At 40.6% G+C, this 270,819-nt stretch overlaps 36 protein-coding genes, 2 non-coding genes and 1 pseudogene across 63 annotated transcripts in view; 21 read left to right on the forward strand and 18 right to left on the reverse strand.

Moving 5' to 3' along the window:
- The first annotated feature begins 1,391 nt into the window (after positions 1 to 1,391).
- LOC115670941 (putative GATA transcription factor 22) lies at positions 1,392 to 3,438 on the forward strand. 2 transcript variants are annotated; one of them, XM_056320767.1, is made up of 5 exons: positions 1,392 to 1,487; positions 1,520 to 1,760; positions 1,874 to 1,902; positions 1,990 to 2,317; positions 2,759 to 3,438. In XM_056320767.1, exons 2-5 carry the CDS (start codon positions 1,557 to 1,559, stop codon positions 3,137 to 3,139), a joined length of 942 nt encoding a protein of 313 aa, XP_056176742.1. In that variant the 5' UTR covers positions 1,392 to 1,487; positions 1,520 to 1,556; the 3' UTR covers positions 3,140 to 3,438. The 2 variants fall into 2 exon arrangements, with proteins under 2 accessions (XP_056176742.1, XP_056176741.1); XM_056320766.1 differs by having other exon boundaries at positions 1,393 to 1,487; positions 1,874 to 2,317.
- Positions 3,439 to 7,979: 4,541 nt separating this feature from the next.
- TRNAE-CUC (transfer RNA glutamic acid (anticodon CUC)) lies at positions 7,980 to 8,052 on the reverse strand. The gene has a single exon. It is a non-coding gene; the product is annotated as a tRNA-Glu (tRNA).
- Positions 8,053 to 8,525: 473 nt separating this feature from the next.
- On the reverse strand, positions 8,526 to 13,055 carry LOC115671169 (enhanced ethylene response protein 5). Its single transcript, XM_030592640.2, has 13 exons — positions 12,735 to 13,055; positions 12,462 to 12,598; positions 12,258 to 12,351; positions 12,044 to 12,133; positions 11,822 to 11,887; positions 11,502 to 11,591; positions 11,337 to 11,393; positions 10,823 to 10,884; positions 10,028 to 10,115; positions 9,639 to 9,715; positions 9,438 to 9,512; positions 9,230 to 9,335; positions 8,526 to 9,094 (listed from the first exon to the last, which is right to left on the reverse strand). The coding sequence occupies exons 1-13, from the start codon at positions 12,900 to 12,902 to the stop codon at positions 8,963 to 8,965; spliced, it is 1,242 nt and encodes a 413-aa protein (XP_030448500.1). The 5' UTR covers positions 12,903 to 13,055; the 3' UTR covers positions 8,526 to 8,962.
- A 3,585-nt stretch (positions 13,056 to 16,640) lies between these two features.
- LOC115671170 (thioredoxin-like 2, chloroplastic) lies at positions 16,641 to 21,341 on the forward strand. Its single transcript, XM_030592641.2, has 4 exons — positions 16,641 to 17,453; positions 18,579 to 18,761; positions 20,119 to 20,283; positions 20,966 to 21,341. Exons 1-4 carry the CDS (start codon positions 17,250 to 17,252, stop codon positions 21,101 to 21,103), a joined length of 690 nt encoding a protein of 229 aa, XP_030448501.1. The 5' UTR covers positions 16,641 to 17,249; the 3' UTR covers positions 21,104 to 21,341.
- A 1,223-nt stretch (positions 21,342 to 22,564) lies between these two features.
- LOC115671134 (uncharacterized mitochondrial protein AtMg00810-like) lies at positions 22,565 to 23,635 on the reverse strand. Its single transcript, XM_030592609.1, has one exon. It carries the CDS (start codon positions 23,633 to 23,635, stop codon positions 22,565 to 22,567), a length of 1,071 nt encoding a protein of 356 aa, XP_030448469.1.
- Positions 23,636 to 27,668: 4,033 nt separating this feature from the next.
- On the reverse strand, positions 27,669 to 29,185 carry LOC115671101 (cytidine deaminase 1-like). Its single transcript, XM_030592582.2, has one exon. It carries the CDS (start codon positions 29,104 to 29,106, stop codon positions 28,189 to 28,191), a length of 918 nt encoding a protein of 305 aa, XP_030448442.1. The 5' UTR covers positions 29,107 to 29,185; the 3' UTR covers positions 27,669 to 28,188.
- Positions 29,186 to 39,082: 9,897 nt separating this feature from the next.
- On the forward strand, positions 39,083 to 43,632 carry LOC115671100 (uncharacterized). Its single transcript, XM_030592581.2, has 8 exons — positions 39,083 to 39,433; positions 40,387 to 40,454; positions 40,968 to 41,115; positions 41,197 to 41,277; positions 41,404 to 41,490; positions 41,896 to 41,981; positions 42,394 to 42,514; positions 43,293 to 43,632. The coding sequence occupies exons 1-8, from the start codon at positions 39,155 to 39,157 to the stop codon at positions 43,368 to 43,370; spliced, it is 948 nt and encodes a 315-aa protein (XP_030448441.1). The 5' UTR covers positions 39,083 to 39,154; the 3' UTR covers positions 43,371 to 43,632.
- Positions 43,633 to 56,790: 13,158 nt separating this feature from the next.
- On the forward strand, positions 56,791 to 61,132 carry LOC115671102 (uncharacterized). Its single transcript, XM_056321093.1, has 8 exons — positions 56,791 to 57,276; positions 57,825 to 57,892; positions 58,405 to 58,552; positions 58,632 to 58,712; positions 58,839 to 58,925; positions 59,340 to 59,425; positions 59,771 to 59,891; positions 60,708 to 61,132. The coding sequence occupies exons 1-8, from the start codon at positions 57,205 to 57,207 to the stop codon at positions 60,783 to 60,785; spliced, it is 741 nt and encodes a 246-aa protein (XP_056177068.1). The 5' UTR covers positions 56,791 to 57,204; the 3' UTR covers positions 60,786 to 61,132.
- Positions 61,133 to 61,579: 447 nt separating this feature from the next.
- LOC115671030 (tetraspanin-2-like) lies at positions 61,580 to 63,744 on the reverse strand. The gene is made up of 2 exons (XM_030592477.2): positions 63,171 to 63,744; positions 61,580 to 62,088 (listed from the first exon to the last, which is right to left on the reverse strand). The coding sequence occupies exons 1-2, from the start codon at positions 63,666 to 63,668 to the stop codon at positions 61,801 to 61,803; spliced, it is 786 nt and encodes a 261-aa protein (XP_030448337.2). The 5' UTR covers positions 63,669 to 63,744; the 3' UTR covers positions 61,580 to 61,800.
- A 1,470-nt stretch (positions 63,745 to 65,214) lies between these two features.
- Positions 65,215 to 67,517, forward strand: LOC115671029 (uncharacterized). Of its 4 annotated transcripts, none has more exons than XM_056321004.1 (3): positions 65,219 to 65,723; positions 65,831 to 66,845; positions 67,247 to 67,517. In XM_056321004.1, exons 1-3 carry the CDS (start codon positions 65,506 to 65,508, stop codon positions 67,349 to 67,351), a joined length of 1,338 nt encoding a protein of 445 aa, XP_056176979.1. In that variant the 5' UTR covers positions 65,219 to 65,505; the 3' UTR covers positions 67,352 to 67,517. The 4 variants fall into 4 exon arrangements, with proteins under 4 accessions (XP_030448331.2, XP_056176979.1, XP_056176980.1 ...); XM_056321005.1 differs by having other exon boundaries at positions 65,222 to 65,723; positions 67,287 to 67,517; XM_030592475.2 differs by having other exon boundaries at positions 65,224 to 65,723; positions 67,213 to 67,517.
- Positions 67,518 to 67,873: 356 nt separating this feature from the next.
- Positions 67,874 to 69,101, reverse strand: LOC115671031 (1-aminocyclopropane-1-carboxylate oxidase 1). The gene is made up of 3 exons (XM_030592480.2): positions 68,982 to 69,101; positions 68,676 to 68,896; positions 67,874 to 68,566 (listed from the first exon to the last, which is right to left on the reverse strand). Exons 1-3 carry the CDS (start codon positions 69,081 to 69,083, stop codon positions 67,972 to 67,974), a joined length of 918 nt encoding a protein of 305 aa, XP_030448340.2. The 5' UTR covers positions 69,084 to 69,101; the 3' UTR covers positions 67,874 to 67,971.
- A 7,461-nt stretch (positions 69,102 to 76,562) lies between these two features.
- LOC115671027 (K(+) efflux antiporter 4) lies at positions 76,563 to 84,901 on the forward strand. 2 transcript variants are annotated; one of them, XM_030592469.2, is made up of 20 exons: positions 76,563 to 77,008; positions 77,533 to 77,576; positions 78,068 to 78,126; positions 78,241 to 78,319; positions 78,520 to 78,581; positions 78,679 to 78,754; positions 78,890 to 78,964; positions 79,468 to 79,539; positions 79,651 to 79,734; positions 80,215 to 80,283; positions 81,147 to 81,224; positions 81,309 to 81,397; positions 81,741 to 81,837; positions 81,912 to 81,965; positions 82,177 to 82,272; positions 82,836 to 83,024; positions 83,122 to 83,199; positions 83,659 to 83,703; positions 84,076 to 84,165; positions 84,312 to 84,901. In XM_030592469.2, the coding sequence occupies exons 1-20, from the start codon at positions 76,732 to 76,734 to the stop codon at positions 84,390 to 84,392; spliced, it is 1,794 nt and encodes a 597-aa protein (XP_030448329.2). In that variant the 5' UTR covers positions 76,563 to 76,731; the 3' UTR covers positions 84,393 to 84,901. The 2 variants fall into 2 exon arrangements, with proteins under 2 accessions (XP_030448329.2, XP_030448330.2); XM_030592470.2 differs by having other exon boundaries at positions 84,472 to 84,901.
- Positions 84,902 to 88,658: 3,757 nt separating this feature from the next.
- LOC115671032 (transcription factor KUA1-like) lies at positions 88,659 to 90,320 on the reverse strand. Its single transcript, XM_030592481.2, has 3 exons — positions 89,851 to 90,320; positions 89,460 to 89,656; positions 88,659 to 89,324 (listed from the first exon to the last, which is right to left on the reverse strand). The coding sequence occupies exons 1-3, from the start codon at positions 90,200 to 90,202 to the stop codon at positions 88,974 to 88,976; spliced, it is 900 nt and encodes a 299-aa protein (XP_030448341.1). The 5' UTR covers positions 90,203 to 90,320; the 3' UTR covers positions 88,659 to 88,973.
- A 9,819-nt stretch (positions 90,321 to 100,139) lies between these two features.
- Positions 100,140 to 105,527, reverse strand: LOC115671175 (probable acyl-[acyl-carrier-protein]--UDP-N-acetylglucosamine O-acyltransferase, mitochondrial). 3 transcript variants are annotated; one of them, XM_030592649.2, is made up of 12 exons: positions 104,997 to 105,527; positions 104,798 to 104,901; positions 104,409 to 104,533; positions 104,205 to 104,313; positions 103,373 to 103,465; positions 103,168 to 103,284; positions 102,973 to 103,056; positions 102,661 to 102,765; positions 102,079 to 102,165; positions 101,868 to 101,998; positions 101,421 to 101,542; positions 100,140 to 100,454 (listed from the first exon to the last, which is right to left on the reverse strand). In XM_030592649.2, exons 1-10 carry the CDS (start codon positions 105,061 to 105,063, stop codon positions 101,882 to 101,884), a joined length of 1,008 nt encoding a protein of 335 aa, XP_030448509.2. In that variant the 5' UTR covers positions 105,064 to 105,527; the 3' UTR covers positions 100,140 to 100,454; positions 101,421 to 101,542; positions 101,868 to 101,881. The 3 variants fall into 3 exon arrangements, with proteins under 3 accessions (XP_030448509.2, XP_056176798.1, XP_030448507.2); XM_056320823.1 differs by having other exon boundaries at positions 101,857 to 101,998; positions 104,997 to 105,524; XM_030592647.2 differs by having other exon boundaries at positions 101,417 to 101,542; positions 101,857 to 101,998; positions 104,997 to 105,524.
- A 118-nt stretch (positions 105,528 to 105,645) lies between these two features.
- LOC115671171 (inactive protein kinase SELMODRAFT_444075-like) lies at positions 105,646 to 110,836 on the reverse strand. Its single transcript, XM_030592642.2, has 9 exons — positions 110,061 to 110,836; positions 109,334 to 109,488; positions 109,153 to 109,247; positions 108,007 to 109,001; positions 107,656 to 107,816; positions 107,399 to 107,475; positions 107,168 to 107,315; positions 106,931 to 107,080; positions 105,646 to 106,595 (listed from the first exon to the last, which is right to left on the reverse strand). Exons 1-9 carry the CDS (start codon positions 110,224 to 110,226, stop codon positions 106,557 to 106,559), a joined length of 1,986 nt encoding a protein of 661 aa, XP_030448502.1. The 5' UTR covers positions 110,227 to 110,836; the 3' UTR covers positions 105,646 to 106,556.
- Positions 110,837 to 116,753: 5,917 nt separating this feature from the next.
- Positions 116,754 to 119,442, forward strand: LOC115671172 (protein EFFECTOR OF TRANSCRIPTION 2-like). The gene is made up of 3 exons (XM_030592644.2): positions 116,754 to 117,039; positions 117,243 to 117,611; positions 118,227 to 119,442. Exons 1-3 carry the CDS (start codon positions 116,944 to 116,946, stop codon positions 118,986 to 118,988), a joined length of 1,227 nt encoding a protein of 408 aa, XP_030448504.2. The 5' UTR covers positions 116,754 to 116,943; the 3' UTR covers positions 118,989 to 119,442.
- A 4,774-nt stretch (positions 119,443 to 124,216) lies between these two features.
- LOC115671177 (serine acetyltransferase 5-like) lies at positions 124,217 to 125,904 on the forward strand. The gene is made up of 2 exons (XM_030592653.2): positions 124,217 to 124,645; positions 125,194 to 125,904. Exons 1-2 carry the CDS (start codon positions 124,223 to 124,225, stop codon positions 125,683 to 125,685), a joined length of 915 nt encoding a protein of 304 aa, XP_030448513.1. The 5' UTR covers positions 124,217 to 124,222; the 3' UTR covers positions 125,686 to 125,904.
- Positions 125,905 to 127,985: 2,081 nt separating this feature from the next.
- Positions 127,986 to 132,289, reverse strand: LOC115671173 (protein NDL1). Its single transcript, XM_030592645.2, has 11 exons — positions 132,073 to 132,289; positions 130,702 to 130,801; positions 130,107 to 130,204; positions 129,877 to 129,965; positions 129,588 to 129,648; positions 129,426 to 129,512; positions 129,266 to 129,343; positions 129,109 to 129,165; positions 128,933 to 128,988; positions 128,683 to 128,818; positions 127,986 to 128,525 (listed from the first exon to the last, which is right to left on the reverse strand). Exons 1-11 carry the CDS (start codon positions 132,130 to 132,132, stop codon positions 128,298 to 128,300), a joined length of 1,050 nt encoding a protein of 349 aa, XP_030448505.1. The 5' UTR covers positions 132,133 to 132,289; the 3' UTR covers positions 127,986 to 128,297.
- Positions 132,290 to 137,257: 4,968 nt separating this feature from the next.
- On the forward strand, positions 137,258 to 141,014 carry LOC115671176 (uncharacterized). The gene is made up of 7 exons (XM_030592652.2): positions 137,258 to 137,586; positions 137,737 to 137,847; positions 138,420 to 138,488; positions 138,798 to 138,929; positions 140,209 to 140,286; positions 140,375 to 140,500; positions 140,590 to 141,014. The coding sequence occupies exons 1-7, from the start codon at positions 137,374 to 137,376 to the stop codon at positions 140,779 to 140,781; spliced, it is 921 nt and encodes a 306-aa protein (XP_030448512.2). The 5' UTR covers positions 137,258 to 137,373; the 3' UTR covers positions 140,782 to 141,014.
- Positions 141,015 to 143,863: 2,849 nt separating this feature from the next.
- LOC115671178 (signal recognition particle 19 kDa protein-like) lies at positions 143,864 to 146,073 on the reverse strand. 10 transcript variants are annotated; one of them, XM_056320972.1, is made up of 7 exons: positions 145,891 to 146,072; positions 145,439 to 145,677; positions 145,184 to 145,264; positions 145,059 to 145,098; positions 144,714 to 144,940; positions 144,523 to 144,622; positions 143,864 to 144,187 (listed from the first exon to the last, which is right to left on the reverse strand). In XM_056320972.1, exons 5-7 carry the CDS (start codon positions 144,888 to 144,890, stop codon positions 144,057 to 144,059), a joined length of 408 nt encoding a protein of 135 aa, XP_056176947.1. In that variant the 5' UTR covers positions 144,891 to 144,940; positions 145,059 to 145,098; positions 145,184 to 145,264; positions 145,439 to 145,677; positions 145,891 to 146,072; the 3' UTR covers positions 143,864 to 144,056. The 10 variants fall into 10 exon arrangements, with proteins under 10 accessions (XP_056176947.1, XP_056176951.1, XP_056176949.1 ...); XM_056320976.1 differs by having other exon boundaries at positions 145,180 to 145,264; XM_056320974.1 differs by lacking the exon at positions 145,891 to 146,072 and adding an exon at positions 145,779 to 145,878.
- A 16,025-nt stretch (positions 146,074 to 162,098) lies between these two features.
- Positions 162,099 to 163,828, forward strand: LOC115671295 (1-aminocyclopropane-1-carboxylate synthase 7). The gene is made up of 4 exons (XM_030592827.2): positions 162,099 to 162,338; positions 162,452 to 162,580; positions 162,685 to 162,845; positions 162,976 to 163,828. Exons 1-4 carry the CDS (start codon positions 162,165 to 162,167, stop codon positions 163,826 to 163,828), a joined length of 1,317 nt encoding a protein of 438 aa, XP_030448687.2. The 5' UTR covers positions 162,099 to 162,164.
- Positions 163,829 to 175,375: 11,547 nt separating this feature from the next.
- On the forward strand, positions 175,376 to 179,208 carry LOC115671236 (uncharacterized). Its single transcript, XM_030592747.2, has 3 exons — positions 175,376 to 175,514; positions 176,812 to 177,011; positions 178,758 to 179,208. The coding sequence occupies exons 2-3, from the start codon at positions 176,830 to 176,832 to the stop codon at positions 178,942 to 178,944; spliced, it is 369 nt and encodes a 122-aa protein (XP_030448607.1). The 5' UTR covers positions 175,376 to 175,514; positions 176,812 to 176,829; the 3' UTR covers positions 178,945 to 179,208.
- Positions 179,209 to 182,168: 2,960 nt separating this feature from the next.
- On the forward strand, positions 182,169 to 184,364 carry LOC115670942 (probable phospholipase A2 homolog 1). The gene is made up of 4 exons (XM_030592349.2): positions 182,169 to 182,327; positions 182,430 to 182,469; positions 182,613 to 182,732; positions 184,053 to 184,364. Exons 1-4 carry the CDS (start codon positions 182,244 to 182,246, stop codon positions 184,229 to 184,231), a joined length of 423 nt encoding a protein of 140 aa, XP_030448209.2. The 5' UTR covers positions 182,169 to 182,243; the 3' UTR covers positions 184,232 to 184,364.
- A 5,032-nt stretch (positions 184,365 to 189,396) lies between these two features.
- Positions 189,397 to 191,378, forward strand: LOC115671099 (probable caffeoyl-CoA O-methyltransferase At4g26220). Its single transcript, XM_030592579.2, has 5 exons — positions 189,397 to 189,787; positions 190,071 to 190,150; positions 190,263 to 190,407; positions 190,481 to 190,612; positions 190,883 to 191,378. Exons 1-5 carry the CDS (start codon positions 189,719 to 189,721, stop codon positions 191,171 to 191,173), a joined length of 717 nt encoding a protein of 238 aa, XP_030448439.2. The 5' UTR covers positions 189,397 to 189,718; the 3' UTR covers positions 191,174 to 191,378.
- A 9,062-nt stretch (positions 191,379 to 200,440) lies between these two features.
- On the forward strand, positions 200,441 to 202,182 carry LOC115671098 (probable caffeoyl-CoA O-methyltransferase At4g26220). The gene is made up of 5 exons (XM_030592578.2): positions 200,441 to 200,683; positions 200,971 to 201,050; positions 201,299 to 201,443; positions 201,517 to 201,648; positions 201,890 to 202,182. Exons 1-5 carry the CDS (start codon positions 200,615 to 200,617, stop codon positions 202,178 to 202,180), a joined length of 717 nt encoding a protein of 238 aa, XP_030448438.1. The 5' UTR covers positions 200,441 to 200,614; the 3' UTR covers positions 202,181 to 202,182.
- Positions 202,183 to 204,558: 2,376 nt separating this feature from the next.
- LOC115671096 (probable caffeoyl-CoA O-methyltransferase At4g26220) lies at positions 204,559 to 219,975 on the forward strand. 2 transcript variants are annotated; one of them, XM_030592576.2, is made up of 5 exons: positions 204,559 to 204,677; positions 218,611 to 218,690; positions 218,947 to 219,091; positions 219,185 to 219,316; positions 219,481 to 219,975. In XM_030592576.2, exons 1-5 carry the CDS (start codon positions 204,609 to 204,611, stop codon positions 219,769 to 219,771), a joined length of 717 nt encoding a protein of 238 aa, XP_030448436.1. In that variant the 5' UTR covers positions 204,559 to 204,608; the 3' UTR covers positions 219,772 to 219,975. The 2 variants fall into 2 exon arrangements, with proteins under 2 accessions (XP_030448436.1, XP_030448437.1); XM_030592577.2 differs by lacking the exon at positions 204,559 to 204,677 and adding an exon at positions 218,356 to 218,523.
- Positions 206,142 to 209,577, reverse strand: LOC115671095 (deoxyhypusine synthase). 3 transcript variants are annotated; one of them, XM_030592574.2, is made up of 8 exons: positions 209,465 to 209,577; positions 209,006 to 209,224; positions 208,679 to 208,846; positions 207,995 to 208,213; positions 207,538 to 207,624; positions 207,120 to 207,225; positions 206,801 to 207,036; positions 206,142 to 206,701 (listed from the first exon to the last, which is right to left on the reverse strand). In XM_030592574.2, the coding sequence occupies exons 2-8, from the start codon at positions 209,210 to 209,212 to the stop codon at positions 206,618 to 206,620; spliced, it is 1,107 nt and encodes a 368-aa protein (XP_030448434.2). In that variant the 5' UTR covers positions 209,213 to 209,224; positions 209,465 to 209,577; the 3' UTR covers positions 206,142 to 206,617. The 3 variants fall into 3 exon arrangements, with proteins under 3 accessions (XP_030448434.2, XP_030448435.1, XP_056176915.1); XM_030592575.2 differs by lacking the exon at positions 209,465 to 209,577 and having other exon boundaries at positions 208,679 to 208,842; positions 209,006 to 209,147; XM_056320940.1 differs by lacking the exon at positions 209,465 to 209,577 and having other exon boundaries at positions 208,679 to 208,802; positions 209,006 to 209,145.
- Positions 210,791 to 212,868, reverse strand: LOC130140711 (deoxyhypusine synthase-like; annotated as a pseudogene).
- Positions 213,611 to 215,629, forward strand: LOC115670998 (probable caffeoyl-CoA O-methyltransferase At4g26220). Its single transcript, XM_030592420.2, has 5 exons — positions 213,611 to 213,989; positions 214,276 to 214,355; positions 214,572 to 214,716; positions 214,790 to 214,921; positions 215,107 to 215,629. Exons 1-5 carry the CDS (start codon positions 213,921 to 213,923, stop codon positions 215,395 to 215,397), a joined length of 717 nt encoding a protein of 238 aa, XP_030448280.1. The 5' UTR covers positions 213,611 to 213,920; the 3' UTR covers positions 215,398 to 215,629.
- A 1,238-nt stretch (positions 219,976 to 221,213) lies between the features above and the next one.
- On the forward strand, positions 221,214 to 224,002 carry LOC115671306 (F-box/LRR-repeat protein At4g29420). Its single transcript, XM_030592842.2, has 2 exons — positions 221,214 to 221,804; positions 222,564 to 224,002. Exons 1-2 carry the CDS (start codon positions 221,348 to 221,350, stop codon positions 223,484 to 223,486), a joined length of 1,380 nt encoding a protein of 459 aa, XP_030448702.2. The 5' UTR covers positions 221,214 to 221,347; the 3' UTR covers positions 223,487 to 224,002.
- A 289-nt stretch (positions 224,003 to 224,291) lies between these two features.
- Positions 224,292 to 224,363, reverse strand: TRNAP-UGG (transfer RNA proline (anticodon UGG)). Its single transcript has one exon. It is a non-coding gene; the product is annotated as a tRNA-Pro (tRNA).
- A 601-nt stretch (positions 224,364 to 224,964) lies between these two features.
- On the reverse strand, positions 224,965 to 228,425 carry LOC115671354 (uncharacterized). Its single transcript, XM_030592904.2, has 7 exons — positions 227,813 to 228,425; positions 227,439 to 227,524; positions 226,518 to 226,596; positions 226,368 to 226,427; positions 225,998 to 226,119; positions 225,854 to 225,925; positions 224,965 to 225,375 (listed from the first exon to the last, which is right to left on the reverse strand). The coding sequence occupies exons 1-7, from the start codon at positions 228,197 to 228,199 to the stop codon at positions 225,273 to 225,275; spliced, it is 909 nt and encodes a 302-aa protein (XP_030448764.2). The 5' UTR covers positions 228,200 to 228,425; the 3' UTR covers positions 224,965 to 225,272.
- Positions 228,426 to 229,581: 1,156 nt separating this feature from the next.
- Positions 229,582 to 231,711, forward strand: LOC115671005 (60S ribosomal protein L31-like). The gene is made up of 3 exons (XM_030592430.2): positions 229,582 to 229,683; positions 229,939 to 230,055; positions 231,154 to 231,711. Exons 2-3 carry the CDS (start codon positions 229,973 to 229,975, stop codon positions 231,431 to 231,433), a joined length of 363 nt encoding a protein of 120 aa, XP_030448290.1. The 5' UTR covers positions 229,582 to 229,683; positions 229,939 to 229,972; the 3' UTR covers positions 231,434 to 231,711.
- Positions 231,712 to 231,977: 266 nt separating this feature from the next.
- Positions 231,978 to 235,158, reverse strand: LOC115671004 (uncharacterized). Its single transcript, XM_030592429.2, has 7 exons — positions 234,987 to 235,158; positions 234,222 to 234,283; positions 233,988 to 234,071; positions 233,530 to 233,584; positions 232,934 to 233,069; positions 232,463 to 232,513; positions 231,978 to 232,380 (listed from the first exon to the last, which is right to left on the reverse strand). The coding sequence occupies exons 1-7, from the start codon at positions 235,102 to 235,104 to the stop codon at positions 232,281 to 232,283; spliced, it is 606 nt and encodes a 201-aa protein (XP_030448289.2). The 5' UTR covers positions 235,105 to 235,158; the 3' UTR covers positions 231,978 to 232,280.
- Positions 235,159 to 237,109: 1,951 nt separating this feature from the next.
- Positions 237,110 to 241,313, reverse strand: LOC115671003 (asparagine--tRNA ligase, cytoplasmic 1-like). Its single transcript, XM_030592428.2, has 6 exons — positions 240,691 to 241,313; positions 239,494 to 240,084; positions 238,819 to 239,075; positions 237,866 to 237,995; positions 237,638 to 237,696; positions 237,110 to 237,533 (listed from the first exon to the last, which is right to left on the reverse strand). The coding sequence occupies exons 1-6, from the start codon at positions 241,171 to 241,173 to the stop codon at positions 237,350 to 237,352; spliced, it is 1,704 nt and encodes a 567-aa protein (XP_030448288.2). The 5' UTR covers positions 241,174 to 241,313; the 3' UTR covers positions 237,110 to 237,349.
- Positions 241,314 to 246,116: 4,803 nt separating this feature from the next.
- Positions 246,117 to 246,980, forward strand: LOC115671353 (40S ribosomal protein S30). Its single transcript, XM_030592903.2, has 3 exons — positions 246,117 to 246,265; positions 246,396 to 246,533; positions 246,693 to 246,980. Exons 1-3 carry the CDS (start codon positions 246,262 to 246,264, stop codon positions 246,737 to 246,739), a joined length of 189 nt encoding a protein of 62 aa, XP_030448763.1. The 5' UTR covers positions 246,117 to 246,261; the 3' UTR covers positions 246,740 to 246,980.
- Positions 246,981 to 252,024: 5,044 nt separating this feature from the next.
- Positions 252,025 to 255,408, forward strand: LOC115671351 (vacuolar protein sorting-associated protein 32 homolog 2). Of its 3 annotated transcripts, XM_030592902.2 has the most exons (8): positions 252,025 to 252,197; positions 252,355 to 252,464; positions 253,367 to 253,466; positions 253,959 to 254,044; positions 254,126 to 254,217; positions 254,387 to 254,501; positions 254,621 to 254,813; positions 255,043 to 255,408. In XM_030592902.2, the coding sequence occupies exons 2-7, from the start codon at positions 252,393 to 252,395 to the stop codon at positions 254,807 to 254,809; spliced, it is 654 nt and encodes a 217-aa protein (XP_030448762.1). In that variant the 5' UTR covers positions 252,025 to 252,197; positions 252,355 to 252,392; the 3' UTR covers positions 254,810 to 254,813; positions 255,043 to 255,408. The 3 variants fall into 3 exon arrangements, with proteins under 3 accessions (XP_030448762.1, XP_056177075.1, XP_056177074.1); XM_056321100.1 differs by lacking the exon at positions 252,025 to 252,197 and having other exon boundaries at positions 252,310 to 252,464; positions 255,029 to 255,408; XM_056321099.1 differs by lacking the exon at positions 252,025 to 252,197 and having other exon boundaries at positions 252,310 to 252,464.
- A 1,200-nt stretch (positions 255,409 to 256,608) lies between these two features.
- Positions 256,609 to 270,819, reverse strand: part of LOC115671350 (meiotic nuclear division protein 1 homolog) — a 17,237-nt gene continuing 3,026 nt past the window's right edge. The window contains exons 1-10 of one of the 4 annotated variants that reach the window (XM_030592900.2): positions 259,307 to 259,462; positions 258,753 to 258,835; positions 258,158 to 258,274; positions 257,921 to 257,959; positions 257,706 to 257,813; positions 257,558 to 257,620; positions 257,422 to 257,473; positions 257,243 to 257,287; positions 257,049 to 257,128; positions 256,609 to 256,749 (exon numbers count right to left, since the gene is read on the reverse strand). In XM_030592900.2, the coding sequence (XP_030448760.2) occupies positions 256,696 to 256,749; positions 257,049 to 257,128; positions 257,243 to 257,287; positions 257,422 to 257,473; positions 257,558 to 257,620; positions 257,706 to 257,813; positions 257,921 to 257,959; positions 258,158 to 258,274; positions 258,753 to 258,791 (597 nt within the window). In that variant the 5' untranslated portion in view covers positions 258,792 to 258,835; positions 259,307 to 259,462 and the 3' untranslated portion in view covers positions 256,609 to 256,695. Of the gene's footprint in view, positions 256,750 to 257,048; positions 257,129 to 257,242; positions 257,288 to 257,421; positions 257,474 to 257,557; positions 257,621 to 257,705; positions 257,830 to 257,920; positions 257,960 to 258,157; positions 258,275 to 258,752; positions 258,836 to 259,306; positions 259,463 to 270,819 lie in introns of those variants that run through there. The other 3 variants (XM_056321101.1, XM_056321103.1, XM_056321102.1) reach the window with 3 other exon arrangements.
- On the forward strand, positions 267,291 to 270,647 carry LOC115671349 (vacuolar protein sorting-associated protein 32 homolog 2-like). Of its 2 annotated transcripts, none has more exons than XM_056321096.1 (7): positions 267,291 to 267,359; positions 267,489 to 267,601; positions 268,511 to 268,610; positions 269,129 to 269,214; positions 269,296 to 269,456; positions 269,647 to 269,761; positions 269,877 to 270,647. In XM_056321096.1, exons 2-7 carry the CDS (start codon positions 267,524 to 267,526, stop codon positions 270,168 to 270,170), a joined length of 834 nt encoding a protein of 277 aa, XP_056177071.1. In that variant the 5' UTR covers positions 267,291 to 267,359; positions 267,489 to 267,523; the 3' UTR covers positions 270,171 to 270,647. The 2 variants fall into 2 exon arrangements, with proteins under 2 accessions (XP_056177071.1, XP_056177072.1); XM_056321097.1 differs by having other exon boundaries at positions 269,296 to 269,375.

The raw sequence follows: 270,819 nt of genomic DNA on the forward strand, positions 1-270,819 counted from the left end.
CTGGGTGAGGTCAACCGCGATGGCCCTCATCTCTAGCCAATCGTCGGCCATCGCCGAGGCTCTGTGACTAGCTAGATAGACATGGCCACGGGCTGGTTTCGGCCTGGAACAGGCCCGGGTCAAACCTGGGACCGGCTCGTTGACCGGGCCCGCGGCTCGGAACCGAAATCGGTCCGTGGCCTACGGGCCCGGTTCCGGTTCCAACGATTTTGGAACCGGCCCGGAGCCGCCGGTTCGGAGCCCGGTTCCAAAAATTTTTTTTTATTAAGTTCAAGCCCCATCTCTTTCTCTCTTTTTTTCCCCAAATTTGATTATAATGTACATTTTGATTACATTTTATATTGAATAATTCATTATTTCATAATTTGATAATTCATTATTTTTTTATTTCATAATTTATTTTTAAAATTTTTACCAGCCGGTTCTGAACCAGGCCGGAGCCGGAACCCGCCCGGAACCGGCGGTTTCGGTTCATACATGGCCACGAACCGGAACTGCCGGTTCCGAACCATGGCCATGTCTACAGCTAGAGGAGGAAGGAGAATGGAGGAAGGAAAAAAAAAAGAAAAAATTCGAAAAATCTCATAAAATTATTAAAAAATAAAAAAAATTCACGTTAAAGAAAAATTTTAGGGTCGTGTCAAACGCTTTTCTATTCTTTTTCTATTTTGAGCATAGAACTTTTGAGTAGTTACCAAACACATTCTTCTGCTCAGAAATTTGTCCGTAAAATAGAAATGGAAAAAACTATTTCTAAAAAAAAATTGTTGTCGAGAACAGAAATATTACTATACGCACCCTTAATTATTAAAGCAAACTATTTGGAATCGGTTTAGGGATAATGACATAAACAGTCCCTGAACTTTGGTCCAATGTGCAATTTGGTCCATGAACTTTTAATTTATTTAATGTAGTCCCTGAACTTTAAGCTAATGTTCAATGTGGTCCCTGAACTTTTAATTTGTTCAATGTCATCCCTGAACTTTTGGTACATGTTCAATTTAGTCCCTGAACTATATGAAAATGTTCAATGTTGTCCCTGAACTTGAATTAATGGAAAGGACTGCATTGAACATTTTCATATAGTTCAGGGACCACATTACACATTAAATTAAAGTTTAGGGACTACATTGAACAAATTAAAAGTTCAAGGATCAAAATGCACATTTGGCCAAAATTCAGGGACTGTTTGTGTCATTTTCCCATCGGTTTAATTATGTTCTTGTAAAAGTAATAAGCATTTGACTTCTAAGGTACACATTTATTATTGATTCTATCCGTTACATCGCTTCGTTATTTTTTAAGTTTTAGTTTTAGCTTCACTGCGATCACAAGGACTCACGTGAATGACCTGTAGAAATTTCAGTGCTCAAGCTTTCCTTTATGTGTCCAACTCTACACCGTCATGCCTTCCTTTTTTATTTCTTTTGCTTGCTTCTTCTCTTTCACAACATTGGCTCCACATTTTGCAGGAAAACATAAGAACACCCTCTCTCTCTCTCTCTCTCTCTCTCTCTCTCTCTCTCTCTCTCTCTCTCTCTCTCTCTCTCTCTCAAATGGCCCCAGATTATCATACAAGAGAGCTTAACGAATATCAAGAAGAAAGCTCAACTTCAAGACCTCAACCTCATCATCATCGTCAAGCTACATCCTCATGCTTTTCTCGTATTTCAACCCCAAATCATGTCTTGCATAGCTCAGTTGAAGAACAGGGTGGATGTTTCCATGGAGCATCACAGCCTTCAGATCGTGGACTGGAGGTAAATTGATAAAGCTATCATATGTTATATTGTTAAGCATGATGTATATTTACTGTTTGATTCGAGCTTGAAATTCTCATTAACTAGATCAACCCTTTTCTGATGATAAACAGGCTTTGCCGTCTCCAATCGGCATAACTACATACCAGAAATTAGAAGATCAAAGAGTTAACGAGGATCGTCAAAAGGGACATCATGAACATGGCTCTTCATCATCTTTGCCCTCAAAATACCAGAAATTAGAAGATCAAAGAGTTAACGAGGATCGTCAAAAGGGACATCATGAACATGGCTCTTCATCATCTTTGCCATCGTTTGAGGGGACATCCTCAAAGATGAGGATGATGAGGAAGATGATGATCTCAGAAAGGAGACCATCGCCTAACAAATCATCGGCTCACAAGTCTGAAGACCGATCCTACGCTGACTCAATTACCTCGTCATGTCCACAAATGGTTACTAATGGTGGCTGCAGCGACAGCACCACGGTTAGGGTTTGCGTCGACTGCAACACATCGAAAACCCCACTCTGGAGAAGTGGTCCCAGAGGTCCCAAGGTTCTTTCCTGTTCTTACCCTTAAAATTTAATCCTCTCTTAATCCTCACTTGGTGATATTATCACAGATCATTCATCTGGGTTTAAAAGCTTACTGATCCTCCCACGAATATTGTATTCTCTGAAATTTGTTTTTGTGATGAACTAACTTTTGGAGAATGCAAGAGAAAAGAGTGATCAATTTGTCTTCTGAGATTTTTTTCGTTGTCTGTTCCAAATTATTGGTCTTGAACTGGGATTCTCATAATGTTTAGTGATTGTTAGGTTTAGAACAATTAAAAGTCATTTTGAGGGTTTTCACAAATAGGAAATGTTCTTGAAGTTTTGTTTGCCAAAGTACTGCCGTGACTCCTTCAAGATAAGCTTCTTTGAGAATATACAATAATCAAAGACTCTTCTATGGGACATTTAATTAACTTCGTTCTTTTATCTCGAGGCACAGACGCTTTGCAATGCTTGTGGGATCCGGCAGAGGAAAGCCAGGCGGGCCATGGCGGCCACCGCCACTGCCGCCGCTAGTGTTGCAATTGTTCCTCCTCCTACTATGACTTTGCCTGCAAAGTGTAAGCTGAAAAACAAAGACAACAAGAGACCGGGAAGTAAAGCAGCTATTGATCAAGAATCGGAAACAATCAAGAAAAGATTCAAGCTTCCCTCTCCGACATTGGTATCTCACAGAGAGACGAAGGAGCTTTGTTTGGAGGACTTTGCCACGAGATTGAGCAAGCGTTACTCGGCGAACCTCCAGCGGGTGTTCCCACAAGAAGAGAAGGAAGCTGCCATCTTGCTTATGGCCTTATCCTGTGGCCTCGTCCATGGTTAATAGAACAACTGGTAGAACAGACAAAATGGTTTTATGGTCATTGAACCACCTATCTTCTCCACACATTTACCATCCCAATGCGGTCATGTGACGATGTACCGGGCATTGTGGCACCGGTTACGTGCGGCAACTCCTGAATGGCTTTCATGATCATTGTTTGCTTCTTTAGGTCACTTCCATCACAGATATAACCGATTATGGATGATAAAATGGAAAATCGCTCCTGTAGTAGCATTGAAAAGCTATATGTATGGTCTCCTCAAATTAGTTTAATAATGAGTGCGAGGTTTTTCACTTAATGCATCAAGCTCTGTAAGCTTGCAGCGCGCATTGTCTCTCTCTCTCTCTCTCTCTCTCTCTCTCTCTCGTCAATTATTTGCCCTTCTTTTTCCCAGTTAACATATTCGTTTTGTTGTCTCTGATTCTGCAATTTGAAGACAGGAATTGTTTTCCTATCTCTCGAGAAGATAAGGTCATCTGTATAACATGCATTGTTGTCGTAAGGCTTCAACATTATTCTAAAGTACCAGGTAGACACACATACGAATGAATACTGTTTTTGGCGCAATGAGCACCGGTGGTTCAATTCCATAAAAGTCTGAGGGTAGTGGCAAAACTTTTATGGGGGCATAAAGATCAGCGAAAAAGAAAATTTTCCAAAGAGCAATTTTGTGAGCACGATGAAAGTTTCTTTCAGGAAATGAGCATGCATTGTTATTGCATGTGTGCCTAGGTTAGAAGGTCGCTTGCATTTTCTAGTTGAAGGCGGTATTTTTAAAAGAAGTTAAGAAATCATAATCAAGTCACGATGCTATGGGTCAACCCCTTTTTCTTGCGCCAAAGATCCTACCATTTCCAAAGAACTCCTATTATGAAGAAGTTTGAGTGGGCAGAATTTCGAGAGTGAATATCCCATCGCTTAGGCATCCTTTTCGGGGCGATTTTTTTTTAATTTATTCTGCATGATTTTTCGAGAGTAATCTTTAGGGAAACACGAAATTTCTAGGAAACAAGGTTTTTGCATCTCTTTTATGCACCTCATCACGGGTTTAATTTCTTTATCAAGGTGACCTGTAGTAATATGAAGGGTTTTGCGAAAAGCGTTTTCAATTTTTTTTTTGGTTGAAAAAGCTTTCTCAATTAATTAGCTACGTATAGAGATGGATCTAGAGCAAGCATGTATGGAAGCCAAACTAGTTTAGCAAATGCATAATGATTATCGTTGTGCGAATCGAAACTTAGTTCTTTTCAATCACCGACGAGTATTCACGAAAGCTTTCTCTTTTTTTTATCATTAGAAAGATGCTGTGCTCCAAGAAACCGACAGCAAAAGCATACTTAACTCTTTCAATAGATTTGCCCCTAACTCAGTAAGGTTTTAAGTACGTACAATCGATTTCGATATTTCTTCCTGCATTACTAGCTCCTGACTTTTCAAGGACTATCAGCGCTTCAGGATACTTTCCTCGAGAATCTCTCATGATAAGTCCAACTAGTCTGTGAGAATTCAATGGATGTTTCACAGTTGAGTCGCCATTAATGCATATTATAGCTCTTCATTTGGAAGTTTTTGCTAACTAATACTACTTCCTCGAATTGGGAATGTCAAAAACTTTGGTGGGGGCATGGTTTTAGGGACGAACATGTGAATTTTTCTAAAAATTCGGGGCCTAAGCATAATTTCGGAAAAAGGTTGGGAGCGAGGATACATACGTTGAATTACCGACAGTGCCTACATACGTTGGAAAAATTGGCTAGACTAGAGTAAAATTGAAGAAACTAGATGTCCTTTTGGTGTAATTTGGAGAGTACATTACTTGAAAGCTAATAAATGCAGGTGTTCGCTCACGTTCGTTCACGGTTTGCTAGGACAAGACAAACAATCTCCCGTTGTATAATTTGTTGCCTTGCGGAAAGGACCGTGTAAAGATTCAAAACTGAGATACTACCGAGGCCAAAAAAAGACGGAAGGCATCGACTGCTCACTTTTTACTTGTATCCGGCTTTTTAATGGGACGTACCTAGGACTGCGTTTAACTTATTTAATGTTTGATAAAAAAAATCGGACGGATTAGATAAAGATGAAAATCTAATAACTTATACAATGTTTAATAAATATATGGATATCCAAGCTGAATTGAATGTTGACTGATCATACAGATTGAATGTCGACGTAATGGTTCTTGCTGCTATCAACCTCTCGACGTAATGGTTCTCACCGTCGGCAAATCACACCTTACTCTCCTTGCTATCCTCCACCTCATTCTCCTCTCCGCCCATGCCGGATGGAATGTTAACCGTTCGGATCTCTAAGCCCTCATGAACGTCCAAGCTACCTGAGATCTTTAGCAATCATCAGTCTCCCCTTCATCTTTATTGCTGGCTTGCAATTTTCAATAACCATTAGTCCCGTCGCTAGCCTTATCCTTGCACCAACGCCAAGGTCGAGGTCTAGCAAACGAATGTGCATCTGATGAAGGTGCGGTTGCTCGTGCTATGAGGTGCGTGAGACAAAGGGGAACAACGGCTGTTGCTCCAAATTTGGCCATGGAGGGGAGCGACGACCAGTACTCCAAATCTGCCCTTGGAGCTCCTCCATGCTCCATGGCTGAGGTCGAGTTGAGCTCAACCAAGGAGGCGATACGGTTTTGGCCTTGGAGATCCGTGGCCGAGATTGAGTTTAGCTCATTGATGGCAACAAGACGAAGCTCGGTGGGAGGCAGTGGGTGGCGGCCAAGGGTGGGTAGAGGGGAGAGAGGATAGAGATGAGTGTGAGACATATCCTATCCACCTTTATCCCACATTTCACATGGGATTACTTTATTCTTGTTGTATTGTTCTTATATTTGGCCTTGTACTATCTTGGACAGCACCCAACATAGAATTGGATAACATTTATCATATCTTAACTTTAATCCTAGCTACTAAACATAGCATAGCATCAAACTACATTATATATATATAGTCTCTTTTCTTCTTATTAATAAATGGTGGGAAGGAGCCACCGCCGCGCTACTTTCTCTGGGCATTACAATAAGGGTCTCATGCCACTACGGAATGTCCAGTTTGAGACATAGCTACCTGGTCCTTCCATAGACGTACGAGTCTGCACGTGTCAGAAGTTCGGAAATCTCTCCACACAAAACAACAATGTCTAAGGCATAAGCTACGGAGAAGTTTGCCCATGATAAGACTCGTACCTGTGACCATGATGGTCTCTATTTGACTAAATGGTCAAATAACTGATTTAAATGACGTAAATTTCGTGTTCAAATCACAAGGTTCCTCTTCAACTGTTCTTTCTACCACCTTATTGGACTTCGAGGGCTTTAAGGCGGAGTACTCGGAGTGATAAGGGTATCGCAGTCCTTCATGACGCCAAAATTTGATCAACTCCAAAGTGTAATCAAACTCTGGCTCGCTAGCCATGCCTAACACCTTGTGGATGAGGTCTTACCCGTGTGTATGAGAGAGGTAATTTGCACACATCCGTGTAGTTAATCGAGTCGAAAATTTCAAATACATTGTTATCGAATATGGTGAGAGTACATTAGGACAATTTTACTAATCTATTAAAAGAACAGATTTTTTCCCGTGTTAGGAGATTTTTAAGATAGTTGGTAAGTGTCAAGTAGCTATTTGTGAAAAATTTACCAATAGCTTGATATCCCCGTGACTTGTAAGCGACTCACCGAAATTTTTATAAAATAACCAACTTTTTGTTACTATTTGCAAATTACTGGCTTTTCTTGTCTTTTATTGATTTTTATTTTTCTCTATTAGCAACACTTTAAATTTACCAATTTGATATGAGTAACTTAATAACATTTTTTAATTAAATTACTAAATATATCAACTGTATATGAAATTTACCAACCTTTATATCATGTAAGTTACTAGTTTTTGTCTCGTTAGATTACGTACTAGTTTGGTTTACCAATCCTCGTTTGAGTTGCTTAACAACATTTACTTGTACTATTTAATTTGGCGATTTTTTTGTTGAATTACTAACTTTTATTTGTCTTACTTATCTACCCGATAAATTTACGAACTCTTTTTAGAAATTATCGATATTAATTAGAGTGATTACCAATTTTTCTCTGACTAAATTACCAACTAGTTTTGCATTATCTATTCTTATTTAAGCTAGTTACCAATGTTTATTTATTTATTCTTATTACCGACTTCTCTTATCTCTAGCAAGAACAACTTATCTTCTTTCAATAATGCTTACTTTTCTCATCAACGCCTTAAATTTATTAAAATCATATGAAATTACCACCCTTTATTTGAGCAACTTGCCAACTTTTCTCCAATTAAATTACTGACTAGTTTCGGGTTACAAACTCCCAGCTGAGTTACTAACTAATATTTTATTTGGTAATTTTTGAATTTATCAACTTTTTCGATTTATGCTCTTATTAGATATATGTGGTTATGTTAACGAGTGCCTTAGAGAATATCTCAGCATTTATATTTAGGTTGCAGGTTGGTGTAGAGGGGGAAAACGTGTCCTGATGATAGTAAAATTTTAACAAATAACTGTTTGATTCTTCAATTACACCATGTACATTCATCATGAGAAAAGAATAAAGCATCGAAAGCGGGAACTTTCCTTACTTGGTCGTTTAATTAACGAGTATCGTCGCGGTGAAAAATACGACATACCCATTTATCCTTTTCAAGATATGATGAAGAAGGCACGTTTGCATTTTACTTTGTGAACAGGGATGTGTAAAGATTTTTATGCAGAATGGTCGAGCATATTATGGTAAAGAGGAAGTGAAATTAGAGTTTAAAAAAAAAAAAAAAGATAAGGCAAAAAGCAGGAAGAAAAAAGTTCCGTTGCCGGGACTTGAACCCGGGTCTTTCGGGTGAGAGCCGAATATCCTGACCAACTAGACTACAACGGAGTTGATGTTAGGCGTACCAGCAATTTTAATTTATACTGTTATTCTATGAAAAACCGTTGACACCGCATTCACGCGTGGCGAACCTGGCGATCTTTCGTTTTTCTGTTTTTCCCATGAATAGTATGATATCTCATGAATTGGTGATGACTCTCTTAGTTCTTGTATGGATTTTCTTTGTTCACTCACGCAGATAACTTCCCTCCCTCTGCTATCGCGGTCACTAAACCATTGGAAAAAGCTCGACATCTCAATCGACTGTCACGAGCAACCTTTTACCGACACGCAACCCTTGGTTCGCATCGCGTACAACCGCCAAGGATCCACGTTGGGTTCTATGGAATTGAAACGCAACACAAGACCAGTCGACTTTCAGCTTGTATCAGCAAGACCATAATTTGGATCCTACTGTGTTCTTGCCTCCAGGATGTTAATCTATTCTTAGAGAGAGAGTTTGTATTCAAACAACAGCTAGATAAGCACAAAATTGGATGTCGATTAAACGTAATGGCTCATTAAGTTAACTGTTTGATCCATGGTAAAAAGTTTAAAAGTGTTACGACAGTCTAATCTAACCGAAAAACAGCTCCTCATATTTCCGTAACTAACGAGATGGAGCGACCTGGAATATCTCCCCATCCCACAAGCCTAACAAATTACCGCTGAGGTTATTCAGCAGGTGATTTAGAAGGAAACCTGATAAAAAAAAAAAAACCGATTTGACACTGGCAAAGAGAGTATGGTTGCTGATGGCGCTGGGAGGGAGACCATTTCCTTCACCGATGGAGAATCGGGAACATGAAGAAACACACTTCACACACTCGGGATCGGATTGTTACATCAGATGTCTAGCATTCCTCCTGCCATTGGAACTGCATCATCTCGACTTGTATTATAACCATATACACCATCTCTAGGCATTCACAGGCCTTCCAGTCAATTTGGGGAAAGGATCTTGCTTGCTTAAGACCACCACTTTGCTTTTGTGGGCAAAGTAACCTTTGACGAGGTTCTTGTGTATCAATATGGCAACTATGCACTCCACCTGCCAATTCCACACGCCACTAGATCAAGCTAGCTGTTGGATGAACATGATGAGAGAGAGAGAGAGAGAGAGAGAGAGAGAGAGAGAGAGAGAGAGAGGGGTGAATATGCATGGGTAAGGCAGATTAAAATGTACCTCATCCAAATCCATGTCGATCTCAAGCCATTTCAATGCTTTGATAATAACTTCCAACTTCATCTGGTGGGCTTTGCTTGGGTCCTTCTGCTTTTGAATGATGTAACTATCCAAGAGAAACAACAATGAAAGAATTCTCAGAGATTATTATTCTTCTTCCTAATTGTACCATAATTTCACAGGGAAGAAAGAGATTATGAGAGCTTACATTTTCTTCAGTAGTCTTTGATAAACTTGGAGCTCCAACTTCTCTAGAACAAGATATACACCAGATCTAAGGAACCTGACAAAAAAAATTTATTAGTTTCAGTATTCGAGTTGTCCCCACCATCTTTATCAGGTATAATCGCAGGAAGCACACAAGAAATAGTGACTTTCTTTCTATTGCAGAAAACCAAAGCAGAAGTACCTGTCTTCATGCTCTTCTAGGGCACTTCGAAGAAGTCGAAGGTCACCCCTCTTTAGAGCTAGCACAATATTCCTGTACTGTAAAAGTACATATATCGTCACTTGGGAATGGGCTACTGGGATATTAATGTCTACCATATAACAAAAGACAACTTATAAATCGAATAAACTGAAAACTGATCGTCAACAGGTAAGAACAACAGAACTACTTAGTTGTGCTGGCTCTTTCATATTATTTCCCTCCTTCAGAACTTATAACATCCAACAAAGAAAAGTTAAGCTACCAGCAGACATAAACACCACTCACTGGCATCCAACCTAATGGAGCACAAAGCACAGGAATACTAAAACGTAGAACTCATCAGGAATAAGCAGACAGGCAGATCATACCTCAACCAAGTTATATTTCTCCAGGAGCCAATCTTTCGGTAAAATTCCAATTGAAAGCTTCACCGGTATCAAGTACTTCAATATCATCCTATCAAATGCATATGAAGAATAGGTTTCTCACCATAATGTAGCTACAGAGATCATCTTGTAAATAAAGCTAAGTATATGATGCTAAGAAAACTATAAACAGAGAATCAAGAGGCAAGAAGTGCACATGCAATAGTATTGTTGCCAATAGCCAAGGGAAGAGAGAAAAAGTAGACAATTCAAAATGAAACCAAAAAACAATAGTTCATCAAGGGATATATGATTTTCTAAAAGTCATTTTAGTACTAAACAAAAAGGATAAGGAACTAGTTCCTCCTCGACATGTCAGAGAAGTAATGTCCATTAAGCCAATTGACTTTTATAAAATATTCTCGTCCCAACATTAGAGACATCCAATTTCTCTGGTTCTGCCAACCAGAAAGTAATTTCCCTGGAATAAGTTGGAATCCAGTAAGAAGTACTCAAACTCAGGGTCCATTGACTGGAAGTTGGAAAAAAAATTATCCAAAATCATCCGATCCAACAGGAAAACCAGGTATGCATACGCACAGCATCTATCTGCACATGTGACGTTATGTAGGTCTCATACAATTTAGTTAACGTAACGCAATATTGCTTATATCAACATCAACTTGGAAACCGAACTCTTGATGATATTAAGTGTGAAAAAAACCACTTTTGTCAGAAGAATCCCTCTCAGTTACCAAGAAAATGTAAATATTAATGCAGCAAGACATCTGAACAAACCTTATATTTGCTTCACTATGAGGATTGCAATGTGCCAAGGCATAAGATAATTTTTGTTCAGCCTGCCAGGAAAGAGGAATATACATCGTAAGTCCAAGACAAGAACAGTAAGTTACAACTTTGCATCAAATCAGTATGCCAAATAAGAATGGAATATAATCACATAAAGATCATAATGCCACAGCAGGAGCAATCAAACAAAGAGAAGATGCCAGCAAAACTTGTTTAAAACAGTGAGTCACTTTTTTATCGTACAAGTGAGCCATGTGTAGAGTGCTTAAGTGGTGTGTCCATGCTCCATCCTCAAGAAATAAGGGGTTAAAGCACAGCGTATTTCCTTGCATTGTGCAAGTGGGCCACTGTAAAGTGTTTAACCGGTAGATTCATCCAACATTCACAAGAAATCAAGGCCTAGAGCCTCAGAAAGCCCCATATCATCAAAGCAAAGTACTTAACTTTCTTCTCAACAAAAAATGAAATGTCACCTAAACTGTAAGGCAATAAGACTACTTACAGCTGTAAAATTTTCATTGTAAACTTCCAGACGTCCTGTGTAGTACATGTATGTCACCTGGCAATGCATACCGTGACAGTCAAATGCTGTTTATCTAGCTGCGAACAGAGTTACAAAAGAGGCTGAAGGAATCGCATCAGCAACACAATCAGCATAAGTTTTGACCTTATCTCTTTGAGGAAATTCTTCGAAATCAAATATCCGCGCAGTCTCAATGCTTCTTATGACACTGCGGCAAAGGTGAACTGTACCCAGCTGTAAATTAAAAAATGCTAGCACCTCTTAGATTTCATGCAAAACAAACATCAACTACTTTTAGAAGAAAGGTTTCAGACGGGTTTGCATATAAGACTTATAACATAGAGGCCCAGTATTTGCCAGACTAGCTTTCGAGTTGCATCTTCCACATTATCGGAAAAAGAAACAGGAATGGAGACACAAGGACCATAACCGTAAGCAACAGACGATTTCACAACGCATTTCACCTTAAAGTAAATTTTGAACAGCTGACAAGTCATGTATAATGCTCCTACGCGTTTGGGGCCCTTCCCCTGGACATAAAGAGATCTCCAATATCAGTTAATGCAAAAGCAAGTACCTGTTCTACTCGGAATCAGAGTAGCAGGAAAATCCAATAATGGAGCAAGCCGATTCGTGATAAGAAAAGGAAGCAAACGAGTTGAATGGTGTCCATAATAGAGACTCACGGCTAGGACCCCGAACACTTTCATCAAGAAGGAGCCGGCCGCCTTTAATTTCTCCGGCAACTTCCCATTGGCGGACAGTTCTCTATCCGCCTAGCGAAATCAACCCGCAAAAAAATCAAACACCCGACAGACAATTTCAATACTTTACTGTAAAAGTACCAAAAACCGCACGACAGCGAACATATATGACTTGGAGAAACGAGCAACAAATTACCCTCTCGGCAAGAACCCTAATTTCGTAAGCAATCACATACAATGCCTCCAGTGCCCAAGCCGAGTCCCAGTTCCTAAACTCCTGAATGAACGCGCTGCAATCTCCAACCGATTCGCACAACAATCACGCTCCTGGGCAACTCAGATTCCGAAGCGCGAGAGCTTCAGGGGAAAGAAAACAAAGGGACGCGAAGGGAAATTTTACTTGGCAGCTTTCTCGTAGGCGGGATAGGCGTCGGCCAAGTTGCTGAGCCGGTAGCTCTGGAGGCAACGGAAGAGAGGCGCGACGATCTCCGCGAGCTGGGACCACTTCTCCGACTGCTTGATCAGCCTGATCGCGTCCTGGAAGAGAACGCACCAACACGAGCCGCTCCGATGAATATCGCGATCGAACGGAACGAAACGAAAACTCAAATTCTTCCGGGAAATCGGCCGTCAGATAGGGAGAGGGAGGGGGAGGGGAGGGGGAGGGAGAGACCTGGAGAAGGTTGAGGGCGTCGGCGAGGGAGAGGAGGGAAGGGGAGGCGGAGGAGAGGGAGAGGAGGGGCTTGAGGGAGGCGACGTCCTGGGTGGAGACGGCGTCGGAGAAGCGGCCGAGGTAGTCGGTGACCCGCCGGTGCGCCTCGCCCATGCTCGGGTACGCCATTTTCCGGCCTCCTCCTTCCTCTTCTCCTTCTCCTTCTCCTTCTTCTTCACGCTCGTATCAGATGGATCGACGACCGCTGCGCCCGGCGCTGCATCAGCCGCTGGAAAGTCCTCGCGTTCTTCACGCTCTATTCTTCGGTCGCAGCTGTTGCTGTCCGTCTCCTTTCCGACTTCAAGCTGGCCTCGGATACTACTGACTCGGTCGAGTTCGAAATCGGTGGGACTCGGTAATGCCATGATTTGTCTCATAAACTTTTTTTTTTTGGTTAATACCACGAAAAATCTCAAACTTATACATCGATGATAAATTTACTCCAAACTAATCTTTTGACCATCAAAACCCCCGAAATAGTACATCTGTGATAAATTTACCTTCCGTTAAATTGAATTAACACCGCGAAAAATCACAAACCGATACACATGTGACGAACGGAGGGTAAAACCCCAAACTGGTACAACCGTTAACTGTCACGTGTCATCCAACTCATAAATTTAATGGTAAAATTTAAAGGAAGCTAAAGGTGCGTTTGTTTCGCGAAAATTCATTAATAAAGGAAAATCATTTTCCGAAAACGGTTAGTTTTCTTTCGTTTGATAATACGTAATCGAAATTGTTTTCTGATGTTTAAATTTTATTGGAGAATGATTTCAATATCATGACTTTATCTCAAGGAAAAAAAAATCGATTTTTTTAAAATGTTTTATTTTTAAAAAACGAAATTTTAATTATTTTAATTTCTTTTTAAAAAAATTTGAATTTTTAGTTATTTTTTTTTCTTTTCTTTTTCTTTTTTCTTCTCTTTCCTGTTCTTTTTTCTTTTCTTTCTCCTCCTTCCTCCACCGCGACCGGCCGGCGACACCCCGACAATGACCCCAGGCGAGCTTGAGCTCGCCGGCCTCAGGAGAACCGCAAGCTCGAGCTTGCCTGGATCTAGCAAGCCACAAGCTCGCTGACCTCTGCTGAGCCCTAGCTCGCTTGGATATGGCGAGCCTCGAGCTCACTAGCCTCGGGCGAGGTCAAGGCGATGTGGAGGCGGCGAGGTCCAAGCGAGGTGGAGGCGGCGAGGTCGAGCTCGCCAGATCCCGGCGAGACTCAAGCTTGTCGCGTTGAGGCTGGCGAGACTCTAGCTCGCCGAAATCTGGTGAGCTTGGCCTTGCCTGAGGCCGGCCATTCGCCGGCAAGGACAAAAAAAGAAAAAGAAAAGAAAAAATATTAACAAATTTAAGATAATCAATTTCGAAAAGTGTTTTCACATTTTTTAAGTAGGGAATTCACTTTCCTAAATTTATACGTGAATGGTTTCCTTGACTGAAAAGTGTTTTCGGTTGACCAAATCATTTTCGGACAACCAAACGGACGAAAGTCCGGAAAACAGTTTCCCGAAAAGCAATTTCACCAAAATAAACGCACCCTAACAGAGGATAAAATTGTTAACGGAAAAGGTTTTCCTACCAAAACTTAGATTCAAGAAAATGATTTCCTCTTTGAAAAAACCGGAAAACGTTTTCTGAAATATGACTAGATATCGTTTAGACCCAAAACTCTACACTTGAGCACGAAAATCCCAACCTTGGTTCCCACTTCCGGCATTCAAGATTAGATCCCTGACGGCTGGGCCCGGGACCTCAGTGTCTCGGGCTTGGGCCCCCGACACCCACACCCAGATCCATCGAGGGCGAGCCCTGGTGCCTATACCCGATGCTCCGGCACCCAAACTCGGATCCATAAAAGCTGTGCTCGAGTTCCCAACTCTCAGGCTCTGGTCCACAAAGACCGTGCGTGGGTCCTTGATGTTCGAGCTCGGGTCCTTGATTAATAAAACGCTTGTTCTTATAAATATTTTTTTAAAAAAATTGTAAAAATTATTCATGTTAGTGCCTAATAAGGGGTGTCAATGGGTCGGGTTGGGTCGGCTTCCACTACTACCCGACCCGACCCAACCCGAATCATAAGTGTTCGTGCTCTCTCTGACCCGAACCCGACCCGAATCGCATAGGACCCGAACTAAAAATCCGGGTTGGGTCGGGTTTCGGGTTCGGGTTTTTGCATGGGTTTTTCGGAGGGTGCGTTTAGAAGCAAGTCTAGTAAGAATTTTTTTATAGAGTGGGTATTATTAAGCCGCTCGTCACTTTGAATACAACTAAATTGCTTGTGCTGAAATCAACTTGTGTACAAGAGCTTTTTAACTTAAACCGTAAGCTTCACCATCTTTAACGCCCGAAAGAGTATAGAATCCAAATGCACTGGAAGCAACAGCAACATCCAACAATCTAGAAAAGGAGCTCAATTGCCATAACAAATAAATACCTTTTCCCCCACAGAATTAAGCGATGAACTAAAAGACAAATGATTCGGAGTAGAGAAGCTGCGAAGGCTCCTCATTGAAATTAATAGAAAAACATACGAAACCTCCTTATCGAAGGATGACCAAGATGGAGGCGGAATCAACGCCGGCGACCAAGGGGGAGACCAAGATGGCCTCGATTGAGGGGTTGTGGAAGGAGACGAATCGTTCCGTGAGAAAGAGAGTGTATCGCGAATTAATACTTAAGGGTTTCAATTCAATTTTGGTAAACTAACATGTTTCGGTTCGGTTCGTGTTATGACCCGAACCGAACTGAACCGAACCGAAACAAGTCACAATACCCATTTTATAAATTTATACCTGAACATAGTAAGACCCGAACCGAAAATACCTTAAAATCTCGGGTCGGCTCGTGTTTCGGTTCGGGTATTGTGTTTGGTTTTGACACCCTAGTGCCTATCGTGCCACATAGGATGGCCGGTGTTCACGTCAGCAATTTACGGTCAAAATTGATCAGATTAAGACTCAATTGGCACAATTAAAATGTTTAGAACTAAATACAATATGTTTATAATTTTTTCAGTAATTTTGCCCGGGAACAACCTATCTTCTCAGACTGAGAGAGAGAGATGGCTGTCTTAATTTTGGTAATGAACTTTGGAATTGACGCTTTCGATTTAGCTTCTGTTGCTTTTTACATACCAGCGGGAGATGGAGGAATCTCGTCCATTGTTTTATGCGGAGCCAACATCATGGAAGGAAAACCGGCGATTCCGGGACGAACGAGAACCACCCGGACGCGAACTCCTCTTTACTTTCCTTTCGTTTTCCGGGAAAGTTTGTCCCGATGCGGTGGAGATTCCCTTCGGAGGCCGCTCGATAGCGAGCATTCGACCACAGAAATCGGAGAAAAAAGTGAGAAGCTCTTGCTAGAAGAACCACGTGACCCACGACCTCGCCAGTCACATCATGCAAAGCTCGGGCACAGGGAAGGAGGAGGAAGACCGCAGGTCCACGGCGGGGCGGCGGCGGCGGCGGCGCGCCGTTCGGATTGTCGTTTCTGGTACGTGATTTTCCGGCACGCGTGCCATGTGTGTGTATGGCCGGCCAGTCGACCAGCATGTGCTCGTCACGTGCACGTTGCTAGCCCTTCCCAAAGGCATTTTGGTCCGAAAACCACGGTATCTAAATCGAAATTCGAAACCCCTCAATTGATCTGAGGGCATAGTGCACGCACATAAGACAGCACCTACTTGGATTTGTTTCGGTAAAAGGACGTTCCCATTAGTGGGGGGCGACTTCGGAGGTTTTAACGTTTTGATTACATACAACGGAAAGAGAGAAATGTATGTATTTTTCCCGAACTAAGATGCCCCCGGAAAAGAGGGCAAAACGCGCACACAGTATGCGCACGTGTTCACTATCAATGGCGATGGACCCTTTAATTATCGGATCAAAGCTATCGACTTTAAGGTACTTTGGAACAAAATCGAGTTTAAATTTCGAGAAACGACCATCGTCTCGAAAGTTATTGAGCCAAAGCAATAGATCCCACTTTAGGGATATTCTTGAATTTTGGCTAAGTCATAATATCCGCGAGAGCAGCCGTTCGACGTCGAGCTTCGGTTGTCGAAACCAACGTAAAAAACGTCCGAGGGGGAGCGCTCGTGTTGCTGTCGGCCGCTCGCTGTGGTTCACATGTACGTCCCGCGCACGAGAGAATCCACCCGCTATCAAGAATTCAAGATACTCTTCGCCCTCGGGCTTCGCATGACGCACGAACGCAAGCGCTAGAGGAAGAGGAAGAGGAGAAGAGACGAGAAGATAACCTCCAAGAACCTCCTCCTTCGACGCTCTCCCGTTCCCATGTCTCCTCCCTCCCTCTTTCTTTGACCTTCGTCTCGAAGCTCGCGTAAAGCTGCGTTTTTGCCCCATCTTTCTCGGCACCCAGAAGCTCCGAAGGGAAGGAAGAGTTGATACGCGGGCCTTCGTGTTCATCTCTTCTTGGGTTTTTTGCGGCTTTTGGTTGAGCCTGGGCTTAGATGGCGGATGTGGTTCGATTGTCTTCATTGGGTTTCTCTTCTTCTACTTCTTCTTCTGCTCTGACGCCGTCCTCTTCGCGCCAGCATGCCCTCTGCCCTCCTCAGAAGCTCCACAGGAGGTCTGGTTTTTCTGCGAATTGTTCCCACGGTGGGGGTGTGGCGGGTCTTGGTTTCGGACCCCGAAAGCAATTTGCCTCGTTGAAGGTAAGGCTTTTCCCTTTTCTTTTATTTTCTGGGGAAATTCTTGCTTTTGGGGGATATAGTATTGGATTATAGTGAACTTGTGAGGACTCATTCGAATGAGCTGCTTGTTGCTGCAATTTCTGTTTTTTTGCGCATCACCCGGGCAAGATCATATTTCGGTTTCAATTGGATTGGTTTTTTTAGTGATTGGGGACTGTTCTGTTGTGTATGATTGTCAAAGTCCGTAGGATTACAAGGACTTGATGACTGACCATCATTAATTTGGAGCAGGAGGGCTTGTTAGGAACTAAATGAGTAGGGAAATCTCGTCTTGGTTAGGATTTCTGGTGTATATCCCATTTGTTTGGTCTTGCTCCATCCTGTACTTTGGTAGGAAATTTGGTTGCTCTGGATGGTCAAAGAAAATCAAGAAATCCCAGCAATGCTTTGTCAACGGGTGCTCTGGCTTTATTCAGTTTGTACATTGATCCTTTGAGGTTGAACAAGCAGGTGATTTCCAATTCAGTGGTATCCTGAGCCAAAAAGAGAACAGCAACAGCCTAGAGCTAAAAAAAATGTTTTACAGGCTAAGATCAAGTATAATGCAGTGTACATACACAGAATTGTGCAAAAGTTTACACTTGCGAAGGTGCAAATTTTACAGATTATTGACTTCTATATGATCCTTTTATTGGCCCTTGTTTGACTCAAGAGTAGGGGATTTTGACAAAACGAACATGGTACCAATGATGGAACCTGATTTCATTGGTGGATACCAGTTGAAGCCCCTACCCTTTTTGTTGTTCTTAATATAGACACAGATATAAATTTCTGAAAGTTATTGATAGATCATTCATGAACCGTTTTACTAGAAGTAGAGAGAGAGAGAGAGAGAGAGAGTCTGATTAAGCTAGTGGGCTTGGGAGTAGGCTGTTAAAATGATGCTTCAGTGTTTAATAGTACAGGTCCACCATGAGGAGGAAAAAGGAGGAAAAAATATTCAAGTGTACTCTGTTAATATGTACCCATATATACTTCGTGTACAAAATTACCAACACACGCACGCAAATCCACATATGAATAAGATTTCTGTTTTATGACTCTGTTTTGTTTATGGTTTCTCCCTTGTTGGTTGCTCTCCTCCAGGCGCATGCAACTGTTACTGAAACGGACCAGCCAAAATGGTGGGAGAGGAATGCCGCACCCAATATGGTTGACATTCATTCTACACAAGAGTTTTTGAGTGCGTTAAGTCAAGCTGGAGAAAGACTAGTAATTGTTGAATTTTATGGGACTTGGTGTGCTTCTTGCAAAGCATTATTTCCCAAGGTGAGTGTCCCATCTATTATTCTTTTCATGGCTCAGTCAACATCGAGGTATTGTCTTGATACATTGATTGTACATGTCCTTTCCCATTGGCCAGGTTGATCCCCCCCCCATCAATAATATTATATAGGCAGCTCTTCTACAGAACATTATTTACTTTAAAGTATTCTCCCAATGACATGCATTTCTCATTTCATATTGTGGTGGCTGATTGTATAAATGGCAGGAGAAAGAAACTATATGCACTTTATGCAGGCGTCATTTTAGATTTTGCATTTTTCCCAATTTTACTGTCTTGTTTTCTGCCTCGGGAATTAGGGTTGACCTTTATACACATTGTACTGAGAATTATTTGAACTGTGGCATGTTGAATGAGAAATTATATCTGCTCAATTCAGTGTTCCAGTTCTGGCAGGTATGTAGGTACTCTGTTGCTTGATCGACTGAAACAAATGAAGCACAAGTCGTCTATATGTGAAGTAGTGTTAGTTTGTACATGGAATACCTAGAATTTCATGTGGCAAAGAGTGTTAGGTACTGTATGAACGACAGTTTGAGAGGCAAAAATATTTGGTAATGACAGAAGTGAGATTCTCTTGTTCTCAAGAATACAGAAGCCAAAAATCAGAACTTCTAAACTATTTGCCAACAGAGTAGCGTAATATTAACATCCCGCTGGAATAGGCTATGGAACAAAAGACCTGTCAATAAAAGAGCTAGGTCATTGTTTAACTTGTGGATTGCTATGTTAATACCAATGACAAATAGAACTAGCAATTGCTCTTGTTCGTCTTTCTTTTCCTCTCGGGCATTTCAAATAGCTAATATAAAATGGGAGCAGCATGTTTATGTAGTACTATAGTTTATGAAGTTTATCAAAACTCAATGGCTTTGTCATAGTATGCAAGTTTTAATCATCTATAGTTTGCATCCGTTACATGCGATTTCCCTTTGTGTTAGCCTTGATTTGTGTGGTCTTTTGAATCAATGCTGGCATTTGTGACGAAAAGATATGCGGAATGTGCTAATTGAGTTGCTGATCATGGTCGCATGTCATCCAGAATTGTGTCTCCAACGGGGTGGTTCTTTAAGGCATCCAAGTTGCTATAAATTAGTTAATTTTTGTCAAGAAAATATGTCCCTAAGAAGGAAGGATTGACTATTTATAAATAAATAGATGCGATGCTGATAAACCCAGTTTCATATATCAAGGAGAAATTAAAATTGGCCATGGTTAAGATATAACAACTGAATTTTGGAACTTGTTGCCATCACTTCCTTGCACTTTTCTTGGAATTCTTCTTGTTGTGTTAAGCCAATGCGGGTTTTGTGCTGACATTTTCTTGTGGTAATCCATCAGCTCTGCAGGACAGCCCAGGAACACCCCGAAATCTTATTCCTTAAAGTCAATTTTGATGAAAATAAGCCAATGTGTAAAAATTTGAATGTGAAAGTGCTTCCTTATTTTCACTTCTATCGTGGTGCTGATGGACAACTGGAGTCCTTTTCATGCTCACTTGTGAAGGTAAGTCTCTCAAATAATCTTACACGTGTTTCTGCAGCTGGTTTCGGTGAGATAGTTGTTGTGCTACGTTGGTAGAACTATCGGGAATTTGGATCGATGAAGTTGAGATGGGATAGTTTGACCTGCTAAAGGGGGACGAGAAAATTGGGTTTCAAGATGGGACTGCAGGATATTAAGGTGGTATTTGAGTCTGGATTAGTCGGTTAGATTTTCCTTCCGAAGTTTGGACAACAAAAATAGCTCAGGAATAGTCTGTTCAGTGGCTGCTCAAGGTCTACTCTATTCATGCCTTCCAACTTTAAAACCTGGTAACTAAATAGCTTACAGTCTGAAAGTAAGGATTGGTGATCTTCTAGGGTTCCTGAAATCGTGGACTGGGGCTGGGTAGTCTGAACAAGTAATGAGTTTCATGTGAATGTGGTCAAACAATTTTAAATCTTCACATATTTAGGTGGCGATGGTGTCTATGCAGAAACTTTAATTGCTACATCTACGATTGTTTGATGATACTTATGAAGCAGAGTTGCTGTTTAGGCATGAGGCCATGTTTCAGGAATCGTCTGTATGAATAATTGATCATGTAGCATATAATTAGGCGTGTTTTTTTATCATGCAAACTTAAACAAACAGCCGCGTCTGATCTTGTATTTGGTCTCACTTTGTTCTCCTGAATTATCTGTAGTTCCAAAAAATTAAGGATGCCATCCAAATGCATAACACTGAGCGTTGCAGCATTGGACCACCTAAAGGGGTCGGTGATCTTATTCTAGAACCTGCTTCTCCTTGGAAGGATAAATCGGCAGGAGCAACTTCTGCATAAAACTCTTATCATAAGGATCTGTCTAAATCAGCTATAGTGCAGCAAGCAGTCTCAATATGTATATTTACGCCAACACGGTGAAGCGACGTTCGTAAGTTGTTTTCTGATTGCATATTTGCAATTCTTGAAGAATTTTTGGCTTTGGCTATTGATGTATTTAGTTTGAAACATCAAATAGAAATGTAACTCTTGCTAGTATATTTCCTCTGATGATACCTCAGTAGATTTTTCCTGATCATTTTCTTGTCGCGAAGGGGGAGTTTCGGTGCATTTTTCTTGTCCAGACATAATTTCATTGAACATAGAATTGTCGAAAAGGAACTGGATAAACAAAAGGTTCATATATCTGTGACCCTTCGGCACGTTAGTAATTAGTATGTTCATTAATCTTTTCTCTTTTTAAGGAAGACAAACTAATGACTCGCTGTCCTTGTGTCTTCATCCATCAAACACGAAGGTAAACTGGTCAAGTCAGGTCTTTAGTGATGGCAAATCCTGCAGAGCATGAGTTCCTTGTTGAAAGCATGACCCTTTTGAAATTCTTTAAACTCTGTCCTTTCCGCTCTTTGTTTAATGTCAATGAGGATAGATAGCGAATGCCCGAGCAGTTTCGACCGCTGCGGTCTGGTGGTGGGAGAAAAGCACAACATCGAAGACTCCTGTCAATGGATAATAGAAGTAGGTCAAAACACACTATGCGATGTTAATTTTTAGTACTTGGATACTATCTTTTGTTGCTCACTCCGTAGTGTGTCATGTATTTTGTCCCCTCTGGTCATCCTCGGTTGTTTGTTGATTTTTCCTTATTTGAAGACCATGTAAACACGTATTGTTTGCTTCTGTTTTTGTCCGATCTTGTTTGCTGTCTGGTGTTTTCAATATCAGATCTATTCACTATCTTCTCGTCGCTGAATTTGATCATAGACGTGGACAAGAGGTGTCATCTCTTTGTTCTGCTTTTATTTTGGGCTCTCCAAAATCTCCCATGGTCTTGACCAAAAAAAAAAAAAAATCTGCCATCGAGGAGCCTGAATCAATCTCCAATTTAGAGTTTTCTCCATGAATTCCCACCAGTGCAAATCAAGAATCAACATTTAGCCATGTCCCATATGAAGGCCATCAATTCTCAAAGTGAGATTTCTCTGATCAGATTCACCCTTCACTATAACAAGCTTGAATGTGTTTCTCAAGCAAAAACACATACTTTTTGACTAATCTCGCGCCATGTTTGGAAAAACGAAAATTAGGTATCCCTGTTGGAAAAATAAAATTTGGAATTGACATTCAAATATGTCTTGAAGGATTACATAATATTTATAAACCCTTTAGATAACTAGAACGATTAAAAACTATCTTGATAACAAGCAACAATAAGTAACACAATTTCCTAGATAATAATTTCCAAGACTCTAAGTCTCTAGATAATAATTGCAAGGATCTAATTCACAAGATGAGCTTGGATTACGAAAAATCTTTTTTATTTCCAACAGCCTCCCTTAAACCGAGCTCATCTTGACCATGCTTTCTCTTGAGTTTAAGGAAGGAGTCCGTCTTCAACGGCTTAGTAAACATGTCAGCCACTTGGTCTTCCGACTTGCAAAACTGTAACACAATCTCCTCGGACTTCACTAGATCTCGAATGAAATGATACTTTATATCAATGTGCTTGCTTCTTCCATGAAAGACTAGATTCTTTGCAAGGGCAATTGCTGACTTATTATCACAATTAATCATGGTCGGATGCTTCTGCTTATGACGTAATTCAGCAAACATCAAATGTAGCCAAATTGCTTGAGTAGCACAATAAGCCTCTGCTATGTATTTCGCTTCCGCACTGGACAAAGCAACCACCTGTTGCTTCTTTGAGAACCAAGAAAAAATTCCATTTCCTAAAGAGAAAACATAACCAGAAGTACTCTTCCTTTCTCTAATATCACCTCCCCAATCACTGTCTGTATATCTCATAAGCTGAAAATCATTAGAAACAGTGTAGAATACACCATCATCCACGTTACCTTTAATGTACCGTAGAATTCTTTTTACCGCCTGCAAGTGTGATTGTCTATGAGTCTCCATACATCTGCTTACCATCCCAACACTATAAACAAGATCTGGCCGAGTAGAAGTCAAATATCGTAGACTCCCGACTAGCCTCTTGAAATATGTGGGATCGACTTCGGAGCCACTTCCATCTTTTGTCAACTTCAATCTTTCCTCCATTGGAGTGCTAATTGGTTTACAAGTAGCCATCTTGAAATGCTCAAGAATATCCTTGGCATACTTTTGTTGACAAATAAAAATACCATCCTCCGATTGTGTAATTTCTAGGCCGAGAAAATAATACATCAGACCCATGTCCGCCATCTCAAACTCACGAGTCATGGCCTCCCTGAAGTCAGAAATCATCTCTTGACAATTTTCGGTAAATATGAGATCATCAACATATAGGCAAACAATGAGCATCTCACCGTTCAAGCCAATCTTCACAATTAAAGCATGCTCATAAGAACATCGGTTAAAACCATGATTCATGAAATAAGAATCAATTCTGGTATACCATGCTCGCGATGCTTGCTTGAGACCGTAAGGAGCTTTCTTCAATTTGTAGACGAAACCCTCTTGTCCTTTCTTGACATACCCCTTGGGTTGGAAATAAAAAATATTTTTCGTAATCCAAGCTCATCTTGTGAATTGGATCCTTGTAATTATTAACTGGAGACTTGGAGTCTTGGAAATTATTATCTAGGAAATTGTGTTTACTTATTGTTGCTTGTTTTCAAGATAGTTTTTAATTGTTCTAGTTATCTGAAGGGTCTATAAATATTATGTAATTCTTCAAGACATATTTGAATATCAATTCCAAATTTTATTTTTCCAACATTTGGTATCAGAGCTAGTTTTGTTTGAGTTTTGTGAATTCGGCTTAGAAAATCTCGTGTCACATGGCCTCTGTGAATTGTGCCGAGACAATCCAACCTCAACTCCCAAGGTTCGATGGGAAGAATTTTGAGCATTGGAAGATCCAGATGGAGGTGCTATTCGGGTTTCAGGAGCTGACTGAGATTGTGGAAAAATGATTCGTGGAGCCAGAAACGCCGACAGATTTGACAACGGAGGAGCAGAGGACAATAAAAGAAAATCACAAGAAAGATCGTAAGGCTCTCTTTTACATCTTTCAATCAATAGATTCGTCAATCTTTGAAAAAGTGGCGAATTCGAAGACGCCAAAAGAAGCTTGGGACTCTCTCATCAAAATATACAAAGGTGTTAAGAAGGTCCAGAAGGTTCGACTTCAGACTCTTCGTCGACAATTCGAGCTCCTTCAAATGGAAAAGTCGGAGTCCAATTCCAACTATTTCTCACGGACATTGGCTCTTGTCAATCAAATGAAGGCCAATGGTGAGACAATTGGTGACTAACAGATCGTTGAGAAGATTCTTCGGACACTAAATTTGCAGTTCAAATATATTGTGACTTCCATTGAAGAGTCTCGGGATCTCTCTATTTTGGCCGTTGATGAGTTGATGGGCTCTCTACAAATGCACGAGCAACGACTCAAGGAGAAATCTAAGACGGTAGAGGAAGCTCTACAAAGCTAGTTGGTGTTGCCCGATGAAAAGAAGAAACTTTCTAATCAAAGGAAAGATAAAAAGTGGCAAGAGAAGCATTCTGGACAACGAAAAGATAAGTCCCATATTCAGTGTTTTAATTGTAAAAAGTATAGGCATTACCAATCTGATTGTCGAAGCAAGAAAGTTGGTGGTCAAAAGTTTCATGCCGAGATAGCAAGATTTGTTGATAGCAATGATGAGCATGATAATGCTCTTTTATTCACGTGTGATGCTGCGGTGGAAAACCAGAAGAACGTTTGGTACTTAAACACCAGATGAAGCAATCATATGTGTGGCGAGAAGGAATTATTCTCAAAACTTGATGACACCTTTCGTTCGGAGGTGAGGTTCGGGAATAATGTCAAAGTTCCTATCATGGGAAAGGGGACAATTAAAATCAAGGCGAAGGATGGGTCGGTTCAAAGCATTTCCGACGTTCATTATGTTCCTGGTCTTCAAGAAAATCTCCCAAGCATGGGACAATTGTCCAAGCGAGGCTATCACATGACCATTAAGGATGAGCTTTGCACGATTCATGATGGCAAAGGAGGGTTGATTGAGAAGGTAAAAATGGCTCGAAATCGACTTTTTCCTTTGTATATTAATTATGCTACCTCGTGTTTTAGTGCCTCGGTGCAAGATTCTTCATGGCTTTGGCGCAAGCGGTTCGGGCATGTGAATTTTGACAGCTTGAAGCTGTTGTCTCGAAAGAAGATGGTGCGTGGACTACCTGAAATTTCTTCTCCGAAGGGGATATGTGAACCATGTGTTATTGGAAAAAAGTGCAAAGAAAGTTTCCCTTCGGGACAATCATGGAGAGCTTCAAAGCCATTGGAGTTAGTGCACTCCGACCTCTGCGAACCGCTCGGTGAATCGTCAAATCGGGGGTACAAGTATTTTGTTACCTTCATCGATGACTTTAGCCGGAAAACATAGGTTTATTTCTTGAAGCACAAGTCCGACGCCATTGATGCTTTCAAGGAGTTCAAAGCCTGGGCACCAAATTCGGATTCTCCGAACTGATCGTGGCACAGAATATTTGGTTGGTGATGGCTTCTTCAAACAGTGCAGCATCAAGCATCAATTGGCAGCACGGTATACTCCTCTACAGAACGGAGTAGCGGAAAGAAAAAACCGCACTATTGTTTATATGGTTTGTACCATGCTTTGTTCCAAATAATTGCCTAAGCATTTCTGGGCGAAGGCGATTGCTTGTGCTGTTTACTTGTTGAATCGGTGTCCTACTAAAGGTCTTGAGTTCAAGACTCTGGCGGAGGTGTGGAGTGGTTGAACCCCTTCAGTTCAGCATCTTCGCATGTTTGGGTGTATCGCTTATGCCCATGTGCCAAATGAGCTTTGCAAGAAGCTTGATGAGAAGAGTGAGAAGTGCATCTTCCTTGGTTACAGTAATGAAACAAAGGTTATCGGTTGTATAATCCGGTAACAAAGAAGGTGGTTATCAGTTGAGATGTCACCTTTGATGAGGAAGGTGAGTGGACTTGGAGCACGGAGGAGAAGAAGCAGTTTCACTTTGTCCTGGACTAGAAGTTGGTTCAACCCGATTCAGATAGTCAATCTGAATTAGTAGCAGCATCAGTGCAACCTGATCTAATAGCAGAGAATCAGTCGGATTTTGCTGAAACGTCCTCACGTCCACGGCGAGAACGAGTTTTACCGGCTCGTTTGAGGAATTGTGTTTTGTCCAATGATGATGATCCCTTTGATGAAGAAATTATTAATTTTGCTCTCTTTGCAGATTGTGATCCGACAAACTTTAAGGAGGCTTCCCAAGATGATGGTTGGGTCCGCGCTATGGATGATGAGATATATGGGATTGAGAAAAATGATACGTGGGAGTTCACTTCTCTTCCAGAAGGCAAGAAGTCCATCTGCATGAAATGGGTCTATAAGACCAAGTACAAGCCTAATGGTGATGTTAATCGGTTGAAGGTTCGTCTTGTAGTCAAGGGTTACAAACAAAAACTCGGGATTGACTATTTTGAGGTATTTGCTCCGGTTGCAAGAATGAAAACTATTCACGTGATCTTTGCTTTGGCCGCTCAAAGACGTTGGAAAATACACCAAATGAATATCAAGTCCACATTTCTCAATGGCGTACTTAAGGAGGAAGTGTATGTGGATCAACCCGAAAGGTATGTCAATAAAGGACAAGAGGGTTTCGTCTACAAATTGAAGATAGCTCTTTACGGTCTCAAGCAAGCACCGCGAGCATGGTATACCACGTGTTGACAATTTTGTGTCAAGTGTCGATGTCCTAGTCCCTCCCCATTGAGAGATCACAACTCTGCAAAATTCTACATAAACATTGTCCCGAATCACAGATCCAAGTTTCCATTATGTTTTTTTCAAATGGGTAAATAACTCAATGCTCGGTGACTTCAAACATTACGTATGTGATTTCTTAGATAGCAAAGCCCACGGATTCCATGAAAACCGTCCTTGCTACCGAAATCAATCTATTCCAAACCTTGGTACGCAAACCGAACCGTCATCTGGAATCCTTGGCCAACGTTCTCTGCGTGTGCGCGCGAGAGAACTCCAAGGGGGATGCATCCAAAATACCGGTGGGGGTTGTTCTTGACTCTGCAAATCCCAATCAATCAAAAAGAGAGTTTCCTGAAGAAGTCGCAATGTTGGAAGTCCAAGTCCCACACTCACTCTAATCACACACAGGAACAAACAGAGAGGGTGGACCATTTTCACTTAAAATAATCCCGGAATTGCTGTCGATACCGATCCTGTGCTCGGGGATATCGGAATCTTTGCTGCTTTTAGGAAGGTTCGTAGACGCATTACTCTTAAACAAAAGAAAAGGGAAAAGAAAGCCGGGGTCACTTTCGCCCTCCTTTCGTGCATCTGCAAGATTACAAACCAGCACAGCTCAGACATCCATGATCAAGCCCACGACTTCTACAGCTAGTCAACTTCGCTGCTTTGCAAAGAATATTCGTTCATATGGATGACCCAATTCAACTGACATTTGCTCGTTTCAGAGACATACAGCCATGAAGAAAATGTGGGTTATGCCGAGCGAGGAAGGAAGGATGGACGAAGGGGGGAAGAGATACCCATCATTCTTCACTTGGGAACGAATCTTTCCTCACCACTTTGGTGCAGAATACTTAAAGAGAGACTCTTTCTTTAAGCCAGAGATTTCTTTCCCTGTGCTTGACAGCTAAAATTTGTGAATTATATGATATTGTAATCTGATCTGATCCTGTCCCCTCGCAATCATATCCAAGATTTCATTTTCATCGCTCTGATTTCAGATCAGCATGCTAATAATTCAGCCTTAAAAAGGGAAACAAGAAACAGAGTCGAGAACGCTAGTTTTTCTTTCCTTTGGGGAGGGCCCAAAGCAACACGGGTCGAGTTCGTTCGCCATTTGCACATCGATATCAAGATTCAAGATTCAGACAGAACCCACCACCCATCTCGACCCGACCCGACCCGCTAGCCCGACCGACAGTGGACCACCCGGAAGTCGCACTTGGGCGACACCAGCCCCATCAGGAGCCTCGCCGTGTTCTCCTGCCGCACCACCGCGCCCTCCTTCTCCACCAGCACGGCGCCCACGATCCCGTCGTACCCGCCGCCCCCTCCGGCCACGTACGCCACCAGCGCCGCCTGCACGGGGCCGAGGCTCGGGTTGTACGCCGCCGACTCCGCGTACGAGCCCTTGTACACCTTCCCCTCGCGGTCCACGATCGCCACCCCGGACGGGCACTTGCTGTACGGCGCGTGCGACTCGTTCGCCGCCTCCAGCGCCGCGGCCGCGAGCTCGTCGGCCTCGGGCCCGTCGCAGAAGCCGTTGCAGGAGGACCCGCGGTCCGGGTTCGGGCTCCGGGTCAAGAACGTCAGCCCGTTGTGGTGGGGCTCCAGGAGGAGCGGCACCTCCTTGTCGAGGAGATCGTCCGGCCCGAACCGCCGGGGGAGGAGACGGGACAATGGGCCGAACGCCGGGTCCGGTGCTTGGTCCGGGTCGTCCACGGGGAAGACGCGGATTTGGATATCGGGGGCGTCGCGGATCTCTTGGAAGAACTGGCGGCAGTGGCCGCAGGGGGTGGAGGAGACGGCGAAGGCGAGGAGGCGCCGCTCCCGGTGGAGCGCGAGGTTTGTGGCGAGGAACTGCTCGGCGTGGACGGAGTGGTGGAGGGGGAGGCCCGGGAACTCGAGGTTGACGCCGAGGAAGATCCGGCCGGAGGGGCCGAGGCCGACGGCGCCGACGTGGTAGCGGGAGATGGGGGTGCGGGCGAGGGGCTTGGCGGCGCCGACGAGGGTGGGGAGGAGGTCCGTCAGGGCGAGCCCCGCGTCCTTGGCCATGGCCGCGGCCTCGCAGGCTTCGATGACGAATCTAGGCGGCGGGTCCATGAGCCGGGTCGGGTCCGTCGCCGGAGTTTTGTGGTGGGTAATGGATTTCCCTGAGAACGGGGAAGAGGAAGGAGAGAGGAGGAGGAGGGGGAGGGGGAGGGATTATGATGTAGAGGGCCACTATTTATAGATGATGACAAGTCATATTTATTTATTTATTTATTTATTATTATTATTATTATTATTTTGGGTAATCAAGCACTTCTTTGGCACACTCTATAATTAAAATATTTTATAAAATTTTTCAAAGTGGACGAATGATTTTGCTGGTGACCAAATATTGGGAGGAGATTTTACCATATCCCCCCTCCTCAAAATTGGGAGGAGGGTAAATGGCGAGTTTTGACCACAAAGCTAATCATGAAACAGGCGGCTCAATCGAGATTATCGAGCCCGATCGCAGGGCAGGGATTCTCTTCTCGAGGCTTGACTTGATTGTCTTGGCTCACTCAGGGTGATTTTGTGAGCACGTGTATGAGAGAAATCAAATGAGTTTGTAGGTCCACGGAGCGCAGAGCCCCCGTCCACCGCTTCTACTACTCGGGGCATGAGAGAAACTACTTCATTGTATTCATCCAATTTGGCATGCATAGTTGTTTTTTATTTTTTATTTTGTGGTGTTGAACATTTAATTGGGATGGAAGTAACGTTAGACTAGAGTCAAATTCATTTCAAGATTCCAGTGGGACTTTGGTGCATAAACCTGTCAAACGGTGGATCGGGTCGGGTTTGACTCTGGTCGAAAATGGTCCGATCAAAATAGACTCATTTTCATGTAATGAAAATCTAATGACCCATGCTCGATCCATATCCAACCTAACCTATATTACTAAAACATTTTCTTATTTAATTCAATCTAGGAAAACTCGTACCCAAATTAAGATGAGAGTGCAAAGTGAGTAAGCGGCGAGAACGATAAGTTGAGTTTAACTAAGTTGTAAACCCATTTACGATCAATTTATGACTCATTAATACATATATATTATGTTTATACCAATTTATGACATATTTAGTGAATATAACTAACTTATTTTTGATCAATTTACTAATATATGGATTAAGAATTGGATTTATAATCCATTTTAACAGGTCTAGTGGTGCATAAATGCCAAAATGTGGCGATGCGAACATTCTTTTGAACATTTGCAAAGAGGTAACCACACATATCCTCATAAGAGGACATCTAAAACTTTACCTAGAATAGAGGGAAAGAAAAAAGGTAAGCCGAAAACTTAGAAAGCAATACCGCTTTTCTTTGTTATTTTCTAATCTTCAATTAGTATATAACTATCTCGAAAAATACAAAAAAATGTAATACCAATGTTAAAAGTACAAGGAAAGAGATAAGCATGCCCTCGTCGGATAAATGAATGGTCTGACTAGATCTCAATCACAAAAGGCATTATAAAATGTCTGAAAAGTCATTCGCCCACACCGACCATTGCACCAAAGTAGTCCAAAGTTGATAATAATGGAAGTGCACAATGGCTCGGATTAGGGTTTCTTCCTAGGCCAACCTACAAACACACATGTCGCGTGAGATTATTGTCCAATCGATCCTAAATTTATTGCGTAGATGTCAATTCGGTTATTAACTTTCCAATTTTTCTAAGTTAGTCCTAAAATTTTTCGCGAAATTACAATGTAGTCCTTCCGGCCAATATTTCGAGAATCATTGATGTGGTGGTGTGCCACATAGAATGGCTGACAACGACTAGAACGTCTAATTGAAGGGACTACATTAAAATTTAGTATAAAGGTTTAGGATTAAATTGACATAATTGAAAAGTTTAAGATTTAGGACTGATTGGGTAAGTTTCCTCTCGTCACACTTATGTCATCTGCTTTATTGCTTCCAATCAATCGGCGGAATTTCTTCTAGTGTTGCAGAATTAGGATATAGTTAGGATTGGGGCATCTAGTTCTTATGTTCCACATTTCGCATCTCATTCATGGATAGTGCAATGGTCACATGTAGCATCCTATAGTTAGAATGTTTTGTACTCTTTAGAATATGCTTTGTGTCGCGTGTGTGTGTGTTTGTTTTAGAAAATATAAAATTAACGGTCTAATGTTTGTTTCGTGGATTTTACGCTATATATGTTGTACTAGTTAATGCAATAGCAAAAGACACGACTAACATGTGAAATTATGTGATTATGATAGGCAAAGCATGCGTCGTTCGTGCAATAAATTTTATTGTACCTAATCTAATTGAGTCCCCTAATTAAAGTCCAAAGCACGACATCTTTTTCACAAGGCGACAACAAAGAGTTTTGTTGAGTGAATGCACGAACTTCGGCAAAAGAAGACATGTCCCGAGTCATGATGACCTTAGTCATAGAGGATGTGCGACGCACTTACGTATCTTCATGTGGCATTTTTATAGTTGTTGTAGAGCATAATGGAGAGCAACGGATACCTACACCTCTTTTTTATTTTAAAGTAATGGTATGGAACAATAGTTGTGTCAACTTGTTAACACCAAAAAAATACCCGAATATTTTGGTCGACGGTTCAATCGATGGGTGCCGGTTAGCAACCGACGGCGAAAGAGGAAATGGGCATTGGAGTTGGACGGCCGGTGAAGTGAAACTGGGTTTCAACAAGGAGACAAAATGTTGGTCGACCGAGATGCTGGGAATGAAACAGTTTAGAGCTAAAGCAGGGGGTCGACGGACGTAGTATATCGGTCAACTGAAATGAGTGTAGGATGTAATTGTCAAGATGTGGAGTCGATAATCTCGGGAGCTATAACCATATGTAGATAAGGGCTGCTGAACAATGGGAGCCACGTATGGCAAGTTTTTTAATACTTAGTAACTTTCTATATAACTGTCGACTACATATTATGAATACTCGAGATATATTCTTTGTACGGTTAATATCACGAAAAACTCTAAATTTGTGCACCTGTAACAAGTTTACCTCTAAAATATGTCACTAGTGTACCAGTTTGGGGTTTTTGATAATCCAAAAATTAGTTTGGGGTAAATTTATTACAAGAATACAGGTTTAGGGTTTTTGGTGACCCAAAAATTAGTTGAGTAAATTTGTCACGTATGCATCAGCTTGGGATTTTTCGCGGTATTAATCATTCTTTGTAAAGCCGATCAATCAATCCAAGAATACACGTTGCCCATCTTTATTCTTAGTGTGTTTTACATTTCCAGTACACTATACATTGTCGAAAACTACTGTTTCCAATATCTGTGCCTTTAAATTCTACGCCATTTACATTTCCCGTCCAAGAATCATCAGGACCCTTTGAACCTTCGTCAATCGGACCAGTTCATTGAATCTTTCGCTCTCTCGGTGAAACGCGACTTCACGCCGCGGGTCACCTGCCCGAATTCAAAAACCAAGTACTAGGATGCCATATCTAACCGTAAAATGGACCCCAAGAGAGATTGAGATCTTGTAAGTCTCTTTCGTTGGGATCTTTGGAGATGGTTTGATTGTCCAGGGTTTCCCATTAGTCAAAAGAAATTACGTATGATTCATCAGCATTCACGTTTGCTTTCCATTTGAAGGTCAAATCAACTTTAAGCATGAGTACAAAGAAGCAACGCAAGGGCGTTTTGTAGAAAGTCTTCCCCCTCTCCCATGACATGTGTATTTTTTTCTTTTTTTAGTGGTGATGATTGATCATCTATGGATGAATATGCACGACGTACTTTCAACAGGAAATAATGGGGTTAGAAGTATCCTGTAAACCATATGAACTGGTCAAATTATAAGAAATAATGAGGTTAGAAATATCCTGCAAACCACGTGAACTGGTTAAATTCAGACGTTTGGCAAGTGAAAACATAAAATTGGTGAAATTCGAATGAGTGAGCTTCGGTTCGCGAGCTGAAAATCCCTCGACGCCTCAACCAACCATAAAAATAAAAGAATCGTTCAGGGTGTGTTTGTTTCACTAAAACTTCATAATAAAGGAATGTATTTTCCATGGAAGTTTTCATTTGTTTGATGAGTTTAGGGAAAGTGATTTCCTTCTTGCCAGAAAAGGAAGTTGTTTTCTGATGCCAAAGCGCGATAGAAATTAGGCTAAACAGAAGAATCGAAACGATAATGAGGAACAAACTGTTCTCTCAATCGATTAACAATCGATAAGTTTTCAAAATATCCAAAAACTACTGCCTCTCAAAACCCTAAAAACGAGTTTATAAAGGGTGTTAACCCTAATGACAAAAAAACGCAAAAAATACACAAAATACACTTAATTCGAAAATTACTAAAATAATTTAAAAAACCATCTAAACGACCTCGAATCGCGAAAATCCATCGTTAATCGTAGCCAAAGGCTACAAGTATTGATCAGCACACCGTTTTGCTTCGGCCGACCAAATCTGAACTCAATCCGACATCGTTGACTTCAAGCCCGCCGGTTCGTCCAGTCGCATAACGGGTCCACCGGTCCCCTAGGTGCATCATCCTCCCCTGCTAGAGAAAGATTCGTCCTCGAATCTGCTTCGTCTTCATTGTCGTCAATCTCTTCAGGGTCTTCTTCCTCTTCAGTGTAGTAAGGTGACAAATCTGCTACATTAAAAGTTCCAGAAACATTGTGCTCACCCGGCAACCCAGGTGGCAACTCTTCCGGTACGACATCAGCAAACTCCTCAAGCAAGGGCAGAACTTGGGTAGGAATTTCGGGACTGTCAAACTTCCGCTCTATCACCACAATGGCAAAAAGCTCAGGCGCGTTCACTGCCTCTTCTAGAAATTCTGACCTGGACAGCAGATTATTCTTCACTTCCTTTCTCAAATCTGAAGGACCCAGAGTAATGGTTCGGCCATCCTTCTTGAAGGTGTATGTATTTTTGAATCCGCCATGCTGTGTTTTCCTGTCAAACTGCCAAGGTCTTCCTAATAGAATATGACAAGCATCCATTCGAACTACGTCACCCCACACTTCATCAGTATATTTCTTCCCAATCGAGAACTACACTAAACACCTCTTGCTCACTTTTACCTCGTTCCCTTTCCTAAGCCATGACAGCTTATATGGTTGAGAATGTTCGACAGTTTTCAACCCCAACTTTTCTACCATAGTGGTAGATATTACATTCTTGCAACTTCCCCCGTCAATTATCATACTACACACCTTCCCCCCATTAGTACACTTAGTATGAAAGATATTATATCTAAGCCATGATTCATCATCCGCTACAGCAACATTTAATATTCTTCTAACGACTAGGGACTCACCAGAATCAGCATAGATAATCCCTTCCTGTTCCGCATCCGCATCCTCTTCTTCGCCTTCAGATTCATCATAAACTGGACCTTCATTAGAGACTGGATTATCAACAAGCGTCACAATCTATCGGTTCGGACAATCAACAGCAAAATGCCCGAATCCCTGACACTTGAAACACCGCTTGGCTACAGTTCCTCCCCTGCTAGTTCTAGCACTACTCTGCCCCTCGTTGGATGCAGGTTTAGAACTCACATCCTTAACTGTGACCGGTGTCGAATTTACCGCAGATTGTCCCGCTTTTCCTTGGGATTCTTTATCTGACCACTTGGAATTGCTGCCTGACCACTTAGAATTACTGCTCTTTCTTTTAAACTGCCCCTCCACCTTTAGGGCTAGTCTCCACACATCCTCATATGTCCAATACCGTGTAATTGGACAACATCGAAGATCTCATATCGCAGCCTTGCCGGATATTGTGCAATCGTCTGCTTCGTCTTCCTCCGCCACATCACAACGCATCCGCAAGCAATCAAATTCTTCTGTAAATTCCTCAACTATTTTATCACCTTGCTTGACGTTATGATACTAGATAAACGCCTCTTGCCTATAATGGGTAGGCAAAAAAAATTTCTACAATAACTTTTTCATCTTCTCCCAGCGATCCACCTTCGACTTCCCCTCTCTAGTGCGTTGCTTTTTCACGTGTTCCCACCAAATCGAAGCATGTTTTCGCAGCCTAATAGCCACTAACTTCACTTTTTGCCCCTCAGTTAGGTCTTTAAGATCAAAAATCTGTTCTACCATATGCAACCAATCAATAAACTCATCAGGATGAGCCTTACCATTAAACTCGGGAATCTCGATCTTCATCCCGAAAATTTGCGAAGGGCGCTGATTTCTAGGTCGTACTCCTCGATTCCGCCTCGGTTCGGAACCCCAAAAGGGTTTACGTCCTCCTCTTCATCATCGGATGGATCCTCGATTCTCGCTTCTTCTTCGGATTGAACGCCTAACCTCGCCTCCGCAAGTTGTCGCTCCAAATCCTAGATTCATCTTCTCTGTTGTTCAATTTCTACGTCTCGCAGATCTCTTAGACGCGGTTGGTCGTCTGCTTCAAGAACGCCTCCACGCCCCCGGCCACCACGAGCCCGCCATCCACGACCGCGATTCTGTTCAGCCATTGATTCAAGCAACCTGTGCTCTGATACCAATTGATGCCGAAGCGCGATAGAAATTAGGCTAAACAGAAGAATCGAAACAATAACGAGGAACAAACTGTTCTCTTAATCGATTAACAATCGATAAGTTTTCAAAACATCCAAAAACTACTGCCTCTCAAAACCCTAAAAACGAGTTTATAAAGGGTGTTAACCCTAATGACAAAAAAAAACGCAAAAAATACAAAAATACCCTTAATTCGAAAATTACTAAAATAATTAAAAAAATCATCTAAACGACCCCGAATCGCGAAAATCCATCGTTAATCGTAGCCAAAGGCTACGTGTATTGATCAGCACGCCGTTTCGCTTCGGCCGACCAAATCTGAACTCAATCCGACATCGTTGACTTCAGCCGTCGGTTCGTCATCGCATAACGGCCCGCCGGCCCCTAGGTGCATCATTTTCTCTCAATTTAAACTTGTTGTTTTCAATCTATGGAGAACATTTACTGTAAATCGATTAACTTTTCATCATCAAAACACCGGAAAGTCGAAACATAATTTTTTGTAAATATTTTTTCTTCAAACAAACGGACCCAAGCCACAGATTATTTTTAGAATGATTACTGTTGTACCAAACAAAAGTGGTCGTCTGGATAGCACTAACGTGTCGAAAGAAAAAAGGGGAATCCATGTCACAATTTGATCAACTTCTCCAAATGCAGGGCATAAGGGACATATGCTGTAGCCAACTGATGATGACATTGGATTCACATTAAGAAAACAACAATCTGTACTTGTAGTTGCTGCTAGCTTGCAAGCATTTGTTAATTGTTCTTCTTTTTTTATCTGTTATCTTATTCACTGAGTTTGGAACTTGCCATGCAATTGTCCATCTCTCTAGAGCTCTGCGATTGGCCCCACTCTCTCACCTACCTCTCTCTCTCTCTCTCTCTCTCTCTCTCTCTCTCTCTCTCTATGAGTACAAATGTATGATTGCTTGAGTTTCTGTCTGGCTGATTCATGTTTAACATGCTGTAATCAGAGAAGTTGTCTGTATGTGATGGGAGATGAAAGTGATGGAGGAACCATATGTGGAGGTGAAACTTGATTTCCATTTCATTTTCCAATGTGGCTTTGATTTGCATGTCCCTCTAAATATGTAGCTAGGGTTCTTCGGTTAGCAAATTACGCGTTCTAATCGAAGGTTTGAGAAAGGATCACCTTGCCTAGCTTGCCTTACAAAAGACTCGCCCATCTCGTGAACCAATACGCTCCACACCCGGTTGCAAAACATTCAACTCATATAATACTCAGTTCGCACGCTCTATAATTATCAATAATTTCACTTTCTCATAATTAGGGTTTGCACTAATCCATGTAGTAACGTACACGCACCTACTTATGTACTCACATCTTTTGTACGTCCATGCACTCACATACAAATGAGATGCTCAATTTTATAATCACCGACTTGGTATCCGGGGTCGGCTTTTCGAGGACCACAGTATCATAAATTGCCCTCAATAAGAGAAGCTACCTAAGTTAATCACCGTTGACCTTGGAACTTTGCGTGCATGTCTGCCAATGCATGATTCTCCAAAAGCAGCTGCATTGTGCTCCCACCTACCACTCCAATGTGTGCGAAATTGATCTGTGGTTAGCTTGGCTGCTTGCATTTGATTAATCAAAATCGTTAAAAAGGAATACAAAAAGGGAAGCTTGGTGAAGATGTTGAACTTTTTAGTTTAAGGTGCTTCTTTATGTCGGAATGTGTGGTGGAGAGCATCGTTCGCCCCACTTCTACTTGTCGTGTTCTATTCTTTATGTAGGTGGGAAAAAGAAACTATTTCCAGTTGGGGGAACGAAAAAAACATGCTTTGTTCTTGTTCATCAAGTGAAAAAGATCAGGAAGTATTCGTCGCATTTTTGAAAGGGTTGATACCATAAAAAACTTTAAACTGATACATATATGATAAATTTATCCTAAATTAATTTTCTGGTCACCAAAAACCCCAAACCTGTACACCTATGACAAATTAACCTTTCGTTAATTTCCATTAAATTTTACCGTCAAATTACCCAGTTGGATGATATGTGGCAGTTGATGGGTGTACCAGTTTAGGGTTTTACTCCTCTGTTTGTCACAAATTTACCAATTTATGATTTTTTGTGGTATTAATTTAATTTTAACGGAGGGTAAATTTGTCATAAGTTTATCAGTTTGAGGTTTTTTGTGGTAAAAAAATTAGTTTAGGGTAAATTTGTCATAGGTGTACAAGTTTGGTATTTTTTGTGGTCAAAAAATTAGTTTGGGATAAATTTATTATAAATGTACCGGTTTAGAGTTTTTCATGGTATTAACTCTTTTCAAGTTAACTTTCTAAAAAAAAGTCAAGGAGTTGTTATTTCAATTTTTGAAAAGTCAAGATTAAAATTTTTTAGAAGTTATATGTGAATTCATAGTGAAAAGCCAGAAGTAAAAATCACTCCAAACAAGCAACCTCTATAGTTGTTTGATGTTCGAAAAGAATTGGTGACTCGGGCTGTCTTAAGTGATTTTTATTTTTTATTTTTGCTTCTTTCAAATCATGGTAGTGCACTCATTTTAGCTTTTTCTATCTTAAGCAAAATTTCAAATATTCGCTCTTGTTCACATAATTTCTTTTTATATAAAATTAATCCAAGTTGGAATAAAATTATCCCACCCCTAGGGCCAAGATAGATTATATCCAACTCTTTATCCACGGACCTTTACGAGTTTATTCAATCCAAGTGTATTGCCAAATGTTAGATATGATCGATTATATCCTATCCGGCCTTTTGTCCGGGTCACGAGTGCAGTACGATCTCCAGCTGACCCACCCAATTATTTCATAGAGAGATGGGCTAATAGACAACAAATATTGTTACCCAAACCAAAAGTGCTTAAGCTTAAATCCAATTATTGTACTTTCTGGCCCAACCAATAATGAATGCACTCCCTTCTTTAGCAAAAAATGTGAGAAATGTTACTAAACACACTTATGGAACAATAAGTGCTGATGTTTTCAAATACTGAAAAAGAAAATCAAAAGCTGTCTGATTATGCCTGAAAACTAGATAATAAAGATTGAATAGTACGCATTATTAGAAGATTTTGACAATATGGTCGATAATATTGTAATCAAGAAGCATCAATTACAAGAGAAAGAAAGCGCAATACTTTGGCTTGATTATACAAATATTAATATCACGAAAAACCTCAAACTGCACATCCGTGATAAATTTGCCACAAACTAATATTTTGACCTTCAAAAACCCCAAATTAATACATTTGCGATAAATTTTCTCTCTGTTAAATTGAATTAATATCATGAAAAAATAAAAACCGGTACACCTGTGACAAACAGAGGAGAAAACCTCAAACCGATATACCCATCAATTGCCACGTGCTATCCAACTTAGAAATTTGACGGTAAAATTTAACGAAAACTAACATAAGATAAAATTATCATAATTATACTAATATGGGGTTTAATTTGAGATAAATTTATTACGAATGTATCGATTTTGAGTTTTTCGTTATATTAACTCATATATAAAACATGATCCTTGGCTCGAACTCGATTGAGCCCAAATGTCTTCAATGTTCCATAAGGCCACGAACGTGCAACTTCTACCACTCACAAACGAAGGAGGAGATGGCCAATTATCTCCAGCTGAGGCCACACCCAAGTGCTCCCCGCATTTTGGCGGGCGTTCGTTCGCTCCCTCCTTCTTCAGCTCCGCTTCTTCCCACCTGTTGTGCTCTTGATTCGACTCGCAACGCATTCGCCAAGCGCAAGACCGCCTTCAGACCAGCCCGGCGCTTGGTCTTAGGCCTCGGAGCTTCGTTCTGGGCTCAGTCCATGGCCACGTCCGGCGCATTTGGCGGGAAATCATTCCTCGCCTCCGCCAGGCCTTCTTCGAGCGTCGAGCAGGTGACGGCCCTTTTTCTTGCACCGGGGGCTTCTGGCCATCTTCCGGGGTTGTTTCTTGATTTTTCTCTGTTGGGCATTCCGTTTCTTGGATTTTGATCGTGGTTGTTGAGAATTTCTGGAGTTCGTTTCTTTCATTTCTTGATTGGGGTACGTTTTGAAATTCTGGGTTTCTTTAGAATCTGTGGTTTTGGTGGTTACCCTGTGAATAAAGTGATTGCGTTATTGTAGAAGAGTCTATTGAGTAGTTCAATTTGGTGGTGCTCATGAAGCTTGCTTGGAGAACCAGCCTTCTGCATTTAAAGTTGCAGAAATTTCTAAAGATTATATGTGGAGGATGAGGCTGTAAGTAAACTGCGGTCCATATTGTTGAGGGGGAAAAATTATTTTGCTTCACTTAACTTGCTATTCGAGATGGTGACCGCCGGGTGTCTGAATTTTTCTTAGGGCACATATTAATATACTGGCAGTGATCACACAAAATCTCATATGATATCACAGCTGGAGGTCCTAAATTAAAATCTTTTTAAGCTCCATTTACCTCCCCAATTAAATATGTCCATGTTTAGTACTAGGCAAAAAGATTAAACTAAGCGTGAGGGGGAGTGTTAGAATATTTAAATGATAAACCACGTCTTTATCTAATAGCTTAAATTTTTAGAACGGTTGGCAGTGGACCAAAATTCCACGTGCCGCCGCTCATACTCCGGCTTGCACGTGAGAGGGGTTATTGTACCACAGTACTTGACAACAGGTCCTAAATGCTCTGTATATTCATGTGGTCTCTCTCTATCTAACAGACTAAAGCTTTTGGATTGGATTTTCTAACAATCTACAACAACCCAATGAAACCTTTTCTTACACTAGGTTGCTTGTCAATGATTCGCTGTCTTTTTGCTTCTTTTATTTCTTTTCTCTGAACATGATTGGTCTTGATTTAAATGAGGATCCTATAGGTATTGAAGAATGTGGAATGGCCAGAACAATTTCCGTTCAAAGAGGAGGGTTTTCAGCGCTTTGATGAGTAACTTCTTTAACTTGAACTTCTGTTGGAAGTGGATTCTGTTCTAAATCAGCAGACATTTTCTCCTTAATGTGCTTATTGATTTGCATTCATTTCATACTTCAATTTCACTGGATTCATCATGTTCTGAAGCTCTTTTTTATGCTCTCTTCATGTGAACAAGAATTCTCACTAAGGGCGATGGAGATTCTTTTGTTTTTTTAACGCAAAAGTATCCTCACATGATTACACTTTGAATGATAAGACAAGGTTCAAAGTGACTGTCATGCAGCCACACCAGCTTAGAGACATAATAATCACAATGTTATGATTATAACGTGGACTTATTGCTGACTTGAGATGATTCCTGCCGGGTCTTCTATCTTATTAGATCAGCACACTACTAGGTCATAGTTGCACGTGCAATATGTGAAAATGCAAGAATTTTTTTTTTTGTCAATATCCTACTTGTGTAGTTATGGTGCTGGCTTTTATAGCTTTTTGTACTAAGAAAGTTGCGTCTCTTTAGGGCAGATCTTCAGATTCTTCATTCTATGAGGCGCCTCGTTTTGTGACACATATAGATGATCCAGCCATTGCTGCACTTACTAAGTTTTACTCAAGGGTCTTACCACCTAGCAACAGTCCTGGAGTCAGCATCCTCGATATGTGTAGCAGTTGGGTAAGACATTCTATTTCAAAACCAGCCTCTCAATACATTCTTATTTCTAACCTGACAATCCTTTATCTGCTAAATATCTAGATAAGCCATTATCCAGCAGGATACAAGCAAGAGAGGATAGTAGGAATGGGAATGAATGAGGAAGAGCTCAAGCGGAATTCGGTGAGGCTTTATTGTCTAGTCGAACTATTTTGTCTGGATAAAAAAGAGGGATTGTTTTATGTTTTGGATACTATGTTCTAATTGTGTATAAGGAGATCATCTTAAGTCCAGCCACTGGTTCTGTAGGTCCTGACTGAATACATTGTCCAAGACTTGAATGTGAATCCTAAACTTCCATTTGAAGATAATTCCTTCGACGTCATCACCAATGTGGTAAGAAAAATTTCTCCTTCTGGAGGATAATTCAGAGAGCCAGAGATTGCTATTTAATGTCTTTTAGAATTCCACTATGACCTAAGTAAATATTTGGACCAGCTTTTGTTAATTTTCTGCAGCATTGACCCACCATTTGTTAGTCATCCAACTGCAGGGTCTGTATTTGGGTTTATTCCTTCCTTTGTTAGTCGACTTTGCTTGATCATTGGAGTTAACTTAGATAACGAATTACCTCTTCCAGTTCAGAATGACAAATTACCTTTTCTTGGATGTGCTCCTCTTTCATGGTAGTATAAGTTGCATTAAGATGATGGATTTCGAATGGTGAAGCATCTACAAGAAACCTGCGTCCCAGTAACCTTTACCCTGTTGTTAAGCTAACCTAACTTGGTCACTGCACAGGTCAGTGTTGACTATCTGACTAAGCCTCTCGATGTTTTCAAGGAGATGTCTCGGATTCTTAAGCCGGGAGGCCAGGCGATAATGAGGTGATGTATATCTTCACAAAGAGTTAGTTATTCAGGAGCTTCTTCTGATGTTTCGAGTTCCAACTTCCAAGGACACTTTATCATACTCCAGCATTTGCAGGATTTGTTTTCCTTGTTGATCACAATAAGTTCCACGACTACATGATTCCATGATGTTAGAAATCAGCATAATAGCCTATTGTAGTGGTTATAGAATGTGCCAGCACCAATATTTTCCTCCTTTAACCAAAACATGGGAAAAGGCCTTGATAACGTCATGGTTTTAGAATGAACCAGCACCAATATATTCGCCTTTTAAACTGAACTCAAAGGCCTTATTAACCCCATTGTTCTATAAAGATATTCTAACCATTTTTGTCAGTTCCTCCTTGCCTGTGATGAAGCACTTCTGATATCTTTCTCGGTGAAACAGTTTCTCTAACCGTTGCTTTTGGACCAAAGCAATCTCGATATGGACATCAACAGGTGATACAGATCATGTTATGATTGTTGGGTCATACTTCCATTATGCAGGAGGATTCGAGCCTCCTCAGGTAATAGTTGTATTACCTATTAGTATCACTTGCTAATATGTAGCGATACTTATCTCTTGAAAAGCAAAATAATTATCGCGTAAATATAATGAGAGCATGTCATAAGCAAAACCAGCTTCTGATGGCTCTGGCCACTAGCAATGTGGTTCTGGGTAACTATCCTTGTCCTCATATATCGTACACTGTGGATGGAAGATAAATTTTCAGGGACGGTGTCAACGCCGTAACATATGTATACATTTGAGCTTTAAAGAGCAACTGCTTACTCCAGAAACTGGCTTCAATGCACTTGAATCGTGTAGGTGGCATCACGCATGGAAACTACTAATTCTGCCTGTTTCCACCAGCACTTCTTTTAGTGAAAATATCTGTATAAAAGCAGAATGATTTTTTAAGCTGCACCATATGATGCTTGTTAACTGTGGTTCTGTGGCTAGCTATCTTCTGATGCAAAAGTCACGTAGGCTGTCTCCTCCTTTCCACTGCAGCTTTTGCTTCTCAGAGCATTTTCTTTTCCTTGTTGCATGGATCTAACTCTCGAGACACCGCGGTTAGATCTGGTGAGATAGAATGAAGCGAGGGAGTGAATGTACTGAGTATGTTGATTCTTGTGTTTGGATATCACACAGGAATAATAAAGGAATGAAGAGTTTGTGATTCTGAATTGTCGAAACTGTTCTTACATCGTCGAGTTCTTATTTTTATGTATGTTCTGTATTCACGGCTACTGTCCGTGGGGGTTTGATGAGTCAAATTCATGCAACATTTCCATCTACAGGCTGTGGATATTTCTCCAAACCCCGGGCGGACAGATCCGATGTACATCGTGCACTCGAGAAAGGCCTTGACCGCTTGAGATTTGAGAGCGCGGAAGCGTCGCCCTTTCCAAGTAGGGAAAAGAAGTTAAGATGGTCTTCAACCAACATCTTCAGATGCTCCTATGCTATGATAATGGCCGCTCATTGTACTTCAGAACTCTTGTATAACAGTTTGGGAGTGGTGGGTGCACCTAAAATAGGTGATTTTAGGGGCCAATTCACTCTTGGCATTTTTTTTAAAATTAGTGATTATTAACTCTTGTTATTCGAGTTAATGCTATCAGTCAAGAATTTAATCAATTTTTATTATTATATAAAGGCATGAATTGTTTATTTGTAATTCATGTCATATTTAAGAGTGTATTTGCTTTGAACAATAATAGGAAATAAACTACATTCTATCTCCAATTTCAGCTCGCGTATGGGTTTTTCAACGAATTATTGGAAGATTCTTGTTAATTTTCTTGTTAAATAATAATTCTTGTTAGTTTCTTGCTGAACATAGAATAGTGCGCATTATAGGAAGATTCTGACCATATAATTGGTGAGATTTTAATTTTCATTGTATGTTTCATCGCTTAATCAATTAGTAAGTCCTTCCTTACTTACTCCATTAAGCTGTTTTTTACTTGAAATAATCGATTAAATTGTATGTATGTAGAAGTTATCAAAGGCACTTGATTTAACATAAGTGCTGAAAATTAAACTTTCCGGCGTTTAATGGGGTTATTGAAGGCACCCTATCTTCTAGCTCATTAAAATAATGTCGCTGCTCTACTGCATTTAAATTGAATTTCTTTGCAACCTAACACGAGGGCTGGCGATTTATGACATGGACTAACACGATTATATGGCAAGCCCGAAGCTGATACGAATTGACTTGGATTTAACATACATAAATTTTATAGAATAATTGATAAAAATAAAAGTGGTCTTTAATGATACTACTCGACATGGTTAGAGAACCCGATTCTAACAGGTGAATATGAATTGTCAGCCGTAGCATTTACCTAACAAGCAACTCAGCTCTAACTAAAATTGTTTGAAATGACATCAAGAAATAAAATTCAAAACTATTTGTTTAGACTTAACGAAAGGCGAAAGATACTCGTTTGTTTTCCCATCGAAACTTAAATTATTATTTGAATTTCAAATATTATGAAGAATTATACGTGAATATGCACATCAATATCTATACATCGTACCCACCCATGGGTACCTCAGTTGGTTATGGCGTACTTGGGATTGTGTGGTTAGGTGCACTGGTCCCAGGTTCGATTTCCCAGCTGAACACTTGTGATTTAAATGAGGGGCCATGGCGGTGGGTTGCTGTGCTAGTCTCCCCCAAGGAATAGTCGAGGTGCATGCAAACTGGCCCGGACACCTCGGTTACCAAAAATATATATATCTATACATCGTGAAAGTGTATGCTTAAGTTTGGGAGAAGTACCAAAAAATTCTAAACTTATTGCACTTGTACCAATTCAGTCTTAAACCTTTCAATTGTGCCAATTGAGACTTAAAACATTTTGACAATTGGCCGAACAATTTGCCAATGTATTCCATTCGGCAAATTTTAGCCAAAAATCGCTGACATGGACATCGACCGTCCTATGTGGCATGTCCACTGCTAACGTTGATAAATTTTTTAAATTGTCTGAATTTTTTATTACTTTTTTTTAATTTCTTTCCTTTCTTTTTTTTTCTTAACTGTGAGCTGGCAAGGTTGTCAGTTGACCCTGGCTGGTAGGGGTGAGCGATTCCCGGTTCCTTACAGGTTCCGCCTGGAATCTGGAACCTACCCTCGGGTACAGGTTCTTCATTTTTTGAAACTTGGAACCTACCCGTCGAAACGTGGAACCTGGAACCTACCCTATCACAGGTTCCAGGGTCGGTTCTAGGTTCTTTTTTTTTTCTTGTTTCATTTTTAGTTAAACAAAACGAAAGACTAGTTATTGAACAAACCACGAAGATTGTAAACGTGTAAAGAATAAAGAGTGGCCTGTTACATAATGGATTTGTTTATCATTTGCAACTAAGGATGAAAACTCTCATCAAAATCAAGATAGATCTCACAAAAAAAGAACATGACATCATTTGTTGACATATATGTTGAGCAAGATTGAAAATGATGGCCTAAGATAGATGTCATCATCCGCTTTAACATAGAACTCAGCATCAAAAAGTGCATAGGCGGTTTTGAAGAAAGTTAACCTGCAGTTTAAAGCGGATGAGAGAGAGAGAGAGAATGGTGCTCACGTTTTGTAGGGGAGCTTGTTGTACTCCTCTTCTGTATCCAACAGCAAGAAGTCATCATACTGTGCCACTTCCCTTTTCAATTCCATCATCTTCGCCCCATCATTAGTCCTACCAATGATAAATCTAAAAACTAATCCAGTGTCTTCCTCCAAGCTGCAATTTAGTCCATATACTCACAATCAAATCAGATTTTTCACATATACCATAAATGATAAAGCATAAATGAGCCGAGATCAATTACCACAACCACATCTGTAGTAATAACAATTCCTAAATATTCTACATTAAAGCCATTGGAGAAAGACCGAACGAGATAAATTCTTGATAGTAGCAAGTTTCCCAGTGACATAAGCTATACTCATGATTTCAAGTTTGCTTGCATTGACCCCAACCGGATCTAAAAAGATCACCCTTTCCCCCATAATCACATCCCAAACCTACCCATAAGAAAATTCTCAACAAAAGAAGCAGACACAACACAAGGGCAAAATCACATAACCCATATTCCCCTCCAATCTCCTCTAGACTAGAAAAGATATCAATTTCTCTACCAAATCCATAAGTAGGGGAGAATTGAGTAGTATTCAGATTTTCCTTGGAAATATTGTTCAGACTAGGGTGGCACAGACAAAGCTATCCTCTAATTAGAAAATACATATGCCCTTTTACCCATTCGGATGAATTGATTTTGTGTGGCAATGTTGAGTTTTTGACTTGTTAGATTGTGAATCACTAGGAAAGAGGCGAATAGAGTCAAAGTTTACACTCTGTTTTTTCACTTGATTAATTTATATAAATCAGAGTTTACACTCTATTTTTCCCACTTCTTTGGTCCCATTCACTTAAAACCAAAGCCAACTCCTGCAGGCTGCGGCTATAAGTCAAAAAGTAAGGAAAAATAGATACAAATGCTTTATCCATACTAATACCAATTCGGAAAAATTAGTTCAAAGCAAAGAGATCTAGCCATGGCTATATCTATACCCATTCAGATGCCCTTTTGCCCCAAACGAAAAATCAACTCAGCCATTACAACAATTTTAGCAAACAAACAAGCAGGAACAAAACTCCAACTTCAAAGTGCTCTAACAATCGCACGAGCCACATTGACAGAAACCCTAGAGTCGTCAACAACGCAACACCAAATCGGCCACTGCCGTCACCACATTTGCAAAAATGAACCAGAAGGAGACGAAGAAGAAATTTGGTTACCTGATTCTTGAAGGTAGCAAAAGACGAGGTAAGCGAAGTGATGGAAGGGGCTCAGCGTCGCAATGGCGAAAGGGGTTCAGCGTCGCGGCAGAACGCGGAAGGCTCAGTGTCGTGATGGAACGCGGAAGGCTCAGTGTCGCGACGGAAGGGGCTCAGCGTCGCGGCGGTGGAAGAGGCTCAGCGTCGCGGTGGAACGCAGAAGGTTCAGTGTGACGCCGTCGATGAGAGTTTGAGAGCTGAGACTGAGAGTGAAAAGTGAAAAGAAAATTAGGGATTTTACAATTATGGTACCCGGTTCCGGTTCCGGTTCGGTTCCTATAGGAACCGGGAACCGGCGGTTCCTTAAAAAATAGAACCGGGAACCGGAACCTCCCTCCTTAGAACTGGGAACCGAACCGGACCCGTCGGTTCGGTTCTACCCTGAAACCGTGCTCACCCCTACTGGCTAGCTACAGGCAAGGTCTAGGCGAGGGCCTCCACCCCTCCCAGCCACAAGCAAGGGCCTTTGCGCCCTCGCCAAGATCCAAGAGAGGGTGGTGACATTCTTGCCTAGATATGGGTGAGAGCCCAACGCCCTCGCCTGGATCTTGGCTAGGGCGCGAAGGCCCTCACCGACCAATAGGGGTGAGGGCTCAACATCCTCACCTATGGCAGGCAATGGTTAGCTAGTGATGTGTAAAAAAAACAAAGAAAGAAAAGACAAGAAAAAAGTTAAAATTTGTCCACGTTAGCATTGGTCATGCTATGTAGGACAATCAACATCTATGTCAGCAATTTCTAACCAAAATTACCTGAATGGACTACATTCCGTTCCAAAATTGGGGAATTTGTGTAATAAATTACATAGTTGCCAATTTCCACCTTTCCCACCACATTCTTCTTCATTTTTTTCATCCTCATCCTCTGTGTCTAGTCCTAAAAAGATTCATTTTATTGAAAATTCAAAGAATTAAAAAAATAAAAATAATTTACTAATCGCAGGTTGGCCGCCTTGTCGGAAACCAAGGGCTCGTTGGAAACTAAGGGTATAAGCTTAGTCTGCTAAAAGGACTGAGCTTAAACCTTAATATGGAGGGTTTAAGGTATTTGATCATTAACTTAAGGATTAAGCAAAGCATAAGAAAAATAATTATGAATTTCTAATGATCGTTAGAAATCCAATCATTGGAAGCCATTTTGAGAGCGAACATAAGAGAGAGCAAGTGTTCTTTGTTTAAAGCGCTCCACTTTATAATCTCAATTTTGAATTACCAATACGCAAGATTTCTAAATATCAAGTTATTAGTGGAGGTAGTAATTAGTGAAACTCTGATCCTTTCGCCTGAATTAGAGCATAACCAACAAAATATATATTTCCAACAAAATACATATGTGACAGATCTCCAAAGACACTGGAGAAATAAGTCATTATGAGAGAAGTGAATATTAGTACGAAAAAGAAATGTAGATGATGCAAAAAGAATCACTCGACTAGGGAACTCCCAAACCTGACCGAACGGCCAAGCAAGGCCAGTGCAATGCTCATGCAGTGCTGGAGCCTACACGTGCTGCTTACTACTTAGCATTCTAACTTCTCAACAATTAAATCATGCAAATGGGATTTGTCTCAACCTGGGACTCGTTGTGATTGTTGGTATTGGCCTAAGATTCGGATATGAAGTATTCTCAAAAGATGTCAATGTTCAGCATCTCATTTTTGTGGGCATTTGAGTATGATCTCTCAAGTATCTCAATATCTTACTATAAAAGTTTTCTCGCATAAATTGAGTAAATCATCTTTATGTTCATAACAGTTTGTTGCAGCTACACAACACATTAATTCCTTGGCTTTTGTCTTCATTGGCATCAATTTTGGAGCATCATATTTTACCTACTTTGCAAATTTCATGACAAGCCTCTAAATCTTTGCTACTAAGACCTATTTATATCCGGCTCCATTAACTTCCAAATATGTTGACTCTTCTCTAATAATTTTTTATTTGCAGGTTTTGGTCTCCATTATTAGCATTGCTTCGTTATTCCTTTTCTCTAAGAGTAACGATTGTGTTGTAAATGAGCCATTGTGAGACAAGGGAAGATGAGTATGATGAAGAAATATAGTTGATTCAAAAGGAACCGCTCGAAGAGGGAACCTCTCGGACTAGACCAAATAGGCGTGCAGGGCCGTGACTTCCAAATATGTTTGACTCTTCTCTAATAAGTTTCTATATGCAGGCTTTAGTCTCCATTATTAGCTTTGCTTCGTTATTCCTTCTCTCTAAGAGTGATGGCATAGGAGAAATGAGCTATTATGGGAGAAGGGAAGATGAGTATGAGGAAAAAATGTAGATAATACAAAAGAAACTGCTCAAACAAGGATCCTCTCGGAATAGACCGAACGGCTGTGCAGGGCCCATGCAGTGTCCGTGTAGTGCTGGAGCCCACATGTGTTGCTTACTACTTAGCATCCTTATTTATCAACAATTAAATCATGCAGATGGGATTTGTCTTGACCTAGGGCTCGTTATGATTGTTGGTATTGGCATGAGATTCGGATATGGAGTATTCTCAAACGATGTCAATGTTCAACGTCTCATTTTTGTGGGCATTTCAGTATGTTCTCTCAAGTAGTTCAATGTCATAAATTAAAAGTTTTCTTGCATAAATTGAGTAAATCATCTTTATGTGCATAACAGTTTATTGCAACTACACAACCCATCAATTCCTTGGCTTTTGTCTTCGATGACATCAATTTTGGAGCATCAGATTTTGCCTACTATGTATATTACATGGCAAGCCCCTAAATCTTTGCTACCAAGACATATTTATATCCAGCTCCCGTGACTTCCAAAAATATTGACTCTTCTTTAATAAGTTTTATATCTGCAGGTTTGGTCTACATTATTAATTTCTTATCTCTAAGAGTGACGGTTTTATTAGAAATAAGTCATTATAAGACAATGGAAGAAGAGTATGAGGAAGAAATGTAGATGATGCAAAAGGAACTGCTTGAACAGAGAACCTCCCGGACCAAACCGATTAGCTGTGCAGGGCCGTAACTTCTAAATATGTCGACTCTTCTCTAATAAGTTTCTACATGCAGGTTTTGATCTCCATTATTAGCATTACTTCGTTATTCCTTCTCTTTAAGAGTGATGGCACTAGTGAAATGAGCCATTATGATAGAATGGAAAATGAGTATAAGGAAAAAATGTAGATGATGCAAAAGGAATTGCTCGAACAAGGAACCTTCCAGACTAAACCGAAGACTTTGCAGGGTCCGTGCAGTGCTCATGCAATGCCTATGCAGTGCTGGAGCCTACACATGCTGCTTACTACTTAGCATTCTAACTTATCAACAATTAAATCATATAGATGGGATTTGTCTTGACGTGGGGCTTATTGTGATTGTTGGTATTGTCATAAGATTTGGGTATGGAGTATTCTCAAAATATGTCAATGTTCAGCATCTCATTTTTGTGGGCATTTCAGTATGTTCTCTCAAGTAGCTCATTGTCTTCAGGTAAAAGTTTTCTTGCATAAATTGAGAAAATCATCTTTATGTACATAACAGGTTGTTGCGTTTACACAACCCATCAATTCCTTGGCTTTTGTCTTCGATAGCATCAATTTTGGAGTATTGAATTTTGCCTACTTTGCACATTCCATGGCAAGCCCCTAAATCTCTTATACCAAAACTTAATTATATCCAGCTCTTGTGACTTCCAAATATGTTGACTCTTTTAATGAGTTTCTACATGCAAGTTTTGGTCTGCATTATCAACGTTGTTTCATTATTCCTTCTCTCTAAGAGTGACGGTTCCGTTGTAAATGAGTCATCATGAGACAAAAAAAGATGAGTATGAAGAAGAAATGTAGATGATGCAAAAGGAACTGCTCGAATAGGGAACCTCCTGGACCAGACCGAACGGCCGTGCAAGGCCAAGACTTCCAAATATTTTGACTCTTCTCTAATAGGTTTCTATATGCATGTTACATTGCTTCGTTATTCCTTCTCTCTAAGAGTTACGGCAATGGAAAAATAAGCTATTATGAGAGAATGTTAGATAAGCATGAGGGAGAAATATAGATGATGTAAAAGGAACCGCTCAAAAGAGAACTCCCAAACTAGACTGAACGGTTGTGCAGGGCCCGTGCAGTGCTCGTGCCAGGCCTATACAATGCCCGTGCAGTGCTAGAGCCCACACATGTTAACTTCTCAACAATTAAATCAGGCATATGGGATTTGTCTTGACTTGGGGCTTGTTGTGATTATTGGTATTGGCTTAAGATTTGAATATGGAGTATTCTCAAAAGATGTCAATGTTAAGCATCTCATTTTGTGGGCATTTCAGTACGTTCTCTCAAGTAGCTCAATGTCTTACGGTAAAAGTTTTCTTGCATTAATTGAGCAAATCATCTTTATGTGCATAACAGTTTGTTACAGCTACACAATCCATCAATTCATTGGCTTTTGTCATCAATGGCATCAATTTTGGAGCATCGGATTTTGCCTGCTCTACATATTTCATGGCAAGCCCCTAAATCTCTACTACCAAAACCTATTTATGTCCAATTCCCGTAACTTCTAAATATGTTGACTCTTCTCTAATAAGTTTAGGTTTTGGTCTACATTATTAACATTGTTTTGTTATTCCTTCTCTTCAAGAGTGACGGTTCTGTTGGAAATGAGTCATTATGAGATAAGAGAAGATGATTATGAGGAAGAAATGTAAACTATGTAAAAAGAACTACACGAGCCGGGAACCTCCTGGACTAGACCGAATGGCCAGGGCCATGACTTCTGAATATGTTGACTCTTCTCTAATAAGTTTTTATATGCAGGTTTTGGTCTCCATTATTAGCATTGCTTCGTTATTCCTTCTCTCTAAGAGTCATGGCACTAGAGAATTGAGCCATTATGAGAGTAGGGAAGATGAGTATGATGAAGAAATGTAAATAATGCAAAAGGAACCACTCGAATAGGGAACTCCCGTACTAGACCGAACGGCCGTGCAGTGCCCGTGCAAGGCTTGTGCAATGCCTATGCAGTGTTGGAGCCCACACGTGTTGCTTACTACTTAGCATTCTCATTTCTCAACAATTAAATCATGCAGATGGGATTTGTCTCGATCTAGGGCTCGTTGTGATTGTTAGTATTGGCCTGCAATTTGGATATGAAGTATTCTCAAACGATGTCAATTTTCAGCATCTCATTTTTGTGGGCATTTTAGTATGTTCTCAAGTAGCTCAATGTCTTACGGTAAAAGTTTTCTTGCATAAATTGAGTAAATCATCTGTTGACACCTAAATTTTAACTAGTCATTTATGAACAATTGCATAGAAAATTAGGGATTAACGCCTAAATAAAAAATATAATTAGATGGCACAGCACATAGTTTTTAGGAGCATTTATCATATAGCTTGATTGCATAGTGATTGGGCTAGCGTCAGATGGGTCTAATTGGATGGATCGGATATTCTGAGCTTATTGGACTGCTGCAAGTATAGTTTTGAGCTCAATTAGTTTGTTTGGGTCCATGAAATAGAATTAATTGAGCCCATGATCGGAAAATATATTGCGCTCAATTCAGAAATTAATGTTACTAAAATTCTGGTCAATTAGCATAATATTTCGAAATGGGCATGATCTTTCGAACACTCGTGGCACTCGATTCTCTCGGTTAGGGGGAAGAAAAGAAGCAAAAAAAGAAAAGGGAGGAGGATCAGTGAATTTGATTTCCTTTGTATCTCCGTGCAAAAGGGAAACAATATAAAAAATACAAGAGAGGAAAGTGGAATCCGGTCAATATAGGGGCGTATATTCTGATCAATATCTTGCATCTATGGGCGTGAACAAAAAGGCCAAAATAATGAAAAGAGCCAGAATATAATATATTCTAAATATGAGGGAATTTGATTTATTCTCTTTCCTTGAAAGCCTAAGTCTTCCCCGCTTATAAAAGGGACCCAAAAGCGACAGAGAAGGGGGTTCGGAGAATTTCCAGAAGACATTTTTGAGAGCACAAGAGAAATAGCGAGAGCGAGAGAGAGGAACGGGGGAGAGAGAGGGCGCATCCGTGCTGCCTCACCGCCGCGCCTCCACCGACGTCGCACCCGCTCACGGCCAGACCTGTGGCCGTGTGTCACTGCTGCCCCGAAGACACCATCCCTGCCACTGCATCTGGTGGTCCGAGCTGCTGCTTCCTCCTGCCGGCGCTGACGACGACGCCGCCTGCCGCTGCCGCTCCACTGTGCCGTCCAGTCGCTGTTCCCCTCACGGCCAGACGGGTGGCCTTGAGGATGCCGCCGCTGCTCCTACCGCCGCACCAACGCCGGCCCCTCTCTCACGGCCAGATTTGTGGCCGTGCGCTTCAGCTCTTCACCATCGTAATTCCAGACGACCAGCGACGCTTCCCGAGAAGTTTTGCGATCACTGTCCATCTTCAACGAGACCCTGCGGCGAGCGTTCCTTGGAGTGCCTCAGCTTGCAAGAACCAACTTTTGGCTGCTAATACAGAAGAGGGGCAGATCTTTGGTTAAACGCTAAAGTCCAAGGGGTGGTGGATTGGTAGTGGCTCGGTCAAACGAGGAGATAGATCTTGAGTGCAGTAGCCATACCAACGTCGTGAACACCGAGTCGCCCTGTAGCACGTTCCAACTGAGTGGCCAAGTCCACGAGCCGTCCCTTGGTCGAAATTCCCTGTCGGTCACTGTCCGTGAGTCCGGAGCCCGGCTGAATTACTCCTGCGCCGCTGCCGGCCCACTCACCGTCGGCCATTTCAATCCGTAATCCCGATTCGCCGCGAATTCGAATTTGGGAATCATCCGCCAATTAGGTAAGATTATCCTAATATTTCTTTTAAATATTTAATTTTCCAGTTTTTTGGATAATTTAGATATTTCGTAAATATTTGGTGGATAGCTAGATATCTTAGGATAATTTTGTGGTATCCGCAATATTCGAAAACACCCAAAATTAGGAATCATTCCTAATTTGGCAACGTATCTGGACGACTATCCGACCTTATCCCTAAGGTACGATACGCGGCGATACGGAAAATCTTTATCTTGTCCATAATCGCTTGAATATAATAATAGATTTTATTTGCTTTCCAAATTTGAACAATCAACTTTCTGTCGATATTGATAACCCTATAGATATGACCGTTAGTTTGATTTCTTTGCCTTATCTGAATTTGAAGAATCTTGCGGATTGCGTGGATTGTTTGAATTGTTTGAATGTGGTTGTTATCATTGTTTGATTGTTTTCCTTTTAAATAAAGAAAATCCAAAAATTTGTTAGTTAGATTTAAACTAGAAATTTTGCATGCTTAAGGAATCCTTAATATATCTAAAAGAATAAGATAATTATTTGATTTAAATTGGGATCTAGGGTAGCATATTTCCTAGTTTAAATTAGAGATTATTTTAATCTTAATGGATTATTTAGGATATTCAATAATTTCGAATTTTAATAAAAATCCCAAAAAAGAATCACTTTAGGATAGATCAAATCATTTTCTCTAGGATAGATTGCATGTTGATTTGAGTATTTTTAATTCCGAATTTCATTGAAAAAAATACCAAAAATAAATCATTTGTCCGTCATTAGAATTAGGTCACGTCGTCGCATGACATATAGTTCGCATGCTAGGTAGCATTAATTGCATGTCATTTTTTTTTTTTGCACGTCATTGCATATAGGTTAGTTTGCATTTTAATAAAGCGCAAACCCTAAAGAACACCTTGAGTGCCTTGCTTTGTAATTAGAAATCATATTTAGGATTGTCTATGTGATTTTCTACTAACAATGCAGATGTTTGCGTTGCTTTAAGGTACGCCACTAACAATGCAGATGTTTGCGTTGCTTTAAGGTACGCCATTCTCCTAATCTTGCAATCTATTTACTGTTTTCTTGGGTGTTAAATTGGTGGTTTGCGCACTCGCATGAACACCTCACATGTTAGTGATTAGGTAATAAAATGGATCCAGACTGCCTGCATAAATATTTTTTTTTAAAAGAAAAGGTACCGAAAGGGCGTTAGACTAGATCTAGCGTAATCAAGTCCCCGAGCTTAGAATATCTGGTTCGTAGGAATAAAACATATCTCCCTATGTTTTATTTAGGTTTCTAATCGACCTACCACAAATAGATTAGTGGCGACTCCAAGCATGAAAACTTTTGCATGTTAAAAACTTAAACCCTAAGTCGCGAATTGGTAGGGCTTGGGAGGGCCCGAGTTAGGCTTAGTCTTAATAATCCATTAGCCTGAGAAATTTAGGTCGCGACATCATCTTTATGTGCATAACAGTTTGTTACAACTACACAACTTATCATGCTTAGAATATCTTGTTCGTAAGAATAAAACATATCTCCCTATGTTTTATTTAGGTTTCTAATCGACCTACCACAAATAGATTAGTGGCGACTCCAAGCATGATGTTAAAAACTTAAACCCTAAGTCGCGAATTGGAAGGGCTTGGGAGGGCTCGAGTTAGGCTTAGTTTTAATAATCCATTAGCCTGAGAAATTTAGGTCGCGACATCATCTTTATGTGCATAACAGTTTGTTACAACTACACAACTTATCAATTCATTGGCTTTTGTCTTCCATGGCATCAATTTTGGAGCATAGAATTTTGCCTCCTCTTCATATTCCATAGTAAACCCCTAAATCTAATCTACCAAGGCCTATTTATATCCAGCTCTCGTAACTTCCGGATATGTTAACTTTTCTCTAATAAGTTTCTATATGCAGGTTTTGGTCTCCATTACTAGCATTGCTTCGTCCTTAAAAGTGATGGTTTTTTTGGAAAATGAGTTATTATGAGAGAAGGGAAGATGAGTATGAGGAAGAAATGCAGATGATGTAAAAGGAATCGCTCAAATAGGGAACCTCTTGGACCAGACCAAACGGTCGTGCATGCCCATGTCTTCCAAATATGTTGACTCTTCTATAATAAGTTTCTATATGCAGATTTTGGTCTCCGTTATTAACATTGATTCGTTATTCTTTCTCCCTAAGAGTGACATTGGAATATGGGTCACTCAAGAAGTAAAGCCGACTTTGATTCAGCTTTCTCTGCATGACGCCTCTGAATTGTGATTGGTAATTCCATTTTGGCACTATCATTAAGGGTTTTACTATACATTCATTAAAGTTGTCCTATGAATGTATGGTGGTCCAACCAAGAACAGTTTCTTCGGATGGAATGCAATTTAATTGTTTTTAACCCTCTTTATTATGCTTGTCGAGGTATACAGCTTAGATAGTCAACTAAGTTGTAGCAAGAATTTCCAAGTGATTTAGCTGTTGACTTGTGTTGTGAAAACAATGTATGTGGGGCAAGCAAATCGAATAGGAAAATGATAATATGGTAGGACCTAAGCAAATTCTTAAAAGGCTTAAGGGAGAAGACATAGGAGGAAGAATCCTCGAAGGGTGGGACTCCCCAATGTCACCTCCCGTATTCCCTCTCTCTCGGGAAGACAAAGAAAGAAAGGGGAATAGGGGACCTCACGTGGTGAAAGTAGACAGCTTTGGCTGGCTACTGCTGGGTAAGCAGAATGGTTACTCTCCTCTATCATAGGTTTTATCAAGTTTGTCTGGTTTATAAAATCCATTCTCACAAGGTGGATCCTTTAAATTAAAAATAAGAAATTAGAAAAGATACTTACTAGAAACATTATTAATATAAAATATCTTTAGAAAAAACATTAGTGCTTAGGTTAAGAGGTAACCTCGTCACAGAAGAAGAATCAAAATTTTCACAGACGGCCTGCCCATTTGATATATAGAGACGGCAAGCTCCACAGATGCATTTTTTATGCCCGCACACCAATTTTTATTGGAAATTGGCCTAATGGATTATATTAATCCACTTTCATGTTAACGATTTTCAACCAATAAAGGTGAATATTTTGCCAGAAAATTATTTGGGTTTGTAACAGGGAAGCATCAATTTCAAAAGGAAATTCAATGTATTGAGTGATTGAAGATGGGCATCGGTGAAGTTTACGCACTTGGGTCGCTCGATCATACAAGACACGATCCTTGGCTCGAACTCGATTGAGCTTCTTCTTTTTCAAAGCTGAGCTCGACTCATCCGAGTGTCTTGTCACCCGATGACCAGCGACAGCGACCCCAATGTCCTTCGATGTTCTGCAAGTCCACGAACGTGACAACTTCTACCGCTCCCAAACAAAAAGGGTATCTCCAGCTTGGGGACTCCACCCCAAGTGCACGCATCTTGGCGGGTGTTTCGTTCACATCCCTCCTTCTTCAGCTCCCCTTTCTTTAAGGCCTGTGCTCTGAATTCGACTCGTGACGCATTCGCTACACGCAAGGCCACCTTCTGAGTTCAGACCAGCTCGGCGCTTTTGGTCTTAGACCTCGGAGCTTCGTCCTGGGCTGAGTCCATGGCCACGTCCGGTGCATTTGGCGGGAAATCCTTCCTTGCCTCCGCCAGGCCTTCTTCGAACGTCGAGCAGGTGACGGCCCTTTTCTTGCACTGGGGCTTCTGGGCATCATGCGGGGGTTGTTTCTTGATTTTTCTCTGTTGGGCATTCTGTTTCTTGGATTATGATCATAATTGTTGCTTTCTTTCATTTCTTGATTGGGGTACGTTTGAGATTCCGGGTTCTCTGCAATTTGTGGTTTTGGTGGTTTCCTTGTGAATGAAGAGATTGCGTTGTTATGGAAGAGTCCATTGAGTAGTTCATTTTGGAGGTGCTCATGAAGCTTGCTTGGACAACCAGCCTTCTGCTCATGGGGCTGTATGTAAATTGCGGTCCATGTTGTTGAGGGGGGGAAAACGATCTTGCTTCGGCTTAACTTGCTATTCGAGATGGTGACCGCCTGGTGTCTGAATTTTTCTTACCACACAAGTTAATATACTCTACAGAGTTGGTAATCTACGTAGTAACATCGAAACCCTTTCTTAAAGTACGCTGCTTGTCAATGATACATTGTCCTTTTGCTTCTTTTATCTATTTTCTCTGATTATGGTTTTATCTTGATTGAAACGAGGATCCTATAGGTATTGAAGACTGTGGAATGGCCAGAACAATTTCCGTTCAAAGAGGAGGATTTCCAGCGAGATGATGTGTAACTCCTTTAACCTGAACTTCTATTGGAAGTGAACTCTGTTTTAAATCAGAAGACATATTTTTCTTAATGCGCTTATTGACTTGCATACATTTCATACTTCAACTTCACTGGAGTCATGATGTTCTGAAGCTGTTTTTTTCATGCTCTCTGAATGTGAACAAGAATTTCACTAGTCGAGATGGAGATTCTTTTGTTTTTAAAACACAGAAATATCCCCGCACAATAATGTCACTTTGAATGATAAGACAAGGTTCAAAGTCACTGTCATGCAGCCACATCATATAGGAGACATAATAGTCATAATGTTATGATTATAACATGGAGTTATTGCTCACTTGAGATGTTTTCCTGCCGGGTCTTCAATCTTATTAGATCAGCTACTAGGTCATAGTTGCATTTGCAATACGTGAAAATGCAAGAATTTTTTTATCAATGTCCTACATGTGGAGCGAAGGGACTGGTTTTTATAGCTTTTTAAACTAAGAAATTTGCATCTCTTTGGGCGTCAGATCTCCAGATTCTTTGTTCTACAAGGCTCCTCGTTTCGTGACACATGTAGATGATCCAGCCATTGCGGCACTTACTAAGTTTTACTCAAGTGTCTTACCTCCTAGCAACGGTCCAGGAGTCAGCGTCCTCGATATTTGTAGCAGTTGGGTAAGACATCTATCGAAATCAGCCTTTTAATACATTCTTATTTCTAACATGACAATTCCTTTATTTGCTAAACATCTAGATAAGCCATTATCCTGAAGGATATAAGCAAGAGAGGATAGTAGGAATGGGAATGAACGAGCAAGAGCTCAAGCGGAATTCGGTGAGGCATTAATGTCCAGTCGAATTATTTTCCCTGGATAAAAAGAGGGCTCGTCTTATGTGTTAGATACTATGTTCTAATTGTGTATAAGGAAACTCCTATTGAGTCCTGCCACTGGTTCTGCAGGTCCTGACTGAGCACTTTGTCCAAGACCTGAATGTGAATCCTACACTTCCATTTGAAGATGATTCCTTCGACGTTATCACAAATGTGGTAAGAAAAGTTTCCTTCGAGCATAATTCAGAGAGCTAGAGCTAGAGATTGCTTTTTAATGTCTTTAGAATTCTACTATGACCTAAGAATATATTTGGACAAGCTTTGTTAATTTTCTGCAGCAGGGACCCACCATTTCTTAGTCAGCCAACTTCAGGCACTGCATTTGGGTTTGTTCTAAGTGGAGTAAATGGACTTTGCCCGATTATGGGAGTTAACTAAAATAAATAATTTTACCTCTTCCAGCTCAAAATGAGAAGTTACCTACTCTTGGATTTGCTCCTCTGTCATGGTATCCAAGTATAGATTGCATTAAGATGATAGAATTGGTAATGGAGAAGTCATCTATGAGAAACCTGCATCCCAGTAACCTTTACCCGGTTGTTAACTGAACCTAACTTGGTCATTTCACAGGTCAGTGTTGACTATCTGACTAAGCCTCTTGATGTTTTCGAGGAGATGTCTCGGATTCTTAAGCCAGGAGGCCAGGCAATAATGAGGTTATGAACATGTTCACAAAGAGTTATTCAGGATCTTCTTTTAATGTTTCAAGGTCCCACTTCCGAGAAAACTCTATTATACTCCAGCATTTGCAGATTTTGCTTTCCATGTTCATCACAATAAGTTCCACAACTACATGATTCCGTGGTGTTAGAAATCAGCATAATAGTCAATTGTAGTGGTTATAGAGTGTGCCAGCACCAATATATTTTTCTTTTAACCTAAACTCAAAGGCCTTGTTAACCTCGTTGTTCTATAAAGATATTCTAACTGTTTTTGTTAGTTCTCAAATTCTCGTGCCTTGCCTGTGATAAAGCATTTCTGATACTTTATTGGTGAAACAGTTTCTCCGACCGTTGCTTTTGGACCAAAGCAATCTCAATATGGACATCGACAGGTGATACAGATCATGTTTTGATTGTTGGGTCATACTTCCATTATGCAGGAGGATTCGAGCCTCCTCAGGTAATATTTATATTACCTATTAGTATCACTTGCTATTATGATAGCGATGCTAATCTCTTGAAAAGTAAAGATACATATCGCTTTAATATTAAGAGAGTATGTCATAAGCAAAACCAGCTTCTGATGGCTCTGGCCGCTTGCAATGCTGGGCTTGGGTAACTATCCGTGTCCTCATATACCATATACTGTGGATGGAAGATGAATTTCAGAGACGGTATCAATGCCATCACATATGTTTGCGTTTGAGCTTTAAAGAGCAATTGCTTATTTGATAAACTGGCTTCAATCCACTTGAATCATGTAGATCGCATCAGACATGGAAACTACTATATCCGCCAGTTTTCACCAGCACTTCTTTTAGTAAAAATATCGGTAGCAGTAAAAATATCAGTAGAAATGGAGAATGAAATTTTAAGCTGCACAATATGATGCTTGGGAACCATGGTTCCATGGCTAGTAACTTCTGATGCAAAATACATATAGGTAATCTCCTCCTTTCTACTGCAGTTCCCAAAATGCCTTTTGCTTCTTCGCGGAGCGGTTACTTTTCCTTACTTTCGCATAGATCTGAATCTTGAGACACTGCTATTACATCTGGTGAGACAGAATGGAGCGAGGGAAAGAATGGACCGCGGATTTCGATTCTTGTGTTTGGATTTCACACAGAAATAACAAAGGAATGAAGAGTTTGTGATTCGGAAATGTCAAAACTGTTTCTAAATCATCGGGTTCTTACTTCCATTTATGTTCTATATTCATGATTATCTGTCTGTGGGGTTTTGATGAGTCTAATTCACGCTACATTTCCATCTACAGTCTGTGGATATTTCTCCAAACCCTGGGCGATCGGATCCAATGTACATCGTGCACTCGAGAAAGGCCTTGACAGCATGAGATACGAAAGCGCGGAAGCATCGCCCTTTCCAAGTAGGGAAAGGAGTTAGGTGGTCTTCAACTAATGAGTCCTCAAATGCCACCTATACCTTAAAAATTTGCCCTCTATGAGGTATGCTGTCATAACATAGCTGCTCATTGTACCTTAAAACTCTATATAGCAGTTTGGGAGTGGCTGGTGCACCTAAAATAGGTGATTTTAGGGGCCAGTTAACTCCTGTTATTTTTACTCTCGATAAGCGATTATATTACCTAAAAGACTCGGATCAACTTTGTACAAAAGCATGCATTGTTTATTTGCAGTTCATGTCTTTAAGAGTGTGTGTGCTCGCTCTGAACATTAATAAGAAATATGTTCCCTTCAGCATCCTAGTCTCCGTCGGGCGAACTCCATTCTATCTCCGATCTCAGCTCGGGTATCTTCTTCTCTATGACGATGAAGCCGCCTTAGACAGGTAAACCTTGACGCAATAAATTATCCCGGTCTTCCTAGGCTCTTTGAAGGACCTCGCCTTCCATCGGCTAAAGGCAAAGAAAAGCTTGCATAATACATATTAGAGACACCCACCACATTGGAGAAATTCCTAGACATAAAAGCGCTTTCCTTCATGGTCGGTGGCTGGTCGGTGCCTTGGATATGGTAAATACATATTAGATAAGACAAAATAGAAAGGACTGCATAAGATGACAACATTATGTACCCTAACGCTTGAACCTAGGCATCACCTATCAAGCCGGTGACAGTCCAATTCAATTCTATCTCCCTCTTTCTCTCTCAGTGCAAAAGAAGTCAATAGTCAAAAGAGAAAGATAAGGCACAAAAGCCACGTTGGTACAGCAGATTCTAAAATGACAAAAGGCACAATGAGGAATATATACGCTAATGGTGACAGAAACGCAAGAAAGAACCACCACCACCAAGAAAAAACTTCAAGAAAAAGAAGGAACAATCAAAGAAAAGCAAAAGGCAAAGTCATCTTCTTTTTCTCTTAGGAGGAAAACATTTACAGAATCACTACTTATGGCCTCCGGTGTGAGCGTTCCTGAAGGCGCTGCACGCGATGAGGTAGACCCAGATGAGGACCACCAGAGCCACGATGAGGATCACGTTGGCCTTCCTCCATTCCCTCCTCAGGTTCCCGAGCATACCGGCCTTACAAGAGTTGCAATCGTAGCAGAGTTGGGTCTGGCTGTTGCTCCACAGGTAGCAGTCCGGGTCGGCTGTCGGGTTTGTCGGGTTCAGCCACAGCGTCGGGTTCGCGTAGCTGTAACCGCAGATGGTTGGTGGCTTGCAGCATCCCGACTGGTCAAACAGAGGCACCCACATGAAAAAGAATTTAGTATGTCGATAAAAATCAGAATTTTTTTACGAAGTACACAATTTCAACCAGGATTGGAAACAATTTAGGCTTTAGCCCAAACAATTCAACTTTCGGGTTAATATTGGTTCACAAAGAAGAACAAAAAGCACCCCCCACCAAAGTATGTTATTACATGCGCCCCAGAGCTGGCAACCACAACATTTATTCTCAATCTTTTCCTAGACAGAGAGACAAAAAGACAAACTATAGACCTTGATTTCTTACTGTTCTGACCATAATTTAATCCGAACTTCATGATTATAAATTATTTGAGCAGAGGTGGGTGGATATATGCCCATTATAGCACAAAAGAGGGACCCAAGATTTGACTCAAGTCCTCCAAAGCAAATTCCCCGTGTTGATGCAAGATATGTGAGATCTTAAACAGTGTCCAGGTGGTTGGACCCCATTGGACGTGGGATGTTTTATAGCCCTACACGCAGGATATATATCTAAAACCTGATTAAAGAAAGACCCGTCTTGATTTCGACTCAAACTAGACCAAAAGTGCTAACTTGTACTAAATTCCAGTAACTTCAAGCGACCACCTCAACTTCTCCAACTACACAAATCACCATCAGAACTCGGGAGTTCCCAAAGAAAAACACAAACAGCTGTCTCCGTCAATTATAACTTATATTCCCCAAGTTGCGTGGTTGATTGCCCATCGATGTAGTTGATTGATTCTCACGTGGAAAGGGTATCGTTCATATGGGCATTTTCTGTTCAAGTTCGTAAGAGACGAGAGAAGCAAAAGACATCAGTTCCTGTTACGGAAGGACTCTCTGGAAGTGCCGTTCATGACTTTCCAGGCGTTCCTTAGTGCTTGTACAGAGGCAAAAGGCCAAGAAAGAGATATCTCAACCTTAACCGATATCGATTCCGTTAAAAGCAACGAATAAAGACAGAAGAAACACGCATCAAAGCACTGTCTTTTTCCTGGACATGGAAACACAGGACAAACAGGGGAAAAAAGTGGAAGACGAACCCAGAGAGAGAGAGAGAGAGCGAGAGAGAGAGTTGCCTGAAGAGGAGAGATGTGAGCAGCGAAGTACTGGTCGGCAGTGGCATAGTCCTGGGCCAACTTGGTGCAGACATCGGACTCGGCAAGACAAGTCCTGATCTTGACCCAGTTCTCGGGGTCGGTCACATGGTCCCTCAGCCAAGAACTGTACCCGCCAAGCCTGTACTCCCGGTACCCCCTCCCGGCCACGGAGTAGCTCCCGTCCTCCCTCGTGACCGAGTACGCGAACACGAGGACGATGAGGAGGAGGCCGATGAGCATGGCCATGCAGAAGAGGTAGAAGGCCAGGAGCCCTTGCTTGTTCCAGTAAGCCCCGACGAAGCCGGCGAGGGAGACGAGGAGGACCAGGGTGCCGAGGATGACGACCGGCCACCGGAAGTAGTGGGTGCACTCGTTGTCGGCCTTCGAGGCCAGCCAGATCCCGGCGGCGATGATGGGGATGGAGCAGAGGAAGGCTATGAAGTTGAGGACCGAGGTCACGTTGTTGCTCACTCCCATGGCGGATTCTTTGTTTTTCGCACAGACGCACAGACAGAGACAGAGACAGAGAGAGTTTCTTGATGAAGAAGGATCAAGAAATTGGTGGAGTTCTTCGGGACCTTTCTTGAGCTGGGTTTTGTGCGTTCTTCTTGGCCATGGCCATGGTGACATGTCAGCTTCTGGTTTGAGAAATGCGAGGACTGGATGGACATGGACACGTGGCAAAAGTATGGGGAATTTTTTAATTTTTCGGGGATGTACTCTCGAGTTATTATTATTCTAGATCAGACCATAACAAGAAAGTTTATTCTAGCACGTCGTCATATGGACCGTCGGATTATGTGAAACTTACGTGGGATTCAATGGCTCGTGTCGAATGAGCTTTACATAGGTCGAAACAAATCCAAAGACGGGGCACGGACGGAGAGATGGTAAAAGTTATGTGGGGAGACCCTTTGCGTGGGTACGTTACTATATTTGGGGTGTCTTGTGCTTTTGGAGACACCAATTATGCATCAAAGAATTCGTATGCTTTAGCGCGAGCGATCTCATCATGCTCTAAGAGTGATTTTTCTTTTGGTACCCGCACAATCATCTAACAAAACAAATCGAGAAATGATCCATATTTTTTAATTGAACCGGTGATCGGTTCACTAAATGATAGCGTGACCATGAAATGAAATACCTTATCTTATTTTAAAAGCTTTTATTTTTTTTTTAGGTAAAGGGGTGCATATCTTCTTATGAAGCATTCATGGCCGCTTCATTAGCTATTACCTCACACATCATGTATTAAGAGAAGAGGATGTTTACTTTGATACAGAGGACTTGTCATTTTTTCCCGCGAGACGAACAGACTCCAAATTTAACAAAATTCGATACGATGAACTTTGGTTTTGAAAAAAAAAAAAAAGCATGTTTTCTTTGTAATTTGAGTGTTGGACCTCATATAATTATAATCAATTATAGAAAAAACAATATAAAGACAATTGTTCATAAAAAAAAAAAAAGAAAGGGGTATTGACATAAATAGTTTATGAACTTTGGAATAATGTGCAAATCCTTAAACTTTTTAATTTGTTTAATGTGATCCATGAACTTTTAATTTGCTCAATGTAGTCCCTAGACTTTTGGTACGTATTCAACTTAATCCCGGAACTATATGAAGATTCTCATTGTTATCTCTAAACTTGAATTAATAGAAGGACAATAATAAAGATCGGGAATTTAGTTGAACTACATTAAACAAATCGAAAGTTTAAGGACCACATTGCACACTAGACGAAAATTCATGGACTACATTGAATAAATTAAAAACTTTAGAGACTACATTGTACATTTGACCAAAGTTTAGAGATCATTTATGTCATTTTCTCAAAAAGAAATTAATTAATTTTAAAAATACCGGTGACATAAAGTATGAGAAATCATAAACTCTCCTAAACGACACGAGTACACAATTTGTGATAAAAATTAGTTAATTTAATTTTGGCTAAACCCATTTTTCCCGGAGACAGTTGTTGCCTTGCCTTTTCGTCGCTCCCCAACCGAGAACCGACCCACCGCCCCCCTCTCTCCCCGTCGCCGCCGCCGCCGCCGCCGCCGCACGCGCCCGCCGCGTGCGAGAAGGCTAGGCCGTCGCCACCCCCACGCGCGCCTCGCCCCCACGCGCGCCATCTCCGGCTTCCGTCTGGCGGCAAAGGAACCGAGGTCCAATCCCCAGCCGCATCGCGAGAGACTCGCGGCACGCGCCGCTCAACGTCCCCGTCTCTTGGCCCTAACATTCAGCTGGACGAGTTTCCCGCCCTGCTGCGTCGCAAGAGTCTTGCAGAAACCAAGAGACGCCCGACGGAAAATGGAGCCGTGGACTCCACTGTTCGACGTCTTCCTCAACTCTCCGACGCCCGAAGCCGACGCGTCGCGGTGGCTGCAGGAGTCTTTCCCGTCGTCCTCGACCTCGGCCGCGCCCATCACCACCGCCTCTTTCCTCTCTCTGCTCTCGAAACCTTGCGATGCCGCCGTTGCCCAAGGCTACCCTTTTCCTTCGTCTCCTCCACCTGCTCAGACCAAAAGGTAAACCCAGTCGATTGAAGCTAAAAAGAACGTTTTTTGTTTGCTGGGTAGTGTTTGTTTTGTTGGATAGACTTTGGTTGAGGCCGTTGGCTCGTTGCTCTGTGTAGGGTTATGTTCATACAGACTTTGCCCGCCATGGTGCAGTCGCGGATTTTGTCGTTCCTCGCTATCGAGCGCCAGAGGTTCTGCGCCAGGGGCTTGTCGAGCCTTGCCCGTGGCGTTTTGGGGGGTGGCGAGGAGGTGGATTTTTGGGTGGCCAGGGCTGCCCGGCACCTGCTCGATGTAATGCCCGAGTCGAATTATGGGTGGATCTCTCGAATGGGTTTTGATTCGGGGGAGGAAAGAAGTGGCAATGAGTTCGAGTCGGTGCCGGCTTGGCTGAAAAGTGAGGCGGCTGCCGCTCGTGTACTTCTGCCCTGGCTTCCTGTGTCGCTGGATGAATTCAACTCGGCAGAGTCTTTCCCGGGCGGTGAGAAGAATGAGGAGTTGTCGAGCGAGGCTGGAGAAATTGAAGCGGAACCTATGGATGAAGATGTGGAAGACATTGAGATTTGCGATTCCTTGGGAGTTCCCCTAGAACCTGAAATTCAGGACAAGGCAACGAGTTTGAGGGCTCAGATTGCGAATTTCGAATCTACAAGCAGAACTGTTGCCTTAGCGAATGCAATCCGCGAAATTTGCTTGGCAAAGGGGTTAAATTCTGTTCGAGTTCTGGACTTGATCGAACCTTGGAAAGCAGATGACGAGGCTGCTTCAGTTCTGATTTCCCACCTCACAGATGGAAGCGAAAAAGAGTTTACTTGGCCAAGCCTTGTTCTCTGCTCCATTATTCTTCCTAGACTATTGGTTCTTGAAGTTCGAGTAACTCGTGTGCTATTAACTGCGACAATAGAATACTGCAAGCTTCATCAGAAGGCTGCAGAATACGCACTGTTATTGCCGCTTGTCATGCGAAAGGAGGGCATAAATAACCCTGTCTGCGAGGCTATTACTAGGATCATCAAGGAATGCTTGCATCCAGCTCATGTCACGGCCTTCTGCCACAAACTGTTGTGTGACGGGAAAAATAACGAGAGATTCGTATGCTTACCCTCTCATCAATGCCTAATATCCCCTGAACTGGTATGGACAGAATCCTTGTTTAATCTGTTTCAGAACTTATTGAATCATAATATTCATCTGACCCTGGAGTCAGTTGATTGTATTGTTAACTCGGTACAGAAGTTGTCTTTAAGGTTCTCAAAATCTTTGAAGTTTGGAAATTTTTTACTATGTTTAGTCACCAAATGCGCTTCATCATTGAAGTCCCATAAGCAGCCGCTGACTAAAGCAGTTGAATGTACCAATACTCTCGTGACAAAGTCCATTTTGTCAAAGTTATCAAACTTATAGGCCTTTTTTGTATTTTCCTCTATGAGTTGCACCGTTACTGCTAATTAGCTAACAAATGAACTCCACTGATTCTAAGATTCCTGCTGAATTTGAATAGCATGCAGCTTCATAGCTGATTGGTCAATTGCTAGATATCATCGTGCATACATGCAGTCTTCTTCTTTGGAGCAGTTTTGCACTTTAGGCCCACTATCCACTCTCAAATGAGAAACAATCATTTAACCCCCAAGAAGTGACTAAGGTATGCCAGAATTATGATGCCATTACTCGGAATTTCTATATTGGTAAATAGTCAACTGCATGACCATCTCTGTATCTGGATTTTGTCAAGAAACTTGTGGAAGTAAAAAATCGTATGCTTGAATGATTCTGACGACTAATTCCAATAAACCGTAACAAGTAGCATTACCATCACATAATTATCTTGGGGCCGTTTGATATGGTCTAGATCAGAATGAAAAGTATGCAATTTCAAGTCTGCTAATCCAGAATTTCAAACAAATGTACGACAGCTTGCTTTGCAGCATGTATCTGATTTTGATTGCTGTAGGAAGTGAAAAGGCCTAGTGCTCTAAGTGCGCAGTCTCCGAAGAAGTTTATCGACCTTGTGGGATGACAGTAACGTAATTACCCTGATTGCTTTCTCGATCACTTGCTACTTTTCCAACATGGCTATTTCTTTAGTTTTCCATGTTACTTTTGGCACGTGAGATAGCTGACTTCATGAATCTTCATATCATCAATAATAGATAGAAATAAGTCGACAAAGGATAATTTTATATGCTAGTCTTCGTGGAATTACATCACACGTGGTTTGAGAATTGACAAGCAAACCCAAACTGGTAGGAAATACATTTTAGACAAGCAGACCACAAGGGCCATTGGTCATTTTCTTTAATGACTCAAATCGGGGCTCCTTGTCTAGAAACTTTGTCGTGGAGTAAAGTTTTAGATAATCTCCAAAACTAAAATGATTGGGGTATAGTAGTTTTGGAGCTGGAGATATGATGGCATCAGTAGCAGGATTATAGAAGGTTGCAATGGAGAGTCTGCTTCCATTTTTCTCGGTCATGACCCTGTGCAATGCACTTTTGTACCTTCCATTACTCAAAACCTCTAGTTGATCACCTGTATTCACAAAGATGGCATTGTTCTTAGATGGTGGAATCTGTATCCAGTTTCCTTCTTTGAAGAATTCAAGTCCTGGGACTTGGTCATCTTGGAGCAAGAGTATGATCCCACCGGCATCAGTGTGCTCTCTGAGTCCCCTTACACGTTCAGGATGGGGGCATTGTGGGTATTTCGCCACCTTTGTCCCCACAGAAGGACCTTTTTCTCCGGAAAAAACTTTCTTTATGTGATCTTTATCCAAGCCAAGATTCTCACACATGAACTCTGAGAGCTTCTCGGCTAGCACGATTAGTTGATCTATGTAGTCATCCATTGCCTTGCTGCAATTGTGCAGTGCTAATTACTCAATATGCATATATATAAGTGATGAAACTTTCTGTTTCATGAATTGTACGTGTTCATTTGTTATGAAAATACCTGTGAACTTACCAAAGATCTTCAGAAAGGTTTGGAAATACATTGATGTTGGATTTTGGACGATGTGAGATGAAGAAGCTGCTCTCCCAGTCTATGTCTGTAGTATGTCCATTTTCCAATCTTTTAGCTACTTCTGAATCATAGAAAGTTTCCTTCAAATTTTGCTCATAGTGTGAATTGACAAAATGCTTCACCTTCTCTGTCAACTCTTTGTCTACTCCATGGTTCTCAATCTGCAAACATAGCTAATACCATCAACTGAGGTATATATAGTAAGGAACGTTTCTAGGTTTATCTGCAGTAGATTGACAGTTCTACCTTAAAGAAGCCAAATTTCTCGCAAGCGTCGTGAAGTAGTGCCATAGTCTTGCTCCTGTTCTCTCCATCAAGCTGGCTGAAGTCTATTACAGGGACCTCCATCTCCTTCCTTTCTGTGTTTTTCTCTGTACTTGTTTGTGTGGATAGGCTGATTCTTGAGGAGTATTTATAGGGCTAGACTTTGGTATATGGATGATTTTCTTTACTGTTTTGTAGTTATGGGTAGTTAGACTAGAAGAGAAGTTAGTTACAGATTAACTGCAACCTTGTTTGAAGGGAAACTGTGGTGCCTCGAATCTAGCATGTAAAGTCCAAGTTCAGTTAATCAACACCATGTGATTGCACGATCTCAGTGTCTCCCATTTCTTGTGATCTATGAGTGAATAGTTTCTAGCTTGAAATGCAAGAAAGGTTTTTATAATTCTTTTGGAAAATTTTCCTGATTGGGTGATTTTCTCCTCATAAGACTCATTCCTCTCTCTCCCTCGCATGCACATGCATAAAACACAAGCATAAGCAAGCATGATGGTATTCTATGCCAACCAGGTTATAGTTTATTCTCTTTGGGAGGCACATTCACATTGGTGGTTTCTTTAGTAGCAACCATCAAGGTCAAACAAAACTAGGTGCTGTGTGGCGCCGAGCTGTTTCAAATAGCCTCTTGAAACAGGAAACCAGGAACATTAACTTGGAAACTACCTATGGGCGATTTGACCGAGAATTTTTTGAATATCATCAATTGTTGGTAAGATTTTGACATATACTATTGCGGTCTCAATAAAAATTCTCTAACAAATTTAGCTCGAGATTGGAATCAGGTGCTTTCAATTTGGTTGTTGATGATGTATATCTAGTCTCTGATCCTATGTAAATCTATTATTGCTTTGCCCAGATTGATTTTATGTGAGCGTAGGTGAGATTCCAAGAGGTCTAATTATATGCTTGCATTATGCAAGTTTGAGGTGCATTATTGGGACATGATGACGTTGGAATTGTTCTTTGATTGAGAAATCTTAAACTAAGAACGGAATTAGCGGAGTCGAATCTCTGCATATGCTGGTATCTGACACGATGCTAAATTTAAATGTTAGTGCCCTCTAGTACAGGCACATTGTATTAGAGTATGATTTTTTGGCCTTTGTTGTTGGGGTACTGGTACTGCACTTTTGGCTGATTAGATACTGCAATAGTGAGTGCTAAGTGATTCTTCCTAGTTTGATCAACTATTTTTCATGCTTAGAGAAAAGAAGATGCATGTCTGGCCAGTGATCGAATGCCTAGCCTGGCGTTAACGTTCCTTAGTTTGTTTCGATAACACCTTGAGATATCAATAGTTCATCTCTAGTACATCATACTGATATTTTGTGTTGTCTGACATTTCTAAGGCTAGCGAGTAGAGTGGTTTCTCCTTTGTTGGGCTAAAGTTTGATCAAATGTTAGTCTCCTGTTTTGAGCTTCTTCTTTTTCTTTTCCTTTTTTTCTAAAGACGCGATCCGATGGCAGTCTATTTTAACCGTTTGCTTAGAAGTAGATTTCAAGCATCATTACAATTCTCTCCTCACTGATTTTCTGAAACCGAAATCAAGCTGGCGAGTGTCGGAAAGTCCTACGAATGCGATGCAAATGGGGCTAACGAGGGATGGAGGATCTGCATCCGGCGCTCGACACTGACTTGAGCTGGTTTATCGATCTATAGCAGTATTCCTCTTGCTCTGTCGAAGCAACCGACATTTTTCTGAGATCTAAACTTTGCATGCTCCCGCGAGGTTGGAACAACATAAAAAGGCAAGGATTCTGGCATGATAATCACTAATCATCCTTAACTAATCGCGATGAGGTGAGTTAATTGAGGACATGATTGGGGTTTGGTGGGCTTATGTCTTTTTGCCGTGAAAAACCTGGCACTACTCCTGCTGGTATTGGTAACATGTTAGAAGCAGCTTCTGCGAAAATTGATGGACACATGCAGTCCAGTTTTCTCAGTTGTATGTTTACTTATTTATTTTTATTTAGCTTAGCATTAAAAACATATTAAAGCCTGCATTTGTTTTGGGTGGGGTGCATGGGATGGGCAATAATCAAAGTCACATGGAAATCTGGATTTGTTTTGGTCCTTTCGACCTTTGTACATCTATGTGAATATATTAAAATAATCTTCCCGATGTGTTGTTGCCTCTTAAGTGTGGCACTTTAGGATTGGAAATTGCTAGGATCTGACTCTTCTCATGACAAGAAATATTTTTTGATGCTTTTCCAACAAAATTAGAAAAACATAACTTTCTTCATTATTTAACTATTCAAATTGAAAATATTTTTAGATATTTGTCAAGAAAAAGGACACTAGAAGTGTCATCACTTCAGTGCCATAATTTTTCGCCGGATTACTTCAGTGCCATATCCAAGAAAACGATTATTTAAGTGCTTCCGGCGATCCAATCGGACAAATAATATTACTGTGGGTTTTTTATAAAAAAAAGAAAAAGAAAATGCACGTAAACGATGAGATGTCCTATGATCACAAAGCCACTCTACACTAAAACAACTTAATCTCTCTGCTCCTCTTGAGTGCTCTCTCTCTCTCTCTCTCTCTCTCTCTCTCTCTGTGAAGAGCTTCAATGGCGATTATCTCTCGTGAAAAGATATATATATATATATATATATATATATATATATATATCTCTCTCTCTCTTTAACCTCTACGCGTCGTCTAAGGAGAGGAAGATCCAATCGTCATTGATTTTCTTAGCTATTGGATGCTTAATCTCAGTCCATGGTTTCATTTTGCTGTCAACCGCCATGTCGAGGACCTTTATGTCAATATGAGGTCGTGCGAGATTGAGGACCATTTCGTGGTATTTCTGCTCCTTCATGGAGATGCTCTTCGTTGGTGAACCTGCATTTAAGGCTCATTTAGTAGGAGTGTCGCTTTGGAGTAACCTGAAGTCGCTGTCCATCCGCAACTCAGAGGTGACCAGTGAGGTGATACATGATATCTTGAAGGGTAGCCATGTTCTTGAGTACGTTAGGGTTGGAAAGATGCTATGGTTTGAAGCAAAAACATCAAGCTTTGTTTGAGAATTAGGGTTTCCCCTCGACGATTTCGAGTCCTCTTTTGTTGTCGCTGCATTTGAGAATTAGGGTTTGTATTTGGGGCAAACATGTTGAACGATGTCGTTGAGGGCATTTATGATGACTTAGAGCGCCAACAAGCCACGTCGGTCGGACAAATGATAAACTATCGTCACGTTGGATTTTTGATGTCACAAATCAGTGATGATGGTGATCGTTTTTTTTTTAAATCAAAGTGGAATTTAAGTGATCCGAAGAAAAATTTTGAAGCTAAAGTGAATATCGTACGAAAGTTATGATACTTTAGTGATCTTTTCCTTATTTGTTAGTATACAAATATTTCTATTGTTTATATGCATCTAAGAGATAATATAGTATTTTATATTGCGTTTGTGACATTTTAATTTTATACTAACTAGTTGCATTGAAATATGATAGAATGTTTAATATTGTTGACACCAAATGTTTAATATTAAAGTTGGTAACCGTTGAAGCAGTTAGGGGCGATGCAACTCCAATGGAGTTGATGATTTCTGAAATAACCATGTGTGTATAAGTAGTGATGGATCGTAAGTACCAGAAAAGTCCTAAACTTATTGCATTAATATCAATTCAGTCCTAAACCTTTTAATTGGACCAATTTAGTCTTAAACATTTTTACATTGGTATCAATTCAGTCTATTCAGCCAATTTAGGCTGGAAATCGTTGACGTGGATGCCAACTGTCCTACATGGCATGATCGGCTCTAACGTGGAAAATTTTTAATAATTTTTTCTCTTTTTTTTTCTTTTTTTCCTATGGTTTTTTTTTCCTTCCTTCTACCTAGGCTAGGTTCCGGCTCTCACCCTTGGCCCGAGAGGTGATCCTCTCTGTGGGTGGCCTGCTTTGTGTGGTCACCCAGCTGTGGCCGAGTAGCCAACGAGGCCCAAGAAAGAAGAAAAAAAAAATCAAAATTTCAACAAATTATTTAAAAAATTGGTCGGATGGGCTGAATTGGTATCAATATCAAAAAAAGGTTTATGGTGAATTGATCCAATTAAAGGTTTGTGACTAAATTGATACCAATATAATAGGTTTATGACTTTTTTGGTACTTTTCCCGAGTCATGTATAGCATGTGTAGCTTTCTTAGTACCTACTGTTAACCGTCAAATTGTAGGTATAAATACTCAAATTGTAATATGTACAAGAAATGACTAATCAATCAAAGATCACAAGTTATTCATCTTTACTTCCATGTTTATTTTTACATTTCTAGTTGTTTTATATGCCCTGAATGATTGCGCCCAATCTCGATACCATTTCTTGTTCAATAATCAACAAAGAATCCTTCACAATGTTTGTCGGTTCGTATCAATTGATCCACTTTTCGAAAAGACATTTCGTCGATTTTTTGGTGAAATAAATACCATTAATGCTAAAATGTTTACTGCACAATTTCAATTATGTTTTTGAAAGACAACGTGCGGGTTAACATAAACAGATTATTTTTTATTTTTTTTCATTTATAGATCTCTATACCTCTTTGTCGTATGGAACCTTTAAATATCATTTGCTAATACTTATGGTGCATTTGGCGCAATTTTGCCAAAGGACTTTAGCCTCTCAAAGCCCTTTGTGCTAAAAATGAGGTGTTTTGATAACATGATTGCATCTTCTAACATTCCCCTCACTAGTAATTTCGTATTCCAGTCTTGCCCTCGCGAAACGACCGCTCATCTTCTCCCTCTCTGAAACCGACGCTCCGGATCCGGATCCAGGTGTCAGATCCGAAGCTCCGTCGAGGGGTCGTGACGATCGCCAACGGTTGTCGAGGGCGGTCGCGGGTCGCCAACGGTCGCGGAGGATGTCGAGGGCCGAGGCGAGATCCGGGTTCGCGGCGACCTGGGCTGCCGAAGCCGCGCGACCCTCAGCCCCGCCTCAATCTCCAACTTGGGCTGGTCAAGAGTGGGAAATGGGCCTCGAGAGGCCCATCTAAACCGGGCCTTCCTCCTCTGCTCGTGCGACGCTGACGGATTGCTTGGTAAAGAGATTCGCAAGAGTTGACCCTCTCCGTTCAATTTCGCTCGAAGAAAAAAAAGGTGGGATCTTCCTCCATGCACCGTTGCCACACTGGAGTAGACCGTTTCATCATTTTTGGGTCCAAATTTAAAAATAAAAAATCCGCATTACCGAGCATAAATAAAGGGATAAGCGTATTGAAAGTCGTAAAATATGTCACGAAAGTGCAATTAAATCACAAAACTTTCAAAAAGTACAATTGAGTCATAAAACTTGACACGGAAGTACAGTTGAGTCCTAAAACTCATCACGGAAGTGTAAATATTTTATAGAAATCATAATACTTAGGTAATCGGAAAAAAAAAAAGTTACGACATTCAAGTGAGCGCCGTACAAAAATTACGACACCTGTGGTGTTTTTATCTCTACTTCTTTTAATTTCTCTGTTTAATTGCGGCTTTTGCGTTTCTTCGACCTTCTCCTTTTCGGCGTTTCGGCATTCAAAGAAAAATTAGAAGGGAAGTCTGAATTACGCAATATGACCTAAGCTCGAACTCGAGGTTAAATCTGATCGTTAGCTTAACAGCGTTAGGTAATAGGATATATTGGTCGGGCCGGTCGAACCGGTGATAAAGTTATGGGCGAGCTCGATATATTTGTGCAACTTTGTCATCTTTGATACAACCCTTCCTTTGATGTTGTGATGCACAATACTTCTTCTTTGTTAGAATAAATTTATCAATGCTTTTTCTCTATGCACAACAACATCAAACTCAAGCTTTTTGCATGGATGTAACCTATGGTTCACCTAATGCTCACCAACTTTCAATAATTACAAGAACCTTCTTAATTTAGTGAAATTTCTTTTGAATCTAACTGCATATGAACATTTCAAGCAAGATAGACATTCGTTTCAGGAAAATTCTCTTTCTTGTTAGTTGGGACCGGTATCAAGAATTTCGATTACCGTGGGGTTTCGGGGCAGCAACGTTTAGAGCATGAAGAAAGAGAGAGAAACAGAGACGTCGGACCCAAATTGACCAAAAGAGCTCGGAAAACTATACCTAATTAAGATTTTCGCTTTATCGTATTGGAACAACTACTTAACATGACAGCCCAACAAGATTCTAGCAAAAAAAAAATGGGTATTCGGTATGCAACCCTATCTTTAGTATCGAATGATTAACTCATTAATCATTCGATAACTACCTATGCTTTACGCGCACTTTAAGGGCATGTTTGGCAATTTGCCAAATAGTAAAAATTTCCGTTATTTTGTTCCCAGAATCAGTTTTGGGGCAGAAATCCGTTTTGTTAAATTTTTTGTGCCCATGCACAATTTTGCAAAAAATTGTTCCCAGAATCAGTTTTTGAACAGAATCAAGAAGCAAAAAAAAGTAGCTTCTTAATTCTGGAATAATTTTTCCATTTCTAATTCTTCTTCATTTTCTTCTTTTTTTTGGTTTGTTGTTGTTCTTCGACATGCCGCCCGCCACTCACCCACCACCGCTCGCCAGCGATTGGCTGTAGGCGACCGGCCGTAGGCAAGGGCCGGCGAGGGTCCCTAGGCAAGGGCGGCTCGCGGCCGCAATGGCGAGGCCTCCCCCAGCCAAGGTGAGGCTGGCCTCGCCCTCGCCACCCAGGTCCATCGCCTGAGTGGCGACGGCGAGGGCCGCGACGCCCTCGCCGGCCTTAGCCAAGGAAGAGAAGGGAAAGAAAGAAAAATAAAAAAGAAAAAAAGAAAGAAATATTAAAAAAATCAAAATATTATTAATAAAGGGGATAAGTGCACTACAAGTCCTAAAACTTGTCACAAAAGTGCGTTTAAGAGAAGGAAAAGAAAGAAAAATAAAAAAGAAAAAAAAAGAAATATTAAAAAAATCAAAATATTATTAATAAAATGAAATTTTGTGTAGTTACAAACGCATTTTGTTCTTTTTCTATTCTAAGAATATAAATTTTGGGTAGTTCTTAAAACGCCTTCGAATCTTAGAAATTATTTCAGGCGCGGAATAAAAATGAATCGTTTTCGAACAGAATCATTAGAGGCGAAGAATGGTTCCATGCGCAGCCTAATTCTCTAATTTGATCAAATATTGAGTTTGCATTTTTATCAAGTCATCATCCCTAATCTTATACATCTCTAACCACGGAAATTTGCATAATTACCGAAATTTCTACACTTTTTTTTATCCACTATTTTTTGCCCTTTTCCCAAAAAAAGAGATGGGAAAAAAAGCGAGAAAAAAAGAAAAAAGTTCATGATTGTGATGATGGGAAGAGTGAGCTAGCAGCATATTCTCCGCGCCGCGCGTACCCCGCGCGTGAGAGGTGAGCGCGTGGGGATCGCAGTTCCCTCGGCAGGCGGCCCCACCCACGGCCGCAGTGCCACTGGGACTCCTGGAGGGATGGGAGGAAAGCGAAGCAAAGCGAGGAGGGCTCTTCCGTACTTTCACCTCGGACCCCATTTTTTTTTCTTTTGCCCCCGAAGCTTCAACTCCGCAAAACCAAAAAAAAAAATAAAAACCATTTCCCTCTCTCTCTCTACGCCTCTCCACACAGTTACTGAAGAAGACGACGCAGGAGCAGGAAGCGGAAAGCGGAAAGCGGAAGGCGCCACTCCCTCCGCCGCCTCCGTCCGGTGTCGCTCCGGCCACCGCCCCCCACCTCTCCGCCGGCAATGAGGCTTCGATCCAATGCGCGCCTCTCGCCGCTCCTCGCACGCGCCAGCCTCCTCCTCCTCCTCCTCCTCCTCCGGTTCCCGGCCTCGCTCGCGGCGGCCGATTCGACCGGCGGGGCCTCCGACGCCGACGCCGACGCCGCCGCCTTCGCCGGCGAGATCAACGCGACCGCGGCCGGGCTCAATGCCTCGCTGCCGAGATCCAAGGAGGACAGCTTCGCGGACATGATCGATCGGGCCCTCGAGAAGGAGTTCACCGAGAGCGACCAGAACGAAGGTTCGTGCTGGATCTGAGCTCTTGGACTCGCTCCCTCGGACGGTCCTCGCGTTTTGTTGTCCGGTGATGTGGTTGGGCTAGGGTTTCGGATTTGTGCGGGGGGGGGGGAGGGGGGGGCTACGACATTCGTTTGGAGTCGATGCTGGCGAGTGCTGTGGAGGAATTGATTTGCTCTTTTGGTTGAACGATTAGGTTGAAGCTGAGAGTCGATTTCTCTTGCTGCATTTTAGTTGATCTCCCGATGGCTGCTGATTTTCAAACTCTTTGGTTTAACGCTCAGATTGTCCGTACTGTACAGTCTAGTTTGCAATAAGCAGTGTTAAGTTGGATTAGCTTTCAGCTCCAGATTTTTCCTTAATTGCAGTAGGACGAAGGATGAAAAATATGGAAGTGATTGAGAAACTTGCTTTTGCAATTCTTTGGTGCTTTTCCTTTCTGAAATAGAAGCAAATGGTTCTGCTCGGGGTAGTCATTAGATTAGCGATGCGTGTGGGCATCTAACCATCCCGTCTTGTTACTTGCAGCTACAGATCCTGGAAGCTTCAATAACAGTGTTGCAGGGCAGCAGGTTAGCATCTTTTGTATGAAATGTTGCCCTAGAGACTGATCTTCATTGATGGGGCTTTTATTTATTCATTTGTTCTTTATAATATCTATTGCTTGCTAGGTAGCAAGTTCACCAAAATCTTCTACAATTTTGAACTTTTGAATCATCAGAGAACTTAGTAGATAGATATATATTGTAATGAATGTAGTAGTCTATGTGGGATTCTATTTGTAATAAGTAAATGCCCGATTAAATCATAAAACCGGCATAACAACTTTTAGTTAAAAAAAGACGTCTCTCAGAAAGTTCGGCTAACTACCTGCAGTCTGGGCTGGAGCCATTGCAGCTTGTTCTATTGATCAAGCCTAGAAGAGGAAAAAATTAGTGATTCTTCTGTTACTGATTCAAAATTAGAATTACTATTTGTATTAGCTGTGTATTATAGTAATGGCCTCTTGAATGGGCTCTATGGCTTGAACATACATTGAATATGGTATATTGTGTTTTATCAGGCAGTTTTGGAAACTGTTGCTAGAGTAAAGTCCAAGAAGAATGACACCAAGGAGGATAAGTATGTCTTCTTCTCTATTACACGGTTCTGCCAATAATTCTCTTTGTACTAGGCGCTCAGCCGTAGGTAATAAATTGATGAGATCTCTCAGCCATTTATCGAGCCTTCTGTCAGGTCATTCCAACTACATACTGTTTTCAACCTGGATAATGAGAACCGAGCAGAAGACACACCAATGCTGATTGATCGGAAGGTACGTAACGCGGGAAATATATCGTGTGTAAATCATGTGTATGGAATACAGATTTCTCTTTTGTTCTGCTTTTCTTATCCCATTATGAGGAAACTGCCGTAATCCTTTCCACTAATGGAGGTCTTCTTCTCTGTATTGAAGCCTCTCCTTTAGTGAAAACATAATTTCATAACTCAATCATGCGGGGCATTTATGTTCAGGACAATGTCTTCATCATATCGAATCCAAAGTCGAAGTACCCTGTGCTACAGTTAGACTTAAGGTTAGTATACGATTATATGCTCAAGCCATGTTTTCTAGCCTCTGGAAGAAAGTGATGTGTTGGCTGATTCAAACTTTTGGTATTTCTATACTTTCAGATTGATATCAGATCTTGTAGTTGTCATTGTCTCTGCAACTTGTGGTGGCATCGCATTTGCTTGTGCCGGACAGCCGGTATGATTTTGCAAGCTCTTCTTTTTTCTTTATCTAGGTTTTAGAGAAAGCCTATTGTTAAGAATACCTGGCTTGTGGTCTTACTTAAGTCTTAATTGTGTCTCTCAATTAATGTATCATCCTTTAACTTTGCAGGTGATTACCGGGTATTTGCTTGCAGGATCTTTCATTGGACCTGGCGGCTTTAGCTTTGTTAGCGAATTGGTGCAAGTATGATGCTCTGTGTCTATGCTGAGCACTATATCAAGTGCAATAAAGCTTCAGATTTTAGCCGAGAATATGTGCTAAATGTTGTTTTTTGTTGGTTCTGTTAAATCATTGAGCTTGATCATGTATGCTTGTCATCCACATTAATATCTTCCGGGGTAAGGTCTGGCGTTTATGATAATTGAGAAAAGGTCTGCGGAAGGTCATATGGAGTTTTGCAGTTTTAAAGGAGGAAATTTTAAACATCTCCATCATGCTAGCTTAACTTTGCTTGCCTTTTTTATTACATTTCGGTAGTACCTGTGAGAGGGAGGGTTATGTTTAGAATGATAGATGCATGATTTGCCCCTATAGAAAACTAGTCCGTACATGTAGTTGGAGCAGTTATCTTGAAATTGTTATGTGGTCTTTGACTAGAAATGGTTGTTTTGCAAAGGCGGTGGTTGCCCTACTTCACTGAATCATTCCTTCTTAATATTGATTTTGTCATTAATACATGCACACAGGTTGAAACAGTTGCTCAGTTTGGTGTAATTTTTCTTCTTTTTGCGCTGGGACTTGAGTTCTCAGCGGCTAAGGTTGGTTTGACTTACCTTCCTTATTTCTTTGTGCTTTCCCTTGCTTATTCATCTTTTATATTGTATGTAGTTAGCAATTGATGCTAAATCCTCTTGCACTACATTTTACAGCTACGTGTTGTTAGAGCAGTCGCTGTTCTGGGAGGTCTTCTCCAGATTTTCCTTTTCATATGCTTGTGTGGCATAACTGCCTCGGTATGCTAATCATTTTCTGCATGAGCTGATATATATCAATTCCTGATGGAATCACATTAACTGTGGACTCATCCTTGGGTCAAGGACTTGATTTTCACTTGATATTATTAGGACATTTGCATTGATTGTGCATAAAAATGCGTGCCCTACATGCAAAATCATCCTGATCGTAAAATGGATGGGAAAGATCACCTGTAGGGCTTCCAATATGTGAAGGACATCTCACTCATAGATTGTTCTCTATTGAGAGAATATTTCTTGTCGTACCATGAATTTTACAAAATCATGTCTTTTTAGATAAGATCATTCAGGATGGCATTAGCAATAGGAGGATTCTACTTATGACATCTAAATCCTTTTTTTTTGGACTCTGTGAAGAGAAGTTTTCTCGAAAATTTGTTTTTTTTCCCATTTTGTAAATGTGGCATGGATGAATTTAAGACAAGGGACCTCATGTGTATGGCTTCATGCTTTTTGCAGTTATGTGGTGGTAAACCTTCAGAGGGGGTATTTGTTGGTGCATTCCTCTCAATGTCTTCGACTGCTGTGGTAATTATTTTGAAGAATTTTATTGCACATCTTAGCCTTCTTGTACTTGGAAGCTGTAATGGAAAACTCTCATTGGCTGTTGCTTCTTTATAAGCAAAGTGCTGGTTATTGTTCTTTTCTTTCACTGAACTTGCTATAAGGCCGAAATATGAAGTTCTCTTTCTGAACTTTCTTTGTTTCTTTCTGTTTCTCATAAATGTTGACTTTTTTATGTTCTGTATGTGTTAATTATCATGGAGTTGATTTGATTGTGAGAAGACTAGACCTAATTGTTGTCGCATGCAGACAGCAGTGTCTGATATTTTTCTGCTAAAATTCTCAAAAGCAAGATCCGAATGTACTCTTTTGAAACCTAGAACAAATGCAACCTCAATCTGTGGCCTTTTCTTTTCCTCCTTTTTGATGAAGGTTGGAACCTTCTTGAGAATCTCCACTACTGGCTTCCACAAAGCTGATACCTCGTTATACATAACATTCTTGTGATGCGACCTCCTGTTTCCTCATTTCTTCTTTATAGCCTTAAGTCAGTAGGCTGTCTTGGATATGGAAGCTTCATTGCGAAACAGATTAACTTGACTGATTATTTCAGGAAATTTTTTAGAAGCATTTTGGAGAGTGATGCATTGTCTCTCCTAAATTCGCTTATCATTAATGTGGAATTCTACTCTCTCTCTCATGCATCCGCCCACGGAGAGGGAGGGAGGGATGGAGGGAGGGAGGGAGGGAGATGAATCCTACTTCTAGTTAGGTTTTGTGATTGACTCTTGCACCTGCTGAATAACTTGCAAATGTATGTAGTACTTTTTAGGGGCAAATATGTGATTACTGATGAAGTATAACCTGTTTTATCTTGGGGCTTGCAGGTTTTAAAATTTTTGATGGAAAGAAATAGTATAAGTGCTCTTCATGGTCAAGTTACAATTGGAACCCTTATTTTGCAGGTATGCATATTTTTTGTTTGCTAATTGAAGTTTGTTGAGATTCTCTTGTTACTGGCGTCACATTTTGAGCTTTTTGGTATCCAGGATTGTGCTGTTGGCTTGCTGTTTGCTCTCCTTCCAGTCCTTGGTGGCACCTCTGGCATCCTTCAAGGAGTGATATCCATGACTAAATCGTGAGCATTGGATCTGCTGATTTTCAACTGGTTTTATATGAATGCAAGCATATATGCACGATTAATACCACAGATTCGCAACCTTTATGCAATAATGACAAGAATCTGTTTTGTTTGCTGGAGTGTGTGCGTGTTTTAACAGGTGTTTTGCTAATGTTATTGTTGACTTTTGTTTAAACTTGCACTTACTATATGTTATCCCCTATTTGAAAAACATTTGGTGATATGTAAATTGACATGTTGAATGATCTCTGGCATAAGTTCTTTTCATTTGTTAAATTTTCTCGCTATGCTGATTTCTGATGTTATAATTCTTTATAATTATGCTTTTGATCTTTTCCAGGTTGGTGATTCTAATTGCATTTTTGGCGATTTTGTCGATATTATCACGTACATGTGTACCGTGGTTCCTTAAGCTTATGATCAGTTTGTCATCACAAGTAAGCATCTAGTTCCCTTTCAAAAATAATATTCTGTTGTTGGATACTGTTTGACTGGAACTTATGCTATGCAGACTAATGAACTTTATCAACTGGCATCGGTGGCTTTCTGCCTGCTTGTTGCTTGGGTTAGCTTCGTTTCTCTTTTTTTTTTTTTTTTTCTGTTTTATGATTGAATACTCATCTAGAAACACCTCCACAAGTTCCTGTACATGTCACTTTGTGCAAATGTATTAAGTTGAGCTTAACAAGTGATGGAATCAAGTCATCTGCAACATATACTCATATTTGTGCATCCACGCCGTTGATATGTGATATGATATGTCGGCCTTGTTTCAGTGTAGTGACAAGTTGGGCCTGAGCCTTGAACTGGGCTCATTTGCTGCTGGAGTGATGATATCAACGACTGATCTAGCTCAACATACTCTTGAACAAGTATGAATTTCCCTCTTAAAATAGTTTTAGGAAACACAGCAGCTGATGACATTCAATATCACTTCTCACTTTTTGGGTTCCCTTTTTTCATATCGAGAGACAATTCTGCAATTGGCATTTGTCCCTATGATTCTTTCCTTTTCCTTTTCTTACTAGTCTCTGACTCTTTTATTTTCTTTTGCTGCTATATTTCTTCATGTTTTCTTCCTTTGTGGGTCCTTTTTTGTTTTTTTTTTTTTTTTGGGGGGGTTGGTGGGTGTGTGGAATGTAGAATTTCGAGCAAAAAGAAATGTCCATAGTGATGAATTTTTCTTTTGCAATGAATGTGGACTGCACTAAATGTGACTCGGAGAGTTGCTTCATGGACTACAACATTCAGAAAAAAATTACTGAATAGCTTGCTAAACCATCCATGCTTTTGGTGGCATTGATACCAGTTGTAACCGTTGACTTCGATCAGTAACCATGTTCTTCCGTATTTCTGTTGCAACCGTGTTTGGGCATTGCTTTTCTTGTTATACTTTATCTGTTGTTATACTCTTACATTGGTCCTTTTTTCTTAGGTTGAACCTATCCGAAACTTCTTTGCTGCTCTTTTTCTTGCCAGCATCGGGATGTTGATACATATTCATTTTCTCTGGAATCATGTTGATATTTTACTAGCAGCTGTTATATTGGTGATCATCATAAAAACAGTAGTGGTGGCCACAGTTGTGAAAGGATTTGGATACAACAACAAGACCGCACTTCTTGTAAGACTTTACCAGATAGCGTTTCCTTCTCTGGTTTGCTTCACCTTAGGTATTTGCCACATTCCTTACCCTGCCTTGACTAATCTTTCATCTGTAGGTGGGAATGTCTCTGGCACAGATTGGGGAATTTGCTTTTGTCCTTCTCAGTCGTGCTTCTAATCTTCAAATAATTGAGGTCTGTGCTTCAATTTATTATATTTTGAAGTCTGTGTTTGTAGCACATGTAATATTATGCCTGACTTTAGGGGGTCTCATTGCCAGTGTACTGGTCCCTAAAGTAAAATATAGAAAAATATATTATATTTTAAAAGAAATGGACAAATGATAGCTGGGAATATATGCAGTATAGAGGCATCATTTTTGCCTATATTTCGTCTATTGAATCAGTCATTGGCACATTCACACTGGGTACTGCCCCAAGGTTGGGGTTGAAAAGTTTCCTTTATGGAGGTGGGGGTGGGGTTTGGAAACCTAGGACTGCAAAAGTTCTGCTTAGCAAAGGAAGAAAGAAAGAAGACTATTTTGATCATCTGTAAATCAGAGAGTATAAACTCTCAAAAAAGATGATTGTGCACATATTTGTTTTATGTGTATTTTAAGCCAAGCAATTAAAGATGTTTACTTTTGTTCGTAGGGTAAACTGTACCTCTTGCTACTTGGTACCACAGCTCTCAGTTTGGTATGTATCGACTTTACTGTCTGTCTTTCAATATACCCGGTTTGACCGCATATTATTTTTGTGGTGTCGATGAGCAATTGCTAGTTCGGACTTCAAGAAGATTGAATCCTGTAAATCATTTGTAGTGTCAAGATAATGAGGATGTTGCAAAAAAGATGGAAAAGAACTGTCATTGATGGTGAATCTTCTTGAATCTTGGACGACTCCCATGTCACAGTTATCATACCAGAACTAGAAGAGATGGTGCATATTTAGTAGTGACCCATTTCGATCAAAATTCCATAGTGTCTAAAAATTGCGAAGCACGTTGCTCAATCCTATCTTGCAACCACTAGGCGCATGTTTATGACCATTTCAATGGGGCCTTTTCAGGTGACCACGCCATTGCTGTTCAAGCTGATTCCTGCTGTTGTACATCTTGGAGTGCTATTGGGCTGGTTCACCCCCGACAGTCCCAGCGAGGTAAATCCCAAGCACCTGATTATTCTCTCTTTTTCCTTATATATTTATATTGACCGGTGCGAACCGTGCAATTTAAAAGAACTTTCGGCAAATTTTTGCTGGAGCAAGTGCTTCGAGGTTATATTGAATATGGTTTCTGCTCCCAGATTGGATATAAAGGAGATAGCCTTCGTGCAGAAAGTGCTAAGCGTATTACCTTCATGGTCCAAGGCTCTCATGATTCATGATATTAAATAAATCACAAACCCACAGAAATGCAAATTTCCCGCCTTTTCCTGATGGGCTTCTTATACTCTGGGGGGACAGGTGCCTAAGACCGCAAAGGAGGTCGACTGAGCATGCAGTTTCTTCCTTTTGTGATGAAGCTCTTCTTGTGTTTGCCTACTTCCGGTACATATTTTCTGATCAGAAATCAGAGCAAACAGCACGCCAACCGTAAGCCAAGTAAAAAAAAAAAAAATGGGGGAGTGTATATGATTCACACGCGAAAATATACTGCTAATTTTGGATCAAGGTCGTCATTTTTAGTCTCTTTGGTGGCCTCTAGTGTAACATATTGTCCATGGAAATGTAGGTAGAAAATTCATATTCTCTTTCCTTTCATTTTAGCAAGTTGATTGATTCATTTTTTTCCCTCTTCAAAATTTTGAACTTCTCGGCGTGTTACTTTGGATACGAACTAACAAAGATCTGATGTAGCGTTCTAACTAGTGTATCATATTCACGTTTTCCTTCATTATCGTTTGTGCTTCCTCTAGTTTCGCTATATATATATTTCTTTTGCCTTTCATTAAATTTTGGCATTTTCCGTCGCCTCCTCTAGTCGCAATATGTATTTTTTAGCCCGTCTAATGTAGCAGACGTTGCGTTTGAAAGGCTTTTTTCAAGGAAGAGGATGATTTCTAAGAATACAAGTGAGCCGAAGAGATACACAATTACATGTACTTGAACCTTCTTAGGAATCATTAGCACGTGAAGCAGTTCAAATCGTTATGGGCCAGCCAGATGGTCGCCCCCATATAAGTTGTTGCAAAATCCATTTGTAATCAATGCTTTGGATAGGTAGCTCTCTCAGGTTGGTCAAAGGCCTTGGAAAGCAAACGAGAGTGGTTCAGGGGTCGTATTCTTTCTAAAGTGACTATTAAATGCATCATGTGGTCGACGATTTGCTTTGTCTGGGCACACGGCAGTGCAAGAGTATTGGGGGACGGAGATTAGACTCCTAACGATTCAGATGACTAGGAATAAGTCTCGAAAAAGAAAGAGCGCTAAGAAAGGCAAAATCATACTGAAATGTGGGAGGATAAGATCAAGGTGAATGATTAGATCTTCCATAGTTTCGGAAGGAGAAAATGATACAAATGGTCTTCAAAATTTTGATTTAATATGCAAGGGGTTCCTGAATTTTATCTTCATATTCAATATGATTCATGAACTTTTAAATGTAATGTGGTCTCTAAACTTTTGGTACTTGTTCAATTTAGACCTTGGATTATATGAAGATGTCCAATGTTGTTCCCGATCTTGAATCAATGAAAGGACATCGTTGAACATTTTCATATATTTCAAGGATTAAATTGAATATGTATCAAAAGTTAAGGGATCACGTTGAACAAATTAAAAGTTCAGGAACTACATTTTAGTTATGGTAAAATTTAGGATTACATTGAACAAATTAAAAATTCAGAGATCACGTTGTATATTAGATCAAAATATAAAAATTATTTATGTCAAAATCTTTTTTTTTGGAAGGGAACAGAGTCGGATCCTTCACGATATTCTTTCTGAAACATCCAAATCAATGCACAATTGACATTTCTGAGATTCTTGCTTGGCTTGTTGAAAGGTCTCCCCCTTCCATTGGAAAAGTGATTCTCAATGCTGCAAAATCTCACTCATGCATGTGTGGGGACATCCTCACCCAAGAAAGATTTTTGGCACCAAAGAAAAGACTACTCGAAGCTCTTGATCAGTATCTAATTGGTGGCGATTCAAGGTCAAGTCAATGTCGCATTAAATTCTCTGCCAGAGATATTTGGTACTCGATTTCGAATCGATTATGAAACGTTGGCCCATTTTGTTCGACTTTGCGAAATGCTTTTGGCAAAATGCTAAAATGATTTTTTGAAATGTAGGCAGTAGTGTTTGGTAAGTGTATTTTAAAATCACATTTGAAAGTAATTTTGGCCTAAATATCATTTGGTAAAAATTATATTTTGTAAGGGACTTTTGCTGATATTTTAAAAAAAGAAAAGCTTGAGGTGGAGCTCAGCCATCGGCCACCGCTGCCGGCCAAATCTAATTGCCGGCCAACCGCCGACGGCCAGCCTTGCCTGACCTCAGGCGAGGCGACCTGAGGTCGCTTGACCTCAAGCGTCGCCTGGGTCGCGCGACCTCGACGACCACCGCCTGGGGTCGCGCGACCTCAGGTGGCGGTCGCCGGCCACCAGACCTGCTGCTTGGGGAAGATGACCAATGCTATGAACAATATGATGAACAGTAAACTTGCATTCCGAAAAATGCAACTTGCCAAAGTACCTCCGGACCTGTCTTGAGCTAAAGGCCTTTAGAGTCCTTTGGCAATGCAATCACATTTCCTCAAAGTGCTCCAAAAAAATTGCCAAACACATTTGCATTTGCCCAAGGAATTTTAGAGCCCAAATGCTCATTTCAAATACTGAACCAAACGGGGCCGTTATGCAGCACGTGCATTTTACATTTGGCTAATTAGATTCAAATAACACCACCATCAAGATTAACATTTTCATCGGGTTACGCTCCAATTTATTATCCGAATCAAGGCCCCTTTTTTTTTTTCCGGATATCTACTCTGTTACACCCCCTCTCTTCGCAAAGTCCAATGTGCCAATGCCGCCTTTATTTCAATCCATGTCGTGATCGCGCGAAAGATAAACTTGTCCATGTTGCCTTATATCTCCCCCGTTAGTGATTGCTACGGGATCTTAAAACTCCCGAGACTCTCACGAGACGTGTTGATATTTAGTCTCGCCGACATGCTTTTACAATCATAGAGGTCCAAAAACGAGATGGATTTACTCCATTATTGAACATAGAATGCCAGCAAGGACTCGATAAAGTGGTTTCCTTCTGACTCAAGTTTGTGGATAAGCTGCATTTCCTCCTTATCTTTCTAGCGACGGCCGACGTTTCGAGATGTGTCACTTTTCTAGTCACACAAAAATTCTTGTTGCTTCGTATACCAAAATTGAAATTGTCTCCTCATAACTATCGGATTGGCAACCCCATTTACATAAATTAACGAGTTCGCTCTGGTCGGATTCTCGAACGTTTTATTTTGTTGGGTTTGTGCGATTCGATTTGCGATATTTCTCCTTTGCATAGCGTACTCACCCACAATTTAGTTATCGGCTCCAAAATCTCCACGTACTCCAACAAATCGATTGTCGTATACACGCACGACTCATCGGTTTACATCGTATCGAAGAACAACATCGCAACAAGAAAGACAGCAAATAATCTTAATCAATCTGAGCATGTTAATGGCCGGTCATCAGGAACAGAAAAAGCTTTCTCGACGAAGGGTTGCTCGTGGATTCATTCATCGTTCTGGTTACAGCAAAAGGACAATCGATGTCGATTTGCGAGGAGTAAAGATCGAAGTGGTCCGAGCTTTTTTATATCTCGAGGACAACTGAATTTTCTTTTTGTCCCTTTTGTTGTCCTCCTGCATGTATTATAGTACGTATTATGTGAAATTTATTGTGGTCGTGTCGAACGCACGTATGTGCCCTTTCTTGAAAAAGTGCACTGGCCCTTTCATTAATGCTTCAGTTTTTGGATTGGACAGCAAGCGAAAATGGCAACGGCAAAGGATCTAATAATTGCTCTCCCCGAAAAAGGATCTTCTTGGGGGACTCGTGTGAGTCAGAGATGACAGAGCATGGATTGCTGTTCCTCCTCTCAGAGCCACTTAAATTTTGAAAAACCCAAATTTTAACTCGTGACCGGACAATCGCCTTACATGCACACGATTCAAGTGAAATCTTATTTGAACATACTGATCCAGATAAAGCTCCGTTTGTATATAAAAACGATGTCTTATGTCGTTTGAAATAATTGATCAATAAAGAAATTTTCATTATCGATAATAAATTATGTCTAAAATACTTTGTAGGTAATAAATAAATTTTCTTTTTATTTATTTGTTGGATGATATAATCGATCATTTTTAAGATCATGTTTTCCAACTAGTTCATTTTTCGCGATACAAATAAAGCTTAAATATTATGGATTATTCAAATGTGTACGTGTTATTAACCCATATTAACCCATGTAAACAAGATTTTACCTAGGTTATAAGCGTATTTTCTTGTCGCCGACTAGCACCAATAGCAAACTTGATAACTAACCATTAATGATTTCGACAACGAATGTGGTTATGTTCACGAGGAATATCTCATTCTTATCATCGTTTCTAATGCCATTAATTCCTAAAACTTATATGTAGAAAATGATCGAAGAAGCTCTGGTTAAGGTGTGAACTTCAAAAACTCATGTCTTGGACAGTCATAGACGCTAGAGTTGATCAAAATCCACTTTCACAGACAACGTGCTGATCACCCTTTAGATCTCTGCTTATCCACTAATAACATCCTCTATCAGTATGAAAAGGGAAAAAGAAAACAGAAGTATCAGTAACATGAGAAGCATTTGCACTTTTGATCTTCTTGATCCATTGAGACTTGAGAGAGAGAGAGAGAGAGAGAGAGAGAGAGAGAGAGAGAGAGAGAGAGATAAGAGAAACCACATGCATACATGTTGCTTGATCAGGTCACACGAATGGTTCCAATGAAAAGAGAGGAAGGTGAGGTTTCATTCTGGTCTAATGGCATTGGAACAGCCAGTGTGAGCTCTAGGTCAGGTGCTGTATGAGACTTCGGTGGTTTCATTACTGGGTTTAACGGTGATGATGGTTTCAGGTCCAAGGGATTGGCCAAATCATAAAACGAAACAGGTCTTGAAATTGAATCGTGTGGCTCATGATCATCACTCTCTTCATCGCCAGGCCTGAAGGAGCTCATTGCAAGAGGAGGCATCACTTCACATCGAAGCGAGCTCTTCGTTCTGATCAAGCGTGGTCGTTCGTTTTGCTCGTTAGAAATAGAACCGCTTCCGATCTGCCACATCACAAGCGAACGAGTTATTCGTCATTCTTTAAATCATGAGACTTTTGAAAAGGAACCGAATTTTTTTTTGCCAAGTTCCGTGCCCAATTAATGTACGGATATGTGCCGTGGTTATCGAAAACTGACCATGTCGAAGAGGCTGGACCGTCGCTTCTTCTTATTAAGACTAGCCTGTCGGAGGAAGTACTTCTGGGCGTGGCTCGCAACTTGGGTTGGGGTTCTCGTGGTCACATAGTTCCTAGAGATGCCTCTCCAATCGCCTTTCCCCATCTTCTCTAGCCCTATTAAGAATGTCCGATGCTCTTCTTCCGTCCACGGGACTCCTAATAGTTTAATAATCCGATAACACATTAATACTCATACTCTCATCATAAAAAGAACTTAAGATACAATCGGCAGAAAATGAAATTAATAAATCATACACAAGTTGAACTGTTGAGGTACTAATAAAGAGATTAATATACTATTTGTGGTCAACATATACAATCTTAAAATAACTGAGGTTTCGAACTCTCACCTGTTCTATTCTCTTGGGATCTAGCGGCGAGGCCATTAGAGAGATAACCGGGGGAGGTCTTATCGCAGCGTTCATCGGCAAGAACTCTAGGTGAGGATAGAGTTGAAGATGGAGACGACGACGCGGCCGAGGAAGAAGACAGACAATCCATGCTGAGGCTCTTTCTTATGGCGAGCGAATAAGGATAGGCAGAACTACAAGATGCTGCTGATGATGAAGGGGAAGAATAAGGAGATGGGTCGAGCTGAACGCCAAAGAGCTTGAGCCCACAAGCACTTGCTGCCCCCATGAAAGTCGTGCAAGTCCTTGAGTTATGGCCTATGTTCCCACAGCGCGAGCACTTCCTTCCCATCTTTTGTCCAGACAGAGAAGACCAGAAATGTCAGAGAGAGAGAGAGAGAGCGAGAGAGAGATGAGTGATGGGGTTTGGTGGGTGGATGGTGGAGAGGTATATAGGATGAGGAGGGAGGGTGGGGTTTCCAAGAAATGGGATGCACTCCAGGAGGGGATGATTGGATGGACATTGTTTATTTTTGGTTGGATATTTCCACTCAAGTTTTGTCAAAAAAGATGGGAATAAGTAGACATCTCACTCATTTCTCAAGTCTTTCTCATCTTATCATAGTCTCATTTCTTTATGGGGTATCTTTCTAATGATAGTATCTTCCTCTTGCTCTTATTTTTGGGGGAAGTTGTAGTTTGAAAAAATGAGTCAGACCGAGCGGGATTAGTAGGTGACTAATCCGATTTCCAATAAGGTCTTTTCTCGGCCATTCGAACTTGATTTAAATCTGCACCATCTCAGGATCCGGTTCGATCTTCAATATGATTCCGAAAAACACTATTGAGCATGTCTTAAAAGTATATTTGCATATCTAACACCAATAAAAGCTTGAAATAATTGATTTGTTTACTTCGTTGGAAAACTGATTGATTTATTCGTCACATCGACTGTGTTGGTAACTATACTTAAATAATTTTTGGCTTAGTATAGGTCACTCTGTTTCTGGGAATGGCTTCATGTCCTAAGATAAAATCTTAATATTAGGTAACCAAGCCTAATTCTGTCGAATTACGAAATTTGTCTATTTATTGTAGTTAGATAATTGCTTGGCAAGAAGCCTCTAGAGCTGGCTCCAAAAGAATCACCTCTCGACTGCACTCCTAGAAATCCATTGTCATTTCTAAGAAAGTGTTAAAATGATGGATATTTATCTCCTTTGAACTCGATTAAATGTTGTAAATTCCCGATATTAGAATTTAAGGCTGGAAAGAGTCATTGATTGAGGACCCATTTTGCAGTATGTATGCCACAGGCAAATCTGGTTTTCCCAAGTAAATTAGCTATTTAGAACATCAGATTATTATAAATAAAACCCATTGAGAACATCAAGCGAATGCGCTCGAAAATTGTTGCATGGACATTGATTTTGTAGGTGAATCAGGAAAACATATATTAGTGTCTCAAAGACAGTTCATATTTCTTGTTTTTCCATTATGAAGATAAACAAATAGTAGGGAGAAAGTCAAAATGAATCGTCTCCCAATCGTTTGGAATGAGTTGTTGGCCTTGGATGACTTGCGAAAAAGGGGCAATGAAAAAGACCCCCACAAAATGAAACATCCAAAGTCCAACGTTGATCAACCAATTCCTACCCTTTCCTCGGAAATTAGGATCATCGTACAAATAATTATGTTATTTATTTGTCATTGTATTGGATCAAACCCAGAAGTACAAGCAAGAAAAGGAAGAATACTCAGAGAGACTTCCCCCACATATATTTTTTCAACATCCAAGGTAGTTGTACCTGTACCTATGTTATTTAAGTTTTTGGATGAAAGCCCCTAGTTAAATCATAAGTGTGACCCGATGAGATTCAATGAATCTTGCCCAAAGAATCGTTCAAAATTCTCATACTCAAAATTGACCTAAGGATTATTAGATAATAAGCAGCAATAGTCACAAGTGGGCACAAGATAATGAAAGAAAAAACAATATTTAAAGGATATGATCATTCGATCCATATCCTTTTGTAAATTGATTGGACTTCAAGTTAGGGAGGGTGGGTTCCGGAGTGGATAAGTTTTAAACCGAGAATTGGGAAAACCTGCCCTGGCAGAGTCGGCTTCCGGGAGAATCGGCCTACCTTAAAGTAATTTAACTATGGTTTCAAGAAAACGTGCCATGGGAATAATTTATGGTATATTGGTTAATGATTCAAGGGATTTCCTAATGTTCCAAGTTCCAAACCCATTTCCAACATATCTATCTTCAAAAAGCTAAATAGCGGTCCTCGGTTAATGAGAACTATATCGATTAAGACCAGTTTTCTAAATTTTTACGAAACTACCTGGACCTTGTGTGTATCGATTTAGAACGGACCGGGTAAGACCAGTTTTGTTCGGTTATCAGATTGAACCAGCTCGATTGTTGGCCTCTATTTGTACATTGATTTAGGACGGAATGGATAATGTGCCTTGAATGACAAATTATTATTTCATGTCCTTCACCTTTTCTGTTCTCCTTTTTCTTCCTAATTCATATCTGAAATTTGCTTCCCTCCTAAGTATGAGGTAAAGCTACTTGGTCTGAGGTTTCGTGCGTACCTCGGCATCCTTTGGACGTAAAACAATAAAAGGGTATTCCCTCCTCCTGGAGAGACAAAGATATAAGGGTATTGGGAAGACTAGGGCGTGCGGATACAGTACGTTAAAATAAGGAATGCAGTTTGGTAACCCGCTTCATTAGAGGACAGGCATTGGGTTTTTTTTCCAGAGAATTGGTTCTTAATATTCTCAGTTTGTCATTGTGTTGAGTTTTTCATGGCAATTCATACAACACAGTTCAAATTCTCCATGGACGGATTTTCTCATACGTCTTGCCTCCTCTAAGCATTACACACCTCGCATCAACCATTCTCTCTTTTTCTATTCCTTTATCACTTGATGCATTCCACATCATTCAAAATCCATAGTTAGTGTTGCCTGAGCAGTGACATTAGCAAAAGATACTCTTTCATGTCAATCCAAATTGGAAACCTTATGGTAAAAAAATAATATTAACTAATGTGTTGTGCATAAATGAGGATTCTTTTCCCCATAGATAGCAAGCAAAGAGGATAAAAACAAAGTGGCCCTTGAAATGTTACTAAGTTGATTAGAGAACCCGCAGAAAAATAACGAGAGAAAAGAAGGAAGAGAGAAGAAAAAGAGAGGAGAAGAAGAGAGAAAGAAAGAGATTGTAAAATCCAAGAAAGGGGCTCTTGGTTTCTGTGTGTAACAGAAACCCTACACCCATCACAATATATTTATATTAAATATGAATTGTATATGACCATAATGCCCTTATATATGTAAAAAGGAATAAAACCTAGAAAATAAAAAATAATTCTACTCTAACACTCCCCCTCAAGCTGGAGCATATAGGTCACCCATACCCGACTTGGAACAACCAACAACAAAGGCGGACGAAACAACGCTTTAGTGAACATATCACAACCGATCTCTAGAGGCAACGTAAGGAGTGGCAACCAATTGCCACAACTACGGCATCACGAACAAAGTGACAGGTTAACTTCTATATGCTTAGTTCGCTCTTGAAAAACGGGATTTCTAGCAATATAAATAGCTACCTGATTATCACACATCATATCAATAGGATGATTAATAGAAAATCCAAGCTCCTGGAGAAGAGATTTCAACCACAGCAATTCAACCACAGTTTGTGCCATAGCACGATATTGAGCCTCCGCACTAGATCCGGCAATGGTAGTCTGTTTTTGCTTCTCCAAGTAACCAAATTACCACCAAGAAAGGTGCAATACCCAGGTTGTAGACCGCCGATCACACTTTGACCCAGCCCAATCAGCATCAGAATAGCCAACTAAGGTGGAACCATTCGGTTTATACCATCAGTCCCTTACTAGGAGAGCCTTTAAGATATCGAAGAATGCGACAAACAACATCTCAATGAGCCTTCTTGGGTGATTCCATAAATTGACTCACCACACTAACAGCAAAAGAAATATCGGGACGTGTAGCAGTAAGATAAATTAGTTTCCCAACTAGAAGCCGATACCGATGTTTATCTTCAGTATCATCTCCATCATCAACTCCAAACTTTTGATTTGGATCCATAGGAGTATCAGCTGGCTTGGAAGCTAGTGTACCGATCTCGGATAAAAGATCAAGAACATACTTTCGTTGAGACAAATTAATACCTTTCCTACTTCGTAAAACTTCAATACCTAGAAAATACCTAAGAGCTCCCAAGTCTTTAATCCGAAATTCTTTGTTGAAGAAAAGATTTAACCTCGAAATTCCGGTCGCATCACTACAGAGACAATTATATCATCCACATAAACAACAAGAATGACCACTCCCGACTCCTTCTTGCGAACAAAAACAGAATGATCGAATAACATTGGTGAAAACCACACTTGGAAATCACTAAACTGAATTTCTCAAACCATGCTCTAGGAGATTGTTTCAACCCATAAATGGCTTTATGTAGCCGGCATACTTTACTGTGATCCTCCCCCTGGGCAACATACCGAGGAGGTTGCTCCATATATACTTCTTCAGACAAATCACCATTAAGAAAAGCATTCTTGACATCCAATTGATATAATGGCCAATCAAAATTCACAGCAAGAGAAATAATAACACGAACAGAATTGAGACGTGCCACGGGAGAAAAAGTCTCAAAATAATCCACTCCATAAGTTTGAGTAAAATCTTTAGCAACAAGCCGAGCTTTGAGACGCTCAACTGAGCCATCCGAGTTATACTTGATAGTGTACACCCAACGACACTTCAACACATCTTTCCCAAGAGGAAGATCAACCAAAGACCACGTTTGGCGGGACACCAAAGCTTCCATTTCTACATCCATAGCTCTCTTCCACTCGAGATGAGACAAGGCCTCAGTGGTAGAAGTAGGAATTGTGTGAGTATGTAATGATAGAGCAAAGTCATGTAATGGAGGAGGAAGATGTGAAAGAGACACATAACGCTCGATAGGGTAAGCAAAAGAGGATTTTTGTGTACAAGAACGAGTACCTTTGCGAAGGGCAATCGGAAGATTGTCCGGACCAGGAGACAAGGAGGAAGATTGAATAGAGGGCACGGAAGAGCTGGAGATTGGTGGTGCCGTAGACTGCTTTCGCCGCTGATATACCTGCAAGGGAGGAGGTACGGAAGGACTAACGGAATCTAAGGGAATAAGTTGTGGAATAGGAGGATCAGCTACAATGTTAGTTGAAAACTCTTTACCCTCAGTACAATAGTATGGTGTGCCCTCAAAAAAAGTAATTTCAGCACTGACATATTGAGTACAAGTCATAGGATCATAACACCGATATCCCTTTTGAGTACGTGAATACCCGAGAAAAACACATTTAGTAGCACGAGGGGATAGTTTATCGCACCAGGTCGTAGATTATGGACAAAGAGACACACCCAAAGACACGCGGGGTAAGAGGAAATAACGGCTTGTCAGGAAATACAATACTGATTGGTGACTGTTGTTGCTTGAGGACAGTGGAAGGCATACGATTTATGAGGTCACAAGCAGTAAGGACAGCATCACTCCAAAATGATTTTGGGACATGCATATGTAACAAGAGTGAACGAGCAACTTCTAGAAGGTGACGGTTCTTTCTCTCGGCCACACCATTCTGCTGAGGGGTATAAGTACAACTTGTTTGATGTATAATGCCAAGACTAGAACAAAACAAAGAAATTGATTTTTGTGAGTATTCTAGAGCATTATCTGTTAGCAAAATTTTAAGGGATGTATTAAACTGATTAGTAACCTCACGATGAAATAATTGAAAAACATGTAAAAATTCAAAACGATCATGAAGCATATAGAGCCATGTTAGACGAGAATAATCATCCACAAAAGTAACAAAATACTTAAAACCATTTCTATTAGCAACACGGGAAGGTCCCCAGATGTCGAATGAACAAGTTCTAATAAAGTAGATGCACGAGAATCACTACGACTAGGAAAAGAACTACGATGATGTTTCCCAAGTTCACAAGCCTCACACTCAAGAATAGAAATTGATTTACACTCGGGAATTATTTGCTGTAACTTAAATAAAGATAAATGCCATAAACGGAATGCCATAATAGGGGGTAATAGGATTAGCGGCTAGACCATTGGCGTCGCAGATGGAGACACCATCCGGATAATAGAGTCCATCATGTTCATGCCCTCCACCAATCTTCTTCTTTGTCCGAAGGTTCGAAAAATGCAATAGGAGGGGTAAAATGTGAGAACAACCAAGATTTTTAGTTAATGACTAACGGATAACAAATTCAAAGGAAGTTGGGGAACATGTAAAACGGAGGACAAGGATAAGGAGGATGTAAGTGAAACACCTGATCCAACCACTTGAGTAGAGGAACCATTAGCTAGAATAACTTCAGGTGAAGGACTAGAGTTATGGTGGGAAGAAAATAATTCTTGCTTACCCGTCATATGACTAGAAGCTCCCGAGTCAATGACCCAAGAGGTGCCAGGAGACAAAGTAGAGAAAAAGGCCATGTTACCTGTACGTGCAAGAGTGGCAGTGGATGAGAAATTGGAAGCCTCCAGTTGTTGGACACGCTTGATGAGTTGTGCGACCATATCATCCCGAGACGCGAACTCAAAAGAACTACCCCCACTTGGGATAGATGGATTCGTGTCGCCGTAAGACACATTTCCAGCACTCCCTTGGACATAGCAAGCATTTGCAGTAACTAATCACTGAGCCCACTCAAGCTTGCCATGCTTGGCCCAACATGTGTCAACAATATGACTAGATTTGCCGCAGTATATACACTGACGGCTATCTCGATCAGAATTTTGTCCGCTACGTCCACCACCACGACCGCGACCTCCCCCTAAACCACGACCTCTATTAGAAAATCCACCATGACCACGAACACCACTACTAGACACAAATGCTAAATTATCTTTAGATGATGTAGAAGACGGGGGGACAATGCGCTGAATCCGACAAAATGCTTCATTCATAGAAGGAACTCTCTCTCCAAAGAAGAAGTGAATCTTCATAGGTAAGTGTAAGTCGGCATTCAAGCTGATAAAAACTTGGCCACTGAAATTCAGCTCGTTGTGTCTTTAGTGTCTCAAGATCGGTAGTGATGGGTGATAAAGATTAAGTTCTTCCCACATGCCTTTCAAAGCACTATAATACTCTCCAAGAGACTTGTCCCCCTGCTTAAAATTAAAGATCTACTCATAGAGCTCATAGACTCTAGACATGTTTTTGTCTTGTGAGTAACTCTCCATAAGATCATCCCACACTCCCTTGGCAGTTGTGTGGAACATGACATTAGCAACAATGGATGGTTCCATGCTATTCCATAACCACACCAAAAGTGTATCATTCTCTCTCATCCAGTCACTATAGTCTTTAGAGTTTTCAGCAGGGGGTTCTGTAGTAAGATAATTAAGTTTCCTTTTGGCATTAATATAAACCTTCACAGCTTGAGCCCATAGCAAGTAATTAGAGGATCCATTCAATTTAATGGTGGTAATCTGAACATTGACACTGTCCGTAGAAGACTTAGTGCCATTCATGGTGAAAATCTTAATATAAATATATCTACCACCGATCAAAAAGGCCGAAACTTCAGTGCAAGAAATAAAACAGCAATACCAACGTATAATCAGATGCGATTGGCTCCATCAATCAAACAAAGGGATGCTGAAATCTTATAAATATAGGCCTGATCCTTGAATCTGCGATCGGAAGTGTTGTAATCCATTGTCACAAACGGAACGATAAATCGATTTCTCCGATCTTATATGTATCGGGACTTGAAGAGAAAATAGGTAAAAATTGCAGCTTTAGGTGGCTACGCACCAGAGAAGGAATAGAGTTATTAGGGGACTCTCAAACCAGCAATAGGACCAGGGAATTAGGTAGTCAAACCATGCTCCGATACCATGTTACTAAGCGATTAGAGAACCCGAAAAATAACGAGAGAAAAGAAGGAAGAGAGAAGAAAAAAGATTGTAAAATCCAAGAAAGGGGCTCTTGGTTTCTGTGTGTAACAGAAACTCTACGCCCATCATGATATATTTATATTAAATATGAATTGTATATGACCATAATGCCCTTATATATGTAAAAAGGAATAAAACCTAGAAAATAAAAAATAATTCTACTCTAACAAAACATATGTAGATGGAGACAGTGACATAATTTGGTGGAGCATACATTTTATTTTTAACCCGGCTACCTTTTTTCTTTTGCCACGGTGCTTTAATTTTTGGAAAAAAATCACAAAAGACTCTAAATTATGTCCACTGTAACACATTTACCCTGAACTTTTTTTGTAACATTAAAAACCCGAAACTATGACCATTGTGACGCATTTACCCTCAACTTTTTTCTGTGACATAAAAAACCCCAAACTTGTACCCATATAACACATTTACCCACCGTTAAGGTTCCGTTAGATAATTTTTTAGTATTTCACTTAAGTTACGTGGGCGCCATGTTAACATTGTTTGCTTTCTGGCGTCCATATAAGCTTAATTATAATGATTCTCATTGACAGAATTTTGAAGGAGGATAAATGTGTTACACATGTACAAGTTTGGAATTTTTAGTGTCATAGAAAAAAGTTGAGAGGAAATGTGTAACAATGATCATAGTTTAGGGTTTTTGGTGGCTTTTGCCCTTTTATAATTATATATAAACGGCCAACTTGTGTCCTTTTATATTCCTTTTCAAGAGTAAGTACCTCATGATCTACCCATTTGTGAGTTGGGAGGTGAATGATGTGGAGAATTTGGATTTTCTTGTTCAGATTGGTCTTGTTGGTAAACAGGCCTGGAAATACTAGATCTATTGTCAGGACTTCTAATATTGGCAACTACAGGATTGTTAACTTGGTTGATAACTGTTTTTATATATAACTTGGATTGTATATATTACAAACGTAGACGTCTATATGTGTGTGTGTGTGTGAGAGAGAGCATGGATGCCAAGTGGAAGGATAGTTTCATTTCCCAACTGTTTTTGAACTACAAATGATTTGAGACTTGCTTTTCACATTGAAATATTTGGCACTGTTTATCCATGGAACCTTCTATCCACCTACATTTTGGAAAACACAACCATCACAATAAAATAAGATAAATTAAAGAAAGCGGACTTTTCTCAAGAGTTATTTCTCACCAAGAAATACATAATTTATGTGAGTAAAATCATAGGTAAAGATATTAGTAAAAGACATTACTATTCTCAATTCATTTTTTTGCTATTTTACATTATTTTCTATTAAAAAAGAAAACATTTTCATGGGAGCACCCTATCAGAACTATGCAAGCACAGTTTAGCATTGACCAATCACATTCCAATAGGGTCCAGCCTCCAATCAACAATGATAAATGTTCATTAGGCAGTTTTTTTTTTTTTGCTAGAATGTTCATTAGGTAGTTGACTCTCTCTTTCTCTGTATTACCTGCTTGTATCCCCAACTTAAAAAAGTCTATGCTGAAACAAGAAATTAAGAATTGAGTGAGGTAGCAATTTCAACTACTGATATCTTAATCAATGCTTACTATACAGCAGCAGAAATGCGCATACACGGGACGACATCGTGGATACATGTTGTCGTGTGTACGCTAGAAATTGACATCTGAACGATTAAGCAAAATCCCTTTAAATTAAAATATTAAGTCGTTAGATAAGGACAAGAAATTATTACTATATGAACCCATTACGAACATATAGTATGGTGCATTTGTGGCCTTTTCAGGCAATGCTTCCTCTACTTAATTGCAGACACAAGGTCGCCATCTCACTGAATATAACGTTGGACAGGTACAATAATTGTCGCTCAAAACCATATGCTGTCCGTTGCATCACGACTTTCTTCCGCAACAGCAGATAAAGGAACAAAGGGGAGAATAAAGGACAAGCGAGAGGAAACAGAGAGGAGATATAAAGAACGAGAAAAGTGGGAACGTAAAGATTGCTCGAGGACTTAAAAAAATTCAATCTTTTTAAGCTTCTGTCGAATCATAACGCCAGCAACTCTTCGCAATCAGGCCGGCGCAACCTTGTTGACAAGCTCCAGTGGGCGACAACATAAGAACCGAGCATGTTAATGACAAAAGACTGCTCGATATTTGGTTCAGAGCGTTCGGCATTTTTGTTTCGGCTAGCGAAGGAAAACCAAATGTGAGGGAAAAAAAAAACTAGCCTTTTCAAGGCATGTCATAGTTGAGGTCGACACATAATAGACAATAACTAGAATAATAGCAAAACATCTGGATGCTGCAGTAAAATATATCAGAATTAACTGGTATCGTATCATCACAATAGATATCGTTATCTTAGCATGTCGAGTACAGGACAGTTTCTAGCATCATTCCTGGAAATCACAGGTCACGCCATAAATTTAGAAAGAACAGAGAGTATAGAGAGGAGAGAGTAAAATGTAAAATAATAGGCGACAATTTTTAAGAGACGAGTGCGAAAATGAAGTTGTCGTACGAGTTCAAGTGCATTTGCCCATGATAATTCCAGCTAATTCCTCTTTGGCAGGAACTTCATCTCCTCCTTCGCAGACTGAATGCATGTAGGAGTTGAGTAGATGAGAGAAAGAATGTAACACTCAATGTTGAAGATATAAGAATGATGTAAATACAAGCAAGAAATCATCATTCTACAATATGAAAGCAGAGACCCATTATTTATTGACATCCACATTTCAAAGAAATACAATGATTAGCTGATGGGCTAATAGCTTTCTCAAGGATACACTATTTAGGTGATAGACCCTAGTTGATTATAGCGCAGACAACAAAAGATAAAAAAAGAGACCAAGGGGTTTAACTTTTACGTTTGAAGTGGGGATGAAGTTCCTAGCAATACCCCTTAAGATCGCAGTTACCGCAAACACATAGACACGAATAACCAGATTATGTACTGAAGTGAGAAGGCTAGAAGTTCTCTATTTATATCAGAACCGTCCTGCAAGAGTAACGATAGAGAGGGGGATGTCAGCAGTTTATTCGACTCAAACCATAGCAAGAAAAATGATTCAAGCGATTTCTTGCGTAACCAATCAAACCACAAGAGTATTAGCTATTATCGTCATCAAATTTCATTGAAAATCTAGACATTTCCCGCTCTTTTCATCTACTTAAAGGCCAAACATGATCAAGAGGGTTTATTCTTAAAGACAGACCGATACCCAAAATGTGACGACAACAACCAAAAAAGAAGAGGTTTTGTTCTCCAATAAGGTGACAATTCCATAACATACATAAACATAAGCTGTTACTCCATGAAGTAGTGAAAGAAAGAGCAGCTTCTGGCTGTGCATTCAGAATAAACAGTAGAACCAATGATCAAGAACCACACATATTAATCAAACTGAATCCACAGTGTTTCTTTTCAACTGTGGTAAATTGATACCACAGATGAAAAACACCGGAATTTAGTTATAATTGCAATCCAACATCATGATATTGAAAAGGAAAAAGAAGAACTCTTCGAATATGAATCACCTACAAAGTTAAAGAAACTTACTCTCGAGTCCTATTACATGATTCACCCAATGCTGTGGCTTCAGTTCAAGCCAAGATCGAGGGTTCTCTTGCCCCTCATGGCAACTGGTACACAACAATGCTTCATGAATAATCTCTATGAAGCTGCACAAATTGGTTTCAAACAAGTTTAATGAGCTATATGCAAGAGTCAAGCGACTGTGTACAATACAATTGCCTCAGTCCACAAGATAAGCTGCGTGTAGGAAACAAGGATTTGATAAAAATAAGGCAAATAATCGGGTAACATCTATTATTTGGCTGCATTGAATCTCCACTGATGATTCCACAATTTCAGAAGCTAGACAAAGATACAAATAACAAAACAGTAGCATGACTCTACAACTAAATCAGCAAAAAGAAATTAACAAAGAACATCAAAATGTACAGTGACTTATGTCTAGATTGAAGACATTTACCCAAAAATTACTGTAGCAAAGCTAATCAGCCATTCCAGTGCCTGAACTTGCATATTCCCCGGCGATTTTCAGAAAAACAATCACGAATGGACTGCACCATAGACCGTACAGAAGAAACTTGTGCCAATACTTCATGTTGTTCCTGCAGAGTAGATATAACCCCACTATGAGCATTTCAAGTTCACTTTAATATAAGCCAATATACTTCACGGTGATGAGTACCACTTCAGCAAGACGTTCCTCGAAACCCCCAGAACTGGCATCTGATGGCATGAATATCCTCTGGTAAGCTGTCCTTAGGCTCCTCATCTAGATCAATCAATCATGAATCAGAAATCCACATTGAAGTGTTTATGGACGACGGACGTTGCATTGCAGTAGAAAGACCACGTAGACAGATCAGTATGTCATTCAGGCAACAAGTATGACACAGTATTCCCTTCGATCAGGTATCTAAACTTTTACCAATTGTTGTGCTCCAAAAGATGCACTTGAGCTAATTATAGATCTCGCTCTCCACTTAAAACGAGTTTGCATGTTTGCGTAACACCAGCCTCTTTATTCGTGACTTTTTCTAAGTTCATTTTACATGGTCTCTTTCCACACGATTCCTTTTCATAAAGTAACATCACATGCCACTGCTTCTTTCTTACATGATCTCTTTTGACACAAAAATTTCTAGGTACAAACAGAATAAGTCAGAATAGTAAATGAACGATATCATCGCTAGACCATAAATCATTCTTTCACCCATTAAATCTAGGACCTTTAGAAGATGAAAATAAAACCGAGTTTCATACCAACCTCTTTGGTCGTGAATCCATGTCGCCGAAGACCCTCGAGATTTAAACCTCGAAGTTCAGCTCTTTCTCCAGTCACCATCATGTATTTGGGTACATCTTGTGAAATCTATTGACAAACAGAAGCAAATTTGGATGATAAGGTTTATACAGCATAATATACAAGTGTACTGACTTAAGCAACGTATCAAAGATACGAACCAGTTCATAGTTCTATTCTCTTGTTTTGAGGGCAATGCCATATGAAGCATTTTATGACTAAAAAAAAGCAAAACAAACTGCTCGAGAACTTGATGATTTCGGGAAAATGACATACCGCAGAACCACCACCAATGAAAGCAAACGAGCCAACATGGCAGAACTGATGAATTACTATGGCGCCTGCAGTATGAACATGATCCTACATTTGCAACGCTTCAATAACTTCAGGATGGATGTTGCGGTCAAGAGATAATATAGATTATGAGGACAAGTTACTCATATTTTGTGAAAAGAAAAGCTTGTAACTTACTTCTACAACTACATGGCCTGCCAGAAGAGTGTTATTTGCAAAGATGTTATTGTTCCCAATTTTACAGTCATGTGCAATGTGACAAGACCCCATGACGAGATTGTTATTGCCAATTACCTGGTCAAAATGCAAGTAAGGGTTAAAATACAGGGTAAGCATCTAAGGCTCCATATTTTGCAATGCATGTTATTAGCAAGAGTACTACAGTTCTATCACTTGATTTTGAAGATCGGTGGATGGAGGCATATTCTCTGATCTCATTGTTGTCCCCGATGTGAAGGAAACATTCATCCCCTGTCTAAAGCCACACACAAAGAAGGATAATTTCGAGCAATTAGACAAATGATTTTATGAAATCCAGCATTGATGTTCACATTTGGACCATGGTAGCGGAAACATTGGCTTCCACTACTAACAACTAACAAGATGTCGATGAAGCCAAGAAAGAAAAAAAGAAAAAGCTTCTTTAAGTCTTACAAGTCAAGCTAGTGTTTCGAGCTTGGATGCCAACAAGTCAATCTTAAGACAGTTACTTCAATCAGATGCCAAATGTGAAACCAAGGCATGCAAAACAATAAGCATTGTTCATACTGACAGAAAACAATAACATGGAATTAGCATGTCCAGATCAAATGTTTATTCCTGTGCAATTTTCAGTTGGGCGCTCTGTTCCATTTACTCTTGTGGAGAGAAACTATACCAAACCAGGTTCATCCATAAACTAGATCTCTATTCTATTTACTGCCGCAGGACAGAGATCAAAGGAAATGAAAACCTGGAAATGGCTTGCTTGCTTAAAGTTTGAACCTAGAAGTGGCTCTTTGATGCCAAAGAAACTGGGACAATAGTCAACAGCCTAAAATTATAAGTGTACAGCAAAAATAACGGGATTGGATACAATTACGGAAGACTATTAGTAGAACTACCAGGGCACAACATTGATCTACTACCTAATAGATGCCGTGTGACACACGAGTCTTATGATTATGACATGATATGGCCAATACGCTATCTATCACATGAATAACTGCAATTACCTTGTACTTCAAATCTTGGCATTTCACACCAACCACAGCATGATAACCAATTGTGTTATTGCACCCAATCACTGTTTGCCCCGGAATATCATCGCCAACCACAGCACCACTGCCTGACACAATTCAGTATCTTTATGTAACTAGGAGAGGGCCTTACACATAACTCACACATGAGCTACCAACCTATGTAAAGTTAGAACTCACGTCAGGAGCACACAATGCTCGCCCAAGACGGTGTTGCCGGAAACATGGCTTCCTGGGTATAACCGACAATGATTGCCGAGCTTAGCTGAAGCCCCCACGGTGCAAAAAGGACCGATCGAAGCACCCTGAAATATCATGACATGGATATGATCAAAACGAGAACTACCCTCTCCAGGAACAGGGGTTATATAAAGACAAGACTTGCTCAAACAAATTAGCCACACAGAGTGACATGTGCCCGACAAATCGTTCCATACAATTTCAACCCAGAAGCCAACTCCTATAGAAGAAATATCCTCTTCCTTTTTTTTCCCTCCCCAAGCTAATACCCATCAAGATGGTCACACGATACGAGCCAAAAGGGCACGTTCTTGAGAAGCATTAACTACCTGACCAATAACGGCGTTTGGGTGGACGACCGCAGCTGGGTGAATGGAGCATGGATCTGTCTCGAGTGTAGGTTCTGCCATTTTGTGCTCTGAAACCGAAACACCTGCATAATATAAACGAAGCATCCACAAATATGAGAAGCTATTCGAATTAAAGAGCTCGCACGTACAAAGCAGAAGCGAGGAACGAGACAGATACTCGAGAGAGTTCTGGAGAAGCGATGGAGGGACGAAACAGTCTTGCGCACCCTGAGGAGCGGACTCATGGCTCTGGAGCTCAGTGTCTGCTACAGAGAGAGATTCTTGCGTTGAAATTTCAAACTCTGTTTCGGACTAATGCTCGGACATACGATGTTTGAGTGGGTTGCGCTCGTTACGGGGTGAAAGTAGACCTATGGACCTAATGGCCCGTCGTAGCGGATGCGCAAATGGGCTCGGGTAACTTCCCTGAACCCCATCGCTCTTCCGTGGACGGGGCCAGTCGCAGCTGGTGACGGTGGCCGGATCGGTAACAGAGGCATTCTACGAGTGGTTCTTGGACCGACAAAAGAAGAAAAAATCTCATCTTTTTGTCTTTCGAGATGACCCAGTGGATGATGCTACAACCCCTCGATTGCCAAGATTACGCCTGATCATCGTGCCCTCATCTCATGTTGTCGGACAACATGTACTTTGTCGACTTTTGTCGTTCATCGATTCTGGGCACAAGTTATTGAAAGGATTTATCTTGCTGCTGAGTTCAAAATCTTGTCTATGAGTAGGAAGTGGAACCTCGTAGGTCGTCGTTTTTCCCATTACAATTTACAATTCTCTCTTTTTTAAGCTCTGTTTCTTTTTTATCACATCAATTTAAGCTCTCAAGAATTCAGTCATTAGCTACCTCAATCCACTTGAACCATGGAGAAAATGTCATTACAGTGAAAAATTAGCAAAGGAGAAGATATGAGCTACTCATTCTACACTAATGTACACAGCTTCAAGAAAATGACAAAGCCTCCTGCTCAGCAAGAAGCTTCCTGAATTTGCTTGGCTGGCCACGGGGTACCCCACGCACAACTTAGTCATGTGAGCCTCTCCTTCCACAGTCGTTGCACATGCAACACGAGAAAAAGATCCTGGCAGATCACATAAGTCTAGAAAAAAGAAGCTCTTGAGCTGATTCCCAAGTAACTCCGTCACCAACATAGTTCCTTCCAAACAACTACATTGCAAGTCATCGTACTCTGCTGCTGTCTGAAAAGATCTTCCTAGAGCGTGTCGAGAAGCAGGCATCAAGATTTAGTGGCCTATTTCTTCAGATTACACGCCAGATAAAAGCTCCTACGGTAGCGCTAGAAATGCAATCACATTCCAATTTAGACAGTGAAGAAAGAACTCAAGCTGCAAGTACTTGGAGGGCCACGGCATAGGCATCTGCTCACTCATTCTGCTGCTTCGTGAACTAACGCTGAAAAGTAGTGCTTCTTACAAGAGTTTCCACCACACCATCTCTTGGCAGTTTGCATTCCTGTTGACAATGAAGTCAAAGGAAAATTCCCTGTATTCCATCTGCCTCTTCGTTTGACATGCCCCAAATATGACATTCTACAAATGCTTTTGAAAATGAGGACTTTCATTCCATTTGTCAAATTGAATGCTTAGTACCTTGGTTCCAACATCCATATCTGAGCACTGTTATACTAGTGTTGCCATCAGTTACCATCCACGTGTGCATGCTCCATTGATATTTTTTATAGAGTGACTACTGTTGCTTCTCTGTTTAGATCAAGGCAGTATCGCTTTCTAACATACGTAGTACCTAAAGCAAAGGCAAAGGGGGCAATGAGCAGGTAGTAGAAGAGCTGAAAACCATCATTGCCTAAAGTTCGTACAAGTGAATATTTTGAAAGCAGACAGAGGCGCTATATGCCTAAAAGTCCTAAGGAAACATGCACAGAAACTTGAAAAAAGTTCATTTGAGCGTGCACGTGTCAAGAAATATGTATCACGTAATCAGGCACATGTGCATGCTCTTTTACAGTTACAATGGACATTCCATTAGTGCTTTGCTATCGCTGCCAAAGAGATTAGAGAAAATCAGTTCTAGCAGTAAATTCACAAACACTTTTGGAAACAAGTTGAGATGTACACAACCTGAGACATGCGAGGCCTTAATTGAGGATCCCGCCGGATACACAATGAAGCACACCGCAGCATTCGATGAACCTCCTGCTCTGAGTAGCAATTTTTCAAATTCGGGTCAATCAATTCACTGATTGAACGTCTTTCTAGTATTGGCCGTGCCTGCACCAAATCTGAACAATGAGAAAAATCGCCCGCATATATTTGAAGACGAAATCATTTCTTTGGAAGAACATTTCTAAACCATACCCATTCAGTGAGGCATTGCTGACCCTTGGGACGTTTTATATCCATTGCCTTTCGTCCCGTAACAAGCTCTACGAGTACCACACCGAATGAATATACATCAGCTTTTTCAGTGATTTGACCACTTTGAGCATATTCTGGAGCCAAGTACCTGAATAATGGCAGCTCATCCATGTTAGATTTTGATTATTGTGCGTGATGTGGAATGAAGCTTAAGAGAGAACACGAAAGTACCCGAATGTTCCTATCACTCTTGTTTCTACTCCCATGTCTCCATCCGGTTGCCATCTCGCAAGTCCAAAATCTCCAACCTAACATCCAGCGATGAGAATCACCTCTAAGATATCCGGCCAAAGCATTTGGAGATAATATTGAATGAATGTTATTAAGAAGATGAAGCCACAAGTGCTAATTGACTGAATTGGGCAGAGACAAACAAATTAATAACCATATGAAGGACTGTCAACTATATACAGGTCAGCATATCATACCAATGGTTCAAAATCATGCGTGAGAAGAATATTGTTAGGCCGCATATCACGGTGTACAATGCAACCCACTCTACATTCTTCATGAAGGTATCTCAATCCGCGAGCTGCTCCAACTGCAATTTTTTGTCGTGCACACCATGATAGAGGGTCCCGATCATGTCCTGAAAAAAAAAAGGTAAAAAACCTACTAAGTTAAGGACATGACTGTGGATCCAACATCAACTTCCACACTTCATATTTTACAAGCATGTTTTGTATTTGGTGAGTAGTCACCATTATCTCTGTTTTCTTCATCCTATTGGTTATGCTTGCAAATTTCAAATGACACATAAGTGACAGAAGAACATGTACCATAAAGATGTGAATCCAGAGAGCCGTTGCAAATATATTCATAAACCAGCAGTCTTCTTCCATCCTCAACACAGAACCCAATCAACGTCACGAGATTGCGATGCTGGGCACAGCTCAAAACCTCGACTTCTGCACAAAATTCTACATCACCCTGTGAACTTGCCGACTTGTGCTGTTTCACGGCAACGACCTGGCCATCGGGTAAAACCCCTCGATGGACAGAACCATATCCACCTTCAGCCAGAAAATTTGCTCGAGAAAATGCACCAGTAGCAAGTTCCAGCTCAGCGTAAGAGAACCACCTTGGGGGATTCCCAAAAACAGGTGCCTTATGTCGACACACTGAGCATAGCGGAGGAGGACTAGGAGGTGCATTTCTGGACAATGAAATTGCTTCCCTAACGCTTCTGCTTAAGTCCATGTCAAGCTTAAAATTGATTCCACTATCAGGGTCCCTCTCTAAATTAGAAATTTGATCCATCAAAGATTCATAGTTGCAAAAGAAAGCTTTATCGTTGGGCTTTGGTGATTCATCCTCCAAAGGCTTGACAGTATCTTCCATCCACGACATGGCAGGTGGACCCAGAATTTCACTGTCTACATCAGAGTCGGAATATTCAAAATTCGGTTTCACTTCAGTTTTACTTATGTACTCATTCTGTAGTTTTCTGTGAACTTCAGAGAGGAGAAATGGAGAGTTCCCTTGATCTGAACTTGATATAGATGAAGTTCCAATGTCAGTTGTGGTCACCGGTGACTCGTGGTCTGGACTACTTGCAGGAGTTACAAGAGGCCCTCTGATCATACTTTCATACTCAAGACTAGCACACACATGAGATACATCGATCTCGAGCAATGACGAAGGAGATATTTCTGGATCAAGCGCTGGTGATCCAATCAAATTCAGACGCAAGACCTTTGCTTTAGATCGGTCCATGACCACTAGATTGCACTGCAGTTCATCCATGCAGACCCGTTTCTCATGTTTCAGCCGCCTGTCATACAATTGCAATGGATCACTTTATCAGACAAGTCAATGGAAAATGGGTTTTAGAAGAGTGATAAGGAAAAAAAAATAGTTTTGCTACATCAACAGCTATGCATCAGTTCCTTAATTGACCACATGATAGGATATGTAACCATTACTTATCCAATATAACCCAGTTTGAATGTACTCTTTTGGCTTCAGCAGCAACCACTCCACATGGCGTGCTGGAAACAATTTTCAGCCGAACCTTGACCTGTCAAGAAGAGCAACGAGATGGAATAAATGGAATCCGAAAGGTTGAATAGACAAATACAAAGAGTGGGAGATAAATGTACCAACCTTATCTGGGTCATAGACATCGTGGAGTCCATACATCATTTGAGAGCATGAATTTGCAATGTCGTCCTTCTCATCCAAACTGATCTCTGAGATAGACCGGTGTTGACCGGTGGTGCAGTCACTTGCAAACTTCGAAAACATCCACATCTTTTTGCCTGAAACGGAAGTTAACACCGGCTACATCAATTGCAAAGATTACCTCAATTCCAATCATCGCGGTGCTACAGAACTAAAACGTCAAGCCAAAGAGTGAAAAAACAGAAAGAAGAAGATTAATCGAAGAGGAGTCCGCAACTGCAAAGTCAGTTTTTATTATAAAGTTCGGCCTTCGCAAGATAATGATTTGATTCTGCTCTTCCCCAAGCTCACCTTTGGTCGAAGAGAAACTTATAAGAGACCGCATCGTTGTGAAAAACCGAGAGATCTCTACAGACAATCAAACTTAATATGATGCTTCATGGCAGGTAAAGATAATGTTTCTGACGAAGATCAGGTTCTTACACTAGTTGCCCAACTCAGCAGCGAAGAAAACAGGGGAATACACAGCAAGCATACATGGAAACAGAAATCATGTAAAATCCCATGAACCAAATCACAGGTACACATCTATTCCGCCTACTCTGTGAGAAAAAAAATCCCCTCTTACTTCAACATAGGAGGAAACGAATTGAAACATATAAAAAGGAAGAACGAACGAGAAAAAAGAAGAAAAGGAATCTGAGTTTACTTGACGAGTGGGGAATAACCACAAGCAGCTTGATGCAATCCCCAGCTTGAGCAACATGAGTCAAAGTCCACACCAATGCAGCTCTTGGTATTTCCCTTGAGGCTTTCACAGCAACAACCACCACCTTCCCGTTCCCAACTCCATCTGAAGAGCCCTTCTCTTTCATACTCAACTCTCCAAAAGGATCTGAATTATTACTGCGCACAACAATTATTGTTGCGCATCAGCACTTATACCAAAAACCCATCTCAAGTCTTCTTTGGTCCAGCTTTTAAGCGACACCAAAAAGAGCGACTCATCACTGCAACAACACGGTGATGGACCCCAAGACGATGGCTTTTCTCAGCTAAACCCAAATGGAAAGCTGAAAGAGAGCAGAAAAAGCCTGAAGAGGACGTGCACTTCAAGACACTTTCCTTTTCATCTACGTGAATCTGATCACCTGTTGCTCTCCTTTATTTTCCCATCTCTCCTTTCACAAAGTACATGTGAAACAACATGCTCTCCCTTTCTCTCTCTCTCTCTCTCACTCTCAAACCTGGTCCGACATTTTTCTCGTGTGAGACCACCCTCTTACGGTTTCAGGTAAAGCAAAGCAAAGCAAAGCGAAAGGAGCAAAAGCTGAGAGCAAGAGCTTCGTTCCGAAGCTGATCATTTTGACACGGTCGTGCACGTTAGATCCTAAATAAAGTAACGCCAAAATAGAAAGGCCCAAAGAAACAAACCAAGAAAAAGAGAACAACCCCCCTCCATTCCAGTCACGAATAACGACACCCACCGATCCCCAAAAAGCAAATGCTGAAAAATAAAAAGGAGAAAGGAGAAAAGGCAGATGAATGGATGGAGCCAGATGGGGAAAACACCCATTTAAAATAATCCCATAAAAATGGGAACTTTAAAGCGTTCGCAAATGTCTAGAACTCGGTCTTCGCCGTTTGAGGGACGTGCCTGATAATCTTCGATCATGTTAAAGTGGGGGTCAATCGAATTCTGCGTGTGAGAAACTGCTTGTCGTACTTCAATATCTTAATCCTACATTTTCTCATCATCATTGTTGTAGACATTGAGCAGTGTTCATTGGCCAGTGAAAGCCTCTTGCCTTCGCCTGCCTGCCCACCCACCTTCCATGTGTCTTTGTTCTTGTGCTCGATTGATGTCCCCTCTTTTCTAAGGATAAAGTTTGTTTTTTTTCCTTACATCCCGGTCATATTGCTCGCACGATACGCATTCAAAAAGTTTTAATCCTATTGTACGACGGTCAATTCAATTTTAAACCTTTCAATTATGTCAATTGAGTTCTAAACCTTTCGATAATTTATCAATTCAGTCATAAATAATTTAATTAATTACCAATGTGACGTGACGGTCCAGTTAGCCCTGGGCGTCCTACATGACACGATAGGTGTTGAAGTGCATACTTTTTTAATTTTTTCAAATTTTTTTTTTTATTTCTCCCTTCCTTTTTTTTTCTCTTCACAAGGCTGGCGTGGCCACCGGACATTGGCTGAGAGTCGGTGACCTCTACCGACTACTAGACAAGGATAGGCAACCCTCGCCGGCCCCAAGGCGAGGACCACGAAGCCTTCGCTAGCTGTGGGCGAGGGTCACAGCCCTCACCAGATCTGACGAGGGCTTGTGTGCCCTCTCTACGGCTGGCGAGGGCGCCACGGCCCTCATCTAGGCCCTTGCCAGCCATAGCGAGGGCGGGTGAGGGCTACGATGCCCTCGATGTGGCTCATGAGGGCTGGTGAGCCCTCACTAGAGGCTCGAGGGTCATTGGCCCTCACCTTGGGCCCGGCAGTGAAAGAAAAAAAAGAAAAGAAAAATCAATAAAAATTCTAATTTTTTTTAAAAATACAAAAAATGTCGACGTTGTCGCTGGACATGCCATGTATGGCAGCCACACTGACTATACCACAACATGAGCGATTTTCGGCCAAAATTAGTTAGAATGACTATATTGAGAATTTGTTAAAATGTTGAGGACGGGTGCGTTCGTTTCACGGAAAATGAATGATTTGAAAAACATTTTCCGAAAAATGGTTGCTTATATCGTTTAGAAAACATAAAATGTTTTCATTATCGATAACAATCTATGCCTAACTATTTTTGTAGGTGATGAAAAAATTTTCCATTTGTTTTTTTCTGTAAGCGATTATTTTTTGGAAAGCGTTTTCCAAATCAATTATTTTTCACAAAATGAACGCACCATTTTAGCAAATCATCAAAATGTTTAGAATTAAATTAGCACAATTAAAAAATTTATAACTAAATTGAAAAATTGTCAAAAGTTTAGAACTAAATTGGCATAATTGAAAGATTTATGATTGAATTGGCCGCTTTACATAGATTTAGGACTTTGTGGATAATTTCCTTTGCATTTCTAGCCAACTTTTATCTTTGTGTATAATAATTTCTCGTTGACAAAAAGCCTATTTCATTACTCGTTACCGACATATATCCTATACTTAGAAAAAGCGAAATGAAACACGAGCAATTCAATCAACCTAATGAAGTGGCAGATGCAAAACAAGGGATCTTTGCAAACGAAACACCTACGTTCCTAAATTGCACTATCTAATCATTGGAAAATGCAAGAGGTAATGCACAAAATCAGTTTAAGAGTAAACTCCCCATAGCAATGACAGCAAATTGCGATGCGAGGCATTGAAAGATCTGTCAAGTCGCTTACCGCCTATTCCCAGGTCAAACGCTAAGCTGGTCGAAAAAAAAGAAATCAATGAATTCGAAGCAGGCTGATAAATGTTCGATCAATTATTGTTGGCAATAATTGATTTCCTATTTTTACCTTTGTCTGGCTACTCAAGAACATTATAGAAAACTATTCACCAGATTCTTAATAGGGGAGTATACCCTTTTACCATATTGAATTTGCCCCCGAAAACGAACATTTTTGCTACTTATCACTGTCCATCGTTAGTGTGCTTTATAAGCATACCCTTTTCAAGTTTCGTTTTTCGACTGTCTTTTCGTTTATGGCGTTCTGATCTCACCAAGCACGCCGATTCAAATTTCACTATTTCCTGAACATATTCAAATCGCTTTAATTATCGTCGTCGCGTGTTAGAATTGCTTTTTTCAACGACGATGAACAGTAAAACATTCTTTCGATTTTCACGGACCATATGGTGCCTTCCACCAACATCTCGATGTAAAATGCTTAACAGTCTTGATTGAAATTTGAATCAATCAACGAAATGACAGAGAAATATGCATATCGTTGTCATTTTTCAACGGGACACGATCCATATAATGCAACAGAGTGGGCCTCCTCAGGAACATTATTCTTAGTTCGCCTGTGATTTCAATCTGATAGCTGGAAAGTAGGAAAGCTACAAAAACCCTAGTATCCTCATTCTCAACTAGCTGTCGTTTCATACATACATATATATATATATAGAAAATTTTCTTATTAAAATCTGAATATCTGTGGGTCCGAAAAGCAAACGTTTTGACTTTGGCACATCACCAAAGTGAATTAAGGATTCTCTTTTACAAATATATAAACATACATATTTCTATTTCCCAACACATGTTAGAGCTTGTCCTACGCTGCTTAAGATTTTACAAACTGAACCGACCTGAACTGCGGTAGAAAAGTTTGGAACAAAGTCTGATTTTTCGTTTTTGCCGAACTCTTTTGGAACGTCTTTCAGCTTCTGATCAGTTTTTTTATTAGGGCTAGAACCGCGCCAGGTTAAGCCGATGCTCTTTGATATCTCCAGCTCGGCGTAATCGGAATACTAAGAAGTTCGAATCTCTGTTCGAGTTTGGTCGAGTATCTTTTTGTAATGAAAAAAAAATGCGAAGTGCAGTTCCTGAAATTTTTCTTTAGAAGAGTTGAATTTGGCAATCCGACAAGTCCCATCAACCTTTGATAAAAATAAAAGAAAAAATCCCATCAACCCTCCCCCCACCCACATGCTTTGGCTGTAAGGTATTATTAGGAAATATAGGGCATTAATTAATCAGAAGCCTCTTAATTAAGAAATGAAGCGACCAAAACATTGATTTGACTGCACAATTTTTAATATCCAGCCGACCTCCGCCTAGTTATGATTGTTTTTATCTTTGGCCCCTATCATCATCGTCATACAAGGTTGGTACAATTCCTATCTTCTTTTCCACTTGGTACCACCGTACGACAACGATGTCATTCTTTTCACAATTCAAGGCGCGATCTTGATGAACCGGCTATTCGGAAGAACTGCCGTGACCGTCCGCTCAGATCCGAGCTCCCCACGATAAGAATCGAACCGACGGTCATCATCGATTCATGAACCGAAAGGACGGGAACATCGATCCTCGTTAACGGGTCAGCTCCGATTAGGTCACATGGTTGTTCTTCAATAAGCCGAATGGATATAGAATATTAGATGGGAAGCAACTAACAGCAACGGGCATCATGAAAAGGAAACCCTAGTTTTGTATTTTTCCCCATTGCTGGGCCATGTAAATGTGACTAATCGAGAGCTCCTAGCTTTTCCTTCTTCTTTTTTAAAACTTTCGGGTGGCCCGAAGCTGAAAGTTTCAAAGTATTAGGCGAAGTTTTAGGTGAGTGATGGACGGAAGCAGAAAAGACATAAAGTCAAAGAAAAGTCTTCTTTCATCCAAACGTATATTAAGACTGGGACCCCCGGTAGATGCTCTTGTGATCCTTCATAGATTCAATTTTCTTGCATGGGCAAACCGAGTTGACTCACCTGGTTATGAGTTTACAAGAACTTTCGGCCTTTGAGCATGAATTGGTTTATCTTTTTATCTTATGTCCAACTGGGGAAGCTCCCTCTAGGCCTAGGTTGGCCTAGAGTTCACTGCCACTGGGGCCGTGGCCACCAGATCAGCAACCGGAGCAAGCCGCACTCATGTATTTTCTATTTTAACGTGCTGATATCCACATGCTTCAGTCCCTTATGTTGGGTCAATATACTTTTCTTGTCCCAACCTCGACAATACCCACCTTGATTTTAACTTCTCGTAGTCCAAACGAAGCCTTTTAAGGACCTACTTATGTTTTAGCCTTTGAGCATGACTTGACTATCTTTTATCTTATGTTTTTCAATAGAGAGTATCACAACTTGATATTGTCATTCGAAAGCAAGACTCGTATTTGAGCACTTAGTACGATATGTTGAGCCAAATCTTGTTAATGTTGCGGTTAATTTAGATCGAGAAAATTGTATAGTTTTCATATCAAATGCGATATATCATTCTTTTTTCTTTTTTTTTGGTAACCGAGAGGTGTCAAGCACCATACGCGCATCTCGACTATTCTTCGGGGAGACTAAAGACAAAGAACCCACCGTCATGGCTTCACTTAAATCACAAGTGCTCACTGGGAATCGAATATGGGACCAGTGCGCCTAACCACACAATCTCAAGTACGCCCCAACCAACTGAGCTACCCATGGGTGGGTGCGATATATCATTCTTTTGTGACCACTTATGATGAAAACATCAATGTCAACTAGCGATCTATACTTTTCACGGTCAATTGATTAAAGATTGGTTAAAGGAAGTGAAGAAAGCAACACATTACGACGTATTTAAGTGACAGATCGAATATGACCATTTTCAGTGTCGTTATCTTTTGTGTTAGGAGAAATTATGGGTCTCTCTTTCAACTTTAATTATCTAGGACGGAGAACAAACTTATTCTTCCTTTTTTTTCTTTATTATGATCTTATCGAGTTTGTTTAAAGTATGTTTCCTATTTTCATCTTTTCTAATATTTTTTTTAAAAGCGTTTGAAGTTTGACATGCACATCACGTCAAACATTAAAAACAACAACGCAAAAATAAAAACATCAAATTTGTCGAAACACGCGGCTCTTGACGGACGGAGTCATTCATTTATCTTTTCAACAATTCTTAAAAATCTTAAACACTTTCTATTATGTTCTCGTTTTGAAAACATTGAAAATATAACATTTCTGGATCAACTCACTCGAGATATTATTTGCTTTGATCCATCCCATATCGAATTTCACGATTTTGTCCTTTAATGTACAAGTGGGCGCTTTTCCAGAAAGTGACAATGTTCTAGCCTAGACTCACTTAATTTTGAAGTTCCAAAATAAAGCTTGCCATTACGTAAAAGGCGTTTTCGTAAATTAATTTTAGTTTTCGAGTAAGCATGCCACTCCCCGCTCTTGTCAAACCAGTCGTTTCACGAGGGATAATGAAAAAAAGGAGCTCCTTTGAGCTGAAAACGAGCAGACCCTTTTCTGCAAATTTGCATGGCGAAAAGAGAAAGGAGCAGCTTGGTGCGCCTCTGCAATTATGCATGGGAAAGAAGATAAAAGGATAGAAAGTAACAAAGCACAGACGAAACACAGAGGCAAAAGACAGCCATGGTTGAAGGCCGCAAAGAGAAGCGTGCACGTGCACGCAATGCAGAAAAGGAGATTTTGCTTAAAACAAGAACAAGATGATGATGATGATGATGATGATGATGATGATGTGCAGTGATTGCTTGGCCCGTATTGCAATTATCCGCCAAAAGTTGGCGTAAATTCTGTCGTCAGCGAACCTCACGAACAGTGAGGTCGGTACACTTTTTCCACGGGCGTGCTTGAGAAAGAAAGCAAGAATCATAGGATACCCTCTTGTGAAAAAGCAAGGTTTGAAGAGTTGGAGTGAAGAACGAGAGAGGGAGAGAGGGAGAGAGATTAAGCCCACTGGACTCTTTCATGGCCGAAAATGGGGAACTGGGCTTGAGCGCTCCTCGAGGACCCGACCGGTAATTACACCCCGGGCCACGAGGTCGAAGTGGTCCACTAGATTGATTTTGTCCGAAGCGCTCTCTGACTTTTAGAACGCTGTTTTGGGTCCTCACCGTTCGAACTCTTGCGAGTTTGGAATGGGAGGAAGCAGCGATTCGAACGTTGTCGCCCCGAGGTTGAAGAGGGAGGACTGCCCACGAACCAAACACGGCTCTGCGTTCTCCACTTGGAAGGTATCGTCTTTTCTGAACATGGGTTGTGCGTTATGATCGTTCTTGTATCCGAGTGATTGGGTTCCAAGCAGTTGAATTATTATGATGGAGGGGTTTGATCGAAGCACTTTTGGTGAGGAGATTCAAGAGGGTCGGTTTCTTGAATTGTGACGAATCGGATCTTGAATTCTTGATATCGAGGTGCAACTTTTTTGGGTCCTTAGGTGCTCGTAGGACCTACTGATTGGGAAGATTACTCATTGGGGAAGGAAGGTGCCACCAGGTACAGGGTCCATAATCTCCCGAAAAGCCCCGGGCCTGGGATATACGAGCTTGGTGTAGCCGCTTCTCGCGCCAAATCGGGGCGTGCGATCGCCAAGCTCGACCCGGGATTTGTGGTTGTGGTTTACCTTGGACAGGCGGACTGTGTCAAGACCAGGCTCCAGCAATACGGTCGGTCAGGTGCTCACTTGGGCAAGTGCTCGTCAGCTGCTTGTGAAATTGACTGCAAGACATCCTCTCCCACCAAACAGCTTGGATTGTTTGAGGAAATATTGTCAAGAGGCTACCCCATTGTGTTCCGATGGGCTTCGGTAAGTTTATTAACTAATTGCCGCAGTTGCGTTGTTCTGATCGCCCTAGTAGTATGCTTGCCAAACCTATCAGGAATTGCTAGCCATAGGAAAATGTCCTCATCATATGGGGAATCATTGAATTTGGATGCTAGCATAGTGTAGGCCATGCAGTTGAATCTACAATGGCGGAAGAGGGATTTCTGAACAAAAGTTTGCTCGATGTTCGAGTTTTCTGAGATTATAGTTCTTTGAATGGCTGTGCTAATTAACTTGGATAAATACATCATGTGGAAAGTTGGAGTCCATGTTGATCCATGGAATAGTCCAATCCCATCATCACATTGATGATAAATCTCCTCATGCTCTGCCATAAGAACTTGCGGTCCGTGTCATGGTGAAGGTAGGGTAATGCTGTCTTCGTCAATAAGGAAGAGGATATGAGAATTAGATCGTTTAGAGAACCGCTGAGAAGTAACCCACCCACAGAATTTAAACAACTACAGTAGCACGAGTCATGCTTAATGAAGCACCTACATGACAGTGTGGCTGCCAAGCATGTTTTTAGGCAAACTCTTGCCTCTTAATTTGATATTCTAAAATTATCCTTCATATTTAATTTTTGGATATCTGCAGCTGAACAACAAGGGAGATGCTCAAAGAGCAGAACTATCGCTTCTGAACACATTTGATTATGCATGGAACAAAGGCGGTAATGGTTCACGGCGGCCCGGTGATATTTTTCAGAAACTTGATGAAATCGCTTCAAGCACATACCACATTTCCAGCATTGCAACGAAGCTTCTCCCTTTCCGTCCCAGGCAAGTGGGCATCAGAATCAAAGGAAAGCTGCTTCCAGAGCAGAAAGATTCCTTCCCCCAAACTGGAGGAGAAAGCAGCTATTTCTCTAACGGGATTTTCAAGTTCAGCAAATCACGGCCAAGACTAGTTATAAAAGAATCCCATGCTAATGACGCTGCGATTTCCGGTACCTCCCCAGCTAATGAGAGCTTCTCTCCTTTATGTGGGGTCATCTTGGACGATGGCTTTCCCTGTACAAAACCACCAGTACAAGGGAGGAAAAGATGTAGCGACCATAAAGGGATGAGGATTCAAGCGTCAAATTCTGTATCAAGCAGAAAAGGAGCATCCAATGACATTCACGATAAGCTGACAATGACGTTGCGGGATCATACGGCCGAGATACAAGAACTGGGAAACACGGTAGAAGTTTTCCCACGGCAGGCGAACGTCAAAAACGACCACGGTACCATATGTGGAGTGGATTTCGGCGATGGCAATTTCTGCACAAGGAGACCTGCTCGAGGAAGAGTTCGGTGCGAGCAACACAAAGGGATGAGGGTAAACCAGGCGAAAAAGAAACATGTCGGCAGCTGAAGACGAATGCAAAATTCTGCGAGTCATTGAACTATAACATACAGGACAGATAATGGCACCGGGAAAATTTTACCGACAGCTTGCTTCTGTTGACGGAGCGGAACGAATGTAATGGTCTCATGGTACCGGGAAACTAACATAAGGAAGAACAGACACAGAGTACTTAACATAAGGAAGAACAGACTCACAAAGTACTTCCCTTCTGTTTTATTCGGAGAGCTTAGTACTGTAGTAGTTCCAAGTGCGAGGAATCTGGTTTAAGTAAGCTGCGCATTTTCTGTTGACTCTTTCTAACATTCTGGTGCATGATTACAGTGTATCTTAGATATTGGTTCTCATACATAGCTCTTCTAGATTAGCTGCACACATTGGGGATCAGAAATGTGCGTGTCATTTATCAGAACAGATGTACAACTTCTGAATGATTTATATATTATGCTGATTGTCGTGACCATTGAGAGAAAGTTGACGGATTTGAGTTGATTGGAAATCAAGTAAGACACGAGAGTCTGCCTTACTTTTACGAACTAGAGATTCTGAATATGGAGACTCGATTAGCGCCTAACGGTAATCATTTTTTCTTTTTGAAAAGCTTTTGCGTGCGATCCCTTTATCAATGTTATCGCGAATTCACCAACGTGCAAAATTGAACATGCATGGTGCGCAAGCCATAACAATCACACTAAATAATCAAAATGCAGTAAATATATTGCAAATAAAGTTGAAAGAACCTGAAATGCGCCAAGCGAGCCTAGGCGAAGCTCATCGTCAAGCCTTGGACGAGGTCCTACGCACTAAGAATCAAAAGGTGAAGATGTAGATGATATAATTTATGCATCGCCTAGATAAGACGCCTAAACGTGAGTGAAAGAAATTTTGGCGTTCTTTCACTTGTTTGGTTTGTTGAAAATGATCGGTAAACGAAAATTCATTTATAATCAAAGAAAATATGTGTATTTTAAGTTAGAAAAATGAATTCCTTAACCTGAATGATTTCCTAAAAAGCAATTTTCTTTATCATGAAATTCTCCTTGAAACAAACACCATAAATGCAAGTATGAATTCACGCGTGAGGATATGATCTAGAGCGACTAAACAACATGCAAATTCACGAAGTATAACCTGAGAAATCCACGTTTGGACTCGGATACTAGTATCACCTTACTTGTATCTTCGTAACAACCACTAGTGTCGAAGCTATTGCTAGTGTCTAGTATCAAAACTATAGCTGCGATGATGTTTTCGGCGGACGAGAATCCAAAAAGTTCTTGTATGGATTTGCTTCAGCATATCCTACGGCTCCGTTCCAGAAAATGCACAAATCCAGAACACAAAAGCAAATCAAATGCAAAAGAATCCGAATATGTAAATCAACTCTAAAATCTACAATTGGAATAGAAACGACCTGGTGTTGCAAGACGTGTCGGTGTCGGGACACGCCGTGGTGATTCGAACGGCCCCATAAACTGGGCGTGCTACCATCCCATGCGAAAATTTTAGTTACTCACTAGAGCTATTCCACGGCCGAGACGCCATCTGGCTCAAGAATCCACAGCGGCCGCGGATGGTCGTCCGAGATCGTCGCGTGATAGAGGCCGCGGCAGGACTTCCGACAGCGGTCGCCACCGGCGACGACGGACCGGGACACCGGTGATGTCCCGGAGGTTCGCCGGCGATGCATCCGTATGTTTTGCAAAGCGGAATTGGCACAGAGAGAGAGAGAGAGAGAGAGAGCGGCGGCTGATGGTGGCGTTCCACTTCCGGCGACGGCGAGAATCCTGAAGATGGGAGGCCCCCGCGTGGCATTTTTGTATAAGAATCCGCCGAGAATCTCTTACTTCATCCGTGACTGACGCTCTCGTTCTTGGGAATGTTTCACCCATCTTTCTTTTCCGTTTCCTTTTCGAATCTCCACCAAAAATTGATCCCAAAAATCCACCCGATGAGATTTCAATCAATCAAATTTCCGCCGGTCAATCAAACCGGAATTACCACACAAATTTCTTGATCGATTTTCATCCAAATTTCGTCCCAATTTCGATCAATTCCCCACCAAGTCTCTTCGAGTCCTAGCCGAAATTATCCCGGAAGATTGAAATGATTCGTCTTTTTTGGGGCTTGGTCTTTAAGAACAAGTTTTTGGTGGCTCTTCGAGTTCGTCTCGCGTGTCGGACCATCTATCGGGCTAATTTAAGCGAAATTCGTGCTCGAGCCTTTGTTTCATTTTCTGCGAAACGCTATTCCTAAACCTTAATGTCCGTAATCTCTCAATGCAATAAGGAATGCGATAACTCGCGAAATTAATATGTTTGTTTAGGGGGTCTAATTCTATTTTTAGATCTTTAAGCGAAAATTCAGGTGTCAACATGGATTTCGTGGCTTTACCTATAGACTGAACTTTGGTCTACGGTGATCCGTGAGTAGACCATCAAACGGGTGGGTCGGGTCGGGTTTGGGTCGGGTCATAAATGGTACGATCCAAATTGACCCATTAACCGTTTATGACCATTTATTCATAGTGTAAATATCCCGACCCATCCCGACCCAACCCACACCCAACCGACCCATATTGCTAAAACACTTTTATATTTAACCTAATCTAGGAATACTTGTTTCTTATGATTTTTTTAAATTATCTTGCTAAAACATTTTATGCAATACAAAGCTAGTGAAAAAATTTTATAATTTTTTTAAAATTGAGGTTGTTTGTTTTTGAAAAATGCGACATTTCTAGAAAATATTTTCCATAAAGTCATTATCCAAGAAAATAAAAAAAAATTAATATTTTTTATTTTTAAATCAAATTTTAATTAATTTTTATTTTTATTTTTATTTTTTTCCTTTATTTTGGGCGATCACCGCCGCCGTGGCGGCGGACCGACCACGAGGCGGGACGAGGCTCGCCGGCGGCCGGCGGCTCGTTTCGCCGGCCTCAAGCGAGGCTCTAGCCTCGCCGTCTGGCGAGAATCGAGCTCGCCGGCCTCGGGCGAGCTCGACCTCGCCGATCTGGCGAGACTCGAGCTCGCTCGCCCGAGGCTGGCGAGCTCGAGCCGCGGCCTCGGCGAGCTCCACCTCGCCAGATCCGGTGAGGACGAGCTCGCCGAGGCGGCGAGCTCGAGTCTCGCAGATCGAGGCGGAGCCTCGCCGGGATCGGGCGAGCCTCGAGGTCGTTGGAATCGGGCGAGCTCGAGTCTCGCCGAGGCGCGAGCTCGAGTCTCGCCAGTCGGCGGCTGGAGCCTGGCCGGATCGGCGAGCCTCGAGGTCGTTGGAATCGAAGCTTGAGACTGCCGAGGTCGACCTATAGACTGAACTTTGGTCTACGGTGATCTGGAAAAAAAAAGAAAGAAAACAAAACAAAGAGAAAAAAATTAAATTTGACGAACTTTGGTCTAATGTTGTTCCGGGTGAGTCTGACTATATGGTCGTACAGGCCAGCGTCCGGGGCTAAGAGGGTGGCTAAATCACAAGCTAGCAAAATTTCAACGGATCTCGTGTCTGGACATTGTTCTCTCGTCACCGTGCTTGCACTCGCGGAGAAGGGTGGCTGAACGCGTAGTCCTTGTTTGCCACTGAGACGAGTAGAACGCACGGCGTCCGCTCACGGGGTCCGAGTCTCGGGGGCAACGTGCGGCTCGAGCCATCACCGCTCGCTCGATGGGCCGGGAAGATCCGAGAACGATGAGCCGAACACCGCAGCCCCGCCGGCATGGCGAGAGATCTCTTCACATTTCTGGTGCACGAATTAGCCCGGAGATCCATCTGTCCCGGACAAAACAGGGAGATGGCAACATGCGTCGAACCGATAACCATCCTTCTGATTAGGACGAAAGATAACGACGATGTGTTTCTTCCGGGACATGTCTTGAATTGGACCGCACTCTCCTTTGTTGGCAACCTCAAAAAGCTTGTTTGTGTTCCCTGAGTAACGTAAGCGATTACGTTAGCGGACACAACATGGCGTTTATAAAAGTGCGCAAATTTAACTCCCCGTGCACTTACAATGTAGTCACTTTACATGGAAAAACATACTCATTTCGAACTCATCACCGAGCATTATTAGAGCATATCTAAGTCGCCTACATGTCGCTATCGAAACGCGACGGTTGTTCTATACGCGCGATTTCATATATAAAAAAGAAAAAAAGCCCTTTGAGATTTCTTTAGGATGGGAAACGGTGCGCTCGCGACGACAATTGAATTCGTTTTTATATCGGGAAATGAACGGGGGTCGGGAAACTCGAACTGTTCATTCATTTTGAGAACTTCCTAAGATGGACAAGGCTTATTTCTAGTCATTGAGGATGATGAACCGCTCATCTAATATACCGCACAAAAAAAAAAATTAGATAGAAAAAAATTGCACATTCCACTCCCGGAGTGGATGGAGAGCGAGGAATACCACGGGCTACACCTTCATACTATGTGCTATACTCAGCTGACTAAACAAAAAAAGAAAATTTCGACCGAAAATAAAATTGATTTTTTTTTGTTTTTTGGGTTTTTGTTAATTACGGGATATAATCGATTTTTACATATTTTCTTAAAAAGCGTGAACGACCCGCAATTTGAGATCGTTTGAATCGACGAGTGAGGAAAATCGCGTTACATGCATCGGGAGCTGCGAGGCCGCCACGAAATGGGATCTTTTTCATCCTGGTCGGCATAGAGATTACCGGGGCGTTTTCGATAGTGACTATTAGGAAATAAATAATCTTTTTCAGAAAGAGATTTCAGTAAGGGATTCACATTCCAATTTTTTGTTTTGCTAGGCCCACGGCGCACATTTCTTATCGTTGCTCGTCGCCCTGCTATAGAACCTATGTGACTAAAATACCTCTAGAAGGAGGGGGATAGGGCCTACAACCCATATCTATCTTCACCTAGTCATGGATAAAACGAAAAATTTAGCCAAGTGAATCCCATTGCTTATACGGCTTACAAAAACGCATCAACGAAAAATAATTTTACCGTTCACGAAAAAATTTAAGCATAAATTAATATCGATAATGAAAATATTTTCATTAGTTAATTATTTCATTCGGTATAAATAATTATTTTTAAGAAAATATTTTTTAAATGTCGGACGAGACGTCCGAATTAATTAAAAAAAGATGAGAGAAATTGGTGGAGGCTCCACGTCTTCACAAGTCCAATCCATAAAATAACGGCCGAGACCCTCACGCCATTCCTCGATTCTCTCCCGAAAATCTGGCCACACTGAACTCTCTATAGCCATGCCAGCCAGCGACCTCCGCCCGCAGACGGCGGCGGCCCGGCCGCAGCCGCCGCCGCCGCAGCACCACCACCAGGCGTCGGACTACGAGCGGGAGGAGGAGGAGGAGTTCGTGTGGACGCAGATAAAGGCGGAGGCCCGGCGCGACGCCGAGTCGGAGCCGGCGCTCGCGAGCTTCCTCTACTCGACGGTCCTCTCCCACGCCTCGCTCGCGCGGTCCATCTCGTTCCACCTCGGCAACAAGCTCTGCTCCTCCACGCTGCTGTCGACGCTGCTGTACGACCTCTTCCTCGTCGCCTTCTCCTCCGACCCCGAGCTGCGCGCCGCCACCGTCGCCGACCTGCGCGCCGCCAGGGCCCGCGACCCGGCCTGCGTGTCGTTCTCCCACTGCCTCCTCAACTACAAGGGGTTCCTGGCTTGCCAGGTTAGGGATCTTGGGTCGGCTATCGCTCGCTCGATCGCGATTTTGTCGGGGTGGGGGTGGGGGCGGGGCGAAGGGAAGATGTTTGCTTGATTCGTGGGTCGTTCGATTGAGTTCCGATGATTTGGTTCGCACTGCTTCTGTTCTTGTTTCTGTTTCTTTGGGCTCAGTTCGTGAGATGAATCCGATGCTTTCCTTTATGTCTTTTGGGGATCTTTACTAATTCAAGAACTGCATTTGCCCTAAATCTCCGGTTTAAGATGGGCCTTCTTGATTGATACGACTGGAATTGAATTTGCAAATCTTCAATGGGGTTTCTGCGTTTGAAGAGAAAGGGTGTGTTGGGTATTCTGAGCTGTACCAACATCCCATCTCCTTCCATTGTTTCTGTGTGTGTGCAAGCTCGGGCTTTTACGCGTAGGAAGGCAATAAGAAATGATTTCACTGATCTTTTGCCTTGTGGCTTGGCTTCTGGGCTTTTCCTGATAGTTGATTTAGAGGTTGAACTATAAGGATGCTGATCATTGTTGTTGTTTGTCTGCTCCTATCAGGCGCAACGAGTGGCTCATAAGCTGTGGAATCAGTCACGTCAGCCGCTGGCGCTCGCTCTTCAGTCTCGTATATCTGATGTCTTTGCGGTCGACATACATCCGGCCGCTAAAATCGGCAAAGGGGTCTTGTTCGATCACGCGACGGGAGTGGTGGTCGGCGAAACAGCCGTGATCGGGAACAACGTGTCCATTCTACACCATGTTACTCTCGGCGGAACGGGTAAGGCGGGTGGCGATAGGCATCCTAAGATCGGGGATGGGGTCCTGATCGGAGCAGGTGCGACGATACTAGGGAATGTGAAGATTGGAGAGGGAGCGAAGATTGGGGCTGGATCGGTTGTGCTGATCGACGTGCCACCTAGGACAACCGCAGTGGGAAACCCGGCGAGGCTGGTGGGAGGAAAGGAGAAGCCAAAGGAGCACGAGGAGGTTCCTGGAGAGTCCATGGATCACACTTCCTTCATCTCCGAGTGGTCAGGTTACATAATCTAACATGTTGGTTCCTCTATTTTGTGCGCGTGATGGTTTAGTTACAGACGATGGTATGAATGTTTTGCTCGCTATGCCGTTTTAGCACTCTTATGTTTTATTTATGTTGGCCGAGGAATACTGCACAGATCGTGTCGTGAGCCTTGGAATCGCTTCCCCGCATGTATGTGTATTACCATCAAACATCATCTTGTATCAATCAATCCCCCCTGGCTTGAACTTTACTATTGTTCCTGGTTTCTGTTGCTGCTGATGAGTGATTGATGAATAGAATCGACTGCAAGAATCAGGTTCTGTTCTTCCTTTTGAGTATCGAGTTGCTTTGTAGTATTGAGTTTGCTGAAATGGAGATTGGGTTTGCTCCTGCATGCACTTGCTGACACGACCATTGCTCTCCTGAAAATAGTAGTTTGGGCCAGTTTTTCCCTTGGCAATGCCCGAGGGTTGACTCATGAAGGCATTTTTTTAAGGCGAAGTTGCCAATAATTCTAGCTTTGATGGATTGACCAGAGGACACCGTTGGCTCATCCTGCATCTGGACAGCTACCTGTGCCAGTTGTTAAAACACCTGAGCTGAAATTTTAAAATCAAGCTCTGCAAAAGCCCACGGAACTGTCGAAAACATGCAACGCATGCAACTTTGGATTTTACCTTCGGACGTATGTCGACGTGACGCCGGTCTCGTCGAACCGTGACACCAGAAATCTGGGAAAATTAATCGAAGAGTTCTAAACATATTACATTTTTGCCAATTCAGTTTTAAATCTTTTAAGTATGTCAATTGAGTTATAAATCTTTTTACATTTTGTTAATTAAGTCTTGATCGGAAATTGCAGATGTGGAAGCCGGCCGTCCTACTTACCATGGCCAGTTTAGGACGGTCGGTGCTGACGTGAATAATTTTTAATAATAATTTAATTTTTATATTTTTTTATTAAATTTCCGTTTCTGCTTTTGTTCTCTTTCCTTCTTTTTAATTTCTTTTTCTTTTTCTTTTTCTTTTTCCCTATGTCAACCATTGTCGGGCTTTAAAATATTATTAAAAATTGTCCAAGTCAATACCGGCCACTGGCCGTGCCACATAAGACGGTTGGCGTTCATGTTAGCAATTTTCGATCAAAATTGGCCGAATGGACTTAATTGGCAAAATGTGAAAAGGTTAAGGACTCATTGGCACAATTAAAAGGCTTATGACTGAATTGACAAAAATGCAATAGGGTTAAAACTTTTCAGAAAATTTTTCCCTATAAATCTTGAATTACTGATGGTTCTTCTATCTTAAACTGAAATGAAAACTTTTCCCTGGCATTTTTAGCCCATTCATTCATCTACCAAAAAAGGAGAAAAAGAAGAAAGAAGAAGAGGAGGAGTCAAATAAATAAACATGGGCATTTGCGAGTTTGACCAAGAGATGATAGAACAGACATTTTTAACTCTAGCACGTTAAGCTTTTGTGGGTCGATTTGTGTTCGTCGGTAGGGCTGGATTTAAGCTGTCATTTTGCTTCTTGAATTTATCACTTCCTTAGGGCCAAATCCCGAGAAAAGCCCCAACCAACCTTTGGCATCCAAGACAAAATAACACAACCTTTCAAACGTCTACAAAAAATGTCTAGCCTCTTTCTTTGCACGTTTGACTTTTATATAATGCAAAACGTCATAATCTTTTTGAGATTATACTTATATTCCCATATAGAATTTAAGATAATTATTCGTAATATTTCCAAAATATTTTTTTAAAATGATCGTTTATATCACGTGATATAATTAGTTAGTGAATATATTTTCATTCTCGATATCTATTTAGTAGACGATGCAAATATTTTATTTATTTATTTATTTATCTTTGTAAGCGATACAAGTAACGATTTTTTCATTCATTTTCAACAAAACAAACACAATCTTAACCAATCTTGGATTAAGATTGAATTGACTGGAATTTTTGCGAGAGTTTTGGCTTTGCCCAAGCTTCGATAATACTCTTAGCCTTCCTTCTCGAAAAAAAAAAAAAAAAAAACCAATTGCAGTCCTTGATTCAAGATGAAGCATTTATGAACCTAACATATATACTAAACTCAATTTGAATCATCAATTATGGTGAGATCCGCGTGAAATCGACCACCATTATTCCCGGTCCGGATTCCGTCCGGTTTATTTACTACATCCGTGGACCACTGCAAGCCTGCTAGACTGAATTCATCAAAAGCAACTCCAATCAAGAGAGTCAACACATGCACATGCATTAACTCTCCATGTATAAACCCAGCATACCCTATACTCTAGAGAGAGAGAGAGACAGAGAGAGAGAAAGAAAGAGAGAGTTGTTCCTTTCTATGATTGATTGCTTGTCCTAAATGAATATGAAAGTTCTGGTTCATTTAGACAGCCCATGTTCCTTTATGATTGACTCTACAAATGAATGAATTGTGTGTTTTGCCCTAGACTTCCTCCACCTCCACCACCTATCTACATTGCCCTCCCCCCCTTACCCAACTGACCTTGTATACCCTTCCCATTCCGAACCAATCAAAAATCAAAGAAACACGAAGAAAAAATATCGAGCAAGCGATAACTCGAAGACACCCTAATTCCGATCCGATCCTACCCCCACTTGGTTCAATCCGAGTCCTCGAGAGCGACACGAGTCTTTATTGGTTTGAGCTTCAAGCCCATGCTCTCGGGAGAGAGGAGCTCGGGAGAGATGCAAGACGGGCTGAGAGGGCTCCTCGGGCTGTCGCTGAACTGGCACGGCCTGTACAATCCGTACCCCATGAGGAAGAACTCCATGGGGATCAGCATTGCATGTGGCTGCTCTTCTGTCACCATCGATCCACAAGCCTGGACCTGCACACCAGTTTGAAAACAACACTTATTAATAAGGGCATATGACCATCCACAATTTCCTCGGAACGTTTATCAACCATAAATAAGAATCATCTACAAAAAGAAGAGTAAGGGCTTCATGAGAATTCTTATGCAGGCAAAAGGCGAACAGAAGTACCTCAACTAGGGCACTGTATCTCCTATCCAGCTTTGACATCATATGGATAGCCTCGGAGTGAAAAGTAGAATGCTCGCCGACAAAAATTAGCGTTCGGCATTTCAGTCTCTTCAATCCACCGGTAATATCACGTCTTCTGAAAGTAGTTGAAAGGGATACTTGGAATCACTCGAGGAAATAAGTTAAAAGGGAAATGGCAGACATGCCAAAACATTCGGACACAATCAACAATTTTTGTTTCTGCTTTTACCCGTTAATTGCCTCCAGAAACCTCGATACGTTTGCACTTTGCCTCTCATCAAGCAACTGAAGACATAAACATGAAAATTATGACAAAGAATACATCGTGTGCTTGCGAGAGAGAGAGAGAGAGAGAGAGAGAGAGAGAGAGAGAGAGAGAGATGCGAATCAGTTAAAGAGCTCTACTTTTCTACAAGCTCTAACTATGTCCGATTCTGGAACTTCACTGCTACCTCGAACTTCCTGTTATGATTTAAAAAATTTCACTTTCAGTAGACCAGGAAAAAGCCTATTTGATGTCATCAAATAATACTAGAAAAAGAAGATTAGAAGATCATAACACCTTGCTGAAATACCGCTGGAGCAAGTACTCCTTCACCAATCCACACATGCCGTAATAATATAGCAGGTTTGACATAACCTAAAAAGTCATAAGTAGCTTTTTATGTCGAGGAACTAGCTGACATCCTTAGACTACAATAAGCAGAAGGTTTAAATGGGACCTTATTGTAAAACCATTCACTCCAAGAAGGAATTCTGTATAAAGGTGATACCAATATTAGCCCAAGAACACGCTCCCTATATTTCATCTGCAATACAAAAGCAAGTCTATAAGCACCATGTGTGTTAAAGTCCCTTATAATTACTTTCATGTGAATACATACAGCAAATAAGGTGAGGATGTAAGCACCAGCAGTGACCCCCATGCACATAACTGCACCGAGCCTAATAATAAGATAAGCTTTGATCAGCAACAAAATCATAAATACAGAAGGAAGAAGATGCTAAAAAGAATAACAGGACATAGCCCGGAAATACCCTTCTATGTCTCTTGCTATAACTAGCAATAATTAAGCATGCTAACAAATATTCACCAACCCCAAAGACAGAGATTATTCAGTTTTCAGCTATAAAGATAGAAAGGAAGCAGCAAAAAACGTCACCCATAATTACCTAAAATAATTTAGGATCTCGATAATCTGATCAGCTAAACCATCGAGGGAAGGTACGGGGTCATCTGGACAAATTGTAGCGGCTCCCAACTGCAAAACACTTGTGGAAGTCCAAATGAAGGAATCACGTTAATAATGGCACTAAGAAAATCAGTGCAATACATATACAGATAGAACAAAATGAAGTTACATAATGAACATTTCATCTCCCAAATCTATAAATTTACAGACCTCGTGTCCAGGAGGGCTTATATGATAGACACAAAAGTTGTGGAGAAGCAAAGAAGCTGCTTCAGGACAAAAGAACAATCCTTGGAAACAGGACATATCTGATACGAAAATCCAGGGAAAACAAAAGCTTATTAAGAAAAGAGAAATTTCAAAGATTGCATATAAACACCTTCTGAAGAATAACTACATAAGAAGAAAATAGATGCAACAAGTATAATATGGACTCAGGAAAACTTCTGCAACAAAATTTACCCTGGATGTTGCACCAAAAATCGGTATATCTTAAAACTCACAAGGTACCAAACAAATTCACTAGAATTAATGGATAAGAAAGCGAACGATCCATTCAAGAAAACTGAGAGAGGAAGTCATAAACACAATATTAAGACACGAGCATCTACGCACTGCACCTGTATTATGGGTGCATTCCAGACCAAAATGTTACATAAATAACAAGCATTAAGAAACCAAAGCAGCACTTCATCTTTACTCTTGACACTTCAGTAACGGGGCTAACTTTCCAAAAGAGGTAAGATAACATTTAGATCATAACAAATGAAACAAGGAAAAAACACATTAACTAAATAACACTTACAATTAAGAGCTAAATCCGGATAGGTGATTAATGCTGGCTTATCTGGATCTCCATATACTATAACAGAGACTGAACCGGAACCAGTTTGAATGAGATGTTCCTGGTAAAAGACAAATAGAATTGCCAGAAATGTTCAGAGTCGGACATAGACAAACTATTACCAGTTATAGAACTAAACAAAAGTTCGTAGAGTAATTGTTCAACAACAGATAAAAGGTCACTTCCGTTTAGCATGAGAACAAAAAATGTCACCATTTCATGTTCTCAAATCAGTAAATTAACTTCAGTATTTAAGTCAATGCACCACATTGATGTGAAATCCTCAATAAAGAAAGAAATCTCTTTTGTCCGTTTCGCCGGCCCCATATAGAAGGGCTCCCTACATAGTACATGCAATTATCCGGTAGATCGCATCCACATAACAACGTAGAAGAAACAGCTGGCACAAAATTCTAATTGTAAATTTCAATCATTGGTAGTGAGAAAGACGACACGAAAAAAGGCATTCTATGATGAATTAGAAAAAAACAAAGACATTATAAGACAAGGAGAGCAACACTTCGGGCTGCAACTCACAATGACCGAAATAGAAAAACATTGATATCAAATAACCTACATGGAAATCACCAAACATTAAGCAAGGTATCCGATAGATCAAAGCACAACAGCTAAGCCCGATAGGGTAATTAAGCACGTCCATCATACCAGGCCGATCATGGAACATACAATCCAAATATATATAAGGCATCCAAAATAGACCACTTTAGCATATGAGAGAATTTTCAATTGTACTAATGCAGAAAAACACCAATGAAAACAGGGAAAAACAAGTCCAGAATCAGATCAGAAGCAAGCTCTGAAAGGGCTATGGCAGATATCAACATCAATACAATGGAAAAAAATTAGAATCCAAATGTAAATCCACGAACGAAGAAGCCCTCCATTCTAATCGGCGAAAAAAAAGAAGAAACACAAAGCATTGCTTCAATTTTACATCTTGAGGTAAAGAAAGAAGAACAAAAGAAGAACAAGCTTACGAAGCGTGGACTTTTTTCTCTCGTCCTGTTAACAAAGCGTTAACACGACAAAAAAGTTCCAGGCTTTGTTCATCTCCTGCCATATTCAGCAATCAAAAACGCGGCAAACACCAGCAAAATTCCAGATGCAGCCCCCCCAAAGTCTTGCTTTTTCGACAAAGCTCGCGACACCCACAAAAAGAAACAACAGAAAAACATCCGAAGCGGCGACGCCCGAGGAATCAAGATTCCAGACGAAGGAAATGCAGGATTGGGTCGACACCCGATTCGACAACAGGCCGGAATCCGACGACCCATTTACGAAACATTTGCGAGTCCGGGACAAAGACGGTACCTTTCCACCGAGATAGATCTTCTCCACATCAACGGGGACGGACTCGCTTGACCCTCCCATGACCCTGGGAGGCCCTCCTCTCTCCCCTCCCCGTTCAAACCCAAGAACCCAACAACGAATCTCCCTCTCCCTCTCTCCCTCTGTATAAAGTTTCTCCTTCAAGAAAATTTTTTCGCCTTCTCTTCAACGACTTTGTACACCCAATCTCTCTCTCTCTCTCTCTCCCTCTAAATATGTCCCCGCGATCTTACGCGCCCGTCCCTCCCTCCCTCCCTCCACCGACGCTCCATATGACCTCGATGCAGACCGAAATTACGGCACCTGCCCCCACCACCTCGTGATCTTTCAGCTGTCGTTTTCTCTTTCTTCTGGTCAAATTTCGGGGATACGCTTTGTTGGGTTCTTTCACCTCGTTCCCTTGAATAATAAGATAATCTTGGATCTGCTACAGTCGTTTGGGAATGCTGCGAAGCAAACAAGGAAGTAAAAATCTGTTCTTGCTCTTGCTGCGCTCACGTTCGAGCAAAGAAGAAAAATCTCCCCTTTACTAATTTGAACTAAATTACCGAAAGAGTTACTTACCCTTTTAGCAACTTCATCATAATTTCCGCCTTAAGATGGTTCATTTAACTTTATTTGCTTTCCTATGCAAATAGTACGTGCAATCCAACTCCTACTTCTTCTTCTTTTTTCGGAATATATCGCGAAAATGAAATCGAGCACCCGGTGTTAAAAAAAAAAAAGAAGGCAACGTCATCATTTTTCGTGCCAAATGAAAATCACGACACTTGTCACAGGGAAAATTGCAATCCCGCAATAACACCTTTAAGGAAAAAAAAATCTTAAAAATTTCTCGAGAATTCGTTAAATTGACATGGTGGGAAGAGCAGCATTAAAGGCCTCTAAACTAATGGCTTCCCAAGTTGATTCTAGGGAGGAAGGTAGGTATATTCAGTTAATCTAAATGAAGTAACGAGGATCTCTCGACAAACAGTGGTTTCAAGAATTCCCATAGTGGAGGAAAATTAATCTAAGTATGCATTTTTCCTTAATTGAGATTAAAAAAAAAAGGGTTGTTTATTTATGGGTCAATTTAGGCTTGAGTGTGTTTTTTTTTTTACCTTCAGAAATATGGAGGGTGCTCAAGACGGTCTCTTTTACACAACTTTTGACTGGGAGCAAATGATGGAGTTGGGCATGTCCCTATCACTAGGTTTTGACTTGGTGCAGTTGTCTTTCTCCTTCTTCTCTCTAATTTTTTACTCCTGTTGGTTAATTTGGTCATTGGATTTTTGCCTTGATGTTTTTTTGTACATCTGTCATTGGATGCCACTTGAGGTGGGGCCCCGGTGTGGCCCACGCCCCTTTATTCCCCCTGACACTTCACAGGTCTTGATTGGGCCTAAAGCAACACTCCCCCCAAGTTGGGGAGTTTTGCTTGCCCTTTCATATGGACTCAATAAAATATTCGGGCGGCAATAAAACTTTGGTCCAATGTATATTAATTTGCGTAACGTGATCTCTGAACAATTTGTAAATATTTAATGTAGTCATTTCGTTTGCTCAAACGATAATTTGGACATAATTTGATGACGTATATTATTATATACTGAGATGGACTTTTGAAAATGATGAGTCAGTATGTTCATCATTTGATTTATCTACTTCAGAAAAGGAAGGGAACAAATTAGGGACTTTAAATTTATCCCACGCAGAAATTTTTGTACCTGATTTGAGATGAATATCTTACGTGGATAATTCACGTGTAACCTTTTTTTTTTCGTCCACCATTCAAACTTAACGGATTGAACGCCAAATAGTAGATTCCGTGAACTTAAATTAACGAAAGGATAAATTTAAATATTTTCACGTAGTTTAGGGATTATATTGAATATTTACCAATAGTTCAAATTCGGGAACGGCATTACATATTAGGCCAAAGTTTAAGAATCATATTGAACAAATTAAAAGTTCATGAACGACATTGCACATTAAACCGAAGTTCATGTACCATTCATGTCATTTTCCCTAAAAATATAGCATAAAAGAATAATCGAGCTTAGACAGGATTGAAGAGATGCAAAATGTGATTTCCATTCTTTTTACTATTTTCATTCTCGAGTGAGATTCATGTGAACGGGTGAGATCAATTGAGTTTACATGCACTGTTTCACGTGATAAATGTTAAATCTAGAAATGATACGTCGTCATCTCAAAGAGAAAACAAATAAATCATTACATATTCCAAATTTAAGTTCATTAAAATGGTTTGTTAAAAAATGGATACTGGAATTAAATAAATATATTAATAAAGTTTCGGAGGATACCAGATTTCTTGAAATTACCGGCTAAGCATACAATATGCGTGGAAAATGTCGAACATTGCAATTCTTGAAATTAGAAAGACCCGGGTTCGGTTTGTTTCGTGGAAAATGAATAATTCGAAAAGTATTTTACTAAAAATGATCGCTTGTATCGCTTGGAATAATTAACCAACGAGAAATGTTTTTTGTGACATTCCGAATTTTGGCACATTTTTGGGATTTATAAAACGTGAATTGTGGGTTAGTGGTTAATTAATTGTGTTTAGGGTATAAGTTATTGATTAGTTTATTATTATTGATTATTATATGAAATGTTATTATTTTCGGAATTTAAATATTATTTTATTAGTTAATAAATTAATTCCGAATTAAATATTATTATTTTTATTATTAAATAATTATTTTCCGAAAATTAAATAGTATTATTTTCGGAAAATTTTCTAACGTTAATTGTGATGCCAATGTTGGATTTTACCGTATAAATTGGCATTTTTAGCAAATGATTTGAATGATTTTGATTTGAGAAAATATTTCGAATTTTAGAAAATAATTATTTTCGGAGATTATTAATTAATTAATTTCCGAGGTTATTTATTATTATTTCGGAAAAATCTTGAATCTCAAATTATGATTTTCAGCTTGTATGGTGACGATTATGGCGTGAATTGTTGTATTAAATTGATTAGATGGCTAATTGTTTAGAATGGAAGTTTTCAACGAAAATTTGTGGGATTAAATTATTTTTGTGGGTATGCCAAGAATGACAGTGATGCATCGTGGTTGATAAACATGTTTGGCATCGAAGTTTGCAGGAATTGATTATTTGTTTGCGTATGCAGTGACACTTGGTTTGTTATCGGCATTTGTGAGCACTTCAGACACACGCGTATTTAATTGAAAAGATAATAATTGGCCGGTATGAATATTAAAATGGCTTTTGTTATGTCTCGGTTTTCCTATGCTATCCCCGTTTATTATTGTTGTCAGAATTGTTGTGTTCGCTTCATGCGTACTAAAGGATAAAATGAAGGGTCGGTGATCTGGGGACGTCGCATTTTAACGCCGTAGCGGGATGTCGTGCGCCCGCGAGGAAGTTCGGGCGTGACATTTTTATTGTCGATAACAATTCATGTCTAAATATTTTCGTGGACTTGTGAATATTTTTTTCCGTTCATTCATTTTTACGAACGATGCAAGCGATCAGCTCTAGGAAAATGTTTTTCAAATAAATTATTCTTCGCGAAACAGACGGAGGTCGACTGTGCTTGCGTAATCATTCGTTTGGTATGCTTTAGTTAGCGCAGAGACAGAATGTTTAACTACCCATCAAGAAGTATGAGCTGACCCGCTTATCATCCAATTGAGCAAGATAAGTAGCTCGATTATTAAACGGTATCGAAACCAACCCTTTAAATAGTTTATTAGAAGGATACTAAAGAACACAAACCCTCTACGCAAAAATATTCTCTTTGCCACATAATTAAATTAGCTTAGCAAGAAAGTTGCTGGTGAAGTTGATGAACCGATCGATGTCTATATGCTTTCTGGTGTTATATCCTAATCAGAATCTCATACCGTCTGAAGCATCGTTCCAATCATGGACCATCGTCACTTTTAGCTCAATTCCAGTGTTGTCTTGATAGATTCCATTCTCACATACTTGATTGATAAGAGCAAAGTTTGGTGAAGGGAAGTAATATATAAACAAAACAATCAACAACTCGAAGAGAATTAACAGCTCTCTGATAAAGTTACCAACATCATATATTAGTTATTGACGAGAACTTTTATCCGGAGAAAGTCATTGAGTAACAATATTTTTCGGATGTAACTTTTTTGTGGATAAGTGTTGCTAGATAATAGGAAATCGTGTCACTTCTAGTAATCGCAGATAAGATTTAAAAGTTTTTTGTTTTTTCAAATAGTACATATATACCGCCTTATGTAATTGTCGATAGAGGGTTGAAAATACCCTAGTGTACTCTCTGTAAATCCCATATCAATTACGGAACTCAATATTCTTTACAAATTTATCTTCATCTTTATTTTTTCACAATTAAAATGGCTGGTCGCAATTGCCTCCAGTTTTCATACCTTTAAACACTTGTCATATTCGACCAAAAGAAAAAAAACGCTTGCTATATACTTTCCTATCCAAAATCAACAGAGGACCCTTCGCAGCCTTTGTCGATTTACTCATCGATCTATATAATATTCGAAAAGTATTTCGTCGTTAGATTCAACTCCGGCGGAACATCTTTTTGATTATATTGAAATATATTTCTTCGTCGATTCAATTCCAGTGAAATAGAAATGGTAACCGTATAAATAATCGCAAAAAGAAATGCAAGAGATACAGAGCAAAACGTGAGTCTTATTGGGCCACAAACGTGTATCAAGCGAACTTCGCGAAACCCCCCGAGCCCCCTCCGCCCCCGGAACAGCCTCACGAGCAGAACGGCTCGAACACGAGAGCCGCCGGATCATCGGGCCATTAAAAGTTCCGAACAAGAAGCCTCGTGAAAGTTACAGAGAAAAGAGGCAACACGTTTGACGACACTTGAGCATCGCGTGTTTCTTGTTTCGCTGCGAAATTTCGTCGAACAGATCATGTGCAAGTGCTCCAACAAGTGCCCGACGAAGAAGAGCAGAAGGAAATGCCAAGTAACTGATCTTCCTTGCGCCGAAAGATGGAAGAAGGAATTTTTCGCAGGTGGGTCCCGCCACTGTGACAGGTGGACACGGAGCGGCCAATCAGAATCGGCGGAACACGTAAAACCCTTAATTTCTCCGAATATACGGTCGGTCTCGCGCACAACCGTTCCCGTCACTCGCACGACTCCCCCCACTCCCACTCCCACTCCCTCTCGAACGAACGCCATCGAAGCTCTCCCTTCGCTTCCTCTCGACCGGAGGAGCTTCCATCGAATCGGGAGATCCCAGAGCCTAACTGGGCCGTCGGAGTTGCGCTACGGGCATGGCGAAGGTCAGCGCCGCCGCGTCCGTCGCCGCGGTGCTGTGCATGGTCCTCGCGTGGGCATGGATTCCCGCCGCGGAGTGCGCCAAGAAGCCGGCCTCCGCCGCCCGGAAGGAGGACGTCCCGTTCATAAGGTGCCAAGTCTGCGAGAGGCTCGCGTCCCAGCTGCATCGCCAGGTGCAGCAGAAGCAGGCCCGGATCTCTCCCAAAAAGGTACGGGCTCTGTTCGTGTTCTGGTGCTGGGGGTCGCTGCTTTCGCGGAATTTCCGGAGGTGGGTCTGGTTTTTTTTTTTTGTTCGGATTGATTGGCGTTTGATTGGTTCTTTTGGGTTTTTTTCTTTTTTGGTTGTTGGTGATTGGTAGATCTCGGAGTATGAAGTGATTGAGATCGCCGAGAACGTTTGTAATTTGAAGAAGGAGGAAGCTGATTGGATGCTCAAGATTGATATCGTCGAGCAAGGGGATAAATTGGAGGTATACACTATACAGTCGTTAATGCGGATGCTTGGTGTCCCTCGCTCTGCTGTTTATGCACGTTTCGGCATCAGATATCAGCATTATACATGTGGACACCGGAATAGCACCAGGACTAAAACTTAGTAGATGGACGAGATTATCTGTTGTCGTTCCTGAGAAATTTCCTTGAAGTGAGAGCTAAGGCTGCCGCGAAATAGAACTGCATTCTTCTGTGGGGCTTTGTTGGCACCTTGACGAAAAAAGCAGGCGAACAAATGCCTGAGTTAAGCGGGATTGACTGTAATAACAATTTATAAGGTGGTGGATGTTGCGTGTTAGGATTAGAGGTCATCCTGTCATTCGCATAGAGAGAAAGTGACATACCAGCTGGCGCGTTTTATTTCCTCTATGCTTTTCTATGTTCTTGCCAGTTTGTTTTAGTCGCGAGCTTCGTCATGAATGTGGCTAGTTCAACGAACAAATATAGTGCAAACAATGTTGATGTGCTTCTTTCTTTGCATGCCAAAATGTGGACTGAGAGAGTGTTGGACATAACAACAACATTTTCATCTCTGTTTCTTCTATTTCAGCTTGTAGACCAAGATACTGAAGGGATATGCAATTCCGAGTGCAAGACTATCGAAAGAGCTTGTCAAGAGGTTAGACTTTGGTGCTCTACCTACTCATTACTCAAGTCATCGTTTCATACAGAATCTTTGCTTTGGTGGCATCTTGTCAATCAAACTCAATCGACCTGTTTGGCCCATGTGATCTTGCACAAAAATTGTTTCCCTGTCCCTTGCCTTTTATATTGACGGAAGATATCTGGATGAACTTCCTTTGTTCTTTTCAGTAATTGGATTACTCTGAGTGGAAATTCATGCTACTGAAGCATTGGTGCTTTCACTTCTGAATCGCACTAGACACTAGACCAACATTAAAATTGTTCCCTCAACTCGAAAATGCAGGTCATGGGTTACTCTGATACTGATGTTGCTGAGTATTTATATAACTCAAAGCCCCAAATTGATTCACTGGTTGATTTTCTCTGTAAAGACCTCAGTAGAGCATGCAGTTCCAAGCCCCCTCCGGTTCCTAAGGTACATTTTTATCGTGCTTTTAGTACTTAATTTCATGGTTTTAGCTATTCGAACAAACACATTTTCGATGTTTTGCTCTTTTGTCTCTTGCTTTCCGTGTTAATCTTCTGGCTTAGCAAATGAAACAATATCATGTCGACATAATGTTCTACCTTTATTTGATAAATCACGTAGATAATTCAGACCTTTCAATATGAATGTCAATCACCTGAACAATTAGACTGAAGTTTCAGAGAGTCCAGTCTCACATATGTTAGTTCAGTGCAGAGAAGCAGTGGAGCTAAATCTATGGTACATAACTGAAGAACCACATTCTCATATATTCCATAACTATTCGCAAAAAATGGTGTGGTGATTTTAATAGAGTGAATGATCATCATTCTTGTGCAATTTTACTGCTCCCCAAGGGCGATGCGGTCATGAGATCGTTCTTAAGTTATAACTCCATCACGTGGAGACTAATAAGTTGAGGAATAAGGTGGGATGGGGATCTACGAGGAATTGACTGATTTTCATTCAAAGTGATAAGCAAGAACTCGTTCCGTTTCAATGAGGATTGAAGCGTTCCCCATAAAAATCTTATCATCATTTTATTTAATTTTTTAATTAAAATGGAAGGTGTCCGTTTTTTATTTAACAGAGACGTTTCGTATTTTATGCTCTCCTAAAATGGAGATCTCGTATGGCCCTTGATTGAAGCTTAGCCCGATTATGATAATTTTTTTATACTTTCCACAACTTATGTTCACATAGGAAATACATAACTAGCCAAACCTGCATATGTGTGATGACATTAGACTTTCATCCATACAAAAACCCGATTCTATCATCAGTTAGTTAGCAATGGCCATATATGGTTTAGATTTAGAACATTTTAAGTGGTGAGAAAGCAATGGAGTTAGCAGTATTCGAATAATCTCTTTTGAAAATGCAGAACTCCAGTGGTTTGGCTTATGTAGATGGTCGAACTCAAATAATATGGATGGATTTGTCCTTTTTGTCTAATACGTACTATCCCCTATTTGTTTGTCTTGCTCCTTACACGAACCATTCTGCTTTTCAAATGCCTTGTCAATGTCATTGCACATCATAAGATCACAAGGATATTTCACATACGTATGGTACTAGAGTGCACATTGACTCATGCTCCTCTCAAACAGTAATGATTAATCGATACCACTATCTTGGAGCTTATTCCAAAATATAGGACCTCTAGTTTGGTTTGCAAATTGATCCTTGAATAGGATTATACATATTAATCCTGAATATTGTGCAATAGGATAGGACTCCCGGAGAAGCTTTTATGCCCAAACCAGCTAAGGATGCTGAGATGGAGAAGATCATGAGATCGATGGAGGCAATCATTTTCTACAACCCTGAAGTCATACGCATTGTTTCACCTTTTTTACTATATTCAGACTTTATGCTGGTTATGTTCTCTACAGGGTATGCCGGGAGCACCCAACATGAAGATGTACTCCAGGGACGAATTGATGAACATGAAAAACTTAGGTGTGGAAGATGACGAAGAAGAAGACGAAGACGAGGATAGACACTTCCCCTCAAAATTGGTATGCAGATCTTTGAAAAAGTCCTCTTCCTTCTGCATCCCAAGAAAGACAATGTTTATGCTTATTATCTTGAACCATCTCTTTCCCAGGGAAAAGTTTTGAGAGAGAAGGAGAGCAGTAAGGGTGATTGGAAGCAGAAACTAAGAGAAGGCATCAAAACTACTGGGGAAGTATTAAAGAGACATGCAGACAAAGTCTCCTTCCGATTACAGAAATGGTGGAGAGGGATTAGAAGACCAGACTCGAAGAAAAATTCAAAGACTGGCAAGTCAGAACTCTAATGCCCGAATATCAGACCTTTGAAGAAAGCAATACTTGAGCCTCCAGGGTATAATCTTCATGTCCGGCTGGTGTATCGGTATATAATGTACAAGGCCCTTAAGAGCGGAAGATTCGAGTTGTTCCAAGAGGTTGAGAGCGCAGAACATGTTCTTTTCTTTCCCCTTAAAACTGCTTCGGTTTCCTTCGGTACTAAGATGGAACGAAAATGCGGAATTTTGATCTTGTTTCGACAGCCTCTTGAATCTTGAACATCTTTACACGTTTAGAGCTCCTCAGAGAATTGTGCAGTCACCAAAACTTGCGGTCACTCTGTTCTGTGTTTTCCACGATAGCTCTTTGCCATAGTAAAGTCCAGATTCCACGCAGGTGGAAGAGTTTTGAAAATTCCAACTATAATTTGCAAATTAGGTGCATCTTATCATGGTCTATATTCATCAATATATTTAATATTTTCGTTTAATATAAATGCTTTGTCAAGACTTTTTTTTTTCCGTTCTTCGCATTCGACAAGCACTTTCTTAAATTGTTTTTTTTATATAGAGAAATCTTTAGACAAGAACTTCTATGAATATATTAGCAAAATGTCTGATTTACCATATCTATGAATATATTCTGATAGCTTTGTCTATTGATTATCAAAGATGAAAATATTTTCTACTCACTTCTCCCGAAAGAATTTAATGGCTAACAAACTAATAAGTGGGAAGGGGCATTGTCCTTTTATCCATCTTCTGTCATAGTCTATTGTTGCTATAATTATTATGTTTCTTTATTCTGAGAAGGAAAGTAACCGTTTGCATTAACAAGAGAACTGCGGTACTAACTTTGACAATAGTGTATTTGTTTCGCGGAAAATGTATAATTTCTGAAAAATACTTTCCATAAAGTCATTTTCAGGAAAAAAAGTTAATTTTTCGATATTTGGTTAAAATCTAAATAAGCCGAGGCCGGAAGGAAGAAGGAACAAGAAAACAAAAGAAAAGAAAAAAAAAGAAAGAAAAAATAATAACAAATTCAAGATGATCAATTTCGGAAAGTGTTTTCACCTTTTTAGATTAAGGAATTCACTTTTCTAATTTTATACATGAATGTTTTCTTTGAACGGAAAGTATTTTCAATTGACTTATCATTTTCGGCAAACCAAACGGGTCAAAGTCAGGAAAACAGATTCTCATAATATACTTTCCCTCGAACAAACAAACGCAGCCCAAAACCAGGATTGTCCAGTTTTCTGTTATATATGTATGCTTTCCAGCAGAAACTAGCTTTCATCCTCAGCTAATAGCATCAAATTAGCCCAAGAATCAGAATCACTACCAACTTCGCAAAAAATGAAGACTTCTCGGTGCTCTTAGCTTTTGACTAATTCGAACACCCTATGCCGCACACTTACAACATGTGAGGAGACAGGTTTAAGGCTGTCAAAGTCTCCCAGACCAGCAATTGACCAATGTCACCATACAATTAGGTAAATCATCTGAGATTGTTGGTTTCTGTACATTTTCAAATAGACATTCTTTTAGGTCTAACTCTGTACCTTCCAGGCTTTTCCTATTGATCTTCACAAACAGCAGTATACTGTGATAGGTACTTGTTCAAAGGTAGGAGGAAGAAGGAATTGGTGCCTCCTTATATCATACCATAGTAAGCTCATTTACTACATAGCACATCTGCAACCGTCTTAGATAGGAGCTGTGTTGAGCATGGCATCTTAAGTTGGAGACTGTATATCAGTAGAGTGACTTGTCTTCATGTGGATTAGGCATAACACAAACAAAAAGTGAACTAGTTCTCACGTTCGAATATATGCTACAACCTATTACAACACAGGCAAAATTGCTTCTTAACAACTCAAGCACAAGTACCATTTTTTCTTGATGCATGGTGATTGTGATCTTTCTCTCTTTCATCCATCAACAAACTCGCCCAAAATAATCAGTAATCTATATTTGCCCAATCAAGAATCAAATATCTTGAGGTAAAACGTATATCAGAAAAGAGATGGATATTCACATACCGTGAAGATGAAATTGTACCCCATCTTAAGAATAGAACGCAAGAAATCAATCCTTCTCCACATCATCTTCAAATAATTAGGGGTCATGAAGTATGCTTCTTCGGAAAAATTAACTCCCTCAGTTGTTAGAGCGACATGGTAAGTATGCACAGCAACTCACCGTAGAAAGGCCTTCTCGTCCGAGACTATAATCACCAGATGTTTTAAGAGCCTGCGAGTTCCATCTCCTATTCTAAAGCTTTCCAGGAAGAGATCGAGGATGGAGTTGGGAGCAGCCCATGCTTCATTTAGATTTGTCAAAATAACAGTTCTGTCTTTCATTGCAGCATCCTTCAAAACTTCTTCGAGCCTGTATTTCTCGGAATACTAGATACGATAGTTTTACTGAGGAATAAAGCACATTTAAATCCGTCAGTGCACATGTAACAAAGTCACAGGACATAAGAAGAAAAAGAAAAGTGTACTAATTTTTTTATGAAAGCTCGTGTGGAACAGTGCTTGTTAGACTTTTGTCACAAGAGTTACTTCCATTTTGGCATTTCTCACATCAAGCTTATCAACACCTTCAGCATAACGAGATATGCTGAAAATGCGTCTATTGATGTTTGGGGAAAACAGAAGGTCGAGGTGACTATCGAGGAGCTCCAAAGAGTATGCACGCAACACTTCAAAAATTTAGCTGCCAAACTAACACTGAACTGCATCATTTCGCTATGAAGAGGAGCTAAAGGATGGACAACTTCAAGCAAGATCATCAACTAAATTGCTGTCCAGTTGGTGGGGAGCTAGATAGCAGCGTACTTCAACATCACTAGGTGAACTTCTGTTCAAGCAAGATTATCAACTTAATTTGCATCCCGATGTTCCTTCATCAGCCTTCTACATTTAGTACAGATATTGCTTAATCACATACGCCTGAACTTTGTGGCGTATAAAGCCACTTAATCCTATACTGACGCAATAAGAAAGAAGAGCTGCTAAAATATCCTCTACGTTATGCACTGACGATTCCAGTTGAATTCTTAAAAGCAGAATGTAGCTATTCACCACTGCGATCAGTTGAGTTAATTCTTTTTATAAAATAAAGTTTCATTAATAGGGAAAGCTGCTCAAGTACATCGCAATCAGTTCACTGATATTCATACTATTTCATTTCACAATCACAAACTGAAACGTTTGAATTGAAGAAGAAAAGCCTCTGCCAAATGCACTAACGTTTGAACTAAAACTGTGACAATGCATCCCAACAACGTTTGACTATCTCTTCTTTTTCCCGCCTTTGCCGGATTTCGAAGTTCCAGTACTTGTGGTGGACGCTGGCTCTTGCTTCTTGGTCCGTCCAGCATGTCTTGGAACCAGCTCTGCAACATGAAGCATGAGCTGTTTTCCTGCAACACATTGTTCAAAGTTACGACATCTGCACTATAACCATGAATAAGAATCTCCTAGACTAAAACCAGCAACAACCAGGACCTTCTCTTTTCGGAAATTAAAACTTCCTCAAAAAATGAACCACTAGGCATGATAGGCGATAAACTCCTCAACAAGACATACATTTGGCTGTGGCTAAGATAAACTACTCCTGTTCTGTTAAATCCATGTCAACAGCAAGAGCAACTCGCAGGCACTAGTGATGCAGAGCTCTGTGATGGTGTGCATATTCAGCACACCAATTCCGGACGAACCTATGTCCAGATCTAATGCAGAAGCTAATCAAACTTACTGGAAGATATGGCTGGATTGTACAGAGTCCCATCCTCTCTCTTGAGCAAAACCCTCACTCTCCCTCTCTGCATGAAATCTCGTGGATACGTCTTATCGATCTGCAACAATCCATTTCGACGTCTCTAAATCACACCAAAAACATTCCCGAGCATAATACGGAACAAGAAACGAAGCCACTATCAAATGAACCTTGATTGCAAAACGGAGCTTGAGACGGCTGCAACAGTCCCCGATCTCGATGCAAGTGGGGTTCTCGCATGCTTTCGTCACGCAGATCCGCCTGCCCTCGGCAATTGTCTTCTTCGGGTTGATGTAAACCGGGTAGAGGACGACCCACTTCTTTATGTTCGGGATTTGCTCTTCCATTTGTGACAATCGAGACCCCAGGCAAAGAAGAAATTTGAGTTATGAATCGCCTGAACAGATGGGAAGACAGTGAATCATCCGGATATCAAACAGGTGCATCATAGCAACATCACACCTCGCTTGTATCAGACAAAGAAACAGAGAACGTGTTCTAACTATTTCACGCACATACATAAACAGAGCAAGCGAGAGCACAAGCCTGATGCACCTATACAGAAAAACAAAGGAATCAGACAATAACAAAATTGAAAAGCGACATCACCAATATGTCGAAGACTTATCTGGCTACCTACTTTTGATGTGCAGTACCCTTCTGCTGCAATTCGTCTGATATGCTCTGTTCAATGCAGGTCACCACCCTTTGGCCAAAGAACCTGCAATGGAAATCACCCAAATCCTTCAGCTCGAAGAATGTCCCGATTGAGAAGTGTGCTGAATGAAGCATGTCGAGCACACAGCAGGCTATACTGTTAAAGAAGTTTGATCACGGGTCATTCAGCAAAGATGCATAATTAGAGAAACACGAAGACGCGGGCGACACGACCTACCATTTAGAATACGGTGAGCACAGTAAGCTTGATTATTGTGCAGATAACAGCCAGCTGATAGCTGCAGATTCACCGGAAAGCGACCAAGCAGACCGAGAGAATCGACTTCGACACGATGAATTGGGAGCAGAGTCAAGTTACCAGAAATCAGAAAACAATGCAGCAACACCCATCATCAGAAGCTTCATGAAATGATATGAAGTTCTAAACCTCTACCCAAGCTCCCACTAAACAGTGCTCTGCAATTTGCTAAATTCACGTCAATAACTACACCCAAAAAGCACGGGGAGTTGAAATCGTACGCCGAAATTTAAAAATGTAGCCGGAACAGATTGCAAACCAAATAATACACCGTAGGAATCAGAGGAAGAGAGTGGATTCGACCCGACATTTAAGCTTTTCCGGGAACTATCAGAACCGGAGAAGGAGGAGGAGAATTGGCGAAGGTATACCTCGGAAGACCGACACCAGGGCAGCACGAAGTCGGCGATAGCGGTGGAGGTGGCCGCGAATCAGATTCAAAGGTGTTATTAAAGGAAATTCCAATGGTCTTCCTTTCACGTTCCTAGAATAACATTTTTTGAATTTACCTAAGGGAGCGGGTAGTGTAATTCCTAAAGTCTTCCTCTTAGCTTTTTTTGGGTTTGTTGTCTTTCCCTACCATGGATCCCTTAGTAATAATCTACATTGTCACTCAAGTATGCATATTCAAGAAGTTCTCCAACATGATTTTAGGCAAAACCTTCATATCACTCAAAAAATTCAAGAAAAAAGGGTAGGTCCTCTTAGAGCACCTATATGTTTACTTCAAATTTTGTTAGTTTCCTATCTTAAGGAATTTAGACTAGATATGAAAATCCTAAATGTCAACAAAGAGCGTCATCCTATTTTACTTTTCTGAGATGAGGAAAAATTCTTCTCATATTAGTCATTCTCCGTATGATTCAAGTTTTTGAAGAAAGTTGAATCCTATGGCATGTTCGTTGGTTAGAAATTCTGAGGTGCGCCTCACTAACAGGCTTGACAACCCGATCCCACTCTTGGGACTAATGGGGTCTACATCACATTACCTTTTAAGGGTAGTCCGTGTGATGCCAGAGAGAGTTTAGAGAAGTAGGAGGTAACACAAATGATAACTTAAATGGATAGGTCGTTCACCATTCGTAGGTAATTAGTAAGAGCAATACTCACCACCCGTAAGAATCCACCTAAGGAATAAGAGCAAAATAAAAATCAAAACCTGTAGCTTGCAAGGAAGGAGATTTCGTTTGGCTACATCTTAGAAAGGAAAGATTTCCTCGGGGTCGTCACTGGAAGCTGAAGCCTAGGGCCGATGATGGACCTTTCAAAGTGTTGCAAAGGATTGGTGATAACACCTACAAGATTGAATTGCCTGGTGAGTATGCTGTTTTAGCAATGTTCAATGTTGTGGATCTTTCTTCCTACCATGACAACGAGTTCGAATTGAGAATATATGAAATTTTCCTATGTGTGGGTGAATATCTTTGGAGAGTGGATAACTCCTAACCCGGCATTTGTATCCTTGAAAGGTGGATTCTTCCTTGTGGTAAGCCAAAGAAGCACTGTATCCTCGGCTGGCGAAATTCTCTAGGTCTTGGTAGTGAGCTTCTCCTTTCCCGAAATCTTGTATCCTCGGCTGGTGATTTTGTGTAGGCCTTCATGGTAAACTTCGTCAATCCTAATTGTGATTCTTGGTTGGTGGCACGTCTTATATACCTTGGTTCTGGTCATATTTTATCATACTTCTATCCCATCATATATCGACACCCATTCTAAAACACTATGATTCCGTTGACATCACTCAAAACGACATTCGCCCATCTTGCAACCACATCGAATTGGTATTAAAGCTCAAGGTTGAACCCATTTGAGTGATTCCTTCTGTAACCTAACTTGCATTCCATTCATACTTCTACTAACAAACAAAAAAAAAGAAAGAAAGAAAGAAAGAAATGACTAGTTGTCATCAATGTGGACCAAATGTTGAGTCTCCTGTGGCGCGAAAAAGAAGCCTACGAGACGTGGAGTTGGTTGATTTAAGGAGACAGTTGCAGCAAGTGCAAGGGTGTTTGCTATGCTTCGAACTCCGACAAATGGAACAGAAATGAGAAGTTAAAATATTCTACTTTTCTATTTCTGGAATGGAAACAGAAATAATAACTCTTTTTTATTGCTCACCCTTGCCATCCATCGCTTGCCGTCCACCGCCGCCTGTCGTCATCACCCGCCGCTGCCGCTCGCCGGCCACCCGCCGTCGCCGCCGCCCATTGCCGGCCGCTCACCACCCGCCTGCCGCCGCCGTGGTTGCTCACCGGCCGGCGGAAATAGAAATTTTGTGTCATTATCAAATGAATTTCTATTCCGGGAATAGAATATTGTGTTGTTATCATACGCTACTTTTTGCTCAAAAACTCGTCAGGGAAAAAGAATTTTTTTTCTCAGAAACTAGCTAGAAATAAGGCCGAGGAAGAGAAATATTTTCATTCGCGCCCTTAGATGCCATCACGCAACTATATTATTATGGATGGTGAATATTCAGATAAATATGTTGAGGCACAACAAAGTTTCGAACTCCTTAAAAGGAATGTAACTGAGGCTCCTATTCTTGCACTTTCCGATTTTAATAATGTCTTTGAAGTTGATTGTGATGCTTCTAATGTGGGAATTGGTTCGGTTCTTAGCTAATGAGGAAAGCCTATTGCATTCTTTAGTGAGAAGTTGAATAATTCCCGCGAGAAAAACTCTACTTACGATAAGGAATTTTATGCTATTGTTAGAGCTTTGGAGCATTGGCAACATTATCTATTGTTCAAAGAGTTTGTTCTCTATTTGGATCATGAAGCCCATGGTGGAGGTTTAGCCGGCCATTTTGGAAGAGACAAGACCCTCTATCTTGTCAAAGAAAAACTTAATTGGCCTCGAATGAAGAAAGATGTTATGTGGAGCGATGCTGAACTTGTCACATTGCCAAAAGCCATTCTCAAAACATAATGGCTTGTAAACTCCATTACCGGTACCAATAGCCTCTTGGGAAAATGTGAGCCTAGATTTTGTAGTTGGTTTACCTCGGACACAAAGGGGCAAAGACTTAATTATGGTGATCGTTGATCGGTTCTAAAAAATGGCGCATTTTGTTCCATGTAACAGGACTTTGGATGCTACACATGCGACAAATCTTTACTTTCAAGAGATCGTGAAACTATGTGGTATTCCAAAGACAATGATGTCTGATCGGGATTCAAACTTTGTCAGTCATTTTTTACGCACATTTTGGAAGAAGTTAGGCACCACACTTCAATTTAGCTCATCTGATCGTCCTCAAACCGATGGGGCAAACTGAAGTTCTTAATTGGAGTTTGGGAAATCTTTTAAGGAGTTTAATTGGAAGTAACCTACGTCAATGGGATCTTACTCTGACTCAAGCTGAATTTGCTTACAACCGTTCTTCAAGCTAAACAATCGAGAGGAGTCCTTTCGAGATTGTATATGGGAAAAATCCTATTAGTCCATTAGACTTAGCTCCACTTCCCATCTCTCAATATTTTAGCGGGGATGCTGAGGAACATGCCAACTATCTAAAGAAGCTTCATAAGCAAATTTGGGAAAGAATAATAAAGAACAATGCGAAGTATCAAGAAAGAGCAAATAAGCATCAAAAGCCTACAGCTTTTAACGAAGGAGATTTGGTTTGGCAATATTTTAGAAGGAAAGATTTCCTTGGGGTCATCACGGGAAGCTGAAGCCTAGGGCTGATGGACCTTTTAAAGTGCTGCAAAGGATTGGTGACAATGCCTACAAGATTGAACTCCCTAGTGAGTATGATGTTTCAGCAACGTTCAATGTTGTGGATCTTTCTCCCTACCTTGACGATGAATTTGAATGTTGAGAATATATGAGATTCTCCTCTGTATGAGTGAATATTTTTGGAGAGTAGATAACTCCTAACTTGACATCTATATCCTTGGAAGGTGGATTCTTCCTTGGTGGTGAGCCAAAAAAGCATTGTATTATCGGCTGATGATATACTATAGGCCTTGGTGGTGAGCTTCTCCTATCCTAAAGTCCTGTATTCTCGGCTTGTAATTTTATGTAGGCATTGGTTCTCGTCGTATTTTATCCTACTTCTATCCCATCATCCATCGACACCCATTCTAAAACACTCTGATTCTATTGACATCACTCAAAGCGACATTCGCTCATATCGCGACCTTTGCCCATCTTGCAGCCGCATCATCATGAATATTGTACGTTTCAAAAGATTCCACCATCCCTCAAGCTGTGGTTATATTGTTTTAACTATTACAAAGAAGTTGTCCAAAAGGACCTCATTGGGGAAGGAAACGGTCAAAGGAATCATCAACATGTGGTGGGATTTCCATCCAACACTATCCTCATGATCGACAAATTGGAGTTATAAGGAGATACGAAGACACACCATGCATCGATGGATTAGATACATCGTAGCATTGAACCTGAGCTCAAGATTAGCATTCTCAACATCCTCAAGAAGCTGACTCAACAACAAGTCATATCTGATTGAGCTTTTAGGGAAATGGATGAAGTTTTAGCCGAAGTAGAACGTTTGACCCAAGAAATGAAACGTATTCGTCGGATGCTTTAAGCCATTTGAGGATTAGACGTATTCCATTAGAATTTCTTTTTCTATGAATTTCCAAATCTTTAAACTTGATCTATAGGGATTTTCTTATAAGCATTTTCAGTAATGATGTATAGGAATTTCGTTTCACTTCTTAGAGGATGTATAGGGAATTTCTCCACAAATTTTGATGTGAATAGTGAAGTTTCTTTTTTCATATGTTTTCCAAGGGTTCTAATGGAATATAAAAAGGGCATTTTGAGTAATTACCAAATGTTATCTCTTCAATTGTATAATTTTTTATGCAGAAATATTGATAAGCAATCATTCATATGAGATTGGGATCATATGAATATCTCTTATCTCCATTTCATTGCAAGAAAATATAAAATATACTAGCTCGACTGAAAGGATAGAGGCATGCGGGAGAGTTTGGGTAGAGAGAAAAAGTATGGACAGAATGAAGAGAGAAGTGTCTATAAAAAGAGGCATTTTGGAGAATACAAATGGGATCTTGGACGCCTCCTTTAGCTGCCAACACCCTCCAAATCTGGTAAATATTAATGAATAACTCTCTCTCTCTCTCTCTCTCTCTCTCTCTCTCTCTCTCTCTCTCTCTCTCTCTCTCTCTCTCTCTTCTTACATACAAGAAAATCCCGTGTTTGCAATCGAAATTGTGCTGAAGGTTCCATTGCAGAGTGTAATTTGACAGAGGAACCTTCGAAGTTTTGTTCCCAATTATTTAAATGGCGATGAGGAAAGCATTAGTGGATCAGTGCAGAATGATGGAGACATTTGTTTTGTGGAACTGAGGTTATTTAAAATCTCACAATGGGTGATCCAATAGAAAATGATGAACTGGCACTGTCACGACTTTTCCAGAGGTGAACCATCAGGGGATGGCTAGTGGTTCACTAAGCTTGATGCTCAGCACGGACTCTCCCAAGCTCTACAAATCGTAACTTGGTACTCGATTCAATCATTATAAAGCCTTTTGGAGCAACCACTGATTGGTTGTGAGTTGATTAGACACCCCCACATTTTACTTCTGTGAACTAGAGATTTACGAGTACAGACAATTGATTACATTAGATTAGTCTAATGCAATTTCGGTACCTTTTCTCTTTATTTCAAAAATGTTTTTGCAGTTAACCTTAGTTGATTCATCCTATGTTACTAACATGTGAGAGATGACCATGCGGGAACGCAATCAATAATAAAACATTCAATAAATAATTTAAAAGATTAAAGAACCCGGAATGCATGAGCGAACAGAAATGGATCCTTATTCGTCATTCATCGAGAGAAGGGTTCTACAAGCTTAGACTCGGAATACAAATATGCAATGATGAATGTAACTTTTATTCATGAAAGTGATGATGGGTATGACTAATGCAAGACCTAAGCTATACGAAATAACTTAGATTAATACCTAAGATGCAATGCCAATTACCTACTAGTGGGACCGACCCACAATGGAACCGACCAATCCCAACGTATACCACCTTGAAAGTTCATAGGGTTTCATATAATTTCTTCCATAGCTCTTATCCAAAGAATTTATGTGTAATAACATTTTTTTTGGTTCAACATATTATTTACGAGAACATTTTTACAAGATCCTTGTATATTCTTTAGAGAGGCATTTCTCTTTCGATAGATGAATTTATGTGAACAGCTACAAGATTCTTGGTTAGTGTTAAAGAATTTCTTATATTGCAAATTAGATATTTTCCCAAGAGAACCTGGATTGAACAATTATTTTCAGATTTATAGATTTTAATGTTTCTCTACTCATTCCATTCCGTTAATTTTTCAATCTTAATACAGATATACATACACGCATACGTATAGTAATTTCTCCGCCAAGCTTAGGAAGCTCTTAGTCCTTTGCTCTCCATTCTTCGTGAAACTATGCGTAAATAGATCTCTTCGAAATCATAGGAACAAATTTAGCAATTCAAGCTATTTTCTGTGGTGCTGGAAAAAGGGAATAATAGGATATTGATAATAGCTACACATAGAAAGACGAATTTCAGCTTCATTTAGAAAAATAGGACATCGATTATTGCTAAAATACAGACATAGAGGGAAATAAGGAGTTTTTGTTTTTAAAGGAAGTGAACCTAATTATTTTTGCAACTTAGTTAGTAAGTTGGAAGTTCCAAATGGATTCTACCCATAGCGCGAAGTTCTCAGCAAACGCCACAAATAGTATGAAGATTTCAAAGCATATGAAACCCTCGGCATCGTCGTCATGCAACGACACCCGTTCACACAATCCTAAGAGGTCAAAGATTCAAGAAATTTACGAGGAGATTGCAACTGCAGGGCGCCCAACAAAACCAGAACAGGCGAAACGAGACAAGTCAAAAAGATTTCAAGAGCACGTCGTCGTCGTCGTCGTCATCGACGAAAACGAGAAGCACCCAGGAGAGAGACTAGATTTCCAGGTACTCACAGAACGAAGCGCGCCTCAGACATCCATCTAGCAATGCCCTGGGATCTTCCGGCCCATGGGCCATCGCTCAGCCGCGCATTCGAGCCCGACCGCAGTCGCCTTCCTCTCTCTCTCTCTCTGTGGGTGTACCGTCAAAAAAGATGACCGGCCGCACACAGAGCCGGATCTGGCTCCGTGGCCGCTCGTTCGACCATGCCGGAACGAAGATGAAAGCACGGACGGAGATGAAAAAAAGGACGAGAGGACAGGAGGAGGAGGAGGAGGAGGTGGTGGTGTGAGCGTTAAGGCGTGAGGATTCGAAAGCTTTGTGACCGTTGAGCGAGAGAAAGAGAGGGAGAGGAGGGTTAAGAAGGTAACTTCACGCGAAGGCCACCTCAATTGTATTAATTAATTCATATATTGACTCTGACAAATAAAAAATTGATATATTGATAAATTGAGTAAAAAATTGCACTTCAAGTTTATGCAACTAACTTAGACCTCCTGAGTATTTATAACCCAATGTAAAAGCCGAGCCATAGGTAAAGACTTACATGCGCCGGTCCATCTACTTACGTGCAGCTAACGTGTCATCCAATTAGTGACACGTCAGCCCAAGAAATAAAAAGGAAATACAAAAATAAGGGAAAATAGAGGCTCTCTCTGTTTCACGGAAAATGAATGATTTGAAAAATATTTTCCTAAAAATGATCACTTGTATCACTTGAAATAATTAGTCAATGACGAAAATTTATGTCTAAACATTTTAGCAGACGATGAAAATATTTTAATTTCTTTCATTATATAGGCAATTCTTTTTAAGAAAATATTTTTTGAATAATTTATTTTCTGTGAAATAAACGCATCCAAAAAAAGGAAAACACGAGAAAGAGTGTGTGACAGAGAAAATTCGTTTAGTGGGCTTTTACATAAAATGGCATTCCTATAGTAAACTATTATATTCATGGTTCATAGGCCCCTTGAGAAGGCCCAATGTCATAGAATGACAATGCCACCTTTCATAGTCCAAAAATTCTGAATTATGGCCCAAAAATTCGAACAGGTCAAAGTCAAAACTCGCATGGCTGATCTCCTTTCTAGTTACTTTCACCCAACTTTAGTGGTAGAAGAGTCGGCATAATTTACCTCTTCTTTGTGATCAATTATCGTGTCGACGGAGACTAATGTACTCCGATATGCTTCTTCATAGGTACTACATAACGCGAGGTTAGATATACTTAACGCTTCAAAATTTTCAGAACTCGTCTTCCACGAAAACGGATGTGTGTGCAAATCCGTGATAGGGTGAAAGACTCACCCAAGGTATTTGATTTGAGTGCAAGATGAGGAGGCATCATAATTTGAACTAGTCAAGAAAAAGCTCGGTGAATAAGAAAACCGAGATACCATCTTGTGGATGATGTCATTAATAATTAAAATTTCCATAAACTCCAATGTTAATCTCATTGGAAGAGTGCTTGCTTAAAAAAAAATTTAGCGGTGATTATTCTTTAGAGCTCTCCATAGACTTGTGGAAGGGGCTTTACGCAATTGATGACCACAACAACAACTGAATCGAGTAGTTAGACGAGTATGTCGTCATGTTGGATTGAGAGTTGACCCAAAGGGGATCAAGCTTGGTCTTTGAACACTAGTAGGGTATAGACTATAAGCAAAGGCTCCTTTCATATGTTCTGGAATGCCCATATGTCTTACATTAGTGTCGTTTTCATTATTTGTTTTTCCCTATTTGATGACTCTAATGAATGCCCATTTATCTAACTTTGAATTTTTTTTCCTTAGATGGGCTTTTCAACTGTGTGCTGCCTCTTAAGAGGGTCACAGCTAGCATGCAAAGATCTTATGATGAAAGCCTGAAGAGGAGAGCATATTGATGTGCACGTATAGTGTGTACTTTTCATTACAACTCACTTATTCCACCTACTACAACACATCCGCACGCGAAATCTCGTGATTTTGGAGGAGGATGAGCAACGAGGGAAGTTTCATGGAATTTGGAGGTGGCCCTTTAAATTTTTCTTTTCCTTTGAAAATGATGTTTTCGAGGATGATTCACAATGACGGGTTGAATTTAAATTCATTGAGAAATGCTTTTATGTAAGGTACTTGTTTTTTTTTTTTGGTCGGATGTAAGGTGCTTGTTAAGCTAGGGTGAAATATGATTTGAAAATGTACCTAAAAAGAATGATTGTTGTATGCTTAGTTGTCTCATAATCTATGATCTGTTTGCCTAAACTTACTTGAAAATGCATTTTTCTCAATTTCCAAGAGGCACTAGCACACCGCGATAATTGTATTTGTGATCTTTTTAGTACTTTAGAAAATCCCAAGACCATTTTCCACTTCTTCCACGCGGTTGGCGACGCCATTTTGGTTAGCTGCGAGGGTAAGACTATATCCGAGGTACAATGTACGTCAAAGAATGATGATATCTCGTGAAAAGTTAAAGTTGCGATTCTAATATAACGATGATGTGGCCGGCGATACCGCAGCGCAAAATGGTAAATAGTGTACACTTTCTCGTAAGATCAGTTACTTCATCACACTTCTTCAAAGCTCCCTTTAAAAAAAAAAATGCTTTTCTTGCAAATGTCAAAGCATCTGTTTGAAAATCTTGAGATCTCCTACTCTGACAACAACATTAAACATTTTCCGCTTTTCCATGAGTTCCAATGTCAGCTGGCAAGTGTGGACTGAGAGAGCGTGGAAAGTTTTGCATGGTTGGGAAAAGCTGGATTTTTGCACTTATTAATTAGGGGGAGAATAAGATCAAATATATCCAACTAGAAAAAATAAACACATAAACAAACAAGTAACAATTAAGTAGCAAACACTAGAGAAATTAAGAATTAGGTCTGACAATGTAATCTTATCCCAAGGCCTATGTGGATGTCCTTGGATCACAATTTTAAGAAACATGCAACTCTATTGCAAATTATTATCGAAATAGAAAAATGGGTATTCGAAATGTGAATGCCGTGTCGGAACTTGACACGTATAGTGCACGAACACTTGTATTAATTATATGATAACTTATTTCCCATGTAGACACATACTAGAACATATGCGTAATCATATACATATATAATTCAAGAGGAATGAGCATATTTTTAGGTCTATGTAAAAGACAGGAGTGACAACGTGATTGATGTGTGCAAGATTCTTCTCGAGAAAAGGCAATTTTTGGCGCATATGTAAGATTTGCCATTTTGGTTCCTTTAATCATGAGGGAGAGGGAAACAAAAAAAAAAAAAAAAAAGAAAAAACAAAATAACAAATTGAAGAGAGTTTTACAAAAAGAAAGATAAAAGAATTTGCCATTTTGTCTTTTTTGAGAGAGGGAAACAAACAAAAATGGAATTTTAAAAATGGAATTTAATAGTAATATTCATTTCCAAGAGGGTGATTGGAAAATGATTGTGAATGGGCTCGAAATGTGATCGGTAGTCAAAGGCTTTTTGTGGAGGTCCAAGAAATCATATTCTATAATTTATAAACCATGGTACAAACATAAGGATGATCGATTTCAGGATGAATCGATTTCCACCTTGAAAGCGGTAACCGGACTAGAATGGTCGGTTTCTGGAATCGAGAACCGACCCAACTAATCTTGGGGCTAGACCGAACCTATGGAGGTATTGGACGAGCTACATAATGTTAGCGTCATAGTGGAAATAAATTGTGACGTCACTAGGACATAAGAGAATCACTGGAAAAGTTGCAATAAGAGAATAACTTGCCGATCTCGTTAAAACTACTGGCTGATCACTGTTCAGGTTTGTGAAAGAGGCACGAGTGAGCGAGAGTGAGTAGTGCATGACGAAGGATTTTCTTTTTTTAGATTTGTAAGAAATAAAAAATATAAAAAAATTGATCTGATCTGAGTGGTCTGAGTGTGCAGTTCTATGCAAGTAGCCAGGAACCGGACCGAAATTCATCGATTCCAATATTATGGAACTAGGAACCGGACCGGTGCCTTTGGGAACTACCCAGAATGGGCTAGTTCAGTCCTGTTCGGGCGATTCCCGGTCTGAACGGATCTTTTGCTCACCTCTATTCAAATATTAAAGAAAGTTGAAACAAAGAACACCCATTTGTGCTTTTTTAAATGTTAGATCAATCTTCACATCAATCGGAAGGAAATTTCCTAGACAAAGATGATATTATTGGTTTTATTCGTTTTTTAAATGGCCAAGGCATTGCACCGTCTCGCCCTAGCTAGCATCGTTCGAAGCGTATTTGTACCAAGGACATACACGTCATGGCGTTACATAAGAAATTCTCTATACTGCTTGATTCAATTAACATAAATCTCAATATCAGAGTATATTACCCTCTTGAATGGATCTTAATTCTTTCTTTTACTTCTAATATAGCAGGGTATGAAACCTTTTAGACTCGACTAAATTTCATGAATGCACGCAAAACACCTTGCCAACATGTATCGAGTAAAGTTTCGCCCACAATAAAAACATCTTGGCCCCTAAAATGAGTATAAATGGATGGAAGGCGTCGTAACTTGAACATGAAATGTATTGCGCTCGAACCCTCATCCTAGTATGTTTCGATTTCCACCGAATAGGATAAATCCGACTTTAATTGCCTCGCGAATCAATATGAATCAGAATTACAAGTTCCGTGATATCAAAATCTCTTTAAAAGTAGCTAAATGATTATGCACTTCGATGGTTTCTCCTCCTCATCGATATTTCTTTAAACTTGGAGGAGGGAAAATGGAATAATTGTGTAGAGAAAAATATTAATTGCTGAAACACCTCCGATTAAAGTTTCTGAATGTATTTTGATGTCCAAAATTTTTGTTCGTATCTAAGTCAAGGGTTTGTTCAAATCTTTCGTCCACGTCGTGTTGCCTGTTGGTAAAACCATTGGCTGATGACGTCGCATTGATACATGACTTATATGACAAAATAGTATTATTTCTCAATAATGTAAAAGGAAAATTTAAACTCTAAGTTGGCATAGTTGGTTGAGCCATCAGAGAGGGATTTCTAAATCGGCAACTAGAGGTCACATATTCATATCTTAGCAACGTAGTGTAAATCACATATTCATAATTTATGCACGGCTGGGGAGTTTGATCGGGATTCTTCGCTCTTGCCCTTGGATTATTAGATAAATAAAAAAAATGCGCAAAGAAAAATGCATAAAAGAAAAAAAAAAGAATACGAAAGAACAATAGATAGAATGATTATTCAATTCACCAAATTTACAGTTTCACTAGCTTATGTCGGGAGTGGTGAGATTAAAAAGATGGATTAGGAAGGCAAAAAATTAACATTTTTAATTCACCGTCTTAAAAGGATTTCTATTAACTGTGTGCAAACTGCTATGAGTCATAACCGTTTACATAGGCTAAATGCCCAAACTTCATCGGTTCATGGGACTAGTAAAGTATCCTGTAAACCCCTAGGTAATTGGCCTCTGCGCTCGTACTCTCGCATTATAAGAAAAAGATAGGATGAGCATAATAAAATTGCATCTTCTAGATTTGATCTTCCTCCTTTTTCTTTTTCTTTTTTTCATTTTCTTTTCTCCTTTTTTTCCACCTTTTCCTCTCTCCTCTTCTTCCTCCATTTCGCCATTGCTGACCACCGCCTCCTCCGCCATTGTCATTTGTCATCGCCGCCAACCTATGGAGCCTCTGTCTCAATTGCATGACACCCTTATCATATGTCGCCCATATGTCTCTCTGTGCGCGGGTGCATAGCTAAATTGAATGAGTTGCCTTTACCTATGCTAAAATTGACATCCTGCTTAAGATAGCAAATTCTAACAATGTGGAGCTAACAATCCCATTGAGATTGAAACCTACTTTGGTTATTTGAGGTAGGAGACTATATCACATATGGAGGGAGGGAGGGAGAGGAGCTTACGACGGGCAGCAACGATGAGGCTGGGGTGACAAGTTCACGGTAACAACGAGAGAGCAACAATGACCGCGAGGCGCGACCGAGGCAAGGAGAGAGATTTAGGTTTTCGGGTTTTGTGGTGATTTTACAAAAAAATGTCAATTTAGCGGAGTTGCCCTCGATAGTAACCAGACAAGATTCCAATCCTAGAAAGGAATAAATTCAAAGAGAAATTAAGAAAAGAATTACAGTTGAAAATATAATAAAAAATATTAACAGAATCCTTTATTATTTACGTGAAAAAAATATCATTTGGCGTTCTTCAATGTAAAGAATAGAGTTTCGCTATGTATCTTCTGACGTATAAGTTGATTGATATCTGACCTACTCCAAAGTCCAGAATCCATACACCATTCTTAAAGTTATCTTTAAAATATTTCTAGGGGCGTGATGGCATGATGATTCTAAGAATTTCCAACGTGGCAATTTTTCAATTGGTCACAAATCTCCCAAGAAGATGCCTGACCAGTGAGGGGCCACAAACATTGCTAATTGTGCCTATTTTTGACTTCCTTCATATCACTACTCCCACAAAACTATGTAATGCTTGATTGCATGGTCTAAACGCAATAGCTCTTTCCACACATATTTTTGTCTTTTAGATGGCAACATGAATTTGTTTAAGTAATAAATCAAGAAGGGTCCCTATTTATGTACAGCAAAAGACCACAAAACAAGGAAAAAAAGACCAGCCTTTGGTGCCTATTCTTGCATTTAATTCCCATTGTAAATTAGTCAAAGAATGCAAGCTAAGATGGCTCAGTGAGGCGACACAGCAGCAAATCGAATGCGGATTTTGTAGTGCGAATGCTGAACAGGCGAGTGACGAGGATGGCCCTTCTACTAGGAGCAGATGTTGACACAGTGAGCTGTTCGATAACTATTTTCGAATTTCGGACAGTCTTTATACAAACCAAATTCTTAAATTTGGTCTAAATGTGTCACTTGAAAGGGATCCTAAAAGGCTAGCTCCAGTTGTACTTTTGTTTTATTACAGACACAAAAAAAATTAAAGAAATGGGATCTTAAGTTCTCATTAGTTTCTAGGGTACTTCCTTCGCATGCTCCAATTAAACAGTTGGCACTTGGCAGAGTTCCACGTAGGAAATTAATACAAAGTTTTGACCAGTTTTTTTGGTCCCTCCAAGTGATTAAGGTACTACGATTTCTGTGGGCACCTAATCACTTTACTCATTTTGTGCTCACGCTTGTCCAATGTATGAGGTTATAAGTTGATAATCCTTCCGATTTGGCGGATAATCTATCCGGTTCCCACGATTCCCACATACCCGGATAAACAAAGCAGGATAGGTTCGAGACTAATCCGAGCGATTAATAACGGCTTGATCTTGTTTTAATCAATCAAATGATCTATTAAAAAATTTCCTTTTGCTTTCTTGAAGTGATCACCCCCATTTGACTATAAAGAACACCCCCCTAGTCTTCTAGCTAGTAATAGAAAATTGTGATTATTAACCTTTATCCTGGAGCTCGAGGAGCATGAGGTTAATATTTTATTATATTTGTAGTAACCTATTCAATGACCCACCAGAGAGGCTTTGCGGTCCATTGCTGTCAGTTAGAGAGCAATCCCCATTAGAAAATTGTACCTTTTTTAACCGCATCAACATATTTTTTTTTCTAGAACAAAACATTATTTTTTTAGAAAGGCAAGGGGCAAAAAGATAAACAAAGGAAATTCAACCTTTGTTGGGTGAAGAACATTACTTAAGTCATTTGGTTCTCTTCCAAGGAACAACGTTTGTTTAAGTGATTTTATGGAATTAGAGTTAATATAGAGATGTATGCACCCCTAGCAATGACGGATCCGATGGGGCAGCCGTTGTCCCTTGATGCTCGGTGCAATTTTTAGTAGATACAAAGTATAATTTATAAGGTTTCACGTAAAATTTCTATACATCGTCCTTTTTTGCCCGATTATTACAAAATTTTCCTATGAATAAACCCTATAATCTCTCCCTCTCTCCTTCTGTTCTCTTTTATTTTTATTTTTTGGTTTAGTCCTTACAATTGTGCGTAATGTAGACTCAACTCAAGGCCTCAGATTTGGTGAGAATGTAATGATTTTCTTCCTTCTCATTAAAGAATGCAATCTATTCATCACGGATCTTTCTGTTGAAATTCTGGGCACATGGAACTTTTCTTGATCTTGAGCAGCATGTCCAAGATTTGAACAAGCATCTAATTTCTTATCTCCTTTGGCCTTCCAATTTTCTATTTCAAGCTTCACCTTTTTCGCTCTGAAATCATGTTGTTTATTGCTGTCGGTCAGCAAATCGAATCCACGCTAACTGCACAATCTGAGACAAGTATTCTGACTTATAAGCCTTTGTGTTCATAATGCAACAAAACCATTTTCATCATCTTCTGCACGTTAACCTGTTTATGGACATGTGGAATGCAGCTGAGGTCTGTAGGATATTCAAGATTAAAGATATATCTTTTCTATCTTGACATTGCATTATTAAAGCAATGCATTCCCATGAAAACCCAGTTTTTTTAATGTTCTTGATAATACCAACCACAAAAAACCCTAAAATCCCATAAATCTTGTTAAAGAACCAAGAGGTAATTAATGTGCATGGAAGTGGGGTAGCGATATCTTTCTAGAGTTTCCAGCTTGTCTCCACGTTGTTAGAATGAGAATCTTGATGACATTGTGCAATTACTGGTATCTTTGTCACTGAACAGTACCGCTCTTTATATATATATAGATACACATGCATTAGGCATGTAGAATGTTACGCCTTCTTGCATGTTTTGGGCCTTTGAGGAACTTTAACTTTTTTTGCTTTTACTTTTACAAGCTATGGTTTCACAAATTAAAGATTGAGAAGAGGGACTTGCACAAAGAGTAATCAACAGCCTTTTAACGATAAAAATTTGCAATGCCTATTTTAAGAGGGACGAGATAGAAACGTTTTATATAAATTTTATAGAATGCAACATGTATTTGATAAAAGTAGCACTAAGCAGCAACCAGCCAAGAAGGCGACGGCCACCGCCTCTTTCCCCTCTGCCCACCTCTCTCCAACTTGGTCCGCCACTGGTGAAAGAGGCAAAGGGGGAGGGGAGAAAGAGAGAAAATGAGTTTGGGTCCTTGTCTTGTTAGAAAAATTCATTACGCAGTTTACCCTAATCATAAGGTATTTATATTCTAAACCGTGAGAGTGAATTCAGAGAACGATTAAAAAGAAACATACTTCTATAATTTGACAAAAATGGAAATGGAAATTGACATCATATATAATACTAAGACTAACACCTGCCACACCCACACCCTTTTCAACCACCAAACTGGTTCTGGAAATTGGATCTTAGGGAGATTTTCAGAGAGAAATAAAAACTCAAAAGAAAAGGCTTGAAAAAAAAATGATAGGAGCCAAACATTTGTCACTTGAGATTACAACTATATCTGTGAAAAGGTTGGGAGAGGAAAGAGCTTTGATCATCTTTCCACAGAGAATCAATCATTGATTTTTCTTTTTTCTTTTCTCTTTCTTTTGCTCCATTTTCTGTGTCAAACCCCTTCCCTATATAAGGGATGTCTGACATAGCTTCTCTTCAATCAAACAGTTCTCTTTTCTTCCTCTCCAATCTCTCTCACACACACAGTTGCATCCTGTTCTCAAGACACACCACAAAGCATCACATCGATTAATAAATCTACATCATCATCTCAAGAGCTTATCACGAATGGCTATAGAGATTGAGGCTGCACCATCTGTCCAGCTGTCGAGAGTCGCAGATTCCGAGACACACGGTGAGAACTTGGCGTACTTCGCCGGGTGGAAGGCGTACGATGAAGACCCTTACAACGAGGCGAGCAATCCTTCCGGGGTCATCCAAATGGGATTAGCAGAGAACCAAGTGAGTATACATCAGCACCAAATAGACCATTCATGGTTTTTGAAGTTTGAATTTTTTGATGATGGTAGTATAAGTCACTTGTTATTCATATGGCTAATGATTCTTTCAAACAGGTGTCATTTGACTTGCTTGAAGAGTGCTTGGAGAAGCATTCAGAGGCATCTACTTGGGGCAAAGGAGCTCCTGGGTTTAGAGAGAATGCCTTGTTTCAGGATTACCATGGCCTTCTCACTTTCCGAAAGGTACATACTGAATTCTTTCAAGTCCTAGGAACAGCGAAAAGCGAGGTTCGCTGGGCTGTGAGAATTGGAATTAATCAGCTAACTGATTCTGCATTTTTCTGCAGGCGATAGTGAGTTTCATGGAGGAAATCCGATGCGGGGGGGCAAAATTCGACCCCGAACGAGTAGTCTTAACTGCTGGCGCCACTGCAGCTAATGAGCTATTGACCTTCATTTTAGCCGACCCTGGCGATGCTTTGCTGGTCCCCACTCCTTATTATCCTGGGTAAGAATGGGTTCTTCCTGACTCACCAAAACATTCTAAGGCCAAAGTGGGTTAAGTCAATGACTCACATTAGTGTTCACTCCAACCTTCTGCTAACGGGACCCTCTTATTTGGGAATTCTTTTTCCCAGATTTGACAGAGACTTAAGGTGGAGGACTGGCGTGAAGATTGTGCCCATAGTCTGCGACAGTTCGAACAATTTCCAGATCACTACTGAAGCTCTAGAAGCAGCCTACGAGCTCGCAGAATCAATGAACATCAGAGTGAGAGGAGTCTTGATCACCAACCCGTCAAACCCTTTGGGCGTGACCATCAGCCGGTCGGTCCTGGAGGACATCCTCGACTTTGCAACGAGGAAAAACATCCACCTTGTCTCTGATGAAATCTACTCGGGGTCCGTCTTCTCGTCCTCCGAGTTCGTGAGCGTTGCTGAGGTCCTCGAGGCGCGTGAGTACAGGGCCTCCGAGCGGGTCCACATTGTGTACAGTCTCTCTAAGGACCTCGGCCTCCCGGGTTTTCGGGTTGGCACGATTTACTCGTACAATGACAAGGTCGTGACCACGGCGAGACGGATGTCCAGCTTCACACTGATCTCTTCTCAAACGCAACACCTCCTCGCCTGCATGCTGTCTGACAAGAAGTTTGCGAAGAACTACATCGAGATCAACCGCACCAGGCTGAGGAAGCGGTACGAGAGGATCATCGATGGACTGAGGAGCGCCGGGATTGAGTGCCTAAAAGGCAATGCTGGGCTGTTTTGCTGGATGAACTTGAGCCCTCTTCTTGAGAAGCCCACAAGAGAAAGTGAATTGGATCTTTGGAGGACCATGCTTCAAGAAGTGAAGCTCAACATATCTCCAGGATCATCATGCCACTGCTCAGAGCCAGGTTGGTTTAGGGTGTGCTTTGCTAACATGAGTGAGCACACACTAGAAGTCGCACTTGAGAGGATACACAAGTACATGGAACAAAGAAGAACTTGACACACACACACACACACACACACACACACACTCTCTCTCTCTCTCTCTCTCTCTCTCTCTTCCTGTCACACACACACACCTCTCCCTGTCACACACACACACCTAGAGAAAATTTGATTTTATTCTCTTCAAAATTAGTGATCATTCTTTATGCAAGTGAAGAAAAATAAAGGGTCGAAATATAAATACCGTACTGTGTCGAATTTTTTGTCGGGGAACCAAACCCGTGTCATGTGTAACTCCAATTGTTGTTGTTCTTCACACACCGTGTATACATCAGTTGCCCGACTCAAAGATTGTGCAACAATTTTTTTTGTTTTCTTGCTTTGCATCCAAAGCAAGTTCTTATACAATAACATCTGTAACCCAATCTGGAATCAAATTAGTGCTGTTTGGACGTCCTCTTCATGTGTTGTCACCTAATCTTGCCGTTCTCGGATTTGTTACGCATTTGACTAGATTAATTATCACGTCCTGTCTCTGATCTAAACTTTCCACTTTGTGGTTTCACATCTCCTGAAGTAGAAGGCCATAACCAGCTCAAAAAAAAAAAAAAAGAAGCTAAAGATGCTCATTTGCATTTTGCAAATATTCTACTTGTGGGAGGACATGGGTCGCTCATAGGGCAAGGTAGAACAATTAAATAAATGTTGAGACAACATTGTGCGTCTTTCCAAAGTGTAAATAGGACATTGATTGCATTGACTTTCGAGAGCAATGGTATCTTTTTAAAAGAACTTTTCCTTGTTTTGTGCCCTTTTAATGCCGAAAAACTCCAAGTATCATCATAGAATGGAGTGACTTAATACGCAACCGCAAGGTTCTCGTCTTACTTGTGGTTTAATGAAGAGAAGGTGCAGACCGGCAATAATCTCCTATTTTTTGTTCGCGTCGCTAAAATATTAGGAGGATGACCATCAATATAAAGAACAGTATTGGAAGCAAAAATGTTAACTAAACTGCAGAAAAAACTATGCATAAAATTAACACAACCATACATACAGCTGAGCTCTTGATTTCTTCCGTTTTGGAACTTGTTTACGTCTTCCTTTATCTACTCACGTACCAATTTCCTAATTTTGACATATATATGAAACCATTCTTTTTTCTTTTCGTACGATGTTGTTGTGTCTCCACGCCTCTATGAGCACCAACTCATTTCGTCGGGTCACACGCCACACTGATGTTGGTGTTAAGTTCTTGAAAGGGAGAGCATCATCGTAAATGGATGGACTCTCTTGACAACATTGAGACATGATAGAACATTACAGAAGACCAAAATGCAGGGTTGATTGTTACAGGAGGAATTATATCAGAAACAGCTAAGGACAAGACCAAAAACGTATGCTTCTGTCCTAGTTAGGTTTGCTAGATGAAGAATATCCAAAACCCTTTTTGACATTTGAGCAATATGTCCCCGTCGTGTCTTTGTCATGTTCAAGAACACGCACAGGCCTTGACAGGGACAAGTTTTTATCGAACAAATTGTGTTTTGCTTTCTTGGGGTCTGGCATCACCATATCATAACACTTTGGCTCCCAAAGAATGTTACATGACTTTGGATAAATTACTTCACTGGGACGTCCTTGAATCAGATTAAAAAATTCTCCAAAATTAAACTAGTATTAATCCCAGTTGACTTGGCAATTGTTTATCTTACGAACAGGTAAAGAATACATATATTTCTACATAGTATATGCTTTAATCCTACACATACAAGAAAATACATTCATACATACATATATTTCTACATAGTATATGTATATATAATATACTAGGATCATTTTTTTCTTTAATAAATCTCATATTAAATAACTTATATGGATTGACCAAAAAAAAAACTTTTATGGAGGTTCAACAACTTGCCATACTTGAAAGGTTGAACCCCTTCAAAACCCCTTTGTTCCGTGATCAGAATTAAAGCAATTCGGATTAAGTTGATATTTGTTGGTCTAAACATAGTTTATTATGTCAAAACGTCACCACTGATCACTTGAGAAGGAGTAGAATTATACGGTTATTGACTTTAGAGCAGTTTAATTAGTGACAAGTATCGGTTGACTTTTGGCCTAAACAACCCTTTTCTCTAAGATGTCAACTAAATCCCAAACTAACAAAGCATTTATTGGAATTTTTAATGCAAAAGAAGAGCTTCAGCTTGTCTCATCTTCCGAACAATCATTTCAATAACCATTTGAAATTCCTCTCTCGTTAGGCATGCCTGAGTTTGCAGGGCACAGTGGTCAACCCCTCTTGGTTTTTGTCTGGTTCTTGATGGGTAAATTCCGAAATCGCAAGGTTCTGTTGGGGTTGAATACCTTGAGAAGGTCAAGCACACCGTCTTTCTCACCACAAGCGCCCAGTCTCATATTTTTATGTCTGAAAATTTAAGAATTTCACCCACTGAGGCCATCTTACATCTGTATGCAAACAAGCTTTACATCAGCTTAGTGAGACATTAAAGAATATAACCATATCATAGTCCATTGTCGTGAGAGTTAACTCTAAGCACATTTTATAGAAAGGGGTTGACTCAAGTGCTAGAGATCATCCACCCATTCGAAGTTCAAGCCCACGCGTGCAACCTATTTACCTTACAGCATCTTCTGGGTTGTGGATGAATTGTATGCTTTTGACTTGTCCAAGCTGGTGGATCAGTAAAAACTGTGTGTAAGCTGATTTGAGAACAAAAGGAATCACATAAATTGGCCGAGTGAGTACGAATCGTAGAAGAAACGACTTCTTTGATTGTTCATTCAGTTGACAACCCTTTAGTGTGGTCCAATCCGTGTAGGATATCTATCAACACTTATCATCTTCATCATGTCTCCTTAATTTCCAAAAAGTCTGTGGCACGCGTCATCATCTTAAGCATGCATGAACGATATGAACTGGGACACACTCAAGGGACAGAAGATCCCAAGCGATTAGATCGAGGGTCACGAAGCTCTCTTAATCAACATTACTTTTCATGTATGAGCAACTTTTTGCATGTGAAACGCGACGCAATCACACGTTAGTATCTGATATTATTAATTTTTTTGCAAGATGAATTTGAACTTTCATAATATGAAATCTCGATACCTCGTTGAACGACAGTTTGCGACTGTCCTGATTTTGCGAGCTACTTAAAGAAAGGGAAACACCAAACCGGGATCGTTTTGTTTTCTTACTAGACATATCAAGCCATATGTTGACTTAACATGAAGAGAGAGGACACCCAGATGGCTCCTCACGTGTGTGAACGTAGTTGCTAAGATCGTGATAAAGTTGTTCCCGTGTAAGAGCTTCCCGTTGAAGATTCCCAATGCACCCGAAATAGAGTATTTAATGTTGTAATGTTGCACCAGACCGCCTGCTTGGGAAAAGTGTAAGAAAGTCCTAAACCTTTTGCATTGATATCAATTGAGTCCTAAATCTTTTTTTGATGTCAATTGAGTCATAAACCTTTTGTCTTTATATCAATTCAGTCCTTCCGGCTAATTTTGATCGAATTTTACTGACATGGACGCCGGGCGGCTATCGGTGCTGACGCGGATAATTTTTAATAATATTTTAATAATTTATTGCATTTTTTTATATTTATATTTCTTTTCTTTTCTTTTTCTTTTTTTTTTCCTCCCCTCCCTATTCCTCCAGCTGGTCGCCGGTCCGACGACCGGCCAAAGGCCAAAGGTCGGCGAGGTCGACCTCGTCGGCCCTAGGTAGCCACGCCGACCACGAGCAAGGCTCACCCTTGCCGGATGGCCGCGAGGGCAGCTTCCCGCTGGGCTGGCGAAGTTCACTCGTGGTCGAATCCGGCGAGCATCAAGCCTCGCTGGCCATGGGTGAGGCCCGACCTCACCAAATCCTGCGAGGTCGTGCCTCGCCCGGCCCTCACCAAAGGCCGCGAGGGCGAAGGCCTCGCGAGGGCTAGGTGAGCCTTGCCATGGCCGGGCAAGGCTCGACCTCACCGACCTTTGGCCTCTGGCTGGTCACCGGTCTGGCGACCAGTTGGAGGTGGAGGGAGGGGAGGAAAAAAAAAAGAAAAAGAAAAGAAAAAAATTCAAAAAAATATTAAAATATTATTAAAAGTTATCCACGTCAGCGTTGGTAGCCGACCGGCATTCACGTTAGCAAAATCCGGCCAAAATTAGCCAGAATGACTGAATTGACACAAAAACAAAAGGTTTAGAACTCAATTGGCACCAAAAAAAGGTTTAGGACTTAATTGGCACAAATGCAAAAAGTTTAGGACTTTTTCAACACTTTTCCCCCGCTTGGTTATGTCCTAGTCAAAAAGTCAACCTCTCCTCCCTATCTCTCAATCAAAGCCAGTCAAGTTGCTCCACGCGGCCGTTGACGACAGGTCCTAGCCGCCACATAAGCAATTTCATGATTCTTAAATAAGGGCCATCCCGAGATAGCCAACCACTTGATTTGGAATCTAGTCATCAAGCACTTATGAGCAGGTGTGCATGCGCATCATATAGAATTGAAGCTTTGATGATGACTCTATCTCTCTGTATAGGGTTTTTTTTGCCCTCTTGATCAACGTATAGATCAAGATATAACAGGAACAGAACTCATATTGAATTCAGCCGTGAGAAAGTTCGATGAACTTTTTCTTTGTTGAAACTATTCTAGATAGTAATGTGCTGGACAAGATATAACAGGAACAGAACTTCATATTGAATTCAGCTTCTACCGTATCATATGAGATCTAATAATATCATTTTTACTTTGCTCTACCATCTTGTCCTTTAGCGAAGCATCGCAGACTTCTGAAAAAGTATGATTTGTTTCCCATTAGAACTAACTCGATTTTGTTCGTTATATTGAGAATATTGTATCAATTAAGGTCGCAACTTTGACTGAATCGGTTCGTTATTTTGCATTACAACTAACACGATTACGTGGTCATATTGAGAATATTGCATCAAACCATAGTTCGAATCTTTATCCGGAGTGTCTAGCTAACACAATATATCCACAACTAACAAGATATATCAAGATTCGAATCTTCACAAGGTCCAATAAAGAGAGATAGAGTCTTGGGTATATAAGCCAAATACATCTCTTTCTGGGTATGAAAAATTTCGGATAAAGATTCGAACTATGTTTGCATGTATTGGACCTTTATCAGAACTCATATAAGCCAAATACATCTCTTTCTGCCTCCACAACTAACAAGATATATCAAGATTTTTATCCTACGACAAGTAGGACCAAGTGTAAATGGGAAAAGGGTTAGTATGCTACAATAGTATATTTGCATGTATTGGACCTTGTGAAGAGGGATTAGAACGAAGTTGAGGTTGGTCTGCGTACTGAACTTTTAGCAGCAACAAAATAGGATCGAAAAGGATGACCATATATAATGAGTTGTTCAAAGGAAAAAAAAAAAGCTGCAAAAAATATCCAACTAGAGGCCACCCAGAAAATCATGGAACAGATTGAAAAGTTGTGGAGGCAGAAAGAGATGTATTTGGGTATGAGATCGCAAATCAATTGGCTTAAATGGGTAGATAGGAACACAAAGTACTTTCATGCCACTGCTGTATATAGAAGACAACGAAATAAGATCTCAATGTTGAAAATCGATGAACAAAATTGGTGCTGTGAGCCTAGCATGTTGTGACAGCTCATCGTTGATTTCTACTAGTCGCTTTATGACACCGTGAGATCGCGAGATTTCTAATCAATTCCAGACCAATGCTCTTGTCTACTTCGAGATGGCACGAATGAGGCTTTGACAGCCCCGGTGACTTTAGAGGAAGTGAAAGAGGTTGTAATCTAGATGGGAGCATTGAAAGCTCCTGGTCCAAATGGGCATAATGGTCAATTTTATGATTGTAACTGGGAGGATATTCAGCTAAGTCCCAAATCCAAGGAGTATGAATCAATTTAGGCCCATCAGCTGGTGTAATTTCTGCTATAAAATTATACTTAACGTTATGGCAAATTGCATAAAACCTTAGCTTTCTGATCTGATTACTAGGAAAAGTGTCTATGTTAGTGGAAGGCAAATTCTACACCACAGTTTGATTGTCTAGGAAGTTTGGATCAACTGAGGATAAGGAAAAGGAAGAAGAATTTCAATATGCAAAAGCTTATGATAGGGTAGAATGGAACTTCCTGAGCGCATGCATGTTAAAGATGAGATTTCGTGATAAATGGGTTTCTCTAGTTATGTAATGCATTTTCACTGTCTCTTTTAGTGTGAAAGGTATTTGGGAACCTCTACACTACTTTCAGCCATCACGTGGAATTAGGCAGGAAGATTCATTGTCTCTTTACATGTTTATTATTATGGCAATATTCTTACAAATCTTTAGAAGATGGTAATATCAGAGGACTTAAGCTGAATAGATTCTACCCAACATTATCTCATCTGTTATTTGCAGACGATACTATCTTTTTTATGGATGGGACGGTTAGGGAATGTCAGAACCTGACCTATATTTTGAATCAATATTGCTTTGCGACAGGTTAAGCCATTAATCTGAATAAATTAGGGGTCACGCTTTTTTCATTCCCTCTATGACTAAAACACTCATTAACACAGTGTTTTGTCAATATTTCCCTGTATGGATCTCACTTTTTAGCATCTCTTTATCCTCTTTTTTTTATATTGATTTTCTATTTGTTTTCTTGTGGGTTCTACAGCCACTTTCCTTAATCTTCTCCCTTCTCTCTCTCTCTAGTCGAACTTCGTTCTCTCTCAAGAGGCAAAGAAATGGAGAATCTTCACGTCCTTGTGCTCGCACATCCTAGCAGGGCCACATAAACCCACCACCAAGTCATCGACGGGGCCCTCCTCCTTGACCACCTTCGTCTCCGTGGCTACCGATCTGACTCGCTCAACCTCAATGTAATTCATGCTCTTTGCAAGGAAATTTAGCAAATTGATCGGTGGCTATTTTCGACAGTTTGATGGGGAGAAGGCGAAGAATTTGATTGTCAGGCTCTGGGAGGTAATGAAATGCCAAAAGGATTTGATTGTGAGCAACGCTGCTTTTATGAATTTCATTTATTCCTCGTGTAAAGATGGGTTTTTCGATGAAGTGTTTTAGAATGCGGAGAGTATGCCTCAAAGCCGCCGCCTTCAGCCTCTCCATCACCCTTCTTAGCTCCTCTTTATCAACGCAAACTACTCCATCGTCACCAGGCTCATCAAATGCAGAATGCACAACCTGCTCATGCCTCGCCAGCATGCGCCACTCTCCACGAACACCATCCCCTTGCTACCGTCAGTAGGGGTGTCAAACGGGTGGATCGGATCGAAAATGGTTCAACCTATATTGACCTATTTAACCCGTTTTGACCCATATTCTTATAGTGTAAATCTAACGACCCATACCCGACCCGTATTCTAGAAGACTTTAATATAAAATCTAATTTAGAAAAAAACTTGTTTCTTAATATTTTTATATTGCTAAAATGCTTCAATGCAATATAAAATAAGTGAAATTTTTCATAATTTAAAAAAACATTTATTTTTATATATCTTTATTATTTTTTAAATGAAAATTTTAATTCTTTTTATTTTTCTTTTTCTTTTTTTTTAAAATTTTTCCTTCTTCTTTGGCTGGCTGCCGACGACGGCCGATGACCAGCCTCAAGGGAGCTCGGCCAGATTGGCGAGCTTCGAGCTCGAAGCTCGCCTATCTGGCTGACCTCAAGCTCGTCGGAATTCGGCGAGCTTTGAGCTAGCTCACCATTCTGGCCGAGCTCGAGCTCGAAGCTCGCCGATTTGGCCGACCTCAAGCTGGCCAGAATTTGGCGAGCTTCAATCTAGCTTGCCGATCTGGTAAAGCTCGAGCTCGAAACTCGCCGATCTGGCTGAGCTCGAAGCTCGCCTATGGCCGGTCGCTGGACGTTGTCGTGGCGAGCAACTGGCCGAAGAAGAAGGAAACAGAAAAAAAAAAAAAAGGAAAAAAATGAAATAGAAAAAAATGAAAAGAAAAGAAAAAATAAAAATAATTAAAATTTTGATTTAAAAAAATCAATTTTTAATTAAATTTTTTTTTAATGACACTTAAGCTATTTACCCTACAAGGCTACAAGTTAAAAACTTAAATGGGTCGAATATGGGTTGAATATGGGTTTTCATGGGTTTGTTGAAAACCCATATTCGACCCATATAAACTTAGGCTTTAATGTTGGAAACCCATTTTGACCAGTTTTCAAAATTTCAAGTGACCCATATTTAACCTGGACCCACTAAAAATAAGTTAATAAATGGATTACTGACCCATATTATCACCTCTAGCTGTAAGACATGTGGCCAAGCCTTCACTCAGGCAGCTCGAGAAGGCGTTGTCATGGGTCATGAGGGCCAGTTAAGTTGCATCCATCTACACAAGCGTGGAAGTTTCCATTTCTCTACCTCTCTATTACTGTAAGTGGAACACTTTCTTAAAACATTGGCAGAAGAGGAATGTTTAAAAAGTGGGACCCACAAAGGGCAATATAGTCAGATTATTATATTGATGAGTGCTTTAGCCAAAAATGAGTGGAAAAAGTGCGATCCTAAACTAGGAATATATTTCATTAGTGGCTGCTCACAAAACCTTATGAGGAATATGGCGTAAGAGTGTTGAGAGTACCACTTATCAAGAAGATGGAGAAGTACCTTAGCATACCTTCAGATTGGGGTCAGTCAAAGAAATAGATGTTTGCCTGAATTCTAGCAAGGGTTAATATGAAGCTAGAGGGTTGGAAGGAAGCCGATAAGTATATCCGATTAAAACAGTTGCACAAGCCCTGCCTCAATACGCAATATCTATATTCAAGATCCCCATCTTTGTTTGTAAAGCTATTGAGCAGAAAACAACCTCCTTTTGGTGAAAACAGAATGAATCTAAATCTAGTGTTCATTCGAAGAAATGGGAAGTCCTAAGGACTAGAAAAGATTATGGAGGACTTGGCTTCAGAGAATCATCACCTCCAATAAAGCTATTTTGGGTAAGTAGGCATAGAGACTTTCACAATCCTTATAAGCTCTATAGAGTCAGTTATCAAGACGTATCTCCGTTGGGGTCCCGTCCTTGTGTGAGATAGGCAAAGCTTGATAATGAGTAGAGATGTGCTTTATCCCGAAGTTAGGTGGTCAGTGGGTGATGGAAAAACTATCAACATTCGGGAGGATAAATGGTTATCAGCTGGTTTGATAGGCGGACTAGCAAATCAATGATTCAGATAGTGGCAGACTTGATTAATCAGGAAGTAAGAGGGTGAAATGAATAGAGGCTGAATGACCTATTCAAAGAGCAAATAGTGAAGGAAATCTTAACGGTTCCACTCAGCTTTAATCCAAGGGAAGATAAACTAATGTGGACCAAGAATAAATCAGGATCCTACTCAGTGAAAAGCGAGTATAATAGGTTGTATGTTATCTAACATTAACTGAATTCGAACCAAGCATTCTCATCTTATGAAATACGTAGGACTCTATGGGAAATGGAAGCTGCACATCTATCCAAAGATATGACTATTTATGTCGAGTATATGTCAAAATTGACTACCCACAAGAGAGAATCTGTTCTGACAAAACAAAACAAAAACACGAGAGAGTCTGTATAATAGGAAGGTCTTACCTGATCCTATTTACCTTACGTGCTTGGTCAGAAACTATAGAACACCTTTCCCTCCTTTGTCACCGGAGGAGAAATCTGGTTAGATTCGAGAATCAAGATTTCGCCCCATATATCGCTAGAATGGACAAGTGGGTGCTTGAATGCTTTGATTCAACTATGGACTTTCCTTCAAGGGAAAAGCTTGCTGGAGTTATTTGGTTTATTTGGAAAGCACGAAACACTTTTATCTTTCAATCTCGCAAACTAGATTCGAGCTCAATTGTTGATGCCGCTCTCGCAACGAACAAGAACTTTGTTAGATGGAACTTAGGAACGGTGAAGCAAGTTAAAGGTCGAGGTAACCCACCCGGACAGTGGACTCCGCCGGAAAGGGGGTCTCTGGAGCTCAACATCGATGAGCGAAAAAAAAAAAATGAGGACATTTCCATGTCGGGTTCATGTTAATGGGTCGACTTCGTGTAGACGGATTGATTTCGTGCCGTGTCAGGTCATGCAATCTTGTCGACCCATCGGACTATTATCGAATCGCATGCTACCCGGATTCGAATCTACTTGAACTTCGATTTCTCAAAACCTCTTAAAACTCCAAATAGTGAATTCCTCTTGAATTGAGTGGAACGTGAGTCAAGATTTATTAGCTTTTTTACGGTTGCACTTGTATGTATGGGCTTTGCTGGTCTCGAACTCTTCACAAGACAAGAAGGCCAAGAAGGCCCACAGTTGTCCAATCCCAATCCACATCGGGGAGTCCCAGTTTTTATTTTCGAAAAAAAAAGGGACCAATTTCCTACCGCTCTTTTCTCCAACCAATTGACACCATTTTGAAAACAACTTGAAATCTATCCTGTCAGAGTTAGAATCAGCTGTTTTGAAGCCGATTTCAGAATCGAAACCAATCTTTAATATCTACGGTTCCAATCGGTTCTACCCAAGAATTGATGGTATGAAATCGAGAGAAAAAATTTGGTAAAGGCCGCTTTTCAACTTTTTGTATCTAGGGCTCCGTCGTTTCGCGAAAAACGAATACTTTTAAAAAATATCACCTGTATTGCTTACAAAGTTATACGAACGAAAAATATTTTTATCATCCATGAAAATATATAGATATAAATTATTGTCAATAATGAAAATATTTTTTATTTACTAATTACTTCAAATGATGCAATCGGTCATTTTTAGAAAAATATATTCCAATTCATTCATATTTTACAAGACAAACGGTGCCTAGAATTCGATTCCGGATGGAACCGGTCCCCCAATTCCTCATCCGACAAGAAAAATACGACAGAACATAAAATGATCTTGGAGTACAATAGATGACACGGTTAGGTCGTTCATACGAAATCACAATTCGAATTAGGAAAATGATACGAATGGTGCATGAATTTTGATCCAATGTGCAATGTGGTCCCTAAACTTTTGATACATGTTCAGTTTAGTCGTTGGACTATATAAAAATATTCAATGTTGTCCCTGAACTTGAATTAATGGAAGGATAATATTAAACATTTTTATGTAGTTCAGGAACCAAACTGAACATGTACAAAAAGTTTAAGGATCACATTGAACGAATTAAAAGTTTAGGGACCACATTGCACGTTGGGCCAAAGTTCAGGGACTACGTTCGGACAAATTAAAAGTTCAGGGATCATATTGTATATTTGACCAAAGTTTAGGGCTAGTTATGTCATTATCCCGTTCGAATTCGATGTATAATTTCGTAAAAGTGTACATGTATGTTTTGGGTATAGGTGTCAAAATGGGTCTTAAACTCATATATGACCCATTTAAAAATAAATGGGTCATATATGAGTCACTTTAATTTTAAAGAGTCAACCTTAAATGGGTTTAATGTATGTTTTGGGCTTGGAAGAATTAACCGAGGGCAAAAAAAAAAAAACTCAAAAAAGAGCAAAGAAAAGAAAAGAAAAGAAAAGAAAATAATTAGCGAGACCGATCCTTCCTAATACCCTTCCCTTCCTCTCGCTTCGTTTCTTCCTTGCATCTTTTTCCTCGTAGCCTTGCCTGCAGCTTTTCACGAACCAGCAGTAGCGGCGACAGAGCCGAAGCCTCTTCGCCAAATCTCAAAGCTCGGATTCGCGAAGGTGATCGATCGTGCGCTGTCGCTCCCGTCGTCTGTCGATTTCATTCCTCCGATTTTGTGTGCAGCGCCAGTTTGCTTAATCTGCATCCGTTCTCTCTCTCTATCTCTCTTGCTAGATCTGGCATCGTCCGACCGATCTATCTCGTCGATGTTCGCTGTAGTCCGCTTGCATTTCTTGTCGGTAGTCGGTTCCCGTGGTTTTTCGAAATGCTGGGAAGGAGCCCTTTTTCGCTGCTTAGGGTTTTAGTCCCTTTGAATTGTTGTTGACTGAGGTCGTGTTACTTGGTCGGTGTTGCGTGTTGGGATTTCTCTTTATTTGGGCTGAGAGAGAGAGAGAGAGAGAGAGAGAGATGAGAATGAGTGGGCAATAATTATGGATTGATTGCTGGAGGTTGTCTCTGTTTCGTGCATTTCTGGGTTCTTTGGGAGTGAATCGCGAGGGAATTGAGTATGGAAATGGTTCCTGTCTTGATAGAAATTGGGCTCTTTTGTCGAATATAGCGTCTCCAGATTCGACCCATTTCGCCGGTGTCTGGTTTCTACTTAGACCGTTCTGCATTCCGAGGATGCGCTCTGTAATGCTTGGACCCCCGCCTTTGCTGATGCTGATATATGTCTCAGCTGCGTGTGTACATGCCGCGAAAGTGGATCGAGGAAAGCTTCTCCTCCTCCGAAATCTGCATTCGCTTTATCGGCGGCGGCAACGAACTGGGCCTTACTCCTGATACCATCTCATCACTGGAGCAGCTGAATGCCTTTGTTTCATGTGTCCAAACCTGCTCGAACGAGATTCTCTCGTCTTATCTTTGATTGGGCCTACACTTACTTTTCTTCAAATAGTGTCATCCTGACTTTTCTACAATACCCACACATCGGATGAATTATATTAATCTCTGCTGTTTGAATCGTTGTCGTCTCTGTTATACTCATTATGCGCATGGGTTGGTGTTTGATCGCCCAAATTCCATGTCATACTGTAAAGAATCGCTCGCCTTTTTCTATCATATGGAATTTTCCCTTAAGATTTGGTGGTCTCGGGCTTATTTCATTAGTGTTCACTATAGATGGTTTTTATTTTTTGCTGCTAATTTTGCGACGTATTTCCCTCGGAACAATGTCATTGTCTGTTTTTTGTCAAATTTGCTAGTCAGCTTGGCTTTGGGGTTCATAAGGTTAATGACGTTTTCTGCTGCTGTCCACTGTTATATGAGCTTGTTAGAGACAAAACCACAAGAGATTGGATTAACAAATAATTATCTTCATGCTTTCTCATCCTTGATTTGCTCATTGGATGATAGGCCTACTTTGGGGAGGTTATGGCGTCGAAGTTGAACCAGTTGACATCAAAGGCCTGTCAAGCATCACAGTTTGTTTCGAAGCACGGAACTGTCTACTACAAGCAGTTGTTGGAACAGAACAAGCAATATATTCAGGAGCCGCCGACTATTGAGAAATGCAATTTACTGTCAAAGCAATTATTCTACACTCGCCTAGCGAGGTGAGATTTTGTGCTTTCTTCCTATGGGCGCACTTAGCGTGGCACTTCATTTTATTTTATATTGCTCTCATCTTTTTTTTTCACTGTCAGCTTTTGAAGTTCTTCTGTGTGGATATGAAAATATAATCATTCTTAACAGAGAACGTATTGAAAGCTTGATACATGATTTGGTCAAAAAGAAGACAAAGGGCGGAAAAGTTTGTTTTCAATGAGGGCTAAATGGATAGTTTCATGTGCAATATCGAAGGTTCTTTTTGAAGGGTGTTTTGCAACCATTATTTCCAGAAGATACGAACATCCAAATTCCTTCTTTAGATTTCTATCCAGTTGTCCATTAAACCTTCATCTGAACCATCAAATTACCAGTTAAATTTGCTTCAGTATGAATTATAAGCTTAACCACGGAAAAAGAAGGCGAGATACTTGTTTGATTATTGATTATAATTTAAGTCGTGGAAGTTCATATGGCTTATAGGATAGAGAGATTTCATCTCTTTAAGTCTTTTTGTGCTTACTATGCTGTTGAGTTCCAGCAAGTATGGTGGAACTGTGGAAGGGTTGTCTTGTTAGTGTGGGAACTCATATATTAGGATTAGGAAAAAAAATTAACCACCATCACCAAGCTCTTCCCCATCAAGTGGCTCAACTATCTAATATGCATCGTAGTACTCTATCATCAACACATCCTCTATAACATCCTTATGCTTGAGATCTTTCATCAAAGTCTACACTCATGTCTTTTAGGCCTTCCTTACCTAGCATCTCTGTCATAACACCACGTCTTCTCGTTGGAACATTGAAAGAATGTTGTTTCATGTATTCAAACCATCTTAAATTTGTTTTTCTTATCATCTATCGAAAGTCGACTTTCATTTAATATTAATCATTTTGGATTAGTTCAGCTGGTGTAACTTGCTTTTTACTTTTTCCAGATCTTGCTGCAATCACTACAAGTAGATAAATACTTAGGGTTCATTTGTTTGGAAGAAAACTGTTTCCGGGAAATTGTTTTCCAATTTTCTGGTGTTTGGATGATGAAAAACTAATCATCTCCGGAAAATATTTTCCATGGACGGAAAACAACAAACTTAAATTGGGGGAAAACGACTTTCCCTTCTAGGAAGGAGGAGCTCACTTTTCCTAAACCACTAAACAAATGAAAGCTAACTATTTTTCTTGAAAATGATCTTCATGGAAAAAATTTTCCTTTATTATGAAATTTTTGGTGAAACAAACGCACCCTTACACTAAAAATACGCAACTTGAATCTTTCAGTTGTTCCTAGGGAGCGCAAGGTTGTGGTTGGTTGCTTATTGAGCGGAAACTGTGCTATGGTTCCTATCAAAGACTGCTTAAGTTTTGCGCTTCAATTTTATAGGTTATGAATTCGTAATTGCACAGTATTATTCTAGGCCTCTTTTGGGTGGAATTTCATATGCTCGAGTTATAACTACTTGGAAAAGTCACTCGTTTGCATTGCCTGGTACTTTGTTGGTTGCACTGATTGGATATTTATCTGTTGTTGCACATAAAATTAAAAGAACCCCAACCACAACACCCCCCCCCCCCCGCCCCGCCGCTATGCTTAGTCTTTTCTGGACAGTTGGCCTTGGTTTGAGCCTCAATAACCATCTTCCTTTCCCCTATGTAGTTGTCTTAATACCATTGATTTTTGTCGATTTCATCTCTCTGAAGTGTTATCTTTTGCTTCTTGCCTTGGTTTCCGACTTCTGCGCTGGTGTGCAGTATTCCTGGCCGCTACGAGGCATTCTGGAAGGAACTCGACTACGTCAAACATTTGTGGAAGAACAGGCAGGAACTAAAGGTCGAGGATGCTGGAATTGCTGCTTTGTTCGGTCTTGAATGCTTTGCATGGTACTGTGCCGGTGAAATTGTGGGAAGGGGATTCACTTTCACTGGCTATTATGTCTGAGAAGCAGCACTTGATGTGTGTTCCGGAGGGTGGAGTTTATATAAGCTTTGTCCTGATTGGCTTGGCTCGGATGTTTGGCACTCTCCCTGCAATTTTTGCTCTTTTTCTGCAAGATTTTTGTAGCTGAGATATCAGTGTTACCTGTGATAACCACAATAATTCATGTATTTGAAGAGGCCTACATGATGTGCTGTGCCATTCTTTTGTTAGACGCCCGGATACTCCCTTGAAAGATGGTGCAATAACTTTCTGCATTTTTGCTTACTGCTCTCTTGCTGATGTTGCTTGGTATTTGCATCTGAAAGGCAGATGGATACTTCGGTTCAGGATATTAATTCTACTCGCAGTTTGCAGTTTTCGGGTTAGCCTGACGAAGGCTGCAAACCCTGCGGCGTCTTGGCATTTCGAGTGACGAAAAAGGAAAAAAGCTTTGCAGTCTCACCAATTGTCGAGCTGGAACATATGTCTATGGTTCTGTATTGAACACAATTACAATTGCAGGTGCATGTAGATGATGAAGCTCGCACCACTCTGTTTGAGGTGTTATATGCTGCTGGTTCAGTTGCCTCTTATGTTTGCTTGTCCATAGTAGCTTTTCATGAGGCTTCCCATCTTTTCTTGATTGATGTCTTTTCGACAATCCATTCCGATCCACACGTTTGTTAGCTCAAGGAAGGAAAAGACATACCGTCATATCTGGGAGGAATGAAAATTTGAATGGAAAAGTTTTGAGAAGTTATATTTTTTGTGGCAAGAAAGATAAGAAATCTTAAAGTTTTGGGCATTTTCTTCTCTCCTTCTTCCCCTCCCTCTCTTCCAAGAATAAATTAAGGTTGCATTTGTTTCGCGGAAAACAAGTATTTTGAAAATTATCTTCCTAAAAATGGTTAGTTGTATTATTTACAAAAATGAATAGACAAAATGTTTTCATTATTTACAAAAATATTTAGTCATATATTATTGTCGATAATAAAATGTTTTTCATTAATTGATTATTTCAAGATATATAAGCAATAATTTTTAGAAAAATATGTGTTAAATCATTTATTTTTCATTTAATAATCGGAGCCAAATTTTCGTGGAATACCCTCGCACCAATTATTTCTGTCTCTTCTAGATTGCTACGTAGATTGGTCAATGTTTCTTCTCTTTCTTCTTCTTTTCTTATCTTTTCTATACTCTTGTCACGGGTACTTCTACAGTCCCATCAGGAAAAAAACAGAATCATCCTGTTTTTAATCGTAATTTTCTTGAACTTATCATAATTTACCTGGAGCTATCGTAAGGTCAATCACACTCGTAGGCAGTCATTAAACTTTATAAATCACATTTTATCTGTAATATCATAACTTATTTATACTAGTAATTTATCTTTAGACAATAATTGGACTAGAGAGTGTACATGACATAAAAATGCTTACATTTAGGGCGCGAATAATAACCTTTTTATTTCTCTATTTTTTATTTTTCTGTTCTTAGGAATGGTTTGGAACATAAACCGTTTGGTAACGATTTCGTTTTTCTATTTGGAACAAATTTTTACTCCATAAATAAGTTTAGAACAAAAATTATAAGTAAAAAATATACTTTTCTATTTCCTCGAACAAAATGAGAAATAAAAACTCTTCTCATCGCCGCCACTATTAGGTTGCCCACCCACCCACCGCCGTCGCCGCCGATCACTTCCCACTGTTGTTGGCCACCTCCCACCACCATCGTCCATTGTCGTTCGCCACCGTCCTCCGCCGTTGGCCGCCTCCCACCGCCTTCCAATGCTGTTTGCCACCACTCGCTGGCGGCCATCCACCGCCGCCTGCCATCTGTCGTCCTCCGCCGTCCTCCGCCATCACCCGACACTGTCCGCCTCCCATCATTGGCCACTGTTGTCCACCGCTGTTCACCACCGCCGGCCGGCCACCTTTTGCCGTCCTTCGCCGGTCGCCTTCTCCAGTCCTCCGCCACCTCCCGACACCGGCTGCCATCATCCATTGCCAATCGCCTCCCGTTGTCAGCTGCTACCCATTGGCCAACTCCCACCACCATCCTCTACCGTCAGCTGCCGTTTGTAGCCTTCCGCTGTTGCGCGACGCCGGCCACCTCCCATCATTAGTTGCTGCCCGTTGGCTACGTCCCGCCATCGTCCTCCGCCGGCCACCTCCTGCCACCGTCCTCTGCCGCCACCCATCGTCATCCGCCACCACCCGACACTGACCCACTCCCGCCACCATCCTCCGCCACCGACCGCCGTATGTAGTCCTCCGCCGTCACGCGAGGCTGGCCACCTCCCACCATCGGCTGTCGCCCTCCCACCACCGTTCTCCACCACTGCCCACCATCGTCCGTCCCACCCAACACCGGCCACCTTCCGCAACTGCCGACCACCTTCGGCCACGCTGCTAGGAAGGAAGAAATTTTGTATCGTTATCAAACGAATTTCTATTTCAAGAATAAAAATTTTGTGTTATTATCAAACTGGTATTTTGGCAAAAAAAACTCGTCCATGGAATAGAAATAAAAAAAATTAATTTTTGACCAGAAATTGATTTCCTGAACAAAATGATTATCATTCGCGCCATTAGTAACTAATTAATAGCACGGTAAAAGTATCTCAAATTGTCGTAAGCGATTGTACCTATACTTAGTAATTCTCCTCACTAGACCCAACTTTCGCACCTCTCCGTGAAAAACCTGATTTTGTCATAAATCATTTTATCTTATTTTTTGTAACATAACTTCATGATCGCGACAGACCTTCACTATTCGCAAACTAAAAATCCACGTCAGCATATACTATGCCCCGATTTTTCTTAATCAATAGTAACATTGGCAATTCTATAATCAATAGTTTTCCTAAAATGCTCATGAATTACTGTCTTTTCAAATAATCTGACGGTCGAATTCTTTGATCCAACGATCTAAATTACATATAAGACCGATCATTTTTGCCAGTAATTCTAACATAATTCAAATGACCGGCTAAGAAATGGGGTGATCTGTTAATAAAACTACATCTTGATTAGCTTCTCTCTTTTTTTTCCCAAAAAATGGGAAAAAAAATTGCAGAAGCGAACCTGCCAGCTGGCAGCTGCCACGTCCTCCGCTGTCCTAAGAGGCCAATCAGAGAGCAGGGACTCTTGAGCTCTCCTCTGATTGGCCCCGCACCAGGAGATCAGGCCCCACAGCGAGGACATATTCGTAATTTCACCTCTTCCTCCTCTTCTCCTCGGGGACGAAGGCTCGCTGCTCAGGCGGGCGAAAGGGACGAAGAAGCGGAGGAGAAGAAGAGAGGAAGAGAGAGAATGCCGCGTCCGGTCGCGGCGTTTGCCGTCATCGTCGCCGCCTCCATCGCCGCCCTCGCCGATTGCTCCGGCGACGGCTCACAGGTCAGAAGCAGAACACACGCTCTCCGTTTCCATTAAGCCGAGCGCGCGACGACGCCGTCTAATCACCACGCTTCCCTCTTCCGTCGTTTTGATGCGTTGCAGGTCAGGTGCAGCCGGAGTTGCGCCACCGAGAACTGCGATTGTAAGCCCTACGGCCGCGCGCTTGCTTCATCCGTGTCCGATGATCTTTTAGTTCTAGAGCATCGTTTTCCGTGCTTCGCCCCCTTCGTTCATCTGTGGTCTGATCGATTTGAATTTGATTTGATTCTGTCCGAAAACTTGCAGCTATCGGGATCAGGTACGGCAAGTACTGCGGCGTGGGATGGACAGGTTGTGCGGGGGAGAAGCCGTGCGACGACCTCGACGCCTGTTGCAAGGTTCACGACGAATGCGTCGGAAAGAAAGGTTCTCTTTGCTTTTCGCACATTCATATGTTATATGAGTAGATTCAGATGGATTGTCAAAATTTGGTCTGTTACTGTTCATGCATTTGATATAGGGAGAAGCACAGTGCTTTTTTTTTTTTTGTGTTTTTCTTTTGAAACTCTGTTAACTGGATGAAGCTTCTAACTTGGCTTGAGGGAAGAGAAATCTAGGTGATGAGGATACTGCTATAATCTAGTTCTGTTGAGTTTAGGTGCAAAGTATTTAGCGTTTTTGGGGGGTTAAAAAACAAAATTATCATTCTCAGAGGTATGCACCGGTAAATAATTATCTGGATACAAAACAATTGTGAGTAACCGATCTCAGCTTCGCATCTATATGCTAAAAGTTCACATTTTTTTGTAGTTAGACTAAAAATGTACATTATTTTAACAGTTTACAATGTGTAGGAGATATTGCACGCCTTTTCGTATGAAAACATCTGCGGCGAGGTTTTGATCTTTCGATACCTTTATCATCTGCACTAAGGCAAGAGAAATTTTCTAGCAAAATGGCTTGCAAATGTGATTTTTTTTTTCGTATGGATTTAAGGCTGAAGTAGGCTGCTAGCAACATCTTTAAGTGAGAGAATGTGGAAATTGGCTCTTAGTTGCAAGAAGCTAATTTTGTTATTTATAGTTATTTTTCTATGAGCTGTCACAACTGTACTTGTCTAGCTAGTTTGAGTTGGTATATGCACATGCAAGTAAGGTATTTCTCCCCAAGGCATAGCGATAGACCGTTGCATCGCGTGGAACCTCATTTGACTGATCTTTCTTGTATAAGGACTAGTACTGGCTGTCATTGCTCTCCCCTGGTTGCACATGCAGTGCAAAATAGAGCCACCGACTATCCTACATTGAAATTTCCTTTCTCAATTGCTTCAAAATCGAATCTATCCTGGAAATACACGTGAAAGCAGCAAAATCAATCTGAGGATTGATTGGAGGAAGAATTGAAGGATATGTTGTGCAGCAACAACCTGGTTTCCCGTATTCTGTAAATGTCAACATATGCTTAGAGACTGATTAGTTTAGGCCATAGCATCTCAATTAAATAAAATGGTTCTAGTCGTGATCATATCTTCTAGGCCATGAAAATCAGGAAAGGGGGTAGTTGACTGTAATGCGACTGTTTGTTGAGTGCCAATCTATAACAGGTGAAGTTATAAATGGCTTGAATTGAATGTTCATAATACCACATGATAACTTTGCTGGGTGGATATGGTTTTTCCTTTTTATGTTGCTTTCTGTGTTTTATTTTCGATGAGATCAATGAATTGTGAAACAACTGACCTTCCAGGTATGACTGACGTAAAATGCCATGAGAAGTTCAAGAGCTGCATAAAGAAAGTGCAGAAGTCTGGAAAGATGGGTTTTTCTCGGGATTGTCCTTATGAGACTGCTGTACCGACTATGGTTCAGGGCATGGATATGGCCATCTTGTTCAGCCAGATAGGTAATTCAAAGCTTGAGCTCTGATTTGCTCAAGTTAAGAGATTGGTAGAGTAAAAGAATCCCATTCTTTTTTTAGCATCATGTAAACATACTTAAATATTAATTGCTTTGACGGATAAAAATATCGAATCGACCATCACATGACCCATTTTTTCTTGATTAGTGTTACTTTTCATGAATGTATCACTTGACGGATCCTTTTTGATCAAGTCACTCTTTGGTACTTTCCCCTCATGATGGAGAGTTGGTTTAATGATCATGTATTTACTCAAAACTGTGTCACAATGATAATACCTTGTTTGCGAGGTCCTCTTAGTGCAATCTGTTAAGAGTCAGATGCAGTGTAATACTACACTTCAGTTCACTTAGAGAGTTGAAGCAGTAATCTTCCAGGAACAGCAGATCAGCTGTCTGCTTTATTCTTAATTTTGGGTAGATTCCTTCTCTTGGATCAAACACTCATTTGATATGTTTGCCACAATCAGTCCAGAGAAGCCACAAATTTTTTTTGGTATAAGTTTCTCTAGCAATGTTTGCCTTTGTTGATGAGCATCCATAACCTTTTTACTTGCATTTTGGGTTTTCATTCTGATCGTTGAGTAAAGAAATGGAAGCCCATGTAAATGTCCGTTTGTAACATTTCACTGATCTGGAATGACACGGGGATGTCTATCTGGTCGTCCGGTGCTTCTATGTATGGTAATTTCTCTGCAGAGTTTGTAACGTGAAATGTTAACGCTTAGTAATTGATCAATAGCATACTAAAATGGCTGAAATCGTCGTAAGTGACGGTAGTTTCGCTTAGTAATTGTCCTCAATAAGTGTAATTTTTCTACAAGTCCTCATAAATGATGCAGTAGTAACCATTCTTCACGTATAGAAATCCCCAAAAAATTTTGGCGAAAGACTGAACGACCTGAATTTGTCGTGAACCTTTATATTCCATATCCTTGGTAACTTACCTCCTTGAACGCAACATTCCTTCATAGTTTGTACACTTAAAGACCCAGTCAGTGAGTAATTGTCTGCCGTCATATGTTGTAATTTTCTTCAGTTGTTTGTAAGTTAATGTTCCGCTGGCTGAACTTTTTTTTCCAGTTGATCCAACCGTCCAGATTACATACGGGACCAGTCCCGTAAATTGCTAGACCGGACCATAGAACTTGCCTCAGTCGTCCAGATCGCCCCTTTTATTAGCTTTTGCAGATATATATTTTTCCTTGAAAGGAGAATCAGAGTTCACTAACCATTATGAACATAAGCCAACTTATGGAAATCGTATGAGAGAGCCTCCGAAGACAGTAAACTTTCTTTGACCTCTCTCCACCTTTTCTGTTCGAGGTAGCGTATGCAAAGATCAATGCAAGATGATGGCTTCAAGCCTACAACTACGTTGATCATGCAGTCACATGCAAAGCATTTGATATATTACCAAGCTTCATCTAGGTTTTATGTTTGAGCAATGATTTGATATCACTGTTCCTACATATCGATTCATATCATGTCTTGTCGAGCAATATACTATTTTTCTATAAATTGTCTTGGTACACATACTTATCATTTTTTGTTATGTTTAACTTTTCGTCTGTTTTACAAAAATGAATGATTTGAAAAATATTTTCTTGAAAAAGATCGCTTGTAGCGCTTAGATGTTATCTAATACATCTCTCGACTTGTACGAAAATCCATCTTAAGGAATTGTATGTTGGCGCTGGGCAGGCTTTCGTCTTCTTTTCTGCAGAAGACAACATTACATTATGGTTTGACCCTAATTAAGATAAAACCTCAACATCAATTTTGCGAATGTTATTGGGTTCAAGACAATTCGTTTTTGCGGTTTTCCCTTTTGTGTATAACTTTCTCTGGAGAGGGACCTCGATTATTTTTTGATTAAGGAAACAAACAAGATCAATATCAATGACAAAATGCCAAACGTAAGTTAACAGATCTTTATTCTACAAACACTGTTTTGATTAACGTGCGAAAAATAAACGGATTATTATGGTACATGATAATACAGTGTAGAGAACCTTGGTCTTTTCAGTTATTTCCGTTGCTGGACAAGATCCTACTTACTGCAGTTCCCAGAAAGTTCAAAAACCGATACGAATGCCACTTCTTTCTTTTGAGCATAAGACAAGACTGTGAAGTCCCTCGTATTGATCACGAGTAAAATGAACAGGAACAGAAAGCAGTTCTATACAACAGTTTCAGTCTACTAATTTGCCAAAGCAAGCACACCAAAGCATCCTAGCTTTCCCTTTTCAAATTGTTAAGCTTCAAGAAAGAATGTTAAAGGTGAATTTTCTTCGTAGGAGCTTCAAACCTGCAAAGTGGTAATGATCTTATCTCTCTCTCTGTCTCTGGGTAAAGAATATTTCTATTGAAGATTCTTCGCTCTTTTGCCTTTTGCGCGAGGAAGTTTTGTGGGTAATCAAATACTTCGGGAAAGGATTGTGCTTCGCACACAGATTAAGAGGAGTCTAAGTGAGTGTTTGGAGTATATATGTTTGATGTTTCCTATTGCACCAAGCCGTTGTTAAAGCTTGTGGTTTCAGAGATAAAGCTGTTGAAGAACAAGAAAGAAATCCACACGACGCAGCTTAGGAGAGGTGGTGCTGTTGCTCAAGAACCTTCAGGACCAAACTGCTGGGATACAGGAGCATGTGATGTCTGGATAATTTCCCGGATGTTTGAGTGTTTGCAGACGCTTGATGCTGAAGTTGCAATAGTTGACCGTAGATGATCTCTGCATCTTAAACTAGGTAGACTTATCGTAAATCCGGGTTAAGGTGCATATTGACTATAGTTTCTGATGTTTCGCTTTCACAAGTTCAACATTACATTGTTGCTTTGACAATATAACAAGCGCTTTGACTATGGTTCATCAATTGTTTACTCTTCCTCTGTCAGGTTGAACATATGATGAGGTAAGAGAGACATTGCAGGTGTATGATCTCATCGTATAGCACTGCCAAATTACCGAAGTGCACGTGCCAACCATTGAGTCGCGAAAGGAGGCTATCTATTTTACTTAGCAACTGCTTTTAACTTGCGTTGTGCGTCCAAGATTTCATTTGGCAAAACTGACATCTCATACATCTTCCAGGATATGCCTTTTGACTTTGCTAAGTTGTGTTCCAATTTGAGACGTCAAAGAAATCCGATCCAAGTAGGAATTCCAAATGTCGATAGGACTAATCGTTTGCGATCCGAACAAGCAAGACATTATTGAGATACTTTCCATGTTGGAGTTGGATTCCTAGTCTTAATTGGTTTCCTACTTTGAGTCGGCAAGTCAAATTAGAACACATAAATGCATATTTTTCTTGGTTGCAACACAGAGCAAACAAGAGGATGTTAGGGTTTTCTCTTTGTGACTAAGTGAATTCTCTGAGAGAAATTGTGATGTTTTGGGTATAATTTAGGGCAGGAAAACACTTGAGCGATTGTAAAGTTCGTATTCTTTATATTCATTATGATTATTTGGTGGGTGGCTGGTACCGATATTTTGTTCTTCTCACGTTGGCCTTAAATAGACTTCCACATTATTTCACAATAATATTCTTTTTTCCCAATACATAGGTTGACTTTACTACAAGTAAAGTCATAATGATCAGCTGGATCTGGATTTATGTGTTTCTTGGACAGAAAATATACCTGTCTCTCGTGCATTGTAACTGAGAATTCACACTTCATATAAAATGTCAACTCTCCCATCTCTTTATTTTATTCAGAAAGATTAAACTTGTCTACTGAAATCTGAAGCCAACAGTTAAGATGAAGAAGTGTTTAAACCACAGAAACCAGAGAAATAGATTGCTGATATCTACTTGTGGCCACACAATGTCCCAGGGTGCGCATGCCTGCGTGTTCCGTGTCTCCTATAACTTTAAGAACCAGGGAATCATATCTATTTGTGAATTCTGATGACTGAAATCTTACTAATCTGTTCCTTTTCTTTTTCCAGTTCATCTAGACCATTTGCAGTACTTTCACATAACGAATTTTACTTTGCCAGGGCCAACAACAAATGCAAATGCTTGGGAAGCTAGGATTTAGCACATTCATGCTGGAAAAGCCCGGTTTTGCATGGTTATTATTGCTTGAAAGCTTGATAAGATCATTTTAGAATAATTCAATACTATATCATATGGAAAAAATTCTAGGATTTGTTAGGTGAATGGGTTCCTGTAAAGGGTTATCCAAAGGGTCCCCTCTGCTCGTTATCTCCAGGTTGAAGCACTAAGTTACTTTCATTTGGGTCTGCAGTGCAGTTGTGTTGCTTTATTTCTCGTCTCTGAAGTTCTGAACTTAGATTACAGAGCAATCGTACCATTAAAGATATTATGGTCTACACAGCCCTGAAAAATTTCTTCATTGGAACTAATTAGCCAACCAAATGTTCTCCAACAAGTTTATCCCAATTTTCTGATGAGCAACTATGTCTTGCTCTAATACATTGTTTTCATTTAGGATTTAACAAGAACTTAATCTGCATGATAGTTGAAAAGGCAACAGTACACTCAAACACAACCACTAATTGGTTTGATATCTGTCTAAATCTCAAAAGTTGTTGGCCAATGAACTCTCTCACAATGTATTAATGCATTTAAGTTTCTTTGTAAAACTGAAAAGTGAATTGAATCGAATAATTTATCTTCAGAATGCAGTTCAAGAATTGTCTTCACCTGATAAAGATAAGATTGATTCTGTCGTGCTCTAATTTATCATTATAACTGTGTTCTATGACTATTGTTCACGGATAATTTCCTAAAACATCAGAAAAGAAAATAATTGAAATATTATTGTGATGCTTCCAGTAAAATGAATGTTGTTAGAAGGGGGAAAAGAAGTTTTTGAAATCAACCAGAGTATGTGTGAACTCTAGAACGAGGTTAACAGATAATTACTTCTCAAAGCACACGGCGCCTGCATTTAAATATGTAGGAAAGCGATAGTCTTTGCATTCTTTTCCATTGATTGAACGAACTGGTGCAGTTACAAAACAGTACCAAGGAAATTACATTGTGTAGTATGCCAAAGTCAACTGCCAGGAAGATGAATCAGACACTCCACGAAACCGTATGGTCTATATTGTTTTAAAGTGAAGGAACAATCCTTGTCTATAAAACACCAAATTTGTCAGCGTCCATAGAATCTATGACAACTTGACAGTTCCACCAACTCCAGAAGGGCATTTTGCCATCAATACGCAGAGCTAGTTCTCAAAGGTTCAGTAAGGCAAGTTCCAACCTCTAATTTACAGCTTTTACAGATGAGGCATTTTACTCAGTAGAGGAGACTCCTTGCAGCGATTCACGGTCATATTTCATTACAAATATCTTTCAAATCTATGCGCACGGTCTGTAGTCTTGTTGATTATGTGCTATAGCAATCACAAATGTGTTTGTAAACCATGAACACGTGGTCATTTGGAGTCATTAGCTTGATGGGATTAGGCAGTTTGATAAGGTAAGAAATTTTTACTTTCCTAGGGAAAGAGTGAAAATGGAAGAGAAAAAGAAAGCAGCATCAAATTATGATAAGGCATTGTTGCAGAGTAAGGAGCTGTATCAGGTACTTCATTTTTTGTCATTCACATCCTCTATTTCTTTCCCCCTTTTCAGTTAAATGTTAAGTTAGCTTCATCCTTCCACACGCCAGAAAAAGTCCAACCCTTCGATCCTGTCAAAAGCAGGCCATTCAGGGGTTTCTTGAGTGCTTCCTCTTGGCCGATCCTAATAGGTTAAGCTGAATATGAATCGAATACAATTTGGCTAATCTGTAGGATTCTTTACCTTCTGTTAGACTGCCATTGTGTCTTAAAGTTTTGCTTCCCTGCACATGTTTAATTTCGCAGTACATTTTGGACACAAGTGTGTACCCAAATGAACCAGAGCCACTTAAGGAACTGAGAGAAGTTTCTGCAAGCCATCCAAGGTCTCTCTCTGAGTTGAAACATCTTGTAATTAACACTGTTTCCCGGAGGATATTTCCCCCTAACAGTAAACAAGGGACATAATTTTTTCTTCTTTCATTTGCTGATATTCAGGTATTGGATGGGCACTGCACCAGATGCAGGTCAATTGATGGCAATACTACTGAAGCTTATCAATGCTAAAAAGACCATTGAAATCGGAGTCTTCACCGGATACTCTCTTTTACTCACTGCCCTAACAATTCCTGAAGATGGCAAGGTCTTCAAGCACTCATCATGCTTTACAATAAAAGAATCCGATTGGTTTGCTCATGCAATCATAATTGCTGCAGATAATAGCCATAGATGTCGATCGCGAGGCTTATGAAATGGGATTTCCCGTTATCGAGAAGGCCGGCGTAGAGTACAAAGTCGACTTCATTAAGTCCGAGGCTCTCCGAGCTCTAGATGATTTAATGGAAAATGTGGGTCATTTACCAGCCTTTCCTAGTTTATGCAGTTCACTCTTGCGGCATCAAATTTTCTAGAAGAAATGCTATATGCACATACTTTGATAGAGCGAGCTAATTTTACTTCAGAATACAGTATACCTGTAATACACAACATAAAAATTTTGTCTTGTACATTTTGATGGACTATCTACTTGTGTCGCCTTCTGGGTAACATTTAACTCTTATGCTTTCCTTTGTTGTATTGAGTCTGATTGTGATTTGGCATAATGAAACAAAATGCAGCCTGATAACGAGGGGAGCTTCGATTTTGCCTTTGTCGACGCGGACAAAGTCAACTACTTGAATTATCATGAGAGGTTGATGAAACTGGTCAAAGTGGGTGGACTAGCCATCTACGACAACACCCTCTGGAGAGGAACAGTTGCGATGCCTGAATCTGCAGTTGGGGAGAAATATAAGGAGGGTCGAAATCTGCTGCTTGGATTCAACAAATTACTGGCCAACGATCCTCACGTCCAAATTTGTCATGCTTCGATAGGTGATGGGATGACAATCTGCCGGAGACTTCACTAAGCTTTTATGCTTGACACCCACATAATTGTTTCTTTCAGTAAGGAGATTGCGTTCGCCATAACTTCTTATATCTTTGGCCTGTTGTTGTCTTGTATATTGTACAAACCACAACATTTATGGATAGGCCAAAATTGATGTGGTCATCAGAAAGTTCTATGAACAATTAATAAATATTGTTACTGCAGAAACATTCATAAATAATAAATGTACTAGTTCATTTTGTTGTGGTGTCGGAAAATTTCATTGGAATCCTTCTTCAAGTTTTCAATTTGAACTTGTCACATGTTGGTTTCAAGTCATCTACAGATTCATTTTCTTCAAACTGATTGCATCCATCCAAAATAAATGTGATGACTCCCTACAAGGTTCTGCCAAGCAACAGAATGACAGAGAAACTATCACAAAGCAACCTTACCTTGGGTTGGAACTTCGGAAATTTGCATGGTGATAAGGCATGCCAATAAATGTTCGAGAGTTGATTCACGCCACATGATATGGTCATGGCCAAGACAGGCTTGGAAGAAGCATGCTCTTGAAAACTTTGCCCAAGGAATGATCAGTACTACTGTATTCTGACTGAGTTGCTAAATCACGACCATTCCTCAAAACAGCTCTGCAAGTAATCCCACAGAGAGAGAGAGAGAGAGAGAGAGAGAGAGAGAGAGAGAGAGAGAGAGAGAGAGAGAGAGAGAGAAGTGCAGAGACGTTCTTGTTACCAGGGCAAGCAAAACCATAATTTACTCACATTTAGTGCATAAGACGAGAACAAAAAATAACTAGGCAGAACACCACAGCAGAGTCCTGTCTCACTTGCACACAATGCAGGGTAAAAGAATAGATTAAGAAGAACGCAATCCAATTAGCCAACTGAATCTATAACAAAATCATTGCCATATTCTTGTTTTCCTTATAATTACATACTTCTGTGGCTATCTGCAAGCAAATTATGTCTAGCAACCTTCAATTTGTATGATCGAAGGTCCACATATGAACAAATGTCCGCAGATGAACAGTCTCCCAACCTATCAATACTTTTCAAGTTGTTTTCTTTTAACAAAACAAGTTTCGTATAACTTCAAGGACAGAGTTCCCAGTGCAGATTGCGGTTCAGGAATTGTTTTCACCGGATAACACTAAGCTTACTTCCACCTGTTTCTTATGTAGCACTATCATGATGTCAACCGTTCTTCATGGATAATTTCCTCGAAACACAGAAAATAAAAGAAAGATGATAATCGAAAACATCATTGCAATTCTATCAGAAACACGCTCATCGTGAAAGGGAGAAAAAGAAATTCTTGAAATCATCCTAATTAGTGTGCCCTCTAGAACGACACTGACAAATTATTACTTCTCAAAGCACACGGTGCCTATGTTGAAATACGTGGCTTATGTCCTCGCACTTTGGTTTTTTTTAGTGACCATGTCTAGTTACAATCAAGGATATTTTGTAGTTGGTGACAATTGCTACAAGTCAACTACCAAGATCTCAGTTGGACACGCCACCAAACAAATTATAATGTCAGTACTAACCTTTCTTTAAAACGCCAGATTAGTCGGCATTGACAGTATCAAAATAACTTGACAGTTTTCTAAATTTCTGGGGGATAATCTGCCTCTGGCACGACACTGACAAATAGTTACTTTTCAAAGCACACGGTGCCTATGTTGAAATATGTGGCTTATGTCCTCACATTTTGTTTTTTCTATTGACTAAGTCTAGTTACAATAACAAGGATATTTCGTAATTGTACAATTGCTAAAAGTCAAGTACTAGGATCTCAGTTAGACACTCCACCAGACAAATTATATTGTAGCGTAGAACTAAAATTTCTTTAAAACGCTAGATTAGTCAGCAATGATAGTATCGGAATAACTTGACAATTTTCTCAATTCGGGGATAATCTGCCTCTAGAACGACACTGACAGATAATTACTTCTCAAAGCACACGGTGCCTATGTTGAATGTGGCTGATGTCCTCGCATTTTGTTTTTTTTTCTATCGACCGAGTCTAGTTACAATAACAAGGATATTTCGTATTTGTACAATGGCTCCTGGTCAACTACCAGGATCTCAGTTAGACACTCCACCAAACAAATTATTTTATAGTGCAGAACTAACCCTTCTTTAAAAAGCCAGATTAGTCAGCATTGATAGTATCATAATAAATTGATGTTTTCTCAATTTCTGAGGGATGATCTGCCATTAACACGCAGCTAGTTCTCAAAGCTTCTATAAGTTAGGCAAGTTTCTGACATCTAAGTTACAACTTTTTGTAAATGGGGCATTTTGATTAGTTGAGTAAACTCTTTATAGCGCAGTGAAGGTCACTTTCCGTGATAAATATCTGTAACTCTCATAAAAATAACAAACATCGAAGTTTGTCGACCTTGAACCTGTGGTCACTCGGGGTCATTTCTGGATATTGCAGGAAGTTTGACTCAGTAAGAGTTTGCATTTTGCTAAGGAGAGAACACAGAAATGGAAGAGGATGAATAGCTATAATGCTTTGACATTCAATCGACTGTGTATAGTTACAATAAGAAGCATATTTCATAGTTGTCCAATTGCTACCGGTCAAATACCAGGAGTCTCAGTTCAAAAAATCCGCCAAACCATATTATTTTGAAGTGCAGGACTAACGCTTTCTGTCTTTATTCTTGCATTATTTTCCTCGAACTCCGATAATACAAAAAGCATCTTTATGATGCTCGCAGAAGACGCATTTGAGGGGGAACAGGGGCTCTTTTGAGTTCTACTCGATGACCGGTGACCTCGAAAACGATACTGCATTGGATGATGTAAACATTAAATGAGTGAGCCTATTAACCAGGGAGATTTGATGGTTGTGGTATCATAACAATCAACAAACCACTCCACCAAACTGTAATATCTTAGGAATTTTGGTTGAGTGCAAGGCTGGCCCTATGGCATTAATGGACCGAACTGCATTCCAGGTCATACTTCATCATATATATGTCTCTGTCATATACCAGGTCATTTCCCAGTGTCGAGGCAGTTTGATTCGACAGATATGCATTTCAGTAAGGAGAGCAAAAATGGAAGAGAAAACGAAAGTGTACTCAAGTTCCCACTTCCCACAAAGGGTTATTGCAAAGTAAAGAGTTGAATCACGTACACTGCTAATTGTCTTCACATCCTGTTTCTTTCTTCTTTCAGTCTTGATGTTGCCGGGGTTGAATGGTACAGTAAGTGCGCTCAGCTTCAACATGCCTGACTGACTAAGTGCAGCTCTCCAATCCTGTCAAAAGCATCCATCCTGGGATTTGACAAGTACGTCATCTTGGGCCGAACCTTTATTAAATCGAACTCATTCTGCATGATACCTAGGATTGTTTACCTTCTCTTTTATTGCCAATGCTTCCTCAATTTTTTGCTTTCATCCATATGCTCAAATTTGGCAGTACATTTTGGACACAAGCATGTACCCGCAGGAACTAGAACCGCTTAAGACCTAAGAGAAGTCAGCGCTATCCATCCGAGGTGTCTCCCTCTCTCTTCTCGGCAAGACTAGACTTAATTCTAAACGGTGCAAAAAACATGAGTTTTCTCAAATGTCATGTAAGATGCGTTTGTTAACCATTCTGTTCCTGAAAACAATTTCTACTCAGAAATGATTTTTTTGTTATTCCATTCCCGAAATCAATTTCTAATCATTTGAAGGCGTATGGTAATTGTCCAAAATTTATATTCCTGGAATAGAAAAAGAACAGAAATGCGTTTAGTAACTACACAAAGTTCTTTTTATTAATAATATTTTGAATTTTTTAATATTTTTTTCTCTTTTTTTTTCCTTTTTTTCTTTTCTTTTTTCTGCTTCTTCTTCCTTGGCCCATGGCCCGGTTGCCGGCGAGGGCGCCGGTGACTAGCCCTCGCCGCCGCCCTTGCAGCCTGGGCAAGGGTCTCCCTTGCGGCCTGGGCGAGGGTCGCCCTCACCAGATCCGATGAGGCGGCCCTCGCCGCTCGCGGCCTAGGTGAGGGTCACCCTCGCCAGATAGGCCGTGAGGGTCCAGCCCTCGCCAACCACATGCCAGGAAAGAAGAAGAAGAAGATAAAAAGAAAAAAAATTCTTTTCCATTTCTAATTCTTGTTCCCAGAATCAAGAATCAACTTTTTTTTTTATTTTTTATTCTATTCCAAAACTGATTCTGGGAACAAATTTGTGCTCGAAAACAAAAAATTTACCAAACGGATTTTTGTTCTTTTTTTGTTCCAAGGAACAAAAGAATAGAATCAAGCATTGTTTGGCCGGTTACCAAACAGGCCCTTATTCATCTCTCCACTTATACGAAAATCCATCTTAAGGGATTGTATGTAGACACTGGGCATGGTTTCGTCTTCTTTTTTGCAGAAGACAACATTATATTGTAAATTGACCCTAATTAAGATCAAACCTCAACATTCTACTTACGAATGTTGTTGGGTTTAAGAGAATTCCTTTTTGCGATTTTCCCTGTCGTTACCAGCTCTATGTAAATGCCTCAACGCATAGCAAAATTATAAATTCAGATTGAACGTACTCTTCTCTCATGTGGAACTTTCACTGAAAAGAGACCTCAATTGTTCTTTGATCAAGGAAACAAACAAGATTGATATCAATTACAAAATGCCAAACGTAAGTTAACAGAACTTTATTCTATAAACACTGTTTCGATTAATGTGCGAAAAAATAGACAGCTTAGTATGGTACATGATAATACTGTTTAGAGAACCTTGATCTTTTCAATCATTTCGTTTGACAATTTTTTGAATTTTTCTACGATTTTCTTTTCTTTTTTTTTTCATTGTCCTAACCTTCATTGTGCATTTAGTAAACCTTGGTGCCAATTGTCTAAACCATTTAATTGTGTCATTCAGTTCTAAACATTTTATTTTGTGCCAATTATTATCCCGGTCAATTTTGCTGATTCCGACGTGACGCCCTCGGCCGCGAGCCGTCACCGCAGCGCGACGTGGAAAATTTATATATTTAATATTTTTTGAATTTTATTTTTACCTTTTTTTTTTTCCACTTTTTTGTCCCCCGCCCGGCGCGGCGGACCGCCGAGCGAGGCCGGCGAGCTCGACCTCGCCGACGGCGAGGGCGGCGGCCTCGCCCGGCGAGGGCTAGCCTCGCCTTGGTCCGGCGAGGCTCAACCTTGCGATCCGGCGAGGGTCGGGCCTCGCCCGACCATGGCGAGGCTCGCCGCGGCCTCCGATGAGGGCTCGAGCCTCGCCTTGGTTGGGCAAGCTCGACCTCGCCAAACCGGCGAGGTCGGGCCTCGCCCGGCCATGGCGAGGCTCGCCCTCGCCGGAGGCCGCGGCGAGGCCCGACCTCGCCGGATCTGGCGAGGTCGAGCCTCGCCCGACCAAGGCGAGGCTCACCCTCGTTGGGCGAGGGCCGCCTCGGCCTCGGCCTGCCGTCGCCGGACGGCGCGGCCGCAGGAAGGAGGGGATAAAAAAAAAAAAAAAGGAAAAAAATAAAAATAAAAAAAATAAAAAAATATTAAAATTTTATGGTAAAATTGTCACACGTACGGCTGGGTGGTAAGTCGTAAAATTGTCACCCACGGTTTTGATGGTCAAAAATAGTTCGGTCAAAATTGACCGAAGTGACTAAATTGGTTTTATGGTCAAAAAAATAGTTTGGGGTAAATGTGTCACAAGTGTACCAGTTTAGGGTTTTTCGTGGTATTAACCCAATTATAAATACAGATTGAACGTACTCTTCTCTCATGTGGAACTTTCACTGAAAAGAGACCTCAATTGTTCTTTGATCAAGGAAACAAACGAGATTGATATCAATTACAAAATGCCAAACGTAAGTTAACAGAACTTTATTCTATAAACACTGTTTCGATTAATGTGCGAAAAATAGACAGCTTAGTATGGTACATGATAATACTGTGTAGAGAACCTTGATCTTTTCAGTTATTTCCGTTACTGGACAAGAGCCTATTACCTACTACAGTTCCTAGAAAGTTCAACAATTAATCATGATAGATATTCTGGATTGGTTTTGTTAATTATTGGGGACGATGGATTGATGTTCATGATCGCGGTGAACCCAATGAAGAGTGAGTATGTATATTGTATAAGGGCTAAATGCTACACATGGATACGAGTCACATGGGAGCCACGTCTAGAGCCTCATACTACTCAAGGGCTAAGTTCTACATGATGACGTGAGTCTCGTGGGACCCAGCTTTGGGGCCTCGGTTAGTGTTGAGCCGGCTAAGTGATGTTATATGACATTTAACAATCATAAACTATCAATGTGTGATATGAAATTGATTAATGAAATAGACCATTGGTGTCTGATTCGATGTTGTTGATTTAAAATGAGTTTTTTTATACGTATAAAGTTTTGTTGATAATGTATAACTCATTTTTGGTGTTTTACATATATTATATATTGGATTTGGGATTGAGTTTTTTATATTACATGGTAAATACGCAAAGTGACTGCTCGATCTGCTTAGAATAGATATTTACTACTCACTGAGCGATGATTGCTCGAACCATTCTTCTTATCAGGTTTTTCAGGTCCCTCGGTTAGTGTCGAGTAGGATGAGAGCACTAATAGCGGGAAATTTTTTGTAGTTGAATTTTGGGTATGCGTCGGAGATGTATACATATGTTTTATTGGATTATAGAAACTCTGATATGTTGATTTGAGTTTGAGATTGCATCTTTTAGGTAGAATGAATGATGACCGTGTCATTACCCCTAATCCTGTAAGATTCGGGGTGCGACAATCTTTGCATCTTAAACTAGGCAGACTCTTCATAAATCTGGGTTAAGGCACGTATTGACTATACTTGCTGATGTATCGCTTTCACAAGCCCGACATTACATTGTTGCTTGGACAATATACTACTCTCTTTGGCACTCTCCCTTGATGTCTGATGAGTATAAATCATGGTTGAGATGCATGTCATGGAGTAGTTCATCAATTGTTCACTCTTCCTCTCTCTCGTTGAACACGTGATCAGTAAGAAAAGACATTTCAGGCACATGATCTCATCGTGGTACAGCCAAATTATCGCAGCGCACATGCCAACCATCGAGCCTTAAAAGTAGGCGATCGATTTTACTTAGATAATCATCTCTTCTTAACACGTTGTGCGAGAATGATTTCTTTTGACAAAACTGACATCTCATCCATCTTCCAAGATATGCCCCGTTGACTTTGCGAAGTTGTGTTCCAGCTTGAGACGGCAAAGGGATTCCAAATGCAAATAGGACCGGATGGTTTGCCATCCGAGCAAGCAAGAAATTATTAAAATACCTTTTTCACGTTGGAGTTAGATTCCTAGTTTTAATCAGCTTCTTAATTTGAGTTGGCAAGTAACATTAGAACGTGTAAACGCGGAATTTTCTTTTGTTGTAACACATAGAGCAGACAAGAGGTTGTTAGGGTTTTCTCTTCGTGGGTATTCCAAGTGAGTTCTTTGTGAGAAATTCTTATGTTTTTTGTTGTAGTTTAGGGCAGGAAAACACTTGAGCGATTATAGATTCCATATTCTTTGAATTCATAGTGAGTACTTGGCGGGTGGCTCTCCTATGGAATAAAGACTGCGACTGACTGAACTAAGTAAATCGTTATTTTTTGTTCCTCATTAAATTCTCTTATTCTTTTCACGTTAGACTTAAATTGCAAAATCCATCGACTTCCGCGTTATTTCACAACAAATATTCTTGTATTTCCAATACAAATATTGACTTTACTACAGGATGACGTGCACGTTGTTTGCTCAGGAAGCAGTGGAAAATTGTTGACAGGAAATATCTCTGTCTCTCGTGCATTGTAATTGAGAGTTTACACTTGATTCAAAAGTCAACTCTCCCATCTCACACCTGATTTAAAATCAACTCTCCCCTCTCTTTATTTTACTCAGAAAGATTAGACTTTTTTTTACTGAAATCCGAAGCCAACAGTTAAAGATAGAGGAGTGTGTAATACTAAATGTTGAACAAAAAGAGAATGAACCAGAGAAATGGATAACTGATATCTACTTGTTGCAACACAGTGTCACAGGGTGCGCGCGCATGCGCGGGTGTGTCTCCAATAACTTAAAGAACCAGAAAATCATATAGCTAGTTGCGAATTCTGATGAATGCAATTTCACTTAATTTTCATTTTGCTTTTCTAGTTCATCTAGACCATGGGCAGTACTTTCACAAAACAAATTTTACTTTTCCGGGGCCAACAACAGATGCAAGTGCTTGGAAAGCTAGAATTTAGTATATTCATGCTGGAAAAACCCGGTTTTGCATGGTTATTATTGCTTGAAAGCTTGATAAAATCTTTTTCAAATAATCCAAAACTATATCATATGGAAAAATTGTAGGATGTGTAAGGTAATCGTGTTTTTGTAAAGGGTCATCCAAAGGGTACCCTTTGCTCGTTATCTTCTGGTCGATACATTGAGTTTCTATTATTTGGATCTGCAGTACAGTTGTCCTAATTCGTTTCTTGTCTCTAAAGTTCTGAACTTAGATTTCAGATCAATCGTATCATCGAAGACATTATCGTCTATACGACCCTGAATAATTTTTTCATTACTCATTCGCCTACCCAACTTTCTGCATCAAGTTCATCTCAATATTCTGATGAGCAACTGTATCTTGGTATCTGCTCAAATACATAGTTTTCACATAGGATTCAACAAAAACTTATTCCGCATGATAGTTGAAAAGCCAATAGTACACTTGAACACAACCATGAATTTGTTTGATGATCTGCGCAAATTTAAAAAGTTCTGGGCCGATGAACTCTTTCACAATCTATTTATGCATTTCAAGTTGCTTCTGAAAAACCAAAAGAAGTTCTTGAAATCGACCAAAGTGTGTGTGAACTCTAGAACGAGGTTAACAGATACTTTCTTCTCAAAGCACACGGCACCTACTTTGAAATATGTAGGAAGGCAATAGTCCTTGCATTCTTTTCAACTGATTGAACGAATTGGTGCAATTACAATACAATACCAACAGGATTACATAGTATAATATCCTAAAGTCAACTCCCAGGCACATGAATCAGACACCCCACGAAACCATATAGTCTATATTATTTTAAAGTTACGGAATAATCCTTGTCTTGCACCAAATTAGTCAGCCTCCATCTATTATAAAGAGAACTGGACATTTGGCCATTACTACGTAGAGCTAGTTCTCTAAGCTTCAATAAGTAAGGCAAGTTCCAACCTCTGATATACAGCCTTTCATAGGTAAGGCGTTTCAATCAGTGAAGGAGAGACCCCTTGCAGTGAATCATGGTCATATTTTATGATAAATATCGCTAAAATCTATGCATGGCACAGTCTGTAGTCTTGTTAATTATGTGCTATCGTAATCACAAACATGTTTGTAAACTGTGAACATTAGGTCATTTGGGTTCCTTGATGTGAAGGCAGTATTCTAAGGAAAGAGCAAGAATGGAAGAGAAAATGAAAGCAGCATTAAATTATGACAAGGCGTTGTTGCAGAGTAAGGAGCTGTATCAGGTACTCCATTTATTGTCATTCACATCCTCTATCTCTTTCCCTCTTTTCGGTCAAATGGTAAGTTAGCTTGGCTTTCATTTTTCCACATGCCAGAAAAAATCCAACCCTTCGATACTGTCAAAAGTAGACCATTCGGGGATTTGTCGAGCTTTCTCTAGGTCGATCCTAATAGGTTAAGCTGAATATGAATCGAATCCAATACGGCTAATGTGTAGGGTTCTTTACCTTCTCTTACACTGTATTTGCTTTTTAAAATATTGCTTCCATGCATATGTTCAATCTCGCAGTACATCTTGGACACAAGTGTGTACCCAAATGAACCAGAGCCTCTTAAGGAGCTGAGAGAAGTTTCAGCAAGCCATCCAAGGTCTCTCTCTCTCTCTCTCTCTCTCTCTCTCTCTCTCTCTCTCTCTCTCTCTCTCTCTCTCTCTCTCTCTCTCTAGCTAAGTGTCCATAACATCATGATGCAGTCACTGACTGTGACTTATAATGCTTTCATTCAATTTAAGGAGTCATATAATTGAAACATCTTGGTGTTGACACTTTCCAGGAGGATATTTCCCCCGAAAGTAAACAAGGGATTCAACTTTTCTTCTTTTATTTGTTCATATTCAGTTATTGGATGGGCACTGCACCAGATGCAGGCCAATTGATGGGAATACTGCTGAAGCTTATCAATGCTAAAAGGACCATTGAAATCGGAGTCTTCACCGGATACTCTCTTTTACTCACTGCCCTAACAATTCCTGAGGATGGAAAGGTCTCCAAGCACTCATCGTGTGTTATAATAAAAGAATTTGATTGGATTGCTCATGTAATCACAATTGCTGCAGATAATAGCCATAGATGTCGATTGCGAGGCATACGAAATGGGATTTCCCGTTATCAAGAAGGCCGGCGTAGAGCACAAAGTTGACTTTATCAAATCCGAGGCTCTCCGAGCACTAGATGATTTGATGGCAAATGTGGGTCATTTACCAGCCTTTCCTAGTTTATGCAGTTGCCTCCTACTGCATCATATGTTCTATGAGGAACGTTATATGGATTTACTATGATAGAGCGAGCTGATTTAGCTTCAAAATACAGTGTACATTGTGACGGCCTCTATCTACTACTTGTGCCGTGTTCTGTGCTACGTTTGTTTCTAATGCTTTCCTTTGTTGTATCAAGTCTGATGGGGATTTGGCATAATAAAACTAATTGCAGCTTGATGACGAGGGGAGCTTCGACTTTGCCTTTGTTGACGCGGACAAAATCAACTACTTGAATTATCATGAGAGGCTGATGAAGCTGGTCAAAGTGGGTGGGCTAGTCATATACGACAACACCCTCTGGAGAGGATCTGTTGCGATGCCTGAAGATGCGGTTGGAGAGAAATATAAGGAGGGTCGAAAGCTGCTGATTGAGTTCAACAATTTACTCGCCAACGATGCTCGCGTCCAAATTTGTCATGCTTCAATAGGTGATGGGATGACAATCTGCAGGCGACTTCACTAAGTTTTTGTCCGTTGACCCCCCCATAATTCTTTCTTTCAGAAAGGAAATCGCACTTGTCGTAACTTCTTATATCTTTGGCATGTTGTCTAGTATATTGTAATAACCACAACATTTATAAATAGGCAAAAATTGATGGGGTCCTCAGAGAGTGCTACGCTGGATGATATAAAGGGATAATGACACAAACAATCTCTGAACTTTGATCAAATGTGCAATTTGGTCCTTGAACTTTTAATTTATTCAATGTAGTCCCTGAACTTTTGCCTAATGTTCAATATGGTCCTTGAACTTTTATTTTGTTCAATGTCATCCCTAAACTTTTGGTACATGTTCAATTCAGTCCCTGAACTATATGAAAATGTTCAATGCAGTCCTTTCCATTTGAATTAATTTCAAAGATTACATTCAACAAATTAAAAATTCGAGGACCACATTGCACATTGGGTTAAAGTTCATGGACTACATTGAATAAATTAAAAGTTCATGGACCAAATTGCACATTGAGCCAAAGTTCAGGGACTGTTTGTGTCATTTTGCCATCAATATATAATGTCAGTACAGAAACATCCAAACATAATAAATGTGCTGGTTCATTTTGTCGTGGCACCCTCAGATTTCATTTGTATGCTTTTTCATGTTTCCAATTCGAGTCTGTCACATGTTGTACTGAAGTCATCTACAGATTCATTTCTTTCGAACCGAGAGCATCCATCCAAAATAATGTAATCATTCTCTACAAGGCTCTGTCAAGCAACAGAACAATGGAGAAACTATCACAAAGCAACCTTACCTCGGGTTGGAACTTCAGAAACTAAATGGTGCTGTAGGCATACCAATATTGCCAATGGTGAAGAGTTAATTCATGCCACATGATTTTGTCACGGCCAAGACAGAGGCTTGGATATAGTGTGGTCTTAAAGACTTTACTCAAGGAATGATCAATGGTACATATTCTGACCGAGTTGCTAAATCATGACCATTCCTCAGAACAGCTCCGTCAGTAATCCCAGAGAGAGAGAGAGAGAGAGAGATGTAAATGATCACACCACAAGTTAGCATCATATACTGTCCCGTTCTTGTTTCCAGGGCAAGCAAAACCATAACTTACTCACAGTAAGTGCATCAGACCAGAACCAATAATAACTGGGCAGAACACCACAGCAGAGTCCTGTCTCACTTGTACACAATGCAGGGTAAAAAAATAGAATAAGAAGAACGCAATCCGAGAATCTATAACAAAATCATTGCTATATTCTTGTTTTTCTTATAATTACGTACTTTGTGGCTATCTGCAAGCAAATTATGTCTAACAAAGACAACCTTCAATTTGTTTGATTTAAGGTCCAAATATGAACAAATGTCGGCAGATGAACAGTCTCCCAACCTGCCAATACGTTTCAAGTTGTTTTATTTTAACAAAACGAGTTTCGTATAACTTCAAGGACAGAGTTCCTAGAGCAGATTGCGGTTCAAGAATTGTTTTCACCTGATAACACTAAGCTTACTTCCACCAGTTTCTTATGTTGCACTATCACGACGTCCTATAACTGTAGGCGTGGTTAAATTTCCTCGATGCTCATAAAATGAAAGAAAGATGATAATCGAAAACATTATTGCGATTCTATGAGAAAAATGCTCATTGTGAAAGGGAGAAAAAAAGGTTATCGAAATTATCCTGAGTTTGTGTGCCATCCAGAACTGACACCGACAGATAATTATTCTCAAAGCACACGGTGCCTATGTTGAGATATGTAGCTTATGTCCTCGCATTTTGTTTTTCTATTGACTGAGTCTAGTTGCAATAACAAGGATATTTCATAGTTGTACAATTGCTACCGGTCAACTACCGGGATCTCAGTTACACTCCACCAAACCATATTATTTTAAGGTGCAGAACTGCTCTTCTTTAAAACACCAGATTAGTTAGCATCAAGAGTATCTCAGAGTAACTTCACAGTTTTCTCAAATCTTTTGAAGTGCACTCGATGACCTGTGGCCTCTAACACAATACTGCATCGGATGATGTAGAAAATTAAATGAGCGATGGTTCTATTTCTCAATCTTTCTGACTTGCTCCTACGGAACCAAGGTCGAAGAGATTGAAAAAAAAATCAGTCATTCACAACCACTGATGAAGGATTCCTCGAAAAGTTAAGGATTAGTAATCCTTTTTAGAAATGGACTCGGTCTTGTCCTATTTACAATATATAATCAGGGAGATTTGATGATTGTGATATCATAACAATCAACATACCACTCCACCAAACTGTAATGTTGGTTGAGTGCAAGGCTGTCCCTATGGCATTAACGGACCTAACTGCATTCCAGGTCCTATATTTCATCATATATATCTGTCATATACCAGGTCATTTCCCTGTGTTGAGGCAGTTTGATTCGACAAATCTGCATTTCGGTAAGGAGAGCAAAAATGGAAGAGAAAACGAAAGTTTTCCAAAGTTCCGACAAGGGGTTATTGCAAAGTAAGGAGTTGTATCAGGTACACTGCTAATAGTCTTCACATCCTCTTCTTTCGTCTTTCAGTCTTGATGTTGCTGCGCTTAAATGGTATTTAGTAAGTGTGCTCAGCTTCAGAAGTCCTGACTAAGTGCAGCTCTCCATTCCGGGAGAATTATCAAAAAAATTCTAAACCTATTACAATTGTGCAAATTAAGTCCTGAACTTTTTTTTTTGGCCAATTGAGTCGTAAACCTTTTGCACTTGTGCCAATTTGGTCCATCCAATTAGAGTTTTTCATGTGATTAATGCCGCTTCCGGTAGAGTTTTTTCCACTTCCATCGAATGATGGATGTGATCTCCCAGTTGTGCTTATCGAACGCTAGCAGTTGCTTGGTGTTCATCATATGAGATCAAACCAAGAAGTGATTAATTTGCTGATGTTTAGGGCCATGATGGGCACTGCACCAGATGCAGGTCAGTTGATGGCAGTTCTACTGAAACTTCTGAATGCTAAACGGACCATTGAGGTTGGAGTCTTCACTGGGTACTCTCTCCTACTCTCTGCCCTAACGATTCCTGAGGATGGCAAGGTCTGTCAATCATTCACTATTCACTTCGTTGAATCCTTCCCGTTGATATGAGAATGTGATTGGAGTGCTCACGTAATAATCATATGGCTGCACATGACTGCCAGAGATGAGGACCGTGCGGCATATGAAATGGGTTTACCCGTTATCAAGAAAGCCGGCGTAGAGCACAAGATCGACTTCATTGAATCCAAGGCTCTCCATGCCCCAGATAAAATAGTGCAAAATGTAGACAACTTAGCAGCTTTTCCTTGTTTACGAAGTTTCCTACCTACTCCGAAATACCATGGTTTTTCCAAGTCAACGAAGAAAGCTCATCGCTACTTATCTATCCTGCGTATGACGGTGATTTATTGAACCAATCGCAGCGTGATAGAGAAGAGAAGCTTTGACTTCGCCTCCGTCAACGCCGACAACGTCAACTATTGGAATTATCACAAGAGGCTGTTGAAATTGGTGAAAGTGGGTGGACTGGCTGTATACAACAACACGTTGTGGGGAGGATCGGTCGCCACGCCTGAGGATGCGGTTGGACAGATGCTAAAGTAAGGTCGAAAGTTGACGATCGAGTTCAATAACTTGCTGGCCAAGGATGCTTGTCCAAATTTGTCACGCTTCCATGGGCGATGGAATGACAATCTGCTGGCGAATTTCCTAAAGCTATACCGTTGACGAACCTGCATACTTCTTGCTTCATCTGTGGGGATCCCCCCTTTCACCATATCTTATTTTGTAAAATGCAATCTTTTGCATGTTCCATCCAAAATAAACGAATAAATGCAATGAGAAACAGAATTGCTAACCTTGGCCATTCATCGAGATAAGATTTGTGGGCATAAAAAATATACACATGTATGGTCATGTAATTACGGATGTTTTGTGCGTGTGTAGAAAGAGAGAGACAGAGAGAGAATCAATGATCAAACCAAGAGTTAGCATCACCATGCTTCCTAAGTTTCTTTTTCCAAGGACAAGTGAAACGATTGTTTCTTTCCACTAATGCAACAAACGAGTATACTGAAAATAGCTATTCAGTGTGATCCACAGTGTCCTGTCCCACTTACAGTCAGTGCAAGGTAAAATAACAGAAAAATGAGCGCCATCTGTTTACATTTCTACAAAATCTATCACACAAATCCTCACCAATTGGTAGCCCTTTCCCAACAAATCAAGTTAGCTTGCCGCAGGGATTTCCCGTAACACCCGTCAGCAGACTAGCCTCAAGAAATGATAAATTTTTGGGAGCTAGTCCTCCAAAAATGATTAAAGCATATAATATTGCAACCGATTAACAACTGTAATCAATCGCCGATACCTGATGGCCATATCAAGAATTAGCAATGAAAGATAAATGGGCGAGAGTCTTCACTCTCCTAAAATTTGGATCAGATCCTCAGTCTTGTTGAATTATTTCTTTCCTTGCAGCAAATGTTTCAGCAACCAGTATAGGGAAAGCGATGGTAGCATCACAGTGTACCTGGTTCAATCCAAATAAAGTACCATTTTAAAACTCCTCCTTCGTGTTATAGAGATTCTGGGAAGTTTCAGTCTCGGGCTTGGCATATAAAGCGATTACCTTAACAGTTTTGGCAGACCCACGTATTTTTCCCCAAGAAACAGCCTCATCTGGACGAGCTCCAGAATCACTTCCATCAAATTCTTGGGCTGTATTGATAAAGACAGCAAAGTCCGCCCCATTGCGCATCATATTAGCATTGCTTATGTGATGTTTAGGCATCCCTCCTCCCAGGATTATCATTCCAGTTTTTCTAGGGCCAGCATGGACTGCTTCGCCATTCATGGCCCTAATATCTGCACAGAAGTTGGAGTAGAAATTGCTCATCAAGCTTCTTCTTGCTTCAAGTGCAATGAGTGCATGAACCAAAGTGCCTAACCTTGGATTACGTCAATGATTAGACCAGGACTACGGAAGGAGTGGAAGTATAACATGTCTCCCAGTGAGCCATCCGTTAACCCAGGACAGAAGACCGGAATATTATTCTGCAAAATGTCCACTTTATCTTTGAACATAAGTGAGATACTGACAACTTTATTGCACATGTAAGGCAAACCTATGGGTTTACATCGAAAATGCTACTCATGTGCTAAAATTGCAGTTCTTAGGTCTAAACACTGAATGTGTAGAAAAGCCCAGTGACAAATAGACTTGAACCTTCCCTAAAATACTCCTAACAGGGAAACTGTGTTAAGAAAGACGAAATTTTCCTTTTCGTACTTCACATACCCATCCCAGAAGAGGTGTATAGCAGATAATTGTAACCTTGTGCAATAGGATTACCTTGATCGACTCACCTTGTGTGCCCAATAAAGGTATGACCTTTCATCATTAATCTCTTTCCCCAAGCGAGCAATCACCCTAGAAGGTGTCCATAATACGTTCTGCATAAGCCAAAAGGAAGAAATTAAAAGTTGCACTTCTGACCATTCACACAAGGGTGTGGTTCACTGAGAGGAGAGCAGAACTTAGAATTTTGTATAATGGTTTTCACGTGGGACGCTATTATTAAAACAACCCAATGAAATGCCAATTAGATTACTTAGGGTGTGCTATGGAATTAGTGCTTCCCAGGAGAAATGTCTCCATATTCAAACAATGATCCAAAACCAATAATCTAATACATTTTCTACTATGGGGACTCTAGAGATCTGATTCGAGGGGAAAAGAGTTGAAGAAAATAACGAATGCATCCTAACATATCCCACAGAAGCACAATGGGCAATGGCCAACACATCAAAGAAGAGAAAGTACCTCTTCTTTCTGCTCCCTCAGCATCTGGTCAAATATTGGAATTATCCAGTCCTCAAATTTACAGTAGTTGTCATTAGGAACCAACAGGTTACCAATGCGGTTCAATCCTTTCGAGCGCAAGAGAGCTCCAGGCAGGGAAAAATCACCTTTGAATGTAGGCGCAAGGCATTTTATAAGATCTTCCTCTATGCCACCAGCTGTTGTCACTACTACATCGACCTGCACAAACGTAAGAAGCACACCTCCGCATGAATTGGTGAAACACAAGGTAAGCGCACATAAAGAGAATAAACAGAACCCGGTTTCCAAAAGACCCTTCATTTGGAGTAAATTAGGAGATGCAAGATATTTAATGTCAGAACTCTTCCAATGCATTTTTATAGCGAAATAATATATGTACTTTGGTACTTGCAACTTCGACCAAGTACCTGGAAGACTCAAGCATTTAGCAAAAGGATAGTCATGGTTAAAGAACTTCCTTCTATCGTTTGAGTAAACTTTGAGGATTCCAAGCAAAAAAAAAAAAGAATAAACTCTGCGGATAAAGAACAAGACAGCCCACAAAATGATTCAATCACATGCCATAAACAATAGAACACATTTCTTCTCAGCTCAGCAAATGTCACTTAAATTCCACACAGCATATATGCAAAAAATACAAAAAATGCTCCTCAGAATAATTACCATGTGATGCTGAACAAGATAACGAACTGTATCTCTGACACCAGACGAGATAAGGTTGGAAGTGAAACCGAGGAACACCTTGCATCTGACAGACTCTCTATATGCTTGGTCTCTCTCCTCCTCGCTGCAATTTTCAGTTATAGTCTCATCAGAGAGCCTCCAGTCTAGCTTCAAACAATTCCAAAAGCACATCACTGGAATCACGATTCTACGGAAATACAAATAAAGCCTCAACCTTTGCAACTTAAAAAACGGAAAACCGCAGCAACAACAGCAAAAGGCAGGCGAATCCCCCCACTTAAACAAAAGCTCGCTCGAAATAGTTACCATCTGATTAACCACCTCGATCGCCTCCCCGAGGTTGGAGGCTTGAAATCCGGTGGAGACCATGGACCTCAGAAGCTGACGGTAATCGACTCCACGATTGAAGTCGTAACCCTCAATCTTTATGCAGTTCCCTTCAAGGGTCTCTGATTCTTTGAACACAGTGGAGTGAACAGAAGCCAGAAGGCTCTCTTTCATTGCCGCGTCCATTCTTACAGACTCCTACGGAGTTTGCAAAAGCAGGAGCTAACGTCAATGACCCAGAAACAAAATCCCAGTTGTTTGTTACCACTTTGACAGGTTAAACAAGCGTTTCGTTTTGGACAGCACATCCGGACACGAATTTACATCGACGGCCAAAAAAGGAACCAACTTGCAGGAATTAAGCAACAACCCACGATGGAACTGGAGCTTAGGAAGAGGAAAAGAGTGGAAATTAAGGAGGAACAAGAAAGAACAAACCTGGGAAATTCAATGCTGCAGAGCAAACCCGTTGCTAGAGAGAAACCTTGTTGCTGCTTTCCAGAGAATTGGGGTTTTAGAAGCGATGACAAATTTTCAATTTTTCTTCTTTTTTTTTGTCTATCGAATTTCATGTCTTTCTTTCCTTTTTCTTTTTCTTTTTTGGTTGTCACTGCTTCGTTTGGTGGTTTGGGCTTTCATTCGTGACGTGACTTATGGGCTTCGCAAAGGCAAAGGAAGGTATTCTGCCCCGATTCAAAATCCACTTTCTTGATTCAGCAAGGGTACCTGAGGTCCGACAGCGGCCGCAGTGGCTGCGAGGGGCCGGGGTCGGGGTTGGGGTCGGGGTGTGGCCTCACTATGAGCGAAGACGGCTAAGCCACGGCGAGCAACGGGGCGAGCCTCAAGTGATGGGGCAAGCAACGGGGCAAGCGACGGAGCCAGCACCGGAGCAAGTCTCTGAGAGAGCATTGGTTTGGTTTTGGATAGGGTGAGTAGCCGGACTACTTAACCCAAGATGATGTGGGAGCATCGGATTCTATCGATCAACTTGCAAGCTCAACTCAAACCTCGTCGATTTATCCTTATTCCTACAAATAAAGATCAATTTAAGCTATACTTTGACTCAATGAGTTTAAATTGAAGATGTTGATTCAGCAAGACTTGTCGATTCAGTGGACAAGTTGTCGATTTCATGATTGTCGACTCACAAGCTTGTTGTCAATTCCAAGACTAATACCTAGCAATGAAGGTTGTTCCAAAAGATTTCCTTATCTTTCAAGATGTCTATTGGGCTGTCCAAGTCGGTGACTGGATTTAGAGTTAGTTTAATTACTTTGCATCATCAAACTGGTTTCATGAGTCTAGTTTCCATGTGTTTTAATGCCTTTTCTAGTTCCTAAGACTTTTTTATGTTTTCTAGCTTCTATGTCTTTAATGTTTGGATAATTCCCTTTAATGCTTAGTCAATTTCCTATGCATTAATTTTTGTATAAATAGAGGAGAGTTCTCAAATGTAAGAGAAAACTTTAATATTGTGAATTGCGAATATCTATCATGATTTCTTTATCCTCGAAGGGTGGATTCTTCCTCGGTAGTGAGCCAAAAAGCCTTTTATCCTCGACTAGTGATTCGTCCTTTAATTTTCAGCCAATAAGTGAGGCAAGTTCCAACCTCTAATTTTCAGTCTTTTAAAGACGAGGCATTTTAATCAGTAGAGGAGACTCCTTGCAGCGAATCAATGCCGTGTTTCCTGACAACTATCTGCGAACTTTATGCATGGCACAGTCTGTGGTCTTGGTGATTACGTTCTATAGCAATCACAAAACAGGTTTGTCAGCCAAAAACATGTGGTCATTTGGGGTCATTTCCTTGATGTGAAGGCAGTTTGATGCAGCAAGAAATTTTTACTTTCCTAGGGAAAGAGCGAAAATGGAAGAGACGGCAAAAGCAGCATCAAAAAATGACGAGGCGTTATTGCACAGTAAGGAGATATATCAGGTACCACGTATGGCTGCCCAAGAAACAGCCTCATCTGGACGAGCTCCAGAATCACTTCTATCAAATTCTTGGGCTGTATTGATGAAGACAGCACAGTCCGCCGCATTTCGCATCATATTAGCATTGCATATGTGATGTTTGGGCATCCCTCTTCCAGGATTATCGGTCCAGTTTTTCTAGGGCCAGCATGGACTGCTTCGACATTCATGGCCCTAATATCTGCACAGAAGTTAGAGTACAAATTGCTCATCAAGCTTCTTCATGCTTCGAGTGCAATTAGTATTTGAACCAAAGTGCCTAACCTTGGACTGCGTCAATGATTAGACCGGGACTACGGAAGGAGTGGAAGTATGGCATGTCTCCCAGTGAGCCATCTGTTAACCCAGGACAGAAGACTGGAATATTATTCTACAAAATGTCCACAGTTGCTGGACTAAATTTAGACATAATGTGAGATACAGACAACTTTCTTGCACATGTAAGGCAAATCTACAGGTTTATACCAAAAAATGCTACTCGAGTGCTAACATTGTAGTTGTTAGGTAGGGAGCCCAAGTCCGAGCCTATTGATATATTCAGTTGGATCCACCTTCACTTCATCAATTCTCCAATGTAGGATTTCTCTAAGACAACTTAAACGTGCATCCTAACAGTTATGACCTTTCATCATTAAGCTCTTTTCCCAAGCGAGAAATCACCCTAGAAGGTTTCCATATTACATTCTGCATAAGCCAAAAGGAAGAAATTAAAAGTTGCACCTCTGGCCCTTCACACGAGGGTGTGGTTCACTGAGAGGAGAGCAGAACTTAGAGTCATATAAATAGTTTTCACCATGGGATGTTATTATTAAAACGACCCAATGGAATGCTGATTAGATTATTTCGGGTGTGGTATGGAATAAGTGCTTCCCAGGAGCGATGTCTTCATATTCAAACAATGATCAGTAGATCCAAAACCAATAATCTCATATATTTTCTACTATGGGTACTCAACATGTCTGATTTCAGGGGACAAGAGTAGAAGAAAATTATGCATGCATACTAAGGTATCCCAAGGAAGCCCAATGGGCATTGCCCAATACATCAAAGAAGAGAAAGTACCTCTTCTTTCTGCTCCTTCAGCATCTGGTCATATATTGGAATTACCAGTCCTCAAATTTACAGTAGTTATCATTAGGAACCAACAGGTTACCGAAGCGGTTCAATCCTTTCGAGAGCAAGAGAGCTCCAGGCAGGGAAAATCACATAACATAACATGAAAACGTAAGATAAAAATTGAGAAATTTCTGTATAATTCAATGTCTATAAAAGAAAAATACGTGAGCCTATTTATAGGCTTTATTAAATGACTATCTAAGATAAAATATCAATTAAGATATATGCGCAATGTTGAGAGATACAGAGAATCAACAGAATTATCAAATATTTCTAACATAGAAAATTATCCTAGAGAAACCCTTAATTATTTCTAACATAGACTGTTGCAGTACCTTCACAAGACGAATTTTACTTTTCCAAGGGCAACAACAAATGCAATTGCTTGGAAAGCTATGATTTAGTACATTCATGCTCTGGAAAGCCCGGTTCTGCATGGTCATTATTGCTTGAAAGCTTGATAACATCATTTTAGAATAATCCAGAACTATATCCTATGGAAAAAGTCAAGGATTTGTTAGTTAAATGTGTTACTGTTACGGGGTATCCATGGTCCTCTCTGATCGTTATCTTCTGGTTGGTACATTGAATTACCATAATTTGGGTCTTTAGTACAATGGTCCTGCTTTATTTCTAGACTCTACCCCGGAAAATTTTCTTCAACGGTATTAATTCACCTGCCAAACTCTCGGCACCAAGTTCGTCCAATAATCTGATGAGCAACTGTATCTTGGTATCTGCTCTAGACATAGTTTTCACTTAGGATTCAACAAAAAAACTCATTCGGCAGTATAGTCGAAAAAGCCAACAGTACACACGAAGTACAACAGTTAATTTGTTTGATGATCTGTCTAAATATGAAGAATTATCGGCTGATGAACTCTCTCGCAATCTATTTATGCATTTCAAGTTGCTTCTGCAGAACCGATAAGAAAATCGAATCGAATATTTCCAGAGAGCAGTTCAAGAATTGTCCTCACCTTTTAAAATAAGCTTGATTCTATCATGCTCTAATGCAGCATATCCTATAACTACAGTTCAGGGATAATTTCCACGAATATCAGAAGATAGAGGAAAGAAGGTTATTGAAAAAACTACGACGATGCTTTCAGAAAAATGAACGTTGTTAAAAGGGGGAAAAGAAGTTCTTGAAATCAACCGGAGTGTGTATGAACTCTACAACGATGTTGACAGATAATTACTTCCAAAAGAAAACGGTGCCTACTTTGAAATATGTAGGAAAGCGATAGCCCTCACATTCTTTTCCGTTGATTGGACAAACTGGTGCAGTTACAACACAACAGAAGGAGATCACACAGTACAGTATCCCAAAGTCAACTACCAGGAACATTAATCAGCCACTCCACAATACCAAATGGTCCATGTTATTTAAAGTGAAGGAATAATCCTTGCCTATAAAATGCCAGATTAGTCAGCGTCAATAGAATCTAAGAGAACTTGACATTTCCATCAACTCCAGGAGGGCCTTTCCCCATTAATATGCAGAGCTAGTTCTCAAAGCTTCAGTAAGTAAGGCAAGTTCCAACCTCTAATTTACAGTCTTTTTATTGATGAGGTATTTTAATCACTAGAGGAGACTCCTTGCAGTGAATCACGGTCGTATCTCATGACAAATATCTGTGAAATCTATGCATGGCACAGTCTGCAGTCTTGTTGATTATGTGCTATAGCAATCACAAACATGTTTGTTAATGTGAACATTGGTCATTTGGGGTCATTTCCTTGATGTGAAGGCGGTTTGATACGGTAAGAACTTTTACTTTCCCAGGGAAAGAGCAAAAATGGAAGAGAAAATGAAAGCAGCGTCAAATTATGACAAGGCATTATTGCAGAGTAAGGAGCTGTATCAGGTACTCCATTCATTGTCATTCACATCCTGTATTCTTTTCCCCGCTTTTGGATAAATGGCAAGTTAGCTTGGCTTTCATCCTTCCACACGCCAGAAAAGTCCAACCTTCAATCCTGTCAAAAGCAGGCCATTCCGGGTTTGTCGAGCCTTTCCTCTAGGCTGATCCTAATAGGTTAAGCTGAATTTGAATCAAATCCAATACGGCTAATCCGTAGGATTCTTTTCCTTCCCTTATACTGCCATTGCTTCTCAAAGTTTTGCTTCCATGCATATGTTCAATTTCGCAGTACATTTTGGACACAAGTGTGTACCCAAATGAAACAGAGCCTCTTAAGGAGCTGAGAGAAGTTTCTGCAATCCATCCAAGGTCTCTCTCTCTCTCTCTCTCTCTCTCTCTCTCTCCCTAGCTAAGTGTCCATAACATTATGATACGGTCACTGACTCTGACTTATAATGCTTTCATTCAATTAAAGGAATCATATAATTGAAACATCTTGTAATTAACACTGTTTCCAGGAGGATAATTCCCCCTAACAGTAAAGAAGGGATATATATTTTTCTTCTTTCATTTGTTGATATTCAGGTATTGGATGGGCACTGCACCAGATGCGGGTCAATTGATGGCAATACTACTGAAGCTTATCAATGCTAAAAGGACCATTGAAATTGGAGTCTTCACTGGATACTCTCTTTTACTCACAGCCCTAACAATTCCTGAGGATGGAAAGGTCTCCAATCAATCATCATGCTTTATAATAAAAGAATCCTATTCGATTGCTCATGTAATCACTATTGTTGCAGATAATAGCCATAGACGTTGATCGCGAGGCATACGAAATGGGATTTCCCGTTATCAAGAAGGCCGGTGTAGAGTACAAAGTCAACTTCATCAAATCCGAGGCTCTCCGAGCTCTAGATGATTTAATGGAAAATGTGGGTCTTGTCCCAGCCTTTCCTAGTTTATGCAGTTTCCTCCTACTGCATCCCATGTTCTAAAAGAAACATTATGTGGACATACTTTGATAGATCGAGCTTATCTCGTTTCAAAATACAGTATGCCTACACAGTGTAACAATTTTATTTTGTACATCGTAACGGACTCTATTTACTAATTGCAGCTTGATAATGAGGGGAGCTTTGACTTTGCCTTTGTTGATGCGGACAAAATCAACTACTTGAATTATCATGAGAGGTTAATGAAACTGGTCAAAGTGGGTGGACTAGTCATCTACGACAACACCCTCTGGAGAGGAACTGTTGCGATGCCTGAAGATGCAGTTGGAGAGAAATATAAGGAGGGTCGAAAGCTGCTGATGGAGTTCAACAAGTTGCTCGCCAATGATGCTCGCATCCAAATTTGTCATGCTTCGATAGGTGACGGGATGATGATCTGCAGGCGAGTTCCCTAAGTTATTATCTGTTGACCCGCACGCTATTCCTTTTTCAAAAAGGAGATCGCATTTGCCATAACTTCTTATATCTTCGCAATGTTGTTGTCTTGTATATTATAATAACCAACATTTGTGAATATGCTAAAATTGATGTGCTCATCAGAAAGTGATATGAATGATTGATAAATAAATATTGTTACTACAGAAACATTCGTAATAAATGTACATTTTGTCGTGGCATCGGGAAATTTCATTCGAATGCTTGTTCAAGTTTACAGAAACATTCATATTAAATGTACATTTTGTGGTGGCATTGGGAAATTTCATTTGAATGCTTGTTCAAGTTTTTAAATTGAGTTTGTCACATGTTGTATTGAAGTCATCTACAGATTCATTTTCTTCAAACCGAGAGCGTCCATCCTAAAAAAATTTGATGACTCTCTCCTGTCAAGCAACAGAATGAAGGAGAAATCATCACAAAGCAACTTTGCCTCGGGTTGGATCTTTAGAAACTGCATGGTGCTTAAGGCACACCCACATTGCCAATGGTTGAGAGTTAATTCACGCTACATGATTTGGTCATGGCCAAGACAGAGGCTTGGATATAGTGCGCTCTTGAAAACATTGCTCGAAAATGATCAGTACTGCTGTATTCTGACCAAGTTGCTAAATCATGACCATTCCTCAGAACAGCTCTGCAAGTAATCCCAGAGAGAGAGAGAGAGAGGTAAATGATCACACCACAAGTTAGCATCATATCCTGCCCCAATCTTATTTCCAGATCTAGTGAAACCATAACTTACTCACATTAAGTGCATCAAACAAGAGAGCTAATAATAGCTGGGCAGAACATCACAGCAGAGTCCTTTCTCACTAACACACAATGCAGGGTAGAAGAATAGATTAAGATGAACGCAATCTGATTACAGCTCAACTGAATCTGTAACCAAAAAAAATTGCCATATTATTGCTTTTTTTTTTGTCAATTACATATTCTGTGGCTATCTGCAAACAGATTTTGTCTGCCAAAGACAACCTTCAATTTGTTTGATCAATGGTCCAAATATAAACAAATGTCGGCAGATGAATTGTCTCCCAAGGACAGAGTTCCTAGAGCGGATTGAGGTTTAAGTGTTGTTTTCACCTGATAACACTAAGCTTACTACCACCAGTTTCTTATGTAGTACTATCATGATGTCCTATAACTGTGTTCATGGATAATTTCCTCTAAGCTCAGGAAATAAAAGAAAGATGATAATCGAAAACATCCCGAGTCTAGTTACAATAGCCGATAGTACCATGTTACTGCCTTTTCAAAAGACATAAGCAAGGGCTAACATGACAGGAACACCTCATCGTCAGAAATAAAGTTGCATTTCGATCAACGGTCAACAGATTCTACATATGCAATAATTATTTTTATAATCTATGTAATAAGGATACATAATTACTGTATAAAATGTCATCTCGTACGCACTCTTTTGTTTGTTTGTCATCTACAAAAACAGATAATCTAACCTAATTCTTTTACAAGTTCCGTGAATGTGCATGTGAGTTGGTCTCTCAAGCAACGAAGCACCTTCCACGAGGTTGCCACATCACCATCAAAAACAGCTTCTTTCTTATTGTATGTAGCTTTCCTGACTCCATGCAGAAGCTCACTACTGTTATTAATTCTTTTAATATTTAACACCAATCTTTCCAAGCTAGTGATCAAGACGACCTTCTTTATATTCTCAGACTGGGAATGAGTATTAGCAACAAACCACCAAATTTTCCTGGTTAACCCAAGACCAGGAAAGAGTTTATGTGCCCTCCAGAATGACGCTGACAGATAATTACTTCTCAAAGCATATGGTGCCTATGTTGAAATATGTAGCTTTTGTCATCGCATATTGTTTTTGAACCACTGAGTCTAGTTACAATAACGAGGACATGTCATAGTTATACAATTGCTACTGGTCAACTACCAGGAACCTTAGTTACACACTCCACCAAACCATATTATTTTAAAGTGCAGGACTAACCCTTTTGTCTTTAAAACACCAGATTAGTCAGCATTGACAGTATCTCAGAATAAATTGACAGTTCCCTCAAGTCCTGGGGGATAATTGGCCATTGCCACGCAGCTAGTTCTCAAAGCTTCAATAAGTTAGGCAAACTTCTAGCCTCTAAGTCACAGCTTTTAATAGATGGGGCATTTTAATTAGTCGAGTAGACACCTATAGCGCAGTGAAGGTCACATTCCATGATAAATATCTGTACGTCTCATAGAAATCACCAACATCGAAGTTTGTCGACCGTGAACTTGTGATCACTCGGGGTCATTTCTGGATACTGAAGGAAGTTTGACTCAGTAAGACTTTGTACTCTGCCATGGAGAGAGAACAGAAATGGAAGAGAATGACAGCAGCATCGAATTATAACAAGGTGCTTTTGCAGAGTGAAGAAGTCTTGTTGCACCATGCTGGAAGATGCCATGGTTCCCATGATTATCATTGCTTGAAAGATTTCAAACATCTATTTAAAAATTTTCTTGGAAATTAACGTCGCGTTTACAGGTTCCAACCACGGATAATAAACTATCTCATAATCTATAAACATGTTTTCGACAACTTTAAGGACAAAGTACATCTGGCAGATCGTGGTATATACAAAATCAAACAAGTAAGCTATATACAATATATAATCAGAGAGATTTGATAGCTGTGATATTCCAACAACTCCACCAAACAGTAATATCTTAAGGATTTCGATGGAGTGCAAGACTGGCCCTGTGGTATTATTAGACCAAATCGGCGGGCATTGAAATGGTCTAAGCAAAACAGACAGTTCCATCAAACCTGGAAAGAGCTTCTTCGTTAATGCACTGACCTAGTTCAGCATGTGAGGCAAGTTCTGATCTTAACTTCGCAGCTTTTATAACTAAAGCTTTTGGTAGAGTGGACTCCTTAGTCCTTTTACTGCATTCGTTGTCATCTTTCATCGTGAATATCTGTATGTGTCAGAAGGTCATTTCTTTGACGTGAAGTCGGTTTGACTCAACAAATTTGCATTTCGGTAAGGAGAGCAAAAATGGAAGAGAAAATGAAAGTAGTATCAAGTTCGGACAAGGGGTTATTGCAAACTGAGGAGCTGTATCAGGTTCACTACTAATTGTCTTCGCATCCTCTTTCTAATGCCAATGCTTCCTTAAAATTTTGGTTTCATGCATAAGCTTCAACTTGGCAGTACGTTTTGGACACGAGCGTGTACCCACGTGAACTAGAGCCCCTTAAGGAGCTAAGAGAAGTCTGTGCCATCCATCCGAGGTCTCTCTCTCTCTCTCTCTCTCTCTCTCTCTCTCTCTCTCTCTCTCTCTCTCTTGGCGCAAGATAAAGTTACTTCTAAACAGTGCAAAAAAGACATAAGTTTTTCATGCAATCAATGCCGCTTCCCGTAAGAGTTTCTTCCACTTCCGTCGAACAATGGATGTGATCTCCCGGTTGTGTTTATCGAACGCTAGCGGTAGCTGGTGTTTATTATATGAGATCAAACCCACAAATGAATAAATTTGCTGATATTCAGGGCCGGGATGGGCACTGCACCAGATGCAGGTCAGTTGATGGCAATTCTACTGAAACTTCTGAATGCTAAACGGACCATTGAAATCGGAGTCTTCACTGGGTACTCTCTTCTACTCACTGCCCTAAATATTCCTGAGGATGGCAAGGTATGTCAAGCATTCATTATGCGGTTCGTTGAATCCTTCCCACTGATATGAGAATCTGATGGGATTGCTCACGTAATAATTATATGGCTGCAGATAGTAGCCATAGATGTGGATCGTGCAGCATATGAAATGGGATTACCCATTATCAAGAAAGCTGGCGTAGAACACAAGATCGACTTCATTGAATCCAAGGCTCTCCAAGCTCTTGATGAAATAGTGCAAAATGTAGGGAACTCTGTAGATTTTCCTTGTTTATGAAGTTTCCTACCAGCTGCAAAGTAACATGTTTTTTCATGTCAACGAAGCAAGCTCATCGCACATCAAAATACAACATAATATTTATCTATTTTGAGACTGACGGGGATGTGGCACGATGAAACTAATTGCAGCCTGATGCCGAGGGGAGCTTCGACTTCGCCTTTGTTGACGCTGACAAGGTCAACCTTTGGAATTATCATGAGAAGTTGATGAAACTGGTGAAAGTGGGGGGACTGGCCATATACGACAACACACTATGGAGAGGAACGGTCGCCATGCCCGAAGATGTGGTTCGACAGAAACTAAAGGAGGGTCGAAAGTTAACGATCGAGTTCAATGACTTGCTGGCCAAGGACGCTCGCGTCCAAATCTGTCATGCTTCCATCGGCGATGGAATGACAATCTGCAGGCGAATTTCCTAAAGAGATTATCCCCCGCTTCACCCATATCTCAATTTGTAATGTATAATCTCTGGTCATGTTCCATCCAATAATAAGGGAATAAGGGGAATGACTCCTCGACTGAAGTCATGACCCTCAATCTTTATGCACTTCCCTTTAAGAGTTTCTGTTTCTTTGAACACAGTGGAGTGAACAGAAGCCGGAAGGCTCTCTTTCATTGCCTCACGCATTGTTACAGACTCTGACTCCTACAGAGTTTGCAGAAACAAAACAAATCCCAGTTGTTTGTTACCACTAAACAGGTTGAACAAGCGTTTCATTTGGACAGCGCATTCGAACACGAATTTACATCGCTGGCCAAAAATGATCCAACTTGAAAAAAATTTAGCAAAAACCCACAATGGAACTGGAGCGTAACTGAGAAAAGAGTGGAGAATTAGGGGCATAAAGAAAGAACAAACCTGGGAAATTGGTGCTGCAAAGCAAACCCGTTGCTGGAGAAAGGGCTGTTGCTGCTTTCCAAAGACTTGGGGTTTTAGAAGCGTTAATATCATCCTATTTTTGTCTATCAAATCTAATGTCTTTTTTTTATTGAGATAAGTGCATTGAAAGTACTAATGAAAGCGCAATACAATTTTAAAATTTTCAAAAAGTGCAATTAAATCCTAAAAGTTGTCAAATTTGTGCAATCATCTAACTTGGCTAACAAAAAATGCTAACATGACTTTTTTTCATTATTTTCTCTCTTCTAAAAAAGAAAAAAAAAATATTTCTAGGGGCATTATTGGAAATGTACACTATTCTAAAATACATTGTTCTAATCAACGCCGTTAGTTAGTAGATGAAGAGATAGATAGAATATCTACCGTTAGATATACCGTTATAATTTAGAGGAAAACTTATATATATATATATGGTCATCTCCCCTCATTTATATGATATCAATGGGCAATAAGAAACGCTAGAACAACCGGCCTATACATTATAATATTATGTCTCCATAAGGAAACATGTGACTGCACCTTAGGAAAAATAGGAACAACTTGAATAATATGTATCGCAAGATCACAAGTATTTCTATTCCATCCGAGACCTCTTCAATAATTCTCGATCTAGTTATCACAAATTTGAGTGGATGGAGACATTGATCGGGCCAAAAAAGGTTGAGTCACAAACGATTCTTGATTTATTGGTTGGATGGGTAAGAAAAATGTGGAACGTTAAAAATAGCAAAACTGTCAGTAGGATCGAGATGCCATGGCGATGTCAGCATCAGAGTGGAGGCTCGGTGATCGGCTTGTGTGTGAGAAGAGAGGGGTTATTTTTTCCTTTAAATAAGAGTAAATCGAAAATACTCTTGCGCTATCAAAATTCAATTTTAATTAAATTAGATGATCGAACTTATAATAAGGAAATCTTCCATTTTTGGTAATTAATCATCATTAGGAAAAAAATTTATCCAATTCCGCAATGACGTGTCATTCCAAGTTCCTTCCGCTCGCAAACAATCGAAGAACAAAACCCACCTTCTCCTCCCCTGTTTCCTCCTCCTCTGTTTCCTCCCCCGTCTCTCCTCCTCCTCTCTGTGCGTGTTGTGATGGAGGATCTTCCCCAACACCTGATGCTCGACATCCTGCGACGCCTCGGCGACTCGGCCGACGTCGCCCGCTGCCGGACCGTCTCCAAGGCCCTGAACTCCGCCGCCCGCGACGTCAGGTCCGTCGCCCTCCTCTGCTCCCTCTCCCGCTACCTCAAGTCCCGGTCGCCGGACACCGAGCCCCTCCTGCCCCCCTTCAAGTCCCTCGTCGCCAGCGCCATCCTCAGCTGGAGGAGCGTGGATTCCATCTCGATCGGGATTGACAAGTCGCTCGCCGCCTCCGTCGAGGAAATGGAGGAGGACGAGTCCGCGGACGACATGTACCTGATGGACGCGGGCTTCGTCGCGGGGTGGCTGCCGAGGGTCTGCGAGGGGTTGATGGCGCTGTCGATCTCGGACTTCTGGGTCCAGTCTTGCTGGAGGAGATCGGACCTTTTGGCTCTCCTCTCGTCTTTTTGTGAGTGCTCTGTTTTCCCTTTTGAAAATGAGTGTGTTTTGCACGAATTAGTTGCTGTTTCTATGTTTCTTTATGCTTCTTTCTGAGCGATTCATGGTGCTGGGAGAAATTTAGGAAGAGGGGTGAGGTTAAGCCAAGAATTCTAGGTAGATTGCTGGTGAAAAAACAGCCAATCTTGTTTATTTTTCTTTTCTTGGTTGAGGGAGAACCCTGCATATCGAATTAGCCAATAATTCTGCTGGAATCTGTAGCATTCATAGATTAGCTGCGACCGTTCTAATCACTTTTGTTCTGTTTTCAGGATTGAGTAGATTCGTATGCTAGTTAACTGGCACTAGGACACTCGAAAAGCCCGAGAGTCTTTTGTATGTCATTTTGTTGTACATCAGCTTCAAAAAGAAAAGCTGTGTTTCTGTAGATGGTTGATGGAATCAAACCGGCTCGGTGGCTAGCCTGCGTCGTAATGACCGCACCTTCCAATCCAACCATCAGCGTTAATGATGGACACTGAAACTTAGTTTAGAGGGCGAGATAAAAAGTTTAGCAAAATCTTAGCTCGAGAGGTGGGCTGGTGGGGTGTGGTGGGCGAACGTAAACAATCATACAAGAGATTTTACGTACGATAGTATCAAATTAGACTGTGCGCCTAGCAGATAGGGGGGACGGCAACCCACCGGCGCACCTTAGGTCCATAAATGATTACTGGCTTCCCTTGAAATATCAAATAACTAAGCAATTTTTTCTCTTTATGGATTGCAGGTCGTAGTCTTCGTGAGCTGGAGCTGAAGAATGCTTGGCTGTCGGTGGATGGCTTGAATCCACTTCCCACACTCACCAGTTTGACACTCGAATATATAAGACTCGATGATGAGGACCTGAGCAAGATATGTACTTGCTTTCCTCTTCTGCAAGTTCTCAACTTATGCGGCGTTGGTGGACTTAAAGAACCGAAAATACGTCTTCCGGATCTCAGGTCGTGCCAATGGACTGTGTCAAACGTTCCACTTACCCTGGCCATTTCTGCTCCCAGGCTCGTCAAACTGACGCTTAAGTGCATCAAACCCAGATCTGTCATCCTTGAAACTCCAGCATTATCCGATTTTAACCTCTCCATTGTGCAAGCAGATGATCTCCAAGTAAAGGACCTTATTAGTTTGAAAAGCCTTAAGCTTGACTCCCCATTTCTTTACAATCTGCTTACTGCCTTCCCATCTGGGGAAACAGTGGAGAAGCTTACTTTGAATACAGAAATCAGTAGTGATGCGGAGGAAATGATTAGCCCAGAGTTGTTGTTTAAGACATTTCCGAATGTGAGTTCTCTCACGCTTGGCCCTGGCGCTTGGTCAAGATTGTGGCCATCCCCAGGAGGCTGGGAGGGTAGTGTCGAAATGAAGAGCCTGAAAGGAATTGTCGCATGCATGGTGGTCTCTCGTATTGATGTTGCGCAATCATTTATTGCCTCTATTCTGGATAAGTGCACCAACTTGTCAGAGTTCACGATTCTTGTGCACCAGCAGCATGCTGACTCCAACTTGCTGAGCAACTTGACAAATAGGTGCACTGCTGGTTGGCCAAGACTAAAATGGAAATTTGGAGTCTTTAAGGAAGCTACCGAAGGGTACGGATTTACCGGGGGCTGGGATATAGTGTGGCAAAGACAAGCTTTTAAAGGAGCAAGATAAGACGGCGTGCTTCTCTTGCTGGATAATTTTTTGCTTGGCCTTCACGGGGAAGGGTTTGCCTTAATATGAAGGAAATGATCCTGATCCCGAGCCGAGACCCCGCTTGATTTAATAGATCTTCCCTTATCGAGATTAGCACTGGCACAAGGACAGGACTGAGGAGACAAGCTTGTTTGTGAGAAACTGAGGAGGGCCAAATGTAATTATGGTGATGGAGATGGTACTACCTGCTCGTGCACGCACTTTGATCTATCAGTTGCAGGTGATGCTGCGTCTCTCTCTCGGTAGCATCAGTTCTCTATCAATATTAATTCTTCCTCATCTGTGAGGAGAACATTCATACAGAAGAGAAGGAAAATATAAGGATGGGAAAGTGATTCGGGAACCGGATGATTTGGATTGTCTGCAATTTGCACATGCTTGTTTGTTATCACTGTGCCTGTACTGCTGGAATACTTACTAAGTGTAACGCTTGTATACTTTGGAACTCATTTGAGTGCATCATTGGGAATTCACTATCACCGTCGTTTTTACTTTAACAAGTCCGAGCATGCATGGATATGTTTCATCACTTACCCTTTTACTTTTTGGCGTTGCTTTGTCATCCCTGGTTATGTGATCTGTGCTAAAGAGTTTGAGCATCCATGGACGTGTTTCATCGCTTACCCTTTTCGGAGGGGGCAACGAAAAATTTGGCTCACTGCCTAATTGCACGCAGAGCTATAGCCTTCCATTGCATGCTGTGTGTAGTGAGAGTTGATCTGGGCTAAAAAGGAGAGGAAAAAGCTCATTGCAAATGTAATTGGGGCCGTTCCGAGAATCGCACTCGGGACCTCTCGCACCCAAAGCGAGAATCATACCACTAGACCAAACGCCCACTTCTACGTTTGGTCTAAATAATTTGGAATGTTTTTGCTAGTAGTCTGATTAATTTATTGCAAGTATCTATTATGTTAATTGGCCCTCACAAATCTCACCCACTTCTCAAACTCTAAAAGGCTATCTAGCTCTTTCTTTTCGCCCCCTGTGCTCCCCACTAGCCCATCGACGAGGTATACCCCGAATCCAGATGTGGCTTTTCAACCTCCCACGTCCCAAGACATGTTTAACAACTGAGACATGGCTAAGCAGGCCCTGTACATCATGCATATCAACTAAGAAGAAGAGACGCTATATATCCGAAAACAATAGTTCATGAAAAAGGCCAGACCAAAGCTAACCAAGCATGTGCCTTAGCATTCCGCATCCAAAACCAAATAGCTTTATCTATTCACTTTCCTTAAGACACCTAGTACCATTGTTATGGACAGAGCACTAATGCCGATGTTTTGGATACTAGTGCCGATGTTGTTTTCATCTCCTTCACAAGTACCAGAGAGAGGCATGATACCAGTCAGCAGAAGATGCTTTCAATCAAGGTTAACAACATACTACCTCTATGCAGTGCGAGGGAATCACATATCAATAAGCGAAAACACTGTGAGAGAATATATGATGATGTCTTTCATTTGCCCGCTGGCGTTGTCAATAAAGTACCCGCCACTCTACTAAAAAATAAGATGCAAGACTCTATACATTCCTGAGCCCCAAGTCACGTGTCGATCCAAGCGTCAATCCAAGCTGTCGGAGATCCTGCTGTTTTACCTGCACTTCTTAACCTTGATTTTTGTTGCGATTGCAAACTAAAGAGACCCTCTTCTTCACCGCAACAAACCCATCTTTAGAAAGAAAGGGAGAGCCTGGTCTACCAATTTAAGATAATTTCCCTGATAATACAGTGAGTCGGCTAAATTTTGTGAACACTATAACCCATGTCCTCTGAAGTCAGATTCTCCTTCCAACTCTCGAATTCTGATCCACCGAACACCAGTTGCTTGATCCCAACATAACTGCAAAGAAAATAGTCAATTAGGGGGAATTATCCCATACTTGCTTTGCAGGAAAAAAAAAAACCTTGGACAGGTTTCTGGGTCATCCAAGCACCAGAGAAAAGTCAGAAACTTCAAAAAAGATTCATGTTCCAGAAAAAGGATAGACTCGATTAATCCATGTCCTCAAGCACAACGAAAGAAAATTGGCTACCCATGTCTTCCAAGTACTAATGGATATATCACACTGCACCTTATTGCTTAAAAAAGTGACATTTAGAGACACCACAAGAAACTATTTACAACCACCCCACTTATGCAAGACTGAGCCCTTCTTTTCCCCACATAGTAGCATGCTTATAGTTTGTGCAAGGTCAGCAAAATTAAAAAGGAGCTAATCAAGATTGTTATGAGCTCACTGCTCCAGCCCCAAGATACCTCATAAAAGACTCTATTTATATGAAAAGGAAAAAAAAAAAAAGAGGCATGGAATGCATACTCGGAGCTTATTTGTGTCAGTGCATTTATCAAGACATCCAGAAGCAATGGTTCACTCGTGCCAATATCGACCCTGCATAATTTTGAGCAAGTTCAGACCATGAAGAAGATGGGACAGGAAACAAGGGAACTTTAGAACGAATACCATATACGGGCCAAGTTGTCTTGAATCTCAAGGTCCCCGATGTTATAAAATGTGGTTGGTGTCGCATTGGCCCCTTGAATGGTATCATAGTTCGGTCTTTTATCCAGGGGAGATTGTGATAGCTGCAAAAGTGTATATTGAGATGAATAGTACAAATGAAGCAATGTGTATTATTGAAGCCTAAAATGAACACGTGATTCATTACATAGATATTGGGCATCACAACACAAACCACTCAACTAGCTCAAAAGGTTACACTTCAATCCAACATCCAAAGTAATGCCACTTACACTTACGTAGCAGCAATGATGCTGGAGGAAGTTGCCACTTAAAATGCTTATGCGAACTTTATAAGAAAAGCAGTACTTACTTGCATATTCATGGAATTGCAACCACCCAGACGTCCGACAATGTGCCATGATCGAATTGTCTGCAGCAGTATTCATAACAAACAGATCATCAGCTATTATCATAGCAGAAAAAGAAGGGGTTCTATTAACTTCCAAATGGTGTAACTTACATCACATATTAAGGAGACATCTTTTGGCAACAGAGCATTGTAGAATTCAAACCAAATGTACGAATTTGAAAAATCAAATCTGCAATTTTCAGATAAAGGAAGTAAATTAACAAGAAGAGTTCCCTACACTCGAAGAAGGCTCCAAAACTACAATGCACTTCACTGCAATTATATGTAGCTATAAAATTCCATTGATGATTCCGACAAAAAAAAAATTCAATCGATGGACTTCAGACTCCGAACAACCTTTGAGCAAGTTCTCTGAAAAGTTTACAAATGCAGCAAACCACAGTTATTGATAATCTCTCATTTCTACCACAATCATTGACACCCCACAGGCAACAAAAAAAAAACTTAACAGGATACGCTTGGGAGGATCACAGGTCCAGAAAGCATTCAAGACATTCTACTGTAATCTGTCTGAGTATTTACTACATAATTCTCAAAAGGATGGAGTCACCAAAATGGTAAATAATCAAACCCAGTATGTCCCCCAAGTCCCAGGTAATTTGAAGAGAAGAAACATAGAATCCGTAATGAGAGTAAAATGTTGCTTCTTTAGTGACACCCTTAGAACATAAGATTCACGAACACAAGACGTAAGTGGTGATATTGCCAGAATGACCAATAACCATGATCGGTAGAAACAACCATCATTTTCAGCAAAAATTTTAATGCCAAATCACCAGTATTTTGAAAGGAAAAGTATACACTTCGTTTTGTGGGTTGAGTTGTCACAAGGTAGCAGGAAATCAGCTTTGTCTCGTGTCCCTAGAGAATACTTTCTAGAAACTGTATCGCGTTCATTTACTTAACAATGATGCAGTCTCACGAGCATTTGATTCATAACACACTTATAGAAAGAGCCATGGTTCCCCAAAGAATCATCAGTACAGAATTTCGCAGCCCGACTAAACTCACTTGTTGAATTTCACTTTCATCGGTTCAGCTGAACCAGTCTTGGCATGCAATATCTTGTTCCTTTTCTTCCTCAGTCTCTCCTCCATCTACACGACAAAAACAAACCTCATGAGGACATTTATCAGAATTCATGCATCAAAAAAGAAGCCCCCCACCCCAGCTATCAAACTGCCATTTTCCGAACCTTTCCAAAAAAACCATGATCAACCCCATTAGTTAGAGAAAACACTTAGCATAAACATGGAGACCAGACATCGTAAAAACGCAAACTTTTTAATCACTCCAAGTAGCAACAACACCAAATTACTCAAGAACCAGCGTGAAGACCTTAAATTTAGCGGGAAAATACTTCAGGGATAAAATCATGAGCTTACTTTAGAACGAGCCTTCTGGGGATCGTCGAGACAGCTCCCGAGGATTTCAGCGAACTCGGGGTCTCGATCATACTTCTTCTCTTCCTCTTCCCTCCCTCGAAACCCACCACCGCTCGACGAGAACCCATTCGTTTCTTCGCCCTTCTCTTCGCCAAAATCAATTACCATTCCTCCCCCTTCTTCCTCCTCTGTCTGCAAATTCCGGGCACCGGGCTTCGACCCTCTGCTTGCCTTAGCGACATGGGTCGTCGACCTCGGATTCGCGCGAACCCGGGTCGGGAAATGGACTGTCGGACATGGGGACACGGAGGCGGGAGCGTCGGCGAACGCGAAGTTGGGCCGCGGTCGAGCGGTGGAGGAGGCGCAGGGGCTTAGGCTGAGAAGCATTGGTGGGTTATGTCAATTCAACAGACGAGAGAGGAAAGGAAGAGATGAAAATGGCGCGTCGTAGCTATGGAAGATGCGAGAGGGAGCACTGGGCAATCAGCAAAGACTGAGCTTTCGGCTCACTTCGAGAAGAAGAAGAAGAAGGAGAAGAAGATGATGAAGATGACGATGGAGGAGGAGGAGAAAAGCCATAAACCATAAACCCACCCTCCCTCCGTCTGCGAACCAAAAACAGAGGGCAGTCATCTACTTCTTGTCCATCTTCAAAAATTATAAAGAGTTATTTTGAGTTTTCGATAATTATGGGGAAAAAAATTGATCATTTATAAACTTTTTATTAGGATGGTCTTTTAAGAAAAATCGAGGCATTGAACATTGTATTAAGTTATAATAAAGTTTGATTTCGACTTTTAAATGTTAAAAAAGACGGCCACTTGTAATGCGAGCTAGAACCGGGCATCATCTTGCGAATCACAATTTCATCGCTATGTTAACATTATTTCATGATTAGTTATCCAATACTGAATTTTTAAAATGCCATTAGTAACGGGTGATCGTGTGAACACCATGCTTTATTGCTCCATATAGGTGATTCTACGTCTAGAATGAATATGGTATGTACTATAGCTACATACAAACAAAATCATGCTTAAATCAATGGGACAATCATGAGTTTGTTAAGGATCTATTTGATAAGCTTTGCCATGATTGTAAGGAATCGTGCGTTGGTGTATAAATTGCAAAAGTACTCTCTCTCTCTCTCTTTTTCACATTAAGAATTTAAAATGACAAAAATTTGATTTACATATCCAGGAATCATTTCATAAGCAATTATCGAAACACACGTGATGCACCCACGTGCTTATGTAGCTATATCATGGTAATCAAGATCTCAAAGTAGGAAAAGAAGCCAGCTTAAAATTAAAGAGGTAAAAAAGAGAGAGAAACGGATAGAAATTGTAAGAGAACACGACACAAATGGTCTATGAATTTTGGCACAATGTATAATGTAGTTCCTGAACTTTTGATTTGTTCAATGTGGTTCTCGAATTTTGGCCAACTTTCATATTGTTCAATGTGGTACCTAAACTTGTGATACATGTTCAAACTAATACCTTGATATTGAACATTTTCATATAATTTAGGGACTAGTCTGAACATATACAAAAATTTCGGAGATCATATTGAACAAATTACAAGTTCAAGAATCACATTGCACATTGAACCAAATTTTAGGGACCATATTGAATCACATTGTGTATTAGGTAAAAGTTTAGGAACCATTTGTGTTATTATCCCAAATTGCAAACCCCTATCAAGAAGAAGTTCCATACATTTGATGGGCTCAGCTTAGCCCATATAACCACAAAGTCCAGCCTACCATCTCTCTTGCACAGCTAGGGTTTTGCTGCGCCTTTATTTAGCTCCGAGCATCGCCTTCCTCCTCCGTTTTCTCTCTCACTCCCTGCCGCAAACCCTAGCAGGTAACGCTTCCGTCTCCGTCTCGCTCCCTCTCTCTTTCTCTCGCCTCTGTTTTTCATCTTACACGGCATTGGATCTGAACCTGCGGCGGCTGAAGAAGTTTGGTTTTGTGGATTGTTTTTTTGTTCCCTGGTCTTGTTCTTCTGTTTGATTGGTGGGTTTGACGAGAGGCAAGTTTGCTGCTGCGAACTTGCTCAAGAGCTACGTGGGTGTTATCTTTTTTGGGGGAATGAGAAGAATTTCCGGTCTGAATGCAGGTAAGGTCGAATTGGAAAGAGCCAAGGCGCGAGGATGGTGGAGAATACAAAAGGGAGGAAGGAAGAGGTGGTTACCAGGGAGTACACCATCAACCTCCACAAGCGTCTCCATGGATGGTGAGCCCTCGTTATTTTGTCTCATCTCTTGTTGGGCTGCAATTTTTTTGTTCTTGAAGTAAAAGGGTCTGTGGCTTTCTATACCGGTCGTGTAATGTGTTTGCCCAATAGTCTAGGCTGCTTCAAATGCTTCTTTTCTTGTTGTGTTTCATAGGTTCGGATATTTGTATGAATATAGACGTAGTCGACCGGTGTCTGAATTTCCCATGAGATGTTTAGATTGCTAGAGCGTTTTTTAGTTTGTGTCGACGATCTATCGTTAAGTTGATCGTCTTTGATGGGTTATATACTTGGGAGACTTTGATGGGTGTGCATTATCGACATGCTTTGCTCTAATTGTCGATGGGGTTAATAAGTCGGAATTGGCAGCGCGGGTGGCTGCTTAGTGTCATTTGAATATCGCTTCTCAGTTTAGTCCTCGTGCTTTCTCTAGGTTAAGCAGTAGCTTTAGGTTATGCAGTAGCTTTCACTATCAACAGGTCCAAACTTTCGCCCGTGAATTCTTTCGGTTAGCTTTCTCTAGCCACTCGCTACATATCCATAGACTTATCACTCCTTAATCTTTATTTGATCTGTCTATTGTTAATGTATTTACTAGTCAAGTTAAGGAAAGCGTAAATGCAATTAGATTTTTCCATGCCATCCAAGTATGTGCACTTGTGGTTTACCATACTAGACACCCTTATCAGTAGTCTTTAGATTCCATGGACTTTTAATTATTATAGTAAGATTATGTCTGTCTTCCTTGATTTTCATTTTAGTTGATTGAAAAGTATCAGCAACTATCTCAGCCCAGTTTTTAACCTAATTGCCTTTGTTGCTTGTCCCATTATTTCGTATATCATGTTGTGTCTGGCTCCACCGATAGATTGTGGTCACTGGTTATAGATTATTTTGTCAATGCTTTGTGAAGGAACGGCATTGAATCGTTCTTGTTGCCATGAAGCTCTATCATGGAAGTGGTTCTCTTTCTTGGTTTCTCTGCCGTTAAATTCTTATATTTGTGGGAGTGTTCGGAGTTCAGCAATGACATTAGGGGAACATGGATCTTTTAGCACTTAAGATTTATTTTGGTTGCATTGTCTTTCTGAAATATAGCACATTCAAGAAGAAAGCTCCAAAGGCCATAAAGGAGATCCGGAAGTTCGCCCAGAAAGCCATGGGAACCAATGATGTGAGAGTTGATGTGAAGCTCAACAAGCAAATATGGAGCAGGGGGATTCGAAGTGTGCCGAGGAGGATCAGGGTTCGCATTGCTCGCAAGAGGAATGAGGACGAGGATGCCAAGGAGGAGCTTTACTCTCTAGTCACCGTTGCTGAGATCCCACCGGAAGGGGTGAAGGGATTGGGCACCAAGATCATTGAAGACGATGATTGAGTTATCTTTGTTTCCTAGCTTAGTAAAATCTGCTTTAGTCTGGATTAAAAGACTTAATGAGAGTTTTGTTCAACATTTTTGGGCGTTGTTAGATTGGTTCGTGAATCGTGATCACAGTTGCAGAAAACCTTTCACCATATTGTTGTTGGTTTGTTGCTTCTCTCCGAGTGTTCTGAAACTTTAGTTCCGCCGTCCACATCTTCCTCATACTGTTCAGGACCCGAGGATCCATTGTTGTTTGCTTTCAAATTTATGTAGTTGGACGAATTACTATATCATCTTATGTGACAAACATGATCAGGAATTAGTGCCGGTTTCAATTAGTAAGCGCTGTGTTAGCTCTGCCTCACTCCTTTATCGTCTGCTTGCCGCGCATGGTGACCGTCACAAGTAACATTAATGTGTTTTTTTTTTTTTGCTAAAAGTAACATTAATGTGTTGTCGACAAGTTCTTGATACCATATCATCAGCCTCCTGCATTAGCTGCAAACTTCCGACCGATATTTTGGACATTTTTCTTAATGTTCACAAGTGAACATCCAGATGGATGGAGCAATCAATCGCATCTCCACACATTACCCTACAATTCTCATAAACTGAGTCACTATTTTTGAAGTATGTCCAGGACCAAACAACTGCTACACATCGCACGAAGATGAAGGCAGCCCTCTTTGCAATAAACTCTGCAGTGGGACGACTGGACTAAACTTCTTCGGTTAATACTGTGTAAATTCAAGAAAGATCGAAACGGCCTTGAGTAACTATCCATCTGCTTAATGACTCGGTCCAACGATCTTCAGTGATGAGTGATAAAAACATGAGCAGACTAGTAGTGATCTTCAACTCTTCAGCTAGCTTTATAAGCATACATATAGCCTCGAAGTTTTCTCACTTCTTCTGATGATTCGCGCAGTACGTGATCCACATATAGACAGATGCCAGCTCCGCTGCCATTTTTGTGTTCAAGAATGTTAATTTCTCGGAAAACCATAATAGCAGCCAGAACAGATGTTATTTTTTGGAACTCACCCAAGAGGTCCCAACGGGAGCCATAAAACATCCCAGCGAAATCTTGGAATTCTGGTGCAAAACCATTAGATTCATCTTCACAATCAGATAACTTACAATAGTATGTTAATGACCTAGATAAGCAATAACACATCAAGGCATAGAATATAATACCAGTCATAAGGTCCAACAGGTGAAATATCTAGGTACTAATTGTCATCTCAATGCACGTGTATCTAATATAAAGGATAGTGCTCTACTAGTTCGAGAAAACCACAGGCAGAAAAAGGAATAGATTCATTTTTCAAGTGATGAACTATATGAGTGAAGAAGCATCTCTGACTACAAAAGATGTCAGGCAATAAGGATGTAGCAATGCATTGAAACTAAAGGTGGGGCGGGATGGGATTTATAAAAATTTAAACCGTGCTGTTTTGGTAAAAGAGGAGTTCAAAACTTCAAAGTATGAACCACAGAGAAGAAATTTTGTACCTCAACAAGTAATACAGCCAAAACATTGCTGGTATAATGCTGGTGAAGCACGAATACCAAAGCCACTGTCTATATTGTCTTGTGTTTTGAATAAGCCCAACAATAGCCATAGAGCAAGCTAAAACAGCAATCCAGTCTGCGGGTAGTTTTGATTAGCATTGTTCATGCCAAATGCTCCACATTAACATAACTACTCAAACCATGCAACAAAATGAAAGAAAGGGCACATTCCTAAAATCAAAGCTGTGGAAGCTCAAATTGAACTTAAACAGATAAACCATCAGAGACAGGTATTCTTACTAAAGCTAAAGAAAATTATTGTGGGATAAAGAAAAAGATTTATGTTGGCAAGCACAGGTATAAGTAATGTTAATTAGGAGCACAGCCAAAGTGAAGTTGGTATTTGAGACTCTTCAGCCAACATCTCATAGGAATTGAGTGGGAAAGAACTATTTCTACACAATGTACACTTCTATTTTAATGCGACACGTCCGCTAAGCTATTGATATAAATAAAACCAAAAAATGAGAAGAATGGGGCAAGACATGACCAGCCGATTATAATCACGGCTCAAGAAGTGATTGAGAGAAACCCACCTGCAAATATAATCATCCAAGAAGGAGCCTCCTCCATGAAGTAAGCGTGATGTCGCTGATTAAAAGGGGAAACCATGTTAAGATGTTCTAATATACAGCATCTAGAAGAAAAATGATTTTTGAACTATAGACAAGTGGACAATTCAGAATTACTGTTTCGCTAACTTCACCAGCCATGCAACAATTAAAAGCAGTATCATGCTCCCAGCCTTTATAATGCATGCCCAAAATTGTCTCAAAATACCATGAATATATGGATCTATCCATACCAGAAAGATAAAATGTGCAAACAAAGGAAACCTGAACCACATAATCCTACTTAATTTAGTTGTATGATACTTCAGGTAGGACACTTAAAAGACTTACTCTAGGTATTTCAGCAACCACTAAACCCCAGTCATCTTAAAACAAGAGAAGAACAATAATCTAACTTTAATGGTGGATCATCACTAACATACCAATTCCCATGGAGATGTAGCCTGCCGGTATATGGAATAGACGAGGAAGGCAGCAAAGCAAAAGAGAAATGCCGCAAATACACTCTGCAATAATAAGAAGTTTGAGAAAAGATTGAGATGTCAATTAAATTTTAGAATGCATCAGCTTAAAAAAAAGCACTAACAAAAATACTAATATAGGTTATATGATCCGATCAGATTGAAGACATATAGCTCGTTTCGTCACCAATTTACCCTCCAACAGAGACTCTGTACCGCTTGACTCTTTTCGAGCGACCGAACCAACTCCTCTTGCTCTGCACAAGGAGGAAGAAAGAACCACACGAGTGTAACCCAATGCACAGCAAAATCGATCCTAAAGAGCAAATCTCAGTTGGCTTCACTGCTGCCATTCCAGTAAAAACAAAACCATCCTAGAGCCAAACACAACAAGTGCCATTCACAGTTACTGATCATGGTTCAAATTCCCAGACCCAACAAACAAACAAAAAAGAACCGGTACAATCCTACCCACATACAAACCAAATTGGAGTACAATAACTTTCCCTAGATGGGTTTCATTTCAAGACGCCCAAAAAGAACCGTACAAACGTAAACCAATGCAGAGCAAAATCGGTCCTAAAGAACAAATCTCAGTTGGCTTCACTGCTGCATTCCAGGAAAAACAAATCCATCCTAGAGCCAAATGCAACAAATGCCATTCACAATTACTGATCATGACTCAAACTCCCAGACCGAAAAAAACATAAAAAAAAGAACCGGTACAATCCCAACCCACAAACAAACCCAATCGGAGTAAAGTAACTTTCCCCAGATGGGTTTCATTCAAAGACGCCCAAAATGCGAAATTTTAGTTGCCCGAAGGGATCAAGCGACGAAACACGAACCGATGCTAAGCTTCTTTGATCTTCCCTCCTCTCTCGCGTTCATTTTGAGGTCCCCAAAACGAGAAAACGCGCGCAAAAAAAAGAATAAATTTGAGAAAAGGGGCAGAGAGACCTTGCGTGTCCATGGGACGAGAATCGTCGAGAGAGGGATCGTCACGGGTGGGGAGAGAGAAGTGGCCGCCGCGGCGAGGCTTCCTCCATTTCTTCGACAGCCGCTTCATCGCCATCATAGCTTTCGAGCTCCTCCTAATTCAAACTGGCGATCTTCGTTTCCACAGCAGAACGAACTGGACTTCTACTCCGGCGGAAACTCGGGTTCAGTCTGCCAAAACGCTGTCGTTGCAGATTCCAAAATTCTAAAATATTGGCCAAATCTTAAAATTAAGAGAAAATTGCATGTGAATTTACATGTGATGAAAATTTCATGTATTTAAAATACAAAAAGAAAAAGTTAAAAATTGTATGCGTCGTCGCAAAGATTTGCAAAAAGCAAAAAGTTATAATAAAGTCACTCTAAAGAAATTTTAAACTTCTGAAGCAATGAAACTTGTCATCTAAAGTTTTTTGTTTTTCATAATCTTTTAACAAATTAAAATTTTATTTTTTAGTTTCTATAATCCTAAAAAGAAATTTTCATTTTATTTCAAGTCGAAAATGACGGAAACAAATTTCTAGCTTTCCATTTTGATTTTCAGGCAAATAAAAGGAAGAAAGACAAAAAATGGGTCATTGAACCAGTTCAGTATCTGAAATTTTCTAAATATTCAAAAACCTTTTCATAAATCTCGGAGCCCATTTTCTTATATTTATGTAAACAGATTGGTTCTTAAAAGTGGAAAAACAAATTTTCACATGAAATCACCAGCTTGAACAGTTATAATAAAATTAGTTTTTTTCAAATATAAAAATCAATATTGTTCAATATTTTGGAAGTAGAAAGATTTGCTTTTCATGATTAGAATGGTGATTTTAGGTATCTCTAATTCTAGATTAATGAAAAAAGAAACTTTAGTGCCAAAAGAGTGAAGGATAAAATTGCAATTCAATTACATCCATGTCAACATATCGTTACCAATACATAACAATCCCTCGTGTATCGTGTTTTAAGAGTTATTAGCGCTTTTGAAGTTTTTATTCACCTTTAATAATTAGAATTTGATATGTCTAGGAAACAGAAACTGTATTGTTTTCGATTAATAAATAGATAAGTTTTTCTAATGTTATCGATGAATAAATTCGCTAGTTTTGTTAATTTAACGAGTTGATACTATTTTGACAATAAAGCCTATAAGTAAAAGCAATCAAAAAATGCACTTATACTAATGTTAAATAAATATTTGTTACATGATGTAACCAAACATTATTTTCATTAAGAAACGTTTAAAACCAAAATAAAAATAAGTTAAATGACTTTATTGTTTATTAATAAAAACAATAAATGAATCCAAACATCGCCTCTATCTAACAAGAAAGCACCAATCCAGTCAGGGATGTATTGATAACCACTCAACTCTAGTCAGAATCGCATTCTTCTTTTATAGAAAGTTATACTCACGTAGTGACATGACCCGGTTAAGATTGCTACTTTAGATAAAGTTATATTCTAAAGTGGATTAATTTCTGGTACACATATAAAGATCCATCTATAATATATATAGACATAGTAAATTTTTTCCTAAATTTCATGTTTTCTATCACCAATCCACCATAAATTTTCTCAATCAGTCCAAGCAAGAAGTGAAGTCACCTAACTTTTTTCAAACTTGTGAATGGGGCTAATGAGCTCATCTGATTAGCATTATTCCCCCAGCATCTTGCTCTTGACCTGATAAATCAGGTCCCAAAGCAGTCCAAACATTCGTGCCGAAGCGAACCTTTCAATCTAAACCCTAATGTTTGCAGCACAGTACTTTGATTTTCCATCGTTCTTTTTTCAGTATCGACTTTTTGCAGCGTAACTTTTCTGATCTCATTTCAATCACAATGACCGAACAAACCCGAAGAAATTGCTTTACCACGCGAAATCTGTCATGTGTCGAGGTACTAACCACTCCAAGAGAGCTGATTGCTCCAGGATCAGTTCTCTTCGGCATGAATAATGACCAGATTTTGATCGGGCATAAAGCATTCCAACATGAATAGCTCAATCTTGGACAATATCTACAGTCACTTTATCCGGTACAAACAAAACCATTCATGCCCTCAAACAAGAAGACTATTTCAGCAACAAGTATATACTAGTGTGAAAACACCAACTTATCAAAACATACCCAAGAGGAAATGTTTGCATAGCAGAGAACAACTCCACAGTAATTTCAGTGTGCAATGCCATCTAGAAAGAAACTCAGCCACTATTGGAAAAGTAGAAAAACGTAAGCTAAGGTTGCATTACTTTTTCTCAAATGAGAGAAGCAAATAATAAGTTTCAGTAATCAGAGTGTATCGGCTCATGGGTCTGCTACCCTGCGTGTGTCCTCATAGATCCGCTCTTCCCGGGTACCTTGGGAATGGGATGACATCCCTAATGTTGTCGATACCAGTAGCGAATAGAATCATCCGTTCAAAGCCCAAACCAAATCCGCAATGTTTGACAGTCCCATATCGCCGCAGGTCAAGATACCATTCGTAGGGATCCAGGGGCAGCCCCATCTCAAGTATCCTGATAAAAATGTAATTTGAGCAATTAGACCTGATTTTATTACCACTTTGCATCTAGGGTTGAAGAAACTATTACATAAATGGTAAAATGACGAGGAAATATACCTATCACGAATAACCTCATAGCGCTCTTCCCTTTGGCTTCCGCCAATTAACTCTCCTACCTGAAAGCGACAAGTGAATATATCAGACTTGGAAGAACAGTACACACAACGATAAAGCCTGCCAACCAGTTTTCTAACAGTTGCTTTTAATCCCTAGCGATTTTGCTAATTATGTCTTCCCTCATGGTCTGCAAAAGTTTCATTTGTGACTAGCAAGTAATTGTCCTACCTTTGGTACGAGAACATCCATGGCTGCGACTGTCTTTGAGTCATCATTGAGCCTCATATAGAATGCTTTAATTCCTTTCGGGTAATTGTACACAATAACGGGCTTCTGGAATTTCACCTCTGTCAAGTATCTGTGAAATTGGCCAAAACAAAGTTTAACAACCATCAGTTATCAGATAGTACACATGGAGTTTGTTTGGTACAGATGTGGCTGTGCTGTGCTGTTTCGAAGCACATGCGTCTGGCAATACATCTTTTAAAAGTGTTGCACCATGGCTACGGTTGACTATTGCATTTAGCAAAAGCTACTGCAAGATTACTGTGGTTATCAAAATGGCTAAAAAGATTTATAACATTATGTAGAGTTGCTACCAACTATTATGTCCATATTATTAGAATTTTTTCAATATACCATTTGCACCATACAGTAACAATAATAATTATTATAATAACACTACTGTTATTATGACTCTGTATTTTTTTGTTTTTTATTATTATTGCTATTACGAAATTAATATAGTAATGTTATTATATCAAATTTTAGAAAAGTTGCAAACTTTCCTTCTAGGGAAAAATATTAATGAAAATTCGAAATGAATAATACAATAATAGTAGAATTATTGATTATTATAAGTATCATCAATATGGTTATTATTAGTATTGTAGTTATAATTAATATTTATGTTTTTATTATTATGGAATTAGCATATTAATCTTTTTTTGTTTGGGTATTTTTGTGCTAATAAAATTATCTTTAAAAAAACTTAATAGTTGCGGCACCTCAAAGCTACTAGAGGCGGTTTTGTGAAAATTGTGGAAGTATTTCAGCTGCGAGGGTGTCACTGCTATGAGATTTTTATCAAAGACCTCGAAATGCCAAAGCACCTTCTTTCTCAACTTTTGCAGCTGGGGAAAAGCCGTACCAAACACACGCGTAGTCATGCAAGTACATACCTTTCATGCTCAGATGCTAAATCGATGCCCCATTCCACCTTATTCTCAAATTGTTTACCACCCTTCACGGCCTCCACTAATAGCTCCACAGCTTCAGTGTAAGAGATACGCTCAAAGGGGGTTGAAGCAACTGTTCTTAGACGATCAATGCAAGTTTTGTCAAAATTCTTGGCCATGAAGTCCATATCATCAAGGCAGTTGTCCAGTAACCAGTTACATAAAAACTTCACATATGCCTCTGCACAGTTCATGTCATCCTACACACGAACAGAATATAGAACCCTTTAATGTAACAAACGATTTTGCATAAAAATGGTAAAAGTAATGGGCACATCATCATCAAAGGAAACGGACCAGATTATTCCCTCCTAGACATTATTTAACTTAAAGTAAAAACTGAAAAGGCAATACTACATCCAACCACTTACATTTACGTACCTAGAGGACAAACTACTCATGTTATCAGCAAAAGAAATTCTATTTAACAAGTATGTACATTGGAGACTTGGTGTACTATCCTCTTAAATTTACCCATTACAAGAAGAAATCAACCAATAATAAAGAAACAATAAGAAGGAACTAAACAGGAATAGATATATAAATTCTCATGTAGATGCTGAAATTTGCTATATGTCAACCGTTTTCAATCAGACTGAAGGACTGAGATGACTTTACCTTCAGATCTGCAAAAGCTATTTCAGGCTCCACCATCCAAAATTCTGCCAAATGCCTCGATGTATGAGAGTTCTCAGCACGGAAAGTCGGACCAAATGTGTAAACGCTACTAACAGCACATGCATAAGTCTCCACTTGTAATTGTCCAGAAACAGTCAAGAATGCTTGACGGGCGAAAAAATCGTGGTCATAATCTATCTTTCCATCCTTTTGTGGGATACCAGGTTTTAGTTTGAATCTCTCTTCCAGCCTTGAGAGGTTCTCTTTGGCCTTTGTTAGCACAGCCACAGATGCTGTGATATCCGCCTTACTAGCTTTAGCAGATTTCAGCTGTGCAACTACCTCTCCCTTCTCTTTTACAAGAAGCTTAGCAGCTTCAATTTCCGCTTCAGATGGAGGAGGGTTCTTGATCAGCTCCTTCTCCACCCTCTCAGCCTCACTTATCAGAGTTGTTACTTGAAACATTTCACCTGCACCCTCGCAGTCACTAGTGGTGATAATTGGAGTGTGTATATAGAGAAAACCATGCTTTTGGAAGAATGTGTGAGTCGCATAAGCCAACGCATTACGGATCCGAGCCACGGCAGAAATCTGAAAGCATCAATCATTCAGAAAAAGATTGGCAATGACATGAGGGAAACATCACAGTTGAAATTTCTTTCCCATTTTTGTAGAATTTCTCACGGATTGTCAATGAGTTAATACAAGACTCCTTCATGAGCAGACAACAACCAATAGACTCAATTTGTTAACATCTTTTAAGTGGATGTCAACATGCATTTTGCCTATCAAATCCTAACAATCACTCAGATTCTGCAAAACCACTTTTTTTTTAATCAAGGAAACTACTCTGGTTACCAGATTTATACAAGATTTGGATGATTATAAAGCTTTTTCTCCCCATTCTTTCCAGATGGGTAAAGAAGTTACGAAACCAACCGGCAAAAAATCAACCTTTGACAGATATTCGCCTAAATGGGCATCAAAAACACAATCTTACTACATTAGAACAAAGAGCAAATTGAAGTCGTCGCATACGTAAGGCTTCACCTCGCTCCTGCTTTTCAATACACCACACCCCTTAAGCAGCAACCATGAACTCTTAACCAGAATTTTCACATCTTTTCACGAGCAGCGGCACAGAGCACATGAATTTAAGAAGCAAATTGAAGAACACACGCATGTCCACACACGTACCGTGTTGGTCTTCGGCCTCAGATGCACGACGTCCCTCAGGAACTCGAGCGTGAGCTTAGTCTTCGGCAGCGGGTACTTGGCCGGGTCGACGGGGCCGACGTGGACGACCTCCTCGACCCGGAGCTCAATCTTCTGCTTCGTCCCCTCGGGGGGGACCTTGAGCACGCCCTCGAGGGCCACGCACGTGCCGGTCGGCACGAGCAGGCCGAGATCGGCCACGGCCGAGTCGACGATGACCTGGAGGTTCATCGGGCACGAGCCGTCGTTCACCTCGAGGAACGCGAAGGAGCCGCTCCCCTGCTTCCGGCCGGTCTTGACCCAGCCGCCGACGCGGGCCCGCCGGCCGGCGAGACCGGAGCCGCCGTCGGGGCGGGCGAGGATGGAGCGGATCGGGACCCGGTCGGAGAAGTCGTGCTTGGGGACGGCGTCGGAGAGGGAGGCGGCGGCGAGCTGGTCGACCGGCGGCTGCGTCTGGTCCGACATTGCGCGGCCCTTGCTGCGCGCGTCGCTCTCTCTCTCTCTCTCTCTCTGCGTGGTCGAAGCTTTTGAGGATTTAGGACAGAGAGGAGAGAGAGAAATGATGAAAACCCTAACGTTTGGTTATGGTGAACAACCAAACGAGGAGGGGGTCTCGCTTGAGGTTTTATAGCACGAGAATGTTTTTCGCATTTGCGATTTTTTATTAGCCTGGAAAAAAAGAAAATTCAAGAAGCATTTTTTTTTATTTTTGTTAATGTATTTTGTTAAGGATTTTATTTCTAAGACTGGACATCACTTATTGGACGTCGTTTCAAATAAGGGCCTAAAATGTCATCGTTTTCTCAATTAGAGGTCTGAAATGGCTATAACAGTTTCAAATAAGGGCCTAATCCCGTCGACTCGCCGGTCAGCCAAATTTTCCGGCCGGTCAAAGGCGATTTCATCAAAAAACAATTTTAAACAAGTAGGAGGGCTGGCTAGCTCTCCCGCCTGTGGCCGCCGTCCCATTGTTAGTGGGGTGGTGATGATGGCCAATGACTCTCGTCGACCAGTGGCCCTCGCCATAACAGGGAGAGGGCGGCGATCCCGTGTGGTCCTTTTTTTTTTCTTTTTAACTTTGGCCTTTTTTTTCTATTTTAAGTTTGTCTTTTTTGTGGAAAGAAAAAAACAGAAAAGGAAAAAATGGAAAGACGAAAATACCCTTAAGTCGGGTGAGGTCAAGCCCTTCTTTGAAACTGATATGGCAATTTCATACCCTTATTTGAAACAAAATTCACTTCATGTCCATATTTGAGAAAATGAATGCACTTGAAGCTCTTGTTTAAAATAATATCCACTTCATGCCCTTATTTGAGAAAATGAAGGCACTGCAGGCTTTTATTTGGAATTTCCCTAATGTTTTTATGCAAATTTCATGTCCTTAGAAATTTATATATGTTGTGCTTTTTGTGATGATTGGATAATAAGAAAGAACTGAAAAAGTTAATTAAGAGATCGGCGGGTTTTTTACTAAAGCAATAAGCACGGATTTGTGGGGCTATATCGGAAAAGATTTCCAATGGAACTGTGATGATTAATGAGCTCTCAACTTTGACAAGATCGCTCGTCTGAATTTTTTAGTTAACGTGATTAAACTTATTTAATCTTTGCTCATGTTGAATACTTGGGTCTCAAGCACTTAATGACTCGATCAAACGAGCTCTTAATAAAATGGCAACTTGCATAGGAGTGACTGAGTTTTGTAAGTTGTGTGCGCTTTTCTTGTCAAACAAGCATTTTTTACTTTGGTGTGCCAAAAGTAAAATAAAAATAAAATGAAAAGGAGAAAGGAGTCCAAGCAAAAAAAAAATTCCACCAGATTTTGACTTTTGAGGACCAATTTCAAAGTCAGTGAATTGCGCGAGAAATTATAAAAAGTCCAAAGTCAAAAGTGAAAGCAAAAACTGTTTAGATTACCGCGAACGACCAATATTTGGCTGCATTAAAGAGCAATTGAACTTTTTGTTAATGGAAATTAAGGTACAAAATATGTTTTCTCGACACGGCAAAACTTGGATTTTGTTTCGACGATCAAGAAATCATAACATGACCATAGCAAAATTAAGACTGTACAGTGTACGTAAAAGTCATGCGCAGAAATTTTTTGAGTATCGGAAATTACAAATTCTGGATACCGAAATTGCCGGTAATATGTTTCGCGACGCGACGTGATCTTCGTTAGCAAAGCCATGAAATCATATGCGAAACATGGAAATTATAAATTTTTGGTGAATATATGCTTGATGAGATTTTTGTGTTTTTTTTGGATTAATATCACAAAAAACCCCAAAACTAATATACCGGTGACAAATTTGCCTCAAACTAATTTTTTAACCACCAAAAACCCCAGTAAAATAACAAATTTACCATAAATTAATTTTTTAACCACTAAGGCTCCGTTCGTTTGGCGGAAAATATTGTGTTTTTGGAAAATGTTTTCCCGGAAATCATTTTCCTAGAAAATATTACCTTTAAAAACCCCAAACTTATATATTTCCCGCGACAAATTTACTCTTTATTAGTTTCGAGTTAAATTGAATTAATACCACAAAAATCATAACGGGGGGGTGAGTGTAAAAGAAGCAATATGATTTTACGGAAACGAAACATTTTCCGCCCCCGAACACCGGAAAACCCGGAAAATATTTTCCGGAAGAATATTTTTCCGGAAACGAACACAGCCTAAAAATCTCGAATTAGTACACTTGTGACAAATTTACTCTTTATTAGTTTCCGTTAAATTGGATTAATATCACAAAAATCACAAACGGATGTAAAACCCAAACGATCCATTTGTCACTTGCCGCGTGCCATTTAATAAAGTAATTTGACACTAAAATTTGACTGAAATTAATGAAGGGTAAATTAGTCCAAAGTATGCCGATTTGGGTTTTTTTTTTTGTTTTTGCGCATCTCCCGCCGGTGAAAATACGGGAAATTAAAATTACGGAAATTTCGAGGGGGGGGGGGGGGGACTTTTTGTCTCTCTCTCCCCCGAGGAGTGTGGAATACGGTGGTGCAAGGCGTACGGTACGTCCAAGTCGAAGCGTGCTCCTCACGTGATTCGCGGGGGAACAACGCGTGCGCCCCAAGCCGATCCCTGATTGGTCGACGGATGACGTGGTGGGGGGCCCCACCCAAGATGCCCCCGTGGCAGGAACCCGACGCGGAGTATCTTGTGCGACGGATCTTCCTTTTCTCCATAGCAAATAAAGGCGGCTAAGATTGTGAGGTGAAACCTTATGCTAATTTTAAAACAAAAAGGTATATTATATATATCAAAAACCCAAATCATACCCATCGTGGCTCACGTGGCTTAAACATTCTTTTTCGCAACATGAAAAACTCTAAGTTTATACCTATACGATACTTTCACCCTCCATCAAGGTTTCGTTAGATGATTTATCAGAAAAAACGACGTTTTTTTTAATCGTTTCGCTTAAGCATGCAAGCAACGTTTGTTTTCTAGTGCCTATTTAAACTGTCTTTTAACAATTCTTATTGACAGAAATTTGACGAGTGGGTAAATGTGTCACGTTGTGTATTGGTCAAAAGTTCAGGGGATCACATCAAATAAATTAAAATTCCATGAGCCACATCGCACATTAGGCCAAAATTCAATAACCATCGGTGTCATTATCCCAAATAAAATTGGAATCGAAGTACATCCTTGTGTATGCTTGAAAATCTCTTAATTTCATTCAAAAGTCAACTTTTATTGCTATCCTTGGCAAGTGCAAAGCAATCCCTTGGTCCTGAGTAGGACCTTAAAAGGCTCAAGAAGAAAACATGGAGAAAGGATTCTCCGGTATGATGGAGGCTCGTCTCCATGTTCTCTTTGTATTCCCTCTCTCCATGAAAGAAAAAGATTTGGAGGGAATTTGTGGCCTCTTAGGTGGTGAAGGTAGACACCACGTTAACTACGATTGGCTATCTCTGAATTAGTAGGTATAATAGCCTCTCGTACCTGAGATGACGAGAGGGGAGGTTTCAGCTTCCTGCAGGTTTGCTTGTGCTTCGCACAAGTCTGTCAATCGACTGGCAGACTTGTACCTCGGTTGACAGACTTGTGTATACTCGAAAATCTCTTAATTTCATTCAAAAGCATAATTCGTGCAATTTAACTTTTATTGCTATCCTTGGCAAGTGCCAAGCAATCCTTGCATCATTCTATCGCGACATGCGTTGCTACATTTTCATTGGTTCTTTTTCTTATCAATGAATATATCTCTTTACTTGTATGACTTAGATGTTTCTTCTATTTCGCAAAAGTTACCGCGAGATATATTATCAGTTGCAAATCATTTGATTGGAGTGAGTGTCGGTTAGCCATGGCCGAACCCCCCTCTTTCTTTTCTCTTTTTCTCATTTTTGCTATTTTATTTTTCTTGTTAGTTTCCTTGCTTAGCATTTGATAACGTGCTTAGCGCTAACTACTTTTGACATGTCACTCTAGTGTTACATAATACATTCATAACGCATAACCGAGTGTGTTCGTATTAAGCCTAATTGGGCTTGTGCCACATGTACCCATTTCATGTGTGAACGATAAATCTACCACTTGCAAATTGATCGTTATATCACATTTATGCAAGCTCCGACTCATATAAATAGGAACTTATGCCGCTTGCGTCAACACAACACGTTTAGATTCATCTGACGCGCTAAAACACGACTTTTACGTGTTTATATCGTAGATTAGATCTTGAACATATTTCGCATATTGCGCTTTTAATCTACTAATAAACCTGTTTTAGGTTTTAAAGTTAGATCACGATTAATAAAAATAGGTAGCATTGCACTGATACCTAAAATTTGTCCATGTTCATTTTTGTGCCATACCTACAATTCGAGGATGCTATTAATAACATGATAGAGGGCTTCATTATATCAATTGAGAAAAGTCATTTAAAAATAAAGAAGAAGAAGAAGAAGAGATGAGCAACTTGCCCAAACATTAAGCCTTGATCCGATAATACAAACACATGCTATTATCTCAATGGTTTGTTGAGCATGCTCCTCCCGCAAGATCGCCTCGAGCTGGTCCTCTCATTGGACCGCCTCAAGCTGGTCATCTGAAGAACGCAACCACCGTGAAGTAACCGATCGCAATCGTCAGGCTCAAACGAGAAAGAGAGAGACAAGAGAGAGAGAGGGGTTGCACAAGGCAATGACAATCACCACCACATGCCAATTGCTGTTGGGCCGTCGGCGACGGCAGCAACTACTTTCCGGTGACTTGCCGCCAAGGAGACGGTGGTGGCTGCAACCATCAGATGAAGAGAGAAAACTTTTCAACATGCGGCCCAAAACACAATAACCAAGAAGAGAATTCAAGCAAAAAGCCCAAATCTTATTCTCCCAGAGATGGGCCGAGCCCGGCCCAGATGACCAACGAACCGGCCCAGCCCCAATCCATCTCCCACCACCATAAAACCCTAACCCTAGACACTCCGCCTCTTCATCCTCCCCCAACTCGCCGATCTCCACCGCCTGAATCGTGCTCCGAGATCGACCGCAGCACCGCCGCAAGCTCTCCGGCATTGATCAGCCATGGGTAAAATCCGCGAGCTCCTTCATCGCCGCCGCCGCCATTCGGCTCGCTCGTCGGTTCATTTTTTCGTTCCCTTTCGGTCGCTTAGAGATCTGATTGCTGCTGGGAACGCCCCATTCTTCTTTTTTCGCAGGTAAGGTTCACGGATCTCTGGCTCGCGCCGGCAAGGTGAGGGGGCAGACGCCGAAGGTCGCGAAGCAGGACAAAAAGAAGAAGCCGCGCGGCCGCGCCCACAAGCGGATGCAGTACAACCGCCGCTTCGTCACCGCCGGTAATCTCCGCCTTCTGTTAACTTTCCGTCGTGAATTTTTCGATCCGTTTAGGTTCAAATTCGCTGCCTTTATAGTGATTTCGACAGTTGCGAAGAGATGGGTGTGTTGATTGCGGTTTTCGGTTGCTTCTTTGTTTTTTTGGGGGCATTTTCTTGTAGTCGTGGGCTTCGGCAAGAAGAGAGGGCCTAACTCGTCCGAGAAGTGAGCTCGTCATTGAACGCCGAGGAAGATGATTAGGTGAAGGACGATGATGCTTTCAGTTTCAATGAGTTCTTGCTCCGTTGTTTTTTTATTGGGAAGCTTTAAATTTATTGTGTACGCGACTCGATTTCAGTGCTCGAACACGGGAATTTGCCGATGATCAGTAGAGATAATGCGATTTAGTTCTCTCATATGTTGCAGTTCCGTTTTATATTTATGCTATTCCTGTTTGCTCTTTCTTTGTTTATCGAGGATTGGTTTGCGCATTGGGAGTTTTAAATCAGTGAATCCGCGTTGGCCCTCTAAATCAAAAGTGAAAGGAGTTTCCGGGCTTAATGTGCTCGGCGTTACTTGCGTGGAAAATGAGACACTCTTTTGTGTTTGATCGAGGAATGGGGGATGCATTCTCGTATGGTGCGTGAAATCTACGTGGGAAAACCCCATTGAAGAGATTAGCACCCGTGCTAGGATTTTGTGGACTCACTTAGGCATCCGGTGGCACTTAGAACCTGCATATGTTATAGGGAGTGAAGCGGTTGGGATGCATACGATCCCCGCTCGATTGGCATGCTTTCCTCATCCAATTCTCATTCGGCATGCTTTCTTCATCCAACCATCATTTAGCAAGTATCAGTCTTTGGACTCGTGGCGATTGGAATGCTGATCTGTGTCCGTTTCTTATGCCTATACTAGTCTCTCACGGCTGCACAATGAACAACTCGTGTTGGTATTTTGATGCTCGGGATTTGTTCTGGTCTTTGTGCGGTGCCATCTTTAACGTCCTTAACTTTTTTCTTGATGAGCGCGGTTGTAGAAGAGGCCATAACATGCAAAACATGCATCTGGGAGCACCAGAGTTACTTGCCTTGAGTGACAATTGACACACACTCCTCTCCTTACTTATTCTCCCAGTTCTCATGCTGAAATATCATCTCTTGAAAGTTTGATCTGCAAGTATGATCTGTTCCAGTTTTGGGTTTTTCGAAAGTAATTAGAGACCCATATATGAGGAAAATGGTTAAAGGCTGGAATTGCTAAAGCTAGTTTTGCCAATTAGAAGCTTTGATACCTCTAAGTCGCGGGCGTTGTTGTTACCAAGAAGTATCGCCATTTTGGCATTGCTAATTTCATATCTAATACATCGCGGATGGCATGCATTTTAGTGCAGTTTGGCATAGCCATCGGTTTTGATGCTGTATTTTTGTGTTTATGATGTTCAATGGTTCTAGCGGACACTTGGTCTGGTCCTTCCACGGGCGAACGTGTCCAGTAACACCGGTCATGTTGGTGTTCGACTAAACTCTGAATCAAATAAGATTGCTCGTGCATTGATTTATGGGATCACTCTTCACGTAGTATGAGCTTTTCTTCTGAACAAAGGGATTGTAGTATAGGCGTGTCTTTTAGTAATGCTTTCCTGCAATTCCATTGAACTCACGAAAAGATGTGTGTGTATTTCAATTTCGTCTATTCGAAATGATGGGTGGCTTGGCCCTCATTATCACGCACGCGTCTTCACTGGATATCATCGAGTTTTTCGAGTCAACTCGTTGAATGCAAAATTTGTTCTTGTCAAAGCCATCCATCTTTTGTGAGTCGATCGAATGGTGATTAGTGCTTTGATTAGTGTATGTCTATTTTATTTGAAAATTTGCTTTACTAGGGGTTCGTAGGGAAAAGTGTCAAAAAAGTCTTAAATTTTTTGTATTTGTGTCAATTTAGTCCTAAACCCTTTTTTGATGCCAATTCAGTCTTAAATCTTTTGCATTAGTGCCAATTGAGTCCTAAACCTCTTTTGGTGTCAATTCAATTCTAAACCTTTTGCATTTGTGCCAATTCAGTCCTAAACCTTTTGTATTGGTGCCAATTCAGTCCTAAACCTTTTGTATTGGTGTCAATTCAGTCCTAAACTTTTTGCATTAATGCCAATTCAGTCCTTTCGGCTAATAGCTATTCACATGTTAAATGACTGAATTGGCACTAATGCAAAAAGTTTAGGACTGAATTGACACCAATGCAAAAGGTTTAAGACTTTTTTGACACTTTTCTTTAGGACTAAATTGGCACCATGAAAGTATTTTGTCATAGAAATCATTTTTCGAGAAAATTGTTAGTTTTGTTTGGTGATATAGAGAAAGTGATTTCCTTTTTGCTAAAAGGGAAAGTCGTTTTCCGCAAATTTTGGCTTCTTGTTTTCGGTTCACGAAAAACATAATTGATTAGTTTTTCGTTATTCAAATATCGTAAAGTCAAAAAATAATTTCTCTAAAAGAGTTTTTCATTAATCAAATGGACCTTAACTACTGAAAATATACGATCTTTGTGGTGTTGGATTTCCTTAGTATCCTTTTCGGTAGACTGGTTGCGATTTGTCAGGTTTCGAATGTTGTCACCGATTTTTGAGATTTCCCAATGGGGGGCAAGCTATCTGTAGTATTAATAGCCTTAATCAGTGATGAGGAGTTGCTTTCGAATTGAATCTGTTGCCAATTCTCGATCAACGTAAATTTATTCGTCGTAGATTAATTCCAAATTAAACTCGCGACGCGTTTTGCAAATTTGCGGGGCGGATGGAGACAAAATTTGGCATTTTCAGATTGGGTTGCGTTCTTTCTCCATCTTTGATTGGGGTAGGAGAGTAGGAAATCTCCTTCGATAGAACTCCTAATTGCTGGATTGCAAGTTTGAGTATTACCCGTATTTATCTCTCATTAAGTTTATCTATATTTGTAATTCATAAATCAGAAATTTGAATGGAGAAAATTCCACGAAAAAGATAGGATCCATGGAGATATGCTATCCATGTCAAGTAGGGGTGTCAAAACCAAACACAATACCCAAACCGAAACACGAACCGATCCGAACCGGCCCGAAATTTTAATGTATTTTCGGTTCGGGTCTTATTATGTTTAAGTATACATTTACAAAATGGGTATTGTGACTTGTTTCGGTTCGGTTCGGGGTCATAACACGAATCGAACCGAAACATGTTAGTTTACCAAAATTGAATTGAAACCCCTAAGTAGTAATTCGCGATACACTCTCTCTCTCACGGAACGATTCGTCTCCTTCCACAATCTCTCAATCGAGGCCATCTTGGTCTCCCCCTTGGTCGCCGGCGTTGATTCCGCCTCCATCTTGGTCGTCCTTTGATGATGAGGTTTCGTATGTTTTTCTATTAACTTCAATGAGGAGCTTCCGTAGTTCTCTACTCTGAATCTTTGTCTTTTAGTTCATCGCTTAATTCTGTGGGGGAAAAGGTATTTATTTGTTATGGCAATTGAGCTCCTTTTCTAGATTGTTGGATGTTGTTGCTGCTGCTTCCAGTGCAATTGGATTCTATACTTTTTCAGGCGTTAAAAGATGGTGAAGCTTACGGTTTAAGTTAAAAAGCTCTTGTACACAAGTTGATTTCACAAGCAATTTAGTTATATTCAAAGTGACGAGCGGCTTAATAAATACCCACTCTATAAAAAAAAAGTTCTTACTAGACTTGCTTCTAAACGCACTCTCCGAAAAACCCACGCAAAAACCCGAAACCCGACCCGGATTTTTAGTACGGGTCCTATGCGATTCGGGTCAAAGAAAGACGAACACTTATGATTCGGGTCGGGTAGTAGTGGAAGCCGACCCGACCCGATCCATTGATACCCCTGATCAAGGGAGAAGTAGCAAGATAAGGATCCTTTTGCATACCTTTGATTCCTCTTTAGTTCTTACTGGGACGGCCATGTACGGTCTAATCAATGTGGTTGTCGGTAGATGAGAAAAGATCTCCTAATGATAACGGTTCAAATGAAGCATGCCGATTTCCCCCCAAGAAAATAGGTATGGTCAGTCGATTACCACGATTTGGTCACCGATTCGAATTCATGTTTTCTCGCGAGATAGGATGCGAAGTTACCTAACCAATGCGGTTATCCAGGCCAGCAAGGCGGCTCAATCGGGTCAAGATAGTTATTTCGCCCCGTAATTTGGATTGCCGCGAGAGATGTCACGTGAGCGAGAGTTACTCCCATCCTAGAGGTTGTTCCATCGGCAAGGTTATGACCTAGATAAGTAATATTCTCGACTAAGATTGAAGATTGTTGCCCGGGTAATGTCTCTTTTATATTAAGGATTTGAATCTTGAATTTTGAGCAGATACTAAAGCGCTTCTTACTATAGTTATTTTTCCTTTGGGCCGAGAAGAGAGCATTGACATTGTTATGACTTTGAAGTTGTCTTATTTGGAGAAAATTTTTAGCTTAAGGGCAGTTTTATTTTGACGTTCTTGTCAAGATATAAAATACCATTCTACTTAAAAAGAACTATGAAAAAATTGCGCCATTACCTCATGAATTTAATTATACATACAGTGTTGTTATTTTGCGCCAAGGGAAAATCAAATTATAAGTGTTGGAAAACTTAAAATCAAGAAGAGCGACCAAATGGAAGGGAAAAGTACCAAAAAAGTCCTTAAACTTGTTGCACTTGTGTTAATTCAGTACTAATCCTTTCAATTATTCTAAACCTTTTGACAATTTACCAATATAGTCCATCCGGCCAATTTTGGCGGGCAATCATATCGCTGCTGACGTAGACAAATTTTATAATTTTATAATATTTTTTTTGCGCTTTTTATTTCCTTTTTCATTGTGGCCCGCGAAGGTCGCGGCCCTCACCCAAGCCATTGCTAGCTGTGGGCGAGGGCTGCTAAACCCTTGCTAGATGTCGCGAGGGCGACTCTCGCTAGATTCGATGAGAGCAACCCTCCCTAGATCCCCAGGTGAGGGCTTGACTCCTGCGACTGGGCGAGGGTCACCGGCCACAATGAAAAAGAAAGGCCAAGAAAGGAAAGGAAAAAGAAAATAAAAAGATTGTAAAATTTATTCACGTCAACACTGGTCTGCCATGTAGAACGGTCGGCAACCATGTCAACGATTTCCGGGCAAAATTGATCGGATGGACTACATTGATAAATTCTTAAAATATTCAGAATTTAATTGGTATAATTGAAATGTCGAGAATTGAATTGACACAAATACAGTAAGTTGAAGACCTTTTTTTTTTTTTTGGGGTGGTATTTTCCCTCCTAATAGAGCGAAACAACCGGGGGACCTCAAGCCCCGAGTCCGAAACCAACACGAAATAGGAGTGAAGTGGCGTCCACGTCGGCTTGCCGACGACTCCCGACGCGGGCTGCCCGAAACGACGTCGTATAAAAGAGAGAGAGAGAGAGAGAGAGAGAGAGAGAGAGAGAGGGAGCAGCTTCCTTGCTTCGTCGCCTTTCTTCTTCTTCTTCCTCTTCTCTCTCAATCAACACGCCTAAGCAAACCTCCGTCGTCCCCCAATTTCAGCCCTCTCTTCCACCCGTCTCCACCACCACTTCCTCTCCACCGAACCACCGCGTCGCCATCGCCGTATCCGCCTCCGTTCGATCCCTCCTCCGGCATCGAGTTCCGCCGTCAATTTTCCCCGAGGTCTGCCTGCGCTCTTCTCTCCCCCCTCCTCTGTTGACCCCGTCCCGTTTGTTCCTGCCGATCGATCGCGCTCGATACGGGCTTGATCTTGATTGATTGGTTGATTGGTTGATTGATCGATTCGTTCTGTTTTGGTGGTGTTGACAATGATGATCAGGGGCATCGAGAGGGTTTTGTAGGGGCGGGCGATCGACCATGTTTAACCGGCTCTTCGGGAAACCTAAGCAGGAGACCAACGCTCTCACCACGTTGGACAAGTTGAACGAGGTACCCCGCCAAGATCCCCTTGCTTTGTCCGCTTCCCCGTACACGTCTTTTGATTCGCAGTTCGTCGTGGTCGGTTGATCGTGCCGGGGATTCGATCCGTGCTTCCTTCGCTCGATTTCAAGTTTTTCAGCTTGGATGGATGGAGATGAATGCTACTTAGTAATCGAGCAATCAACGATCTCTCCCTTCTCCATGGGTTGAAGAACTGGTTCTTGATTTTGTTTTGTGGGAAAACTGGCGATTAGATATACCTCCTTGTGCTCCCTATGGGGACTCTGCTTGGGGCTCTTAATCTTAGACTTCTGACGATGGTTTCACTTTCAATAATTGAGTCTGTCAGTCTTCAGTATTAGCTAACTTGCCACTTCTATGTGATTGTGTCTGGGTCTGATGCACAACCGCGTGCCAATAATTGGCTGCATACTATAGTGTCATATAAGCTTTCTGACTTATTTTACTCCTGAAAGCGAAAGCTGCTTGTAAACTTTTTATCTTTTTACGTGGGGAAGTAATCTGCGGCTATGTGTGCTAGTTCAACCGAGGCACCGAGGCACACAATCACACATTTATTCAGTGCGTCGAATTTTTGATCTGATTATCCAACTGGTAGAAGGCTTATCTGTATCTGTAAAAATTTCCCGAGGAGTCCGTTCTTTTATGTGGAGAGAGTCTCTTTCATTTCGATTTCCCCTCGTGTTGTCAGTAATCAAGAAATACATACTTCAAGTACGTATAATAGTAAAACACGTGCTTCCGCATTTCTCTATAGTAAGATGTGGATTTATTTAGTTAGATTGTAGGCTTTCAAAATGATTGAACTTTAGTCTATACAAATTACGATAGGATATCATTTGTATATTTAACTGGTTCATTTGGACCCTTCTGTCCTCCTTTCTGTACAGACACTTGAAATGCTGGAGAAAAAGGAGAAAGTTCTCATAAAGAAGGCTTCTCAAGAGGTTGAGAAAGCGAAGGAGTTCACTAGAGCAAAAAATAAAAGGGGTATGGCCATGCAGCTCAACTTTTTCCTGGATAAAAAATGCCTTTTATGCCTTTGCTTTTGTTATGTTATTTCTCGGAGTTGCTTCATTTTCTCAATCTGTCCACTGGTTATTAGGAATGGAGTTGTGTACACAGAATGCAGCGCAAATCCGCAGAAACTTCTTCTTCAGTTTATTATTTCATTGTTTATGGCAGTCAAGCACTTCAATCTGTCGTTGCATTCTGATTTGGACTTTCCTTTGTATCATTGTGACCTTATTACTGGATAGAAATTTTAGCACAATCAATTCTTTTACCATTACATTTTGCTGTTTGTGGCTGCAACTTAAATTTTCTATCGTTTCACCTATATTGCTTGTTTTCTTTTCCCTAGTAACTATGACTTGCAACTATGCAAGAATTTTTTTCTTTTGTATGATACTTGAAGCTATATGATGGCAAGTCGGCAAGTTGTTATCTTATTGACATAAAGTTGTGCCGTTGGGAATGCAGCGGCAATTCAATGCTTGAAGAGGAAGAGGCTGTATGAACAGCAAGTTGAGCAGCTTGGAAATTTCCAACTTCGGATTCATGATCAGGTGAGCCATCAAGATTCAATGATTCAGAACTTCCTTGATATCTGCTTCTAGGATGAGATGTCTGATATGTGAATGGTCCAGATGATAATGTTGGAAGGAGCAAAAGCAACAACTGAGACTGTGGATGCTCTGAGAACTGGAGCAGCAGCCATGAAAGCAATGCAGAAGGCGACGTATGTCCTACTTTTGTTTTCCTTTCTGAATTCCGGAGTTTTGATTTTATTGATTTTTGTTTCTTTCTATGCAATGTGCATCACTTTTGTATTGCAGTTTCTTGAGCTTGAATTAGCTGGGTGCTCCATTATCATTTTGTAAAGTTTTCTATTGTCCATTTTTTCACAGAAATATTGATGATGTGGACAAGACCATGGATGAGATAAATGAACAAACGGAGAACATGAAACAAATTCAAGAGGCATTGTCAACTCCTATTGGTGCAGCCGCTGACTTTGATGAGGTTACCATCCTCACACTTTGTTTGATTTTAGATATGCTTTTGATCACTGATTGGGTGGATCTCAAGCTAGCTACCTTCTGGAACGTTCATGCTTGTCTCTAATCACTTTGTAATTCCAGGATGAGCTTGAGGCAGAGCTTGAAGAACTGGAAGGCGCTGAGTTGGAAGAACAGCTCCTTCAGCCTGCCACAACAGCTCCAGCTGCTCCAGTGCATGTCCCAGCTGGTCCGCGTCCATCCCGCCCAGTTCCTCAGAGGACAGCCGAGGAGGATGAACTTGCTGCTTTGCAGGCTGAGATGGCACTTTGAGCAGGTCAATCTTCTCTCATATTTTCAAAAGCTAGTATTAAGCATTTCGTTGTTGTTGGTCTATTACTAAGTTGGGTTACTCTTAAATTGGCGGAAATTTCTTTTTTCTTTTTAATTGGCTGCCGATGGTTTCTTTCTTTTGTATGATAAGTGGAATAGAAGAAGAAGACTTTTTCTTTGGCTATTTTGTTATACTGTCATTCTGATCGGATATATCAGTTGACATTCCACAGGTCTTGCTGCTCATAATTAGACTGAGGCTGTGTAAAGACCTGGCCAAACCTGTAATATGGACATTCCTGCTGCTGTGCTGCTGTGCATAGGCATGAATATTTTTCCGTGGATCCATACTGAAAAGACGTGTAGATAAAGGTGGCATGATTCAAAAGATGTCCCCCTTTGAGACCTGTATTCTGATTTCTGGTGCTTCTAGTGTGGTCTCTCTTTTTTAATTTCAACTTCATGTCGAACATCAAACTTCTCCTTATTGTTTGGAAGACAACTCTAGATATCTCAGGTTAGATTTTTATTTTCCCTTCGTGTGCCACTGTTAAAATTAATGCAATGTCGAATCGCTGAGGGGGGCTTGCTCATCATAAGCGATATGCTTTATTATACCTCTATTGGAAGATATGTTGGTTGTTGAGTTACTTGCTCCTGGCATCGGAATTGAGTAGATTTGTCAAAGTCCAGAGAGGGAGGAGAACCTGATTTAGCATTTCTCTTATCATGTTGCCAATGTCTCTACAATAATCATGTGCATTTTGATGCTTCTAGCATGATCCACGGATTGTGCACGATTTCTCCAGCAGCTTTTAGAAGAAGTGGGGGATTCATGTTCAAGATAGCACTCAGGAGCTTAGGTTTTATGTTCTTCAACACCGAAAGGTGGGGTGTCTTTTTATCATTTTATCCCATCCAGGGAGCCAGTACCACGAAAGTGTTTATATCGAACCGGGGATTCCGAGTACAATGGAAGGCTTTGCTTGATCTTCCGTTTGTACGGTATGTTTGGTGGGTCGATTACTGTTGTTCCATGTAAGCTTTTAACGCGGTATTGGAATGGCTCATTTGCAAAGGACAATTCCTCACCGTGTACCTGCTGCAATCAGCTGACCTTTTATTACTAAATAGTGGAATTTCATTTACTCGGAGACCAAATTCATCGGTAGCTTCTCAATTGTTAGTTCACCAACTTAAAAGTTAAAACTGTGCTGTTCATAATTTGTGCTTCGACCTCAACTGGGCTTCTTAATTTCGATCTAGACAGCATCGAGCTTCCTCTGGAAGTACTATTCCAGTGTGTCGATGGATATCTATAACCTAAGTCATATCCCAGAAGGGCAAATAAAAGGCCTGATTAAATTTGTTAGCAGGTTCCGACCCAAAAAAGAAAATTTGTGAGCACGTTTCAGAAGCTGCTCGGATCTTCTGACGCAGCAATGTCATTTCCCTACCTCTTTGGCTTCACGCATTTCACTAAATCGGCAATATAGATACCCTCTCACGGTCTGTCAAAAAATTAGCCGCCATAGCACACCGGCTGGAACCACAAGACACTTGTGGAAAATAGTGCAAGATTAAAAGAGAGAGAGAGAGAGAGAGAGAGAGAGAGAGAGGGGCATGCAGGCGGAGATACTACTGTCAAAGTATGTTTCCATTGAGTTGTATTAACTAATTACACATCATCCCTAATGTCATCAAGCATAAAAACCCATTCAGCTTGCACATTCAGAGAGGGTCAGCTAACCTTCGTGACCAGTCTAGAAAGCTTGAATCAGGCATCAGACCAAGGCAATCGCTCTGTCAGTTTCACAGATTTGCATCAGAACCCGAGAGAAACTGGATGCGACTTCTGATGTATATACCATTTGACTCTGTGGTATCTAATTTCCCGGTGTTGACATCTCCAAGTAATCCAAATCATCAGTAATCCCCACCTGCAGTTACATTTCTGCATTAGAACTTCAGTCAAAGAAACTAGGAAGATCAGATAAGCTAAATCATCTAATTCAATGGAGCAGCTCACACCTTGCTTTGTAACTATATTTTTTGCTGGACTAATTTATCAGGTGAGAAGAAAAGGTTGCTCAGAACAAAACCGTCACATTTGCTAATGTTTAGATGCTGCTATTTATAGTGTTGTTCGCCAAATAAACCGCAGATATCAGGATTTGGGTGTTGGTCGACCTACTACGATGCTTTTGGACGAGGCTATATCTGTGTTTATGGGAATTACCTCCTGGTACATATGTTCTAGCTGTTCTTTGGCTTCTGGAAAATTGTTTGAGCACCACTGTCTCAGTGTGAAAATATTGTCTGCAAAATCAAAATCCCAGAAAGAATTTAAAGGGCCAGAATAGAGAAACTCCACAATGTCGCGAAATTGCTCAAGTGCTCACTTGACAAAGCAGAATCTGTCAGAGGCCATACCTGTCCATCTATTGGCTGCTGCATGGGCAACTAATATTGCATTCTCTGTCCACATTAGTGAGGAAGAGTCAGCTAGTCAGATCGCCAAACAGAATACCATAAACAAAGAAACATGAAATCCAGGATTGGATCAGAGGGAAAACTAGAAACTTGAGTATCATAAGACCGGCTTTCTTAACTCATTGCTTCAAACGCAGCTGGATCATTGTCTGCATATTCCGCCATCTCATCCTAAAACATCAGACGATAGAATCATTAATATTCTACTTTTAGTTTTAGATAATCAATAAGAATGGGAGAGTAGTCAACCACAACCTTCAACTCATTGTATTTCTCCTCTACTTTTTTTAGGTTGCTTAAAGCCTCCTCTCGTTCATCCTGGTCAAACCACAGAGGAAGCACAAAACTTTTACTCTTCACTCTTAGGAGCATTTTGCCCATTGTTGAAAAGAGATCTACTCACAGATTCTTCCCTTCCCTTCTTTAATGCATTGCACTGATCAGTTAGCTCTGTGAGCCGCCTCTTGCTACTTTGGACATCAGATTCAAGTTTCCGGTACACATTTCGCAGCTGCGATTTGGTTACTCTGTTGTTATTGTTAAGAAAGTGCATAAAGAATGCAAACAAAGAGACAACTTTTATAGAATTCAGGTCAACAGTGGAGTATTGATCTTAACCTGGTTTCCGGCACAGCTAGGAAGACTCCAGAAATACACCTGAAATTTCAACCCGATTCCCACAATTAGGCATTTCAATCCTTTAGTAAGTCAAAAGCAGTACTCGAGTTTAGTATTAAAATGACATGGGGAGCAAACGAGACTGGAAGACATGAATATACGAGCAATCACATCAGTGTATTTGCTGTCGATATTGATTTGAGGGGGAAAAACTCAAGTCCGGAAGCTATGACTCACCGAAGTTCCAATCTTGTCCTTGGAGACGAGGTCATCATCAACCAAGCTCTGAACAACATCTTTGACAGACTGGGTGATAACACCTTTTCTGGGTCCCAATTTCTCAAGTTCCTTTAGCTGAAACGTAACAAGAAAAAGTACTTTCGATAAGTGCTATCGACGACTTGTATTCTCATGGATGAACTTAATTAACATCAGTGAAGGCCTTTTCCGTTTATGAATCTAGAACCCTGGGGACTAATCTCTCTCTCTCTTTCTCTCAAACAAGAAAAAGTACTTAAGATAAGTGCTGTTGACTCGTATACTCGTGGATAGAACTTAATTAACATGAATGATGAATCTAGAACCCTGGGGACTAATCTCTCTCTCTGTCTCTCTCTCTCTGCAAGCTTTCATAAACGACCAACCTACATATAGCTTCCCAACAGTTGAATTACTCTCTTTCTTCCTAGGACAACGAACGCTAAAGCACGATATGATTCCACTTCTTTCTAAACTACAATATCAGCAAAAACACGAAAACTTCAGTCAAACCGAAACATGTCGAGAACCGTAAGGCCCTCGATAAATACGGTCAGAAGCGTCGGAATCTCACAAGGAAGAAGTCCTGCGACTCGTAGAATATCTGAAGCATCTTCTCTCGCTTCTCTTCCAACGAAAGTCCCCACGTTTCTTCGACTGCACACCACCCACAAAAAAGTTAAAAAAAAAGAAGAAAAAAGAGCATGTGATCCACGGGCACAATCTGGCCAGTAATCCACAGTCACCCCAAGCAAGAGACCAGCAATCCGAGCGAAAACCGAACAAAAAAACTCAGCCCGAACAACATCCGCAAAATCGAAACGATGCAGCAAAAACCAAGCGCGCAAGACTCCAGAGGATCCAGAAATAGCCCTAAATCCCAAAACCCGGACGGTCGGTGCCATCGGCCGAACGCACCGAGCATCAAACAACGACTAGTTCGGCTCGAGAGCCCCAGGCGATCGTTCACCCGCTACACCTTGAGCTCGAAACTCGACAAACAAAGACACGCGCAGAGACGAAATGCTTTGCTCCAAAAACGCCATCTAACCTCAGACGAGCCAACAACCCACCCCCCCAAAGAAAGCACAGACGGAAAAGCACAACTACGATCGAGAGAGATCCTACCATTTTCTGCTGCGCGATCGATTGAATGGAGTGGCCGAAAGAGAAGACGAGCTCGAGCTTCCGGTGGATTCCGCCGCGATCTCTCTCTCTCTCTCTCTCGTTCTTCCTTTTGGCGGGAATTTGGTTGGGTGTTGAAGAAGCTCCGGGAGGTGAGGTTTGAGTTTTGAGCTTTTTTTACTCGTTCGACCAAAAGGTTTGGCAAAAATTTGCAGATTGCTCCCCCGACCTTTCGCCCTATTACGTTTTTTATCCTCAAAATTTGCGGGATAATTACCTAAAAAAAAAAATGTCATGAACTTATTGTACGGTTGCTAATTCAATTTTGAAACCTTTCAATTTGGCCAATTTAGTCATAAATATTTTTACGATTTGCCAATGTAATCCTTTCAGGCAATTTTGGCTGGAAATCACTCCCTCGCCAGCCACAATGGAAAACAAAGAAAATGAATAAAATATTTAAAATGTTCAAGTTAAAAAATATTGGCCACGTCAGTACTAGCGTCGGCCATGCCACGTAGGACAACCGTCGTCTACGTCAGCGATTTGTAGTCAAAATTGGCAGGAAGGACTACATTACAAATTGTCAAAAGGTTTGGGACTAAACTGGCAAAATTGAAAGGTTTAGGAGTACATTGGCATCCGCACAATAGATTTATGACTTTTTTTTTTGTGATGTCCCCCAAAATTTGACGAGTATTAAATCGGAGAGGTAACTAATGATGTATAGATCACATGAACCGATATCACACAATCTATATATGACATATTTTTCAATATAATTTGCACGTATCAAGTGCCCATTTCATTATGATCAAATTATACCATCTCAAATTACTCGCGATGTATTCTTTCTTTATTTACACAGCTTGACGATATATGCGGCGAAAAGAGTTAAATGTTGAAAATATTGAAAATAAATCAATTCAAAAAGCACTTAAATGTCAAAACATTAGCTATTAAAAGACATTTCGTAGAGTGTTTAATTAGTTTAAAAACGGTCTAATCGCCAAAACGAAACGATAAATTAGGATTAAGAGTCCATTTGATCGCTTAACCCGGATTATGTTTTTTCCAATTTTTTCTCCTTCGATTCATGTAAACAACAGAGTTTCGCTTAAACAACGGAGTTTCTCTCACGCAGGCTGAACGTTGGTTCAACGAAGGGAAGTGGTAGAGATATGCTGATGGTGCATATATACAACCGCGTTTGGGCTCCTTATGTTTTCCCCTTCTTGGGAGGCGATCAATACGTCGTTGACAGTCGATACAAATGAAAACGGCTATAAAGCGCCACCTGAAGTCATTCAGCAATCTGCTAGGCCGCGGAATGTGAGCGAACCCTTGGAATTGCGCTGGACCTCGAGTAATGCAGGCGATCAGTTCTTTGTGTACTTGTACTTTGCTGAAGTCGAGCAGCTTCGGAGAAAAATTTCAAGAAAATTCAAAATATCGTGGAATGTATCTCAAATCTCTGGGCCTTTCGGTCCGTGCTACCTCTTAGCAGCCATGATATCTGATTCAAAAGCCTTGGTGGGAGGTGAACAATCCTGATCTATAGAACAGCTGATTCGGCGCTTCCGCCCATATCAAATGCTGTTGAGATTTACAAGGCAAGGTTGCTGGATGAATTGCTAACAAAGAGTGAAGAATCTTCACTGAAGATAGTATGTTCTCTTCTCTTAGTGTCTGAAATTTTGATTCTGCATAGCCTATAAGATTATTGGAATTAGTAATGGGGACCAAACTCAAGGAATGGTGTAACTTTGCTCTAGCGAAAGCAATTGAGGTCAAACTTGCTTGAGATGTGAAAAGAAATGAAGAGCGAAAAAACTCCAAACTACATCAGGAATCTCGGAATCAGTTTCTTATGTCAAGGCAATTTCGTGGCTGTTTATCGATTTAACTTTAACGAGGCCACATGGCTTTTTATATGCTTAAACAAGATATGAAAGTCTACACTGCTTCTATCTACTCCATCGCATCTGATACTGTATACAGTCAATGCTCTGCTTAGTGGGCCGAAGAAGTGCCCAGGGGAAGGGCTCAGCATGCAGCTACAGCAGTTTGATTCCCCCTCAGGTAATCTACCCGTGAGTTCTTGAGGCACATTTGCTCTGGCTCACATTAACTAGTGGTTTGCGAATTTTATCTTCAGCATATCTCCTATGGTGTATGCAAGAACTTAAATTCGAGCCGAGCCGATTGAATGGGGCAATTGCTGCTGCTTTTGCAAAATTTTCATCATTGGAATCCTTGTAAGTGTACTAAGATTCTGTGTGGTTCGGCCATAATATGCCACTGATTTGGTTTGCTAAAATTGACTTTGAGATTCATTTTGTCAGCTTGTAGCATCTCAAAAAGTATTATCTTGTTTAGGGACCTGTCCAACAATAACGGACCAGTGCTTGAGTTTTTGGAACAACTCAAAAACTTGAAGTACCTGTAAGTAGACAGAGTTATCTTCATTTGCGATGCCACCAGATGCACTAATTGTACGAGACGATTATTTCACTTTCAGAAACTTAAGAGGCAACAATCTATCAGGAGCTGTGCCTAAAGCTCTTTTAGAATGAGCGAATGCTAGGTTGCTCATATTGAGGTTGGTATGCTCCTTTTGATTCAACGACTATCGTGGATGAGCCTGTTCGTTTCCTCCACATGTTTACGTCACGTGTCACCGTTACTCCCTCCGCGAAACCAACTTCCTCTCTTTTCAGTGTCGATGGACAAAACCTTTGTGGCTTCTTGCAAAAGGAAGAAGAAGATCACCATTCCTTCCGTTTCATCACTGTTATCAGTGATGGCCCTATTTGTTGCCATGGTCGTACTCTGGCAACTAAGAAGAAAATGGAAATCAGGTAGTGATCTCCTTTTCTTTTTCAACTGAATGTTCTATGGCAAGCTTTAGAGAGGATGTGATGTGGTGCTAGCAGGATTAAAAATATCAAAAATGCCGGAGAGGGACAGAGAAAGAGGAAAACTTTATGATTGTATCGGCAATGATCATTCTTTAAATCATTGGCACCGTCAATATGGAGTAGCGATAACAGTAGTAAGTCGTCAATGGACATAGAAAATGATATCTTAGCTAGGTATCGAAGTGATGCATATCTAAAAGGGTTAATATCACGAAAAATCCCAATTGGTACATCTGTGATAATTTTACCTCAAACTAATTTTTTGACCACAAAAAACTCCAAACTGGTACACTTGTGATAAATTCACCATCCGTTAATTTCTGTTAAATTTTACTGTTAAATTGCTTTGTTAAATGACACGCGGTAGTTGACAGATATATCAGTTTTGGGTTTTATCCTTCATTTGTTACAGGTGTACCAGTTTGTGATTTTTTGAGATATTAATCCAATTTAACGGAAACCAACAGAGAGTAAATTTGTCACAAATGTACTAATTTAAGATTTTTGGTGGACAAAAACTTAGTTTTGGGTATATTTATCATAGAGGTACCGCTTTGGGATTTTTAATTGTCAAAAAATTAGTTTAGGGTAAATTTGTCACAAGTATATAAGTTTGGGGTTTTCCGTGATGTTAATCCTATATAAGATCCTGAAAATAGAAGCATCAGCGATGTCAAATTATCACAGGCACGGTTTCTTCAAATGAGGGAGGGAGATATTTAGCATCCGCGAAGAGGCATTTCACATATGCCGAGGTTATAAACATAACTAACGACTTCCAGACAGTTATCGGGAAGGGCAGGTTTGGCGATGTCTGCCTCGGCATCATGAATGAGGGAATCCGAGTTGCAGTGAAGGTGCTACCTACATCATCTTCACAAGGGGCCAGAGAGTTCCAGACCACGTACTATATACTCTTTGAAAATCAATGTCCCCAGCACATTCGGAAAACCTAATGCCACACGCAACATGCCGAAGTACAATAAAGATAGTACAGGTTTCACTGCTCGCCACAAATACTGACCGTAGATTATCCTTCTAGAGGTTGTTCCATTGGGACAAAAGAATGTAAACATGTATATTTTTCCATTTTCCCATGATCACCAACCGAGTAGCTTAAGCCGCCAGAGCCTAAGTTAATCGCGTTCTAATCACTAATTATGACCCGTACGTGTTGTCATTAACCTAGATAATAACTCAAACTACAGGAAGTTATGATGAAGTTAAGATGGAATTTACTATGCTTTTAACTGTGAGATTAAGCTAACATACATGCTGGTCAAAGTGACTACATTAACCGAACATTAATCTGGTCAAAGTGGCTAGATTAATTAACCATTAAGCTAGCTATTGTTCTTTGAGTTAGATTAAACCAGCATCGCTCCATCATCGACTTCCTACACAGCACCCAGCATACGTTATGTATTACAGGTGGTGGAGGATTATTTAATCTGGTAGTTAAGTTTTGTAATATCCATTTTTTTTGCCGAGTGAAAGGATGCTTCGAAGATTTTCCTCCTTGCAAAGTTTTAGGTAAACAAATTTTCTCCGAAATACTATTTCTAGAGTCGTTGTTTAGAAAAGAAATTTCAATTATTATCGTCATCTTTATTGCTATACATCGATCTGCATCCTCACTTCTGAAAACTTATATATTTGCATCTTGTGGTTTGTTATTAGACTTCAATTAGCATCCTCTACCCCGCATCCTTGTCCACTTATTTACCAAACTTTTATGTCTCAAATTTCACTCATCACTCTCTTCACCCCTTCTCTCAAAAAAATCCCGAAAACTATAAATTCCCTTCCACTTTTCTCCTCCTCGATCTTCCGCCACTGTCGCCCGACTAAGCTGTTGTCTCGATAGTTTATCGGTCCGAGCCGATGTCTCCGGTGGCTAGTCCCCGCCCAACAATCCTCCACTCAGGGATGCATTGCGTCCTCCCCCCCTATGCACATGGGAAGAAGGAAAAAAGGAAAAAAAATCAGAAAAAATTAAAAAATCGAAAAAATATTAAAATATTATTAAAAATTGTCTACATTAGGGCCAGCAACACCACGTAAAACGGCCGGCGTCCACATCACCAAAATCCTGCCAAAATTAGCCGGAAGGACTGAATTGACATAAAAACAAAAGGTTTAGGACTCAATCGACACAAAAAAAAATGTTTATGACTAAATTGGCATCAATATAAAATGTTTATGGCTTTTTCAACACTTTTCCGTACCCGTGCTGGAATTTCGTCGACTGATACTGGGCATCAGGCGGCATTTCGGTAGTCGGACTCGGTGCAGATGGGAATGCTGAAATCTTGTGTCGGCGTCTTATGCCTAATACTAGTAAGTCTCGCGCGACGGCACCTCGAATTAACTCCGCTTTTTGGTAAATAGATGCTCGGGATTTTGTTCTGTTCTGCTCTGTGCGCTGTCCCACCTTTAAGGTCCTTTTCTTAAATTTGGCTTGTTACCGTCTCCCTACACCCGCGCGCGCCCATCAGGAACCACGATACAAGTCAATGGCGTGCAAGAGACGATATCGAAGAAATTTTCAAGTCAACTCGATGAATGCAAAATTTGTTCTTGTCAAGGCCAACCGCCCATCTTTTGTGGAGTTGTTGATGGGAATGGTGATTAGTTCTTGATCAGTGCATATCTTTCTTGATTCAAAATCTGCTTTCCATAGCTTCCGAACTTTAAAAACAGAGCCCACACAATGGTAACAGAAACCTTTTTTACAGCTACTTTAAGAACCAATTTAGCTGGTTCGTGCGCCGCGCGGCGTTGGATTGCAATAGTATCCCTTCCGGCAACTAAAGGCCTGATTTCCCTTTGTTAGCAGGTTTCAGAAGCTGCTCAAATCTTCTGATGAGCAAATCCATTTTCCTACCCTTTTTGGCTTCACACATTTCTCTAAATCGTCAACCAGAACACCGGCTGGAACCACAAGACGCTTGTGGAAAATGGTGCAAGATTAGAGAGAGAGAGAGAGAGAGAGAGAGAGAGAGAGAGAGAGAGAGAGAGGGTGGGTGGGTGGGTGGCGCGGGGGCGCAAAGTATGCTTCCATTGAGACAAATTAGACATGACCCCTGACCTCATCAAGCATAAAAGCAGATTCAGCTTGCACATTCAGAGGGGGTCAGCAGCTGACCTTTATTACAAGCCGTAGGAAGCTTGGATCAAGCATCAGGCTAAAGGCAACAACATACTCGCACAATGTGCTCTGTCAGTTTCGTAGATTTCCATTGGAAATCCAAAAGAAATTGGATGCGACTCCTGATGTATATGCCATTTGACTCTGTGGTGTCTAATTTCCCAGCGTTGACATCTCCAAGTAGGCCAAATCATCGGTAATCCCCACCCGCTGCTACATTTCAGCATCAGAACCTTATAAAAAGAAACTTGGAAGATCAGATAGAGCTAAGACAGCTACTTCAAAGGAGCAGCTCACACCTTGCTTAAGAGTAAACTTAAGTATATTTTTACCGGACCAATTTATCAGGTGAGCAGAAAATGTTGCTCGGAACAAAACCTGTCACATTCGGTAATGGTTTGGATGCTGCTATTTATAGTGTTGTCCGCCAAATAAAACCGCAGATGTGAGGATTTGGGTGTTGGTCGACCTCCTATGATGCTTTTGGACGAGGCTATGTCTGAGCATCTGGGAAATTGTTTGAGCACCACTGTCTCAGTGTGAAAATATAGTCTGCAAAATCAAAACCCAGAAAGAATTTAAGGGCCAGAATAGAGAAAATTCACAGTGTCGCGAAATTGCTCAAACGCTTACTTGAAGACTAAAATAAACACTTAACAGAGCAGAATCTGTCAGGGGAAATGCCTGTCCATATGGGCTGCTGCACGGGCAACCAATATTGCATTCTCTGTCCACGTTATTGAGGAAGAGTCAGCTAGTCAGATCGCCAAATACAATACCATATACAAAGAAACATGAAATCCAGGATCGGGTCAGAGGGAAAACTAGAAACTTGAGTATCATAAGACTGGCTTTATTAGCTCGTCGCTTCAAAGGCAGCTGGATCATTGTCTGCATATTCTGCCATCTAATCCTAAAAGATGTCTCCACTTTTAGTTATGGAAAATCAATAAGAATGGGGGAATAGTTCGACCACAACCTTCAACTCATTGTGTTTCTCCTCCGCTTTTTTAAGGTTGCTTAAAGCCTCCTTTCGTTCATCCTGGTCAAGCCACAGAGGAAGCACAAAACTCATATTGGCTATTGCTGAAAAGAGACATACTCACAGATTCCTCCCTTCCCTTCTTTAATGCATTGCACTGATCAGCTAGCTCCACGAGCCGCCTCTTACTACTTTGGACATCGGATTCAAGCTTCCAGTGCACATTGCGCAGTGCGATTTAGTTACTCTGTTGTTATTGTTAAGAAAGTGCATAATGAATGCAAACAAAGAGACCGCTTTTATAGAATTCAGGTCAACGGCGAAGTATTGATCTTAACCTGATTTTTATATGCTTAAACTAGATATGAAAGTCTACACTACCCTCTATCTACTCTATTGAATTCAGGTCAAAGGCAACCCTCGCCCTCGCCGGATCTGGCAAGGGTTGGCCCTCGCCTGGGCGGGCGAGGGCCGCCCTCGCCCGTCGCTGGCGACCTCCGCTGGCCACGGCTATGGTCGGTAGAGGGAAGAAAGAAAAAAAAAAAGAAAAGTAAAAGGAAAAGGAAAAGAAAAAAACAGAAAAAGGAAAAAAGAAAGAAAAAAATTAAAAAGTAAAAAAATTACTGTTCCTGTAGCCGGAACAGTAATTTCTTGCCGGCCGGTGAGCATTTGACCGGTCGACGAACTCAGGTACCAAATTGAGACTGAATGGGCACTTTGAATATCAATTTGAGATTATGTCTATTTTGGGTACCAAATTGAAAAAAGACCCCAATTTTGAGTACCAAAACGAAATTTTCCCGAAAATATCCGGAACAGAGTTTCGGAGGGCGTGAAAGCGATGGAACTTCAGTTATAAAAGCTCGCCAACTTTTCCGACGGGCCCACCATGCCGCGATCGCCAAACCCGCCTCCATCTCCGTCTCGGTCCCGGTCCCGGTCCCGGTCCCGGTCCCCGATCCCTCGCCCAGCGGCGTCGAGCTACACCGTCAGTTTTCCCCGAGATTTGTTACGCGCTTCTCCCCCTGCTTGCTTCCGCGGGTTTGATTGCCCCTTGAACGGATTGATCTCAATCGATTGGTTGGTCGATCGATCGATCGATTCGGTTTTTGGTGGTGTTGGTGATGATTCAGGACATCGAGGGTTTCTTAGGGCGGTGATCGATCATGCTTGACTGGCTGTTCAAGAAACGTAGGCTGGAGGCGGGCGCTCAGCCTCTTACCACGCTGGACAAGTTGAACGAGGTACGGATCGCCTTAGCTTTGTCTTTGCTCCTGCCTTACTCCGTCTTTGATTTGCAGTCCGTCGTGGTCGGTTGATCGTCTCGGCGTTTGGTAACGGGGATTCGATCCGTGGGTTCCTCCGCTTGATTTCGAATTCTGGCCTTTTTTTTTTTTCTTTTTTTGGTGGGTGCCTTGATTGCTAACTACCTAGTAATCAGGCAATCAAGGATGTCTCTCTTCTTCCATGGTTTGAAGAAACGGTTCTCGATTTTGTTTCGTGGGAAAACTTGGCGAGTAGATATACGCCGCCCTCAAGCTCCCTTTGGAGACTGTGCCTGGGGCTCTTAGCCTTCCCACGACAGTCTCACTTTCGATGATCGAGTCTGTCTTCAGTATTAGCAACCGACGCTTCTATGTGATTGTGTATGGTATTGATTCACAACCTCATACCAATAATTGGCTGGATATGCTTTGCGGCTGATTTTACCACTGAAAGTTAAAGTTGTTTGAAAGCTCTCGTTGTGTTTTACATGGGGAAGTTGTCGGCGGCTACGTGTTGCTAGTTCAACCATGGCACGCAATCACACATTCACTCGGTGCATAGAGTCTTTTATCTGATTATGTAACGTGTAGAAGACTTATCCATATTTGTAAAAATTTCCCGAGGAGTCCATTCTTTTATGTGGAGAGAGTCTTTTCCATTTCGATTTCCCTTAATGTTCTCAGTAATCAAGAAATACATACTTCAAGTGCGTGTGATATTAAAACACATGCTTGTGCATTTTTCTCTATATTGAGATGTGGATTTATTTAATTAGATTGTAGGCTTTCAAGATGATTGAACTTTAGTCTATGCAAATAATTACGGCAGGTTATCATTTGTATATTTAACCGGTTCATTTGGACCCCTCTGTCCTCATTTCTGTACAGACACTTGAAATGCTGGAGAAAAAGGAGAAGCTTCTCAAAGAGAAGGCTTCTCAAGAGGTTGAGAAAGCAAAGGAGTTCACTGGAGCAAACAATAAAAGGAGTACGGTCATTCAGCTCAACTTTTTCCTGGATAAAAAATGCCTTTTATGCCTTTGCTTTTGTTATGTTATTTCTCGGAGTTGCTTCATTTTCTCAACCTGTCCACTGGTCATTAGGAATGGAGTTGTGTACACATAATTCAGTGCAAATCCACATAAACTTGTCCTTACGTTTATTATTTCATTGTTTGTGGCAGTCAAAGCACTTTAATCCGTCATTGCATTCTGATTTGGACTTTCCTTTGTATCATTGTGACCTTACTACTGGATAGCAATTTCAGCACAATCGATTCTTTTACCATTACATTTTGTTGTTTGTGGCCGCAACTCTAATTTACTGTCCTTTCACCCATATTGCTCGTTTTCTTTTCCCTTGTAACTCTGACTTGCAGCTATGCGAGAAGTTTTTTTTTTTTTCCTCTTTCGTATGATGCTTGAAGCTATACGATGCCATTTATCCATTATGGAGGTCGGCAAGTTGTTATCTTATTGACGTAAAGCTGTGCCGTTGGGAATGCAGCGGCAATTCAGTGCTTGAAGAGGAAGAGGCCGTATGAACAGCAGATTGAGCAGCTTGAAAATTTCCAACTTCAGATTCTTGATCAGGTGAGCCACCGAGATTCAATGATTCAGAACTTCCTTGGAATCTGCTTCTGGGGTGAGATGTCTGATATGTGAATTGTCCAGATGATAATGTTGGAAGGAGCAGAAGCAGCAACTGAGACTGTGGATGCTCTGAGAACTGGAGCAGCAGCAATGGAAGCAATGTATGTCCTACGTTTGTTAGCAGAAGCAGCAACTGAGACTGTGGATGCTCTGAGAACTGGAGCAGCAGCAATGGAAGCAATGTATGTCCTCCGTTTGTTCTCTTTTCTGATTTGCGGAGTACTGATTTTAATAAATTTTATATCTTTCTATGCAATGTGGCATCCCTTTCTTATTGCAGTTTCTTGAGCTTGAACTAGCTGGGTGCTCCACTATTGTACTTTCTTTTGCTTGTAAATCATAGAAACTTTACTGATGTCCATTTTATCACAGGAATATCCATGATGTGGACAATATCGCGGATGAGATTATTGAACAATATGAGGCCATGAAACGAATGCAAGCGGCAGTGTCAGCTCCTTCTGGTGCAGCGGCTGACTTTGATGAGGTTACCATCTTCACAGTTTGTTTGATTTTAGTTATGCTTTTGATCACTGATTGGGTGGATCTCAAACTGCCATCCGGAAAGTCCATGCTTATCTCTAATCACTTTTTAATTCCAGGATGAGCTTGAGGCAGAGCTTGAAGAACTGGAAGGCGCTGTGTGGGAAGAACAGCTCCTTCCGCCCGCCGAAACAGCTTCTGCTGTTCCATTTTTTGAACCAGCTGGCCTGCTTCCAGCCCCCCCTGTTCCTCAGGGGACAGCCAGGGAGGATGAACCGGAAGGCACTGAGTTGGAAGAACAGCTCCTCCTGCCCGCCGCAACAGCTTCTGCTGCTCCAGTGCATGTCATTGCTGTCCTTCTTCCAGCCCCCCCTGGTTCTCCGGGGACTGACAAGGATGATGAAACTTGCTGATGAGATGGCATTTTGAGCATGTCAATCTGCTCTCATCTTTAAAATATAAGCTAGATATGTTGAGAAACAAGAACGATGAAGACGTATTTTTGAGGCAATTTTTTCCATCTTCTTTTTTTCTCTTCCTTCACATTGTACATATATGCATTTATCATACAAAAAAGGAAAGAATAAGCAAGATTACAGCGATTACACTCTCCTACTTTATCTCCGAGTATCCTTGATTGAATCAATTCAAATCAAGGTTAAAGATAAAATCGTATCTTTCTCCAACAAGATAAGACTCTTTTTTGTATTTTTTATTGTACTGTCGTTGTGATCTGATATATCAGTTATGTTCCCAGTTCTACGGCTAGTGGTTAACTGAGGTTGTGCAGGACTTGTCCAACCTGTGATGAGGAACACTCCCGCCTCTGCCTGTATGCATCGATATTTATCTTTGGTTCCATAGTGAAAAGACAGGTTCTTTCTGGTGCTTACAGTGTGGTCTCTTTTTTTATTTCAACCTAACGTCGAACATCAAACTTCTCCTTATTGTTTGGAGGACATCTCTAAATATGTCAGGTCAGATTTTTATCTTCTCTGTGTGCCTCTGTTATGATTAATGCAGTCTAATCTTTGAGGAGGGCTTACTCATCATATGCGATAT

Source organism: Syzygium oleosum, unplaced genomic scaffold, assembly GCF_021117445.2.
Source record: "Syzygium oleosum isolate NSW1041296 unplaced genomic scaffold, Sole_v2.1 Sole_v2.21, whole genome shotgun sequence".
Classification (NCBI taxonomy): Eukaryota; Viridiplantae; Streptophyta; class Magnoliopsida; order Myrtales; family Myrtaceae; genus Syzygium; species Syzygium oleosum.

Excerpts from the sequence above, each read along its gene's own strand:
- LOC115671175 (XM_030592649.2), bottom strand. The coding sequence starts at position 105,063 with ATGAGTCCGCTCCTCAGGGTGCGCAAGACTGTTTCGTCCCTCCATCGC. Across the intron at positions 103,466-104,204 it reads GCCAAGATTTGAAGTACAAG|ACAGGGGATGAATGTTTCCT; the intron begins GTAATTGCAGTT and ends GTGTGGCTTTAG. Across the intron at positions 103,285-103,372 it reads CAAAATCAAGTGATAGAACT|GTAATTGGCAATAACAATCT; the intron begins GTAGTACTCTTG and ends CATTTTGACCAG.
- LOC115671096 (XM_030592576.2), top strand. The coding sequence starts at position 204,609 with ATGGAAGAGAAAACGAAAGTTTTCCAAAGTTCCGACAAGGGGTTATTG. Across the intron at positions 204,678-218,610 it reads AAAGTAAGGAGTTGTATCAG|TACGTTTTGGACACGAGCGT; the intron begins GTACACTGCTAA and ends TCAACTTGGCAG. Across the intron at positions 219,092-219,184 it reads ATATTCCTGAGGATGGCAAG|ATAGTAGCCATAGATGTGGA; the intron begins GTATGTCAAGCA and ends ATATGGCTGCAG.
- LOC115671003 (XM_030592428.2), bottom strand. The coding sequence starts at position 241,173 with ATGTCGGACCAGACGCAGCCGCCGGTCGACCAGCTCGCCGCCGCCTCC. Across the intron at positions 239,076-239,493 it reads TAGCTTTTGCAGATCTGAAG|GATGACATGAACTGTGCAGA; the intron begins GTAAAGTCATCT and ends GTTCGTGTGTAG. Across the intron at positions 237,534-237,637 it reads TATGAGGTTATTCGTGATAG|GATACTTGAGATGGGGCTGC; the intron begins GTATATTTCCTC and ends CATTTTTATCAG.
- LOC115671101 (XM_030592582.2), bottom strand. The coding sequence starts at position 29,106 with ATGGACCCGCCGCCTAGATTCGTCATCGAAGCCTGCGAGGCCGCGGCC.
- LOC115671295 (XM_030592827.2), top strand. The coding sequence starts at position 162,165 with ATGGCTATAGAGATTGAGGCTGCACCATCTGTCCAGCTGTCGAGAGTC. Across the intron at positions 162,339-162,451 it reads TGGGATTAGCAGAGAACCAA|GTGTCATTTGACTTGCTTGA; the intron begins GTGAGTATACAT and ends TCTTTCAAACAG. Across the intron at positions 162,846-162,975 it reads CCCACTCCTTATTATCCTGG|ATTTGACAGAGACTTAAGGT; the intron begins GTAAGAATGGGT and ends TCTTTTTCCCAG.
- LOC115671032 (XM_030592481.2), bottom strand. The coding sequence starts at position 90,202 with ATGGGAAGGAAGTGCTCGCGCTGTGGGAACATAGGCCATAACTCAAGG. Across the intron at positions 89,657-89,850 it reads ATCCCAAGAGAATAGAACAG|GAGTCCCGTGGACGGAAGAA; the intron begins GTGAGAGTTCGA and ends TTAAACTATTAG. Across the intron at positions 89,325-89,459 it reads GGTCCAGCCTCTTCGACATG|ATCGGAAGCGGTTCTATTTC; the intron begins GTCAGTTTTCGA and ends GTGATGTGGCAG.
- LOC115671236 (XM_030592747.2), top strand. The coding sequence starts at position 176,830 with ATGGCGTCGAAGTTGAACCAGTTGACATCAAAGGCCTGTCAAGCATCA. Across the intron at positions 177,012-178,757 it reads TTCTACACTCGCCTAGCGAG|TATTCCTGGCCGCTACGAGG; the intron begins GTGAGATTTTGT and ends GCTGGTGTGCAG.
- LOC115671134 (XM_030592609.1), bottom strand. The coding sequence starts at position 23,635 with ATGAATCATGGTTTTAACCGATGTTCTTATGAGCATGCTTTAATTGTG.
- LOC115671169 (XM_030592640.2), bottom strand. The coding sequence starts at position 12,902 with ATGGCGTACCCGAGCATGGGCGAGGCGCACCGGCGGGTCACCGACTAC. Across the intron at positions 12,134-12,257 it reads TTAGGGTTCTTGCCGAGAGG|GCGGATAGAGAACTGTCCGC; the intron begins GTAATTTGTTGC and ends TGATTTCGCTAG. Across the intron at positions 9,095-9,229 it reads TCGACATGGATTTGGATGAG|GTGGAGTGCATAGTTGCCAT; the intron begins GTACATTTTAAT and ends TGGAATTGGCAG.
- LOC115671351 (XM_030592902.2), top strand. The coding sequence starts at position 252,393 with ATGTTTAACCGGCTCTTCGGGAAACCTAAGCAGGAGACCAACGCTCTC. Across the intron at positions 252,465-253,366 it reads CGTTGGACAAGTTGAACGAG|ACACTTGAAATGCTGGAGAA; the intron begins GTACCCCGCCAA and ends CTTTCTGTACAG. Across the intron at positions 253,467-253,958 it reads TAGAGCAAAAAATAAAAGGG|CGGCAATTCAATGCTTGAAG; the intron begins GTATGGCCATGC and ends TTGGGAATGCAG.
- LOC115670998 (XM_030592420.2), top strand. The coding sequence starts at position 213,921 with ATGGAAGAGAAAATGAAAGCAGCGTCAAATTATGACAAGGCATTATTG. Across the intron at positions 213,990-214,275 it reads AGAGTAAGGAGCTGTATCAG|TACATTTTGGACACAAGTGT; the intron begins GTACTCCATTCA and ends TCAATTTCGCAG. Across the intron at positions 214,922-215,106 it reads TAGATGATTTAATGGAAAAT|CTTGATAATGAGGGGAGCTT; the intron begins GTGGGTCTTGTC and ends TACTAATTGCAG.
- LOC115671102 (XM_056321093.1), top strand. The coding sequence starts at position 57,205 with ATGGCCACGTCCGGTGCATTTGGCGGGAAATCCTTCCTTGCCTCCGCC. Across the intron at positions 57,277-57,824 it reads CTTCTTCGAACGTCGAGCAG|GTATTGAAGACTGTGGAATG; the intron begins GTGACGGCCCTT and ends AGGATCCTATAG. Across the intron at positions 58,926-59,339 it reads TCGACGTTATCACAAATGTG|GTCAGTGTTGACTATCTGAC; the intron begins GTAAGAAAAGTT and ends GTCATTTCACAG.
- LOC115671353 (XM_030592903.2), top strand. Across the intron at positions 246,534-246,692 it reads CCGCCGCTTCGTCACCGCCG|TCGTGGGCTTCGGCAAGAAG; the intron begins GTAATCTCCGCC and ends ATTTTCTTGTAG.
- LOC115671098 (XM_030592578.2), top strand. The coding sequence starts at position 200,615 with ATGGAAGAGAAAATGAAAGCAGCATTAAATTATGACAAGGCGTTGTTG. Across the intron at positions 201,051-201,298 it reads GTTTCAGCAAGCCATCCAAG|TTATTGGATGGGCACTGCAC; the intron begins GTCTCTCTCTCT and ends GTTCATATTCAG. Across the intron at positions 201,444-201,516 it reads CAATTCCTGAGGATGGAAAG|ATAATAGCCATAGATGTCGA; the intron begins GTCTCCAAGCAC and ends CAATTGCTGCAG.
- LOC115671306 (XM_030592842.2), top strand. The coding sequence starts at position 221,348 with ATGGAGGATCTTCCCCAACACCTGATGCTCGACATCCTGCGACGCCTC. Across the intron at positions 221,805-222,563 it reads GGCTCTCCTCTCGTCTTTTT|GTCGTAGTCTTCGTGAGCTG; the intron begins GTGAGTGCTCTG and ends TATGGATTGCAG.
- LOC115671030 (XM_030592477.2), bottom strand. The coding sequence starts at position 63,668 with ATGGGAGTGAGCAACAACGTGACCTCGGTCCTCAACTTCATAGCCTTC. Across the intron at positions 62,089-63,170 it reads CTCACATCTCTCCTCTTCAG|TCGGGATGCTGCAAGCCACC; the intron begins GCAACTCTCTCT and ends CTGTTTGACCAG.
- LOC115671171 (XM_030592642.2), bottom strand. The coding sequence starts at position 110,226 with ATGAAAGAGAAGGGCTCTTCAGATGGAGTTGGGAACGGGAAGGTGGTG. Across the intron at positions 109,248-109,333 it reads ATGTCTATGACCCAGATAAG|GTCAAGGTTCGGCTGAAAAT; the intron begins GTTGGTACATTT and ends TCTTCTTGACAG. Across the intron at positions 107,476-107,655 it reads CGCATGATTTTGAACCATTG|GTTGGAGATTTTGGACTTGC; the intron begins GTATGATATGCT and ends GCTGGATGTTAG.
- LOC115671031 (XM_030592480.2), bottom strand. The coding sequence starts at position 69,083 with ATGGAGGTCCCTGTAATAGACTTCAGCCAGCTTGATGGAGAGAACAGG. Across the intron at positions 68,897-68,981 it reads AGAAATTTGGCTTCTTTAAG|ATTGAGAACCATGGAGTAGA; the intron begins GTAGAACTGTCA and ends CTATGTTTGCAG. Across the intron at positions 68,567-68,675 it reads AACCTTTCTGAAGATCTTTG|CAAGGCAATGGATGACTACA; the intron begins GTAAGTTCACAG and ends GCACAATTGCAG.
- LOC115671173 (XM_030592645.2), bottom strand. The coding sequence starts at position 132,132 with ATGGGAGGGTCAAGCGAGTCCGTCCCCGTTGATGTGGAGAAGATCTAT. Across the intron at positions 130,802-132,072 it reads AGATCTATCTCGGTGGAAAG|GAACATCTCATTCAAACTGG; the intron begins GTACCGTCTTTG and ends GTCTTTTACCAG. Across the intron at positions 128,526-128,682 it reads GATACAGTGCCCTAGTTGAG|GTCCAGGCTTGTGGATCGAT; the intron begins GTACTTCTGTTC and ends ACTGGTGTGCAG.
- LOC115671172 (XM_030592644.2), top strand. The coding sequence starts at position 116,944 with ATGGGAGGAAGCAGCGATTCGAACGTTGTCGCCCCGAGGTTGAAGAGG. Across the intron at positions 117,040-117,242 it reads CTGCGTTCTCCACTTGGAAG|GTGCTCGTAGGACCTACTGA; the intron begins GTATCGTCTTTT and ends TTGGGTCCTTAG. Across the intron at positions 117,612-118,226 it reads TTGTGTTCCGATGGGCTTCG|CTGAACAACAAGGGAGATGC; the intron begins GTAAGTTTATTA and ends GGATATCTGCAG.
- LOC115670942 (XM_030592349.2), top strand. The coding sequence starts at position 182,244 with ATGCCGCGTCCGGTCGCGGCGTTTGCCGTCATCGTCGCCGCCTCCATC. Across the intron at positions 182,328-182,429 it reads GCTCCGGCGACGGCTCACAG|GTCAGGTGCAGCCGGAGTTG; the intron begins GTCAGAAGCAGA and ends GATGCGTTGCAG. Across the intron at positions 182,470-182,612 it reads CGCCACCGAGAACTGCGATT|CTATCGGGATCAGGTACGGC; the intron begins GTAAGCCCTACG and ends GAAAACTTGCAG.
- LOC115670941 (XM_056320766.1), top strand. The coding sequence starts at position 1,557 with ATGGCCCCAGATTATCATACAAGAGAGCTTAACGAATATCAAGAAGAA. Across the intron at positions 1,761-1,873 it reads CTTCAGATCGTGGACTGGAG|GCTTTGCCGTCTCCAATCGG; the intron begins GTAAATTGATAA and ends GATGATAAACAG. Across the intron at positions 2,318-2,758 it reads GTGGTCCCAGAGGTCCCAAG|ACGCTTTGCAATGCTTGTGG; the intron begins GTTCTTTCCTGT and ends CTCGAGGCACAG.
- LOC115671354 (XM_030592904.2), bottom strand. The coding sequence starts at position 228,199 with ATGCTTCTCAGCCTAAGCCCCTGCGCCTCCTCCACCGCTCGACCGCGG. Across the intron at positions 226,597-227,438 it reads ATGAAAGTGAAATTCAACAA|ATTTGATTTTTCAAATTCGT; the intron begins GTGAGTTTAGTC and ends TGAAAATTGCAG. Across the intron at positions 226,120-226,367 it reads GCAATTCCATGAATATGCAA|CTATCACAATCTCCCCTGGA; the intron begins GTAAGTACTGCT and ends ACACTTTTGCAG.
- LOC115671178 (XM_056320978.1), bottom strand. The coding sequence starts at position 144,890 with ATGGAAGAGCAAATCCCGAACATAAAGAAGTGGGTCGTCCTCTACCCG. Across the intron at positions 144,623-144,713 it reads AGCTCCGTTTTGCAATCAAG|ATCGATAAGACGTATCCACG; the intron begins GTTCATTTGATA and ends GGATTGTTGCAG. Across the intron at positions 144,188-144,522 it reads CAATCCAGCCATATCTTCCA|GAAAACAGCTCATGCTTCAT; the intron begins GTAAGTTTGATT and ends AATGTGTTGCAG.
- LOC115671100 (XM_030592581.2), top strand. The coding sequence starts at position 39,155 with ATGGCCAATTATCTCCAGCTGAGGCCACACCCAAGTGCTCCCCGCATT. Across the intron at positions 41,278-41,403 it reads AAGAGCTCAAGCGGAATTCG|GTCCTGACTGAATACATTGT; the intron begins GTGAGGCTTTAT and ends CTGGTTCTGTAG. Across the intron at positions 41,491-41,895 it reads TCGACGTCATCACCAATGTG|GTCAGTGTTGACTATCTGAC; the intron begins GTAAGAAAAATT and ends GTCACTGCACAG.
- LOC115671005 (XM_030592430.2), top strand. The coding sequence starts at position 229,973 with ATGGTGGAGAATACAAAAGGGAGGAAGGAAGAGGTGGTTACCAGGGAG. Across the intron at positions 230,056-231,153 it reads CACAAGCGTCTCCATGGATG|CACATTCAAGAAGAAAGCTC; the intron begins GTGAGCCCTCGT and ends TCTGAAATATAG.
- LOC115671176 (XM_030592652.2), top strand. The coding sequence starts at position 137,374 with ATGGCGAAGGTCAGCGCCGCCGCGTCCGTCGCCGCGGTGCTGTGCATG. Across the intron at positions 140,287-140,374 it reads AGATCATGAGATCGATGGAG|GGTATGCCGGGAGCACCCAA; the intron begins GCAATCATTTTC and ends TGTTCTCTACAG. Across the intron at positions 140,501-140,589 it reads GACACTTCCCCTCAAAATTG|GGAAAAGTTTTGAGAGAGAA; the intron begins GTATGCAGATCT and ends TCTCTTTCCCAG.
- LOC115671029 (XM_030592471.2), top strand. The coding sequence starts at position 65,506 with ATGGAGCCGTGGACTCCACTGTTCGACGTCTTCCTCAACTCTCCGACG. Across the intron at positions 65,724-65,830 it reads CCACCTGCTCAGACCAAAAG|GGTTATGTTCATACAGACTT; the intron begins GTAAACCCAGTC and ends TGCTCTGTGTAG.
- LOC115671177 (XM_030592653.2), top strand. The coding sequence starts at position 124,223 with ATGCCAGCCAGCGACCTCCGCCCGCAGACGGCGGCGGCCCGGCCGCAG. Across the intron at positions 124,646-125,193 it reads AGGGGTTCCTGGCTTGCCAG|GCGCAACGAGTGGCTCATAA; the intron begins GTTAGGGATCTT and ends TGCTCCTATCAG.
- LOC115671349 (XM_056321096.1), top strand. The coding sequence starts at position 267,524 with ATGCTTGACTGGCTGTTCAAGAAACGTAGGCTGGAGGCGGGCGCTCAG. Across the intron at positions 269,457-269,646 it reads GCAGCAGCAATGGAAGCAAT|GAATATCCATGATGTGGACA; the intron begins GTATGTCCTCCG and ends ATTTTATCACAG. Across the intron at positions 269,762-269,876 it reads CAGCGGCTGACTTTGATGAG|GATGAGCTTGAGGCAGAGCT; the intron begins GTTACCATCTTC and ends TTTTAATTCCAG.
- LOC115671095 (XM_030592574.2), bottom strand. The coding sequence starts at position 209,212 with ATGGACGCGGCAATGAAAGAGAGCCTTCTGGCTTCTGTTCACTCCACT. Across the intron at positions 208,847-209,005 it reads TCGAGGTGGTTAATCAGATG|CTAGACTGGAGGCTCTCTGA; the intron begins GTAACTATTTCG and ends AATTGTTTGAAG. Across the intron at positions 207,037-207,119 it reads AATCATTGACGTAATCCAAG|ATATTAGGGCCATGAATGGC; the intron begins GTTAGGCACTTT and ends ACTTCTGTGCAG.
- LOC115671004 (XM_030592429.2), bottom strand. The coding sequence starts at position 235,104 with ATGATGGCGATGAAGCGGCTGTCGAAGAAATGGAGGAAGCCTCGCCGC. Across the intron at positions 234,072-234,221 it reads TACAGAGTCTCTGTTGGAGG|AGTGTATTTGCGGCATTTCT; the intron begins GTAAATTGGTGA and ends TTATTATTGCAG. Across the intron at positions 233,070-233,529 it reads TTGGATGATTATATTTGCAG|ACTGGATTGCTGTTTTAGCT; the intron begins GTGGGTTTCTCT and ends AACTACCCGCAG.
- LOC115671170 (XM_030592641.2), top strand. The coding sequence starts at position 17,250 with ATGGCGGATGTGGTTCGATTGTCTTCATTGGGTTTCTCTTCTTCTACT. Across the intron at positions 17,454-18,578 it reads AGCAATTTGCCTCGTTGAAG|GCGCATGCAACTGTTACTGA; the intron begins GTAAGGCTTTTC and ends GCTCTCCTCCAG. Across the intron at positions 18,762-20,118 it reads GCAAAGCATTATTTCCCAAG|CTCTGCAGGACAGCCCAGGA; the intron begins GTGAGTGTCCCA and ends GTAATCCATCAG.
- LOC115671027 (XM_030592469.2), top strand. The coding sequence starts at position 76,732 with ATGAGGCTTCGATCCAATGCGCGCCTCTCGCCGCTCCTCGCACGCGCC. Across the intron at positions 77,577-78,067 it reads ACAGTGTTGCAGGGCAGCAG|GCAGTTTTGGAAACTGTTGC; the intron begins GTTAGCATCTTT and ends GTGTTTTATCAG. Across the intron at positions 78,965-79,467 it reads TTGTTAGCGAATTGGTGCAA|GTTGAAACAGTTGCTCAGTT; the intron begins GTATGATGCTCT and ends ACATGCACACAG.
- LOC115671099 (XM_030592579.2), top strand. The coding sequence starts at position 189,719 with ATGGAAGAGAAAAAGAAAGCAGCATCAAATTATGATAAGGCATTGTTG. Across the intron at positions 189,788-190,070 it reads AGAGTAAGGAGCTGTATCAG|TACATTTTGGACACAAGTGT; the intron begins GTACTTCATTTT and ends TTAATTTCGCAG. Across the intron at positions 190,613-190,882 it reads TAGATGATTTAATGGAAAAT|CCTGATAACGAGGGGAGCTT; the intron begins GTGGGTCATTTA and ends AACAAAATGCAG.